We start from the raw sequence: 220,843 nt of genomic DNA on the forward strand, positions 1-220,843 counted from the left end.
CAGCAGGGAGCTTTTCGGTGCAGCGTGGCAGATGAACCCAACAGGGTCAATGGCACACCACCAGATGGCATGTGGAAGAGCCACTCAAATGGCCAATGGACGGCATCTCCTGGCAAGCAAGTCAGTTGTCACTTCGGGGCGACTTCCATACCCGTCAGGTCTGTGGCACTTTTGTGCACCACTTGGCATCAGGTCTGGAGGTCCAGAGAGACAACACGATGGGTGCACGACATTGATTGTTTAACCTTACTGTGCAAGGCATTTCATTAGGAGAGGAGAATACCGTAAGTCTGGTGCACTCTGGTGCAGGCCTTGCGGCCCATCTGCGTTTCTGCGCATCCTAACGAAGCAGTCATCATCGCTAGCGATGGACAGCCAACGACGAGGTTCAGGTGATTTGATTTTGATGTTGATAATATGTGACTTGGTGGAGGTATGCACCAAGTATCGACCAAATACCCTTCTAGTATTCAGCATAACTTAATGTCATATCAATAAAGTACATAGTTTTACAAACCAGTTATCTCATCTCATTATCTCTAGCCGCTTTATCCTGTTCTACAGGGTCGCAGGCAAGCTGGAGCCTATCCCAGCTGACTACGGGCAAAAGGCGGGGTACACCCTGGACAAGTCATCACAGGGCCAACACATAGACACAGCCATTCACACCTACAGTCAATTTAGAATCACCAGTTAACCTAACCTGCATGTCTTTGGACTGTGGGGGAAACCAGAGCACCCGGAGGAAACCCACGCAGACACGGGGAGAACATGCAAACCCCGCACAGAAAGGCCCTCACCAGCCGCGGGGCTCGAACCCGGACCCTCTTGCTGTAAGGTAACAGCGCTAACCACTACACCACCGTGCCACCTGCACCAAAGATCATCATCATCAATAATAATCATCAATAATAATAATAATAAGTGTTGCCAGCTAAAACAAACCTTGCCCAGTTGCACTTATGATGAATATGAAGGAAGATCACACACACACACAAAAAAAGATTTTGACCTTTTTGGTGACCTTGACTGTGATTTGACCTTGTGTGTGAATATACTTGACCAATAAACATGGTTCTGATTCTGATTCTCATTCGCACACCGTACTACTCTCAGCCAATCAGAACACACCGTAGTACTCTCAGCCAATCAGAACACACCGTACTACTCTCAGCCAATCAGAACACATCTGAAAGAATAAGAATGAAGATATCGCGAAAAAACGATTTAGACCTTTTTGGTGCCCTTGACCAGATGACCCTCAAAATGTTGGCGGTTCTAATTGAGACCAATACCCATCTATCCTGAAAGTTTCATGAAGACTGGTCCAGCCGGTTCATCCGTAATATCATTAACAAAAAAACAAAGAAACCCCACCGAAAACAATATTTCGCCCCCTGGTGGACTCCGTCCCGGGCGAGGTAATCATCATCATCATCATCGTCGTCAATCATTATCACTGATAACAACAGTAATAATCATCATCATCAATCATCAATAATAATAATCATCATCAATCGTCATCAATAATCATCATCATCATCATCATCATCATCAATAATCAATCATCATCATTAATAATAATAAGAAGAATCATCATCAATCATCTCATCTCATTATCTCTAGCCGCTTTATCCTGTTCTAATAATAAGAATCATCATCGTCATCATCAATAATAATAATAATAATAAGAATCATCATCATTATCAATCATCATGAATAATAATAATAATAATAATAATAATAATAAATCATCATCATCAATAATAATAACAATAATAATAATCATCATCATCAACCATCAAGCATCATCAATAATAATAATAATAATAATAATAATAATATCATCATCATCGATAATAATCATCAATCATGATCAATAATCATCATCATCATCAATCATCAATAATAATAATCATCATCATTAATTATTATTAATAATATTATTATTAATATTATTGTTGATGATGATTATTACTACTACTGATGATGATTATCAATAATAATAATAATCAATCATCATCATCAGTAATAATAATCATCAATAATAATCATCATCATCAACCATCAAGCATCATCAATAATAATAATATCATCATCGATAATAATCATCAATCATGATCAATAATCGTCATCATCATCAATAATAATCATCATCAGTAGTAATAATAATCATCATTAATTATTATTATTATTATTATTATTATTATTGATGATTGATGATGATGATGATGATTATTATTACTACTACTGATGATGATTATCAATAATAATAATAATAATCAATCATCATCAATAATAATAATAATAATAATAATAATAATAATAATAATAATAATAATATCATCATCGATAATAATCATCAATCATGATCAATAATCGTCATTATCATCAGTAGTAATAATAATCATCATTAATTATTATTATTATTATTATTATTATTATTATTATTAATATTATTATTGATGATGATTATTACTACTACTGATGATGATGATGATGATGATGATCAATAATAATAATAATAATAATAATAATAATAATAATAATAATCCATCCTGATGATGTAGTTCTTCACTCTTGCTTGTGTCTGAGCTCTCAGTCTCCTCCAGAAGCAGCAGTTCGCCTTCCGTTAACTTGGTGTCGCAGTGGTTCAGAGCGCGCGCGCCCCGGTCCCGGTGTCCCGCTCAGCAGTTCCTCAGAAGGGCGGCGCTCTTCTCCCGAGCAGCAGTTAAAGAGCGCGCGCCCGACCCGAGCGGCCCGAGCGCAATGACTCGCGCGCCTTCTTCACGCCACGGGAGCTTAACGGGACCGCGGCCGATGCGAGGAGCACGTTAACGCTTGAAGAGCGCTCGTGGGTATTGCGCGCACGCGTCTATCGTGTGTGTGTGTGTGTGTGTGCGCGCGCGCAGCATTGGGCCGGTGGGCAGCACGCGGACACCATGGCCGCCGGGCGCAGCTCGGTGAGCGGGATCATGCAGCAGCAGCAGCAGCCCGAGGCGCCGAGCTCCAGTGACTCCCCGCCGCCGCACGGCTCCGAGGACGAGGAGCAGCACAGCGGAGCGGCGGCGCCCCACGACCCCGAGTGGACCGAGGAGAGGTTCCGGGTCGACCGCAAGAAGCTCGAGCTCATGCTCTTAGGTAAAAGTTCTGCTCATGACCTGAATAATAAAAGAAGAAGAAGAAGAGAAAAAAAAACAGTCTGCTGCTGTGGATGCCTTGGTTACTAACTGCATGCTTCCACACTGAGTAGTTTGCCAGATGTTCGAGCCTTAAACTAAATACAGAAGTAAGGCCACGTCCATACTGCAGCACGACATGGAAAAAACTCTCATAAACAGTACTTTTTCTAGGTATAAACAGCATTATTGTGCCATTCAGGGCGCTATGACGCACTGTTCGGGTTGAGAATAACACAATGAGGTTTCTATACTGCTTTTAAAACACTGTCTCTCCCTCCATTCCTCCACACTCAGTCCTGTTTATTACCACTGATCATTTTAAAGAAGAGTGGTTTGATTGTGGAGTTCTCACTTATGCTTCATTTCCCATCACCTTTATCTGCCTCCTAAGGCCCAAGCTGTTTTTTTTACATGCATTTTTTTATTTCTTTTTGCTATTTGGGCTTATTAGAACCTGATTAGAATAAAAACTAAGCATCATCTTTTGATAAGATGTACTTTTAGAGAAAAAGTATGTCCACATATGTGGATTCTTGTTCCGAATTTCCATAAAGTGCTGTCCACGCATGTGACCGCTAAGCCCTAGGAGGTTAAACAAGCTTATAGGTTTCTTATTCGTGCATGGCACGGCAAGAAGGTTCTGGGTTCGAGCCCAGTGGCCTACGGGGGCCTTTCTGCATGAAGTTTGCATGTTCTCTCTCCCCGTGTCTGCGTGGGTTTCCTCCGGGTAGGTGCTCTGGTTTCCCTCACAGTTCAAAGACATGCAGTTAGGTTAACCGACTGCTCTAAGTTGTCCGTAGGTGTGTGTGGTTGTTTCCCAAGCCCAGAAATGGGAGGGTTGCGGCAAGAAGGGCATCTGGTGTAAAACTATGCTCCAATTAATATGACACGTCGATCAATAGGGTCTACATGGACCCTGACCTGGCAACAGGGCTGGATAGGGGAGAAGATGATAACGATAGGGTTCTTATTCAACACTAATGTCATCTCTGGATGGTTTTTCCTAACCGCATGTTTGTTGGTTTGTTTGTTTGTTGATTTTCACATCAACTTTACAACTTAGAAAAAAAGGCATTCACGTTTGTTTTATTCTACCTTTATTTTTTATCCAGGAGTACTGAAAACATTTCCATTGATGTCCTTTTCCCCACTTTTGTTTACACTAAAGGATTTATTTTCCACACAGAAGCCACATAGGCGATTATGTAATATATTGTTTGTTAATAACAACATTATTTCTTACTCTAGTAATGAAATCTGCTGCATAGAATTCATTAAAAGCGTCATTGCTTTGATGTGAGCATCCTGACCATGACTCAGTCACTCAGTATTCGAGGTAGCGGCAATATTTCTGTTCATGTTGCATTCATTTGTATCTTTAACTAGATAACATTAATATTAACATTAAAGCTTCAGTGTGTGTGTGTGTTTTTTTTTTTTTAAATTCATTGCAATCATGGCCTTTGTGGTGTAATTACGAAACCATATTTTTATCCATATTGCGCAGACCTTGCCAATAGGAGTCAGTGTTGAAATGCACAGTCCACGAGACAATCACAAATGCTTTTATGAGTTGTTTTGCTGCTTTATTTTCTCACGAAATGCTTTGTTTTGATTCATCGTTTGGATAAGGTCATCAGATTTGCTGATGATGCTGCACTTTATCGATAAACGCTTGTCACTGGGGTAGCAGAGACTCCCTTAAAGGTAAACTAAATTTCACGGACCTCAGTATAGATGTTTCATTTGTACAATAATGTTTTTGGGTTTTTTTTTTCTAGATATCAGATTCATAAGGCTTTCTCTTCCTGAACTTTCCACTGACTAACACATTAGGTCCAAGTGGCTTGTGATTTGTAACTTAAAAAAAAAATCAGGACCCCATGACTGTGCTTCACAGACCCCACTGTTGATATGTACGTCTTTTATATTTATACCTTTAATTCAAGGACCTAGAGAATATAGTGTACCTCCTTTAAACTCTCACTCACTGTTGTACATGTTAGGGTACTGTGACAATGTAATAGTGTTGGCAATGCGTCTAGGTACAGTCCTGGGTATGACTTTAAACTGCAACTGGTGGGGTGAGTCTCAGGTCCAGGAGGACTTGAGTATTGGGGAAAGTGGTGTTACCATTGCCCTTAATCACCATTGCTCTCAGGTCTGCTTGGACCTGAAGTGGTAGCACCTGCCTGGGTTCCAGCTATGGGTTAAATCGTACATCACCAATAAGGTGCTGGCAGCAGGGCGCTTTTTGGTGCAGTGTGGCAGATGAACCCAACAGGGTCAATACCACACCACCAGATGGCATGCAGAAGAGCCACTCAAATGGCCAATGGACGGCATCCCTTGGCAAGTCAGTTGTCACTGCGGGGCAACTTCCATACCCGTCAGGTCTGTGGCACTTTCGTGCACCACTTGGCATCAGGTCTGGAGGTCCAGAGAGACAACACGATGGGGGGCACGACATTGTTTGTCTTACCTTATTGTGCAAGGTGCTTCGTTAGGAGATGAGAATAGTATGGGAGAGCTCACGAGGCCAGATGTTCCGTGGCGGCTCGGCCGGGCCATTCTCTGTTGCTCTGGTGCAGGCTTCGTAGAGCAACGTGCTGTACAACATACCCAGAGCAGCCCAGAGAGCAGTTTAGGGTTAGGTGCCTTGCACAATGGCACTTCAGCCGTTCCTGCTGGTCTAGGGAATCAAACCAGCAATCTTTAGGTCCAAAAGCTGCTTTTCTAACCATTAAGCCATGCCCTCCCTCAACCAGTGCAGACCTTTGAACCTTTTTAACACAGGAGAAAGTTGCTATGACTCCTCATGCAAACGTATACCAAAAAAAAACAAAAACAGTTGTAAATGAACTGGTTTGACTGACAGTTTTTTCCATTCCGCAGTGATATTTGAAAGGACCATATTAAAAATGTACTGCTCCCTTGCCCAAGGGCCCAACAGTGATTCTTTAGCAGTCCTAGAATGCCTTCTAGTCACGAGAAAAGTCATCGGTGAGGTAATCATCCGAACACAAACTATGACCAAACCATGGCACTATAACACCCCTACTGTTCATCTGTAATTCACATTGCATACAAATTTCCTTTTAATATGGACCACAGAGGCTTCATCATTACCATACAAGAGAAACTAAGCGTAATGTTTTTTCTGTACTGCTTGTTGCTGGAATGGCATTTGAAAGCAGCTGGAAGAGAGAAGTCTGAGCGAATAACAAGCTCATCGTGCCAAAGTAAATGTACGTAACTAACTTATGGCTGTATGATTAGATCGATTTATTGTCCGACATAAACCGGAAATTCAGATCACAATTGCTCACCAGCAGCTTTGATCCAACAGCTGGCACAGCTAAGATTCACAGAGTGATAGATCTGTTGACCAATCCGTCAAAGGTGTATGAAAATAAAGCCCGATGAGGGACTTCTTCATAATGTTTAAGCCTTGCCTCAAAGTGTCAAGCACACAGGCATCATGCAGCATGTCCTATCACTACTCTGATGTTTTTGCACTCATTTCTTTGTTTGGCTTCTGTGTATTCGAGTAGATGTATGCGTGTGAAAGAGAAATTTTCCATTCTCGGGCTTTAAAAGAATTTTTCCCGGCTGCTTCATGTTGCCGCAGCACTCACTCATCAGCTTAATAGCACTGCACAGCGTTTATTTCTTCAAGCGTTTCAGTGCAAAAGTGTAAGCAGGAACAGGTGCCAACACCATCTAGACCTTCCGAGCCGATTGATCAATATTCAAGGCTCTCTCTTGTGTCGAGCTCTATTATACAGCTCGGACAGTGACGTTAATTATTTGGCTTTAAAATGGGTTTGTTTGAATTGGCACTCATGACCAGTGTAGCATTGCGTAGGCTTTGGCGTGCAGTGTCACGGCAGAATGGCACATGCAGCGTTTCTACACTTAAATTTAATTCAGCTAATTTTTTTTTTTTTTGTCTGCTTCCATTAAACAGTTCAGTCCTGAGTCATTTGGAACATGTAAATTTGGAACATGTAAATTTGTATTCATCATCTGGGCCCGGAGATGAAACGACACCATCAAGACATGAGAAAGAAAGCATATCTGTCTGTTTCCTGTCAAAGTGTAAGGCTCAGGATGTGCAAATTCTTTAAGTCAGAGCCTTAGGATGTATGGTAGTGAACTTCTCACGGAAATATTGAGGAGTCAGTTACTGATGGGTTTTACATGGTGAAAGGCAGGCACTCGTTACATTCACTGGATTTCATGAGCATAATATGCATTGGTGTAAAATACTGTATGTACATTTAAAAAAAAAACATTGAGTTTTATTCTATCCACATGCACCGGATATGAGCAATCGTGCGCTCTGATTGGCTACTCTATTACTAGAATATCAGCTCATATACCGTGAGTAGAGAAAAACAAAATGGCAGAGCGTGTTGCTGAACCAACCGAGGATGAAATAAAAACTTTACTTGAAAATTAAACCCCCAAAAATGATATAAAAAGCAACAGAATATGGAATAAAAGTACAACCCCGATTCCCAAAAAGTTGGGACAAAGTACAAATTGTAAATAAAAACGGAATGCAATGATGTGGAAGTTTCAAAATTCCATATTTTATTCAGAATAGAACATAGATGACATATCAAATGTTTAAACTGAGAAAATGTATCATTTAAAGAGAAAAATTAGGTGATTTTAAACTTCATGACAACAACACATCTCAAAAAAGTTGGGACAAGGCCATGTTTACCACTGTGAGACATCCCCTTTTCTCTTTACAACAGTCTGTAAACGTCTGGGGACTGAGGAGACAAGTTGCTCAAGTTTAGGGATAGGAATGTTAACCCATTCTTGTCTAATGTAGGATTCTAGTTGCTCAACTGTCTTAGGTCTTTTTTGTCGTATCTTCCACTTTATGATGCGCCAAATGTTTTCTATGGGTGAAAGATCTGGACTGCAGGCTGGCCAGTTCAGTACCTGGACCCTTCTTCTATGCAGCCATGATGCTGTAATTGATGCAGTATGTGGTTTGGCATTGTCATGTTGGAAAATGCAAGGTCTTCCCTGAAAGAGACGTCGTCTGGATGGGAGCATATGTTGCTCTAGAACCTGGATATACCTTTCAGCATTGATGGTGTCTTTCCAGATGTGTAAGCTGCCCATGCCACACGCACTAATGCAACCCCATACCATCAGAGATGCAGGCTTCTGAACTGAGCGCTGATAACAACTTGGGTCGTCCTTCTCCTCTTTAGTCCGAATGACACGGCGTCCCTGATTTCCATAAAGAACTTCAAATTTTGATTCGTCTGACCACAGAACAGTTTTCCACTTTGCCACAGTCCATTTTAAATGAGCCTTGGCCCAGAGAAGACGTCTGCGCTTCTGGATCATGTTTAGATACGGCTTCTTCTTTGAACTATAGAGTTTTAGCTGGCAACGGCGGATGGCACGGTGAATTGTGTTCACAGATAATGTTCTCTGGAAATATTCCTGAGCCCATTTTGTGATTTCCAATACAGAAGCATGCCTGTATGTGATGCAGTGCCGTCTAAGGGCCCGAAGATCACGGGCACCCGGTATGGTTTTCCAGCCTTGACCCTTACGCACAGACAGTCTTCCAGATTCTCTGAATCTTTTGATGATATTATGCACTGTAGATGATGATATGTTCAAACTCTTTGCAATTTTACACTGTCGAACTCCTTTCTGATATTGCTCCACTATTTGTCGGTGCAGAATTAGGGGGATTGGTGATCCTCTTCCCGTCTTTACTTCTGAGAGCTGCTGCCACTCCAAGGTGCTCTTTTCATACCCAGTCATGTTAATGAATTATTGCCAATTGACCTAATGAGTTGCAATTTGGTCCTCCAGCTGTTCCTTTTTTGTACCTTTAACTTTTCCAGCCTCTTATTGCCCCTGTCCCAACTTTTTTGAGATGTGTTGCTGTCATGAAATTTCAAATGAGCCAATATTTGGCATGAAATTTCAAAATGTCTCACTTTCGACATTTGATATGTTGTCTACGTTCTATTGTGAATACAATATCAGTTTTTGAGATTTGCAAATTATTGCATTCCGTTTTTATTTACAATTTGTACTTTGTCCCAACTTTTTTGGAATCGGGGTTGTATTTGATGGTAAGACTGTATTTTTTAAATTTTTTCAAGAATTAATATTCTAGCATTTTCACAAATTGCTTACTTCCATTTCGCCGGTTTGTTTACATTCTAAGTGGAAATGATTTTGTCGGACTTTTTGTATAAAGATTTTGTTTATTGAATTTGCAAAAAAAAAAAAAAGAAATGCTCTGTTTCTCAAAATCCAGTGAATGTGGATATAATAATAATAATAATAATAATAATAATCCTCGGTGCTATGTGCCTCGTCGGCTATCAGCTCATGTCCGACTCAATTTTGTGAAATAACTGTTAAGTAGCACAGAAAGCAGACAACAGTCTTAGAACATGAACATGTCCAGGAAACTCTCCCACACATTCACTCTGTGTGTGTGTGTGTGTGTGTGTGTGTGTGTGTGTGTGTGTGTGTGTGTGTAATGCAGCTTCTAGGGCAGGATTTGACACACAGACATACACACTTATTCTAGCCCACTAAGTGATAGTCCTGTGGAAATGCAAGATAAAAATGGCAAGAAGCATGCTTCTATAAACAGACCCAGTTTGTTCTGGCTAAATTACACACTTTCGAAAGCTTATAACATAACTGTTTAGAGATTATACGTACATACCATACTATATACAGCCTCTAAATATACAGTATCTTCCATTATCTGTTTTTCCAGTCATACAACCTCGAAAGCACATCAGCAAATGTGAGATCTTCTGCAAGTTTGAAAGAGATCATCTTAAATGTTCAAGACAGTGTTAGTGTTAGTGCTTTTCCACTCTCGGTGCCTAACCTCAAATTGTTCTGGGCTTTTGTGCTGCGAAAGAACAAGTTCTCTGTCAATTAAATCACTTCTCTTCGAACACCAGAAACCTGCTGGTCTGGAACCAAGGAACCAGTTATCAGAGACTGGAGACGAGGGTCATTTTGTTGCCATGACAACAGCTCAAGGAGGTCATGTTGTTTGCAAAAACACAATGAAAAGGAATTAAAAATGTCTAAATTTTTATAATGTTTTGAAGGAAATGTGCTAAACCCCTAAAAAAAACGACATAGACGGATTGTGGAAGAGACAAATACTTCACTGGCAGCGAACTGTAGAGCAGGCTTTGAGAATAAATTAAAACAGCCAAAAGGCAAATTTAATTATTTTTTCTTTTTTTATTGGCATTTATTTGTAGATTTGCTGTGGTCGTTCTACAATGTCTGCTCGGACCACTACTCAAGCATGAACAATCACGCTGTTCTGTAGAGATGCTGTGATGGCGTGCCAGAGACTATATGTCATAGTTTAAAAAAAAATCATCTCTCTCTCACAGCTGCAGTTATGCCTTACACCATCTGTGCTAGTGTGATGCTTTGCTTTTCAGTGTTTCGCCACTTTATTACATTCCTGAAATGCTGAGCACATAACTGTATATAGGGCATCTTTTCTGTTTTCCTGTCCGACCAGGTGAATGCAGTTTCTAATTTTTGTCAGTATAATGCACGATAACTCAGAGATCGTTATGGCTAGTCAGTGAGGTAAAAAAAAAAAGGTTGCAGATTGTGAGAGCATCTATGGATGGTTCAGAGATTTCATTCAGGGGAAAAAAATTTAAAGTCATTAAAAAATTATTAGTGGTGTCCAAACGTATACAGTATGTTCACAGGATATGAGTCGTTTTTAAAGAAATCGAGAAAGACCCAAAGCCTGGTTTGTTTCAGTCTGACGTTCTTTCAATTCTAACGTTTTGTGACAGCATCTCTGGGCTGTGTGCTAATTTGTTCGTGCTAGTAGTGAATGAAAGCTAGTAAGCTACCTGTCAACAGTATACAAAGTGTTATGCAAAGCTATATCAGTGCACTGAGGTTTGAGATGGATTTCCAGTAGAGTTGGTGCTGTGGTTTCTTGAATTTTTGAAGCTCTATTTTAGCTGTCTGCACAAGTCTGTACTGATTCTGTCAGACGTAAAACCATGACAGGCCACAAGAAGCTACCCAAAGTCTGTCCAAAGTCTATTTTTGGTGGCTAGTCGATGCTATGCTAGCGTTGTTCCAACGTCTGTTAGCTGAATCAGAACTCATCCTGATATCTTCTCCCAAGAATTAACACTGTTGTCCATGCTAGTATTTTGGTCGAGGTAGAATTTAGTGAGTAATGTACCAAATACAGTACCTTCATTATTACACTGGCTAACTATTTAGTGCAGCAATTATTTATTAGTGACCAAGATTACATTACAGACATTTAGCAGAAGCTAGATCTATAGAGCGATATACAACAAACCCAGAGCAGCCTGTAGAGCAGTTGGGAGTTAGGTGCTTTGCTCAAGAGCACTTCAGCCATTCCTGCTGGTCCAGGGACTTGAACCAGCAACCTTTTGGTACCAAAGCTGCTTTTCTAACCATTAAGCCATGGCTTCCCCTATGATTAGGTCAGGTACCTGAGATCTAACCTGCTATGTTGAACAAGCGTAACGTTGGCACAACACTGGAGCTTTATTGCTTCTAAAGTGCACTAAATAAGAATTTGTTGCTACGACAGTGATAAATGTTCTGTGGAAAAACAGCTGGACTGGACTTGGCAAATGCTGAGACATGTATAGGACTTGACATGTTCAGTCAAAGTTTCCTGTTTTTTCAGGAAATGACTTTATTTTACTTATTTTAATAATGACTGCCTTATTTTGCCAAAGTAAGTCTTTAGGATGTTTTTAATTCATTGAAATAATTTGGTGTAAGTAATTAATTCCCCAAATCACAGGCAGTAGTTTTTATTTATGGAAAAGTGAAGAATAAGAAGAAATTTGCTTGTGGAGGAAATATACTGTAGCTAACGTTTGTGTGTGTGTGTGTGTGTGTGTGTGTGTTTGAAAGAGTTCATCTTTGTTGTGCTAGATGAAAGTATAAAAGCAGCGAGTGAGTGCTGGCTGGAATGCACTTCAGCCTGGTTGTCCTCTGGGCTGTAGCCTAGGGAAACACTTCTCCATGCTTTTTTAGAGGTTAAACATGGCATTCTCCCCAAGAACTACCTCCACAGCCAACCGTTGCTATCCAGAGCCTCCATTCATAACCAATAAAGCCTTTTCTTGACTTGTCATTTTGGTCAAATAAATTAATCCTGCTGGAAAAACAAAACAAAACAAAAAACCTGACAATGTTAATTGTCACATCATAAACCTAATACTTTACTTCTGTCGGGTCAATAAATGCTGCAAATGGCTTGAATCGGCATGCTGGGACCGTGCTTGAAGCTCCAGCTTGGGCTGTTCTGGTCAGAAGGACCCTGGAGGAGCAGTGGGTGGACGGTTCCCAGTGTTCACGACGCATAATTCAATGCAGCTGTTGGAGAGACTCTGGTTTAAAAAAAAAAAGCTCTGGCTCAGACCAGAGACTTTGTTATGACAAGGAAAGAAATGGTCCTGTTACTCCAGGGCCAGCTCGACTGCTTAAAGACAAAAACAAAATGGTTGTTGTTCACCATCAGAACTGCAACAGCGTTCTGTCTTGGAGGTGATGGAATGGGTGCACCCTGGTACTGTTTCCCAATAGCTATTCTTAATGACGTCTCCATGCAGTTTTCCGATGACCCGCATAACTTATTTGCAACATGATGTTAAAACCATCCATACGCTTGTCTGCAGATGATAAATGTGTCTGTAATTTTTTTTTTAGCCAAAAAGAAAGCTAATGATTTTTTTTTTATTGTTGTCGCTGTAATATTTTGTCATTTGATAATGCCTTTATTAGCTTAGCTTGACCCATTCTATAAAGCATCACTAAATGGGGCTAGTTATTTCAGTGCGTGAGATCATGTTTGATTTATTTCCTGAATAGTTCCTGTTTTTATTCTACACACTTACTGAAAATCTATTTGAGGTGTCTGCACATGTCCACATCCCATGCTGATTGCATGAGAAGCAGCAAATCATTTGTGTTTCTTAATGAGAATAACCTTAACTTGAAAACCTCCCATGGACATAACATACTCCCATTGTATGAGGCCAAGGAACGCAGCTGCTGATAACGATTTCCCAATAAACCACTGCATCCAACTTTCATAGATGGTTTAGACATCACTGGCTCATAACTCCGCATCCACAGATAATCAGGAGTCGAGCACGCATTTTTACAAACTGACTCATGTGTTAAATGAAGCCTTCGACTGGCCAGACATACACCATGCTTCCTTTTTAATATAGTTTTCGGGTTAGTTCAACAGTCAATTTTGTTTTTGTAAGTATATGAGAAAGGAGAGTGTTCTGCATGGACACTCTGAGAACCAACGTTTAATCAGTTAATAATACACCAACTCGCGTACATCCTTTGCTTATGTATAAGGAAAAGCAGAAATCCATCTCAAACTGGTATTCACTAATTCTCCTCTGTTACAGAGCGTCAGAAGGATTGAACGCATAATTATGATAAAACTTAATTGTATATTTTACTCATTTGGGCTCAGGAATCCATTTTGTGGATGTATATTTGTAGACTTTAGAAGTACTGGCCCCTATTATGAAAATTAATGGCATCCAATGAGTGATATTTAACACTTAAACATACAATGTTATCTTTTTTTTTTTAAACCCCAAAACATTGATACTGATGGGTGAATACATAATGTAATTCAGTGGCGAACCGTTACTATTAGAGCTAGGACTTCAGCTCAGCCAAAACTAAGGCTACATCCACACGACAACGGCAACGAGATTTTTTTTTTTTAGCGGGTAAAAAAAATATCGCGTCCACATGGGCAACGGATCAGTAAAATATCAGGTACATATGGCAACGCAACGCTTGCTGAAAACGATGCAATACACATGCCACACCTCTACGTGCGCTGTAAGACGGTCCCATCGGAGACACCAGAACAATAGAAGAAGTAGGACGCATGCGCATAAACCCCTTCTTCTACCCGGTGTGAAGCACTCACAGGAACAAACACACAACAACAAGAAGAAGACGGCTGCGACTACGCGAGGAAATCGTGCCTTCTGTGTGTGCAAATTAGTTTTATTAGTGTGCATAGTTTTATATAACTTAATTTTCTTATTGTGTGTGAACATTTTGAAAAGCATTTTTATATAATTTATATAACTTTTTATATTGTGTGTGAACATTTTGAAAAGCAGTCTTATCCTATAAAAAAAAAGAAATTCAAGAAATGGTTCAGTTACTTGTTTATTTAAAAGAAAAGCTGTATACAAAAGTGAATGCAATGCAGTGGTTCATACAAAACAGTCTGTTGAAGGGTCTTCTGACCCTTTTCCCCTTTGCCTCCATTATAGTCAGGTAACTGTTGCTTTGTGTGGAAGGCTGTACTTTCTGTTCATCAAAGCAGGTGTAAATTGTCTGCCTGGCAGGTCAGTCAGGTTAATGTGTAAACAATTTCAAAAGATTCTTATCCAGTAATAAAGATTCTTATCCATTGTTGCTGTTGTTGTTACGAATGATGCGCGCGAGAGTGCTGCTTGTTCTAGTCATGTGGTTGTGATGTCATCGTAAACAAATCCGTTCTACTCATCCAGACGACTTCGCAATGGCGCCGTTGCCAGATTTTTCCACTCTGGAACCCGTTCTCAAAAAATATCGTTTTGGGGCACCCAAAACGCCGGTGCCATGTGGACGCCAGGCCGAAACGATAAAAAATTTTATCAGATTCACCTGAATCCGTTGCCGTGTGGACAGGGCCTAAGCCAGACACACCAAAAATGGCCCTTTTCCACTACCCTTTTTCAGCTCACTTCAGCTCACTTCAGCCCGACACGGCTCGCGTTTCGACTACCTCAGAGCAGCACGACTTAGCTCGCTTCAGCCCTGCTTAGCACCCAAAACTCGCACGGTTTTGGAGTGGGGCTGAAGCGAGCCAAACCGAGCCGAGTGGGGCTAGGGGCGTGAGGAGACACTCCCCTGTGCACTGATTGGTGAGGAGGAGTGTCCTTACATGCCCACACACGCCCCGCGAGCATGCTGGGATCTGTAAACCCGGAAGAAGAAGAATTACGAATTACGAGAATTTCTGAAGCCTTATGCGCCTCGCCTCATCTATACGCTCTTGCCAGTATCTGTTGGCGTTGTCGGTGACAACAAGCCACAGCACCAAGACCAGCAACACTAACGACTCCATGTCCTCCATGTTTATTGTTTACTATCCGGGTCGTGAGACTACCGCTTAAAAGGTCACTGATGTCACTGTTTGCACCGCCTAACGACATCACGTGACGTCCACCCACTTTCGCTAACTCCACCCAATGTGTCCACCCACTTCCAGCCAGCACGGTTCAGCGCGGTTGTAGTCGAAATGCAACTCCAACAGCCCCACTCAGCTCGACTCAGCCCAACTCAGCACGGCATGGCTCAGCCCAACTCAGCCGCGTTGGTAGTGGAAAAGCGGTAAGAGTAACAGGGCAAAGGATTAGCAAGGGATTAGCAGCAGGGTGCCAGGTAGCTCCATTGTGTGTCGTCGTTGATGTTGATTTTAAAAGAAACTAAGTAAATTACACAGGGAAATTTATACTTAAGTCTGAGTGAAATATACTTTGGCGAGTGTGTGTAACCAACTATAACCAGTCAGTTACTCTAATAATAATTAAAAGTCCCTGTGTGGCTAATAGATGATGCAGAGGAGGTGAAGAGTTAATCTGTCAGCATTTATTCTGGAAAACTATGAATGACAGGGCTATGAACACACGGAGACAGGGGGAAGCAATTCTCACATCCCTCTTTCCAGACATCCCAAGAACGATATAAAAACAACAAAAAAACCTATTTACATACTGTAGGCTACATACTGTTCAGTAGGCTGGCTACATTACACTTTGTGAGATAAAACAGACTATACTAGTTGTGCACTTACTATTGATCGTATAGTGTAGTTTACATTGTACAATAAATTAAATAAACCATACAGTAATGAGTAAAATATTTGACAGATCTTAAGAGTTTTCTTAACATAGTCAAGCAAACATACCTGGAAAACAATGAAAGACAGGGTTATCAACACATGAAGACAGGGGAAAGAATTCTGGTATCCATACACATAATACACCAGTTAGCACCCAGCCAAATGGCTACTCAGATAAACACTCGACTTTTCACACTGAATTTTAAGATGCTAATTTACATATTTGATCCAATACAAATGGCGCATGTGTGTCAAAATATTCTTGCATCAAAAAACAAGCAGGAAAGCTTGGGAAAAATAAAAAAATATATATATACTGTATTAATGAATATTTTCCATGTAGGATTCACAAAGCAAGCTTACCCCTTTCCAGACATCCCAAGCATGGTAATGTCCACAGCTGTGTTACACTAATTAACGCCCCATCATAAACAATAGTGGAACCATTAACGAAACCCAACAAATGAACATATTTTACAATAGAGGGATTTAGGGAAGTTCACAAAAAAACCCCCAAAACTTTATCCATCCATCCATTCATTATCTGTAGCCGCTTATCCTGTATAGTGTTGCAGGCAAGCTGGAACCTATTCCAGCTGACTATGGGTGAGAGGCAGGGCACACCCTGGACAAGTCACCAGTTTATCGTAGGGCTATCCAAAACTTTATTCATATGAAATTATGATAATGCTACATGTGCGTGGAAGAAAAGTCTGGAGACAGAAGTCTTAGGTGGGGTTTACATTAGACCGTATCAGCGGATCATCAGATTAAGGTTTTTAAAACGATTAGCGTGCACACAGCAACGCCAATACACGATTCGCGTGCACACAGCAACACCAATACACGGATACGCTCGGCTCCGCAGGCATCCTGCGCTCCAAATCACTCCGCCCTGAACAGTGAGTGCCCTCTGGAGGGTGCGCACTCCGGCCCTGCGCAACTCACAGAGCGCGCGAGTGAAGTGCACAAGCAGTGATTCGGGACTGAGCCGCTGTGTGTGTGATCCCAGCGCATATCACTTACCACTTGCAAGTGGAAGGATGGCAAGCCTAAAGACAATCATAACTACACAGTGGGCAGTATTTGCATCAGTATTTGCAGTATTTTCATACTTTTATACTCTAATGAAAGGTGATACAAGGCAGAAGTCCGCGCCGTTTTTCAGCAGTCGCGTCACATGACCAACGCCAGCGAATCAGGAAGGTGGATGTCACAGTGACGTTGTCCAATGACGACGCCAGCTAGAGCTCAGCACAGCGTATCCGCGTATTCTCAATGTTTACACAGCACCGGACCAGACACGATCTAGATTGAATACGTGGACCCTGGCGGATTCCCGTTTCCCAGCGTTTCTAAGCGTTTTAATGTAAACGGACAGTGCATCCACGAAGAAAACGAGACAGATACGGTCTAATGTAAACTTGGCCTTAGTTTCTTGGTCGTTAGCCTGTTCAAGTTCAAAGTGTTTATTGTCATATGCACGGTAAGGACATGTCCACTTGCACAATGAAATTCTTAGTTTGCTGTCCACCATGAATGCCAATTACAAATAAATAAATAGGCGGAAGAAGTAATACAAAGTAAAGGCAATATAGTGCAAAAATAAAAGCAAAGAAAAGCAAAAGCAACAAAAACACCCAGTATAGTACAAAATAAAGGTACTTTATGATGCTAAAGGTGCTACTTGCTCTTGATAGCACTGGTTTGACTGCTAGCGTTGGCCTTTTAGGAGGTCTAGGATGATAAATTTTTGGTCCTTCCTACTATAAATCAAAATTTGATTGGTTAATTCATCTGTTACTTCCAACATAAACATACACTACCATGGCCTTCTGTCCCGGCAATGAAATCCTAATCAATGAGTGAGCAGCTCTTAACTCTTCTCAGCCTAGAGACAACAAACAAAAAAATCACATTGGATAACTCGATTTTACTGTTTTCAGGACAGTGACCCTTTCATTTCAGAAACAAATTTGATAGAAAATGAGCCCAAATTAGAATTAGAAGAGAATAATTAAATGAAATTATGAAAGCAATTAAAGAATGAAAGAAATTAAATAAAGGTAGCACAGTGGTGTAGTGGTTAGCACTGTCGCCTCACAGCAAGAAGGTCCGGGTTCGAGCCCCGTGGCCGGCGAGGGCCTTTCTGTGTGGAGTTTGCATGTTCTCCCTGTGTCTGTGTGGGTTTCCTCTGGGTGCTCCGGTTTCCCCCACAGTCCAAAGACATGCAGGTTAGGCTAACTGGTGGCTCCAAATTGACCGTAGGTGTGAATTGATGTTTGTGTCTATGTGTCAGCACTGCGATGATCTGGCAACTTGTCCAAGTGTACCCTGCCCCTCGCCCATAGTCAGCTGGGATAGGCACCAGCTTGCCTGCAACCCTGCACAGGATAAGCGGTTATGGATAGTGGATGGATGGAAGAAATTAAATAGAACATTTGAAATGCTGATATGTTTGGGCCTCCTCTGAAGGCCTAGAAGGTCGTGATGGTTCCCCTCTGATGTAATTCCTGAAGCTCTTCTTGTAACGTCGAACACTGTTGGAGATACTTGTGGAGAATTCTGGACCAGTCCTTTTAATCTCCTTTATACTTTTAAGTTTGTGCATGTGGACTTCCCTCTTCAATTCAGACATCAGGCTTTTCTGCCTAGGATGGATATAGATTTGTGGTCATTGTCTTCCTGAAAGCTCTATGGCCATCTATGACCAATTCTTCAACTCTTGGCAGAGGTAACCAGGTTGTGGGCTAAAATATCCTAGTGTTTAACAGAATTCATGCTGTCATCAATCTTCACCAGAACATCGAAACCACTAGGCAATAAACTCCAAGGCATCAATGAACTACTACCATATTTCACACTGGGTTTGGGAGATTTTCCTTCTACTCAGTACACTTTTTGCCAAACAGGTGTATGGGGCCAAGACGTTTTTACAGTCTCATCTGACCACAACTTGTAATTTCAATGGTATTTCCCATGGCACTTGGTGACTTTCAGGTGATCCGTTTTTGGGTTTCTCTCAGAAAAAAGCTTCTTTTGTTCTTTAGTTTTGGATAGGGATGTATTTATATGGATACTGCAGCAATCACTCTACAGACTCTTACTTTGTACATTGTTTGTGATGATTAGCCTCAATTGGTCTTGACAGTGAGCAAGTCAGATGCATTTGTTTTTCATAATGAAACAATACTTATTGTTCTGCATTGTAACTCTGACTAAGCCGATACAACTAATATATTTAGCTGTTGCACTTCAACTAGTGCGCTTTTCATGGCCACTATGTAAACCAAGGAAACATCCATCCATTATCTGCAACCGCTTGTCCTGTGCAGGGTCGTGGGCAAGCTGGAGCCTATCCCAGCTGACTATGGGCGAGAGGCGGGGTACACCCTGGACAAATCACCAGACCATCGCAGGGCTGACACATCGAGACAAACAACCGTTCACACTCACGGTCAATTTAAAGCCACCAATCAGCCTAACCTGCATGTCTTTGGACTGTGGGGGAAACCGGAGTACCCTGAGGAAACCCACGCAGACACAGGGAGAACATGCAAACTTCACACAGAAAAGCCCCCGTTAGCCACAGGGCTCGAATCCAGAACCTTCTTGCTGTGAGGTGACAGTGCTAACCACTACACCACCGTGCTGCCACCGAGGAAACAAATGGAACTGAATGAAAATGTTTTGCCACATCCTTGATTGATTAATACTAAGTTAGTTAATTAGGTGTCAGTATCAGTATGAGTATCAATGAGTACTAAAAGAAATACTCATACTCAGTCTGAAAAAATGGTATTTTGAAGTACAGTAGACCCCCGCCTATTCGCGGTCCAGTATTCGCGAATTCACATATTCGCGGGATTTTATATAGAACATATCTCCTATACATTCGCAGAAATCTCAGCGATTCACGGTCATTTGTGGCGAACATATCGAATGTTTACGCACTGCGAACGTTTATGCACTGCTACATTCTCGGAGCCGAATTCTCGCTCGCTATTGGCTGAAGTTTGAATGGCGGGCTGCTGCTCATTGGCTGATATGAATGAGCGCATTGTACAGTACAGTCTCGCGGTTCCTGTAGTTCAGACTTGTTCACGTGTTGTGCGTTCTTGGTATTTTTTACGCCCTACAATGGCTCCTAAACGTTCTGCATCTTCTAAGGCTCCTGCCAAGGAACCTAAGCGCCAGAAGAAGGTAATGACACTGCAGGAGAAGGTAGGACTTCTCGATACGGCATCAACGAGAGTACCGTGCGCTACATAAAGAGCAGTTTTATGGGGGGGGGGGTTACAAGTATTTGCGATTTTGGCTTATTCGCGGCCATGTTCGGTCCCTAACCCCCGCGAATACTGAGGGCTTACTGTAATTTGGAATTTTGGTCTAGTTATGAGCAAATTTTCAGCTGCTCCAGACTTTTGAATATTTTATATTGCTCCTGATTGTGCTTATCAATATGTTTGGCTATTTATGTATTGTTACAACATATCCATCCATGTGACTCAAGTCAAAGCCCTTCCTGTGCCAGGACCTGGTCTTCCCAGGCAGTCTCCCATCCAAGTACCAACCAGGCCCTTAAAGTGCACTGGGCGGCGCTGATCTGTTTCTTTAGCCTTTGGCCTCTTGCCTATTACATAGCTGGTACTGTATTACAGTGGGGTGCTAGTCCTCTGGTAACCATGACGGTTTGACTCCCTACTCACAGCTGTATTGCGGCTTGTCTCGCCAGATGCATTTTTATGATAGCATGATCCAACCGCGAGTAGAACTCATGCTCTCCCAGTCGAGAGGTGGACATGCTAACTACTAGGCCAAGGATGTTCAAAGTGTCCAAACTCCGGATACCTTGAAATTTTTGGAATGAATAGTTTGTCCAATTGATGGAGTGGAACGTTTAAATCATTGTATGCAATATTTGCTTTGCGCAGTTGTTTTTACCCATTCTCTTGAACTTGTCTGGGGTTAGCTATATACTTGCATGGACATTCATTTGACCATTTTTGTGTAACATGACATATCATGGAACTCTGATCCCATTTGCTGTCCTCAAGAATGTTGTTTAAGGATGCTGTTAATCAGTGACGTATTTAACCAGGTCCATTTGACCATGCATCCGTAAGTGTACATTATACATTCTTTTCTTGATGTTAGTTATGCAGCTGATGACATAGTGACCTAAAGTTTATATGGTCAACAAGCCAAGTTTGGAGAAAATCATCAGTGAACCACATCAAACACTACACATTCTTGATTTGTTTAGTTATTTCCAGGGCAACAGCTGATAATCATTTCCCCAGACGGCCGATTGCACAATCGTGGGAGATATTAGCAAGGTGGAACATCACTATCACAAATGTGTGGCCCATTCAGATGCACTGCTTTGATGGCAATGACGAAATTACTTGATATATACAAGTATTACACTGGTTTAGTGAATTAGAATCTGGTTACGTACAGCCACTGTTGGTTTTGACTGTAGTACAGAGCTTGATGTGGCTTGAAATCATTTCATGCAAATCTAATCCTGGCAGTTATTTTACAGCTTTCTGCTGCTAAGAGTTAGTTGAATCAATAGATGAAAGAGGTGACAATGGTCTTCTGGGTTTATGCATCATATATATATATACACATACACACACACACACAGAAAGGAAAGCAAAGATACATTGAGGGACCAATTTTGATTCAGGAAACCATTTCACACACCATGTTGGATAATGATGATTCATAGACTTGCTCCATTTCAGGGCATGTTTTTTTTTTTTTAAATTCACTGCAAAAATGTGATGATTGGCTTAAAAAGTCTTGACATTTGCCTGCCAATCTGATCATTCAGTAGATTTATCACAGCGTTCTGCGAGTTCTCAGCTGGAACTGGAATACTCATCTATGTCAAGCCTCATTGCTTTACCTTTCTAAGTCCTGTGCTTAACTCTCTATGAACTTCAGAGGGTTTTGTGGGTTTGGCTTCTGTATACAGAAGCTGGCTCAAAATAAGAACAGAGAAGAAGAGTAATTATTCAAGCAGAGTGATGACTTACTTGGCATTTGATGAGTTGTTTTTGCCTTAGTGTTTTGAGGTTATAATTATGTAATAAGTACATATGTGTCAATAAACGGTAATTACACTATTTTGCTCCAGAGCGAAAAGAGCATGAGATTAACAAATGGATTGTGCTAGTGACAGCAGTGTTAGTCATTGTATCAATAGGCGTTTTTGGACCGGAGGAACTTTTTCATAGTTCTTAGAACTGTTGGAGGAAGTTCCCCCTTATTCTTTGTCTGCACTGCAGGAACCAAGAATGATTATAGATCTTAGAATGCTATTTTGAGGGACTATTTTAGCTCTTACTTCAGGGTAAGTCCTCTCCCAGCACAAGAGGAACCATGAGTGACATAAGTACAGGGCAGTTGATCCAGACATAAGTGTACATTGATTGGTCGATCACGAGCCAATGCAGCACCAGCAACCACCATTTTAAAGCATCTGTATAAAACGTTGGCCTAACGTTAACATTAGAAAATGGGGGTGGGGGGGCAGAAAAGTGAACAGTGAAATCCATGCTTTATTAAGCGTATATGCAATGGAGGAAATGTAGCATTTTTGTTGTCTCATCTCATCTCATTATCTCTAGCCGCTTTATCCTGTTCTACAGGGTCGCAGGCAAGCTGGAGCCTATCCCAGCTGACTACGGGCGAAAGGCGGGGTACACCCTGGACAAGTCGCCAGGTCATCACAGGGCCGACACATAGACACAGACAACCATTCACACTTACGGTCAATTTAGAGTCACCGGTTAACCTAACCTGCATGTCTTTGGGAGAAACCGGAGCAAACCCACGGGGAGAACATGCAAACTCCACACAGAAAGGCCCTCGCCGGCCACAGGGCTCAAACCCGGACCTTCTTGCTGAGAGGCGACAGCGCTAACCACTACACCACCGTGCCGCCCCCATTTTATTTATATATATACATATATATATATATATCGTACATGAGCTGATAGCCGAAGCCATGTACGACGAGATTGAGTAGAATAATTGTTTTATTCTATCCACATTCACTGGATTTTGAGAAACAGAGCACTTTTATTTTTTGCAAATTCGATTAATAAAAACTTTATACAAAACATCCGACAAAATCATTTCCGCTTAGAATGTAAACAAACCGGCAAAATGACAGTAGCAAATTGTGAAAAATGTGATAATAATAATTCTTGAAAATTAAAAAAAGATACATTCTTACCATCAAATATTTTTATTCCATATTTTGTTGCTGTTTTAAATTATTTTTTGGGGGTTCCCTCTTCTTTAGGGTTTTTTGGCAGTTGGCAAAGCAACTTAAAGGTGCATTACCGTCACCGACTGGGATGGAGTGTAGAACAGGAGATATTGGGGGGGGGACTATATATTCTTTTAGCTATTTCTGTTTCTTTTCAATACATGTCAGCAATTTTTTGGAGTTTTGTTTTTGAGTAGAGTTTTTATTTCATCCTTGGTTGGTTGAGCAACACACTCCACCATTTTGTTTTTTCTCTACTTATGGTATATGAGCTGATAGCCTTGGAGTAGAGTAGCCAATCAGAGTGCATGATTGCTCATATCCAGTGAATGTGGAGATGTGTGTGTGTGTGTGTGTGTGTGTGTGTGTGTGTGTGTGTGTGTGTGTGTGTGTGTATGTATACACAATGAGAGAGGACATTACACAGTGGCGCAAAGATATGAAGTTTATCTTCGAGTGGTGAATATACTTCACGAGTGAGTGAAATATTTTTCAACACAAGAAGATAAACTTCATATCTTTGTGCCACTGTGTAATGTTCTTCATATTATATGGCCACATCCACAAAAAAAAGCAAGTTAAAAGAATTTTAATTTTGAACCGGTTCACCATTTTGACAGCACACATGAAGTCAACGGGAAAGCACTGGGAGTGACGTCATCGGAGTGAAATATCGGAATTATTATACAGTGGTGCTTGAAAGTTTGTGAACCCTTTAGAATTTTCTATATTTCTACATAAATATGACCTAAAACATCATCAGATTTTCACACAAGTCCTAAAAGTAGATAAAGAGAACCCAGTTAAACAAATGAGACAAAAATATTGTACTTGGTCATTTATTTATTGAGGAAAATGATCCAATATTACATATCTGTGAGTGGCAAAAGTATGTGAACCTTTGCTTTCAGTATCTGGTGTGACCTGCCCCCCTTGTGCAGCAATAACTGCAACTAAATGTTTCTGGTAACCGTTGATCAGTCCTGCACACCAGCTTGGAGGAATTTTAGCCCATTCCTCCGTACAGCGCAGCTTCAACTCTGGGATGTTGGTGGGTTTCCTCACATGAACTGCTCATTTTGATTGGCTTAAGGTCAGGACTTTGAATTGGCCATTCCAAAACATTAACTTTATTCTTCTTTAACCATTCTTTGGTAGAATGACTTGTGTGCTTAGGGCCATTGTCTTGCTGCATGACTCACCTTCTCTTGAGATTCAGTTCATGGACAGATGTCCTGACATTTTCCTTTAGAATTCGCTGGTATAATTCAGAATTCATTGTTCCATCAATGATGGCAAGCCGTCCTGGCCCAGATGCAGCAAAACAGGCCCAAACCATAATACTACCACCACCATGTTTCACAGATGGGATAAGGTTCTTATGCTGGAATGCAGTGTTTTCCCTTCTCTAAACATAACGCTTCTCATTTAAACCAAAAAGTTCTATTTTGGTCTCATCCGTCCACAACACATTTGTCCAATAGCCTTCTGGCTTGTCCACGTGATCTTTAGCAAACTGCAAACAAGCAGCAATGTTCTTTTTGGAGAGCAGTGGCTTTCTCCTTGCAACCCTGCCATGCACACCATTGTTGTTCAGTGTTCTCCTGATGGTGGACTCATGAACATTAACATTAGCCAATGTGAGAGAGGCCTTCAGTTGCTTAGAAGTTACCCTGGGGTCCTTTGTGACCTCGCTGACTATTACACGCCTTGCTCTTGGGGTGATCTTTGTTGGTCAACCACTCCTGGGGAGGGTAACAATGGTCTTGAATTTCCTCCATTTGTACACAATCTGTCTGACTGTGGATTGGTGGAGTCCAAACTCTTTAGAGATGGTTTTGTAACCTTTTCCAGCCTGATGAGCATCAACAACACTTTCTCTGAGCTCCTCAGAAATCTCCTTTGTTCGTGCCATGATACACTTCCACAAATGTGTTGTGAAGATCAGACTTTGATAGATCCCTGTTCTTTAAATAAAACAGGGTGCCTACTCACACCTGATTTCAATCAATGGGATGACAAACACCTGACTCTAATTTCACCTTCAAATTAACACCAGAGGTGGAAAGTAACGAATTACATTACTCGCGTTACTGTACTTGAGTAGCTTTTTTGTGTACTTATACTTTTTCAAGTAATTTTTAAAGAGTTTACTTTTACTTAAGTATGTTTTCTCGCTAGCTGTGTTGGGTGTGTTGTTAACCCGTGTGGATTTAAGTGAAATACTTGAGAAGTTCTGTGGTCAAGACAACGTTTTAAGGTAAGGACGTTTGATTATTAATGTTTGCCCGCCGTGGCTTGTTGTTAACGAAAGGCCCACATGATTTTGCCTTATGCAGCTACTGCTAGCGTCATGCTTTGAACTAGGTTAAGCTCATTTGCGCTAAAGGATGGGTTTATTGAAGGACTTTGATGTAGCTAGTTTCTTTTTAAAAAATCGTATGCTCAAAACAGTATGCCCGTGTTCATCATGTTTAACTTTTTTCTTGATGGAGTGCGTGAAATATTGTTGAGTGGTATTTCGATGCAGTCATGTCAAAAAGGCAGTTGAATGCACGGTCTTATTCAAGGAGAAGGAAGACTTGCATGATGCTTGAACATAGATCGGTAAAATAGACCCTAGTAGGACTTGGTTTCGTGTATTTCGGTCTGTAGAGTTATGAGTTTGGCCGCTGTCCATGGTGTTTACGTTTCATGTGGCCGCCGAGCCAAGTACCTTCATCATCATCATCATGTTCCCCTGTCAAAAGTTAAACTCTCTAGGGGTGCTTCTCCTGTAGCAATTGCAGCAGTTGCTCAAAGTTTGATTTGTCCATCATCATACGTCTTATCTGTTGGGTGTCTATGCCCAGCAGATTTTCCCATTTCGTCCATTTGTAACCATTTTTGTCAAACAGGAGCTGCTTTTGCACTTGGTTATTGCCCATCTGGCAAACGTGAGCAATATATTTTAGTTGTTGTACGTAGCAGGATAGTTTTATATCCTGGGTTCCTGTCAGTTTCCGGAGGTCAGCATTGGACATCTTGTAGCTCCAGTCTATATCTTCATTTGTAGTGTTCTTTTGGTCAGGGGCATTCTTTCGTTTATATCCACCTTTAATCATTTTCCCTAGGAAGCCGTGCCACACTACCTCAATTTTGTGAATTTCACTGGATGATAGTTGCCATGCCTGTGTGCTGTACAGGAGGCGAGATCGAACGCATGCCACTAGGAACTTTATACGGGTTTTTAGTAGTATTCAGTGGTCAGTTAGAACGTGTTTCAGTTCATTCCATTTCATGAATGCAGCACTTATCCTAGCATGCAGAAAGTGTGAGGATTCATCACAGTTGCTGACATTATAACCAAGATATTTAAAGGTGCAGACGTTTTTAATATTAGTGCCGCCAAGGGAAATGATACTTGGTTTACATTTGATATCCTCATTGACTTTAAAAGCCATTGTTTCTGTTTTGACATATGATATTTGTAAACCAAAGCGGGTGTAGGTCTTATCATACAACTGAAGAATATTCTGAAGCTCCTCGATGGATCCAGTGAGTATGGCCTGATCATCTGCGTATAGAATCTCTGTTATGCAACCCTCTCCTGATGCTCGTGCTTTTGTACGCATTTCTCTTGTGGATACCTCATTTGGAATGCAATATCTGAACTTGAAACCTGTATCTGGGTACAGTTTTGATATCTCATGCTGTGCAATCCTGACAACAAAGTCCATATAGATATTAAAAACTGTTTTCTTGCCGCCGAGCTATTTTTATGTATTTTATTTTTTAAAAGGACTTGTCTGTAGGTGTGTGTGTTTTATGTTTACAACACATAGGTCTACATTAGCGCACGTGCGCTTGTGTGGTTATCTCTGGCCATGCCCCTGCGTGAAAGTTACGCAGTATCACTGTCCTGTCCGTGGTAATAATCAGAACCGGCTCTGTAATGATAATGCGCGCGTTCTTCTCTCACTCTGTGGTCGGATGTGTTGAGTGATGTGAGCGTGGGCCTTGCACAGCTACACAGCAAAATCCCCAGTGTTGAATTAACACCCAGAGAGTTTATATAGGTCCAACTGGACACAAATTAACTCTGAAAGTGTTAATTCAACACTGAGGAATTTGCTGTGTACACTGAGCCAAACGTAACCTATCGTAGGCTTCTAGGCTAATTACGCGCTTACACTGTAAATGCTTGACACGTATTGCAAATAAAATAAGAGTGTTTTCCTGGCCAACGGTAAGGGTAGGGTTGACAGGTAGCCTATGAGGGGCCTAGCCCCTGGGCCACAGGTGTTGATAAAGCGCCCCTGCAGACATGGAGGAGACCGAGGAATCTGTGGTGGACGACCCTGCAGAAAACGCAATTTCTTCCAGTAATGAAGTGCACCCCTGGCCCTACATACGTGATCACTTCAGCTTCGTAGAGAAAAGGGGTGACAGTTTCATTATGCAATGCAGATTATGTGTGCCCAAGAAGACAACCATTGCGGCATACAAAAATTCGACGTCTAATCTGCGCAAGCATGTTGAGGTAAGTATTGTCATTGGCATCATAATCACGGGCGCAGATAGAGGGTGGGACGGGTGGGATTCACCCAGATTTAAATTCACCTCGTTCGGTCCCCCCCGCTTATAGGGAGGAAAAAACGTCTATGCTGTCTTTCTTTGCATAAGGCAAACCTCACGGAAAAATCAAAAGACTAATTATCATTCGGTTTATTGAGGTGCACAGCAGTGTATACATAGTTGCAACAACTCACATAAAACAAAACAAAGACTGATATTCGGTTGGTTGAGCTGCACAGACTGCACAGGTTGCGAGCTCGAGCTTGCTTGCTATGGTTACCCACAACAAGTTTGACAGGCATATTGGGGTTGGTTTGCTGGCAGCTTTGTCCCCCCCAGTTTTTTGTCCCCCCCAGTTCAAAAAACGTATCTGCGCCCCTGATCATAATGTTTCCTTTCCATAGTAAAACCGACAATAGGCTGGTTATATTCCAAAAATAGTGGATGGCATTGCTAATGTTGAAGTAGCAACCTGTTGGTACTGTAACATAACGGTAACTAGTCTGTTATTCGGTTGGCTAATCATGCAAGCAAGTTAGCTCGCCAACCTGACGTGATCAGTCCTCCTACCATTCTACATCCAACAGGCCAGAAAGGAATACTAAGCAAAACAAATAATGTTTGAATTGAATTGTTCAATAACACACAGTGCACACAGGCAAGCTACGAGACTTCGGTGCAACATTTCACTTTCATATTTCGTGTACAATGCTTTGTGTGTGGTCAGGGCGATGTAAACGACATGACTGTGTGTATTGACCTTTTTTGTTTGTCTCAGTTTTAATGCAGCATTATCCTAAGCATTCAATTTGATACACTTCCTTTAAATAAAACATCTGGGTTGAGATGTACATATATCCTTGTTTCCTCTTCTTTTTCATTTTTGCACAACACAATGGAGGCAGAAAACACCCATTGTTAAAAGTAACGTTTTACTTTTACTCAAAGTACATTTTAAATGATCTACTTTTTACTTTTACTTGAGTATATTTTTTGTCTGGTAACTTTACTTGTACTTAAGTAAAATTTCATCAGAGTAACAGTACTTGTACTTGAGTATAATATTTTAGTACTCTTTCCACCTCTGATTAACACACATACTTTTGCCACTCACAGACATGTAATATTGGATCATTTTCCTCAATAAATAAATGACCAAGTATATTTTTGTCTCATTTGTTTAACTGGGTTCTCTTTATCTACTTTTAGGACTTGTGTGAAAATCTGATGATGTTTTTGGTCATATTTATGCAGAAATATAGAAAATTGAAAGGGTTCACAAACTTTTTCAAGCGGAATAAAAACATGTATTCTATTCTCTTCTAGTAGGTTAATTGATAGCATGCAATATTGTTATTATATCGCTTATCCTCTATGTATTACGCCACTGTACCCAATGGAGAATGAGCTTGCAATATTGTTACAATATTGCATGTTGTCAAGACAACACAACGTCACACGTCGGAGACATAAAATTTCTGCGCTAGCGAGCGACAGTGACAATTCGTAAACAAGCATGGCCGCCAGGTTTGCTTCGTTAAAAACGGAAGATTTTAAGAGAATTTTGGCTGCCAGGTCTCTCCGTTGTGTGTAACTGTCAATGTTGATTTTAAAAGTAACTAAGTAAATTACATAGGGAAAATAATAATAATAATCAGCTTGACTGTGCTAGCGTTGGCCTTTGGTAACACTACACCGGCTGGAAGGTAACTGGACTGCCGCACTAACAGCACCGAGTCGCAGGTAAGCTAGCGTTGGCCTTCGCTAATGCTACTGCTACGCCGGCTGGAAGGTACCTGGACTGCCGTGCTAACAGCACCGAGTCACGGGTCAGCTAGCGTTGGCCTTTGAGAATGCTTATATGAAGAGAGTGTGTGCGTATAATAATAGTAATAATAATGATAATAATATTATTATTATTATTATTGGCTGGCTTTTTTTGTGGTCTATCAGATATATTCCCTTCAGCTAGCATGATATTGAACTTGTCTTCGACTCATTCAATATCATGCTAGCTGAATGGACTATATCTGATTTCGTATTAAAAATGCAAGTTTTTCAATATTAGAAGAAAAACTTCATATCTTCAAACCAATGTGTGAGTTTCTTTTTATTATTGAGACACATTCACAAACAAAACGTACGCAAATGTATCAAACCAATTCATCAATTTCCACGTAAGTGGGGATATTGAAAAATATGTTACTCACTGTCCCTGATGTAGTTTGTATGAAAAAGAATAGTGGCGTATTTCCCAGTAAAACACTCATCTAATATATATAAATGTCTAATATATACTTCCTGCTAACATCACCAGCTTACATCACTTCAGCGTTCTGACTGGTGGTATGAATGCAAACAGAAAAAAGCCCTTGAAGGTACGTAGTTCTTGGGGGAACTCCCCAGTGAGTAGTTCCTCTCAATAAGTCCCTCGAATTGTTTGGTCTGAAAGCACCTAATTTATAGATTAGATTAGATAAAACTTTATTGATCCCTTTGGGCGGGTTCCCTCAGGGAAATTATAGTGGTGAAGGAGGAGCTCAGTTTTTGGACAAAACCCCTTGTTTTCTGGGAATGTGACCAAAAGAATACAGTTGTAAGTACAGGCTGCTGAAACGAGGTTCCTCTGCACGGCTGCTGAGTATACTCCCCCTTCATGTGGTTAGGAGCTCAACAATCTGTGAGAGCATCATAGTAGAACCACTGCTCCACATGAGGTAGTTTGGGAACCTTAAAGATGGAGTCTGGTTGGCTTCTGCTAGAGCTATAGACACATCCCACTGGATGGAGACCCTGAGGTAGACCCAGTACCCGCTGGAAAGATTTATATCTCACAGTTAGCTTGGGAACATCTGGAGATTGCCCAGGAAAATCTAGAACCTGTGGCTGAGGACAGAGGAGTTGGGGATGGCATGCTCAGCTTGTTGCTACTGAAGGCTACCAGGAAACGTGTTAAATGAATGAATGTTTCAGAGTGTAAGATACAAAAATTCTATCTGCTTTTAGGGGTAAAGGTCACTTTATTGCATAAGATGCTTAATCGGCTTCACAGAATGTTTGTGCAGGTTTTAAGTTGGCACTTCATGCCCCAGTGCTGGTTCACAGAACTGGTTAAGATTTCAGAACCAACCTGTATATCCACTGGTGTAAAAGCCACATTCTTACATAATTAGATACAGACACTTGCTAATGAATGTCATAAATATACAAATAATCATTGAGTATTTGTTTTTAGAAATTGTACTTCTGACTGTGAGAAAATATTTGGCCCACCAAATTTGAAAAGCATTTATACACATTATAAAAATTTTCTTGGCAGTGTCTTTGATTTTCAAGACCATAGTAAGATCAGCTCTGCTTTCTGGTTTCGAGACAGTGGCACTGACAAAAAGACAGGAGGCTGAACTGGAGGTAGCAGAGATGATGTTGAGATTTTCATTGGGAGTGACAAAGTTGGACAGGATTAGAAATGAGAATATTAGAGGGGCAGGACATGCAGGACGGCTTGGAGACAAAGTGAGAGAGGCGAGATTGAGATGGTTTGGATGCGTACAGAGGAGAGATCCAGGGTAGATTGGGAAAAGAATGCTGGAGATGGAGTTGCCAGGTAGAAGGAAAAGAGGAAGACCAAAGATGAGATTTATGGATGTGATGTGGTGAAGGAGGACATGAGGACGGTTGGTGCTGCAGCAAAATATACGGAGGACAGGAAGAGATGGAGGGACATTATCCACTGTGGTGACCCCTAACGGGAACAGCCGAAAGAAAAAGAAGATAGATTTTCTTAGCATTGGCAGTGCAGCTCCCATTACGTTTGTTGTAACTGCAATAAAATGATTATTTCTTCCACAGATCCATTGGTACAATATAAAATGAAATGTAAACAATATCCAAAACTTTCCTTTTCATATGATTTTGCTGCCCGAGAACTGGGTGGAAATACTCACATAGTTCAAGATTCAGCTTACTGGTGAAAAAGGGATGTAAGTCACCCTTGTTGGTAATGTTCTGTTGAATTTCTGGCCTGTTTATTAAGTGTTACTGTAATTCATTGCTCTATTTCCTAAGATGAAGCCTTTGCTACAGTTATGAGAGATACATACAGTAAGTAAATTGCTGTAAGAGCTGGTGGTACATATGGGAAAAGCAGCGTTCCCCTGGGTTCTGAAAAATATTCTCCATTTTTTTCCCTTGAAAAACCAAGTCAACGAAGTTTTCTTCACTTTTTCTTATTTTTCTTCACTTAGTCTGTATTTTTTCTTAGTTACTGACATATCAAAGTGGACTTAATACAGGTTAACCCTCTGGGATCTGAGGATATTTTCTGGCACTCTAATGATTTTGGCATGCTCTGATTTTGTTGTCAATTTCAACAGATCTAAGTAGTATTTTCAAAGTCATATGACTTTTTTTTTGTATTCAGCACAAGTTCAGCTACAATAATATCCATGTAGTATGTACGGTATGTCATGATCGTACTTAAAAAAAATAACAGATAAATGAAGATATTGTAAAAAGCAGTTTTAGAACTGTGTTGGAATATGTGAAAAAACATGACCTTACCCATTGTGACAAACCGTTTTGGTCACTTGAGGTGATTCTGTTCAGTCTTTGGAATGTATCAAGCACAAAAACTTAAATCTGCTCCATTGATTTGGACAATTAACTGGCCATCAAAAAATGTATGTCCTATTGTTTTGGGATAAAGGGTTGGCAGTGGGAGGGGTGTTCAATGAGAAGAGTAAAAAATTTCATTCCATTCAATGAGAAGAGTGAAAACCCCTCCCACTGCCAACTCTTAATCCCATCAGGTCAAGTGATCAGAACGGTTCGTCACAATGGGTAAGGTCATATTTTTTTCACAAGTTCCAACACCGTTCTAAAACTGCTTTTTACAACAGCTTCATTTATCTGGTATTTGACTTTATTTTGGTATTTGACTCTATTCAGTGTGTCTTGAAATTAACTCTTGTACTGTTTTACTCACTCCAGAGCCACAGCCACCTCTGCTCTCTGTTATGCAATTACTCTGTAGTTTTGCTTCCACACCAACTCCAAATTTTATTCTCTAAACTCAAAATAGAGCAAAATTAACATTTTTTGAGGAAAATACTTTTAACACTGGAAAAACTGCTGTCATTTTTCCTGTGTATGCACTACAGCTCATGCATATCAACCGATATGCTCATAAGGAATAGAACAAATATTTACACTTACTCGAGTTGATTTTGGGCTGGATCGAGTCGAAGCTAAAAAAAAAAAAAAAACACCGCTCATCATCAGTGTTGCAGTTCTCAAGATTGAACTGAATCGCTGTCCTGAATCATGAATTGAATCGCTTTCCTGAAATTGAATCGCTGTCCTGAATCATCCGAAGCACATAAAATCCGCATGCCATCTCGCAACAAGTTTTACCTCCAAATAGCCTAAACTATGGCTGACAGATTTTATCCTGTTTTACGGTGGGCGTTCCCACCACGAAAGAGAAACCAATCGAAACCAAAAGAGTGAAAGTGATTATTATGCCGATACCATGTGAATAGTTTTTTTATGAATGTGTAAGTGCGTGCTCAGTGCTCCGACTCCAGTGTGACTGAGTAAGGTGACAAGTTGTGTGTTTCGTCTAACTTAGGTAATTTAAAAACTATAATATTATTTGGCAGTGGGCACATAGAAACGTGTAAAGTATAAAGTGTCTGTTTATCATGCTTGTATTATAAAAACTCGCAAAGATATTTATCTGAGTACATGACCTAGTCATTCTGAACCTGTCGAGCTTTGCCGGCGAAGCTCTCGACCCCAGAGGGTTTATACCAACCAAACTGGCACAATTCAACTATTTGTACAGATACAGCTCAGCCTCTCCATTCCATATAAAATTTGGGCTTCACTCCAGCCTTGAATAAGAGAGATTTGGTTTTGGGCACCCTGTGCACCATCAAGCTAAAATAAACCTCTTTAGTTTGAGCTTACTGAAGGTTATTTTAGCAGGGAATTATTCAAGAGATATTAAGACTCCCTTTAGCCTTTACTTCAACACACAATTTGATTAACAATTGAACAGACTCAAGAAGAGTCTTGGACCAACCAACAGTGAAGGAGTCCGAATTTCCCGTCGATTCACAAACCAAACACAGAATAACAGCGCGTTTTACATCATACGTTCATCACAGGAACTCAGCATGCCATGCCTCCCATAGCATAGCTCCCTCCAGTCGCTTGCCAGCTGACAGCACTTTCACTTTGGCTTTTTTTTATCGACCCCTGTATTACTGATGTGCTCGGGGATGGTCAGGGCTCTGAGTGTGCCTCCCCCCGTGGCTGTTTCAGCCCTTAAATCATCGTCAGTGCTTGAAGAAGCCTGCCCCAAAAAACTTTGTCAGCTTAGACTGCACCATTGTTTGGTTCACGCAGAGATAATTACACCACCACACCAGGCCGATTAAGACGCACTGCGATTGGTCACAAGTTCAGTGCTCATTTGGTCATTATGTGTAGTCAATTTTTATTGGTCACAAGCATGCGCTCATAGTTTACACTCTGGCTTCCCGCCGTCTCTTCACTGCGGTTGGATTTTGGCAAACGGAGGGATTTGTGCAGGGATTTCTAGAAAAAAATGATGTGATAATGTGAAAGATGACAAATACATTTGTCACTGTGACGACTGCTAGTAATTTTCTCTTTGTCACTGATGGATTATGTTTATCAATGGCGAGTGTGATGAGTGCCAGCGGGAACCATGGAAAAGCATGACACTGCCTATTGTTAAAGGGACTATATAAATAAAAAATCAGTAATTTTGATAATACAGAAATGCTAACATGTTTCACATGGGTGACAAATTAAAAGATAAACAGTATGAAGTGTGTTAGTAAAGCGCTGGGCCACTAGAACAGCTTCAGTGCATCTTGGAACATCTTCTGCAAGTTTCTGGAAATATACCAAAGGAATGAACCACCACCTGCCAAAAGATATACCCTCAGGTGGCATTTTGATGATGGTGGTGGAGAGCGTTGTCTAACGCATTGGTCCATAATCCCCAATAGATGCTCAATAGGTTTGAAGTCTGATGACTATGAAGGACAAAGCATATGATTTTACATACAGTATTTGCATCCTCATTAAACTATTCAGTGGCACGGTGGTGTAGTGGTTAGCGCTGTCGCCTCACAGCAAGAAGGTCCGGGTTCGAGCCCCGTGGCCGGCGAGGGCCTTTCTGTGTGGAGTTTGCATGTTCTCCCCGTGTCTGCGTGGGTTTCCTCCGGGTGCTCCGGTTTCCCCCACAGTCCAAAGACATGCAGGTTAGGTTAACTGGTGACTCTAAATTGACCGTAGGTGTGAATGTGAGTGTGAATGGTTGTCTGTGTCTATGTGTCAGCCCTGTGATGACCTGGCGACTTGTCCAGGGTGTACCCCGCCTTTCGCCCGTAGTCAGCTGGGATAGGCTCCAGCTTGCCTGTGACCCTGTAGAACAGGATAAAGCGGCTAGAGATAATGAGATGAGATGAGATTAAACTATTCAGTAAACCATCATACCCTATGGATTGGAACATTACCATCTTAGAAGAAACCACTTCCATGGTTCCTACCTGCATAAAGGTGATCAGTCATCAGAACTTTGTATTGATTATAGTATAGTGACACTTCATTCTAAGGGTTCTCCAACTGTAAACCATACCAGGAAAATAATGATTCCTGTATTCTTGGGTTTCACGTGACGTCACATCCACCTCATTGGTTATTCAAAACTTTAGCTGGTGGTCTACCAAAGCTCAGTTGACAAAGCGTTTGTACGAAGAAGGTGCATTGCTCTCATGAAAAACGCCTTATGCTTGCGCTGTTTTAGGTTATTTGAATCGATCAAACGTGAAACTGATAAAAGTTTCTTCAGGGTTCCTTGTGAACTAATAAAAAAGGGTGAACGAACACAGGATTTCACAAAAAGACGTCGAGAAAGGTGGCTTTTGAACCTCTCACTAAAATCGAAGGGAGTCGAGTCGAAGCATGCTCGAGTTTGCAGTGATCACTCGGTGAAAGGTTTGTATATTCCTCTCAGCTATGTCGTTTGTGGTTTCTAAGTACTTTTCTCGCTATGTGTCGTTATTTTACGTTCCTTTTTTTTAGGCATCACGAAGCGCTTAAGTCCCCAGCTGTTTCTTTGTTTACTCCTCACTCGATGGCCGCCATATTGAAAACAACGCGTGTCTCGCTTTCTTTAACAGGGTGTCCTAGCGGTCTTTTCAACGACGACGACATAGACTGGGCTTCGACACTGAAATTAGGTCATGATAAAGTCAGACAGCAATCAGAGGAAGATAAAGAGTGCGAAGTAAGAGCAAAATCTTTGTTTTATAAAATCTATGTTTTCAAAAAAACATACTTAGACGGGCAAAAACAATACAGGATTCATTCAGCAGCGACTTGATAGCGAGGTCCTTTACCCAGCCACATGCGAAAAAAGTCGTAAGCCTCCATACTCTTCCACGCTTTCATGTGTTTTGCGGTGTAGGAGGACGTCTGCAACACCAGATAGTTCGAGATGTCCGGGAACTCGACTGAAGGGTAGTTTTCGAGATCGTATGACAAATCCTTCTTTCCCAGACTGTAGGGGTCGATTCCATTGCACATAGCAATCTTCTGAATATATTTAAAGCGAGCAATGGCTTCTAGATTACAAGCATACTCACTCTGATAAGTTATCGCTAGTTGTTTGCACTACGGCAGCCATTTTGGTTTGCTTGACCACCAGCTGTTTTACCGGAAGTGAAAATGCTAAGAAAAATCTATGTGACTAAAACCCAAGAATATATAACAGCCAGTGGGTTTTCTTTTAATTCATCAGCCGTATGGATATACAGCAGTACTGGCTAGAGGCCAAAGAAACCACACCTTATAGTCTGGAAAATATGATATATAGATGTGTGGACTTGATATTTTCATATAGGGACATTCATGTTATTACAGTTTTTACAAGCCAGTAACGCTGAAAATAGAAATACACGTGTTTTTTTTTTTTTAGAGAGATAATATTTATATTCCAAGTCTCTTTCTGAGTTAATAGTTCAAACGTGCTCATTTATCATTAGGCCTTATTGACTATATAATATCTGAAACAGCCAGTACACAGTTGTTGAAGATTTAAGTTTCTATTCTCTTAGACTCTTTCAATGTGGATTTGTTTTGTGCTCTTGCCTTTTATTAAATCATGAATAACCCAATACCATATCAGAACCTGATTAGCTTGGTGATTCATATGGTGCTGTGCGAGTTTGTGCAGTTTGTAGTGAATGTGCTTCTGAAACATCCCTGTAATTCCAAGGATATAAATACGCGCTGAGGAGCTGTCTGGCTTGGATGGGCTTGTGGGAACAGGATTTTGCCGATGTCACCAAATGAACTGTAGGTCATGCCGGTTTATCAATTTCCTTTAGTGATTCACGGTCTTGAGTTTCCAACCTGGATCATTATCACCTTTAATCAAGCTCAGACATGTATTATTTGTCATGTGGTATGCTGTAAGAGGATCCAAGTTGGCTTTCAATGTTCTGAATCGGATATGTTGATTAGTAGCCTTGCACTGCCAATAAGCCAATTTTGGCTTGTACCAATTCAAGCTACATGTACATGTTGAATGGATTATTTTTTAAAGCACATTCACTGTAGGTTAACCGTTTAGTGTTTGGAGGTGTTTATGTACAGTATGTTTCTACAAATACTGATATTTTGGATGGTTGATGGTTGATTTCCATGCCTGTGGAGAAGAACATGGAATTTCGTCAATATAAAACTGTCTGGATTTACTCATGTGCACCAAACACAACTCCGATATGAGCCTTGACCTAACGCAAACCCACACATTTCCCACAAAGACATCTTGCTGCCAATGAACAGGAAATTAGCCCGTGCATGCTACCTGCCTGAATGCCAATGACAGTGAATTTTCCACTGCTGGAAATCCATGTGGTAAAATGTGTTAAGATTACCTGCTGATTTTTGCTCATACACATCCATAAGTGAAGCCTGATGTTTTGTTCTTTCTAAAATGTCCCTTTATTCTCCACAGCTGCCGCTGAGGGGAGGCTGAATGGAGGCGAGGATTTCTTTCAGAAGGTAAGGGAAACCGCATTGCTTTGGCAGGCCCATGTCGGGGTATAAAATAGGTCAAAATCACACTGGCTATACAGTTATGTGAAAAGCAAATGACATATGGACATGCTTAATGATGCTTATGCTTACGAATGCTGCAGGATAGTCAAATTTCTTTGATTGCCTGAAATGCCACAGATTGGTGCTGTACTGCTGATTTAATGACCTTTATATACCCTGTCCAGTTGGTGAACGGTAACTCAACCATTTTTGTTGAGGTGGACTTGAATCCTTTTGTTGCCAGAGCCAAGACAAGCACATTTGACCGGTGTCGATGCCTTTATAAGGGAAATGGTTGCAGGGTTTTAAGCAGAATACTAGCAGGACCAGGGAGGATAAACAAAGAAAGGTGAATGTGTGTGACAGGCCAGATGGCCCAGGGGTGGGAAATGCAAGCCAAGACCTGAATGAGACCACGGCAGGTGGCCCACTCCTGTAGAAGCCCTGGCTGCTTTACAGGCAGAATGGAGTAACGCCTTTAAAATAAATACACTCTCTAACTTGCCGTAGGTCTGACTCGCTGAAGAATCCCACTCTCACTGAAAGCTAAAAGGTTTGTATAAACCTGAAAGGTGTGGGAAAATAAACCCACGAGGCTGAGGGAGCCTTTTCGAGAGGATAGTGTGTTGTGGCCTGGAACTCAAACTGCTTCAGATAGTAGCATCCAGAGCTTCAGGAATGCCAGTGCTGGCTTTTCAAATAACCAGTTACCAAGATGTCAGCCAAACTGGAAGTAAAAGATTTGACGGAATGAAAGGAGCTGTGTTTCAGAAATGACAGATCGGTACTGGGCCCCTACAAAAGATGCTTTTAAAAATATTGAATAGATTTGGGCTAGGGCGGCACGGTGGTGTAGTGGTTAGCGCTGTCGTCTCACAGCAAGAAGGTCCGGGTTTGAGCCCCGTGGCCGATGAGAGCCTTTCTGTGTGGAGTTTGCATGTTCTCCCCGTGCCCGCATGGGTTTCCTCCGGGTGCTCTGGTTTTCCCCACAGTCCAAAGACATGCAGGTTAGGTTAACTGGTGACTCTAAATTGACCGTGAGTGTGAATGGTTGTCTGTGTCTGTGTGTCAGCTCTGTGAACCTGGCGACTTGTCCAGGGTGTACCCCGCCTTTCGCCCGTAGTCAGCTGGGATAGGCTCCAGCTTGCCTGCGACCCTGTAGAACAGGATAAAGCGGCTAGAGATAATGAGATGAGATTTGGGCTACATTAAAGACAGTAATACTTTTGTAACACGTTGCATGCTAGAATTCTTCCGCAACAGTAATGGTATAATTTCCAGAGTAAGATTTTCAACCGTATTCATTGATGAACCATTTCAAGAAATGCACATCTTTAAAATACTACAGTATTTAAAAAAAAACAACCCTGATATAAATGGCTGTTAGATATATACATTATTTAAAAACATACCCAGATTATTTAGATGTTTTTCATGTATTTAAAATTGAATGTGAATTTTCTAAGTACAACAATCAGTGGAATGGAAATGTAGTGAAATTGGGATGAGTGGATTAAACTTCATGCCTGAAAAATGTGTTTATAAACAAATTTCTTTTTAAAAAGCATTGTTAAAATTTAATGCTGACCAAAATGGTAGAAATCTAGCAATACTTTTGACTTGTAGAGGAAAAAAAAATCTATTTTCGGACTGTTGCATGATTGCAACTGATTTCGGAGCTAAAATCTTCAATTTAAAAAAAAAGTTAAAAAAAAAGAGGAAGAGAATGAAACAAAAATATATGTAAGGCGCCACAATTAGAGTCCGCCACAATTTCTTTTTAAATTCAATTTTGCATTTTGTCATGAAAATTTGTAAAAGAAATACCAGAGACGTATTGCACTGAGAATGACACACAATCAGGGTGATAATTTTTGTTAAATTGCAGTAATAATATCAAAATGGTTTGGATTTTCTGAAAACTAGCCTTAAATTGACTGCCAATTATGGCCCTTTTCCACTACCCTTTTTCAGCTCACTTCAGCTCACTTCAGCCCGACACGGCTCGCGTTTCGACTACCTCAGAGCAGCACGACTCAGCTCGCTTCAGCCCTACTCAGCACCCAAAACTTGCACGGTTTTGGAGTGGGGCTGAAGCGAGCCAAACCGAGCTGAGTGGGGCTAGGGGCGTGAGCAGACACTCCCCTGTGCACTGATTGGTGAGGAGGAGTGTCCTCACATGCCCACACATGCCCCGCGAGCACACTGGGATCTGTAAACACCGTAAACCCGGAAGAAGAATAATTACGAATTACGAGAATTTCTGAAGCCTTATGCGCCTCGCCTCATCTATACGCTCTTGCCAGTATCTGTCAGCGTTGTCGGTGACAACAAGCCACAGCACCAAGACCAGCAACACTAACGACTCCATGTCCTCCATGTTTATTGTTTACTATCCGGGTCGTGAGACTACCGCTTAAAGGGTCACTGATGTCACTGTTTGCGCCGCCTAACGACATCACGTGACGTCCACCCACTTTCGCTAACTCCACCCAATGTGTCCACCCACTTCCAACCAGCACGGTTCAGCTGTAGTCAAAATGCAACTCCAACAGCCCCACTCAGCTCGACTCAGCCCAACTCAGCACCGCACGGCTCAGCCCAACTCAGCTGCGTTGGTAGTGGAAAAGCGGCATAAGTGTATTCCTGAAAGGGTTGTCCAGGATGGACTGCTTTTTACCGCATTTTGCAAGGGTTGAAATTCCACCTTTTACCCACGCATAGCGTAACAATCTCCAACTTGATATTAAATCGCACTCAAAGGAATCTCTCAAAATCCAGGAATTTATCTCCTCATTTCAAAATCCTGCCATCTATTTTTCAATTCACACCTTGCTAGGTGAACCATTCCCGCTGTGATTGGCGTTCGTTCCATCTGAGCAATCTGCCAATCACAGGTCTGCTCCTTTTGGAGAACGATACAGGACTCGGAGATGTTTTCAGTCACAACAGTGAGTTCCTGTCTATCACAGTCTCAGCTTTGGGGTTGAGCACAATAGTAGGATTCAGTCTCCATGGATGTTTACACTCACCCTGAGAGCTGAGATCAGCTCTCCAACAGAGACTAAACCTCAAGAACCCTGACCATTCTTTCTCCAACACTAAGATTCTTCTTTACTATGTGAGGATTTTCAGTGACGTGAAGGCAGTTGGCACTAGCAGACTACTGCAAAGTGATGGATGGTTTTATGAGCTTTTATTATGGCTGAGGTGCCCTTGAACAAGGTACTGAACCCCTGACTGCTCCCCGGGCGCTCTGGGCTGCCCACTGCTCTGGGTGTGTGTGCGTGTGTTCACTGCTTCAGATGGGTTAAATGCAGAGGATGAATTTCACTGTGCTTGAAGTGTGCATGTGACGAATAAAGGTTTTCTTCTTTTCCCCTGGAGCCCACTAGGACAAAGGTAGACGATAGTGTTAGGAGAATTAAAGATGATTGAGCTTCAAGCGGATCTCCTGTCAGGATTTGCGAGTGTTTGCTTAAGCGTTAGTTCAGCTATTTCATCTTATATTTAATGCATTTATCAAAATTAAGATAACATCTTCTTCTCCCCCGCCCCCCCCCCAACCAAATTAATGGTAATGATTATCATACCTGTTTCTAAAAGTGATTTCTTGAGTACTCGACATTCCACAGCCAATTGCAGCAAAACGTTTTCACCAGCACAACAAGCTTTTATGGAATCGGACCATCACAAGTTTTCAAAGTGAGTTACCTTCTCTCCTTGCGCCCTGTCCAGGACTGAGACTTAAACCAGACGTTCAAGATCTCACATCCAGATAATCTTATCAAAGGGACTTTCAGTACATCTGCACTTCCTGCCAAGAAACCAATACACTTTTCTGATTCTCACTATTGCCTGGTTCAATCCTTCTTTATCCCAAGACAGGACGAACTTGTGTGGCAGCAGCAGTGCTTCAGCATTCCTCTTCTCCTTAGTCCTTCCAAAACCCACAATTGTTTATCAAGTGAAGACGGATTGTAAACAGAAAATTATTTGTAGTGGGACTAGTTGAGGAGCTGGTGGTAACAAGAAGCAGGTGTGTGAGTACTGGGACATAACAGATCGATTTGCACATTTCTTTGGACTGGATGTGAACGCATGTCCGTAAACATTGCAGTACATGCGAACCACCAGTTAACATGAGTTCTCAATCAGCTGTGGATGGTAACGTGAACCTGACAGAAAGCCTCAGTGCAATGCTTAGATGTTCTGCCTCAGAGTAGACTGTGGTTAGTAAATGTTAAATTTCATTCTGATTGCTACTTTCTATTACAATAACAACCAGCTGTGCACTTAAATGCTGAAATTGTAGAAATAATAGAATATAGTGCCTTGCATCCACGGTGGTGTAGTGGTTAGCGCTGTCGCCTCACAGCAAGAAGGTCCGGGTTCGAGCCCCGTGGCCGGCGAGGGCCTTTCTGTGCGGAGTTTGCATGTTCTCCCCGTGTCCGCGTGGGTTTCCTCCGGGTGCTCCGGTTTCCCCCACAGTCCAAAGACATGCAGGTTAGGTTAACTGGTGACTCTAAATTGAGCGTAGGTGTGAATGTGAGTGTGAATGGTTGTCTGTGTCTATGTGTCAGCCCTGTGATGACCTGGCGACTTGTCCAGGGTGTACCCCGCCTTTCGCCCGTAGTCAGCTGGGATAGGCTCCAGCTTGCCTGCGACCCTGTTGAACAGGATAAAGCGGCTAGAGATAATGAGATGAGATGAGATGAGGTGAGTGCCTTGCATCACTAATGACACCCTTGAACTTTTCCACATTTTGTCGTGTTACAACCTGGAATTCAAATGAACTTAAACAAAAATATATATATATACAATATTCGAAGGTGGAGAAATGAGCAGTTTAATTCAATAAAAATGCAGGAATGTGGTTTTGATACTTGGTAGAGCTACCTTTGCCTACTATTACAGCTGCAAATCTTCTGGAAAATACTGGTATATTGTTATTTATTCTATCCACATTCACTGAATATGAGCAATCGCACGCTCTGATTGGCTACTCTACTACTAAGCTATCAGCTTATATACTGTGAATAGAGAAAAAAAATGGCGGAGCGTGTTACTGAACCAACCGAGGACGAAATAAAAACTCTACCCGAAAACACCCCCCGAAAAAAAAATACAAAAAAAAAGCAACAAAATATGGAATAAAAGTATTTGATGGTAAGAAAATTTTTTGTTCTTGTTTTTCAAGAATTATTATTTTTGCATTTTTCACAAATTGCTGCTGTTATTTCGCCGGTTTATTTACATTCTAAGCGGAAATGATTTTGTTGGACGTTTTGTACAAAGTTTTTGTTTATCGAATTTACTAAAAATAAAAATAAAAATGCTCTATTTCTTAAAATCCAGTGACTGTAGCTTGAATAAAAGAGCTATTTCACTCAATTTCGTCGTATATGGCTTATAGCCAACGAGGTGCTACTGTAGCCGACGAGGTGCTACATGTAGCACCTCGTCGGCTATAGTAGCACCTCATCGGCTATAAGCCATATACGACGAGATTGAGTGGAATAACTCTTAAATATTCTTCTTGGCAAAATTGCTTAAGAAGTGTCAGATTGGATGGAGACCATTGCTGAACAGGAATTTTTATGTCTAGCTATAGATTGACAAAGGAACACCTGCAGATTCTTGATTTTCAGCCACTCCCCAGTAACTTTGGCAGTATGCTTAGAAGTCCTGTTGGACCCTAATCTCAAGTCTCTTGCAGACTGGAACCGATTTTATTCTAGGATTGCCCTGGATGTGGTTCCATCCATCTTGCCTTCAGCCTTGACTAGTTTCCCAGTCCCTGCTAATGAAAAGCATTCCAACAACATGATGCTAACACTACCATGCTTCACTGTGGGAATGGCGTTCTCAGGGTGATAAGCAGTGTTGGGTTTACCCCAAACGTAGCACTTTGGGCCCAAGCCAAAATATTCGATTTTGATCATGCTGGACTCAAGTTTGGACCTTTTTCCAGATGTTTTCTGAGTCTCCAAATGTTTTTTTTTTTTCAGTAATGGCTTTCTTCTCATCACTCTTTCACAAAGCCGAGCCTTGTGGAGTGTCAAGGCTACGGTTATCCTACCGCATGTACAGCATCTCACCGACTAGCTGTGAATCTCTCCAGCTCAGTCAGAGTTTCACTTGGCCTCTTGGTTGTTTCTCTACTGGCCTCCTGACTGACCTTTTGGTGGATGGCTTCCTTTGAGCAGAGTCATGGTTGTGCCATATTCTTTCCATTTTACATAATGGATTTCTTAGTGTTCCGCTGCATTTTTAAAGCATGTTCAAAATGTATTTTAATAAACATATTATAATTGACAGCTCTGAAAGCCGAATGTTGGCGTTTCAGTTTCTCGTGGAGAAAAAGAATCCTTACTTCCTGTTTCAGTTCAAATAAACACTCTCCTCCTGTTAGCACAAAGGCTGACATTGTACTATGTTTCTGTTATTAATTTTACTGTTTCATTTTTATCCGGCCTTGAAATGGATATGAAATCCTAAGAATTCATAGCCCCATCTAGATTAATTCCTGATGGAAACCTGTATTGATTTATCATATTTTCTTACCATGGTACCTTGTCTGAGAATCTGTGGAGTCTTTTATAATTTTGGTTCAGTTAGTCCAGGGTTTTTCGTTTTTTTGTTTGCTTGTTCCCCCCCCCCCCCCCCAGTGGTCCCAGCTTTGACATAGAATGCAACTAAATGAACATCCATAAAATGTAATATCAGGCAGTGTCAAATTTGACTTAGCCTGAGTGCCAAATTGAGTGAGGTGGTGAATAAGTAGATGATCCACGCTGTACTACAAAACGGGTGTGCATGGAAACAGTGATCTGGTGACTGGGACCATCCCATCACACACTCTTCCACTCACTGGACTGAGTACACAGGCTGTGAGGTAAGTTCCTCAATGACGGTTGAGACTCCCGGCTCTCGGCATGCGCTCAGAGCTCATGCCAATTAAAAGACACACTTCTCCCTGGGACAGAGATACTATGGAAACAGTGGTCGTGCTGGCCTGTGATGTGGGCCAGGCCGCTCCCCACGCCTACGAACAGATGACTCCTCATGGCCTTGCTCACTGTCTGTCTGCCTTCTTTCCGCTGAGCTCTGTGATGAAGTGTTCTGCTTGGCCTGGATTTGTTTTTTGCCTTTTTTTTTTTCCTGACGCATGCTTATCCTGAAACAACGGAGGAACATTTTTTTTTCCTTCTTCTTCTTTCTTCCCCAAGCTTTAGATCAGGGTGTACGGTATGTGTCTAACTGGATGTGTGTGGTCGGAATATTATTTATAAGCCCATGCAAACTTTGCTTGCGTGAAGCTTGTTTTTTTTTTTTTTCCCTCTGCTTGGCCAAATGATCTGTGATGCCCTAATCGTATGCTTCATCACTCACAGTTGTGCTCTCATATAAACAATACCAGTGTGAAATATGAAAGTCACGTTCGGGGTTAACGACTGTGTTTTAATCTGAAAGCAGTGTCATGTCAGCTTCTTTTAACAGAGGAAATACAGAGTGGGCTGTAGGTTAACTCCTTTACGACTGAAACGCCAACCCCCTCAGTCGAAAGCAACGTGAATGAAAGAAAGCCAGTACATGAGGCTAAAAATAGGAAGGAATGTGCTGCTAAATCATGAGGATCTTGAGATTAGAGGCTTTTTGGCTTTGTAGCGTTGTTCCTATAGGACCTCTTAAAGGAATGGAGACGCAGCCAATGATGAAGCAATGATCAGGTCACCGTGTACGCTACCATCTGTATGGAATAAGGGATTTTTCCATATTAGGAAGGCTGTATTGGATCACAAGAAGCCTGATTTATTTACATATATCGAATAATGTATTTCTTATGCCGTTTTTCCACTACAAACGCGGCTGAGTTGGGCTGAGCCGTGCCGTGCTGAGTCGAGCTGAATGGGGCTGTTGAAGTTGCATTTCGACTACAACCGCGCTGAACCGTGCTGGCTGGAAGTGGGTGGACACATTGGGTGGAGTTAGCGAAAGTGGGTGGACGTCACGTGATGTCGTTAGGCGGCGCAAACAGTGACATCAGTGATCTTTTAAGCGGTAGTCTCATGACCCGGATAGTAAACAATAAACATGGAGGACATGGAGTCGTTAGTGTTGCTGGTCTTGGTGCTGTGGCTTGTTGTCACCGACAACGCCAACAGATACTGGCAAGAGCATATAGATGAGGCGAGGCGCATAAGGCTTCAGAAATTCTCGTAATTCGTAATTCTTCTTCTTCCGGGTTTACAGATCCCAGCGTGCTCGCGGGGCGTGTGTGGGTGTGTGAGGACACTCCTCCTCACCAATCAGTGCACAGGGGAGTGTCTCTTCACGCCCCTCGCCTCACTCGGCTCGGTTTGGCTCGCTTCAGCCCCACTCCAAAACCGTGCGAGTTTTGGGTGCTAAGCAGGGCTGAAGCGACCTGAGTCGTGCTGCTCTGAGAACCGCGAGCCGTGTCGGGCTGAAGTGAGCTGAAGTGAGCTGAAAAAGGGTAGTGGAAAAGGGCCATTAGCCATATGAGTCATGAACACCGAGTAGTATGGTTTTGTAGTTATGATTACTCAGACTGAAAGTGACAAACCTGTTTCAAAAATAAAAGAGGTCCTTATCTCAATGTGAATCATTCATCTTCAAAATGTCAAAGAAACCTTCTAGCACATGGGGAAAACATGAGAAACGTCACACAGACGAGGATCAAACCAGGCTGTGAGGCAAGAAACCTCTGCTTCGACACGGTTCTGCCTGAGATGAATCATCATCCTGTTATCATCATGTTAAAGGTTTATCTAAAAAGCTCCAAGGTTTTGGAACAGATCAGCTCAGAAGAGCCCCTAAACTGTAATTCAGATGATTGAACCAGAAGTGTAAGAGAAGTTCAGGTTTCAGGCATGTGTTTTCATATTCTCGTTAAGAAGAGGCATCAAATGTGTTGTCATGCATACAGTATGTTCCCTCCTGATTACACTGACATTTATGGAGTCTTCTGAGATGTATTTTCTTGCGCCTAAGGAATTCTCTTCTATTCCATGTACTCACCAGCCACTTTATTAGGAACACCCACCTGCTGTTTGATGCAGCTCTCTCTAATCAGCCGATCCCTTGACAGCAGCACAGTGCATTAAAATCATGCAGATACAAATCAAGCGCTTCAGTTAGTGCTCACTTTTTCAAACATCAGAATGTGAACAACTGTGATCTCAAAGTGTGACTTTCACTGTGGCGTGGGTGTTGGTTTGAGCCAGCTGGGCTGGTTTGCGTATTTCAGAAACTGCTGATCTCCTGGGGTTTTCGCACACAGCAGCCTCTAGAGTTTACACAGAATGGTGCGAGAAACAAAAAACATTGAGTGACAGTTCTGTGGGTGGAAACATGTTGTTGATAAAAGAGGTCAGAGGAAAATGACCAGATTGGTTCGAGCTAGCCTGGGAAATCCCATGCTGCTTTGCATAATCGTTCCGATCTGAAAAGACAGCATGGAAACTATGGTCTAAAGGCTCGCCTGAGTTAGGGAGCCAATCAGAGAGTGGGGAGGGGTGGAAAGACGGTGACGCGTACTACTCGACAAACGGAAGCTTGTAGTTTATTTGGGACTGTTTACGGATCACGTTTAACATGGCGGCGAGCGATACGAACCAAACTTTCGATCAAGCTTTAGACACTGTTCTGAATAGTTTAGAGCGAAAGTTTGTTTTAAAAAAAGAACAGCGTTTGGCGTTACAGTCTTTCTTCGCCTCTTCGTCTTCTTCGTCGCTCTAACTACGTCACCGGGTACAACTGCCATGATTGGCCATGGGCTACGTATACGTCAAATGATAGACATTCGCAACGTCCAATAAACGGCCGTTGACAATCGTAAACCACACCTCCCCTACGAGAAATTCAATAGGCGGATTCCAGACCGTGGGTTTCCTCCGGGTGCTCCGGTTTCCCCCACAGTCCAAAGACATGCAGGTTAGGTTAACTGGTGACTCTAAATTGACCGTAGGTGTGAATGTGAGTGTGAATGGTTGTCTGTGTCTATGTGTCAGCCCTGTGATGACCTGGCGACTTGTCCAGGGTGTACCCCGCCTTTCGCCCATAGTCAGCTGGGATAGGCTCCAGCTTGCCTGCGACCCTGTAGAAGGATAAAGCGGCTAGAGATAATGAGATGAGATGAGATTCCAGACCATATTTCACTTGTGATATGGTCTGGTGTTAACCAGACTAGGTTCGAGCTGCTGCCAGGAAGGATATAGCAACGCTTTACAACCGTGATGAGCAGAAAAGCATCTCAGCATGCAACAGCAGAAGACCGCTCCATTGGTATCCACTCCTGCCAGCCAAGAACAGGAATCTTAGAATCAAGAACAAGTTCCTATTAAAGTGGCCAGCGAGTGTATTTTAGAAGGCCTTCAGGACCTCCATGTTTTTTGTTTTTTTTTCTAGCTTAACCAACACATCATCATTTGGGATACATGAACATTGTGCATTTGTGAAACTTGTCTTTGAGCTCCTGCACCCTGTGTACTTTGAATCTGATGAAAATATTAAGTGTTAACCCACCCAAAAGGCTCAGCTGAATCAATAGACAGGAACAATTTTTTTCTTTTTTTTGGGGGTGGACATGTTTCATAACAACAGCCAAGAGCTGTTTATGTGAATTAAGCTCCTGACCGAGTCTGGTTCTGGAACCAAGGGTGGCGCAGGAACAGCTGCTGTCAGTGGGACTACGGCAGGAAGCAGGTGCCAGAGCAGAGCTAGCATGGCAGTCTGTTCTCACACTTAGCTCAGCTGGAGCATTAAATATTACAATGTGGGAGATTTTATAGCTCCTTCCAAAATCTGATCATCACAGTGAGCTGAGGTTCATATGTAGCTGTGGCTGTAGATGTGTCTGTATCTGATTCTTGGTTAGCTTAGAAGCATTGAGTGGAGTGTTTTGTTTGTTTGTTTGTTTTTTTTTAAATCATATTCCTTGCCGGGCGGCACGGTGGTGTAGTGGTTAGCGCTGTCGCCTCACAGCAAGACGGTCCGGGTTCGAGCCCCGTGGCCGGCGAGGGCCTTTCTGTGCGGAGTTTGCATGTTCTCCCCGTGTCCGCGTGGGTTTCCTCCGGGTGCTCCGGTTTCCCCCACAGTCCAAAGACATGCAGGTTAGGTTAACTGGTGACTCTAAATTGACCGTAGGTGTGAATGTGAGTGTGAATGGTTGTCTGTGTCTATGTGTCAGCCCTGTGATGACCTGGCGACTTGTCCAGGGTGTACCCCGCCTTTCGCCCGTAGTCAGCTGAGATAGGCTCCAGCTTGCCTGCGACCCTGTAGAACAGGATAAAGCGGCTAGAGATAATGAGATGAGATGAGATGGCCCATTCTATAATTGCGGGTGCATTTCAAGTGTTGACTCTGTTAGTCATCGTCGTCAACTCTGTTCTTGTTAAACTGGGCAATCCATTAACCAAAGTCGGTGATAACGGAGTTGAGATTCCCCACCATTTTGTGTCTTAACTCCTACATGCTAACCTCAAACTAGCTACCACATGGCATGTATAAAAACAGAATTTTATGGATTTTAATCAAATGACTGTTTGTTTAAAAAAAAAAACAGGGAGAGATTCACTCCAATATCACAATAACAGATTTGACGACTCACTAATCTACTGTTGGTGTATCCTCAACATTTTGTTCAAATTAATGAGAGAAGAAACATCACATAACACTACCTTTCTGAAGTTTCCCAACACAGGAAGTGACATCTCTCGGTGGAGGTGTCACGCGCATTATTAAAAGTCTTTGTGGATTCTAGGCGGTTTTATAACAGAGTTGACAAGAACCTTGGGACAGATATATATATATATATATATTTTTTTTTTATAACTGAAATTTCACATAATACAGAAAATAGACTTTCTATGCAGTTGATTTTCATCTCATCTCATTATCTCTAGCCGCTTTATCCTGTTCTACAGGGTCGCAGGCAAGCTGGAGCCTATCCCAGCTGACTACGGGCGAAAGGCGGGGTACACCCTGGACAAGTCGCCAGGTCATCACAGGGCTGACACATAGACACAGACAACCATTCACACTCACATTCACACCTACGGTCAATTTAGAGTCACCAGTTAACCTAACCTGCATGTCTTTGGACTGTGGGGGAAACCGGAGCACCCGGAGGAAACCCACGCGGACACGGAGAGAACATGCAAACTCCGCACAGAAAGGCCCTCGCCGGCCACGGGGCTCGAACCCGGACCTTCTTGCTGTGAGGCGACAGCGCTAACCACTACACCACCGTGCCGCCACAGTTGATTTTATAACAGTTAATAGAATGAGCTGAATCACTTCATGTTTATTCAAGTTGAACGTATGAATGAAGACAGCCAATAGTGTGTGTGTGTGTGGGGGGGGAGTCATTTAGTTAACGTTTTATGGATAAATTGGGTCTAAAATGTACATCAAGCATTGCTGTTGGTGAAAGTTTGCAAATTATGACATTATCGTTCAAAACTGATTCAATAAAGATTTCTTTTGTGGTTTATCTCAGAGATGCAAAATGTACCCCGAATTCTAGAATGACCCATATACATTATAACTGTGTACAATTTGACTGTCAGTTTATAACATGCAAACTTAGAGATTAGATGATTTTTTTTTCCTGCTGCCATGTATTGCAGCTAGGCAAATTTGTTAAAATCATAAAATACACAATAACAGTATGTTATGTGGTGTAACGTTGTAAAACACTGTGGCCGCATTAGCCCTGCATAGCGTGTGTGTGGTCTGATTGAAAGTGCCGCTCACATGGGCATGGCGCTGCCAAAATCAGCAGTGACATCAGACTGGAACGGCGTTCACAATAGAGTTTGATACTGAGCCAGAGTCATCTGTTAAAATTTGCCACCGAGGCAGTACTGGCCTTTACACTCTTAATTGCTAATGAAGGATAAAAGATGTGCAGAAGCATGACTCCAATCTATCACCCAAACGTGACGTCTTCAGACAGCGATTACGTCTTGGGCTCAGAAACCTGAGGTTTTGTGGCTCATAGTGAAAACATTACAAGAGGAAAATAAGAGTGCTGTTATGTTATGTAAAAATCACCTCTTTCACTGCTCGGGTCATGTACTCCAATCTGGAAGTTGGCCTGTTCTGTTGATTGTGCAAATGTCTGGATGTTAATAGAGCACACGTACGTCGCTTTTATTGAGGATGTGAGTGAACATGCAAGTCAGCTAGGAGGACATAAACCCCACCGCTTCTCTGACTTTCCTCTTCTGATTGCTGTGGGTGACTTTCTACTCCATTTGTAATGCTGAAAAAATTCAGAGGTATTTTTTTTTCTTTTCTCCCACCCTCTAATAAATCCCTAGTTTCCAGAAAGGAACTGAGCAGTTTGGCTTTTTTTACTGTAAATGTTTCAGCTCGGATTGTTTTAATTGGAGGACGCTTCCCTCTTTCAGCTGGACATGTGTTATTGGGTGATGTCGAGCCACAGCACTGCAGGCCTGGCAGCTTTCAGCCGCACAGTGGCGTGACAAAGAGAGTGATGTTTTTTTTTTCTTTGACTTTTTCAAAAACCGCTAGAACGAGCACTAGGCACATGTGTAAAATGCCCCAAGAATTTATTAACATGTCATCTGTTTAAATGATGATCTACCTCTGTTAGGAATGAAAAAATTAAGTTTGTCGAGGGGAAAAAAACAACAGGCACTATGCAAGATGTTTGTTTCAATAATTTTGATGGAGATTGCTTCAAATATTTCTTGCCCTTTGGAAAAATGTCCAGTCCATTTAGATGTAATGACTACCTGTGTGAATCAGAGATGCCAGTGGAATGCAGGTTTCCTTTTTCTCAGCTCGTGATGGGAAAATGGTGGCTCGCTATTAATCACCTCTGAAGTGGCCGTACTCTTGACTTTTTAATTCAAGTCAAGTGGTTGGAATGCGAAGCCATATGCCAAGCAGAACATGCGTCTTTCACGCTTGCCAGTATGAGCAGATGAAAAGGGCAAGCCATTGGTGCAGCAGGACAGACTTTTAAAACTGAGCTCCATTTTAATAATGCCCAACATATTCCAAGCACTTTTCATTACATTAATGGCATTTAGCAGATGCTCTTACCGAGAGCTACAAACAACAAACCCAGAGCAGCCTGGAGAGCAGTTGGGGGTTAGGTGCCTTGCTCAAAGGCACTTCAGCCATTCCTGCTGGTCCAGGGAATCAAACCGGCACCCTTTTGGTCCCAAAGCTGCTTCTCTAACCATTAGGCCAAATAAAAAAAATAATGTGTTTCCGGTAACCCAACCGATCGAGAATTTCCGCGTCGAAATTGCCGACCGTAAAGTTTTTATTACAAATTTCCCTCGATATTTTAGTGTAAGCGGCGTTAGTTTGTCATAATTTTTTGTTTCAACTAGTGCTGTCAAGTGATTAAAATATTTAATCGCGATTAATGTCGCGACTGTCATAGTTAACTCACGATTAATCGCAATTTAATCGCACATTTTTGTCACATGAAAAACCATTGTAATTCTCTTATCAGCATAAAAAAGTGAATGGGCTTGCTCACCGTTCGAACTACGGGGGTACACGGGGGATCCGAGATCCCCTGAAACAGACACGAGATCCCTTGAAAACATGATTTGGGAAATGTTGGGGGGTCTCTAAAATATTGGCAAAATGATGTTTATTGACATAGCAATCGTGTGTAACGGGAAGCATTTGCATATCCGAAGTGAGCACGCGATGGAGATCCGCGCTCTGAGACAAGCGCAAGCACCCCCCCCAAGGGAAAAAAAAGGGACCTCCCGAAAATATCGGCATAGTTCGAACACTGGTTGTACCAATGTTTTTTTTTTTTTTTATTATTGCAGAGCATAACACGTCTTGTCACAGCCACTGCAAAGTGGGGCTGGAGCCGCCGATGGGAAAACGATCGGAGCACCGTGGCTCTTCGGGGGAGGGCAGAGGACTCTGGCTGTGCGGGGCGTGGCATCATGTCACAGAGCGTTAATCTCGCGATAAAAAAATCATCGCCGTTAAAATTGAGTCAAGTTAACGCGTTAATAACGCGACATTTTTGACAGCACTAGTTTCAACGCATTCAAGTTGTGAAAGAAACGATAAAAAGTAAAATGTTTCGCCACTTCTATCAGCCCTCATACTGAAGGAGGAAGGGAAAACTGAGCCGAGCCGCCATTTTGAATCCTCATTCAAGGCTGTAATGCAAATTGCTTCCTTTTCAGTATACAAGTGCACTTCCATGGCAGGGAAAAACACTACATTTTGCCACCTATGTAGTCCCCTATTTATACAAATAGGAGTCATTCAGGATTCAGCCATGTTTTTGCTCGGTGTTTTTGCTCGACCCAAGTTCTACAGTAGGCTTGGCTAGGCCGTCTGCTTTTAATGGAAGTAGCCTAGCCTAGGACGTTATTTTCACGTTATTTCTTGATAAGGTGTTTTCACGTTATTACATGAAAATATCATGAAATATCGCTTCCGTAGATCATAACTCAAACTCTCGCGATATTTTTTTTTATTCGTTTAAAGATTTAAAACACTTATTTTATTATGATGTGTGGTATAAAGGATTCTGTGCCAAAATACTATTTTGTAAGATGTTTACTTGTGTTAATTTTTTCGAACAAAGTAAAAAAAAAAATTAAGAAAAAAAAAAACTTTCCTACCTACCGACCTTATTTTAGTATTTCATGTTACCGGAAACACACTATTTTTTTTGGCCTTAGGCCATGGCTTCCCCCATGATTAGGTCAGGTACCTGAGATCTAACCTGCTATGTTGAACAAGCGTAACGTTGGCACAACACTGGAGCTTTATTGCTTCTAAAGTGCACTAAATAAGAATTTGTGGCAACAACAGTGATTAATGTTCTGTGGAAAAACAGCTGGACTGAATTTGCCAAATGCTGAGACATGTATAGTACTTGACATGTTCAGTCAGTGTTTCCTGTTGGACTTTCAATACACACTCCATGCCCAGGCATGAAGGCATGTGAGTCCAGCTGGTTCATTCGAAACCAAATTCTGATTTAAAAGATGTTTGTACTTTGCAGGCATTTTATGTACTGCGCTAGAAATGACAGGCATGATTCCATGTTGTGTTTTCATTTCATTTCACATTCAAACTTATGACCATATTATGTATGACAGTTCTTTAATGTGCAATCAAGGGATGCATTTTTGTTTTAGATGTTGTTTAAACACCATTTTGTGGGTTAACAGTATAAAAATGCCCTCAAATAGTTTTTATGCAAAGATTCTTTAACTAGCAATGCTGTAAGTGCTGTGTGTGTGTGTGTACTGATGGATTGTAATATCTGTGGCTTCTATTCGTACAGGTCATGGAAGAGACCAATACTCAGATTGCATGGCCTTCAAAGTTGAAAATAGGTGCCAAGTCAAAGAAGGGTAAGACTCTGTCTGTATTTTCTGTGATAGTTCATACATGCACACGTACAATCTGAATATCACTACGATTGAAAAATCTATAAAATGTGCTGCTTTCTGTCACTGTAGTTAAGGGAAGATTGCTAGTTATGTGTGTGGCACCCTGGGGAAACTTTCACATGATTAACTTTTTTCGACATTTTATACAATGCTGTGTGTGTGGTGGGTTTGTTTACACTACCGTTCAAAAGTTTGGGGTCACTTTGAAATGTCCTTATTTTTGAAAGAAAAGCACTGTTCTTTTCAATGAAGATCACTTTAAACTAATCAGAAATGCACTCTATACATTGCTAATGTGGTAAATGACTATTCTAGCTGCAAATGTCTGGTTTTTGGTGCAATATCTCCATAGGTGTATAGAGGCCCATTTCCAGCAACTCTCACTCCAGTGTTCTAATGGTACAATGTGTTTGCTCATTGCCTCAGAAGGCTAATGGATGATTAGAAAACCCTTGTACAATCATGTTAGCACAGCTGAAAACAGTTGAGCTCTTTAGAGAAGCTATAAAACTGACCTTCCTTTGAGCAGATTGAGTTTCTGGAGCATCACATTTGTGGGGTCGATTAAATGCTCAAAATGGCCAGAAAAATGTCTTGACTATATTTTCTATTCATTTTACAACTTATGGTGGGAAATAAAAGTGTGACTTTTCATGGAAAACACAAAATTGTCTGGGTGACCCCAAACTTTTGAACGGTAGTGTGTATATATATATATATATATATATATATATATATATATATATATATATATATAATCAGTTATTCCACGAAATCGAGTCGTACATGAGCTGATAGCCGACGAGGTGTGTAGCACCGAGTTGGCTATAAGCCATGTACGACTCGATTTTGTGGAATAACTGTTTTATTCTATCCACATTCACTGCCCTGGCGAAAAAAAATAAAGTACTTTATTGCATTTAAAGTATATTCATATTTTCAATAGTATATTGAAAATGTACTTACACAAATTGTACTTTTTGTAAATCATCATGCTTTCACGCTAACACTTTTAACACACTTTAAAATAATTATACTATATTACACTTTATAGAAATATATTATACTAAAATATACTTTAAGTGAAAGTTATGTGTAATTTCTAAAGTGTACTAATTTTTAAGGTACTTATAATGCAAAGTACTAATTAAGCATATATTAGTACATATAAAGTCATATACTTAAAGTATACAAAATATACTTTAAGTTGTTCCACTTTAGCACATAAAAGTACACGAAATACACTTCAAGTTGCACTTTTCTACAATTTAATTACAATTAAAATATATGTAGTACAAAATTAGTTGTTCCAAAATAGCATGCGTCAAGTTAACTAATCATAAACACACTTGAAGTATATTGATGATTAGTGTGGCTTCAAGTACACAAAAGTATGCTAAATTTTAGTACACTTAGCACATTTATTTTTCACCAGGGTGGATTTTGAGAAACAGCATTTTTATTTTTATTTTTTGCAAATTCGATAAACAAAAACTTTATACAAAATGTCCGACAAAATCATTTCCACTTAGAACGTAAACAAACCGGCGAAATGACAGGAGCAATTTGTGAAAAATGCGATAATAATAATTATTGAAAAATTAAAAAAAAGATACGTTCTTACCATCAAATACTTTTATTCCATATTTTTTTTTTCGGGGTTTTGTTTTCGAGTAGAGTTTTTATTTCGTCCTCGGTTGGTTCAGTAACACGCTCTGCCATTTTGTTTTTCTCTACTCATGGAATTTGAGCTGATAGCTTAGTAGTAGAGTAGCCAATCAGAGGGTGCGATTGCTCATATCCAGTGGATAGATGGATAGAATTGAATGAAAAAAAAAAAATATATATATATATATATATATATATATATATATATATATATATATATATATATATATTCATTCATTCCTGAACTTCCTTTTTGTATGTAACTTTACTCAACCAGAAGTTCAGAAAATTGCATTTAAATACTCAATTCTGACCACGACACATGTCAAATTACAGGACCGGTCAAAAGTCTATACACCCCTACTCATTTATAGGTTTTTCTGCATTGTGACTATTTTCTACATTGTAGAACAATACTGAAGACATCAAAACTATGAAATAACATCTGGAACATATATGGAATTATGTGGTAAACAAAAAAGTGTTAAACCCCCCCAATGTTTAATATTTTAGATTGTTCAAAGTAGCCAGCATTTACCTTGATGACGCTTTGTACACTATTGGCATTATCTTAACCAGCTTCATGAGGTAGTCACCTGGAATGCTTTTCAATTAACTGGTGTGCCTCGTCAAAAGTTAATTAGTTGATCAGTTTCTTACTTTCTTAATGCGTTTGAGATCAAACACTAAACAGTAAATAAAAAAATACAGTAAATAGCCCTGTTCCACAACTGTAGTGATCCATATTATGTCAAGAACCGATTAACTAAGTAAAGAGAAATGACATCCATTATTACTTTAAGACATGAAGTGACTTTTAATTAATAAAAATAAATAAAATCAGTAAATTAGAAGGTGTGTGCAAAATTGTTGACTGGTACTTTATGTTATAGGCAGAAAAACCCTGATTTTTTTTTTTTTTTTCCTGTCAGAAGTCAGTCACCGTGATGGACGGGTTTCCCAGACTGTCACGCATTTAGTAATAGTTTCACAATTCAAATGAAAACACTATAAATGCAAGTGTACACACAGACGCGCACGCATACACACATACACACACTCCAGGCCAGCTGAAGTTCCTTACTTCCAGCCAAAGTCGAACAAATTCCACTTAAGAACATTTCATCTTATCAGAGTATTACATGGGGGAAAAATGTCTTTAGTAAATAGCACCAGCATCATCTTGGCACCTTACTGCTCAGTAATGCTTTGCATGTTATCTCAGTTTTGGCTGTCTTTATACTGAAAATCTTTTGCAAAAGCTATCATGAAGGAGGAAGATCTTGCAAATACATTCCACACCACTATTAGCTTAATGAGATTTACAGTAGACCATAATGGGGAAAAAACGAGAATTTAAATTTTTTTTTTTTGCTCCAGTTTATCCAGTTTGCCATTAAATATGCAACCGTCTCAATTTTGCATATCCTTAGCTGAAGATTTACTGGATATTATTTCCGAAAATTATATTACTGTGTGCAGTTTCTTGTCGGCAAGCTTCCAACATGTAGCAATTGATGACCTGCTAGCAAAGATTTTCCAAAAACAGGAAAAAAGATATTAGTTTTCGAAAATCTGACCCAAGTTTACACACACATTCTGCAGGCAGGAGGTCATGGCTGGGTCAGAGGCCATTCAAATTCCACAGCGCGTTCTCGTGTTGGCCTCCAGCCCTGGGCATTGGCTGCTCTGATGAACAAACCTTACATAATCTTTTGCCGTTATCTGGTGACTGAATGTGGCAAGCATCCCAGCTAATTAAGGATGGAAAACATGTGCAGAGCCTCAGACATGTGGTCTGAACCAGGCGCTGCGTCGCACTCCCCTGTCCCCTGGGGGATCCGCTATGTTGCAAGAGCTTCACTGCGAGCCTGTGTGCAGCTTCACATCACCAAACTTCCAACATACTGTCTCCGGAACAAAACACTCTTCTGGCTTTGACGGCGTGTTTACCCTTGGTGTTTGTGAGATGTGACGACAGCCGTTGGAATAGTCACAAGGCACGTTTTCAAAATATCACCGTGCTTTTCTTAACACATGCACTATTAATTTTTTATATATTTATATTCAAATAGTCAACATCTACCGTTTGAACAAAAAAAGGTAGCTTTCTTTAGTATCATAGTGTCCGTGCTCTGTCGATATTTTATATGTATTTATTTGTCAGATGCTTTATCCAAAAGGGCTTACCAAGTGAGTCAGAACACAATTAAGGCAGTTAGTTGAGAGGATTATGGTTAAGATCCTTGCCTAAGGGCCCGACAGTGGCTACTTCAAACATTATTCACTAAATCTGAGTATTCTCCAGTGAGCACTTCAAGGCTCAGGCTCATCATTGTCATTACTCATTTCAAGCAGATGTTTCTCAGCTTGATGTTTCAAAGTCTCCACAGCCTCACGTTCAGCTAGAACCATGACTTTTACTTTGTCTTTATTATATGACTAATCCGATCAGCCAAAAAGCAATCGGATCACATATGATCATCTGTCCAATCACTCGAAAGGCAAAAACAAGGACAATCTTCTGCCTGAAATATTTGCATATCAGTTCCAGTGGAGCTGCTGCCAGCTGCACACTTATGCGTCTCAGGAGGATGCATTCCATTCCACACACTCCGAGGTGATGCTGGGTAACTCTGGAACCACTCGTCTGTTTAACTCATTTGACACTGTAAAGCTCCAGCTGATTCTCAACAGACCTTATTGTGTAGCAGCTGTAGAAAAAATAAAACTTTTTCAGCAGAGATTTCTCACCACATGCTAAACCGTGATATGCTTCTCTACTCATTTATACTATTCTAATGCTCTGTCTGGTTTCGTACTCGCCACAGTAGCCAACAAAGGAAATGTCCACCCTGAAACACACTAAATATGTTTATAATATACTTTACAATGGCATTACCACCGCGAGTTGGCCTAGTGGTTAGCATGTCCGCCTCTTGATGAGGAGTTCTACTTGCGGTTGGGTCATACCAAAGACCATCATAAAAATGGTACCTACTACCGTCTGGCAAGACATGCTGCAATACAGTTGTGGGTGGGGAAGTCAAAATCTCATGGTTAACAGAGAACTAGCCCCCCACTGTAAGCCTAGCTGTATAGGCAAGAGGCCAAGGGCTATCGAAATGGACATCGGCACCGCACCCATACGCCTCAAAGAGCTGGTTGGTACTGGGACAGAAGACTGCCTGGGAAGACCGGATTCTGGTGTGAGAGGGATTTTGACTTTACAGTGGCATTCATGAGAAGAGAAAATGTAAATGATAGTGTCTTGCAAAAGTATTCATCCCCCTTGGTGTTTGTCCTGTTTTGTCGTATTACAAGCTGGAATTAAAATGGATTTTTGGAAGGTTAGCACCATTTGATTTACGCAACATGCAAAGGTGCAAACTGTTTTTTATTGTGACACAAACAAAAATTAAGATGAAAAAACAGAAATTTGGAGTGTGCATTGGTTTTCACCCCCTTTCATATAAAACTTCTAAATAAGAGCTGGTCCAACCAATTAACTTCATAAGTCACATAATTAATTGATTAAGATCCACCTGTATGCAATCAAAGTGTCACATGATCTGTCATATGATATCTGTATAACTCAACCTGTTCTGGAAAGACCCTGACTCTGCAACATTACTAAGCAAGCAACATGAAAACCAAGGAGCCTCCAAACAGGTCAGAGGCAAAGTTGTGGAGAAGTATAGATCAGGGTTGGGTTATAAAAAATATCCCAAACTTTGAATATCTCACGGAGCACCATTAAATCCATTATAGCAAAATGGAAAGAATATGGCACCATTACAAACCTGACAAGAGAAGGCCGCCCACCAAAACTCACAGACCGGGCAAGGAGGGCATTAATCAGAGATGCAATGAAGACACCAAAGAGAACACTGAAGGAGCTGCAAAGATCCACAGTGGAGATGGGAGTATCTGTCCATAGGACCACTTTAAGCCATACATTCCACAGAGTGGGGCTTTATGAAAGAGTGTCCAGAAAAAAGTCATGGCTTAGGAAAACATGTTTGGAGTTTGCCCAACAGCATGTGGCAGACTCCCCAAACACATGGAAGAAGATTCTCTGGTCAAATGAGACCAAAATTGATCTTTTTGGCCATCAAGGGAAATGCCATGTGTGGCGCAAAACCATCACCCTGAGGACACCATTCCTACAGTGAAGCATGGTGGTGGCAGCATCATGCTGTGGGGAAGTTCTTCATCTGCAGGGACAGGAAAGCTGGTCAGAACTGAAGGAAAGATGGATGGCACTAAATGCAGGGCAGTTCTGGAGGAAAACCTGTTTGAGTCGGCCAGAGGTTTGAGACTGGGACGAAGGTTCACATTCCAGCAGGACAATGACCCTAAGCATACTGTTAAAGCTACACTGGAGTGGTTTAATGGGAAACATTTAAATGTCTTGGAATGGCCTAGTCAAAGCCCAAACCTCAATCCAATTGAGAATCTGTGGCGTAACTTGAAGATTGCTGTACACCAACGCAAGCCATCTAACTTGAAGGAGTTGGAGCAGTTTTGCCTTGAGGAATGGGCAAAAATCCCAGTGGCTAGATGTGCTAAGCTAATAGAGACATATCCCAAGAGACTTGCAGCTGTAATTGCAGCAAAAGGCGACTCTACAAAGTATTGATTTTGTCAGGGGGAATACCTATGCACACTCCAGATTTCTGTTTTTTCATTTGAATTATTGTTTGTGTCATAATAAACAACCATTTTCACCTTTAAAGTGGTAGGCATATTGTGTAAATCAAATGGTGCTAATCCTCCAAACATCCATTTTAATTCCAGCTTGTAATGCGACAAAACAGGGCAAACACCAAGAGGGATGTATACTTTTGCAAGATACTGTAAATAATATAATCATTGCATGCCTGCTATTCTAGAAAGTCTACAGTGAGAATTCACCAGTTGAGCCCTATCCTTCATGTGCAACTACATGATAAAACAGTGTGATGTATGCACCCGCCACCATGTTAGATGGTATACAATTCCAGAATGCTGTCTCATGCAAACAATAACTGTGATGTATCTCCAACTTTCTCGAAATATTATGAGTCTCTGGAGTCCTCTGCCAAGTCAAGATTTAGGGAAAAAGTTGAAATCTGTGGCTTTGACCCATATATTTTAAAGCCGTCTGATTTTACAGAGGATTTAGCCTCATTATCACTGATGGAGTACCCTGATATTGTGAACTATCTCGTTCTACGCACAAAAAAAGTGCAGAAGTAAAATGAAGTTATTGGGTTACTGGAACAGCATCGCTAATATCTCACCTGGCAAAGTTGACCCACATTGTTGTCTTTGTGTATCCAAACTCGCTAAGGTTTGTGCTGCTTCTAATCTGACTTTCTTGGCAGATCTTTCATTTATCCTGTTGCTTCCTGATGCTGCGAGATGAGTTTTCGTCTTGATCTTATCGTTTCCTAATTTGAGTGTTGGTGCCCAATCTAGATTTGTTTTATCACCTAGGTTTGCTGGTGCTCCTGCAAGGTGAGAGTCAAAGTGTTTGCGCTAAAGCTCAAAAGTTCAATTTAATCATCAGAAAACATCTTTAATTAGCAATGAACTCTTACCAGATATAAAGTTGTCACCACACATGTGGATGTGGGTGTAGTTAACTTTTTCCTCAGTTAAGTCCTTACAATGTCTATTTTTGTACCATATCACACACCGCTGTCTGGACAGCTCTTCATCTGTTTTGTTTCCGTTTTTAATTATTTTGGGAATTCTGAAAAACCGTTTCTCTTTGTCACGAATAGCATTATTACCGCAATTATATCCTGCACACAAAGTCGGCATTGTCTTTCTTCAAAGGCAATAAAATCAAAAGAAAATCACAAAGTGTTGCAGCAACTCACATGTGAAACACTGATTCTTGGTTGTGGTTATCATCCAACATGGCGGACTTCCAGTTTGGGAAATGAGTGTAATGTCACACGTACACGAAGAATTCTGATCGGGGCCTGACTCAGGTGTTGTTTCTTTAAAGTGCTTAAAATCTGATCAGAACCTGGGATCATTCACAGCCCAACCCACAAAATCCAATGTGATAATAGAAGGTACAACAGATGGTCCATCACTCCATGTGAAAGAACCAGCTGATTTACTCACTGATAGGCAGTTATCACTCTGGACAGATTGTAGGGACACAGCCACTGTTGTATTTGCAAGGCATTGCTTTATCACTCTAAGAAAGTCCGGAATGTTTTTCACTGAATAGATTTGGAAGATTTTGAATAAATGTTCATAAACTTCTAAAATTATGTTAGAACTTCAAACATAAATTGAGGTTATAGATTCACACTCCAGGTTGGTGATGTCAAAATTTCCTGAATGTTGCCCCAACTTGTTAGCACTGGCATTAAAATTCCAGGAAATGTACTAAAATTTGGATGGCATCCAGAGATATACAGTGTCTTGCAAAAGTATGCATCCCCCTTGGTATTTGTCCTGTTTTGTCATATTACAAGCTGGAATTAAAATGGATGTTTGGAGGGTGAACACCATTTGATTTGCACAACATGCCTACCACTTTAAAGGTACAAATTGATGTTTTATTGTGATGCAAACAATAATTAAGATGGAAAAAAAACAGAAATCTGGACTGTACATAGGTATTCACCCCCCTCCCCAAAGTCAATACTTTGTAGAGCCAGCTTTTGCTGCAATTAGAGCTGCAAGTCTCTTGCAAGCCACTGGGATTTTTGCCCATTCCTCAAGGCAAAACTGCTCCAACTCCTTCAAGTTAGATGGCTTGCGTTGGTGTACAGCAATCTTCAAGTTACGCCACAGATTCTCAATTGGATTGAGGTTTGGGCTTTGACTAGGCCATTCCAAGACATTTAAATGTTTCCCTTTAAAGCACTCCAGTGTAGATTTAGCAGTCTGTTTAGGGTCATTGTCCTGCTGGAATGTGAACCTATGTCCCAGTCTCAAACCTCTGGCTAACTCAAACAGGTTTTCCTCCAGAATTGCCCTGTATTTAGTGCCATCCATCTTTCCTTCAGTCCTGACCAGCTTTCCTGTCCCTGCAGATGAAAAATATCCCCACAGCATGATGCTGCCACCACCATGCTTCACTGTAGGGATGGTGTTCTCAGGGTGATGGTTTTGCGCCACATATGGCGTTTCCCCCGATGGCCAAAAAGATCAATTTTGGTCTCATTTGACCAGAGAATCTCCTTCCATGTGTTTGGGAAGTCTACCACATGCTGTTGGGCAAACTCCAAATGTGTTTTCCTAAGCAATTACTTTTTTCTGGCCACTCTTCCATAAAACCCCACTCTGGAGTGTACAGCTTAAAGTGGTCCTATGGACATATACTCCCATCTCCGTTGTGGATCTTTGCAGCTCTTGTAGTTTTATCTTTGGTGTCTTTGTTGCATCTCTGATTAATGCCCTCCTTGCCTGGTCTGTGAGTTTTGGTGGGCGGCCTTCTCTTGTCAGGTTTGTAGTGGTGTCATATTCTTTCCATTTTGCTATAATGGATTTGATGGTGCTTCCTGGGATATTCAAAGTTTGGGATATTTTTTTATAACCCAACTCTGATCTATACTTCTCCACAACTTTGTTTCTGACCTGTTTGGAGGCTCCTTGGTTTTCATGTTGCTTGCTTAGTAGTGTTGCAGAGTCAGGGTCCTTCCAGAACAGGTTGATTTATACAGACATCATGTGACACTTTGATTGCATACAGGTGGATATTGATCAACTAATTATGTGACTTATGAAGTGAATTGGTTGGACCAGCTCTTATTTAGGGGTTTCATACGAAAGGTGGGTGAATACTTATACTCACTCCAGATTTCTGTTTTTTCATCTTAATTATTGTTCATGTCACAACAAAACAACAATTTGCACCTTTAAAGTGGTAGGCATGTTGTGTAAATCAAATGGTGCTAACCCTCCAAAAATCCATTTTAATTCCAGCTTGTAATGTGACAAAACAGGACAAACACCAAGGGGGATGAATGAATACTTTTGCCAGACAAAGTATTTCAGTACTCTTAATAGCATCAAATACACAAATGAGATATAAGAGCAAGAGCTTCTTTTCCACAGTCATATGAGCACAGAAATAGTGGAAACAAATAATGCTGGAACAAGATGCATTTGCATCGGGTTATATCAAAGATTTGGTTCAGCAACTTTGCAGTGTACAAGAAGGCATGCATGGTGGTATTAGTACAAAAGCTAAAGCTTTGGAAACTGATCTGTTTGAGCAGAGTATCCAGATGAAGTAGGACTAAAGGATTAAAGAGCTGCTGCATTGCTGTTTTTAGGTCGAGATGATTTCCTACTGGCACTCCTATGACCGGGTAGTCATACGACATTGTGGGTAATGTTAACTAAACTGCAAATGCAGAAGAAATAAGTTTATTACAAAATAAATCCTGGACACACAATTCAAGATCACATGTTGAGTATAAAAACCAGTATGCAAGTCAGGGTGGATTTTTCATTTAATACAATGACGCTGCGTCAACTTTGGAACATTCCAGGCCCTTGCCACAAACCTCAGCAATTGTGATGATGAAACTTCATCTGTTTCAATTCCCACTTATTTACTTTCCTGCCTGTTTTTTCTTCCCTTTATCTTTCAGCATTACAATGTGTAATAAATGTAATCTGTGTATTTTATTACTTAATCTTGTGTATCTTGTATCTTGGTCCAGGATGTCCTCTGGTTTATAGACCTGAAATATGCACATAGACCCACATTTTTCCATCACGTCTAATAAGCCTAGTGGACAATGTAAAAGAAAATGAATGAATACACAAGACTACATTTAATAATTGAATACTTCACTTATTACACAACGACCTGATGTCCTACATATAACTGAGTTAGAATTAATTAATTCAAAAATATTAACACAAATCCTGTGTCATACACGTTTTTATCCCCTGCTGGCCGAAAGGCCCGAAGGGGGATTATGGCGTGGTGATTTCCATATGTCCGTCCCGGGAAGAGTGCTCACCTTCTGAAATCAACTCCTCTCACCATTTTTGGAGCAATTTCACGAAACTTGGCAGGATTCTTTGTTATATGTTGGTAATACGCATATTGTAATTTTGTTAAATCGGGCCACATTTTACCAGAGTTACAGCCCTTGATGAACAAAATTATACTTTGACAATTTCATGAGAGTGTGTTTTTCCTTCTGACATCAACTCCTCTCACAATTTTTGGACGAATTTCTTGAAGCTTGGCTAAAAGCCTTGTTATACGACGGTAATACGCATACTGTGATTTAATTTCGTTTGTGAAAATTTTACCAGAGTTTTGACCCTTGATTAAATAACTTGTACTTTGAGAATTTCATGAGGGTGTACGTTCTTCTGAAATCAACTCCTCTCACAATTTTTGGAGGAATTTCACCAAACTTGACAGGATTCTTTGTTATGTGTCTGTAATACGCGTATTGCAATTTCGTTCAGTTCAGTCGCATTTTACCAGAGTTATGGCATAGTTGCCAGCGGGGGATATTGTGCTCTCAGAGCACTCTTGTCTTTGGACACGGCAGTAAAATGTAGATGAAGACACGGCACAAGATGAGGCAGTGTCGGAAATGAACATGAGGAGTGAGGTGAAGTGCGAATTCACTCTGGATTGGACACCACTCCATTCCAGGGATAGATATACACATCATGTAGGCTAGCAACTTCAGGTTGCCAGATTGGATACCCTGTTAACTAGGGCTGTAACGATATGCGTATCGAAATCGAAATCACGATACGCAGAGCCACGATCCGTATCGCGATACAAGAAGGCAGAATCGCGGTACACCCTTTCAAACTTCTCCTCAGCCCAAAAACAGAGGCGCTTCCAAACTTCAATTTATGAAAACTTTACTTTTTATTTAAATTACATTTTAAACTTACTTAAATTACTTTTATTTTTTAATATTTATTAGTAAGTCGTTTTTTCGCCGACCTGCGACAATCTTCTGTGAGTCACGCAACGTCCACACTCGCCACTGGCAGAGCATTCATTTCTTTTAAGCGGTCGCCATTCTGGTTGCGACGCGGGGAGCGAATCTGTAAACAAGCAGCTCATTGGCTGGCTAGGTGTGCCACAAGCCAATCACAATCACTTGACCGGAAAGGCATGCAGTGTTGCCAGATTGGGCGGGTTTAGGTGCTTTTTGGCTGGTTTTGAACATATTTTGGGGTGGAAAACGTTAGCAATATCTGGCAACACTGAAGGCATGTCTGCTTGGGCGGAAGCCTTCTGCGGCAGTTACATTTTGACACGCGAGCAATGTTTCACCATAAAAATTCCGTAATTTCCATCTGTTTTCCGCGATCACAGAAAATCATTGGCCCTATGAGAGTGAGACAGTGAGAGAGCCACCCCCCCAAAAAAAAAATCTTAACGGATTTACACGATTTGGAAAAATGACTTTTTCAGAACCGAAAAAAACAGAGCTTCCGGCTCAACAGTATTATTTTGAGAAATAAAACAATCTTTGGATATACATTTGTTCATTTTTGCATACATATTACTCATTCTCTGCAGTGGTCTGAATTATTTGTTATTAAATAGTTAATGTAAGTAAGTAAATGTTAATAAGTCAAATTTACTACTTTAAAAAAACATTTTTAAAAAAATCGTGGGCGTATCGAATCGTGGGTCAAAAATCGCAATACAAATCGAATCGTGAGTTGGGTGTATCGTTACAGCCCTACTGTTAACAGTTCATATCACACTTTAAAACATGTTACGTTACAGTCGTTTATCAGACGCTCTTATCCAGAACAAAGTACAACATACCCAGAGCAGCTTGGAGAGCAGGTAGGAGTTAGATGCCTTGCTCAAGGGCACTTCAGCCATTCCTGCTGGTCCAGGGAATCAAACCAGTGACCTTTTAGTCCCAAAGCTGCTTCTCTAACCATTTAGGCCATGGCTTTCCCCCGTCAACCCCCCCCCCCCCCCAAAAAAAACACCCCGAACAATGCTTTTTTTTTTTGGCTCAGGTTAATCAAAAACAACCCCATTACAGAGACTTCTGTCAAATCTGAAAATGTTTCTCGCATAACAAATTAGAAATTAAAATTATTTGTAGGGTGCTGTATTCTGTTACACTGCTGTGTGTTAATCTAAAATGACAAAAAGCTCGAGTTTTTGTTATTTAGAACTGAATAATGTTGGTGAATTTCCAGTTTAGTTTGAATTTGTGCTCCTCTTGGTGTCAAAGCATAATTTATTATCACAGTTTAAAATTACTATTCGATTTGAACACTGTTGGCCAGTGTTTATTTACTCCTCTCACTTTCTGAGGTCAAAGTGCTTTTCATATTATTATCATCATTATCATCATTATTATTATTACTCTGGCTCACGGAAGGAACAGTAAGCAAGTTAAAATCCTAGTTTCCCATTAAAATGGGAAACACTCCAGACCTTTGTTTGCTGTAATTTTGAAGGACATGACAGAAGGATTGGACTTCTGGCCAAGCCCCAGATGCAAAGCCTAACACTGCTGAAGATGCATGTTTATGCTTTGTATTCACACTCACCGGCCACTTTATTATGAACACCCACCCACCTGCTGTTTGATGCAGTTATCTAATGAGCCGATCCCTTGACGGCAGCGCAAAGCATAAAATCATGCAGATACAAATCAAGAGCTTCAGTTAATGTTCACTTCAAACATCAGGATGGAAGAAATTGTGATCCCAAAATGTGACTTTCACTGTGGCGTGGGTGTTGGTTTGAGCCAGATGGACTGGTTTGAGTATTTCAGAAACTGCTGATCTCCTGGGGTTTTCGCACACAAACAACAGTTTCTAGAGTTTACACAGAATGGTGCAAAAAACAACAAAAAAAAATTGAGCGAGTGATAGTTCTGTGGGTGGAAACAAATGCCTTGTTGATAAGCGAGGGCAGAGGAAAATGGACAGATTGGTTCGAGCTGCCAGGAAGGATATAATAACTCATATAATCACTCTTTACAACTGTGGTGAGCAGAAAAGCATCTCAGCATGTAACAGCAGAAGACCATTCCATTGGTTTCCACTCCTGCAGCCAAGAACAGGAATCGTAGAATCGAGAACAAGTTCCTATTAAAGTGGCCGGTGAGTGTAGATGTACATTCGGAATAAAGCCTGCGTAATATACCTTGATTATCGGTATCGTCAGTAATATCTTGCAAGAAAGCAATAAGAGCGTATAATACAAATATAATAGTAACACCATTGTAACACAGGGCATAATCCTGCTGCTTTTGTCTTTTAACATGAGAATGAATGAGGTTTGTTCAAAACATAATTCAAATTTGTAACTATGGAGCACAAGGTGATTTTAGATTCTGACATAATTCCTCGATCTTTGAATTATACTCTCATCTGACATCAAGAAAAGCTGAAAAGCCTCCAGTGCATGGGAAGTATTACAAAACTCTGTTATCAGAGAATGGAATTGAATCTATCCAGAATTTCATTATGTTGACTGCACTTTGGACCAAGCCTCCACTCACTCATGAATCCTGAATGGAAAGCTGATTTTTACAAAATATCTCTCTCTCTCTCTCTCTCGTGCTCGCTCTCTGTCTCTCTATCCTCTTGTCTCGCACTGGCCAATCCAGTCTGAATCCCCTGATAAATCAGTGCTTGCTTGTATGGAGTGATTTATGAGGGGAGCAGAACAGGTTTTAATGCAGGGGTGCAGCAGCTGGAAAAACAAATCCGAAGCGTACCATTTCTACAGCTCCCCTCACTTGGCCCACATGGCATGTCCGCCGAATGTGTCGCTATTTCCATGGCAAATTGTGCTAGGCTGCTGGAGCTCTGTGATCTGGTATGCCACTGACTAGATAGTTCTGTTAGCCCCGGGGGAATTTAAGGTCTGTTGCCTTTAATGAAGACCTTTTGGTCTTTTTGTCAGCAGATTTTTTTCAACAGCGATCACCTCGCTTTTTCTTAAACCAGGTCAAATAAATTGCTCGCTCTGAAGACATGGTACTAAAGGGCACACAATGAAGCTTTGCTCTGACACCAGATGGGGAAGACACTGGAATTTATGGTTGGTATAAAGGAGCTGTTCTTGGTCTTGGTCTTTTAAACCCGGTTCTCATTACAGGACACGAATACGCAGTTCCAGGCAGCATCATTCAAATTCAATGGCTAATCATGACATTATTGATTTGGATTGTTCTAAAGTGCAGAGGTGCCAACATCTACCATTTAGCTGTAATTTATTTTTCTTCCCTTGCTTCTATGTTATGGGAAACTCCTGTAAAGTACAACTTTCTGCCTTTTTTTTTAGCTAAAATATAATAATAATAGGCAGCATGGTGGTGTAGTGGTTAGCGCTGTCGCCTCACAGCAAGAAGGTCCGGGTTCGAGCCCCGTGGCCGGCGAGGGCCTTTCTGTGTGGAGTTTGCATGTTCTCCCCGTGTCTGCGTGGGTTTCCTCCGGGTGCTCCGGTTTCCCCCACAGTCCAAAGACATGCAGGTTAGGTTAACTGGTGACTCTAAATTGACCGTAGGTGTGAATGTGAGTGTGAATGGTTGTCTGTGTCTATGTGTCAGCCCTGTGATGACCTGGTGACTTGTCCAGGGTGTACCCCGCCTTTCGCCCGTAGTCAGCTGGGATAGGCTCCAGCTTGCCTGCGACCCTGTAGAACAGGATAAAGCAGCTACAGATAATGAGATGAGATAATAATAATAATAATAATAATAATAATAATAATAATTTCAATTTATGTACCGCCTTTCTGACACCCAACGTTGCTTTACAATTAGAGGGGGAAAAAAAGTCCACCAAAAGAGGGTCAAGATGTAATTCCAGTGGCGTAGCTGCCCACAGTTGCACCAAAAGGCGCACGAAGATATGTCCCACACTGCCTGCACAGTTGCTGTGATGCCATCAGGCAACATCGCCTGGAACACCGCACCAAGCACAGAAGCACCGCCGCACATAGCACTAAACAACCCTGATGTTAAAAACAGCAACGTACTCACTGCAGTCCATCGCGAGGAGTACAGGCATCACCCACAGCGGACAAAGGCCCAAAGGGAACTGACGCCCAAAACTGGGTCTGGAGCTACGTCTCAACAGACGGAAGAAACATCCAAACCAAGAACAAACATCAAACCATACAATCACAAAAAGAAAAACAAATGGGGGAAAAAAAAATGAAAAACTCCAGTGAGAAGCGGCAGCCAAAATGCACACAGCATACTCTCAACCGGAAACGGAAAGTGATAAAATGTGAATAAAACTAAACAAATTCAAGGGGAATGGGTGCAGGAAGTGAAAGATGCCCATTTCTGCATGCTAATGGTTCCTTTGGCTTTACACTGACTCTACAGTGTCTTGCAAAAGTATTCATCCCCTTGGTGTTTGTCCTGTTTTATCGCATTACAAGATGGAATTAAAATGGATTTTTTGGGGGGTTAGCTCCATTTAATTAACACAACATGCCTACAACTTTAAAGGTGCAAATTGTTGTTTTAATGTGACACAAACAATAATTAAGAAGAAAAAACAGAAATCTGGAGTGTGCATAGGTATTCGCCCCCTTTCGTATGAAACCCCTAAATAAGAGCTGGTCCAACCAATTCACTTCATAAGTCACATAATTAGTTGATTAAGATCCACCTGTGTGCAATCAAAGTGTCACATGACCTGTCACATGATGTCTGGATAAATCAACCTGTTCTGTTAGAACCCTGACTCTGCAACACTACTAAACAAGCAACATGAAAACCAAGGAGCCTCCAAACAGGTCAGAGACAAAGTTGTGGAGAAGTATAGGTCAGGGTTGGGTTATAAAAAATATTCCAAACTTTGAATATCTCACGGAGCACCATTAAATCCGTTATCACAACATGGAAAGAATATGGCACCACTACAAATCTGACAAGAGAAGGCCGCCCACCAAAACTCACAGACTGAGCAAGGAGGGCATTAATCAGAGATGTAATAAATACACCAAAGAGAGAACACTGAAGGAGCTGCAGAGATCCACAGTGGAGATGGGAGTATCTGTCCATAGGACCACTTTAAGCCGTACATTTCACAGAGCGGGGCTTTATGGAAGAGTGGCTAGAAAAAGCCATTGCTTAAAGAAAAAACATAATAAAAATATGTTTGGAGTTTGCCCAACAGCATGTGGCAAACTCCCCAAACACATGGAAGAAGATTCTCTGGTCAGATGAGACTAAATTTGAACTTTTTGGCTATCATGCGAAATGCCATGTTTGGCACAAACCCAACACCCTGAGAACACAATTCCTACAGTGAAGCATGGTGGTGGCAGCATCGTGCTGTGGGGATATTTTTCATCTGCAGGGACAAAAAAGCTGGTCAGGACTGAAGGAAAGATGGATGGCACTAAATACAGGGCAATTCTGGAGGCTGTTTGAGTTAGCCAGAGGTTTGAGACTGGGATGAAGGTTCACATTCCAGCAGGACAATGACCCTAAACATACTGCTAAAGCTACACTGGAGTGGTTTAAAGGGAAACATTTAAATGTCTTGGAATGGCCTAATCAAAGCCCAGACCTCAATCCAATTGAGAATCTGTGGCATAACTTGAAGATTGCCGTACACCAACGCAACCCATCTAACTTGAAGGAGTTGGAGCAGTTTTGCCTTGAGGAATGGGCAAAAATCCCAGTGGCTAGATGTGCTAAGCTAATAGAGACATACCCCAAGAGACTTGCAGCTCTAATTGCAGCAAAATGTGGCTCTACAAAGTATTGACTTTGGGGAGGGGGGTGAATACCTATGCACACTCCAGATTTCTGTTTTTTCATTTTAATTATTGTTTGTGTCACAATAAAAAAAAATTGCACCTTTAAAGTGGTAGGCATGTTGTGTAAATCAAATGGTGCTAACCCCCCAAAAATCCATTTTAATTCCATCTTGTAATGTGATAAAACAGGACAAATACCAAGGGGGATGAATACTTTTGCAAGACACTGTATATCTAGGTGAACTTTTTTTTTCTTCTTTTCTTTTTTTATTTCACATCACATCACATTATCTCTAGCCGCTTTATCCTTCTACAGGGTCGCAGGCAAGCTGGAGCCTATCCCAGCTGACTACGGGCGAAAGGCGGGGTACACCCTGGACAAGTCGCCAGGTCATCACAGGGCTGACACATAGACACAGACAACCACTCACACTCACATTCACACCTACGGTCAATTTAGAGTCACCAGTTAACCTAACCTGCATGTCTTTGGACTGTGGGGGAAACCGGAGCACCCGGAGGAAACCCACGCGGACACGGGGAGAACATGCAAACTCCACACAGAAAGGCCCTCGCCGGCCCCGGGGCTCGAACCCAGGACCTTCTTGCTGTGAGGCGACAGCGCTAACCACTACACCACCGTGCCGCCCTCTTTTTTTATTTAGCACAATTTAAAATACACATGAAACAAAAATAAAGATAAAAGTAAGCAAATATAGTGCAGGAAGAGGCAGAAAGCCCAACAGGCTTATTTGAAGCCTCCACCTATTACAAAATCTCATAACATTTAAAAAAAATTACTTTAATATGTTAAAAATAATAACAATAATCTTAATAGTCATAACAAACCATTAGTCACAAAAATAATCACAAAAAAGAACATGCATGTCTATACATACCTACATAAACAAGATATAAAAAAAATCAAATTACAAAACAGGGCGGCACGGTGGTGTAGTGGTTAGCGCTGTCGCCTCACAGCAAGAAGGTCTGGGTTCGAGCCCCGGGGCCGGCGAGTTTGCATGTTCTCCCCGTGTCTGCGTGGGTTTCCTCCGGGTGCTCCGGTTTCCCCCACAGTCCAAAGACATGCAGGTTAGGTTAACTGGCGACTCTAAATTGACCGTAGGTGTGAATGTGAGTGTGAATGGTTGTCTGTGTCTATGTGTCAGCCCTGTGATGACCTGGCGACTTGTCCAGGGTGTACCCCGCCTTTCGCCCGTAGTCAGCTGGGATAGGCTCCAGCTTGCCTGCGACCCTGTAGAAGGATAAAGCGGCTACAGATAATGAGATGAGAGATGAGATTACAAAACAGCAATTAAATGATATTTTAAACATCTCTTGAAACCTTTTAGAGGGACAGTTTTTTGCCAAATGGCAAATGCTATTCCATAACTTGACACCCCTAAATCTTATAGAAAATTGTCCTTTGCTGTTTAGAAATTTAGGAGGAGAGGATGAAGCTCTGTACACTGCCAAGTTAAATAAGAATGAACCTGTGAATTAACTTCAAAATGGCTCTTAAACTGTTCAGGAACATTCCCTTTGCTCGAATGAATCTCATAAATAAAAACACATTTGGAAAATATTTGGAAAATATCAACATCATAAATCATAAGGGGGCAGCATGGTAGTGTAGTGGTTAGCACTGTTGCCTCACAGCAAGAAGGTTCTGGGTTCAAGCCCAGTGGCTGATGAGGGCCTTTCTGTGTGGAGTTTGCATGTTCTCCCCGTGTCTGCATGGGTTTCCTCCGGGTGCTCTGGTTTCCCCCACAATCGAAAGGCATGCAGGTTAGGCTCATTGGTGGCTCTAAATTGACCGTAGGTGTGAATGAAGTGTGAATGGTTGTCTGTGTCTATGTGTCAGCCCTGTGATGACCTGGCGACTTGTCCAGGGTGTACCCCGCCTTTCGCCCGTAGTCAGCTGGGATAGGATCCAGCTTGCCTGCAACCCTGTAAAACAGGATAAGCGGCTACAGGTGATGGATGGATGGATGGATGGATGGATAAACCATAAGGGGGCGGCACGGTGGTGTAGTGGTTAGCACTGTCACTTCACAGAAAGAAGGTCCTGGGTTCAAGCCCAGCAGCCAACTGGTGCCTTTCTGTGTGGAGTTTGCATGCTCTCCCTGTATCTGTGTGGGTTTCCTCTGGGTGCTCCGGTGACATGCAGGTTAGGCTAATTGATAGCTCTAACTTAACCGTAGGTGTGAATGAAGTGTGAATGGTTGTCTGTCTCTATGTGTCAGCCCTGTGATGATCTGGTGACTTGTCCAGGGTGTACCCCGCCTTTCGCCCGTAGTCAGCTGGGATAGGCTCCAGCTTGCCTGCGACCCTGTAGAACAGGATAAAGCGGCTACAGATAATGGATGGATAGATAAATCGTAAGAACCTGCAGTTTTTAAATAAGGGATTAGATGCAACATGTGATTCTGATCGGGTTGTGATTCTAGCAAAACATTTCTGGAATACCAGAATTTTGTGAAGGGTAGTAGGAAAAGTACTTGCCCAAACTATATTACAATAAGAAAGGTGAGGATAGGTGAAACTGTCGTAAAGAGTAAGGAGACAGTTTATAGAAACAAGATGACTGACCCTCCCTATTATACCAGTTGATTTATTCACTTTTTGACGAACCCAGTCTGTGTGTTCTCTCAAATTCAAACTTTCATGAACAATGAATCCCAAGAATCTTGTAGATGACGCTTGAGACATCTCAGTTGACTCAGTTATGATTTTAGATAAATCTTTGGGATACATCTTTTTACCACTGAAAATGATAAAATTAGATTTTTTTAATATTCAAAGATAATTTGTTTAACTTACACCATGTAGCATAGGCAGTTAGGCCAACATTAGCTTCTTTTATCAAAGAGATGAAATTTGAATGAGACCAATATTTAGGGTTGTATCATCTGCAAACATAATTGGAGAAAGAGCATTTGAAACATTTAACAAATCATTAATATAGATAAGAAATGATAATGGTCCAAGAACGGATCCCTGTGGAACGCCACAGCGTAGTCTGGCTTTGTTTGAATCACAGGCCTTGACACAAACAAACTGTCTTCTATCAGAAATATAATTACTTAACCATTTGTATGTAAGATCATGAAAGTCATATTTATACAAATTTCCCCAACAAAATAGAATAACTTTGACCTGTGAATTCATGGGTTTCTTCTTAACCAATAGAAAACACAAAGACAGGACTATGGGCGACTTCTTTGTTTTTTTTTTTTTAAAAAGGAGTATTTTATTATTAAGAGTGGTCACACATTGCTATTTTCTTACTTGGAGGACATCTTGAGAAAATCTAGCTGTTCCATCCACCAACATGCGTGAAGCCTCCCCCCCGGTATGTCTTTTAGGATGTTCTTGTTAGCAATGTTGGCACCTCAAAAAGCGAACATTATGAGCGACAAATACAACCCCGATTCCAAAAAAGTTGGGACAAAGTACAAATTGTAAATAAAAACCAAATGCAATAATTTACAAATCTCAAAAACTGATATTGTATTCACAATAGAACATAGACAACATATCAAATGTTGAAAGTGAGACATTTTGAAATTTCATGCCAAATATTGGCTCATTTGAAATTTCATGATAGCAACACATCTCAAAAAAGTTGGGACAGGGGCAATAAGAGGCTGGAAAAGTTAAAGGTACAAAAAAGGAACAGCTGGAGGACCAAATTGCAACTCATTAGGTCAATTGGCAATAGGTCATTAAAATGACTGGGTATAAAAAGAGCATCTTGGAGTGGCAGCGGCTCTCAGAAGTAAAGATGGGAAGAGGATCACCAATCCCCCTAATTCTGCACCGACAAATAGTGGAGCAATATCAGAAAGGAGTTCGACAGTGTAAAATTGCAAAGAGTTTGAACATATCATCATCTACAGTGCATAATATCATCAAAAGATTCTGAGAATCTGGAAGAATCTCTGTGCGTAAGGGTCACGGCCGGAAAACCATACTGGGTGCCCGTGATCTTCGGGCCCTTAGACGGCACTGCATCACATACAGGCATGCTTCTGTATTGGAAATCACAAAATGGGCTCAGGAATATTTCCAGAGAACATTATCTGTGAACACAATTCACTGTGCCATCCGCCGTTGCCAGCTAAAACTCTATAGTTCAAAGAAGAAGCCGTATCTAAACATGATCCAGAAGCGCAGACGTCTTCTCTGGGCCAAGGCTCATTTAAAATGGACTGTGGCAAAGTGGAAAACTGTTCTGTGGTTAGACGAATCAAAATTTGAAGTTCTTTATGGAAATCAGGGATGCCGTGTCATTCGAACTAAAGAGGAGAAGGACGACCCGAGTTGTTATCAGCGCTCAGTTCAGAAGCCTGCATCTCTGATGGTATGGGGCTGCATTAGTGCGTGTGGCATGGGCAGCTTACACATCTGGAAAGACACCATCAATGCTGAAAGGTATATCCAGGTTCTAGAGCAACATATGCTCCCATCCAGACGACGTCTCTTTCAGGGAAGACCTTGCATTTTCCAACATGACAATGCCAAACCATATACTGCATCAATTACAGCATCATGGCTGCGTAGAAGAAGGGTCCGGGTACTGAACTGGCCAGCCTGCAGTCCAGATCTTTCACCCATAGAAAACATTTGGCGCATCATAAAACGGAAGATACGACAAAAAAGACCTAAGACAGTTGAGCAACTAGAATCCTACATTAGACAAGAATGGGTTAACATTCCTATCCCTAAACTTGAGCAACTTGTCTCCTCAGTCCCCAGACGTTTACAGACTGTTGTAAAGAGAAAAGGGGATGTCTCACAGTGGGAAACATGGCCTTGTCCCAACTTTTTTGAGATGTTTTGTTGTCATGAAATTTAAAATCATCTAATTTTTCTCTTTAAATGATACATTTTCTCAGTTTAAACATTTGATATGCCATCTATGTTCTATTCTGAATAAAATATGGAATTTTGAAACTTCCACATCATTGCATTCCGTTTTTATTTGCAATTTGTACTTTGTCCCAACTTTTTTGGAATCGGGGTTGTAGTTTTCCCCAGTAATGTAGTGGAGTGCATTGGTGGTGAACTGCCCAGCTCAGTGCTTGAGTGTTTACTGAAGGACTTGGTGGCCAGGGTTAAAAGCCAGAAATCACACAAGTACGGAGCATTTACAACTGAAATAAACACAGAGTCTTGCAGGAGGCCCACCAGAAATGTCACTCGTCTCCCTTGAGGCCTTTCAGAAATATTTCCTTGGTTGCGTCTCAGATGTAGAAGTGATTGAGTTTTACTCCAAAACAGAACGAATCTGAAACCTTTTTGTCTCTGTGTCTTAATAACAATGCAGCAATGCAAAGTACTACGTCTGGGGGGGGAACAGCTTCCTGCCTTTTGGCAGAGCGCGGCCACTGTGTCAGACAGATGATACAGCAAAGATGGAGCCATTTGGTGTAGATATAATCATTACCATCCTTAATAAAGAAGTATGTTTGTAATTTCACTACTCTCTGGTGGAGGAAAAATATGTCTGAGATTTTGTGAATTTTGCCAGCGTGCGTGAGTGTATTTTGTTTTCATGAAGCTCAGGAACATCTGTACGGTCAAACGCAGTGCACAAAAGTCACATGGTTTAGTTTGTTGTTCAAGGTGCTGGTTCCAAACTTGCCTGCTCGGGATGAATGCAATACATCAAGATTCTAAAATACTCGAACAGAAAGGGATCTTTATTTTTCCAAAGCCAATACTGTAGCTTATTCATTCTTCCACACATCCATAACAACAATCGCTTAATATTTCACAATGCTGCATTCCAAACATCAGTGCTCAGTGTTAACTGCTGCAGTGTTATTTCCTATGGAACTCGCTTGTCTATGTGTGTGCATACTTTTTTTTTTCATAGCAATGCGAGCTGTGGCACTATGAGAATTAGCTGCATGACATAATCCACCATGGAGGTCACTCCAAACAACTGAGAGTCTGATTAACACACACCCCATTTAGCACACAGCGCCACCTAGAGAGTAACTAAGAGGCCTAGTACTGGTTTCCATGGCAGAACATAATTTCTGTCGTAGCTTAGTTTGAACGTCAGTGTAACATAGTTTCAAAATAACCTTAAGTTATGACTTGCTGTAAACAAAACTGTTCAGCAATTCTGTTCAAAGTGGACAATGCTGCCAAGAATAGAGTACACGGATAAATCATTTTTAGTGGAGAATTTCTTCATGTCAATAGTTACCTCCGCCAACTGTGTTGGATGAGGTTGTTTTTCGCCTTATTTGTTTGACTGTTCCCAGTGTAAATCAAAAAGTAGTGAACGGATTTTGATTAAATTTGGAGGAAAGGTGGGCTATGAGCCAAGGAAGAATTCATTCATTCATTCATTATCTCTAGCCGCTTTATCCTTCTACAGGGTCGCAGGCAAGCTGGAGCCTATCCCAGCTGACTACGGGCGAAAGGCGGGGTACACCCTGGACAAGTCGCCAGGTCATCACAGGGCTGACACATAGACACAGACAACCATTCACACTCACATTCACACCTACGGTCAATTTAGAGTCACCAGTTAACCTAACCTGCATGTCTTTGGACTGTGGGGGAAACCGGAGCACCCGGAGGAAACCCACGCGGACACGGGGAGAACATACAAACTCCACACAGAAAGGCCCTCGCCAGCCCCGGGGCTCGAACCCAGGACCTTCTTGCTGTGAGGCGACAGCGCTAACCACTACACCACCGTGCCGCCCCAAGGAAGAATTGATTTAGATTTTGCTGTAAATTCGGATATATATGTGGATCCAGGATTTTTTTGTTTTTGTTTTGCCTTTTATCAACGTAACTCAAAAAGCAGTAAACAGAATTGGATGAAATTTGGTGTATTATACTAGGTTCAAGGGGTGGTAGTGGTTAGCATGGTCGCCTCCCAGCAAGAAGGTTCTGGGTTTGAACCCAGTGGCTGACTGGGGCCTTTCTGTGTGGAGTTTGCACGTTCTCCCAGTTTCTGTGTGGGTTTCCCCCAAAGACATGCAGGTTAGGCGAATTGGTGGCTTTAAATTGACTGGGAGTGTGAATGGTTGTTTGTCTCTATGTGTCAGCCCTACAGTGACCTGGTGACTTGTCCAAGGTGTACCCTGCCTCTTGCCCATAGTCAGCTGGGATAGGCTCCAGCTTGGTCATGACCTTGTACAGGATAAGTGGCTACAGATAATGGATGGATAGATATTAATAGCTTTATTGTGGATGTAATACACATGTTTATACCAGATCGTGGTTCTGACTGGCTGGTGATGGTATAATACAGTGCCAGTCAAAAGTTTAGACACTGGATTAGACATACAAGGCTCACCCATGTTTTTTTTATTAAAAGGTGAAGAACTATCAGCATGCCATTTTTGCAAGATATTGTTGACAGTCAAGCATATTTTACTCTACTTCCCTGGTCTAAACACCACACGAGAACTTTTTTACTCACAAAATATCTTGGATGATGTTTTTAAGAAGGTGCCTCCATCCAAAGTATTAGACTTTCTGTCATGTGTTTTTAAAGCAGCTCATTTAGTTATTTAATCCTTTGTTTTATTTTTGTAACACTTCCTGATGTGGGTGGAGCACAGAAGCACGGCAGGTAAGAGTTGATGTTTTACACAAATACTTTTATTCTGGCTTTTCAGCTTTCTTTCTTTCATCCATCCATCACTCACTCACACATGCATTGTGGTTGGAGAGAGAGCTCCCTTTCTCTGCTCTCTCTCTCCTTTTATGCTCCATCCCTGTAACACAAACAAACACACACACACACACACACACACACACACACACACACACACACACACACACACACACACACACATTAATTGACAGCAGGTGGAATGACTTAGCCACTTACCTTCCGGAGTGGTCCAAGATGTTATCTTTTTTACCTCCGGCCCCAGCTCCGCCTTCTCTGGAACTACCAACACCACGGGGACCCCCTCATTCCAACGTTTTAAAAGGTTGAGGTGGTAGATTTGCAGTGCCCCGCCCCTATCCGTTTGCTTCACCTCATAGTCAACATCCCCGACTCGCCGTGTGACCTCAAAGGGCCCTTACCACTTGGCGACTAATTTAGAACCCGACGTGGGCAATAATACGAGCACTTTGTCTCCCGGCATAAACTCTCTAAGGTGCGTGCCCCTGTCATACAGCCGGCTTTGATGTTCTTGTGCCTGCCGCAAATTCTCCTGGGTTAGGTGCGTGAGGGTGTGGAGTTTTGCGCACAGGTCAAGAACATACTGGATTTCATTTTTACTCAGTGAAGGTCCCTCCTCCCAATTTTCTCGTAGCACGTCCAGAATGCCACGCGGCTTACACCCATATAATAATTCGAAGGGAGAAATCCCCGTGGAGGCTTGCGGGACCTCTTGTACTGCGAACAACAGGGGCTCGAGCCACTTATCCCAATTATGTGCATCTTCACTTACGAATTTACGGATTATGTTTTTGAGTGTCTGGTTAAATTGCTCTACTAAGCCATCCGTTTGTGGGACACTGGTGCAGATAGACTTAGTCCCCAGTAACCCATACAGCTTGCCCAGTGTGCGTGACATAAACGAAGTGCCTTGGTCTGTCAGGATTTCTTTTGGAATCCCGACCCGGGAGATAAAGTGGAAGAGCACTTTCGCAATACTGCATGCTGAGATATTGCGGAGAGGCACTGCTTCCGGATATCGCGTTGCAATGGCCCGACGAGATCCAACCCAATTCGCTCAAACGGGGTCTTGATTAGAGGAAGAGGGCACAAAGGCGCTTTTGGAGTGGCCACGGACATCCCCGCAAATCCCTGGCCAATAGAACCGGGCCATTATTCGGGCTAGTGTTTTATCTTGCCCCAAGTGTCCAGCCATGGGATTAAAGTGAGCCGCATGGAACACGAGTTCCCTACGGCTCTTTGGGATTAACAACTGGGTTATGTGTTCCTTGGTTTGAGTGTCCTGTGTCACTCGGTACAATCTATCTTTAATAAAGGCAAAATAGGGGAAGGTCGGTGCTGCGCTTGGCTGAAGAGTTTGACCATCGATTACTCTCACTTGGTCAAACGCATGCCGCAGAGTCTTGTCTCGTGACTGCTCTAACGGGAAATCCCCAAGGGAATCCCTGAGAGAGGGAGGAGGAGTGGGCTGCTCCTCACTCTGATGTGGTGTTGACTTAGACGGCTCTGCGACAGCTTCTCCAGTCAACGCCACACCGGGATCTTCCCGTGACCTACTAGTGCAGGACCCACTGTGTGTTAAATATTCCATTAGGTTTTTAAATCCCGGCCAATCAGTACCCAAAAATCAATGAGTGGGTGAGACGGGGACTAACCGCCAGCTTTATTCTATGCATTTGGCCCCGGAATAGAATTTGGACAGACACTAGAGGGTAATGGTGAACATCCCCATGCACACACGCAACACTTTCACCGCTTGTGCTCCCCCCAATGCCTCACCTTGCACCAGGTGTTGGTGAATTGAGGTCTGATTACAACCGGAATCCACCAAAGCGTGATATGTAGCCCCTTGAATACTCACCGGTATGCGATACGTTCCGGCCCGATCGGGGGCGGTTTCTGGCGCGTCGGGGATCCGGATTACAGCACTGACCTCCCTTGCAGAGCTTTGACCTTGGAGATGCTCCGATTACCCACCACGCCAGCACACCGGCCCAGGCTTTCCCTCTGCACTGGTGTTATGGGTGTCACTCACCTGAGGGGGAGACAACACAGACACAGGAGAGGGAGAGGGGAGGACACCACGGGTGTGACAGGCCGGCTGGGGAGGAGCCAGCCGCCGTCTCCGTGGCAGGGGAACGGGGTGGGGAGGGGGATGAGGGACAGGGGGAGAAAAGAGAGAAGAGAAGCGAGGGGAGACGCCTCATCTGCCTGCCATCGGAGCCGCCTCCAGATGGTTCTCCGCCAGCTCCATGGTTCGCTCCAGCGACACCGCGTGATGACACTGGACCCATTCCGCCGTTCCTTCTGGAAGTTGAAAGACAAACTGCTCCAGTGCCACCAGATCGATGATCTCATTGGCGTCGCGATTTTCCGCCCTCAGCCACCACCGGCAGGCATCCCGGAGTTGCTGGCCGCATGCAAACGGCCGGCCGACCTCCTCCAATGCCAGCATCCGGAAGCGCTGGCGATGTCGCTCTGGGGAGCATCCGAGCCGCTGCAGGATGGCTTTCTTTAGGTCCGCGTAGACCAGCCCACTGTCAGCAGGGAGCTGCTGTGCTGCGAGCTGTGCCTCGCCAGTCAGGAGTGGGAGAAGGTGCGCTGCACGCTGCTCCAGCGGCCACCCCCACGCCTCGGCTGCTTGCTCGAAAAGAGCGAGGAACGCTTCTGGATCGTTCTGTGGTCCCATCTTCGTGAGGGTGGCAGCAGCGGTGGTCGACGGCGCTGCTGACGCGAGTAGGTGCCAGAACGCCTGGCGATCTTCCTGCTGGGCCAACATCAAGGCTTCGAAGCGTTGCTCCTGCTCCTTTCGGAGGGTGATCAGCGCTTGATGCTGGTTCTGCTGGGCGGTAGCGAGGGCAAGGATGAGCTCTTCGAGTGGCGGGGACTCCATGGGGTGGTTCTCTTCTGGGCTCCCGGGTTTCGGCACCACTGTAACACTTCCTGATGTGGGTGGAGCACAGAAGCACGGCAGGCGAGAGTTGATGTTTTACACAAATACTTTATTCTGGCTTTTCAGCTTTCTTTCTTTCATCCATCCATCCATCACTCACTCACTCACTCACTCACACATGCATTGTGGTTGGGGAGAGAGCGCCCTTTCTCTGCTCTCTCCTTTTATGTTCCATCCCTTTAACACACACACACACACACACACACACACACACACACACACACACACACACATTAATTGACAGCAGGTGGAATGACTTAGCCACTTACCTTCCCCGACCCCGTCCTCCATTCACAGACTGCTGTTTGGCCACGCCCCCACTGCCACAATTTTTTAAGATATTTTATGTAATTTTATTTGTTTTAATTATTAAGTTACAAAGTAGTTGTAATATCTGTTAAAAATGTTTCTGCCATGATATAGCCTCAGGTACTGCTATGGCATTTTAAAAAAAATCACTCACTCACCCAAAAGTTTGGACACCTTCTAATGCAACGTTTTTTTCTTTATTTTTATTAATTAAAAGACACTTCATGTCTTAAAGTAATAATGGATGTTGCTTCTCTTTACTTAGTTGAGCGGTTTTTGACATAATTAAGCCATGCGCCTTGTTGTCTATCAGCTCATTTATGACTCTTTCATGGAATAACTGTTGTATTCTATCCACAGTCACTGGATTTTGAGAAACTGAGTATTTTTACTTTTAGTTTTTGCAAATTCAATAAATAAAAACTTATATACAAAATGTCCGACCAAATCATTTCCACTTAGAATGTAAACAAACTGGTGAAATGACAGGCACAATTTGTGAAAAATGCGATAATAATAATTCTATAAAAAATAAAAAAGATACGTTCTTACCATCAAATACTTTTATTCCATATTTTGTCTCTTTTTTTTGTATTTTTGGGGGTTTTGTTTACAAGGAGAGCTTTTATTTCATCCTCGGTTGGTTCAGCAACACACTCCACTATTTTGTTTTTATCTACTCACGATATGTGAGCTGATATCCTAGTAGTAGAGTAGCCAATCAGAGCGCGCGATTGCTCATATCCAGTGAATGTGGAGAGAATAATATGGATTACTACAGTTGTGGAATAGGGCTGCTTACTGCATTTTTATTATTTACTATTTACTGTTTGATCTCAAATGCAATAAGAAGGCAAGAAATTGCACTAATTAACTTTTGATGAGGCACGCCTGTTAAGTGAAAAGCATTCCAGGTGACTACGTCATGAAGCTGTGCAAAGCGTCATGAAGAAACTAAAATATGAAACATATTTTGTTTCTTAACACTTATTTTGTTTACCACATAATTCCATACATGTTCCATGTGTTATTTTGTAGTTTTGATGTATTTAGTATCGTTCTACAATGTAGAAAATAGTCAAAATACAGAAAACCCTATGAATGAGTAGGGATACACAAACTTTTGACTTCTGACTGGTACTGTAAATGACTCTTCACGACAAAATTTTGATCTATGATCACTAGTTAGGATGTTAACTAGCTATCTAAAGTGTCGATGGTGCAACTAAAGTTCTACACCGAGCTAGTTCTAAACTAATTACTATTAACGTATGGTTTAGGATCGACTTTACACCCTGACATATGCTCGAATTTTAGTTTATTTCAGTTCAGTCGGCGCAACTGGCTCCTATTCTGCTATGCAGTAGCCGGACTGCTATCTATTAGATTCTCCTCTAATCTGTGTTAAGCAATCATGCTGTATGACTGACTTCATGTCAGAGATATGTCAGTCTGTCATTTTGTCCTCCTCTCACATTCCAAGAATGCACCTGAAATTAGCTCAAAGTAAACATTCAGTGGATTTTATTTGGACAGATGTGCCTCGCTCCATCATTATCACTTATCAAAACCAGCTGTGCATGGACGAGCAGTGAGGTAGGGAGGTGGACGAATAATGTATTTTGGAGGTGCATTAGCAGCTCCAGATGTGCCTATTTTTAAAGCTGCTAGTGAAGTGACACAGCTGGGAGTGTGTAAGGGCATCTTCCCACCTGAGATGCACTGCTGTGTTCAATAAAATCCAGTGCATTCCTTCCTCAAATCCACTTCTGTGTACCGGTATGTTGATATCAAGTTCAGTGGCATGGATTGTGAATGATTCTGAATGGCTTTTACAGTGTTATATGGAATTTGTCCAGAATGAAGGCAGTTGTGTTTAGTGCACACAGCACTTCATATTGCCAAAGGTTTGTTGAAATAACGATTTGAACACTTGAGGCCATTGATGGAAAAACGAACCTCTCGGATAATGAACTTTTGAAAGATGGCTAACTTTGATGGCTTTCATGTGTGGACCCGAGCTGCTCACATCTTGTGCTTTTTTTACAACAGGATTCCGTTCAAGTGCAGTGTGGCTCTTGAGGTTTCAGTGGACCTCAGAAGAAAAGTTGGTGAAGGTCACCAGAAGGTGGTGTAAAAGCATTTGTAAACTAGAAGGGCACTCGGTAGAGTGGGTGCCTCCATCAAGCCACATTTTTATCCCCTGCCACGAAGTGCACAGGGGGATATAGGAATGGTGTTCGTCCGTCCGTCCAACCTTCCATTCGTCCATCCGTTTCAATGTGTGCTCATATTACTATTCATGATCTAAGTTGAGTTCGAAAATATTTTAATTATTTTCAGAGTTATGGCCCTTGATTTATCTTATTGCACTTTGTACAAGTGGACTCAATCTAAACAAGTTTTCTCAGAAACGACATAAGCTACATCAGTGAAACTTTGCGTGCTCATACTACTGGTCATGGTTTAAGTTGAATTCGAAAATCTCATCTCATCTCATCTCATTATCTCTAGCCGCTTTATCCTTCTACAGGGTCGCAGGCAAGCTGGAGCCTATCCCAGCTGACTATGGGCGAAAGGCGGGGTACACCCTGGACAAGTTGCCAGGTCATCACAGGGCTGACACATAGACACAGACAACCATTCACACTCACATTCACACCTACGGTCAATTTAGAGTCACCAGTTAACCTAACCTGCATGTCTTTGGACTGTGGGGGAAACCGGAGCACCCGGAGGAAACCCACGCGGACACGGGGAGAACATGCAAACTCCACACAGAAAGGCCCTCGCCGGCCCCGGGGCTCGAACCCAGGACCTTCTTGCTGTGAGGCGACAGCGCTAACCACTACACCACCGTGCCGCCCAAATTCGAAAATCATTTAAGAGAAATTATTTTCAGAGTTATGGTCCTTGATTTTCATTATTGAACTTTGTACAAGTGGACTCAGTCTAGAAAAGTTTTCTCAGAAACTACATAAGCTACATCAGTGAAACTTTGCATGCTCATACTAGTGAAAAAAGCTGGGTAGCGTTTTATGAAGGTGTCCTAGCACTTGCGACATCATAAGTCAATATTAAAGCAATGGGCTTATCAAGGCGTAAGTGTTCAGAGGTCTTCATAAAATGCTCATGGCAGGGGATAGTGATGACCATGTCTTCTTGTAGGATTTGCAACAAAGTCTAAGCAATTGTTCCTTGGACCATGGCTGACCTTTCCTTCAGATTTCATCAAAATCTGTTTACTACTTTTTGAGTTATATTGGGAACAGACAAACAAACAAACAGAGGTGAAAACAGAACCTCCTCCAACAAAGCCTGGAGAAGCAAACATCTGACTTCTATGAGTTCACTTTCAGGAGCATAGAATCAAGTGAGTGACAATGAACCCTTGTCTCAAGACAATCAGTGATGAATTGATTTGTTAGATTCTTTAATAAACACTCACCGGCCACTTTAATAGGAACTTGTTGTTGATTCCAAGATTCCTGTTCTTGGCTGCAGGAGTGGAACCCAATGTGGTCTTCTGCTGTTGCATGCTGAGATGCTTTTCTGCTCACCACGGTTGTAAAGAGTTGCTATGAGTTACTACTACAGATAGGTCCTGGCAGCTCGAACCAATCAGGTCATTTTCCTCTGACCTCTCTTATCAACAAGAGATTTGTTTCCACCCACAGAACTGTCGCTCACTCAATGTTTTTTTTTTTTCTTCTCCGCACCATTCTGTGTAAACTCTAGAGACTGTTGTGTGTGAAAACCCCAGGAAGATCAGCAGTTTCTGAAAAACTCAAACCAGTTCATCTGGCTCAAACCAACACCCATGCCACAGTGAAAGTCATCCTTTGAGATCACAATTTTCCCCATTCTGATGTTTGAAGTGAGCATTAACTGAAGCTCTTGATTTGTTTCTGCATGATTTGATGCATTGTGCTGCTGACAAGGGATCGGCTCATTAGACAACTGCATAAAACAGCAGGTGGGTGGGTGTAAATACAAAATGCAGCATTTCAGTTAGCTAATATTGCAGTGCAACATTACTAACATTTATCAGACAATCTCTAATGGCATGAAAATATTATTGATGTAAAGTGATTCCATCAAACAAATCAGACACCCAGACTGAAACAGTTGGGTGCTAAATTTATTTTGCATGAATGTTTCCACAAGGAGAATGGCGTCGACTCCAAAGCTTTGCAGTTGACTCTTCGTTTTCAATGCTTGGAATCAGGAAATTGACTCTTTTTGTAACCGACTCCCAGCAACTTCAATGTGAACCAAAAGCAGCATGTATTAAAAACATATTCGATACATGAATAAAATTAAACATGACCATGTCACTATAACGATGTGACACACAGTGGTCAATATATACGTATAATGCTGAAGGTTCTAGAGGTCACATACGATCTTAAAAATAGTTAGGCATTACCAATAACATACTATAAAGTGAATGAGTGCAAAGATTTAAAATATATTTAACAGTTATTCCACGAAATCGCGTCAGACATGAACTGATAGCCGATGAGGCATGTAGCACCGAGTTGGCTATAAGCCATGTACGATGAATTTTTTGAAAGTTCGATGAATTAAAAACGTTATACAAAACATCTGACAATCATTTCCACTTCGAATGTAAACAAACCGGCGAAATGACAGTAGCAATTTGTGAACAATGCAATAATAATAATTATTAATAATAATTGTTGGGAAAAAAAGATATCTTCTTGCCATCAAATACTTGGGACTTGCTTTTTTGTATTTTTGGGGGTTTTATTTTCAAGTACAGTTTTTATTTCATCCTCGGTTGGTTCAGCAAAACACTCTGCCATTTTGTTTTTCTCTACTCATGGTGTATGAGCTGATATCCTAGTAGTAGAGTAGCCAGAGTGCGCAACTGCTCATATCCAGTGAATGTGGATAGAATCATACCTTCCATTATGTGTAACCGCTTATCCTGTGCAGGTTCGTGGGCAAGCTGGAGCCTATCCCAGCTGACTATGGGCGAGAGGCGGGGTACACCCTGGAGAAGTCACCAGATCATTGCAGGGCTGACACATAGAGACAAACAACCATTCGCACTCACATTCACACCTACGGTCAATCTAGAGCCACCAATTAGCCTGACCTGCATGTCTTTGGACTGTGGGGGAAACCGGAGCACCCAGAGGAAACCCACACAGACAGGGGGAGAACATGCAAACTCCACACAGAAAGGCCTCCGTCAGCCACTGGACTTGAACCTAGAACCTTCTTGCTGTGAGGCGACAGTGCTAACCACTACACCACCGTGATGGCAGAATAATATCTGTTTATCCTGATATATGTAGATTGAAACAGCGGCTAAGGGAAAGAGGAGCTTATGTAGCTTTAGAGCATTCTGGGAGAAAAAAATGTTTCCTAACCTCATGGATTTAGCGCACTTAAGTTCATCGGGTTTTCTCTGTATTCTGTACACTCTTAGAAAAGAGGTCAAGAATCCTTAAATGTTCTTCAGTCCTCTGAGGGAAATCTAAATGGTTATGTTTCCTTATCACGAAGGAGAACCATTTTATCCAGAGACAGTTCAGAAATTTAAGGACTATCCAAAGAACCCCTGAAAGTGTGTCAGTCATTTTTATTCTCATGGCGTTGATGCCAGCAAAAATGCTTTGGGCATTTTTACACGTCAGTGTGTAATAATGCTAGCTCACACACATTTGGAGAACTGGGTTATGGATGTTGTCAGAACCTTAAGCTTGGCTGTTGCTCATTTCAGCTGTGGGCAGTTTAAGTGCTAGCTTCTCTTCAGGGTAACTTTAATGGCTGGTTCTCTGTTAAAAATATCAAAATATGCAGAAAATGTGTTGGGGTTGTTTGGCAGAGCCTTCCACTGATTTGACATGTAGGTTTTTGCTTTAGAGTCTGTTAGGAATTCTATTGTTTGCCACATTTTCAACCCATTTTTTTGAAAGAAATGTGTTTATTGGTTTTGAGTGTGGCACAGAGGTGTGGTAGGTAGTGTTCCTACCTCACAGTTACAGGATTCAATCCAAAACTTGGTCCATGTAGAGTTTTGTATGTTCTCCCTGTGTCTCCATGGGGCTTGTCTGGGTTCTCTGGTTTCCTCCTACCTCTCAAAAACATGCAGTTTGGTGGTTTGGCAATTCTAAATTGCCCCAGTGATACCCCTTTTCCACCAACAGGGAACGGGTTCCGTTTTGCACCAAATTTTGAACCATTCAGAGCATTTGGACCAAAAATAATTTGGTTCAGAACCTGCAAAGTTGGGTCCCAACTGGAACCAAAATAGAACTGTTTTTTCCAACATGAACGACGATATCCGTGAGTGTGTCATTAGTTTGGAGAGGAACCAGAGCACAGCAATGGAAAATGCAATGGAAAAGGATACAGCTTGAGGAAAAAATGTACCAAAAACAAGTATCTGCAGTAACAGCACAAAAGCTTGCAGGTAATCAATCCATCATCTTGCTACTACTGTTTACTCCCGTTATGCATCGTGCAACATCCTCCATTCATGATGCATGCTTGATTACAATGGTTCCAGTTCAAACTGGTGAAAACATGTTCACTAGCTGGCACCAAGGTTCAAAGAATCCTGAACAGAACTGGTTTAAGAACCTGTTCCCCGTTGGTTGAAAATGGGTATCTACGGTGCTCGGCGTAAATGAGTACACCCCCTTTGAAAAGTAACATTTTAAACAATATCTCAATGAACACAAACAATTTCCAAAATGTTGACAAGACAAAGTTTAATATAACACCTGTTTAACTTATAACGTAAAAGTAAGGTTAATAATATAACTTAGATTACACATTTTTTTCAGTTTTACTCAAATTAGGGTGGTGCAAAAATGAGTACACCCCACAACAAAAACTACTACATCTAGTACTTTGTATGGCCGCCATGATTTTTAATGACAGCACCAAGTCTTCTAGGCATGGAATGAACAAGTTGGCGACATTTTGCAACATCAATCTTTTTCCATTCTTCAACAATGACCTCTTTTAGTGACTGGATGCTGGATGGAGAGCGATGCTCAACTTGTCTCTTCAGAATTCCCCATAGGTGTTTGATTGGGTTCAGATCAGGAGACATACTTGGCCACTGAATCACTTTCACCCTGTTCTTCTTCAGAAATCCAACAGTGGCCTTAGATGTGTGTTTAGTCATGTTGGAAAAGCGCACGACGACCAAGGGCACGGAGTGATGGTAGCATCTTCTCTTTCGGTATAGAGCGATACATCTGTGAATTCACGATGCCATCAATGAAATGCAGCTCCCCGACACCAGCAGCACTCATGCAGCCCCACATAAGGACACTGCCACCACCATGTTTCACTGTAGGCACCATGCATTTTTCTTTGTATTCCTCACCTTTGCGATGCCACACAGTTTTGAAGCCATCAGTTCAAAAACATTTATCTTGGTCTCATCACTCCAGAGTATAGAGTCCCAGTAGTCTTCATCTTTGTCAGCATGGGCCCTGGCAAACTCTAGGCGGGCTTTTTTGTGCCTGGGCTTTAGGAGAGGCTTCTTTCATGGACGGCATCCATGCATGCCATTCCTCTGTAGTGTACGCCGTATTGTGTCACGGGAAATAGTCACCCCAGTTTGGCTTTCTACTTCTTTAGATAACTGCAGTGAACTCGCATGCCGATTTTCTTCAACCCTTCTCATCAGAAGACGCTCCTGTCGAGGCGTTAACTTCCGTGGACGACCTGGACGTCTCTGTGAGATGGTTGCAGTTCCATCTTTCTTAAATTTTTGTACCACTTTTGCTACAGTATTCTGACTGATAAGTAAAGCTTTGCTGATCTTCTTGTAGCCTTCATCTTTGTGGTGGAAATAAATTACCGTATTTTTCGGACTATAAGTCGCACTTTTTTTCATGGTTCGGCTGGCAATGCGACTTATACTCCGGTGCGACGTATATATGTTGTTGTTTTGTTTTTTTCACCGCGGAATAACTGGAGCTGATGCTGAGTCTGACGACAGCCACGCAGAAGAAGAGGAAACGGCGCTTCATCTGCCGCTGGAGGCAGAGTTGTTCAGAAGCGACACCGAGGATGAGGAATTCAATGGATTTGCTGATTTGGAGTGAAATCATCAGCTTGATAAACTTGATTGACCTGTGTTTTATTATTAATGATAGGCCTATAGTTATTTAAATAAGTTATGTAGTGATTTTAGGCAGTGCTTAATTTGTGAAGTGGGAGGTCCCAGAACGCAGGAGGTGGGTGGGTCCGGCGACTCAAAAAAAAAAAAGGCGGGGGATGGTTTACTATAACTTTACGCACATGCGCTTATTGTGTGTGTAAAATAATAATAATAATAATAATAATATCAGACATTATGATCTTAGAAAACGCTTTAGTGACAAACAGTTACAGACAGTAATATGTCGTGATATTATATTATAAAATATTAATTTTTATTAGTCTATATATTAAATTATATATTACATTTATCTTCTAAAATAACAGACTGTACTCATCACAACCGGTTTATTTCACCATTGGAGATCAGATCACACAAGACATGAGTTAAATGACTCATTTTAAGGATTTAAGTAGGGGATTTAAAAGCGGTTGTTGTTGTTTTTTTCACTAGACGGTTGTTTTTACTACCGTACCTGTCTTTGGAGATGATATACCTATAGCCTACTTGACCTCTGATTTGATGAAATAAAATTCGACAAAAATGAAGAATGACACTCCTCGATGATGACTACAGCTTTAATAACACAGATGAAAGAGCCATGGGGCGATAATAAGCCCTACCGGTAAAAATATTCTAAAAGCAAACTGATTAATGCATCAGTAATAGGCTACTAATATTAGTTATAATAATAATATAGGCTATTAGTAATAACGATAGTGATAGTATTAAAGATAGTAGTAGATATTTAAAATAATCAGACTAGGCTACTTACAGGGCAAAGGGCGCGTTATCACTGCTCAGCTGTTCATTTATTAAATAAACAATGCAGTCGCGCAGTAACCGCGCGCCGCTTATCAGATACAATCACAGATTCTATGGATAGAATAACCCTTCAAAAAAGTGCGACTTATAGTCCGGTGCGACGTATATATGTTTTTTTCGTCTTCATAATGCATTTTTTGGCTGATGCGACTTAAACTCCGGAGCGACGTATAGTCCGGAAAATACGGTATTTTCTTTGGGGAATTCTGAAGAGACAAGTTGAGCATCACTCTCCACCCAACATCCAGTCACTAAAATAGGTCATTGTTGAAGAATGGAAAAAGATTGATGTCGCAAAATGTCGCCATCTTGTTCATTCCATGCCTAGAAGACTTGGCGCTGTCATTAAAAATCATGGCGGCCATACAAAGTACTAGATGTAGTAGTTTTTGTTGTGGGGTGTACTCATTTTTGCACCAACCTAATTTGAGTAAAACTGAAAACATGTGTAATCTAAGTTTATATTATTAACCTTACTTTCACGTCATAAGTTAAACAGATGTTATATTAAACTTTGTCTTTTCAACATTTTGGAAATTGTTTGCGTTCATTGAGATATTGTTTAAAATGTTACTTTTCAAACGGGGTGTACTCATTTACGCCGAGCACTGTATGTATGAATGTGTGTGCGCAAGGTGCCACATAATTGACTGTCTCATTCAGGGTATATCAATGGCTTGCTATCAGTGTTCCTGGGATTTAAAAAAAAAAGGTTACTGAAAATGAGTGAGATGCCCAGAGATAGACTGGTGTCTCATACAGAGTGTATTTCTCAGATGTTTGCAAGACTAGAGATGGTGTAGCTTTACATGTGACCTAGCCTAGCTTTGTTTTTAGTATGCACCAAATGCTGAATAGTTTTGTCTTGTAAATTTGACTGTTTTCAGTCCAGATATATGTGTGATGGTTTGTGCAGTGTTCCCCCCAAAATGGGTTATATTACTGTACAACTTTGAGCGGGTGGGTGGAGCACAGAAGTACGGCAGGCCAGAGCTGAGTTTCCCAAAACTCTTTATTTTTACACTTTTCAGTGCTATCACAATCTCCCAGCCACACAGACACGCACATCAGTCGTCTGGTTGTCTGCTCTCTCCCTCCTTATATAGGGTGCGGTCACTGGGGAAGACACACAAACACAGGTTAACTGACATCAGGTGCAGTGATTCTGCCACTTACCTTCCCTGACTCCGCCCTCCGGTCACAGACCGCCGCTTGACCACGCCCCCGCTGCCACAATTACATTATAGGTATTTAACAGACACTCTTATCCAGAGCGATGTACAACAAACCCAGAGCAGCCTGAGGAGTAGTTGGAGGTTAGGTGCCTTGCTCAAGGGCACTTCAGCCATTTCTGCTGGTCCAGGGAATCAAACCAGCAACCTTTTGGTCCTCAAGCTGCTTCTCTAACCATTCGGCTATGGCTTCCCCATGGCCTAAGCTTAATAATATATCCAAATGTCTCCTTCTAATATCAGTCAAAAGTAATGTACACAAAAGGCAAGATTTAGTCCCTCCTTTGCTGTTAGAATAGCTGCCACTCTTCTGGAAAGACTTCCATTCAGCCACAAAAGCATTGGATGAGGTCAGATGAGGAGACCCGAGGTTCAGTTGCTGTTCCAGTGCATCCCAAAGGTGTTCAGTGGGGTTGAGGTCCAGGCTCTGTGCAGGCCACTCGAGTTCTTCTACTCCGACCTTACCAAAACATGTCTTCATGGACCGCATTTTCTGCACAGTAGCATTGTCATGCTGGAACAGGTTTCACGGCTCTTCGTTCCATGAAGGGAAATTGTAATATTACAGCATACATTGACATTGTATACGATCATGCTTCCAACTTTCTGGCAAAAGTTTGGGGAAGAACCACATATGAGTGTGAAGGTCAGGTCCAACCTTTGGCCATATAGTGCATGACTGGATTTTTCCATCACAACCAGTGCAAACTACACTAAAAACAAAACAAACAAGTGTTGCCAGGCAAAACAAACCTCTCCCAGTAGCACTTATGATGAATATGAAGGAAGTTATCATGAAAAAAATAGGTACCCTATGGGTACATGTGGCTCCTGCTTATAAATAAAATAGTTTTCTGATCCCATGTCCATACAGTAAATATAGTGTATATATTTACTGTATGAGCTAGTAGCCACAAAAATGAAGCATAATCCAAAAATGAACAATTTAAAAATCACAGAAGTAAAATATACCAAGTGTCTGTACTTTATATTATTCTACTCTTACCAATTACAGTTTTCAAAACTGAAACCTCAGAACTGAGGCTGACATACACACGCTGTCACCATGACCCAAACTCTTATTTCCTGGAAATGGCCTGGCGCTAGAGCTCAGTGGAATGCACTTTCCCTCTGTAATAAACATAAACATGTCTGAAAGCAATTTTGAACAGTGAACCGAATTGTATATGCTCACCAGCCATTTTAATCGGAACACATGTAGGTGCATGTGCAGTGCGCGATTGTTACACTCTTACATTCTTACAGCATGATGACATAGTGGCGAGCGCCTCTACGGTATATGAGGCAGTAGCCACTACAAAAACAATTTTGTCCTTTTTGGTGACCTTGACTGGATGACCCACAAAATGTTGGAGGTTCTATTTGAGACCAATGCCAATCTATCCTGAAAGTTTCATGAAGATCGGTCCAGCTGTTTTCCCGTAATACCGTTAACAAAAAAAACAAAGAAACCTGACTGAAAACAATATCTCGCCCCCTGGTGGACTCCGTCCCGGGCGAGGTAGGTAAAGAGATGTTCAGTTAGTTCAAGTTCATTAACGTCTAGCTAGATTTTCCAGTGCAGAAAAAGTGAATAATTTGACAAACTCCTTCATTTCAGAAATGAATACAGACACCAAAACCTTGTCTTAAAAGTGAAGAATGATTTAGGGAGTGTAAAAATGCAACACTGGCTCAGGGTTAGATCACTGTGGGACCAATGAATTTCAAGCTCTGTAGCAGAATTCAGGCAATTCGTCTGTGACCTCAGACTCCAAATAGATTGGGTCATGCAACATGACACTGATCCAAAATACAGAAATAAATCAGCAAGAGAACAATATATATTTTTTTAAAGAATGGCTGAGTTAGTGTCCTGATTTGTAATCCCAGTGAAATGGTGTGAACACTGGTGTGATCCAAAACAGGCCTAATAGAGTGGACAAAAACGTTTTAACCAGAGGAATGGAAAAAAAAAACATCTACTAAACACATTCCAACTGATCAGCAGCTACTGAAAGCATGTGGTTGATGTTAGTGTCAATAAAGTCGCTCCCCATATGTTTATGTTTATTTATTACATACTTTTCACGGTAGTTTCATGAATATTTGGGCTTGTAAAAAATGTTGAGTATGTAGTTGTTAAGTAAAACTGCCTTTATTTATTGTTTGTAATTATTGGATGACATTTGCGCAACAAATGCAGAAATCCTCCCAAACGTCGCACATCTGGATGAACAGTGATATGACTCTTGAGCCGGTTGGTGCATGAGGAAGTGGATCGCCTGGCTGGTGCCTGGGGATACTATCTAGGCAAGCTTTGTTTTTGTAATTGTGCAAAAAACACCAGCCACTTTCCAGTCCTCTATTATACTCAATTCAAGATCATGCCAGTCAAGGACAGAGCACTGCGAAGAATTATGGCTAAAAACGTAAAGTGAGAGATCTTTCATTCATGTAATCCTACTACTTACACCACCGGGAATTAGCCCCCAATATGAAACTGGTCATTTAATACCCCGTTTTTTAAAAACTTTTTCTCCCAAGTTCCTCCTGCACCACAGCGCAAACAGAGAAACCTCTAGTGAGCACTTGAGTTCGACCACAGAAAAAGGGTGCATTACATGCAGTTAAACCAAGGTCAGCAGTGGCTAACTAATAGCCTGTCATTTGACCAATGCACGACAAGCAGCCGGAGCCGCATTCAAGCAAGCTCCCTTCTCAGGGTCCACCTAATCGCAGCAAACTGTTGTTCCGCAGGATTTTGTGGTGGAGGAATCCGCCTCTGTGTCGCACAGCAATTCAGCATGGGTTTTTTTTCCTCATTGCCTTTGGCACTGGAAGCCATCATTATGAAATGAATGTTTAAATTCAGTGGCCGCAGTATGCACGATGGAGGTCATTTTAGCATAAAATGATGCCTTGCATTTATTCTCATCGCTTAATTTTAATTTGGTGGTTGCCATTGTGACTTTAGAAATACTTGTGTTTTCAAAGTACAAGAAAACATCTGCTGATAGATCATCTCGGAATGAGATGCTCCACTGACAGACCACACAGCGTGCGAGAGCTTTTGTGCACTTTTCTGGCCACAGGCTATGGGGGGGACCAAACTTTTGATTACCATATCATAAGAGGCTTCTTGGAGCAAGGTATACAGTACCAGTCAAAAGTTTGTACACCCGTACTCCTTCATATGTTTTTCTGTATTTTGAATATTTTTTACATTGTAGAACAATACTGAAGACATCAAAACTACGAAATAACACATGGAACATATATTAATTTAGATTCTTCAAAGTATCCAGCGTTTACCTTGATGATGCTTTACACACTATTGGCATTATCTTAACCAGCTTCATGAGGTAGTCATCTGGAATGCTTTTCAGTTAACAAGTGTGCCTCGTCAAAAGTTAATTACTGGACGAGTTTCTTGCCTTCTTAATGAGTTTGAGATCAAACAGTAAACAGTCAATAATAAACATACAGTAAATAGCCCTATTTCACAACTGTAGTAATCCAGATTGTCAAGAACTGAACAACTAAGTAAAGAGAAACGACATCCATCATTACTTTAAGACATGAGTCTTTTAAAAAATAAAATTAGAAGATAATTTTTTTTTAATTAGAAGTTTTTTTTTAAAAGATATTAAAGTTTCGTTTGAAGCAATTAATGATGAGTAAATGATATAATTTTGCGTGTTTGCTCACAGGGTAGTGGAAAAATTTCAGCATGTCATTCAAATTCCAACTTTCTGTGAAAGAAGGCAGTTCTTGGTTTTGTTTATTGACAAAAGTACCAGATTAATACTAAAGATCAGTCTTAGGCTACATCCACACGACAGCAGCAACGAGATTTTTTTTTTTAAATATCGCGTCCACATGGGCAACGGATCAGTAAAATTTCAGATCCATATGGCAATGCAACGCTTGCTGAAAACGATGCAATACACATGCCACACCACTACGTGCGCTGTAAGACGGTCCCATCGGAGACACCAGAACAATAGAAGTAGATACATGCGCATAAACCCCTTCTTCTGTAGCATTAGCCATGTAAAGTTTTGATTATTAATCAGTAGCGTAAAACAAAAGATGCGGAAAGAGGAATGAATGGGGGTAGATGGAAGCTGGTACGCCAGCATTCTGATATCCTCCAGAATTCTTTAATGGTCCGGAATAAATTGAATGCTACACGTTGATGGATTACTTTGTTCTTCTACGCCCTTTTTGAGGAATGTATTGTCGGACTTAAACCAACATCTGAAGAGGTGAGATTGCTCCTTTTTTTTTCCTATGTTTGCTGGCGGGATTGTTTTTGTTTTTGGAAAGCGCACGGGCAGTGCGCGGTTTGGTACTGCTTCCGCAGTGTTTGGACAAAAGACTCTGCCCTAAGGGCTATTCTCTCTCACTCTCTCTCTCTCTCTCTCTCTCTCTCTCTCTCTCACACACTTTGCATCATTACACAATAAATATTCACAGTGAAAATATTTTGTAAGCGCGTTTCATGAACCAAGTTATAGGATTTGTTGACAACTCGCATCGAGTTCGTTACACTTCTACCCGGCGTGAAGCACTGACAGTCATGTGGTTGTGACGTCATCGTAAACAAATCCGTTCTACTCATCCAGACGACTTCGCAACGGCGCCTTTGCCAGATTTTTCCACTCTGGGACCCGTTCTCAAAAGATTTCGTTTTGGGGCACCCAAAACACCGGTGCCGTGTGGATGCCAGGCCGAAACGATAAACAATTTTATCAGATTCACCTGAATCCGTTGCCGTGTGGACAGGGCCTTAGATCTAGTGAAAGCTAAGCCTGATTTGTGAGACTAACTGATTTAAAAAACAACAACAACAAAAACATCCAAGCACTGATGAATGGTTCGCAAGACCAGCTTCAGAACACATCCAAAAAGTTTTATACTCTACATTTAAGTGCAAATGTGAAAAGTTTATATAATGAATGAGTAATGGAAACTTTGCAAACACAATGAGATTCTGTTTTGCGTCAGGGGAAAAGAACGACTAGTAGTAACGACACAAATAAAAGCCTGGCTTTAGCTAAAAGTGCAGCACAACATTGTCCATATACAGTAACCTGATGGACGAAAAGCAGGATCACAGAAGGATGCAGTTATTGTGCATTCTTCATGTTATTAAATAACTACATGCAAAACAAAGTGACCGAAGACCAGTGGGAGGAAGTTACCTTACAGTGTTGTCACCTGTTCACCCTCTGCTTTGCAGATCCACATATCAAAGTAAGTGGGAAAAGGGACGATGTGAAAGAAGCGAAGGAGAAGATCATGTCTGTCCTCGATACCAAGGTGAGCTACATAACTCGGGCTGTGTGAGTAAGTTTTAATTGTACTTAAGTTTTATGGCTTTCCAAGTAAATCGTAATTGAAAGTTATATTGTTTGGCATACCAGCATAATAGTAGATACTTTTTTTTTTAACTTAATTTTTTTTATTTATGGAACAATTTTGCTCATATGGATCAATTAAAGTATCCACTTAATCAGGATTAAGGAGTCGTAATTTGATATTTGAAGATAAAATGTAAACCATTTGAAAAACTAAAGTCTTCTGACATTTTACTGATTTGAAATGATAAAGTGCAATAAAATTATTGGTGGAAATGTTATACAGTTGTGGTCAGAAGTTGACATGCAGTGACATGAATATCATCTTGGATATGAATGTCATGACAATATTTGGGCTTTCAGTAATTTCTTTGAACTTTTCTTTTTCTGTGGCAGAATAATTGTACAGCATACATCTTTAAGAAAAAAAATACTAGAATTTGGTGCACAAGTTTTAATTTTCTTTGGGTTTTCTGAAATCAACAGAGGGTCAAAATTATACATACAGCACACCTAATATTTGGGTAAAATGTCTCTTCACAAGATTTACCTTGACCAAACATTTTTGTTTACCATGAACAAGCTTCTGGCAGAATTCTGGTTGGATATTTCACAACTCTTCATGGTAGAATTGGTAGAGTGCAATTAAATTTTTTTTTTTCTTGGCATGGACTCGACTTATAAGCACGGTCCATATATTTTCAATAGGGTTGAAGTCAGGGCTTGTTTTAAGCTTAATGTTAGTCTGCTTTATCCTCCACAACCAGCTCTGATACGTGTTTGGGTTCATTGTCCTGTTGTAACTCCCAAGTCGTGTTCAAGTTTCTGATGGTTTATGCTGAATAATTCTGAGGTAGTCCTCCTTCTTCATTATTCCATCCACTTTGTGCAATGACCCAGTTCCACTGGCAGCAAAACAGCCTCAGAGCATGATGATCCTACCACCACCACCAGCTGGTACAGTGTTCCTCTGTACATGGTGGTCATTGTGGCCAAACAACTCAATCTTTGTCTCATCTGACCATACAGCTTTCCTCCAGAAGGCTTTTTTTCTTTGTTAATGTGGTCAGCTTCAAACTTTAGTTAAGCTTCAAGGTTTCAATTTTGGAGCAGGGGGTTATTTCTTAGATAGCAGCCTCTTAGTCCATGGTGATCTGAACTGTAGACAGTGATCCATCAGCTTCCAGTTCATGGCAGGGCTGTGCCATGGTGGTTCCCAGGTTGTTCCTGACCATCCAAACCAACTTCCTTTCAGCTGAGGGTGACAGTTTGGGTTTTCTTGAAGCAAAGTGGCTTGGCAAAGTGACTACACCTCAAAATAACGTGTATACAATTGTTTGAACTGATCTTGGAATTTGCAGTTGTTTAGAAATGGCTCCAAGAGACATTCCGGAGTTGTGTATATCTGCGATCCTCTTTCTCAGATCTGCACTGAGCTCCTTGGACTTTCCCATTTTACTGTGTGTTGGTCAATCCAATGAGTGCTGTAAACAAACCCTTTTTATGAAGGCACAGAGAAGCTACCAGCTGTAGTCAGTCATGATCACTAACAGGAAGTTAAGAGACCTTGACCTTGGCAAGATAAGAGACATTTTGGAAGTTTCAGCACCTCTGAATTAATAATCTAAGTGAGCATATGTAAATTTTTGACCCTGTGTTGATTTCAGAAAACCCAAAGAAAATTAAAACTTGTGCACCAAATTCTAGTGTTTTTTTTAATTAAAGATGTATGCTGTACAATCATTCTGCTACAGAAAAAGAACAGTTTAAAGAAATTACTGAAAGCCCAAATATTGCCATGACATTCATATCCAAGATGACATTCATGTCTCTGTATGTAAACTTCTGACCACAACGGTATTTAATCATGATTTTTAATATGAAGCAAAATAACTGATTTTTATCTTAGTTATTTTTGCAATGACTGACCTACCATATTATTCATTCATTCCTTTTATTTTTCCATCATCAGTGTATGATTCTGATATTACAGCATGCCATTTTTAAATAATTAAACATTTTACTTATGCATTGTCCATAATGTATATGATACATCATGGCATCAATGAATCACAGTTAGCTATCCATCCATCCATCCATCCATCCATCCATCCATCCATCCATCCATCCATTATCTGTAGCTGCTTATCCTGTTCTACAGGGTTGCAGGCAAGCTGGAGCCTATCCCAGCTGACTATGGGTGAGAGGTAGGGTACACCCTGGACAAGTCGCCAGGTCATCGCAGGGCCACAGTTAGCTATTACAGATTAAAGTAACCGCCTTTTTAAAAATGTATTTATTTATTTATATCTATCTATCTATCTATCTATCTATCTATCTATCTATCTATCTATCTATCTATCTATCTATCTATCTATCTATCTATCTATTTATTGCTGTGTTTCTAAAAACATAATCAGTTCATGTCAATAGAACACGTGGTACTCAGTGTATGACTTACAGTGCATTGCATTTAGTACATACACTCTATATGTATCGACATGTGCTATATTGCCTAATAAATTACTCAGTTCATTTTTTTTTCCAAGTAATATTTGATAGTAAATGACTTAAAAACAAATCTCAAAGCTTTGCAAGAGACACTTATCTGGCTGCAAGCTTCAGAATCTTGAGCCTAATCGGCTCTGAATTTCCATGTACACACACTTCTGTTTTTAAACGTTATTCGATATTAAATCAAGTCAAGTTTATTTGTATAGCGCTTTTAACAATGAACATTGTCTCAAAGCAGCTTTACAGAATTTGAACAACTTAAAATATGAGCGAATTGTATCCCTAATCTATCCCCAATGAGCACGCCTGTGGCGACGGTGGCAAGGAAAAACTCCCTCAGACGACACGAGGAAGAAACCTCGAGAGGAACCAGACTCAAAAGGGAACCCATCCCCATCCAGGCAACAAACAAACAAACAACATGACTATAACATTAACAGTCCTAACATAAAGTCAACTTCGTTGATGCTATAAACCCCCCACCGACAGAAACCCGAGCGCAAAACCGTTCACGACAACCATAGTCCCAGAGTCAGTAAGTCAACTGCAGTCCTAAAGTCAGCAAGTCAACTGCAGTCCTCAGCCACAAAAGCACCACTGCAAGAGTCCAGAGCGTCCTCCAGGCGCGACCCCCAACTGTCCACATGAGGCCGCCCTCCACAGGAGCGATGCGATGAGACTCCAACCAGACACAGGGCACCAGGATGGATCAGGCAGGTCCGAGGAGCAGAAGAGGCCAGCATCTCGATCCCAGGACTGACATGTAACTCAGAGGGACAGATTTGGGGGGGAGAAAACACAGGTTGTTAGGTATGCCCAATGTCACCTGAATAAGTAGGAACAGTATACATATTGCACTGAGTACAAGCAGGGACTCCGGCAACTAACTATGACAGCATAACTAAAAGGGCAGAGCCAGAAGGTAACACAGGCATGAGGGAGCCCCGGGACATAAAGCAGCCAGCCACTACACCATCAACAAACTCGAGTGAGCAAGCGAGTGGGGACTGACAGCATCCATACATCCCAGTTTACCAAAACACTATGTCTGAGGACCCTCCAGATCTACACCTTTACCTCATAAACACCATTAACAAAAGGCTTGACTAAATAGATATGTTTTCAGCCAAGACTTAAACACTGAGACTGTGTCCGATTCCCGAACACGACTTGGAAGGCTGTTCCATAACTGTGGGGCTTTAATGACCCACATTTAAATGACCAAGAACATTTTCATAACATCTCATTATCTCTAGCCGCTTTGTCTTGTTCTACGGGGTTGTAGGCAAGCTGGAGCCTATCCCAGCTGACTACGGGCGAAAGGCAGGGTACACCCTGGACAAGTCGCCAGGTCATCACAGGGCTGACACATAGACACAGACAACCATTCACACTCACATTCACACCTACGGTCAATTTAGAGTCACCAGTTAACCTAACCTGCATGTCTTTGGACTGTGGGGGAAACCGGAGCACCCGGAGGAAACCCACGCGGACACGGGGAGAACATGCAAACTCCGCACAGAAAGGCCCTCGCCGGCCACGGGGCTCGAACCCAGACCTTCTTACTGTGAGGCGACAGCGCTAACCACTACACCACCATGCCGCCCCTACCAAGAACATTTTGCAATAAATATTTGGAGAAGCAGGAAGAGCTTTCTGTGCAGCTCTGAATGACCTATCCAGTCACATGACCCTAACCCAGTCAAGCTGCTTTTGGAGGAGTCAGTCCAAAAAGTTCAAGCAAAGTGTCCAGTCACCTTCAAAGAGCAAATATATACAGTATAATAAATAAAAGAAACATTATTAGTCTTTGGTAAGTTGTTGCAAATCAATAAGAAACCGCTAATTTATTAAAGATGCAATAAGCAGGAATGGAGAAAGGTGTTTCATTTCACATGTGCTGACATCACAGACAAAGATTGTCTTTTAACAGTGTGTACTGATTAAAAAATATATATACCACAGCAGCACTGATTTGAATATTTATGTTGTAACTTTAGTAATGGGATTATACTGATGAGCTCGTTTGAATATGTTACCGTCACCATAACAGCTCATTCACAGGGACTGGTAAGGCAGGCATTCCACATAATCTAAGACTAATAATAAAAGGACAAAAAATGTATTGTTACGTATACTAGAAGGGCACACAATAGAGTTCATACCTCCACCAAGCCACATATCATCAACATCAAAATCAAATCACTTGAACCTCGGATAATACTAAAGCTGTCCACCAAATTTCATCCAAATCCGTTCACTACTTTTTGAGTTACGTTGGGAACAGACAAAAAAAAAAATCCTGGATCCACATACATATCCAGATGTGCATTAAAATCAATTGTTCCTTGGCCCATGGCTCACCTGTCCTCCAAATTTCATCAAAATCCATTCACTACTTTTTGAGTTACATTGGGAACAGACAAAAAAAAAATCCTGGATCCACATACATATCCAGATGTGCATTAAAATCAATTGTTCCTTGGCCCATGGCTCACCTGTCCTTCAAATTTCATCAAAATCTGTTCACTACTTTTTGAGTTATGTTGGGAAGAGACAAACGGGGGGGTGAAAACATGACCTCCTCCAATAACGTTGGTGGAGGTAATAACACTGAAAATGTACAGTATAATCATTGAAGTTTGGAAGGTCGGGTGTAATCATTGGCTCGGAAACTTTTATTGAATAATTAAATGAAAGTTCTGGAAGGGCAGCATGGTGGTATAGTGGTTAGCGCTGTCGCCTCACAGCAAAAAGGTTGTGGGTTCAAGCCCAGATGGGGACCTTTCTGTGGAGTTTGCATGTCATTCCTCTGGGTGCTCTGGTTTCCCCCAATGACATGCAGGTTAGGCTAATTGGTGGCTCTAAATTGACCGTAGGTGTGAATGGTTGTTTGTCTCTATGTGTCAGCCCTGTGATGATCTGGTGACTTGTCCAGGGTGTACCCCGCCTCTCGCCTATAGTCAGCTGGGATAGGCTCCAATTTGCCTGTGACCTTGCACAAGATACGTGGTTATGGATGGAAGTTCTGGGATTTTTTTTAACCTGGGCTCTGTTTTCCCATCTCTTTGGATCCAAATATTTACTACTAGAGACAAAAATGACCAAAATTGGTCCAGTATTGATTGAGAACACAAATGGCAACCGCAAAACAGCTATATGATGTAATCCTACTGTACAAAACATCCACATCAAAGTAAACTGCTTGTTTTCACTACTGACGAACTCACAATGTTATTTTAGTGTTTGACAACATGGAAAGAATCCCTATCACTAGTCATACACATACATGTTACACACACTGTGTGTATTATCTCAATATTAGATTTTATCATAATAATCTGATGTCCAGTTGTAGATTAGAAACATGTCCTCTACACTGCAGAAACTTTAACACATGGGCTGTGACTTTGTTGTTCCAAGACCCCTGCTGGTCTACACATAGTTCAGAGGTCTCTCTTAGCCAATGACCCTGCACTCAGTCACGCTCAGATTCCACTGGCCAACGGAACGGAGACAGACGTCATTCATTGGTTAGATAATAACTCGCAGAGGGAGGCTTGAGCTCCTCTGTGATGAGAGCATCTGCAGAGCATTCCATCGCTACAGGAGGGCAACCTTTGTGCTGAGGAAGAGCAGGAGAGCTAAACTGTGTTGTATCATGTTATATCTATGCCCCCTCTCTTATGTATTGATTACAGTCTAGGAACAGCTTTCAGGTGCTACAATTTGGACTATATAGCCTTCTTATCTGACTGGCATCTAACCAAATCTTCAGGGGAAAAAAAATGCCCAACCAAACACCTCATGGATAACAATTACATTCTGTATTAGATGTAACAATGGCAGCTGGTTACACAAGTCATCAGTCTCCGAAAACACTCATTTGTCTTTATTTGTCCTAAATAATAACAAAAAAATAGTTGTCCCATGCCAGAGCTTAGAAAAATTCCAATCGAAAGACAGGAATAAAACCAGACTAGCAACACAATTTTGCCTGGATCATGTAGTATAGTACAATATATCTAAATAACTACACTAGTGCAGCTACACTAATGTGGATTATTTTGAACTTTTGTGGAGCCAAATGCAACAGCACCACCAGTGGTTGTAAGAAAAATACACAAAATGATATTACATTACTTTACAGATATTTAGTAGATCAGTGTTTCTCAACCACTAGGCCGTGGCCCAAAAGTGGGCCGCGAAGCGCTGTCTAGTGGGCCATGAATTTTTTCCCAAGTTTGCCGCCAAATACTAAATAGTTCAGGATGTCGTAATGTCCCAAATCTGGTAGCTGGTTTGCCGAACACTTTTCAAGTGGAATAAATACATTTGTGGGTAAATTTAAGAACAAGGCTTTATTTTTGTCATATTCCTCCTCTGCATTTAACACACACATATGCACACATACACAGATACACAGAGAGAAAGAGAGAGAGAGAGAGAGAGAGAGAGAGAGAGTGCGCGCATGCACACGCACGCGCACACACACACACACACACACACGCAGAGCACATGCGCAGAATAAATAAATATGTTTGTGGGTAAATTATATGGATCTGTGATGCCTGCTGGAGGAGAAGAGCAGGGAGGATTGAGAATCAAGCGGCTGTGGTTTATTTACACCCGATACTGAAACTTGTAGCATCCTAGCAACCATTTCAAAGACGTGGACAAAAAGCCCAGAAATTCCTCCTTATTTGGGCAAAAACGATATAGGATTTATCTTGTAGTGTCCTCATCCACAGATCTTTAACCCAGCCACATATAAAAAGTTGTACTCCTCCATGCTCTTCAAGGTTTTCATCTGTGGTGTCCGTGTAGAACGATGTCGGCAGCACCAGGTAGTTTGAGATGTCGGGGAACTCAACAGATGGATCATTTTCCAACTCATAATGAATAAATGAATGACTTTATTTAAGCACGATAAGTTGATCAGGAGAGCTGGTGGGGTCGTGCATGTACAGATACAAATAATTACAAATACAAAAGACCAAAAATATACACAATCTTAAAAAAAAAATTTAAATCTTTAAATCCCTTTGCCCTGCATGCAAGGTTTGACTTCTGGTACAGCCATACAGTTTTAAATACAATGCCTACATTTAGAAAAAAAAAAGTTTTTATTGCATTTATTTAATTCCTGGGCTCTCATCTGTAACAGGGAGTGATGTTGCATTCCATTAATACACTTTAGTTTCAAATAGAATAGATGAGCCAAAATAATTGGGGATCTTTTTTAATGGGCCTTGACTCGTTACAAGTATGAATAGGTGAGCCTTAAAGCAGAAAAGGTTGAGAACCCCTGTAGTAGATGCTCTAGAGTGACGTACAACAAACACACACACATACCCAGAGCCTGGGGAGCGGTTGGGGGTTGGGCAATTCCATGTAAATGTCAACCTCACCATGCAAAAATAAAGCAACATGTAATACATCAAAACCACTCCCAGAGATATCACCTAGGCCTGTATTTTACAGATGTGAACAAGCTGAACCAATTTGTAACCAACCTAATATGTCACTGTCAGTCTTTCTTTCTTATAATGTAAAACCCAAGCTAAAATCAACTTTGATCATGTACAATTCTATATTATTGCCACAAGCCACAGAAATGTATGCTAAAATCCACAAAACAGCAAAACAATAGCCATCCTAAATATTATTTAAGAACTTTGATAGTTTTAGCTGATATTTAGAGAGTTTTTCAAAGGGTTATGGTGGTTAAATTGCTGATTTTCTAAACATATGCCATGTCTATTTCAGACGCATCACATCCATAACGGAATTTCGTCACATCCATAACGCTGACTTTTCCTTCCGAAACTCTGCATGAAATACAAAATATTTTAAACAAAGATTTTTTAATATTCACCTTGGACCCCTCTATCAAATGGATATCTCCATTTCGACATTAGGTTTACGATTTCACAGAGTTTGATAAAAATGTACAGTCACCCAAGAAAAGTGATACTTTTTCTGTCACATCCATAACGCATCTTTTATTGGCATTTTCTGGCATGCCCTAGATGTACTATGGGAATTGTTCTTGTTCTATCACTTCTCCAGTATGGTACAGCCTTAAAATATGCAACACCTGTTTAAATACTGGGAGACAATAAAACATGCACTGGGTCATTTGTTGCCATTTTGAGTTCAAGTGTCACGTCAATAACGCTGGAATTGCTCGGTTAGGTGCCTTGCTCAAGGGTACTTCAGCCATGGATTTTTCTGCCAATCCTGGGAATTAAACCAGCAACCCTTTGGGCCCAAGGATGCTTCTGTAACCTTTAAAGGAACAGTCCACCGTACTTCCATAATGAAATATGCTCTTATCTGAATTGAGACGAGCTGCTCCGTACCTCTCCGAGCTTTGCGCGACCTCCCAGTCAGTCAGACGCGCTGTCACTCATGTTAGCAATGTAGCTAGGCTCAGTATGGCCAATGGTATTTTTTGGGGCTGTAGTTAGATGCGACCAAACTCTTCCGCGTTTTTCCTGTTTACATAGGTTTATATGACCAGTGACATGAAACAAGTTCAGTTACACAAATTGAAACGTAGCGATTTTCTATGCTATGGAAAGTCCGCACTATAATGACAGGCATACTAACACCTTCTGCGCGCTTCGACAGCGCATTGATACGGAGCTCAGATATCAATGCGCTGCCGAAGCGCGCAGAAGGTGTTAGTACGCCTGTCATTATAGTGCGGACTTTCCATAGCATAGAAAATCGCTACGTTTCAATTTGTGTAACTGAACTTGTTTCATGTCACTGGTCATATAAACCTATGTAAACAGGAAAAACGCGGAAGAGTTTGGTCGCATCTAACTACAGCCCCAAAAAATACCATTGGCCATACTGGGCCTAACTACATTGCTAACAGGAGTGACAGTGCGTCTGACTGCGTCTGACTGACTGGGAGGTCGCGCAAAGCTTGGAGAGGTACAGAGCAGCTCGTCTCAATTCAGATAAGAGCATATTTCATTATGGAAGTACGGTGGACTGTTCCTTTAAGCCATGGCTACCCTCAGTATGAAGAAGTGAGGCTGGGGCTGATTTCTTTCTAGCTCAGACTGTAGATTCATGCAACCTATCAGTGACCATTCTGGCAGGTGATTCCACAGAGGGAGACACAAACCTGAATCATCTGTAACACATTATCAGCAGTCATATGAAATCCAGTCGCAGGTTTTATGACCATGAACAAGGCCGATTATTTACTCAATCGGCCATTTTTTTTCCCCAAAAATGCCTTTGAAAGAGAAATTAAAATTATATTATCTAAGCACAGATTGTGCTAATGAAAGTACAAATTACACAAAAGGACAGATGACAGACTGTAGGTTTAGTGGGGTTTGTTTGTACAAAAGGGTTACGACCTTTCTGTTTGGCATGTTTGGAATTCGGTGAAGATATGTTATGAATCCAGCTGGGCAATGAAATTGCAAATGTCTACAAGTCTAAGGCCCTGTCCACACGGCAACGGATTCAGGTGAATCCGATAAAATTTTTTATCATTTCGGCCTGGCGTCCACACGGCACCGGCGTTTTGGGTGCCCCAAAACGATATTTTTTGAGAACGGTTTCCAGAGTGGAAAAATCTGGCAGCGGCGCCGTTGCGAAGTCATCTGGATGAGTAGAACGGATTTGTTTACGATGACGTCACAACCACAGGACTAGAACAAGCAGCACTCACTCATTCACGCCAGGTAGAAGAAGGGGTTTATGCGCATGCGTCCTACTTCTTCTATTGTTCTGGTGTCTCCGATGGGACCGTCTTACAGCGCACGTAGAGGTGTGGCATGTGTATTGCATCGTTTTCAGCAAGCGTTGCGTTACCATATGTACCTGATATTTTACTGATCTGTTGCCCATGTGGACGCAATATTTTTTTTACCTGCTAAAAAAAAATATCTCGTTGCCGTGTGGATGTAGCCTAAGTATTTGTAATAGTTTCTTCTTCCCATGGCCAGCAAGGGCATCACTGATGACATTTTAACACTCCGTCATTGGTGTGTCTAGGGCATTTAAACTTGGCAGAGCCCATCCCTCTCCAAGCTTGATCAATGGACAATTTAGAGCCATCAATTAGCCTAACCTGCACGTCTTTGGACTGTGGGGGAAACCGGAGTACCCGGAGGAAACCCACACAGACACAGGGAGAACATGCAAACTCCACACAGAAAGGTCTCCCTCAGCCACTGGGCTTGAACCCAGAGCCTTCTTGTTGTGAGGCAACAGTGCTAACCACTACACCACCGTGCCACCTGTGTAATAGTTTCCCCAACATAATTCTTATTATTACATCACTGAAACCTTACGATGGTGCTTTGGTTAGGACTGTTGCCTCACAAATTTTATGTACAACTGGGGCTTTCTGAATGGAGTTTGCATGTTCTCCGTGTGTCTGTGAGGGTTTCCTCTGGGTGCCCCAAAAACATGCGGATTAGGTCAACTACTCTAAATTGCCTATGAGTGTGAATAGTTGTTCGTCTCTGTGTTAGCCCTGTAATAGATAAGCGACCTGTCCAGGGTGTACCCCACCTCTTGCCTGAACTCCACTGCTATTAAAGGACATGGGACATGGATTTTTTTCTGGGTATAATTATGTGTAAAGGACATAAGAAATGCCATCTAAATCACTGCAGGGCGTCAAAAATGTGAAAATCATCACATTATTCAACTTTTTTATACATCAGCGTAAAATAATGATTCGTTAATTAGCTAAGCGGTCACGTGACCCATGACGTCACAAAAACTTTTCAAGGAGCCAGCGCTTGGGAATCTAATGTAAACAGGTTACCGAAATGGACACCATCGACAGTGACATTCCCGATGTTTCACAGAGATGTGAAGTTAGACCCTATCAATTCGAACCGATAGCTGGAAATTCACATGAACATGGATCTTGTCTTTACTCTGACGGGTCAGATGATTCTGAGAGTGAGAGTTCATTCAATCCCCATGAAACTGAAAGCGGTCGGCTCGATAACACTTCCTGGTAAGTTAAAAACAATTCTGCTCAAAGGCTAATGATCTGTTGAAAGAAGTATTATTTTTGTATCATACATTGAAAGTTTATCATAGATCTAGCTAAAGTCCATTGCAAGCTAGTTTTTTTTTTTTTGCTGATATTTTTCGAGATTGACTGAGATACAATGCTTCCAGAGTCCGAGATGAAAACATTCAAAATGGCGAAACAAGTCAGAATTATGATAATCAATAATTGATACACCCAAAATTATAATACTAATCCTTACCGCATGAGGCCCATGGTAAAACCACACTTCCAGGAGGGGCTGCCGTCTGCCTCCCAAGCCGGCCGAGAGCGCTCCTCGTCGGGCACGGCCAGGCGGGCGAATGCCCTGGTCCGTCCGCCCTGTCTAAAAAATAATGGTACAACTCCGAGTGAAGGTATCAATGCACTGTCGAAGCGCGCAGAAGGTGTTAGTATGCCTGTCATTATAGTGCGGACTTTCCATAGCATAGAAAATCGCCACGTTTCAATTTGTGTAACTGAACTTTGTTTCATGTCACTGGTCATATAAACCTATGTAAACAGGAAAAACGTGGAAGAGTTTGGTCGCATCTAACTACAGCCCCAAAAAATACCATTGGCCATACTGAGCCTAGCTACATTGCTAACAGGAGTAACAGCGCGTCTGACTAACTGGGAGGTCGCAATACACGATGATGTTCAATGTACGTTAAACACTCTAAAAACGAAACAATTTTCTTGTCATCCAAGACACAAAAACTATTTTGTCGCATTCGTCATCATCACGATTCACACTTCATATTCATCTACCCGCTTGTGCTGTGCCCGAAAGTTTTTGTGACGTATGATCACCTGACAGCGGCTCTTCCGGTTGTAAAATATGCATATCGGAGCTCGAGCAGAAATGCCATATAATCATCACGAATATAACGATTTTGCTGAATTTAATAGATAATTTTGTATTTGTTGATGCAATTATTTCATATTTTTAATGGAAAGAAACTGATATAGCATGCATTTATGTTTCATGTCCCATGTCCTTTAACTCCAGCTTCTCTTGTGACCCTGATGGATGAGCAGCATAGATAATGGATGGATGAAAACTTCTGATTTCCTCAGCTTTAAAAGTTTCTTTGTTGAACTATTGATTATACATTATATTTTAGGCATCATTACATTACATTAATGGCATTTAACAAACACTCTTACCCAGAGCGACGTACAACCTACCCAGAGCAGCCTGGGGTTAGGTGCCTTGCTCAAGGGCACTTCAGCCATTCCTGCTGGTGCAGGGACTCAAACCAGCAACCTTTTGGTCCCAAAACTGCTTTGCTAACCATTAGGCCATGACTTCCCCCATCACTAGTCTTTATACGGTACACTACATTTTCAGAAGGGAGTATGACTCCTAAGAATCAATAATCCTTGCCAAAAAAAAAAAACCTGTAATGCTTCAACAGAGCAAATCAGCATATTCAGAGTAAAGACGTTTGTTAATTTCCAAGGAAAGCATAGCTTCTTACTGAAGTAGAAATGCTACACTACTGAATCCTTGGTTCCTAATGCTAATCTGAGAGTTGTCTGAAGTAATACATTTATAGCACTTGAAATAAAGATATTTTTAAACCTATACTGCAGAATGTCAGGTGTTTCCTAAAACATTTGTTTAATTGATTTGGACCAGACCAGAACAGAAAAGGCAAGCCTGAAACATAATGGGAAACTATGACTCACTGCTGGAGCTCATAGATCTACATATATCAGGACTCTGCTGACAGATTTGGTGCTGCTTTTAGTCATCAGGGCTTTCATAACATTTGCTTTAGCGAACGTATGGTCCGTGCTGTAGCAATGCAATGATGACGCATTTATTTGCTTATTGATGCAGAGCAATCGTGTGACTCTGAAAATGGATGTTTCACACACTGAGCACTCACACGTCATTGGCAAAGGAGGCAACAACATCAAGAAGGTGATGGAGGATACAGGCTGCCACATCCATTTCCCTGACTCCAACCGCAACAACCAGGCAGAGAAGAGCAACCAGGTCAGAGCTTCTCCCACTCGTAGAGAAACACATGCACATATTTTCACTACCTTAAAATGATAAGATTATTTCTGTGTTTGAAACATGTGAGATGTATGAAACATATTTCTCTGTTAGTATTAGAAACATATGAGACGTCTAACACCAATGCATTTATTGATGCTTTTTAAGCATTTTTTGTACTTAGGTTATTTTCCACTAAATACTGTCTATAACATTCACTCAGACAGATTTATAACTTTTAAGATGTATGTCATGTCAGTACCAGTTACATCAGTTGTATCCTCACAAAATGGCCACCTTGGACTCGATTTCCTAGCAGCCATCACTGTTTCCTCCTTATTTCTATAATAGATGACTTGCAACCATGTGATCAAAACGTGCTACGTCATGAGCTTCCGCCATGATGGTGGATATACAAAGCAACAAGGACGGCAGCCGCTGAAGGCGCGTCTGTAAATGATTCTGAATTTTCTCAGTATTACCACAATTTGAATGGTCGAGTGAAGATTCGATACAAAGAGAAGATAGATACCGTAAAATACCAAATAATAGCCGAGTTCCAATTAACCGCCGAGTTCCCTTTAACGGTCGGGTGTACGCGTGTGTTGTGACAAATAAAGGCCGGTTCCGAATACTCGCCGGGGTCTAAAAAATTAAAAAAAAAAAGCGTCCGAACGTTCTATCTAGAATCTTGAGGCCCAGCACTTTTCTGGTTTTCTGGTGTTTAAACGATTTTGCATTGCATAGTTTTCTACCGAAACAATATGAATGAATGAATGAATGAATGAATGAATGAATGAAATTATTTCTATAATACTGTTTACAACATTTTGTTACGTGATAATAAACATGCCATTTCAATGTTATAATCTTGGTCTACCGTAATATTTCTTGAGGAATGCAACTCCGTAACTTTTGACAGATGTCTTAGCCACCCCTTTGGGTATACCCAACGAAAGCCAGCGTGTGTGGTGACATTGAGGACTGCGGGTTTCCAAGGTTGGACTGCTGCTTCTGTTAAACGACCTAAATTGCCGAATGCATGCGTCAAAGCACACACTGAGTTTTATTAAAGACCTTATACCATTTCACTTGCCCTTACCCATTCGGATCTGGAAGACGCTTTACAAAAAAGGTGAGAGCGTTCTAACATGCATTTCAGTCTGCTCGCGGCCAATCTAATCCAAGGGGCCTTTTCAACAAGTAATCTGTCGTGCAAGTTGGGCAGAAGCACGCGTCAGGCAGGCAACTTGTAGGCCTACAAGTCAGTAACCTATTCAACTAACTTTCATCCGAACTTTAAGTTTTCTACGGGGTCGAGCCACCGTACCAACTCACTCGGGGAACAGGCTCATATCGGCCAAATAGGGAGACGTCTTGGAGAGAAACGTGATGCAAGATGACAGTATGTAGCCACTGCAGGTCACTTATTTTTCAGCATAAGAAAAAACCCTTTGGTTTGACACTTCGCACCCTAATTATGTTGCTTCAACGTCGCGCCCTCCATGCAATTTCAGATTGACAGACATCGTGAAGCGCAAAGGGTGGAGGCTGCATGGGTGAGGGTGATAGCAAGTGACCATAACTTTGCAGAGTAATTAAATCACAGTGCTGCGCACAGACAATGGTGTGGTTTCTTGATTATTTTGTAAAGCATGCGCTTAACTAGTCATTAACAGGAAAAGGTGTGTGATTTATCCTTTATCCACCCCGACTGTGCCATGCGAAGATGCATTCTGCGTCTTCAAAATTCCCCGAAGTCGGCACCGTGCTATCTGTAATCTAACTCTAAACAAACTGTAAGTTATACTGGTTAAAAGTAGGCCTATCTGAGAATGATTTTTTCCCCGTTTTGAGGTAGATTTTGGGGAAGGTGTTTGTGAAGAAGGAATTAATCGCCTGTTCCAAATAGCCGCCTAGTCTCTAATACGCGCCGGGTCTCTTACGTGATTGAGACAAATAATCGCCCGGGCTATTATTTGGTATTTTACAGTATGTGTGGTTTTGACCCATATTATTTAAAAAGTCAGTCTTTTCTGAAGATAAAACGCTTCTACCGACTATTGAGTACCCAGATATTGTGTTCTATCTGGTTCGGCTGCCGAAGAATCGAGTCCGACCTTGGACGAAGCATAGCCCATGTTCTGAGCGGGTGCCCAGTCTGGATTGTTTCTATCGTATAATTTTGCCGGCGCTCCTAGAAGTGAAATGGTAATACACGTGTTAAAATTATAACAGCAACCGAGTGAACCACAACAAGAGAACACTCATTTTATAGCAAAATTCGAGCAACACGAAATAAAATTCTACCACAATATTATCAAGAAAGCTTTTGAATCTCACCTGAGATAAAATGATCACTGCAAACACGAGCTGTTTTGGTTTTAGCCTCTGTTAGATCAGCCCTGCCGATTTGTTCAGCTGTGCTCGTCTCCTCTCCGTACTAAGCCTCAGAATTTCCTCGCCCTCTTTCCGAATCACGGGCGGAATTCTAAAAAATCGGAACGTGCCACGGTCACAAGTATCGTTGTGACCACAACCATATACAGCACAAAGATATGGCATAGCTAAAAAGAACGCTTAAAGCAGTGGAAAAACAAAGAGAATTGCGTAAGCGTGATTATGTTTTGTATGGAATGTCTCTTGACCCCACATTTGGATATCCGCCAACATGGCCAACATGCGGGTTTCTATTTTGCTTTGACGTCACTTGCAAGTCAAGGATACATGCCTGTTTGCAGTTTCACCTTGATCTCATCTCATCTCATTATCTCTAGCCGCTTTATCCTGCTCTACAGGGTCGCAGGCAAGCTGGAGCCTATCCCAGCTGACTACGGGCGAAAGGCGGGGTACACCCTGGACAAGTCGCCAGGTCATCACAGGGCTGACACATAGACACAGACAACCATTCACACTCACATTCACACCTACGGTCAATTTAGAGTCACCAGTTAGCCTAACCTGCATGTCTTTGGACTGTGGGGGAAACCGGAGCACCCGGAGGAAACCCACACGGACACGGGGAGAACATGCAAACTCCGCACAGAAAGGCCCTCGCCGGCCACGGGGCTCGAACCTGGACCTTCTTGCTGTGAGGCGACAGCGCTAACCACTACACCACCGTGCCGTAGTTTCACCCTGATTAGCTTTGCTATTTAAGTTATAATATTTCTGCATCTCATTGCTAAGTCTCTGGTACATGTATCCTGCTTAATTCTATGGTCATGTTTGGGGCTTTTGTGGGCGACCTGTAGCAGGAATTTTATCAGCTAGATCTAGGAAATCGTATTACTGTCTTTGTCCTCAAGTGGCAAAGAAGTAAATTGGAAGTAAATGTGAACATCTGCTTGGTTCATAGTTTGGCCCAGAGCAGTGCTATTCAATTAGTGGCCCTTGAGTAAAGTTTTACTGGCCCTTTGATGGATTATTACCAGATGATTAAATGAAATTAAAAACATATTTTGTATTTTACACAACCAGATACAATCATTCATTTTCAGTAAGAGGTGGGCAGATAAAGTGGTGTGAGGTGGAGCAGGAGGCAGTGTGGCAAGCAAAACACTTTTTGATCGGATTTGACCAACATTTCCCACTTTGCAAGCAAAAAATGTTGACAGAAAATTAGCATAGACAGTCTTTCTCCAATGATAATAAAATGGGTTCGAAAATATTATTGGCTGAGTCATATTGAAGCCTGTATTAATGCTTTTGAAGCAGTAAAATGGCTACACGTAAATCATTGTTCTGCCTTAATCTTTGTCCATTATGTTACTTAGCAACCAAATCATACTTGTAACAGACTTTTCTTGTGTAGAATGAATATTATTAATAATAAATGTAATTACTTATTGAACACTGGTTCAATAACCACTTCGCTTCTGCCCAAGAATGGCCTTATCCATGATAAAATCAAAGTAACACTTGCCCTCTTTTAACTTATTGCTTTCTTAAATCACCATCGATGATATAACAACGAACAATTTATAAGCCTTCAGCGGCATTGTTAAATTAAAAACAAAATCATGTTTGTCATTTGGGTAAAAATAATGCAGGTTTTTTTTTTATAAAGATTTGGTCTAATATGTAACCATAGAAATAATATGTAATGCCATTTGCTGCTATTTAAATATGCTTTATGTGACTGGCCGTTGATCCAGCTGTATGTTGTATGGTTGGTTTCATGACTCTTTGCATTTACAAAGATCTGCCAAGAAGGGCACTTGCAGAGTGCATACCTCTGCCAAGCCACACATTAGAATATCCAGATGTTTACTCATTTGAAAAATTGATATAATAATAATTTCAATTTATATAGTGCTTTTATCACACCCAAGGTCACTTTACAATTAGAGAAGAAAAAAAGAGGGTCAGGATGTAAGTGGTGTAGCTACCCATAGTCCCACCAAAAGGCGCATGAAGGTATGTCCCACACCGCCTATACAGCTGCCACAATGCCACCAGGCTACATCGCTCAGAACACCACGCCATGGATCCACAAAGCGAGCACAGAAGCACCGCCACACAGAGTGCTGGACAACCCTGATGTTAAAAAGAGCACCGAGCTCACTGCAGTCCATAGCGAGGACCACAGGTATCACCCATGGCAGATCAAGGCCTGAAGGAAACCGACGCCCAAAACTGGGTCCGGAGCTACACCACAACCGGCAGTCAAAACACCCAAACAAAGAACATTCAAACAAAGAACAAACATCAAATCATACAATCACAAAAAAGAAAAACAAAGGGAGGAAAAAAAGAAAAGTAAAAAGCTCCAGTGAGAAGTGGCAGCTAAAATATGCACAGCATGCTCTCAACTGGAAACAGAAATGGAAAAGGAAATAGAAAGATTCAAAATCTAGACCCTGAGCCGAATCAACATCAAAATCAAATCACTTGAACCAAGCTGAAAACCAAATTTCATCAAATTCCGTTCACTACTTTTTGAGTTATGTTGGGAACAGACAAAAAAAAAATCCTGGATCCACATGCATCTTCGGATTTGCATCAAAATCTAATAATTTGTTCCTTGGCCCATGGCTCACTTTTCCTCCAAATTTCATCAAAATCTGTTCACTACTTTTTGAGTTACGTTGGAAACAGACAAGCAAACAAACAAACAGACGAAAACATAACTGTAATTAAAATAGTCCTGCTGGAAAAAAAACACTACATGGAGGTACAGTAGTTAGCACTGTCTCTTCACAGCAAGAAGGTTGTGGGTTTGAGCCTACTAGTTGACTGGGAACCTCAATGGATAAGCAGTATACAGTCGTGGCAAAAAGTTTTGAGACTGACACAAATTTTGTTTTTCACAAAGTCTGCTGCATCAGTGTTTTTAGATCTTTTTGTCAGATGTTTCTATGGTATACTGAAGTGTAATTATAAGCATTTCATAAGTTTCAAAGGCTTTTATTGGCAAATACATCAAGTTTATGCAAAGAGTTAATATTTACAGTGTTGACCCTTCTTTTGCAAGACTCCTGCAATTCGCCCTGGCATGCTGGATATCAGCTTCTGGGCCAAATCCTGACTGATGGCAACCCATTCTTGCATAATCAGTGCTTGGAGTTTATCACAATTCTTGGGTTTTAGTTTGTCCACCTGCCTTTTGAGGATTGACCACAGGTTCTCGATAGTATTACGATCTGGGGAGTTTCCTGGCCATGGACCCAAAATTTCAATGTTTTTTTCCCTGAGCCACTTAGTTATCACTTTTGCCTTGTGACATGGTGCGCACGGACTTCAAGGAGAGAGGTTCAATTGCTGTGAAGAAGGCTTCAGGGTGCCCAAGAATAGCCCAGCAAGTGCCAGGACTGTCTCCTAAAGAGGATTCAGCTATGGGATCGGGTCACCACCAATGCAGAGCTTGCTTAGGAATGGCAGCAGATAAGCGTGAGTGCATCTGCACGCACAGTGAGTCGAAGACTTTTGGAAGATGGTCTGGTGTCAAGAAGGGCAGCAAAGAAGCTACTTCTCTCCAAGAAAAACATCAAAGACAGACTGACATTCTGCAGGAAGTACAGGGATTGGACTGCAGAGGACTGGAGTAAAGTTATTTTCTCTGATGAAACTCCCTTCAGACTCTTTGGGACATCTGGAAAAATGATTGTCCAGAGAAGAAAAGGTGAGCACTACCATGAGTCCTGTGTCATACCAACAGTAAAGCATCCTGAGACTATTCATGTGTGAGGTTGCTTCTCATCCAAGGGAGTGGGCTCACTCACAATTTTGCCTAAGAACACTGCCATGAATAAAGAATGGTATCAAAACATCCTCCAAGAGCAACTTCTCCCAACGATTCAGGAGCAATTTGGTGATGAACAATGCTTTTTCCAGCATGATGAAGCGCCATGTCACAAGGCAAAAGTGATAACTCAGTGGCTCAGGGAAACAAAACATTGAAATTTTGGGTCCATGGCCAGGAAACTCCCCAGATCTTAATCCCATCGAGAACCTGTGGTCAATCCTCAAAAAGCAAGTGGACAAACAAAAACCCAACAATTGTGATAAACTCCAAGCACTGATTATGCAAGAATGGGTTGCCATCAGTCAGGATTTGGCCCAGAAGCTGATATCTAGCATGCCAGGGCGAATTGCAGGAGTCTTGCAAAAGAAGGGTCAACACTGTAAATATTAACTCTTTGCATAAACTTGATGTATTTGTCAATAAAAGCCTTTGAAACTTATGAAATGCTTATAATTGTACTTCAGTATACCATAGAAACATTGACAAAAAGATCTAAAAACACTGAAGCAGCAAACTTTGTGAAAACCAAAATTTGTCAGTCTCAAAACTTTTGGCCACGACTCTAGATAATGGATGGATGGATGGATGGATGGATGGATGGATGGATGGATGGATGGATGGATGGATGGATGGAAAAGACAAATTATACATTTTTAGCTTCTTGATCAAATATCTTTGGCTTATCATCTGGTATTGTTTTTGTAACCTTCCTCCCCACTCAGGAACCTATAACCCTTGAATAGCCCTACATTAGAGCTCCATTAATCGGACTTAAGATAAGTTTCCAGCTCAGTCCAAGTTGGGATGTAGCAGAACATTTGGTAATTATGTTTTGCCATGTCCTCAGTGGGAAGCCATGATTGCGCAACAGGTAGCTTCACCAAATCTCAACTCTAAGGTCCTCTAGTCTATTGGGTGATTGTATCCATAGAATTTTGAATGAATGTGTCATGTAACTAACAGCCAGCAAGTGTGCGATAAAGAAGTGTGTTGGCCCCCTCACACTACTGATTACGCCTGCAGAAAGATCCAGGCTCTTGGTCGAGTACCAACGATAACAATTGATGGCTAGGCTCTTGTTTATGTACTTTTGAAAGATGCAGTATTTCATTATGACAACACATGTTTCATTTTAAAGGAGACTGAAGGAATGTTAGACATCCCGAGCCATTTCTCCAATTTCGTAAAAAGTCTGATGCTCTTTATTATTTGTCCTTAGTTACACCCATCTCAGTTTATTGGGTAATCGGTTTATATGGTTGACTCAGAGCTGATGGTCAAAATGATCAAACATCCCATTACATTTGTTAAGGGACTTAACAGACACTCACATGCACTGAGGACGTGTATGATTACGTGAATTTTCTGTCTCCATCTCTGTAGGTGTCTATTGCAGGCCAGCCAGGAGGAGTGGAGGCAGCTCGGGCAAGAATCAGGGTAAGTAAAAACACCGGACAGTGGCTCGTGAATACTTTTATAGCTGCTTTTTATGAGCTGTGCATGAGAACACATGGTTACTTAACACTTCGGGACTGGTGTCCAACATACATGCTGTCCTGGTCAGTAGATGAATGTTTGTGAGTGGAGGTCATGGGTTGTTGAGGTGGATGGTGTTGACATGTATAATGTTTTTAACAGCTAAAATAAGGTTTTCACCTGCATTCCTCTGTGAATAAAGGAAAAGCCTTTGTATGAAAGCTTGAAGTGCTGCCCCCTGCTGGTCTTGTGTTTACAAGACAAATAGGTGCCTTTAGTCTAGTAGTTTCTAGTCCTTGTCCTGGAGTAACCTTGTTCTGTACAGTTTAATGTTTTCCCAGTCCTAGCATACTCATGATCTACTCAAAGAAGTGGCTGTTACTTACCTGATTAGTTGGATCAGACGTTGTAGAACAGAAAAAAAAAACCCAGAATATGCAGTGCATGAGAACTCTGTAACCAGTTTTGAGAAGGTTACTATGGGATTTAAGTAGAAATTGATTTTTTTTTTTTTTTGGTGGATTTAAGTAAAATATGGTGAAAACAGAGCATGAGATTGGACGCCCTGGATTTTTAATTTTTTTTAATCTCTGATGTGAAACACATGGCAGTGACCCAGAGCTGTTTTGTTTTGTTTTTTTCTTTAACTGTAAGCTGCTGGCATTATGGGCCAATTAGCTGAGTGTTTTTGCTGCTATGGTTTGATTCAGTGGCACCCGGGCCCTTTCCTCAGGTTACAAGCCTCAGTAGGTTCTTCCTAACAATTTTTTTTTTCTTAAAGAACAAGCACGAGCAAGACCATATCTTGGGATTTAGTTCCGAAACTGAGCCCCAATTAATTGTAGGTTTTTACACCAGAAATCATAGCAAAGATTTTACCATTTATAAAGCAATTTGTAAGAAATGAGCACCTCGACAGGAAGTCCAAGTGTGGGTTTTGAGTCATAAAGTATAAGCAAAGTGATGTGGGTGAAACATAAACTTGGGAATGAAAGACCAACAAGCCGCTAGTGCTCTCTCTCTCTCTCTTTTTCTCTCTTGCTTGCTCGCTCGCTCTCACTCTTCCTCTCTCGTGCTCCATCTTTCTCGCGTGACTTATGCTGCTGGAAATTCCACTCCTGACCACTCCAATCATCTCCACTTTTCCTTTTTCCTCTCGGTCTTTGAAGGAGTGCCTGCCTTAGTTTTTCTCATTTGTCTTGACAGCTAGTGGACAGCATGAAGAAAGATGGAGTGCATTTGACCGACCCGCTTAAGTAGAAGACTGAAATTTGAAGTTTTCCTTTCTCTTTTTTCCTGCCAGCCTGAGACCAGAGTTCTGCAGGCTGATATTAATATTCATAAACGTTCAGGAAGGCACGGTCACTATCATGAGAAGCATTTTCCTCTTGCTGTCATTGTCTTTCTAGGTATTATCAGTAAGATTGACCAGAAACCATTCGACTTCCTGTCTTTCAGAGATTAAAACTGTTGTTTGAATGCTTCAGTGAGATTAGCCGATTTAAAAATTAGCCTTGCATTCCTCTTGGAGCAGAGTTCATTCTTTTTATAATGAGCCAGAATGATTTTATAAAGGCTCTTTTTGCAAATATGCAAAAAACCAAACGCATTACAGTTAGCGATTCTCCATTTAAAAACGATCCTTTGGGAGTAAAATTCAAATATGATGGTTTGATGAACAAAATCAGAACCTGGGTATTGGTTTTAAGCCCCATGAGAATGAGAAAATTGTTAGCTTACATGCACCCTAGGAATGTTCAAGCATAAGCACTTTGTCCTTGACTGCTGCTGATGTTTCTGGATGCCTTTACATTTCAGAGGAAGTTCCTTCCTTTACCACATCTGAAGGGGTTCACAAGGCCTTTCATTTTGGCCCCTGGTACAGTATGTGAGTGCACGCGCAGGCCCTGTCGCATATGGGACTAATCAAGGGTGCGTTTGCTCTAACTGGTCGCTCTTGTTTACCATTTCATCTTTCTAGGGCACATGAAGGATCAAAATCATAGATGATGGTAATATGGAGCAAAGCTTTTGCTCATGATTATTTAATTTTTTTTGTGCTATAACTTTTTTTTCTCTGGAGTCCTTTGTAACATGCATCTTATGACCGCAGGAATTTAGCAAAGAACTTTAATTCGCCTGTGCATTTAAAAAAAACCTTGATATGGCCACAGGCCAAACACAGCGGTTTTGGGTGTGGATTTGGCCAAGGTCACACATCCCCAATGATGGCGCCAAACTCTTGGTTCCCGTTTAGACTGATCAGCAGGTATCAGATATCCCAGATAAAAGATTTCAGTGAAGCCATATCTTTTTTTTTCTTTTCTTTTTTTTCAGGAGCTGCTGCCTCTGGTGTTAATGTTCGAGCTGCCCGTCATAGTACAGCTGAACCCTGACCCCAGCTCTCCAGCCATCCAGCACATCTCTCAGACATACAACATCTCTGTGGCCTTCAAGCAGCGTTCGAGGCTCTACGGTGCTACTGGGGTTGTGAGAGGCTCCCAGAACAACATTGCAGCTGTGAAAGTATACACAATCTGCAGCCACCTGATTATTTCTTTCTATGTTGTCTGGTATTAAAGTAAATTTCAGATGCATTAAGAGGAAAAGCTAAAAGTCCAGATTCTACACACTTATTTTGAAGCTTATATCACTGAGGCTGCTATTTTACATTGCATTACAGGCGTTTAGCAGACGCTCTTATCCAGAGTACAGGGACGTGATTTTTCCGCGAATTCGCGGAATTCCGCTTTTTTCACCTCAAAATTTGAAAAAAAAAAATTTTTCCGATTTTTCGCTCAAAAATCCGTATTCATATCCTATTCGTTCCGACTTTCAGTATTTCCGTCATTGAGATGAAACGAGGTACGTGATTGGCCCATCGCTCTGTAACAACCAATGAACGCGCTTGTTAGATAGCTGTACGTAAGCTCGCTTCAAACAAAGAGTTGAAAGATGGCAGCCTCCGTGATCGAGCGTAAAGAGGTTGCTACAGATGTTGGACATAAGACTGTGAGACATTTGTTCAGCGATTTCGTTCTTTGGGGAGAGGGCAGAGGTCTCTGGCTGTCAAGTTTGGGGATGCTAGGACCTCCCCTGCCTGAGCTACGAGCGTGCAAAGTCGGGCTGGAGCCCGGGATAGAAACGAAACCTAAGCGGAGCGCCGCGGCTCGCCTCGGGGCGAATTACGTCCCGAGGCGCGGGGCTAGCGCGCCCTGCCCGTGCTGGTTCTTTGGGGGGGGGGGGGTGTGAGTGAGAGAGAGAGAGAGAGTGTGTGAGTGTGTGTGTGTGTGTGTGAGTAAGAGTGTGTGTGTGAGTGAGAGAGAGTGTGTGTGTGTGAGTGAGAGTGTGTGTGTGTGTGTGAGAGTGTGTGTCAGAGTTGCATGTTGACCATTAAATTGGCTTGAATTTGTTAATCATGACAAGTTTTTTCTTGTGTGTTTGCTTGCCATTTTAGTACAATTTTTAAGTCAGAAACCCCCAGAACCCAGGAGCTTCGCCCCCCTTGTCCCCCCACCAGGGCGCTGCCCTGGACCAGCTGGGGGCCTGTGGCCCCCAGACCCCCGGCTAAAATTTTTAGATAATTTCACCAGCCCCAAATCACATCCCTGAGAGTGGCATACAACATACCCAGAGCAGCCTGGAGAGCAGTTAGGGGTTGGGTACATTACTCAAGGGCACTTTAGCCATTCTTGCTAGTCCAGGGAATTGAACCAGCAACCTTTTGGTCCTAAAGCTGCGTCTCTAATCATTAGGCCATGGCTTCATGTTTTAAACATGCAGGTGAATGTGGCCACACTCTGTGTGCTTTGTGATGAGAAGTTCCACAGTCTAGTATTGGGCTTTGAGCCTGATCTATTACTCATGATCTTCCCATCACTACCAAGTGGCCTGCTGGGGCCAGACTTGGAGAAAAGAGGCTCCCCAGAAGGCCACTTGCAATGTGTGGTATGCGCTGAGAGCCGGGGTGGTAATACCCAAGCCAAAACCAAGTGCCTCTACAGGCAGTAAATGGGAGCCAAAGGGGCCACAAAATAAAAAAACAAAACATGTTCTTTTCTTCAACAACTGACCAAAAAAAAAAAAGATCATTCCAGAAGGCCAGACGTGCATCTCATATTATTACAAGAGATTCAGAGAATTTTATATTGGTGCAGGTTGAATTCTCGAACTGGAAGATGTGGATTCATTTTCTATAACAGCATGGCTCTGACGATAATTCTTGCTGTACCATAAACCACAATTATATATTAATGTGCTCATTTTAATACGTTAATGTTATTAGAATATTGTTACCAGTGTTGTAGTCGAGTCGCTAAACCTCGAGTCCGAGCCCAGTCTCGAGTCCCCAGGGTTCAAGTCCGAGTCAAGTCCAAGTAATTAAAGAAAGCTTTGAGTCAAGTCCACTACTGATCCGAGTTGAGTCCGAGAACAAGACTCCAACTGCATCATTTGACGGTGGCTGTTGCTGCCTTTATGTGAAACCGTTTACGGTGTGCGCATGAGAGTCCGCTTGGCGCACGTGCTGTCCGGAGCGTGCCCGAGAGTCTATCTGATGCACGCACCAAAGCGCACAGGTGTGACACTCTTGCACGAAACTCATACAAAAAGTAATGTAGATATAAATATCTTCTGCCAAATTAGTATGGCATGGTACAAAAAAGTAAAGAAAATTCCAAGTCCTCATCTCCAATTTACGAGTCTGAATGCGGTTAATGTACGAGTCCAAGTCTGAGTCATCAGTGCTCAAGTCCAAGTCGAGTCAAGAGTCCTTAAAATTAGGGCACAAGTCGGACTCGAGTCCAAGTCCTGGACTCAAGTACTACAAACCTGATTGTTGCTATAGTAACGGCTCATATACAGGAACTTCCAGAGGAGAACCATCAGAACCTTCTAGGCCTTCAGAGGAGGCCCAAACATATCGGCATTTCAAATGTTATATATATTTTTTTCATTCATTAATTGCTTTCATTTTTTCATAATTTCATTATAATTATTTTAATTTGGCCTCATTTTCTCTCAAATTTGCTTCAGAAATGAAAGGGTTACTGTCCTGAAAACATTAAAATCAAGTTATGCAATGAGAATTTTTTGTTTGTTGTCTCTCAGCTGAGAAGAGTTTAGAGCTGCTCACTCATTGGTTAGGACTTCATTGCTGGGACAGAAGGCCATGGTAGTGTATGTTTATGTAGGAAGTGACAGATGAATTAACCAATCAGATTTTGATTTATAGTGGGGGGGGGGACCAAAAATTTATCGCCCTAGACCTACTCGAAGGCCAACGCAAGCTTAACCACGAATCAGCACCGTCAGGACAGCAGTGAAGTCACCTTCCACCCGGTGTAGCGTTCATCAGTAGTGTTAGCGAATGCTAATAAAGCAGTCAAGCCAGTGCTATTGAGAGCAAGTAGCACAGGCTAACGACTGAGAAACTAAGATTTCTGTCTCCAGACTCTTCTTCCATGCTGCACGCTCGCTACAGTATTTTTCTCTCAGACTTAAGTATTCATTTCCCTCTGTAATTTAGTTAGTTACTTTTAAAATCAACATCAACAGCTACACACAACAGAGCGACCTGGCAGCCTGCCACTAATCCCTTACAAAATCCTTTGCCCTGTTGCTTTTTTGGTGTCTGGCTAAGTTTAGGCTGAGCTCAAGTCCCAGCTCTAATGGTAACAGTTCACCACTGGGAACTTGTATGATTGACACTCCACATAATCTAAGCCTAATAATAAATCGACAATTTCTTGTAATGTGTGATCATTGATATGATGAAGTTTCTTCATGGTTCATGAAAGGCACTTTGTAACAGTCAGTATGTTTTGCACCACAGAGGAGTTTTCAGTACAGAGAAGTATATGCTTTCCGGTTTCTCAGTAACTGCACTTTTTTATTATGGATTTTAACAGAGAGGAAAAAGAAAGGCTGGTGAGAGAAAGTGACTCTTTATAGCTTCTGTAAAGTAAATGTTAACAGGAACAAACTTCTTTCGTGGACGCTGCATAACATTAAATGTAACCATAAATGGTCAAAAAGCGCAATGAGTAAGTTGATTAATAAATTAAAAATTGTAATCTTTGGTAAACCGATGAAGTAAAATCAGAATCACACTCCAAGCCATGCTGTTATAATTGGAAAATAATCCATGTTGGTGTTGTACTGGTTGTATTACATCACTCGTGCCTTTTTTTCATTCAAGACAGTTTAAGATGTACTGTAAACCAAAAGAGATGCTGTTTAGTTGCTTCTGATAGGTCTGATGAAAGCCACTGGAGGATCTGAGTGATCATTTCAAATCATGTTTTTTTTTTTTGTGGTTGTGCTGCAGAGAGGCACGGCCATGTTATTGGAGCACTTAGCTGGGAGCCTGGCAAGCGCCATTACCGTGAGCACACAGCTAGACATTGCGCCCCAGCACCACCTTGCCATGATGGGCCGCAACGGCAGCAACATCAAGCACATCATGCAGAGAACTGGCGCTCAAGTGCACTTCCCTGATCCAAACTGTCCGCAAAAAAAATCGACCGTCTATATCCAGGGTACCATCGACTCTGTCTGCCTGGCACGCCAGTACCTCATGGTAAAACAATCTTTTGTTCTTATTTTGTTCCGTTCTCTCTTGACCTGCTGACTCGTTTCCTATTTATGTCTTTCTGTTCTTTTTCTGTCTTTGTTTTTCTTCTCTTTTTCTGTTTGTGTGTGTGTCTAAATTCCTGCATTCCTCCCTCAAGGCAAAATAGAAAACAGTGACTTTAGCTGTCACTTGCTGTTGTGGACTTCTTCAGATTTCTGGGCCCTCGGGCCGGCTCGGTGAGATATACTGTCGAAGAAGAAGAAGACGAGTCATTACAGAGTGGTCAGTGAGAATGAGAGTAGGAATGGCAGCACACAAAGCAAAAGAAAAGAAATGGCGTAAACATAGGATCCTCGTTCAGGAACACACACGTAGAGAAATGTTCCCTGTGTGCTATGTGGGAAAACAGTTATTACAGCACTAGAGATGCTTCATCTCTTTTAACTATGCGGGTCTTTATACAAAACACCCTGACTTATGTTATCGGCTATTATTTGAGCTGATCACATAATTAATCATTAGATTCCACAATCTAGATTTATGTGCAGTTAGTAAACCAGATGTTTGTTTTCATTTGTTTTATCAGTATATTCTATGTGTTGTACCATCATACAGTATGTGTGCATTGTTACATTTCTAGCTGGGTTTCCATTGCAATTTTGCGCAAAATAGAAGCGATAGTTTAAAATTTTTGACAAAACACAATTGAGAATGGTCTGAGTTTCCACTGAGTGATGTTACGCAATTAAAGCTGGATTTCTCCTCTCGCGATAGATCTTACAGAGTGCTCTTTTTTCAGAAAAGTAGCGTTTCCATTTGCTCTTCATGTCATGTCATGTGACTTAAATGCGAAACATTTTTCCATTTCAATTTTGTGAAGTATTGCTTTCTCAAATCATCTGCAGAACCATTTCAGGCAAGCATAAAAACTTTTTAGCAGTATTTGAATTTTTTTTTTTTGAAATTCACGTTAGTCATTTTTTTAGTTAGCAATTTCTCGTCTCGTCTCGTCTTCTTCCGCTTATCCGGGGCTGGGTCACGGAGGCAGCAGTCTGAGCATGGAAGCCCAAACTTCCCTTTCCCCAAACACCTCGGGCAGCTCCTCGGGAAGAACACTGAGGCATTCCCAGGCCAGTTCAGTTGCAATTTCAAATTGCAAATTGAGAAACATGGCAACTGTTATATTCATATTATAAAAGTTTTAAAGTCGTGGCTCAGGTGGCTAAGGTACCATAAATCTGGGGCCCCGGGTTCGATTCCGACCCGAGGTCATTTCCCGATTCCTCCCTGTCTCTACACTGTCCTATCCAATAAAGGTGAAAAAAAAAAAGCCCCAAAAAAAGTTTTAAAAGTTTGCCAGAAGATAATCGTTAATCAGTTGTGTGATGATTAGTCATCAGACACAATTTCAATCCAATTCCATTTTGCAACCCTGATTCCAAAAAAAGTTGGGATGCTGTGTAAAACAAATAAAAACACAATTTAATTATTTGCAAATCCTTTTTGACCTATTTTCAATTGAATGCAATATAAAGACAAGATATTTAATGTTCAAACTGATAAACATTATAGTTTAAGTTGGGACAGGGAAAACAAAAGGCTAGGAAACTTGTGGAATGCTCAAAAAACACCTATTTGGAACCTTCTACAGGTAAACAGGTTAATTGTTAACAGGTCAAAGGGACATCAGTGAAAAGCTCAGTTGTTCACAAGCAAAGATGGGGCAAGGTTCAACACTTTGTGAAAATTTCATGGACAAATAATCCAACAGTTTAAGAACAACTTTTCTCTACATATGATTGCAAGGAATTTAGAGATTTCACCATCAACACTGCAAAAAATTGAAAACTTAATTTGAGAAGAAAATTCCTTACTACTAGTGAAATTATCTTGCTGCATGGACAGATAATTTTACTTGACAAGACATCTTGGAATACATTGGTTACAACCTAGAATTAGTTTTAATAACCTCAGAGTTGGTGTCTTGTATTCTAATAGGAAATGCTAGATCATTTCAACTACAGTATATTCAAGATATTCTAACTTGTTAAGATATCATTTTTGCGGTGTAGAAGAATACAAGATGCCAACTCTGAGGTTATTAAAACTAATTCTAGGTTGTAACCAACTTATTCCAAGATATCTTGTCAAGTAAAATTATCTGTCCATGCAGCAAGATAATTTTATTAGTATTAAGGAATTTTCTCCTCAAATTCAGTTTTCAGTTTTTTTTGCAGTGCGCAATCCATAATATCATCAAAAGATTCAGAGAATCCAGAGAAATCTCTGCATGTAAAGGGCAAGACAAAAAAACAACATTGAACGCTCATGACCTTTGATCCCTCAGGCTGCACTGCATTAAAAACTGACATGCTTGTATAAAGCACATTACTACATTGGCTTGGGAACACTTCAGAAAACTGTTGTTGGTAAACGCAGCTTGTCCCTGTCAACAACATCCAGAAATGCTGCTGACTTCTTTGGGCCTGAGCTCATCTGAGATGGACTGATGCAAAGTGATAGTGTGCTGTGGTCGGACAAGCCCACACTTCAAATTGTTTTTGGAAATGGACATTGTGTCCTCCAGCCTAAAGAGGAAAAGGACCACCCATATTGTTACCAGTGCAAAGTTCAAAAGCCAGCATCTGGAATGGTATGGGGATGTGTTAATCCCCATGGCATGGGTAACTTGCACATCTTTGAAGTCACCATTAATACTTTAAAGGTACATACAGGTTTTGGAGCAACATATACTGCTATCCGGACGTCTTTTTCAGGAATGTCCCTGCTTATTCCAGCAAGACAGTGTCAAGCCACATTCTGCACATCTTACAACAACATGGCTTCATAGTAAAAGAGTGCAGGTGCTAAACTGGCCTGCCTGCAGTTCAGACCCGTCTCCCTTTGGAAAACTGTGGTACATTATGAAGTGCAAAATATGACAACGGAGACCCCGGACTGTTGAGCAGCTGAAGTCATATAATCAAGCAAGAATGTGAAAGAATTTCACTTTCAAGATCTCAACAATTAATGTCCTCAGTTCCTAAATGCTTACTGAGTGTTATTAAAAGAAAAGGTAATGTAACACCGTGGTAAACATGCCCCTGTCCCAATTTTTGGAATGTGTTGTAGGCATGAAATTCAGAAGGAGTGTATATTTACAAAAAGAATAAAGTTTACATTAAATATCTTGTCTTTGTATTGTATTCAATTGAATATAGGTCAAAAAGTATTTGCAAATAATTGCATTCTGTTTTTATTTGCAGTTTACACAGTGTCCTGACTTGTTTGCTGTTGCGGTTATGTTAACAAAGCAGCTTTGTAGAGTTCGATACCTAGTGAATAAGCCAGAGATGACAATGGCAACATACAGAAACCTTGAGAGGAACCACACCCAAAAGGGAACCCATCCTCTTCAGGGTGACACCAGATAGTATGATTATAAATCATTACAGTATACAGTTGGAGAAGAGTCAAGTCCAACAGCACTAAGGGTGTTGATATTCATTATGAGCATCAGTTTTTTTTTTCTTAAGTTCTTAAGTACAAGTTTACAGTATTGAGGCGAGTTTATCCACCAAAGCAAGGCCCAAATTTGGGCATCAAAATCATTAACATAGCCACATGGGACCATCAACAGCAGCAGAAGACAGTTGTATGTCCATACATACAAGATCAACCACATCCTGAAATAATTTCAGTGTTACATCTCTGTTTTGATCTTTTGAAGGTGTGTTGAGTGAATAAACACAAGAAGCTGAAGGTTCTAGAGTATTCTCAATGGTTCCAAAGCGCCTGCTGGGTTTGTTGAGTTGATGTGCAAAGTTTCCTTAATACTGTACCTGCTGATGTTGTTCTTTTCAACATGAGAACGAGAGGGTGGATCACAGTACAGTAACTGTAGCTTTGCTACTTTAGGATGTGAGCCAAGTAGTTCTTAAGGCACTTAAAGTTCCAGTGATTTAAAACTGTGTTGAAAGTTGCTTTCCATTATTCCATTTTCACTGTGTGTGTGTGTGTGTGTGTGTGTGTGTGTGTGTGTGTTACATCTTGGTGACTACAAAATGTTCAGACAAGGATAGAAATATCTGACAGTTCTGATGTAGTGGAGACATTTGGCTGGTTCCTTCCAAGAAAATGGCTTTTTTTTTTTTGCTAAATAAAACCTTAAAGCTTGACAGCCTTTTGATTTCATAAAATCGTTGAAATTTAGTTCCCTCTGAAATTTGGTCATTGTGATAGATGTTTATTTCTGTAATATCTCACAAAATATCAGGCCATTCTGTGGCTGGGAAGTTATTTAATTTGAGGGGATTCCTGAGCAAATAATGTGCATGAAATCGCTCACTTTGCGCAGTCAAGCAGACAGAGGAAGTCCGTGTACGCATGCACAGGTTTACCTTCTTCTTCTTTTGGGTTTTACGGCAGCTGGCATCCACAGTGTTGCATTACTGCCATCTACAGATTTACCTTGACCGTGCACTGACAGTTACATCATTCTGTCGCTAAACGAACAGCTGATCACACCGAGGTGCTCGCTGACCACCGATATTTATTAGTTTGGTCCTGCGTTTCCTTTCCTTCGCAAAATAACGTCTTTTCTTCTCGCTTTCCGTTATTGTAGTCGGTCTTCCACGTTTCATTCGCACACGCGTCCTCCCACAATGCCTTGCATGAATGAGGAAAGCCCACCACGTGATGCATGACATAGTATGTTGAATTGGATCATGGTGAAGCAGGAAAAAATAGCGGAGAATTTTAGGCCACATGACCCTAAATTCATTAATTGTCCTATTTTAAAAAATGAATAAAATTGGAAGTCTGTGATTCGAATTCAGTAGCTTTTGGTCCACTAAAGAAAAATAATTGGGTGTTAGGGAGAATTCTTTTTATGGCCTAAACTTGAAAAATCTGAAAGGCAGTCTAGCTTTAAGATAGAAGTTTATGATTACTTAACAATTTGCGTTAGATTTAGGTGTTGCTGTAGCATTAATTAGCAACATTAATAATAATGTCTATTGAAGGTCCTCACAAGAATGGGAAGACAAACGTGTGTGTGTGTCTGTGTGTGTGTGTGTGTGTGTGTGGACATGGGTATGACACAGGGCTGCCTGCCACTGGTCCTGATGTTTGATATCAAAGAGGATGTTGCAGTAGATCCACAGTGTGTCACCTCTCTCATGGAACAGCTGGATGTGTTCATCAGTGTCAAACCCAAACCCAAACAGCCAAGCAAGGTAACCACACACACACACACACACACACTCACACTATCAAGGTTGTGAAAAGCTATAACTCATAATTATAAACCTGTAAAGGAGCCTGAAGGTCTGATCTCATCTCAGGCTGCAGTCAGACTAGTGGATCAGTGCACTGAATGGCAAGCACATGTCGAAGAAGTGTGTGGTTTTTACTTGGGAATCTGGGAACTGGAAAGCTTTTTCAGCATTCATTTTCATATCCTCGCTCACGGTCAGACGGTGAAACAGGATCTCGTGTTTTTCCCCAAACGGCTCGGTTCTAAATCAGCAGACTGTGCAAATCGCCGTTTCAGCGTATAAATCTGCCTTCCTCCAAATGATATGCTGATTGGCCTGTTTGTTATTCCATTCCTTGAAGGGTCCTCTACTTTAAAAGCAGTATTTTTGAAAAATGCTAGGATGGGCAACAAGTTCATCCTGCACACAGTGTACCATTTGTTCATGATGATGATCAAGCACACTCATGTAAGCGAGCCTCCACTTCTTCTATAATCATCTTCATATATTTGATTAGCTAGAAGGACACAAGGTTGTTTTTTTTCTTTCATTACAGTTTTTAACATTATCTTGTCATTTTACAAAACCAATACCAAGTGTATTGCCACTAAAATACAAAAAGAAAAAAAAAAGTCATTAAAGTTGCCCAAGATGGCTGCTCCTGTAACATTAGTGTTCAGCTATTTTGTTTACAGATTACAGAAAGTCATACTGTGTCCTAAATCACATCTGTAAGTCTAAATGATATTACTAATGACTTGCATGTGGTTTGAGGAATACACTATGTCTAATTCTAGTCGAATTCTCCATCATTTTCCAAGCAATGACCCAAAACGACACTGATTTCATTGCCATTAATAACATTAATAACATTATATAACTACAGAATGCCTCTTTATTTAACTTTTTCATGTCAGATGAAATAAACAGTCCAGCTGTTCTGTGTGCTCTGTTCTTTATCATTTGCCAGCTGCAAATGAATTTGATGGATTTCATGATTAAACTCCAACACGGAAAAATACAGAGCTGTGAAAAGTTTTTAAACAAAATAAGAATGGATTTTAGGATGTCAGTGACCCCATATTTGCTTATTTAATCATTTGTCTGTAGTCAGTGATAGTGAAGAGTGTGGAGAGGAACGCTCTGAACATGTACGAAGCCCGGCGCTATCTGCTGGGCCTGGACAGCAGTGGAGTGTGTGTGTCCATCTCCACCTCCTCCAGCAGTAGCAGCAGCAGCAGCAGCCCTCCGTCTGCCCTCACCCCGACTCTCAGCTGCCCTGTGGGCATCGACATCCTCACCTCTGCCGGCTTGGGTCTCACCAGCCTGGGTAAGAGAGATCCTTACGGAGTAGACTATAATATGGTAATTTACTAATTAATTAAATAAACAGTAGCAGACTTTTTTTTTTTTATTTGATTGAAAATGTTGATGAATCGTCAGAGTAAATTGTTCCTGATATGTTTGATTAGTAGTTCATTGTGAATAGTGGTCTTTTGGGCCTCATTTATCAATCGTGTAATAAAGCGGTGCATAAATATTTATGTAGGCAAGCTAAAAACTGCTTCCAGATGCACAAAAGTTTTGCTAACACTGATTTTCTTTGTACTCGTACACGTGTGTTGATAAATGACAGTCACTTGTAAAATACAAACTGCATTCACGGCACAGCAGATTTACATTTAGTATCGGCCACAAAACTCCATAAAAGGGAAAGCTAACAACTATAAATGACAAAATGATGACTAAACATTGAAAGACCATCCTAAGCGCAGTGTGTGATACATCTTTCACTCAAGGAGCTCATCCATTGCAGCATATCAGCGACCGTAGACTTACTCTTCCTCCTTTCTTAGGATGGTATTTCTTTTGTCCTAATTAGCTAGCTGTATTTGATTTAATGTAATTTTCATAAACCGAGGAAGTCTTGTAGGATACAAACAATTTGCTGAGCGAAGTGGATTTTCATGAAGACCATGAATTTCTTGTGTAAATGCTCCTGCTAAAGATTTAAGGTTTTTTTTTTTTTGGTAACTCCTGTGTAAAGCATCCTTGGGTTTGTGAAAGGTGCTATATAACTTGAACATAAGCCACACCAATTTAATTAGTTGGTTCTCTGATTTTTTCAGGAAAAATATGAAGCGAGCGCGCGAAATAAAAATAAAATTAAAAAAATTCTCTGATGGTAAAATTAGCGGTGGAAATAGAGGGCTTTCATAATAGAGAAACAAAACAAAGACAATGCATTATTGTTACATATTTCATATGGCTCTTTTAATAGCTTGTCTTATTTCCACCCATATGCATTAAGGGCTAGCTCTGGCTGCACGTCTTTTATCAGGCAAACCAGTAAACAGATAGGCTAAATAAACGATTGAATTACAGTCAATTGAACATCTACAATGCACAGAAAAAAAAGATTTGACCAGGAGTAGGCTACTTCTGATGGCTAAATACTTCGAATGATTTTTTGTTTGCCCCTCACATCAATCAATGAAATATATAAATCAAACCCACCTCCACAGAGTCGTTGTCCAAGTTGGCACATCGCAGGGTAACAAGCTCACGGCATCTTGAGTACAACTGTGCAAAGTTTTTTGAATTTCGACACACCTGTCAAAGAGTTTACGCTTCTGTTCGCCGAATATCCTAACAATCACAAACACAGGCTTTGCAGGATTCCCCTCCACAGGCATGTTTCTTCCACAAGTCTTTATCTAAAGTGAAAGGGGCGATTTGATTGGTTTTCGACGTCACGTGACCTCAACCTGCAGTCGATTTTGATTTTTTTTTTTCATTTTGCATTTTCTTCACGTGGCGATTCCGAGAACCAACTAATCGAATTGGTGTGGCCTTAATAATAATAATAATAATAATAATATTATTATCTCATCTCATTATCTCTAGCCGCTTTATCCTTCTACAGGGTCGCAGGCAAGCTGGAGCCTATCCCAGCTGACTACGGGTGAAAGGCAGGGTACACCCTGGACAAGTCGCCAGGTCATCACAGGGCTGACACATAGACACAGACAACCATTCACACTCACATTCACACCTACGGTCAATTTAGAGTCGCCAGTTAACCTAACCTGCATGTCTTTGGACTGTGGGGGAAACCGGAGCACCCGGAGGAAACCCACGCGGACACGGGGAGAACATGCAAACTCCACACAGAAAGGCCCTCGCCGGCCCCGGGGCTCGAACCCAGGACCTTCTTGCTGTGAGGCGACAGCGCTAACCACTACACCACCGTGCCGCCTAATAATATTATTATTATTATTATTTACAAATAAATAAATCATAAGTCTTTTTTGGCTCATGGTTCTCATTTCCACCTATATTTCAGGTCTGCTTGGTCCTGCAGCTGCTTCTCTAAGTGCTCCGTCTACCCCCAACTCTCTCCTTAATGCCCTTAACAGCTCCATCAGTCCATTGCATGTCCCCTCGTCTGGAACACCCAGTCCTACACTTTGGTCCAACTCACTGGCCAGTCCGACCAGCACACCAGGTGTGAGAAAAATACACACATGCATGTATACACACTATTTTTACCAACTAATTTGCTTCGTAGTGAACTTAGAAGTTTGGACTATACATCAAGTGCAGCGTTTCTATTTTAATTTGGCCACAAAGTACCGTTTTTTAAACACACACAAAAAAACACCCAAATTTGCATGTCGAACAGAATTGATGCATCATAGCGACATTAGCGAAACTAGGCAGCTACCAGCTTAGTGTTACCAGCTAAGTGGTTAGCTTAGATGATGTTACCTCCAGCAATAGTCGAAAAAGCTAAGTTCACAAACAAACTTCTACAGTGTCCTTGGTGTTTGTCCTGTTTTGTTGCATTACAAGCTGGAATTAAAATGGATGTTTGGGGGGTTAGCACCATTTGATTTACACAGCATGCCTACAACTATAAAGATGCAAATTGTTTTTTAATTATTGTGACACAAACAATAATGATGAAAAAAAAAACAGAAATCTGGAGTGTGCGTAGGCATTCATCCCCCCAAAGTCAATACTTTTGTAGCATCACCTTTTGCTACAATTAGAGCTGCAAGTCTCTTGGGGTATGTCTCTATTAGCTTAGCGCATCTAGCCACTGGGATTTTTGCCCATTCCTCAAGGCAAAACTGCTCCAACTCCTTCAAGTTAGATGGGTTGCATTGGTGTGCAGCAATCTTCAAGTTATGCCACAGATTCTCAATTGGATTGAGGTCTGGGCTTTGACTAGGCCATTCCAAGACATTTAAATGTTTCCCTTTAAACCACTCCAGTGTAGCTTTAGCAGTGTGTTTAGGGTCATTGTCCTGCTGGAACGTGAACCTTCATCCCAGTCTCAAACCTCTGGCTGACTCAAAAAGGTTTTCCTCCAGAATTGCCCTGTATTTAGTGCCATCCATCTTTCCTTCAGTCCTGTCCAGCTTTCCTGTCCCTGCAGAAGAAAAAAATCCCCACAGCATGATGCTGCCACCACCATGCTTCACTGTAGGAATGGTGTTCTCAGGGTGTTGGGTTTACGCCGCGCATGGCGTTTCCCATGATGGCCAAAAAGATGAATTTTAGTTTCATTTAACCAGAGAATCTTCTTCCATGTGTTTCGGGAGTCTGCCACATGCTGTTGGGCAAACTCCAAATGTGTTTTCTTAAACAATGGCTTTTTTCTGGCTACTCTTCCATAAAGCCCCACTCTGTGGAGTGTACGGCTTAAAGTGGACAGATGCTCCCATCTCCGCTGTGGATCTTTGCAGCTCCTTCAGTGTTCTCTTTGGTGTCTTTGTTGCATCTCTGATTAATGCCCTCCTTGCCTGGTCTCGGAGTTTTGGTGGGCGGCCTTCTCTTGTCAGGTTTGTAGCTGTGCCAGATTCTTTCCATTTTGCTATAATGGATTTAATGGTGCTCCCTGGGATATTCAAAGTTCGGGATATGTTTTTATAACCCAAGCCTGATCTATACTTCTCCACAACTTTGTCTCTGACCTGTTTGGAGGCTCCTTGGTTTTCATGTTGCTTGTTTAGTAGTGTTGCAGAGTCAGGGTCCTTCCAGAACAGGTTGATTTATACAGACATCATGTGACAGATCATGTGACACTTTGATTGCACACAGGTGGATCTTAATCAACTAATTATGTGACTTATGAAGTGAATTGGTTGGACCAGCTCTTATTTAGCGGTCTCATATGAAAGGGGGTGAATACCTATGCACACTCCAGATTTCTGTTTATTCATCTTAATTATTGTTTGTGTCACAATAAAACAACAATTTGCACCTTTAAAGTGGTAGGCATGTTGTGTAAATCAAATGGTGCTAACCCTCCAGAAATCCATTTTAATTCCAGCTTGTAATGCGACAAAACAGGACAAACACCAAGGGGGATGAATACTTTTGCAAGACACTGTGCATAATAGATCATGTAGCTCAAACCACACATTAGCAAGTTACTTCACATTAGACTATTATTTTATGTAAGCCACTAGCCAAAGTCACTAGGAAGCTAGCTAACATTAAGTTAACTGTTATAGTTTAGAAACTGTAGGCAAGGTGGACAGCAGGACCAGGTAGCATTAGGCTGTTATTTTATTTAATTAGTCAGGTGGGAAGTAACAATGGCCAAATTGGGTGCAAATACGTAAGTGTGCCTTTCTATGTGCAAATACCGTGAGTTGGCCTAGGGGTTAGTGTGTCCGACTCTCGACCAAGAGCTTGTGAGTTCTACTTGTGGTTAGGTCATACCAAAGACCATCGTAAAAATGGTATCTACTGCCATCTGGAGAGGCATGTGGTAATACATATGTGGGTAACGAGTCAAACTCTTGCAGTTACCAGAGGACCCCTCTGTAACCTTAGCTATGTAATAGGTGAGAGGTAGCCTGGCAAGCCAGACTAAATGTGAATATTTAGTCTGGCCTCGGTCCGTAGACATTTCCGACAGGTGGGGGAGGAACAACCCGCTGTCTTTCAAACTGTCTCTGTGCGTATAGGCCAACGCTCTGACCAATCAGCGCAACAGTGACTGTGACGTAGTCAGAGCGACAGAAAGCAGTGGGGGAGACCTTGAAATAAATAATTTTTCAAAATGCGTATTAATTAATAAACAGGTTCTAGATATTAAGAAGTTTGGAGATAATGACCACAAGTTTGGAGTCTGTACCACATACACATTTTTTTTCAAGTGTTTTTCAAAGGTTTGTTTAAACTGTTTTTGAGAGTTTTTATTTTTATTTAGTGGTGTTTGGTGAAATAATTTCCCTTAAATTTAAAATAACGGGAAAATAAAAAACAATCAAAAAGTAATGTTTCAAAGCTGTTTATTAATTCCTCGTACTGCACAAACTAGCCCCATCCTTTTGGCTACGAGCGGAGCCAGCTGGTAGATCAGACTTTTGCCATAGACGGTCGGCAAAACAGCGAAAACGTCCTTCTTGAAAAGGAATGAGCGGAGAGCCTCTTCCTGCTCATGTTTCAACGAAAACTCCAAGTCTAATTCTTCTAAAACTGATTCCAAAGCGGAGTCAAACGCGCGCTGTTCACTAGCCGTAGCCATCTTTCCTGTTGCGCTTTCTCCAGCATCGCGCAGCTTTGTCGTCACTCCTGCAAAAGCCCGCCGAAAGAATCCAAACAAAGACCTTGCGTTGTGATTGGCGGGCACGATTTGATGCCTGGGGTGTTTTTGTTTATATGGTGCGAGGCTAGACCCACTCGCTAGGCAAAAATATTTTTGGCCGCTAGGCGGGTGGGTCTAGTTTACTAGGCTAGGTGAGAGGCTGAGGGCTATAGAAATGGAGATTGGCACCACCCAATGTGCCTTCAAGGCCTGGTTAGTACTAGGATAGGAGACTGCCTGGAAAGATCAGGTCCTGGCATGGGAGAGACTTTGACTTTGTCTCTTCTATGTGCAGATAGCCCACGTTTTAGCTCTGTGCTTATTCAAATGCATGTATTGACAGTATAAAAATGCTATAGTATTTTATGGAATACCTTGACAAGAAATAAAATGTGCATGATTTACCATGAAGCTAAATGTGCTCAATCAATCATGACATGTTTAGTGTCTAACATTGTTTGGCACTGGAGCTACGAGGCGAATGTAGCGAAGTCATGGACGTCGAATTCACCCCAAAATTTGTGAATACATACACACAGATTGAATTTTTGTCTTATAGGACACAATATATGGGGAAAGCCATCTTGGACAACTGGACGCCTTTGTTTTCCTTTTTACTTGCTGCTGATTGGTATTATCTGCGTCCACAGGCTCAACCCCCCAAAAAAGTTTGAAGCTGGAAATGTACTGGAATTCTGAAATTTGTATGGATAATAATGTAATAGTTTATTTTCCTTTTTTATTTATTTTTTTTTTTAAATCTGGTCTCGTTCTGTTATTTTAAGCAAACTGTTCAGTATTTATGCAGACAATTTTAGGGGAGAATTTAGGTTTCCATTCAAACATTTTGCAGCTTTAAACTAATTTTAAACTAATTCCCCCCCCCCCCAAAAAAAAAGTCTACAAAAGAAAATGGGGAAGTTATGTTTTATTTATGTGGTCATGTGATAATCCTAAAGATAACTGTTGACGGAATGAAGAGCACAAAAACAGTAGCATAGTTATGGGTGGTTTGCAGAGGTGAGGACTTGAGACTTGGGGACTTGGACTCGAGTCGACTCGAGTCACTGTTTTCATGACTTGTGACTTGACTTGACAAAACATGAAAATACTTGAGACTTGACTCGGACTTGGAAGTTTAAGACTCGGGACTTGACTTGACTTGACACACGATGACTTGAGTGACTTGAGTGTTATTTCCATCGTGTTTTTATTGTGAAAATAAAATGTAATATGCACATACTTCAGTAATTTTGATTGCACTGCCGTTGCGTTGTCACCGCCCTGTCCATCAGGCACGCTCTCTGCGTGGGCTATATACTGGCACGCCCCATGCCACGATGTGTTCACAGATTTCACATCATATCATCATGTCAGCCATCCCAAGAGTAATCACTTTCAGCTTCAAGGGCTACTGCCTAGAAGGTAAACGACGAATGGCACAGTGCAAGATTTGCAACGTGACGATTTCTGACAGCCAGACCACGACCTCCAATTCCGTCCGGCATTTGAAGATCCATTCTGCCCAGTAAGTTTATTAATGTGTTGTTATTTGGTGATAGCAGCTAAACTCCTCGTTAGCCAATGTTAGCCACGAGAGTCAGCGGTAGGAGGATTTTAGCCGTTGCAGATGTAGCTAGGGATTCAGTTTATTATTGTGAAATTCTTATGTGAATGCTGGTAAGCAATGTAGTTACGTCAAGTTTAATGATATTGTATATCAGTAGTAGTAAGTTGATTGTGTACTTTGCAGTCGTGATGCTGAATAACATAAGCAGCTTCCTATCCTGTTGTTCTGTTTCAGGGTTAAGCTAATGGTCAGCTTGTGAACATGTACACGGTCATGAGCAGTACAAATTCGTGTAAGTGTGTTCGTGTACATTAGCCAGACTGTCCATAGGGCATAAAGGCAGGGGAGTTTATCATAGCCGTTTGAAATAGCAGTGCAGCAACCTGCACATTTTTTTCGTCACACTACCCGGTCAAAAAAGAAAAGAAAACTCTGTCCCACTGCCTATCATGCACTATTGAAAAAAGCGCCACGATTTGGATTCACCGGCATGCCACTCGCTGTTTGAATGCAGGCTAGCAGCAATACTAAACTCTGCAAAATAGGCTGACTGTGTGCGGGAGTCTCGGTTCCCGCTGTAACACAGTGTTACGAAAATAAATTGTGCAGTCATCCAAACCATGGATTTACATTTAGTATATCAGGCTACCAGGCCGCCAAAACAATGGTTTGAATGACTACAATTTAGAGAGCACAACTCTGTAACTGAACAGGTGCATTGGATATTTCCCAGTGAGGTCATTTAAAAAGTCTCTGGGTAATTGTTCAAGGAAAGATGAATCCCGTGCACTGTCCTTTCCGTATTGTTCCCGAAACGTTGCACTTGTGGTAAGGAGGACAGTGCGTTAGCCACGACCGAAACGTTGTGAGCAAAGTTCCTGTGGAAAGGAATGCGCGGGATGCATATTTCATTTAACATTTATTTTCGTAACAATCTATTATAGCGGGAACCAAGACTCCCACGCCAAAGTCGTTCTATATGTCCCCGCTCCGCACAGGCTGAGGCAGCCTCGGAGAGCAAGAGAGTGCTTTTGCACACACCTCTGTAGCTTGTCATATGGGGTAAGATGATGTCACTTTTGCACGGGCGAACAGGTCTTCTTTTTGAGACCTAAATTATGTCTGACACATTTCTCTATCCTTTGGGGGTTTTTTTTACTGGCGCAAACATACATCGAAGTCACTTCAGGTTTCTCCACGTGTATCTTATTAATAATAATCATCTCATCTGACGTGATTAGAGATTGGAGGAGCTCATGCCCCTGTTAACCCAAGGTGTCGTCCTACCCTCTTTTAACTACGCACATAACAGAATGCCAATTCTCTGTTTATTTTTCTTGTTGGCTGATGGCAATGTGAGAAACTTAGTTGGCTTTCAATCTTGCAATCAATTTTGCCATCAATAAATAACTTTGTGACATTATTACTGTTTTGTTTTATTCCATGATGTATTTTACAGAACATGAGTATTTAAAATGCAAATATTTAACAGGCTGGGCACATGTGCCAGGGATGTTTACTGACATTTACTTATGTATTGCCTTTTCAATGTATTAAATTCATATTCTGCTGCTAAAATTACGCCAATACGCCTAAGGTGACTTGACTTGGACTTGACTTGACTTATTATAGGACTTGACTTGACTTGACTTGACATAGCCTGTGACTTGACTTGACTTGACTTGCCCAAGACAAAAAAGACTTGGGACTTACTTGGGACTTGAAGGTTAAGACTTGAGACTTACTTGAGACTTGCACATGTGTGACTTGGTCCCATCTCTGGGTTTTGACGTTTGATTCATTCCTTCCTTCATCTTCAGTAATCATGGTTACATTTGATGCTGTTTTCTTTCATTAAATAGTTTTAATTTGGTTTCTTCATCTGTCCAAACATTGAACGAGTGTCCCCTACTCAACCATTTGTTCAGAAAAACTTATTTCCATCACTCTTTTTTGCATCACGTATTTATCAGTAAGCTCCAGTTTCCACTTCAGCTATCCATCCATCTATCCATTATCTGTAGCTGCTTATCCTGTCCTACAGGGTCGCAGGCAAGCTGGAGCCTATCCCAGCTGCCTATGGGCAAGAGGCAGGGTACACCCTGGACAAGTCGCCAGGTCATTGCAGGGCTGACACAGAGACAAACAACCATTCACACTCACATTCACACCTACGGTCAATTTAGAGCCACCAATTAACCTAACCTGCATGCCTTTGGACTGTGGGGGAAACCGGAGCACCCGGAGGAAACCCACGCGGACAGCATGCAAACTCCACACAGAAAGGCCCTTGCCGGCTGCTGGGCTCAAACCCAGGACCTTCTTGCTGTGAGGTGACAGTGCTAACCACTACACCACCATGCCGCTCCACTTCAACTAATGTTCTGTTATGTATTTAGGCATTTTTGCAAATATATTTCACCATTTGTTTCTAAATTCAGGGTGTGTTTTACATTTTTGAAATGCATAGAAAAGCTTGGTGTAAAATGTCATATAGACTCCTTGTTCAATACCTTAGCTTTGTAACTCAAGTGTAAACTCTGACTACATTTGTGGTAAGCATTTTCTACAGTAGGGGCGGCACGGTGGTGTAGTGGTTAGCGCTGTCGCCTCACAGCAAGAAGGTCCGGGTTCGAGCCCCGTGGCCGGCGAGGGCCTTTCTGTGCAGAGTTTGCATGTTCTCCCCGTGTCTGCGTGGGTTTCCTCCGGGTGCTCCGGTTTCCCCCACAGTCCAAAGACATGCAGGTTAGGTTAACTGGTGACTCTAAATTGATCATAGGTGTGAATGTGAGTGTGAATGGTTGTCTGTGTCTATGTGTCAGCCCTGTGATGACCTGGCGACTTGTCCAGGGTGTACCCCGCCTTTCGCCCGTAGTCAGCTGGGATAGGCTCCAGCTTGCCTGCGACCCTGTAGAACAGGATAAAGCGGCTAGAGATAATGAGATGAATGATGATTTTCTACAGTAAGTGTGTCAACTATTATTCTTTTTATTTTGTAAAGTATAATAAATACACAGTATGACCAAAAGTTTGTGCATGCCTGATCTTCACACCCATATGTGGGTTTTTCCCAAACTGTTGCCACAAAGTTGGAAGCACACAATTTTATATAGGATATCTTTGTATGCTGTAGCTTTATAATTTCCCATTATTGGAACTAAGAGGCCCAAACCTGTTCCAGCATGACAATGCCCCTGTTCACAAAGCAAAGAACTGAAGTGTCCTGCATAGAGCCTTGACCTCAACCCCTCTGAACACCTTTGGGATCAACTCTGACTGAACCTCAGGCCCAACATCGGTGCCTGATCTCACTAATGCTGTTGTGGCTGAATGAGTACAAATCCCCACAGCATTCCCAGAATATGTTCAAAAGACACGTGTGTGATAGTGAGATGTCTACAAACTTTTGACCATATAGCGCTTATACTCTATTTTTGTACCAAAACCTCCAGCTTTTTCATCACCCCTGATGATCCATCCAGCCACTCAAGCCACATTGACCAACATCCTGCTCCAGACTTACACACAGAATACACCGTCTCCTCCACCCGGCCTTGCTCCAATAGATCCACAGGTCAATGGAGTCACAGACTGCAGCAAGGCCGTGTCCTCCCTCAATGGCAAGGTGACCAAGCTTCAAATATTTCATGATACCAGTTAGGCTAGAAAAGATGAATAAGGGAAAATATCCTGTGGAAGAGGCGTACACTCTGAAATGAATCTGTGTCTGTTTTGTGCTGTAGCACTCCAGCTCTATGTACAGCAGAATGTCCACTTCCTCACTGGCTGAAAAAGTTCTGAATGCGGCACACGGGGATCCTGTCCAGGACGCCGGCACACACTGTCCATCTGAACCACTGTCCACCAAGTCCAGTCAGGATCAAGGTACGCCCACCCTGGAGTAAATATGCTGTTGTACAAATGTGAACAAATTCAGCGTATTTGCATGATTATTGCTCCAGTCTTTCATACATTTGATCTGGTTTTAGTTCATGTTGTTAAGGTTCAGTAAGCAAAGTTTATTTAGCACTTAGTACAGTTGTCTTTATGTATTTGTAGGAATGGTAGCATAGACCTGCTAGTATATCTAAACTGTAAGTTTATATTTGTATTATGTTTGATTTTTTTTTTTTAAATAAGGGAACATGAACACTTTGTGTAATAGAACCTCTATATAGAAATTGTTGCTCCTGATGTTGTAAGTGCTAGCTGTGAAGTAGTTAGTTTTTTCCTGCTAATGTTCCCACTCCTGTTATTTAGGGATAAATGTGGTGAATTATTTTATTTTACCCTACTCCTCTGACCTTCTTCAAATTGAAATTGAAATTGTATTATATTGACTTTGGTCAGTTTATTTATGTATTAATGCACGTTTGGTTCCAAATGGTTAAGCCATGCTTTCCTGAATGCCAAGCATTTCCGTATTCCTGCATTGTAACCATTAAGATGTGTTTGAGTTGGCTGAACTTCCAAAAACCAGGATAAGGGTATGGCTTTTGTCCTTCACTCAGACTAGGAGTCAATTAAACTCGAGTTTCCTGCCTCTGGTGAGCAGTGGAGCTGTAATGAGGGCGGTAGACTCCAGATTCCTTTATGCCAAGAGTAGTCATGCTATACAATTGTTAACCAAATATGTCTGTCATTTCGCTTAGAAGTGTGTGTGTGTGTTCAGGACCTGATACTTTCGTGGAGGTGGGTATGCCACGGAGCCCTTCACACTCGGGCAACAGCAGTGAACTAAAGCAGATGCTGGCCTCCTGTAAAACAGCCTCAGGCAAGAGGCAGGCTGTGGAATTGCTTCAAGGCACAAAGAACTCTCATTTACAGTATGTTCTCACATCTACACACACACACACACACACACACACACACAGTCACAACTGCTACAAACACACAGCATATACAGCACTGCCAACAAATGCATAACACATTCTAACCACTAGATTATGATGTGTATTTTTACGAATGCTACGGTGTAGAAAACCACAGACAGATAGGTATAGAGTAGCAGCTTAGCAGAGCAATCCTGATCCCACATTTTTCATTGTTTCTACTGTCATATGAGCATGTATATACAGTACGTACAGTGCCCTCCATGAGTATTGCCCTCCCCTTGTAAAGATTAGTAAAAAAGGGCTAGAAAATAATCCACCATTTGGTGAAGTTGCTTCATCTTCTGCTGAAAAAATGAGAAAAATCCAACCTTTAATTGAAATATGTTTATTCAGAGAAAAACAAATCTCTGATCAAGAAATAATTATTTTCAACAAAAACACATGTGCCACTATTATTAGCACCCCTGGAAATTATAGAGAACACAATGTAACTGAAGTATGTTTCCTATTTAAATTGTACAACCCCAATTCCAAAAAAATTGGGACACTGTGTAAAACATAAATAAAAACAGAATGTGATTATTTGCAAATCATGGAAACCCTATATTTCATTGAAAATAGTACAAAGACAACATATCAAATGCTGAAACTGAGAAATGTTATTGTTTTTTGGAAAAAATAAATGAGTTGAGTTGAGTTGGCGCATGTGCATTCTGTGCTATGCACTTCCTGGTTTCTGAGTTGTTTGCAACGAGTCTTTTTTCCGCAAGTGTTGGTGTTAAATCACTAATCTTTTTCTTTTTTTCTACAAATAATTTTCCAGTATCCTCTTCATTTTTTTATTGTACTTTTCGCTTTCCTTTTTGTACTTTCCACTTTCGCTGCGTAAAGACCACAAGCGGAGGCCATCCACATCGGATCTGCTTTAATATCAACAGATCTTCGATTAAGGTACATGAATCTTCTCATCATGGCACACCTTCAGCTTGTTCAGTGTACTGAGTGCAGGATGTTTAGTCATTCTTCCTCCATCGCTAGTGACAGCTTTATTTGTGAAAAGTGCAGATTAGTTAGCTCTCTGATGGAGAAGATTGCAGTTTTAGAAGCGCGTATCCAGGCTTTAGAGAAGGCCAGTGAGAATGAGAACAGTGTAGTTTCTGTAGGGGAAAGTCTGGATGCCCTAGGTGGAGTTAGTAATCCCCCAACTCCGGCATTAGAGCCCTCACAGCGGGGCGAATGGGTAACGACTCGGCGGCATAAGCATAGAGCCAAAGCTACCGCTGAGGCTCGCCCACGGGAGCACCATTCCTCTCTGCTTCATGTGTCAAACAGGTTTGCTCTCCTTAGTGATGCACCCACTGAAAAATCTGAAGAGCTCTGGTTATAGGGGACTCTATCATACGGCACGTGAAATTAGCTCAGCCTTTAGGGGCACCAGCAGCTTTAGTCAGGTGTATTCCGGGAGCCAGGGCACCAGACATAGCAAGTAATCTTAGGCCAAAAAAAAAAGTGTGTGTTTCCGGTTACGTAGATTTCAAAACTAGGGTCGATAGGCAGGCTTTTTTTTTTTTTTAATTTTTTTTTTCAAGATGGCTGCCATAACCTATATTTAGACAGGAATAATTTCACAAAATATAATGAATTTCTTTGCAGGTCACCTGAGTTACCACCTTTTGATGAATCTGATGCAGCATGAGACACCTTTTAACATGAATTTTTCTGTAAATATAACAGCTCAATACACCATGAGAGAGAGAGAGCAGCCCCGCCCCTCTCTGCTCCCTGAGTGGAGCTCGTCGCCTTGGTAATGGTGCAGGGAAAAGACACAATATAACAAGCAAAGAGCGCTTTTTCTCAGAGTTCCCTCTCCTCGAACAACGCTGATTTACACGGAAACGAAAGGAGCTATTCACAAAATTCTTTCACATTGAGTGCTACAAGGCTCCCATGAACACATAAATGTAATTTTTTTTGTCCCTAGTGTAAAAAATGTGGACACTAGAGCGAGTTAAAAACAAGTGACTTTTCTGATTTTGCAGTAAAAGCGCTGCCACGTTTATAATGTGAGTCTATGGGAGAGCGCGGCTGTCCTCTCCTTACTTTCAGGCTTCTCATTCAAAAACTGTAAATCCTATCGCTCAGGGAGACACTTGTCTTGATTCACACAATGTGTGACTACAACCTTTGAGAAAGTTGTGTGTGTAGAGTGAAAATTGTGGCTGAGAAAACAGTTTAAATGAGAAAGTTAGAGCTTTTTTTTTTTCAAGCTGCCTACACTCTAAACTCTTGAGCTCCACTGGTGTGTAACGCCATAGACACCCATTATAAAGCCTGAATTTCTCCAGATGTGCTCATGGTGTTTGATCTGTGACTGATCAAAAAGTATAGAACCGAGCAAAAAAGTTGAATGCCAGATCCACACAGGAGAATTTTGTCTCCGTTTTAAAGTTTGAATCATGTCTCTAGGTGAAAGACAAAATAAGCGTTATCTCTGCTTCTGTTCCCTCCGACGGCCCCGACACACTACTGCCTCCGCCGAGTGCGCGCGCACACACCGCATGTCGGGGCTGCGGATGAGTTACTCTCCCCTGATCAACGAAGTCTGCGGGGAATTTGTGGTTATTATCGGTACAAACAGCGTGAATCACAACTTAAATGAGTGCGGTTCAGTTTGACATTATTGTCAGTCCGTTAGATAAACATTTAATTTTATTAAAATCGAAAATTAATATTTAGAGCCTGTGGGCTACAAAAATAAGTCATTAAAGTAGCCGGCTGGACTTAATTGTGTAGTCGGCTGTATGGCCGGCAGCCGGCGCTTGTGGAAAGCCCTGATTTTCCCAGTGAGTGACAAAAACTTCCAGTTCACGCGGTTGGGTTATATGTAAAAGTCGCGACTGGGAAAAAAACGAAAAAAAAGTTTAGGGTCAGGCGGTACGGATTAGGGTCGGTCGGGTAACCGGAAACACACACACTTTTTTTTTTGGCCTTAGGGCCCTAGGCAAGCAAGGGTTCTCAAAGATAGTTATCCATGCAGGAGCTAATGATATACGCCTTCGTCAGTCTGAGGTTATTATGAGTACTTTGTAGAGGTGTTTAAATTAGCGAAGGCGATGTCCGATGCTGTAGTATGCTCTAGCCCCATCCCAATGTGGCGTGGCGATGTAGCTTACAGCAGGTTATGGTCACTAAAATGCTGGTTGTCCAGATGGTGCTCTGAAAACAGTGTGGGCTTTATAGATAATTGGGCTAATTTTGAGGGCACTGCTGGCCTGTTAGGGCGGGACGGTATCCATCCCACTCGGGAAGGTGCTGCTCTCATTTCTTGCAGCATAGGTCATAGTCTCAGAACAGGTCTAGTTAATTTCTGACAATCCAGAGCCAAGGCCAGGGAGCAGATGAACAGGCTAAACCGACTGCCTGCTAGCTGCACAGAGTAGTCACTCAGGGTCCACTACATTGAGACTGTGTCTGTTCCCCAAGCTAAACAAAAAAGTAGAAATACTCAGAGAGTTTGTTCCAGTAACCTAATCAATATAAAATTAGATCATACTAACTGTACAGCTGCTGCCAGCACCTTTGATCTAAAGGTGGGGCTATTAAATATTAGATCTCTTACATCTAAAGCACTAATGGTTAATGAACTTATTATTGATCAGGAGTTTAATGTACTTTGTTTAACTGAAACATGGATTAAGCCAAATGAATATATAGCATTAAATGAAGCTAGTCCTCCTGGATACAGTTATATACACCAGCCTCGTCAAACTGGCAGAGGAGGAGGCATCGCGGTTATTTATAATGATTATCTAGATGTAACACAAAAACCTGGTTATAAATTTAATACATTTGAAGTTCTTCATACTAATATAATGTATGTAGCTTCGAAAAATAAGTCTACCCAGTTAATTCTGTTACTTATTATTTACAGGCCCCCGGGGCCATATTCTGAGTTTATTTCTGAATTTGCAGATTTTATCTCAGACCTGGTTATTTCCTTAGACAAAGCTTTAGTTGTTGGAGATTTTAATATTCACTTCAATAACCCAGAAGACCCTTTGAAAACAGCATTTGTGTCCATTTTAGATTCATTAGGGGTTAATCAGAATATCATAGGACTGACCCATAATGGTGGTCACACCCTCGATCGAATACTAACATTCGGGTTAAATGTAGAAAATATAGTCACACTTCCACAGTCTGAAGTTATCTCAGATCATTATCTCATCTCATTCAAAATATGTCTGAGTAATAATATATGCACCTCACCACGCTACTGTATTAAACGTAAATTCACGTCAGCTACTGCACAGAGCTTTATAAATGATCTCCTAGAGTTATCAACTTTGATTGGGCCACTTTCAGCCCCTGCAGAACTTGATCAGGCAACTGAATGCTTAGAGTCAACATTCTGCTATACTTTAGATAATGTAGCTCCTCTTAAAAGGAAAATGATCAGAGAGGAAAAAAAATAGCACCCTGGTATAGTGATGACACTCGCACTTTAAAACAGACCACTCAAAAATTGGAACGTAAATGGCGTCAAACAAAATTGGTAGCGTTCAAATTAGCGTGGAAGGAGAGCTTCCTGAAGTATAGAAAAGCTCTTAATGCTGCTAGATCAACATATCTCTCCTCCCTAATAGAAGATAACAAAAATAATCCTAGATTCCTATTTAATACTGTAGCAAAATTAACCAGGAATAAGTCCACTATATACACATGCACACCTGCAGTATGTAGTAGCAATGACTTCATGAATTTTTGTAATGACAAAATTGAAAATGCCAGACAAAAAATTCAAACTACTAATTTAAGGTCAGACAATGTAAGTGACCCTGTAGTTAACAATATAGCTGTATCAGATCAGCAATTAGAATGTTTTACTCCCCTTAGAGAAATTGAATTACTTTCACTAATCTCCACATCAAAAGCCTCAACTTGTGTACTAGATCCCTTACCTACACGTCTATTCAAACAGATAATACCTGAAGTAATTGAACCACTTCTAAAAATAATAAATTATTCTCTTAGGATCGGCTATGTACCCAAATCCTTTAAACTAGCAGTTATCAAACCCCTGATTAAAAAAACCTGACGTTGATCCCTGTCAGCTGTCCAATTATCGGCCAATATCAAACCTCCCCTTTATCTCCAAGATCCTTGAAAAAGCTGTGGCACAGCAGTTATGCTCATATTTACATAGGAATAACATCCATGAAATGTATCAGTCAGGATTTAGACCTCATCATAGCACAGAGACAGCACTGGTTAAAGTAGTAAACGACCTACTGTTGGCGTCTGATCAGGTTTGTGTCTCGCTACTTGTGTTGCTTGACCTTAGTGCAGCATTTAATACCATTGATCATTCCACTCTTCTGGATAGACTAGAAAATGTTGTGGCCCTCTCAGGTCTTATTTAACTGATTGCTATCAGTATGTTGATGTAAATGGTGATTTTTCTAGACATACTGAGGTGAAGTTTGGTGTTCCACAAGGTTCTGTCTTGGGTCCACTGCTTTTTTCTTTATATATGTTACCTCTGGGTGATATTATTCGTAAACATTGTATTAGTTTCCACTGTTATGGTGATGACACACAGTTGTATGTTTCTGCAAAACCTGATGAGAGACACCAGCTTAATAGAATTGAGGAATGTGTAAAGGACATTAGACACTGGATGCTTATTAACTTCCTTCTGCTTAACTCTGACAAGACTGAAGTACTTGTATTAGGACCACATGCAGCTAGAAGTAAGTTTTCTGATTACACAGTAACTCTGGATGGCCTTTCTGTTTCTTCGCGTGCAGCAGTAAAAGACCTCGGGGTGATTATTAACCCCAGTCTTTCATTCGAAACTCACATTGATAACATTACCCAGATAGCTTTCTTTCATCTCAGAAATATTGCTAAGATAAGAAATTTAATGTCACTACACGACGCAGAAAAACTAGTTCATGCTTTCGTTACCTCCAGGTTGGATTATTATAATGCCTTACTGTCTGGATGTTCCAATAAGTGCATAAACAAGCTCCAGTTAGTTCAAAATGCAGCAGCAAGAGTCCTTACTAGAACTAGAAAATATGACCACATCACCCCTGTTTTATCCACACTGCATTGGCTCCCAATCAAATTTTGTCTCATATCATCTCATTATCTCTAGCCGCTTTATCCTGTTCTACAGGGTCACAGGCAAGCTGGAGCCTATCCCAGCTGACTACGGGCAAAAGGCGGGGTACACCCTGGACAAGTCGCCAGGTCATCACAGGGCTGACACATAGACACAGACAGCCATTCACACTCACATTCACACCTACGGTCAATTTAGAGTCGCCAGTTAACCTAACCTGCATGTCTTTGGACTGTGGGGGAAACCGGAGCACCCGGAGGAAACCCACACGGACACGGGGAGAACATGCAAACTCCATACAGAAAGGCCCTCGCCGGCCACGGGGCTCAAACCCAGACCTTCTTGCTGTGAGGTGACAACGCTAACCACTACACCACCATGCCGCCCCATCAAATTTTGTATTGATTATAAAATACTACCATTGACCTTTAAAGCACTGAATGGTCTCGCACCACAGTACCTGAGCGAACTTCTGGTCCTTTATGACCCGCCACGCCTACTTAGATCAAAAGGTGCAGGCTATCTGCTGGTACCTTGTATAGTGAAGGCTATATCAGGGGGCAGAGCCTTTTCTTACAAAGCCCCACAGTTATAGAACAGCCTTCCAAGTAGTGTTCAGGAATCAGACACAGTCTCAGTGTTTAAGTCTAGGCTGAAAACATATCTGTTTAGTCAAGCCTTTTGTTAATGGTGTTTATGAGGTAAAGGTGTAGATCTGGAGGGTCCTTATACAGAGTGTTTTGGTAAACTGGGATGTATGGATGCTATCGGCCCCACTTGCTTGCTCACTCGAGTTTGTTGATGGTGTAGTAGCTGGCTGCTTTATGTCCCGGGGCTCCCTCATGCCTGTGTTACCTTCTAGCTCTGCCCTTTTAGTTATGCTGTCATAGTTAGTTTTGCCGGACTCCCTGCTTGTACTCAGTGCAATGATATGTATACTGTTCCTACTTATTCAGGTGACATTAGGTGTACCTAACACCCTGTGTTTTCTTCCCCCCCCCCAAAAAAAAAAAACCTCTGTTCCTCTGAGTTACATGTCAGTCCTGAGATCGAGATGCTGACCTCTTCTGCTCCTCAGACCTGCCTGATCCATCCTGATGTCCTATGTCTGGTTAAAGTCTCATGACATTGTTCCTGTGGAGGACGGCCCCATATGGGCAGTTGAAAGCCACACTTGGAAGATGCTCTGGACTCTTAGGCCGAATCCCATTTCACCCCTTGGACCAACCCCTTAGCCCTTCCCCTCCATTTTGCGCGTTCACGTGAAGGGGTAGGGGTATCCCAATCCCAGTTAACGCGGAGGGGTAGGGGAAGGCGTAGGGCTTCTGTACCCCTCCAAACGGAGATTTTCCTGGAGCAGACTCCGAACGAAGGGGTTTGAATGATTTCCCACAATGCCATGCGGATTTCAGCGAGATTTCATGCGGATTTCAGAAAGATGGCGGTTCCCGCGGCGAAAGATTGTCATAAATGTATTTTCTCCATTATTTACGTGTTTTAAGTTGTTATCCAGAGGAAACACGCCGCTTGATTCGCTTTCGAGCTGAGAATGAGCAGCGATTTCTGAAATCCAAGCTGCTGCTAAAAAGCTTTGGGAGTGAGTATTGTTTTCGGTTGCTTTACTGCGTACGTTTTGTTCTGTTATTCTCGCTTTTATTGTTTACATGAGTGTTCTGACACCTCATTCTGTCGGATGTGGTGCACGAAGCGCCAAAGATATCCCATTCAGTGGTGTTAGTTAACAAATCACACCCTGCCAGCAGAGATTTCTGCCTCTGGCTCTGACTGTAGCGGCTGGTCGCAGCCAATGACGCGTCGCGTTTTGCTAACGTAAACGCTGACGGAGGTACGCGATGACGTATGCGATCGTTGAAGGGCTATCCCAATACGTAAGGGTTGAATTTCAAGCCCTATCCCTTGTAGCTCAGTTTCAAGGGGAAGGGCCAAGGGGAAGGCGGAGGGGTAGGGGTAGAAATTAGAATTGGGATTGGGCCTTACAGTAATGCTTTTATGGCTGAGGACTACAGTTGACTTGCTAACTTTAGGACTGCAGTTGTCATGAACAGTTTTGCACTCAAGTTTCCATCAATGAAGAGTTATAACATCAACGAAACTGACTTCATGTTAAAACTGTTAATGTTAGTCATGTTGTCAGTTATCACCCAAATGAGGATGGGTTCCCTTTTGAGTCTGGTTCCTCTCAAGGTTTCTTCCTCATGTCGTCTGAGGGAGTTTTTCCTTGCCACCGTCGCCACAGGCTTGCTCATTGGGGATAGATTAAGGATAAAATTAGCTCATGCCTAAGTCATTCAAATTCTGTAAAGCTGCTTTGGGACAATGTCTACTGTTAAAAGTGCTATACAAACAAACTTTTATATATATATATGCGCATACTCATTTTGAATTTGCAATATGGTTCAGAAAAGTTGGGACGGGGCAACAAAAGACTGAAAAAGTTGTGTAATGCTAAAAAACTAATTACGTTAATTGGCAACAGGTCAATCACATGATTGGCTATAAAAAGAGCATCCCGTAGAGGCGGACTCTCTCAGAAGTAAAGATGGGGAGGGGTTCACCGCTCTGTGAAAGACTACGTGGGCAAACAGTGCAACAATTTTTAAGAATAACGTTCTTTGATATAAAATTGCAAAGAATTTGGGGATCACATCATCTGTGGTACATAATATTAAAAGCAAGATGCAAGAGACAAGGCTGAAAACTGACATTGGATGCCTGTGACCTTCAGGCCCTCAAGTGACACTGCATTAAAAGCAGACGCATGTGGAAAGTCACTGTATGGGCTCAGGAACACTTCAGAAAACCATCATCTGTCAAAACAGTTCATTACCACATCCACAAATGCAAATTAAAAGCAGATATAAACAATATCCAGAAATGCTGCCACCTTCTCTAGGCCTGAGCTCTTTTATGATGGACTGAGACAAAGTGGAAAATTGTCCTGGGGTCTGACAAATCAAAAGTAGGAATTATTTTAGAAATCATGGACACCATGTCCTCCAAGCTAAAGAGGAGAGGGACTGTCCAGCTTGGTATTCGTGCACAGTTCAAAAGCCAGCATCTGTGATGGTATGAGGGTGCATTCGTGCACATGACATGGGTGGCTTGTATATCTGGGAAGGCATCATTAATGCTGAATGATATATGCACGTTTCAGAACAATATGCTGCAATCCAGACACAGTCTTTTTCAGGGAAGGCCTTCCTTCTTTCAGCAAGACAATGCCAAACCGCTTTCTGCCCATATTAAAACTACATGGCTCTGTTGTAAAAGAGTCCAGGTGCTAAACTGGCCTGCCTGCAGTCCAGACCTGTCTCCCATTTAAAACATTTGGTGCATTATGAAGCACAAAATACAACAAAGGAGACCCTGAATTGTTGAGCAACTGAAATTGTGTATCAGGCAAGACTGGGACAACATTTCTCTTTCAAAACTATAGCAATTGGTCGCCTCAGTTCCCAAACATTTACAGAGTGTTGTTAAAAGTAGAGGTAATGCAACACAGTGACATTCCCCATCCCAACTTTTCTGAAACATGTTGCTGACATCAAATTCAAAATGAGCATATATTTTTCAAAAAACAGTTTCAACATTTGATATGTTGTCTTTGTACTATTTTCAGTGAAATATAGGGTTTCCATGATTTGCAAATAATCATCTCATCTCATTATCTCTAGCCACTTTATCCTGTTCTACAGGGTCGCAGGCAAGCTGGAGCCTATCCCAACTGACTATGGGCGAAAGGCAGGGTACACCCTGGACAAGTCACCAGGTCATCACAGGGCTGACACATAGACACAGACAACCATTCACACTCACGGTCAATTTAGAGTCACCAGTTAACCTAACCTGCATGTCTTTGGACTGTGGGGGAAACCAGAGCACCTGGAGGAAACCCATATGGACAACATGCAAACTCCACGCAGAAAGGCCCTCGCCAGCCAGGGGGCTTGAACCCGGACCTTCTTGCTGTGAGGCGACAGCGCTAACCACTACACCACCATGCCGCCCTGCAAATTATCACATTATTATTATTATTATTATATTTACAGTTTACACAGCGTCCCAACTTTTTTGGAATTGGGGGTGTACATTTTTTAGTTGAATGGAGTGTGTAGGAACTTTCAAGCTGTAATCCATGACTTCCTGATTCACTGGGGAACAAATATGAGGTGACACAGAGGCCAAATTCTCTTACTCATCCATCAACACGCGAAAGAAAAAAGAACACACAAACCAAATGAGGAAGAAGTGTGTTGGCCTTCATAAGTCAGGGAATGGTTATAAAAAAAAACCAGCTACTTGCCTGAAAATGTCAATTTCTACTGGAAATGGATCTTTTTGGCAATAAACACTTGCAGTGGGTTTGGTATAAAAAGAAGGATGGCTATAATGAAAAGGACCCGATCCCAGCTGTAAAATATGGTGGAGGTTCTGTGATGTTTTGGGGCTGTTTTTCCTTCAAAGGCCCTGGAAACCTTGTTAGGGTGCATGGTATCATGGACGATATGAAATACCAGGACATTTTAAATCAACATCTGGCTGCTTCTGGCAGGAAACTAAAACTGGGTCATCATTGGATCTTCTAGAAGGACAATGATCCGAAACATGTGTCCAAATCAACACTAAAATGGTTCACTGAGCACAGAATCAAGCTTCTGCCCTGGCCATCTCAGTCCCCTGACCTGAACCCCAGTGAAACCCTGTGGGCTGAGCTGAAGAGGAGGGAGCACAAGAGAGGGCCGAGGACTCTGGATGATCTGGAGAGATTGTATAAAGAGGAATGGTTTCAGATGCCCTGCTCTCTAGATCACTAGTCACTAGAATGTCATTCATGAGTCACAGAAGAGTATGACGTGTTTTCACTTCTTACAACGCACTCAAAATTATCTGTTTTTACTGAATGCCTTGGCACACTTTGATTTATTTGGACCACTGTTTCTTATTTATTACCAGTGAAAGAAAATTAATTTGTGAATTTGAGCAGGGTTTCTCATCAATGCACCAACCCTTCTTACTTTCACAGGTACCTGATAGGAAACGTACACACGTTGTCAGTCAGGATGTGTATAATTAAGGATTTGGATTGTTACCAAACAAAAATAAATAAAAAATACTGTACCACAGTGTTTGTGTCCCAGCAGGTCGTCTTCTAGTGCTCAAGAGAGTTTTAAAGGTCAGCAGCTGACATCAAACAACTTACTTAAGGAGGAAAATAAATTGCTATGAAACATATACCTCCTGTAAGAGAGGTAGAGAAGAATTGCATTGTATCATGTGAATAGTCTCCAGTGACGATGTGCTTCTGAAGATGATGCTATTATTTTGAAAGCATGTATACTCAAGACTAAAATCACTAATTATAGTGGAATCTATTTTTCTGTTGTAAATTATTTCTCTCTAATTCCATTTACTTTTTTTTTTATCTCTGCCTCTCCAGTTCAGACTGCTTGCTTTCTGACTCAGACTCCAGTGCATCTGAGAGTCCCGTGGCAGATAAACGGGCTCCAGGCAGCGAGAGAGCAGCTGAACGAGCCGCCCAGCAGAACTCAGAGCGCATCCGTCTCCCGCCGCAGTCCTCTTTCTCCAACATGCAGGTACTCCAGCATGTGCTTTTTCATGTCCTCTATCTTCCATTACAGTGTCTTGCAAAAGTATTCATCCCCCTTGGTGTTTGTCCTGTTTTGTTGCATTACAAGCTGGAATTAAAATGGATGTTTGGGGGGTTAGCACCATTTGATTTACACAACATGCCTACCACTTTAAAGGCACAAATTGTGTTTTGTTTTTTATTTTGTGACACAGACAATAATTAAGATGGGGGAAAAAACAGAAATCTGGAGTGTGCACAGGTATTCAACCCCCCAAAGTCAATACTTTGTAGAGCCACCTTTTGCTGCAATTACAGCTGCAAGTCTCTTGGGGTATGTCTCTATTAGCTTAGCACATCTAGCCACTGGGATTTTTGCCCATTTCTCAAGGCAAAATTGCTCCAACTCCTTCAAGTTAGATGGGTTGCATTGGTGTACAGCAATCTTCAGGTTATGCCACAGATTCTCAATTGGATTGAGGTTTGGGCTTTGACTAGGCCATTCCAAGACATTTAAATGTTTCCTTGAAACCACTCCAGTGTAGCTTCAGCAGTCTGTTTAGGGTCATTGTCCTGCTGGAACGTGAACCTTTGTCCCAGTCTCAAACCTCTGGCTGACTCAAACAGGTTTTCCTTCAGAATTGCCCTGTATTTAGTGCCATCCATCTTTCCTTCAGTCCTGACCAGCTTTCCTGTCCCTGCAGATGAAAAATATCCCCACAGCATGATGCTGCCATCACCATGCTTCACTGTAGGAATGGTGTTCTCAGGGTGTTGGGTTTGCGCCACACATGTCATTTCCCATAATGGCCAAAAAGACCAGTTTTAGTTTCATTTAACCAGAGAATCTTCTTCCATGTGTTTGGGGAATCTGCCACATGCTGTTGGGCAAACTCCAAACGTGTTTTCTTAAGTAATGGCTTTTTTTTTGGCCACTCTTCCATAAAGCCCCGCTCTGTGGAGTGTACAGCTTAAAATGGTCTTATGGACAGATACTCCCATCTCCACTGTGGATCTTTGCAGCTCCTTCAGTGTTCTCTTTGGTGTCCTTTATTGCATCTCTGATTAATGCCCTCCTTGCCTGGTCTGTGAGTTTTGGTGGGCGGTCTTCTGTTGTCACATTTGCAGTGGTGCCATATTCTTTCCATTCTTCTATAATGGATTTAATGGTGCTCCTTGGGATATTCAAAGTTTGGTATATGTTTTTATAACCCAACCCTGATCTATACTTCTCCACAACTTTGTCTCTGACCTGTTTGGAGGCTCCTTGGTTCTCATGTTGCTTGCTTAGTAGTGTTGCAGAGTCAGGGTTCGAACAGAACAGGTTGATTTGTACAGACATCATGTGACACTGACTGCACACAGGTGGATCTTAATCAATTAATTATGTGACTTATGAAGTGAATTGGTTGGACCAGCTCTTATTTAGGGGTTTCATACGAAAGGGGGTGAATACCTATGCACACTCCAGATTTCTGTTTTTTCATCTTAATCATTGTTTGTGTCACAACAAAACAACAATTTGCACCTTTAAAGTGGTAGGCATGTTGTGTAAATCAAATGGTGCTAACCCTCCAAAAATCCATTTTAATTCCAGCTTGTAATGCGACAAAACAGGACAAAAGCCAAGGGGGATGAATGAATACTTTTGCAAGACAATGTATTGCAGTACTCAGACAAGTTTGATTGATTGATTGATTGATTGATTGATTGATTCCGAACAGTAAAGAAGATATAAAAACAAACAAAAAAAAACAAAAAATAAAAATAAAAAATGCAATCATCAAAACATCGTCATAAACAGAATAGTGTAGCCACAAGGCAATAACATAATAATGTTCGGAAAGGATTAGGAAGAAGTAAATAACTTATCAAATCCTAACCCTCTATACCACCGTTAATCAAACGTCACTTTCCATCATAATAAACTATATATACAAAAGAAAGCAAAATCAACAAAAAAAAAAACAACAACATACCAACATGGTATAATGTCGCCCAAATCAAATCGTATATATACAAATACTTATGCTATGCATATATACACACATACAATACATATATACAGTACATACATATACACATACCTATAACTATACACATCCATACGTACACAGACACCCATATCATAATTATGCATATTATGCTTATATATTATATACAATTATGCATTATTTATATATATATATATATATATATATATATATATATATATATATATATATATATACACACACACACACACACACACACACACACACAACCCCGATTCCAAAAAAGTTGGGACAGAGTACAAATTGTAAATAAAAATGGAATGCAATGATGTGGAAGTTTCAAAATTCCATATTTTATTCAGAATAGAACACAGATGACATATCAAATGTTTAAACTGAGAAAATGTATCATTTAAAGAGAAAAATTAGGTGGTTTTAAATTTCATGACAACAACACATCTCAAAAAAGTTGGGACAAGGCCATGTTTACCACTGTGAGACATCCCCTTTTCTCTTTACAACAGTCTGTAAACGTCTGGGGACTGAGGAGACAAATTGCTCAAGTTTAGGGATAGGAATGTTAACCCATTCTTGTCTAATGTAGGATTCTAGTTGCTCAACTGTCTTAGGTCTTTTTTGTCGTATCTTCCGTTTTATGATGCGCCAAATGTTTTCTATGGGTGAAAGATCTGGACTGCAGGCTGGCCAGTTCAGTACCCGGACCCTTCTTCTACGCAGCCATGATGCTGTAATTGATGCAGTACGTGGTTTGGCATTGTCATGTTGGAAAATGTAAGGTCTTCCCTGAAAGAGACGTCGTCTGGATGGGAGCATATGTTGCTCTAGAACCTGGATATACCTTTCAGCATTGATGGTGTCTTTCCAGATGTGTAAGCTGCCCATGCCACACGCACTAATGCAACCCCATACCATCAGAGATGCAGGCTTCTGAACTGAGCGCTGATAACAACTTGGGTCGTCCTTCTCCTCTTTAGTCCAAATGACACGGCGTCCCTGATTTCCATAAAGAACTTTACATTTTGATTTGTCTGACCACAGAACAGTTTTCCACTTTGCCACAGTCCATTTTAAATGAGCCTTGGCCCAGAGAAGACGTCTGCGCTTCTGGATCATGTTTAGATACGGCTTCTTCTTTGAACTATAGAGTTTTAGCTGGCAACGGCGGATGGCACGGTGAATTGTGTTCACAGATAATGTTCTCTGGAAATATTCCTGAGCCTATTTTGTGATTTCCAATACAGAAGCATGCCTGTATGTGATGCAGTGCCATCTAAGGGCCCGAAGATCACGGGCACCTAGTATGGTTTTCCGGCCTTGACCCTTACGCACAGAGATTCTTCCAGATTCTCTGAATCTTTTGATGATATTGTGCACTGTAGATGATGATGATATGTTCAAACTCTTTGCAATTTTACACTGTCTAACTCCTTTCTGATATTGCTCCACTATTTGTTGGTGCAGAATTAGGGGGATTGGTGATCCTCTTCCCATTTTACTTCTGAGAGCCGCTGCCACTCCAAGATGCTCTTTTTATACCCAGTCATGTTAATGACCTATTGCCAATTGACCTAATGAGTTGCAATTTGGTCCTCCAGCTGTTCCTTTTTTGTACCTTTAACTTTTCCAGCCTCTTATTGCGCCTGTCCCAACTTTTTTGAGATGTGTTGCTGTCATGAAATTTCAAATGAGCCAATATTTGGCATGAAATTTCAAAATGTCTCACTTTTGACATTTAATATGTTGTCTATGTTCTATTGTGAATACAATATCAGTTTTTGAGATTTGTAAATTATTGCATTCCGTTTTTATTTACAATTTGTACTTTGTCCCAACTTTTTTGGAATCAGGGTTGTGTATATATATATATATACATACACACAAATACTCACTTTTTATATAATATATCCGTATGTACCCATACCCACATATATACACTTATATTATCAATAGAATGTTATTGTAATTCCTCCTCCCTATACCTCATAAAGATCTGTTCCTTATACCTTTCTTTGAACTGGTTTATAGTTGTACATTTCATGAGCTTCACATTCAAACTGTTCCATACCTTTACTCCACAAATAGAGATACTGAACATTTTTAACGTTGTCCTAGCACTGCGAATTTTAAATTTCAATTTCCCCCTAAAATTATAGCCCCCCTCTCTATCTGAGAACATTATTTGGATATTCCTTGGTACTTTATAATTCCTTACTTTGTACATTACTAAGGCAGTTTTATATTCTATAATATCCCTGAATTTTAAACATTTTGAATTTAAGAAGATTGATTTAGTATGATCTCAGTAACCAGCACTATGAATTATTCTTATAGCTCTTTTTTGAAGTACAGTGGGGCAAAAAAGTATTTAGTCAGCCACCAATTGTGCAAGTTCTCCCACTTAAAAAGATGAGAGAGGCCTGTAATTTTCATCATAGGTATACCTCAACTATGAGAGACAGAATGGGGGGAAAGAATCCAGGAAATCACATTGTAGGATTTTTAATTAATTAATTGGTAAATTCCTCGGTAAAATAAGTATTTGGTCACCTACAAACAAGCAAGATTTCTGGCTCTCACAGACCTGTAACAACTTCTTTAAGAGGCTCCTCTGTCCTCCACTCGTTACCTGTATTAATGGCACCTGTTTGAACTCGTTATCAGTATAAAAGACACCTGTCCACAACCTCAAACAGTCACACTCCAAACTCCACTATGGCCAAGACCAAAGAGCTGTCAAAGGACACCAGAAACAAAATTGTAGACCTGCACCAGGCTGGGAAGACTGAATCTGCAATAGGTAAGCAGCTTGGTGTGAAGAAATCAACTGTGGGAGCAATTATTAGAAAATGGAAGACATACAAGACCACTGGTAATCTCCCTCGATCTGGGGCTCCATGCAAGATCTCACCCCATGGGGTCAAAATGATCATGAATGACCTGCAGAGAGCTGGGACCAAAGTAACAAAGGCTACCATCAGTAACACACTACGCCGCCAGGGACTCAAATCCTGCAGTGCCAGACGTGTCCCCCTGCTTAAGCCAGTACATGTCCAGGCCCGTCTGAAGTTTGCTAGAGAGCATTTGGATGATCCAGAAGAGGATTGGGAGAATGTCATATGGTCAAATGAAACCAAAATAGAACTTTTTGGTAAAAACTCAACTTGTCGTGTTTGGAGGAGAAAGAATGCTGAGTTGCATCCAAAGAACACCATACCTACTGTGAAGCATGGGGGTGGAAACATCATGCTTTGGGGCTGTTTTTCTGCAAAGGGACCAGGACGACTGATCCGTGTAAAGGAAAGAATGAATGGGGCCATGTATCGTGAGATTTTGAGTGAAAACCTCCTTCCATCAGCAAGAGCATTGAACATGAAACGTGGCTGGGTCTTTCAGCATGACAATGATCCCAAACACACCGCCCGGGCAACGAAGGAGTGGCTTCGTAAGAAGCATTTCAAGGTCCTGGAGTGGCCTAGCCAGTATCCAGATCTCAACCCCATAGAAAATCTTTGGAGGGAGTTGAAAGTCCGTGTTGCCCAGCAACAGCCCCAAAACATCACTGCTCTAGAGGAGATCCGCATGGAGGAATGGGCCAAAATACCAGCAACAGTGTGTGAAAACCTTGTGAAGACTTACAGAAAACGTTTGACCTCTGTCATTGCCAACAAAGGGTATATAACAAAGTATTGAGATGAACTTTTGTTATTGACCAAATATTTATTTTCCACCATAATTTGCAAATAAATTCTTTAAAAATCAGACAGACAATGTGATTTTCTGGATTTTTTTTTTCTCATTTTGTCTCTCATAGTTGAAGTGTACCTATGATGAAAATTACAGGCCTCTCTCATCTTTTTAAGTGGTAGAACTTGCACAATTGGTGACTGACTAAATACTTTTTTGCCCCACTGTATAGTTATTGCATGAAGTGAACATTTATACGTATTTCCCCACACCACTGAGCAGTACTTTTAAGTACGGTAAAACCAGGGAACAGTAAAAAATATGGAGTTAGTAGCATCAAATACACAAATGAGATATAAGAGCAAGAGCTTCTTTTCCACAGTCATATTAGCACAAAAATAGTGGAAACAACTAATGCTGGACTCAAAGTTCCAGAATACAATCCTGGAACAAGATGCATTTGCATCGAGTTATGGCAAAGATTTGGCTCAGCTACTTCGCAATGTACAAGAAGGCATGCACGGTGGTATTAGTACGAAAGCTGAAGCTTTGGAAACTGATCTGTTTGAGCAGAGTATCCAGATGAAGTAGGACTAAAGGATTAAAGTGCTGCTGCATTGCTGTTTTTAGGTCGAGATGATACGAAAGGGGGTGAATACCTGTGCACACTCCAGATTTCTTTTTTTTTATCTTAATTATTTTTTGTGTCACAATAAAAAAACCCAAACAAACAATTTGCACCTTTTAAAATACTAGGCATGTTGTGTAAATCAAGTGGTGCTAAACCTCCAAAAATCCATTTTAATTCCATCTTGTAAGGCGACAAAACAGGACAAACACCAAGGGGGGTGAATACTTTTGCAAGACACTGTACCAGAGCTACAGTGACTACAACATGAGTCGCAGTGTTCAGGAAATATGTTCCACATCTGCGTCAAAAAGTGAAATCTTTTTCAGTGAGCCGTGCTGCATAGGTTTGAATGGAGCTGAGTTTTCTTCAAGCAGTACTGATGGTTGTTGAGATGCTGTATTTTTGTTCCCAGTGTTTCACATGCTCAAGGTCAACTCACGCTTTGCGTTTTCAGTTTTACTGGAACCAGTATAAAGTAAACAAAAAGTCTGTTCATTAGTTTATAGCAAATACTTGTGAACAGAATGAAGCAGTGCTTATTTTGTGCTTTTGCTTCTCTATAAAGCAAGATGACAAGTGATAGATAGGACAACCATCTTCTTCGCCACAAAGCCTAAACACTCTCTGATTATCTCTTTCTCTCCAGGCCTTTGATTATGAGCAGAAGAAGTTGCTGGCAACCAAAGGTATGTGGTAGACAAACTTAATCTCTGCTGAAGTATTTGCTTATAATTTTCTTTTTTCCTGTTCATCCCCAATTTCCCGTATCTGTTTTCCTCCCACTGTCCAAAGCCATGCCAGGCATTAGATTGGTGATTGTAAATTTCCTCTAGGTGTGAATGAGTGTATGAATGAGTGTGTTCATGGTGCCCTGTAATGGACTGGCATACAGTTCAGGGTGATAGGCTCCAGAGCCAGCACAACCCTGATTAGGATAAATCAGTTACTAAATAAAGATGAAGGGATGAATTAATGTTCATCTGAAAAATAACAAAATGAGGCAGCCTGATACGTTTAATCCACCGTGCCAGTAGAATAGAACGGCTGATTTTCCAAGGGCAGAAGATCTGGCACGGTTCAGCATGTCATTACAGCCTTGGTTCATTTTACAATAAACATTCTGCAATGCTGTTACAATAAATAAGATCCTAATAAGCCCTTTCTCTGTTCCATGTGCTGGTTGTGCATTACATCAATGCCAAATAATAAACTGTTATTATGAATAGAGTGAATACAACATTGCCACTGCTTAGTCAACGTTCTTGTTTTGATTGTTTGATTTATTTAGGACGCATCTATAAAAGTAGCATGTACGTTCTAAAGTCTGGTAAGGAATTGACTACTACCCATAATGCTTTGTGCCTTGGGGGTAACCAAAATATAAACAAACTAAAACAACATGGCGCCACATACTAACCGTAATCATTCGAATTTAAATCTCCCTAAAACCTTCAAAGAAGTGTCAAAACTAACTAAACCAAAGCTTAAAGAAATCTGCAAAGCCTTTTCTGTGGACTTCGAGAAATCAGTCGGTCAAAGAGTGCTTGTAAATATTGTACAGAACGCTTTAAACATTTCTACTTTGGGTGACAGTGAGTCAGCAGCCTTCTTCGTCTATCAACACGGGTGTTCCAACAATTACTGACCTACAGAAGATTGGCAGAAGAGCTTCGAAAGATCTACACTGATCATAGGGTCATTCCATGCCAAATCAACAAGAGGTTATGCTCGACCATCTCAGATTTCAATGAAATTTGGAGGGCTCAGAGATACTATTAAAAGAACTTAATCCCCAAAACTTGAGCTTCCTATCACCAATAGTTTCAGAGATACAGGATTTAAATTTTTTGGTTTTTTGCTCAAAACATACATATTTCAAAGTGCAATATAATATTTATTATGCAAAATAGAAACCTAAAATTTTGTACAGAGAGACTCAATGTCTTGTACTACAAGCTTCAACTTAGAATTTCAATGGTCATTGTATATTAGATGGTGATTTTAACAAGGAAATTAAAAAGACAAATTTGCATTTTTTGCATTTTTAACTCATTCTGGAAGCTTGCCTGTGGCAGTAATGCTTAAACTAAGAATGTTATTCAAATCTACACAGAAATATCTACCAATTTCAGTTTTACCAAGTCTCCACTATTCCTAGTTTGTCTGTAATAGGGTTTTGAAATTCGCCCATTTCTAAAACATGCCATTTTCAGTAGCAAGAAATCCAATGTGGGATAGCAGTTAGGAACTTGTAAATTTTTTTCAGTAATCCCCAAGACCCATATTTTATATTTCCAAATTTTTGTTCTGTCTCTCAAGTATTTTTAAACTACAGGGGTTTAAAAAATCCATTTTCACCAAATTCGAATTTTTGATATATTTTCATATAACTGATATTTGAGGATTAATAAATGCTTCAATAAGGCTCAAGTAGGTTAGGAGACATGTTTCTTCCTCAATTTTAAATAAAATTTCAATTAATGCTCAGTATTAATTATTTGTAAATTGATTTTAATCTAAGACTGTGTAACATTAGCAATCAATGACCAGCTATTGTGTACCAGTCAACAGCCAGCCTTATCAATATCAACACAGCACAATAGGTGACCTTTGATACCAGAACAGGTGGCTCATATCTTATAGTTTTAGAGTCTGTAAACTGCATACTTGTTCAGATAACATTATATTGCTTGGATTATATTAAATACATTGTAATACAGAGCACTGAGAAAATTTACCAATGTTATTAACTGAATGTGTTTCTTTGCAAGGATTGGATATTTTGAATAGTTGACTAGGGAATTTAATTGTAGTTGCTTTCAATTTGAGATCAGTATAAATGAGTTTGTTCTTAGACATCTAGAAATGGCTGAACTTCCTCCCTGTTCTATAGGAATTGGACTAAAGAAAGATTCTGACTGCCATAAACTAACATACAACAGAAATTGTAAGTTAAGTGATTTATATGAAAAATGACTGACTTCTTTAGTTTTTATATATATATTTACTGAAAAATGTGAAATGTTCATATATTATTTAGCTTATTTCAAAATGATAATATTTTTTAAAACCATATTTCTGTGACATGAACACAAGTAAAATGTTTCCTTATCTATACAAATCATTTAGTTGTATTTATCAGTCCTTAATCATCAATAAAATGGAAATAATATAAAAAATTCGAATTTGGAAAAAATGGATTTTTTAAACACCTGTAGCTCAGAAATACTTGAGAGACACAGAACAAAAACTTGGAAATATAAAATATGGGTCTAGGAGATTACTGAAAAAAATTTACAAGTTCCTAACTGCTATCCCACATTGGAATCCATGCTACTGAAAATGGCATGTTTTAGAAATCGGCGAATTTCAAAACCCTATTACAGACAAACTAGGAATAGTGGAGACTTGGTAAAACTGAAATTGGTAGATATTTCTGTGTAGATTTGAATAACATTCTTAGTTTAAGCATTACTGCCACAGGCAAGCTTCCAGAATGAATTAAAAATGCAAAAAATGCAAATTTGTCTTTTTAATTTCCTTATTAAAATCACCATCTAATATACAATGACTATTGAAATTCTAAGTTGAAGCTTGTAGTACAAGACATTGAGTCTCTCTGTGCAAAATTTTAGGTTTATATCTTGCATAATAAAGATTATATTACACTTTGAAATATGTATGTTTTGAGCAAAATGCAAAAAAATAGAAAAATTCAAATGCCTGTATCTCTGAAACCGTTGGAGATAGGAAGCTCAAATTTTGGGGATTAAGTTCTTTTAATAGTATCTCTGAGCCCTCCAAATTTCATTGAAATCTGAGATGGTCGAGCATAAATTTGTCAGATATTTGTTGATTTGGCATGGAAGAATAGAAGAATCCACAATGAAATTGTTTTTGCGGGGTGCTGGTTACGATGAGAAAGCCATAAGAAAATACAAAACGCTTCGTGCATGGGAACACAAGCAAGGAATTCACTCAGTCAAGTAAGGACTGTAAACACAACAGAATAGTCAAATTTATTTTTTAAGTTTAAGTTGATTTTGATTTCCTTCACTCTGATTTTCCTCGAGCTCATACGCTACCAGATTACGACAGTCTTTGGCCTGTTAGAGGAAGCTGTTAGGACTGCAGGGTCAAATAATCCATTCGATCTACCTACATAAACACTAAAAGGTGAAGGACATGTAAGCTTACTTACACTGCATTGTTTGCGCTTTGTTTTGGGAGTTGATCCTTCAATAAAGTTGACCTTTTCAGTTCTTTGACTTGTCCTTGTTTTTTGGTTTTCGTACTTTTTATGACTAAACACAAAGACAGAGGGGTTGTAGGGCTTGGTGACTTGGGTCATCAGACTTTACTCCACCACTGAAGTGTGTAGAACACAGTCGCGTGTTGTCTGTCGGTGTAAAATTTTGGCGGCGAATTCTGCCTCACCACACTTTTCGACGCTTAGCTTCTTTAGGTATTCTATAAAACTTTAAATCAGGAAAAGTCGTTTTTCCCCATGTGAATTTGAAGAAATGGCTGAGGTTATCTGACTTAGTAAACAAATGAAGTGCCTGGTTACCCTCCAAGGTGCAAAGCATTATGGGTGATGTGAAAGTAGAGAATTCACAGAATGGTCTGTGGTTGGTGCATTTTCAGCCATGCTGAAGAAGCCAGTAGTTACAGAGGTGCGAACGCCAACAAACACATGGAGCGGCCTGGGTTTCTCCAAGTCCATGCCTGCGGAAACCATTAAGGAGCTGCGCAGAGCCAACCATGTGTCCTACAAGCCTACCATGTCCACTACCTATGAGGTGAGAACAGACACTGTGTCTTCCATTGTGTGGTGTTTTGGGAATGGGTTCACATGTCTAGATTTCAGCCTGTTGGTGAAATGCAAACTTGCTGAGTTCAGGTCAGTTTCCATTAATCAGGAGTCACTCTCGTAGATTTCTATGCCTCAGCACACTTTACCTAGTGCATGAATGGCATTGACAGTAGTTGATGTGCTGAAGAAAGCACTGAGAATATTTGAGAACCTGTTTCATAGTGTTGATTGGTCAGTGATGAGGAACTGCAGAGTGAGTGTATCAGTTCCTGATATGGGACGGTTTGTTCAGAGTTGAAACTTGAGACTGGAATTTCGAGTCAAGGCAAATCTCTCGGATGTTCTCGGATCATTTTTACAAGTTCAGTGGGTTAGGGAAGCTTGAGGCTACAGTGGACGTCAGTGATGGAGCTGTGTGTCATGACAGGGATCTCCACTATCGCTGTCACGCTCCAACAGCAGAGAAGGAGTGGGAAGTGGCAGCGACTCGGACAACTGGAGGGAGAGGAACGGGAGCGGGCTCCCGTCACACAGCGATTTCCCAACACCTATCAGCCCCAAGAGGAAGCAGAACAAGTCAGGTAAGCTGGTCAGAAAAGCAGTAGAGATTAAATAATGCTCAAAGATCTGCAGTCCTCCTTCATGGCTGCTGATGTACCTGGACATTAAAGACCACAAGACCACATTTTTGTGCTTTTTGCGCAAAATTGCTATTTAGCTAACAAAAACTTTTTAAGCTAGTCGCTTTAAGAATATCCTCAGGAATTAGACATATTAGCATGTTTGAATAGAGCGGTCCTGTTCCTTTCTCTCATTTACAGTGGAACACTATTTGAGCAGCAGTAACTACATGGACTGCATCTCCTCAGTGACCGGGAGTAACGGCTGTAACCTCAGCACCTCTCTGAAAGGCTCCGACCTGCCAGAGCTCTTCAGCAAGCTGGGCCTCGGGAAATACACTGATGTCTTCCAGCAACAGGAGGTACTACAGCCAAAACATTTCTAGGAAGTTCTCACTACTATTGAATAGAGGTTTAAAATATTATCCTTCACCATAGAAGAAAGATGTCAGGCTTAAAAAAAACCAACTGGTCCATGTTGTATTCCAGTTCGGCTATTGGAGTCATGTCATCAGATTTCTGAATGCTTCCATGGAGCAACTGTGTTACTGATTAGAATCTACCAAAAACTTGGACTCATTTGAGATGCTGAATTATAAAACCTCCAACCTAACAGAATGAGAATCCAAACCATGAGTTCTGCATTAGACCATTCAAGATGTGTCAGGTCCTACAGGGTCAGTAGCTGCCATTTTGTCTCACAGATTGACCTGCAGACGTTTCTCACTCTGACCGATCAGGACCTGAAGGAGCTGGGCATCACGACGTTTGGAGCACGTCGGAAAATGCTGCTGGCCATCTCAGGTACATCATTTCTCCTAATAATAGAACCTCATAGTAGGCGTATCAGACGCTCGCTGGCCGTGCTGTGAAAATTGTGCATGCAGACACTTATCTAAGTTTTCAAATCTGTCATTGCTTAACTCTTGAATATTTTCTATCATGAATACTATCATTGAAAAGCTTATAATTTCTGCTTTCCAAAGAAATTCATCTCGTTAAGGTCTGTTCAGTGCTTTGGGAGTAACGGCAGGTTGAATTTGGTACAACAGAGTTCACTCTCTGCTCGCAAGACATCGGGAAACTGCCGGTGCTTTTTGAGTCACGGGAAAGCGGTCAGGCTGTTTCTCTTCTGATCGGTTTCCAACTGGATTACTTGTGAATATCAATCAGATAACTTTTATAGGGATGTTCTCTCACTCTCACTGTTTCTGATGAAGTATTCAGCAAAATTTTCCATCAGCTAGTTTTGATGTTATGATTCACGGAAGACTTTGAAGTGAGTTTTCATAGCTTTACCGACTTATTTTTTCAAATCAAACTGATTCATGTAAATATATAACTATTTTAGAATATAACGGTAGTTGTTTTGCTGAAAAATAGTGAGATCTTAGTGGTCGGAATGAGATTTAAAAAAAACGGAAGTCAGAAACACGAGTGTCAATTTCAATTCAATTCAATGGAATTGTTGATTGGATGTGGCTCACACAGTTTTTTCGAGGTTTGCCTTGAAAGCTGTGAAGATAATCATTTTTATTTTTTTCGCGGTCCGGTTTCCATCAAATCCTGCACTCTGATTGGCTGGCGAGTGGGTCCGTATCCTATGATACGGACCCCAGTTATGGACCTCTGACGACTCGCTTGTTCACAATAACAAACATAGTAGCATTTTTTTGTCAACATTTATATATTTTTTATAAGATTTATTTATAAGATTATCAAAAATCTTATAAATATTTTTGCCAGCATTTCTCAGGAGAATAACATTAATTTTACAGTATGGATAGCGATAACGACGGTGTTCACAGCGAAAGCGAGTTTTACTACCCTGAGGAAGAAGAAATAAAAGAAAACATTTCAGGAGAAAGCTAAAACCTGTAACTAATTGCTAACACCGAGCAAAAACATGGCTGAATCCTGAATGACTCAATTTTGTATAAATTGGGGACTACGTAGGCGGCAAAATGTAGTTTTTTTTTCCTGCCATGGAAGTGCACTTGTATACCGAGGAGGAAGCCATTTGCATTACAGCCGTGAATGAGGATTCAAAATGGCGGCTCGGCTTTCCCTTTCGGGCGCTCTCGTTTTCTGTTAGAATTTGGTAAAGAAAAAAATAAATATATTATTTACCGGGCGGCACGGTGGTGTAGTGGTTAGCGCTGTCGCCTCACAGCAAGAAGGTCCTGGGTTCGAGCCCCGGGGCCGGCGAGGGCCTTTCTGTGTGGAGTTTGCATGTTCTCCCCGTGTCCGCGTGGGTTTCCTCCGGGTGCTCCGGTTTCCCCCACAGTCCAAAGACATGCAGGTTAGGTTAACTGGTGACTCTAAATTGACCGTAGGTGTGAATGTGAGTGTGAATGGTTGTCTGTGTCTATGTGTCAGCCCTGTGATGACCTGGCGACTTGTCCAGGGTGTACCCCGCCTTTCGCCCGTAGTCAGCTGGGATAGGCTCCAGCTTGCCTGCGACCCTGTAGAAGGATAAAGCGGCTAAAGATAATGAGATGAGATGAGATATTATTTACCAGCTTAAGGTCGATCCGTATGGTGAAATACCGTGACCTCGGCCTTGAATACTAACCTCGGCCCAGAGGGCCTCGCTCAGTACTTTCAAGACCTCGGTCACGGTATTTCACCATATGGACCTCCCAGCTGGTAAATAACATACATTATATATATATATATATAAACTTTAATATTACAAACACTAGTAGGCCCTACTTTTGAGAAATGCAAAGGCCTACAGAGCACAAAGAGGGTATTAGAAATAATCTTTTATTACTTTTTTATTGAGTTTACTGATTTAATGGTTTTGCTTAATTAGCATAATTAATAATAATTAAGTAATAATTTTCAGAATTTGTTTTTACTATTTTTTCAAACCTTGTATTCATCTATGTTCCTGCCCATTTCCATGTAAATATCTTGAAAAATAGAAAAGTTATGAAGAAAAAAACATTTGATCTCATTGGTTAATGAGGCCCATTTTGGACCATGTGATCCTCATAGAGAATGTTACGGCAGTTTTCTAAAAATTAAGGCTTTTTTTCAATCTTTGATTTGTAATATCTCAAAAACGGATAAACATTTTAATTCTGTGAAAAGTATGTTGTTCTGCATTCAATTCTGAATTCAATGAGAGCAGTTTCAAGCAATTTGGATTGAATTTGAATTTTCACCTGATATACCTGATAAGTGTGGATGAATAAATGCATGGATGGAGCCACATCTACTATTGCACATGATTGTCTCTCTATCAGACCAGAATGTGACTCATTTGAGTTTGTTCCCATGTTTTACAGCCTTTGATTTCAATCTAATTACTGCATTGCGTATCCATATTGAACATAGTTGCAGCAAAAGCAATCTTAATCAAATAACAATAACGGCTTTCTACAATTTTACACCGTTTCCTTTGATGCTAATGCCGCCCCCCCAAAAAAAGGGATTAAAACACAGAGTCTAGGTCTGATGCTGGCTCAATGGCCCCCTGTTTCATTGTTAATACTTGTTATATATGGACAATGCTGACATGCTTGTGAATTCCACAGCTTGGAGGTACAGAGAGGACAAGGCCAATTTGTGCGGAGGACAGGAAATGCCTGTGGGCCAGTGTTTATTTCTCTTGCTGAGGTCTTGAGCCAGTCAAAAATGTAGCATAGTCTGGGTTGATGAAATCTTGTGCTGAGAGAAGAGCATCCTCCCTGACTTTGTGTCTTCTCTAGGGGGAAAGGAAAAAAAAAAAAAACACATTCCATGGATCTGTCGAGCATGTGTGTCTGTCAGTGTTCTCGAAAGATCAACGGTGCTTGCTGTTTTAGATGGTGAGAGATAGAAAACTTTATTGATCCCTGACGGAAATTGTTTTGTCACATGACATTTTTGTCACACGACCAAATACAGTACTACCAAGACACACTAATCTGTAAGTGTGAAATGGGCGATGCACAGTGTTGTATGGAAAATGTATTTATTTATTGTCTCTTCCAGTGTTAACATGGACATATCCATATGTTACGAACACTTCTGGTGTCTTTTTTTTACAGATCTGAACAAGAACCGAAGGAAACTCTTTGAGCCGCCAAACATCCGGTCCTCGTTCCTGGAGGGGGGCGCCAGTGGGCGTCTGCCACGCCAGTACCACGCTGACATTGCCAGTGTGAGTGGGCGCTGGTGATCCCTGGTCCATCCGCCCTTGTGTTACTGATGCACAGACAGCTTTAACTGCACAAAGCCATTCCTGATGCCTTAATAAACAATATTGGACCAAACCCTGGGAATCAGTGCCAAAAGAAAAACCCTACAAAGAATGTCTTTGGAAAGGAGGTTGAGTTTGGAGGACTCGTGTAAATGTTGATTATTATGTACAATATGGTACTCTATGCAGTATGGTACTCACGTGGAAATGAAGGGAATGCTGAAGGATTCATAAAGCTCCTGCACTGTTGTATATGGAGCTAACTGTGTACTTGGTTCATTTTTCTTTTTTTATTTATATCCTCGTGTTAGACTCGTGTCATACTAATTCTTTGCACTTTAAGAGTACTAAATACTTTGCCTGTGGGCCGATTCCTCTCTAATCTGCCCTACAAGATGTGCAAGGAGCGTTTATAGCACTTACAAGGTTTCGATTAAAGTCCTTTTTTTCAGCGTTTTAATCACGATGCATTGGAACTCCAGTTGTTTACTCAGCAGTTTCTATCATATTAGATATAGTTTAAAGAGACGTTGTAGGCCTTTTCACTTAGCTGACACAAGGACAAATACCTTGACTGCAGTCTCTCTGATCATCATCAGCAAACCACAGGTCAGAGGTGTGGATCAGGACTAGGATTGCGACAAAAAAAAAAAAAAACTTGGACGTTTATACTTTGTAAGCGTCCGTTTAAGATTTTACTACATACAAAAATGTAGCTGTACCACAGAATTGTCTTATTTTGAAGGGGATTTTAGTTCACTGTAATCATTATGATGTCATGTTCAAGCAAGGGCGACACGGTGGTGTAGTGGTTAGCGCTGTCGCCTCACAGCAAGAAGGTCCGGGTTCGGGCCCTGTAGCCAGCGAGGGCCTTTCTGTGCGGAGTTTGCATGTTCTCCCCGTGTCCGCGTGGGTTTCCTCCGGGTGCTCCGGTTTCCCCCACAGTCCAAAGACATGCAGGTTAGGTTAACTGGTGGCTCTAAATTGACCGTAGGTGTGAATGTGAGTGTGAATGGTTGTCTGTGTCTATGTCAGCCCTGTGATGACCTGGCGACTTGTCCAGGGTGTACCCCACCTTTCGCCCGTAGTCAGCTGGGATAGGCTCCAGCTTGCCTGCGACCCTGTAGAACAGGATAAAGCGGCTAGAGATAATGAGATATGTTCAAGCAAGAGTAATGCATTTCACATGAATTTAGCAACCATGCAAAAAAGTTATTCACACTATTTGGTGTAGAGTGGAAAAAAAGACAGGTGTATTGGCTTACGTTACTTATTTATTTCCATTTTGGAAAATGTAACCAACTAAGTTCATGTGAAAATCTTGCTGATGGATATAAACGGAAATAACAGTAGGGAGCTGGTGGGTTGGTCAGATTTGGGCAGCAGTGCCAACATCTGTGGTTTAGCCATAGCGTTTGTGACTTAACACCTTTTATCGCTGTGGCAATACAGAAGTTGTCTGAAAATGGCGCGTTTGTACTTTTTTCAGAAAACAAAACCCAGCAGTCAGACCAAACATGAATACAAGTCTTCCAGAGGAAACATGAATTCACTGAAGGGGAAAGGACGCAGGACATGAATTTGCTCTTTGTAGTGATTACTTTTCATTTGATGCTGACTTTATCTAGGGTGAACTTTGACCTGTGAATTTACAAGTCTAGGATTTGTCAGCCAATAGCCTCTTTGTGGTAGCATTGATTTTTTTTTTTTAAATAAAAAATGGAAGTGCTGCTTATTATTAAGTATCAGTCACACCAGGCTTTTTTCTCATCATTCTTGTTTCTTGGCGCACATTTGAAAGAAACTAGCCGACTCGTCCACTAACGTACTCTATGCTTTATGTGGTAATTTTTTTTTCCTCTCTATCTAAGCTTTTCTTGTTTGCAAAGTTGCCACTTCTACTTCCCTCACACACCTCTATCAAAGGCTGAAACACAGTCTCACACACTCAGTGTGAATATTTGATCCTATCCTGAGCATTACGAATGCAACACTTAGTTTGCAAGGTCCAGCTGTTTTTAACTACCTCTTCGTCTGCCTTTCACCACTTTCTTTACATTACATTACACAATTTTAAAAATAGGACATTTCTAGAGTTCAGTTGTGTGTTTTTATCAGATCACTGCAGGTTCATTATGTGACATTGCAGAAATAAGATGACAAGTTTCATAGACTCGTCAGTGAACACGCATGTAAAGCTGTGAATGTTGCCAGTCGTTTTCTCAAGGTCGAATCCATCAAGTGCCTTTTCGAAGCTTTTCGAAAACATTTGCAGTATTTCATCACGGTACAGCGTTTTGACACGGATGTAGCTAAACCACTCATGGAATAATCTCGCAGAGCATTGCTTAATCTTTACATGTATAGTATTATTATATTTACATGTAATTGTTCCATATGTTGTGTATGACCTTCCATGTGATTTTAGAGGTACTGTTGAAATACATATTGTGCATATTGCAGTCTTATAGTCTTTTATACTTTTGCCTACTAGTTTGTCGTGGTCATTTCCAGACAGCAGCGGATAATCAGTTAGCAGTTGGGTATGTAGTGTTTGACTTAGGTTTTATACCAAATATGGTATGTACAAGTGGAAGAAAAAACTTCCTGTCAGTATTAACTGCAAAATCAAATCAACTGACTATGCAAAGAAATCGCTTTGCCATATAATGTACGTTTTTTTCTACTTAAATCAAGTTCACAGGCTGCCTGATTTCAGTATTTTGCTGCCTTTATGTACCTGATTAGTGCTTTTATATGCATCAAATGCTATTTTTTTTATTTGTGATTTGCAAGTGACCAAACTGTAATTGATTTTGTAGGTTTGTTTTTCTTTCACTCTCTAACGAGGAGAAAATAAGGGAACAGAAAAATTGTCTTAATATTTTTGACATGGCCTTGTGACCAGGGTCAGCACTTTTTTTTTTTTTTTTTTGAGGCTCTTGAGTCACAACCAAATGAACAAATGCTCCGAGATATCCTGTACGCCACTGTACATGATTAACGGCATTGGAGCATTCGTATTGCTGATAAGGGAATAAACAAAAGCACTAATCTGTATTGCTCTGCCAAATGTTTTATAATCCCTGTCGTACATATCTAGTAGTTGGATACGATTTAGTTGGCCAGTGCCTTGCAAATAAATGACGTTTGGAATCTGTGAGTTTGACACAGAAAATACTCCTTGGTACTGTTCTGATATGATATAAAGTTGTATTAATGCCATGAACATGTGGTATGATTGAATGTTCTTTACATGTTGGAGGCCTTGTTACAAAAGAATAAAATGTATGCAAATCTTTCAGACGTTGCATTTCTCATTCTCTTTGAAATGGTTTTTCTGGCAAACTGAGCCAAGATTTACTCGAGTCCTAATTCCTGGTAGTTCCGTTTAATAACAATCTTTTTAAAATACAATGAAGAAAAGTGCAATTTGCCAGATCCTCAGTGATCCATGTCTCTGGAATCCTCCAGTGAACCCGTCCACCCCTAGTATGGCTGTTCGCCAGCTCCACTTCATCCATCCTGTTGCTGTTGATGGGCACATGGAAACAGTGACACATGCCATTCTGCTCACCAAAGACCTAACCTTGTGTTTTAATGAGCTGTGAATGCGACCACACCCATGCTGACTCATTATAATGACACAAATCTACCCATGACCTCAGCTGCATACACATTCCTCTAGATGGACCTCATGAGAGCTACTATTCTTTTCTATATCCCTGTCTGTCCAATCTATTCACCAAAGCTCAAAAATAATTACAGGGAACTCTATGGATAGTATTGAGGAAAGGTAAATCAAAATATTTAATCTGAAAATAACTCCTCTAGTTTATCATCTTGTACTGTAAATTCAGACTCCCATGCCAAAATCGTTCCAAAATAAGAATGGGTAACTCGCGGCCTGCGGTGGAGGCATCAAAAAAAAAATTTTTTTAAAGACTTGTTTTATTTTCCTCTGGTGAGGTTTTGTCTTTGCTCTTTTAAATCCATCCACATTGTTTGGATCATGGACACATGAACGACAAGACAAGACAGATGCACTGAATTCTCTGTACCACATTAGAAACCATCTAGAATGAATTCAACGGATGCAACAAATGGGAAACCAACCACCAGTACCAATTGGGAAGTATTTTTTTAATGAAGCGTGTACAGAAAATGACAAAAAAACACTATTTTTCTTCCTTCCATTTTGAAAGATCTGTTGTTTCCTTCCAGATCTGTTTCACATTAAGGTATTAAAGTTACCAAAGGATTTCTAAATATCTCTCCAGTATGCACTCTCAACCACATGCTGTTTTTCATTGCAGAAACAGAGTGAGAATGATCTTTGCTCTAGGAAACACTTCATCCATCTTCAAGTATCCAATCACACAGGGCTTGTTTGAGCTAAACTGAAGACCTTGTGGTGTTGATGGGTCAATCGTGTGGAATTGGATAAAATTAGACTGGACAGAACTGAAAGACTGGATGTCAGAGTCTTTCTGCAGGTTGTCTGCTTCTCTTTATATGCCTGGCTTCAATAACATTTTGCTGACGAGCACACCGTCTTGTGATTAGTCAGTAAGCTCTTCAGCATTCATGGCTAGAGAAAGACAGTTCTTTTTCCTCCTTTTCATTTTCGACCTGGCTATGTTGTAGCTGTTCTTAGGTCTACATGAGACAAAAGCAAAAAAAAAAGTCTTAAATCAATTATATGGCTGTAAATTTGCAACAAAAACAATCCATTATGATAAGATGATTCCATGTGAAGATGAATTTTTCCTGACACCTGAAAACAGTAACATTTGAGCCTCACTGTTTTATTTCGTTTTCACTAGAGGGCGATAAAAGCGTAAATGTGTGCTATTGTGCCCAATTTCCCATTTTTACTGTGTTTAAATTATTCATCTGTACAATTTATTAATAGAACAGGCTCCTTCATAGTACAGAAATTACTGTGTGTGGGTGTGTACTGTTTCATTATTGATTATCTTCCCAAGAGTTCTTTCACAATACTGACCTTGAAAAGCTTCTCATTGACGTTGGTGAACTCAGTTTAAAATAGTATCACTTAAAGCAAAAATCCACACTGAACAACATGCATATTAGTCTTTAGAATTAACAAACAACCCCAATTCCATAAATTTGGGATGCTGTGTAAAAACATATATTAAAAAAAAGAATATTGCAATGTGCAAATCATGGAAACTCTATATTTAATTGAAAATAGTACAAAGGCAACATATCAAATGTTGAAACTGAGAAGTTTTATTGTTTTTTAAAAAATATATGTACATTTTGAATTTGATGTCAGCAACACATTTAAAAAAAAAAGTTGGGACAGGGGCATGTTTACCACTGTGTTGCATCACCTCTACTTTTAACAACACTCTGTAAACGTAGTTTACTGTAGTTTTGAAAGAGAAATGTTATACTATTCTTGCCTGATATTCAATTTCAGTTGCTCAACAGTTCGGGGTCTCCTTTGTCATATTTCGCACATCATAATGCACCAAATGCTTTAAATGGGAGATGTGTCTGGACTGCAGGCAGGCCAGTTTAGCGCCTGGACTCTTACTACAGAGCCATTCAGTTTTAATATGTGCAGAAAGTGGTTTGACGATTTTTATTTATTTATTTTTTTGAAAAATCTATGCTCTTTTTACATTTCATGTCAGCAACACATTTCAGAAACGTTGGGACAGGGGCAACAACAGACTGAAAGTTGTGTAATGCTAAAAAAACAAACAAAAAAAACTACTCAGTAGGTTAATTGGCAACAGGTCAGTAACATGATTGGGCATAAAAAAGAGCATCCCAGAGAGGCGGAGTCTCTCAGAAGTAAAGATGGGGAGAGGTTCACCACTTGGTGAAAGACTGCATGGGTAAACAGTGCAACAATTTAAGAATAACGTTCCTCAATGTAAAATTGCAAAGAATTTGGGGATCAACTCATCTATGGTACATAATATCATTAAAAGCTTCAGAGAATCTGGAGAAATCTCTGTATGCAAGAGACAAGGCTGAAAACTGACATTGGATGCCTGTGATCTTCAGGCCCTCAGGCGACACTGCATTAAAAGCAGACACATATCTGTAGTGGAAGTCACTGTATGGGCTCAGGAACACTTCAGAAAATCAGCCTCTGTGAAAACAGTTCATTACTGCATCCACAAATGCAAGTTAAAATCAGATATAAACAATATCCAGAAACATTGCCACCTTCTCTGGGCCCGAGCTCTTTTATGATGCACTGAGGTAAAGTGGAAAATTGTCCCGAGGTCTGACGAATCAAAAGTAGAAATTCTTTTAGAAATCATGGACACCACGTCCTCCAGGCTGAAGAAGAGAGGGACCTTCCAGCTTGTCATCAGTGCACAGTTCAAAAGCCAGCATCTGTGGTGGTATGAGGGTGCGTTAGTGCAGGGGTTCTCAACCTTTTCTATTTTAAGGCCTACCTATTCATACTTGTAACGAGTCAGGGCTCATTAAAAAAAGTTCCCCAATTATTTTGGTTCATCTATTCTATTAGAATCTAATAATCAATTGTAAAGTGTATTAATGGGATGCCACATCACTCCCTGTTACAGATGGGGGCCCAGAAATTAAATAAATGCAATAAAAACAAACTGTTTTTAATTGTAGCTATTGTATTTAAAATTGTATGGATGTGTCAGAAGCCAACATAAAACCATGCATGCAGGGCATTCTCAGTCAAAAGGGATTAATGATCCAACAGTGGAGTCTGGGTGATGAACACAAGAACTTATTACCATGTTTGTGTACAGCAAACAAACAAGTTAGTAAAACCAAGAAGTACACTCAAAAGAAGTGGATATAGAAAGCACTCAATGGGATTAGATCCTTATACACTAACAAAGAAGAATTTTTCCTATGAGTTGGAAAATTATCCATCCATTGAGTTCCCCGACATCTAAAACGACCTGATGCTGCCAACATCAATCTACATGGACAAACAGATGAAAACCTGGAAGAGCATGGAGGAGAACAACTTTTTATATGTGGCTGGATTAAAGATCTGGGGATCAGGACACTACAAGATAAATCTTATATCGTTTATACCCAGGTAAGGAGGAATTTCTGGGCTTTTTGTCTACCGTACGTCTTTGTGATGGTTGCTAGGATGCTACAAGTTTTGGTATCGGGTATAAACAAACCACAGCCGCTTGATTCTCAATCCTCCCTGCTCTTCTCTTCCAGCAGGCATCACAGATCCATATAATTTGCCAACAAACATTTATTTATTCTGCCTGCTGCACTCTCTGCGTGTGTGTGAGCGCGTGCGCATGCACCTGCAGGTTAATTGCAGAGGAATGTGACAAAAATAAAGGCTTGTTGTTCTTAATTTACCCACAAATGTATTTATTCCACTTGAAGTGTTTGGCAAACCAGCAACCAGATTTGGGATACTACAACATCCTGAACTATTTTGTATTTAGCGTCAAATTTGAAAAAAAATTGTAGCCCACTAGATGGCGCTTTGCGACTCACTAATGGCCTGTGGCCCAGTGTTTGGGAAACACTGCATTAGTGCACATGGCATGGGTACCTCGTACATCTAGGAAGGCATCATTAATGCTGAATGATATATACACATTTCAGAGCAATATACTGCCATCCAGACAAAATCTTTTTCAGGGAAGGCCTTCCTTCTTTCAGCAAGACAATGCCAAACTACTTTCTGCACATATTAAAACTAAATGGCTCTGTAGTAAAAGAGTCCAGGTGCTAAACAGGCCTGCCTGCAGTCCAGACGTGTCTCCCATTTAAAACATTTGGTGCATTATGAAGTGCAATATATGACAAAGGAGGCTGAGAACTGTTGAGTAACTGAAACTGTATATCAGGCAAGGATAGGACAACATTTCTCTTTCAAAACTACAGCAATTGGTCTCCTCAGTTCCCAAACGTTTACAGTGTGTTGTTAAAAGTAGAGGTGATGCAACACAGTGGAAAACATGCCCCTGTCCCAACTTGTTGGAATGTGTTGCTGACATCAAATTCAAAATGAGCATATATTTTTCAAAAACAGTAAAATTTCTCAGTTTCAACATTCAATATGTTGTCTTTGTTCTATTATCAATGAAATATAGGGTTTCATGATTTGCAAATCATCATATTCTTTTTTTTTTTTTAATTTACATTTTACACAGTCTCCCAAATTTATGGAATTGGGGTTGTATGATCTTTAGGAACATCCAAGATTCTAAACTATTAGTTTTAGTCAGTACGAGAGCAATGCAGCAGCACTTTAGTGTCTCTAGCTCTCTCTCACATCCTTATCTAAACACACTGCATGAACAGATCAGGTTCCAAAGAGTCAACATTCATGATAATACCTCCACCATTGTCATCACTCTTGTCATCTCATAGATCGCTAACAAGCCAAGTCAAGTGTCTGATATAAACGTGTTGTATAGCTGTATTGCATTCTGGAAGTTTGAGGCATTCTAGCATTTGTTGTCTCAACTGTTTATGTTGTATTTCTCATTAAGAGGCCATCGAATGTCACTGGAAAATGAAGAGTCAGAAAAGAAGCTCTTGATTGTATTATATGAGATCATATAATTTTTTTTCTCCTATTAAACACCATGGGCGGCACGGTGGTGTAGTGGTTAGCACTGTCGCCTCACAGCAAGAAGGTCCGGGTTCGAGCCCCATGGCCGGCGAGGGCCTTTCTGTGTGGAGTTTGCATGTTCTCCCTGTGTCCGCGTGGGTTTCCTCCGGGTGCTCCGGTTTCCCCCACAGTCCAAAGACATGCAGGTTAGGTTGACTGGTGACTCTAAATTGACCGTAGGTGTGAATGTGAGTGTGAATGGTTGTCTGTGTCTATGTGTCAGCCCTGTGATGACCTGGCGACTTGTCCAGGGTGTACCCCGCCTTTCGTCCGTAGTCAGCTGGGATAGGCTCCAGCTTGCCTGCGACCCTGTAGAACAGGATAAAGCGGCTAGAGATAATGAGATGAGATGAGACCTCCACCATTGTCATCACTCTTGTCATCTCATAGATCACTAACAAGCCAAGTCAAGTGTCTGACATAAACGTGTCGTATAGCTGTATTGCATTCTGGAAGTTTGAGGCATTCTAGCATTTGTTGTCTCAACTGTTTATGTTGTATTTCTCATTAAGAGGCCATCGAATGTCACTGGAAAATGAAGAGTCAGAAAAGAAGCTCTTGATTGTATTATATGAGATCATATAATTTTTTTTCTCCTATTAAACACCATGGGCGGCACGGTGGTGTAGTGGTTAGCGCTGTCGCCTCACAGCAAGAAGGTCCGGGTTCGAGCCCCGTGGCCGGCGAGGGCCTTTCTGTGTGGAGTTTGCATGTTCTCCCTGTGTCCGCGTGGGTTTCCTCCGGGTGCTCCGGTTTCCCCCACAGTCCAAAGACATGCAGGTTAGGTTAACTGGTGACTCTAAATTGACCGTAGGTGTGAGTGTGAATGGTTGTCTGTGTCTATGTGTCAGCCCTGTGATGACCTGGCGACTTGTCCAGGGTGTACCCCGCCTTTCGCCCGTAGTCAGCTGGGATAGGCTCTAGCTTGCCTGCGACCCTGTAGAACAGGATAAAGTGGCTAGAGATAATGAGATGAGATTAAACACCATCGAAACTGCCCACACAATGTCATCATGTGATGTCAGAATAACCAAAATGCATCAACCAACAAGTATATCACAAGTATTGCAAATTGTGACAGTTCGTGTAGGTGGGTGGAGCACAGAAGGATGGCAGGCCAGAACTGAGTTCACAAAAACTCTTTTATTTAGCTTTTCAGCTTATATTTCACTCTCACACCACTCAGACACACGCGCACACATCAGTCGTCTGGTCCTCTGCTCTCGCTCTCTCTCCTTAAATAGGGTGCGGTCACTAGGGAAGACACACAAACACATTAATTAACGTCAGGTGCAGTGATTCTGCCACTTACCTTCCCTGACTCCGCCCTCCGGTCACAGACCAATGCTTGACCACGCCCCCGCTGCCACATACCCCCACCGCCCAACTCAGGCCAGGCGGCCGTCCGGCCTGCAGCCGACTCCCCCCCCCCCTTGACGGGAGAGGAAGTCCGCCACGACCATCTGCGCCCCCGGCCTGTGGATCACCTTGAAGTTAAAGGGTTGGAGTGCCAGATACCAACGGGTGATCCGCGCGTTGGCATCCTTCATGCGGTGGAGCCACTGGAGGGGCACGTGGTCCGAACAGAGGGTGAAAGGGCGTCCCAACAGGTAGTAACGGAGGGCGAGGACCGCCCACTCGATCACTAGGCACTCTTTCTCAATGGTGCTGTAGCGTCCCTTGCGCACTGACAGCTTCCGACTGATATACAGCACTGGGCGATCCTCCCCCTCCACCTCCTGGGACAAAACAGCCCCCAGCCCTCTGTCTGATGCATCCATCTGTAACATAAAGGGGAGAGAAAAGTCAGGGGAGTGTAAAAGTGGCCCCCCACACAGTGCAGCCTTTACCTCAGAAAAAGCCTGCTGGCATTGCTCCGTCCACTGGACCGGATCTGGTGCCCCTTTTTTAGTCAGATCAGTCAGCGGGCTGGTGACGTCCGAATAATTAGGTATAAACCTACGATAATAGCCAGCCAGCCCCAGGAACTGTCTCACCCCCTTTTTGGTCTTGGGCCTCGGGCAGGCCGCAATTGCTGCTGTCTTGTTAATTTGGGGACGCACCTGCCTGTTGCCCAAGTGGAAGCCCAGATACCGTACTTCCACCCGCCCAATCGCACACTTCTTCGGGTTGGCTGTGAGCCCCGCTCGCCTCAGCGACCTAAGGACGGCCCTCAGATGTTCGAGGTGCCTCGGCCAGTCATTACTATAGATAATAATGTCGTCGAGGTAGCCGCATAGGTGGCGTGGGGGCGGAGAACCCTATCCATCAGCCGCTGAAACATTGCAGGCACCCCAAACAGCCCAAAAGGAAGTGTGACAAATTGGTGTAAGCAGAACGGTGTGGAAAAGGCCATTTTTTCTCGGGATAATGGAGTCAAGGGGATCTGCCAATAACCCTTTGTTAAATCCAGCGTCGAGTAAAAACGAGCCGTGCCTAGCTGATCGAGCAACTCATCAATACGAGGCATTGGGTACACGTCGAATTTAGACACTGCGTTGACATTTCTATAGTCTACACAGAACCGGACCGACCCATCGGCCTTGGGTACTGTGGCAGTTCGTATGGGTGGGTGGAGCACAGAGGACGGCAGGACAGAGATCAGGGTTTGGAATAGGGCTTTTATTGCCACACTTTTCAGTGAACAATATTTGTCTCAAACAGATAGACACACACACACACGACAGGCGTCTTGTTCGGGGATGAGCTCCTCTGCTCTCGCTCTCCCTCCTTAAGTAGGGCGCGGTCACTGGGAAGACACCCAAACACAGGTTAATTGCTCTCAGGTGTAGTGATTCTGCCACTTATCTTCCCTGACTCCGCCCTCCTGTCACAGACCGGCGCTTGACCACGCCCACGCTGCCACATACCCCCACCGCCCGACTCAGGCCGGGCAGCTGTCCGGCCTGCAGCCGACTCCCCCCCCCCTTGACGGGAGAGGAAGTCCGCCACAACCATCTGCGCCCCCGGCCTGTGGACCACCTTGAAATTAAAGGGTTGGAGTGCCAGATACCAACGGGTGATCCACGTGTTGGCATCTTTCATGCGGTGGAGCCACTGGAGGGGTGCGTGGTCCGAACAGAGGTTGAAAGGGCACCCCAGCAGGTAGTAACGGAGGGCGAGGACCGCCCACTTGATCACCAGACACTCCTTTTCAATGGTGCTGTAGCGCCCCTCACGCACTGACAGCTTCCTACTGATGTAGAGGACGGGGCGGTCCTCCCCCTCCATCTCCTGGGACAAAACTGCCCCCAGCCCTCTGTCCGACGCATCGGTCTGCAACACAAAGGGGAGAGAAAAGTCAGGGGAGTGTAAAAGTGGCCCCCACACAGTGCAGCCTTTACCTCTGAAAAAGCCCGCTGGCATTGCTCCGTTCACTGGACCGGATCTGGGCCCCCCTTTTTAGTGAGATCAGTCAGTGGCCTGGTGATGTCCGAATAATTAGGTATAAACCTACGGTAATAGCCAGCCAGCCCCAGGAACTGTCTCACCCCCTTTTTGGTCTTAGGCCTCGGGCAGGCTGCAATCGCTGCCGTCTTATTAATTTGGGGACGCACCTGCCCGTTGCCCAAGTGGAAGCCCAGATACCGTACTTCCACCCGCCCAATCGCACACTTCTTTGGGTTGGCTGTGAGCCCCGCTTGCCTCAGCGACCTAAGGACGGCCCACAGATGTTCAAGGTGCCTCGGCCAGTCATTACTATAGATGATTATATCATCTAGATACGCGGCCGCATAAGTGGCGTGGGGGCGGAGTACTCTATCCATCAGCCGCTGAAACATCGCGGGTGCCCCAAACAGCCCAAACGGAAGTGTGATGAATTGGTGTAAACCAAACGGTGTGGAAAAAGCCGTTTTTTCTCGGGATAGTGGAGTCAAGGGGATCTGCCAATATCCCTTCGTCAAATCCAGTGTCGAATAAAAGCGAGCCGTGCCGAGTTGATCGAGCAACTCATCAATACGAGGCATTGGGTACCACGTTGACTTTTCTATAGTCTACACAGAACCGGACCGACCCGTCGGCCTTGGGTACCAAGACCACCGGGCTGCTCCAGTCACTGTGGGACTCCTCGACGATGCCCATTTCGAGCATGGTCTCAAGTTCTTCCCGAACCACCTTTTTTTTGTGTTCGGGTAGGCTGTAAGGGCGGCTACGCAATACCACCCCTGGGGGCGTCTCTATGTGGTGCTCTATGAGGTTCGTGCGACCGGGCAGGGGCGAGAACACATCCAAAAACTCGGTCTGCAACTGGGCAACCTCCGTGAGTTGGGTCGGGGAGAGGTGGTCTCCACAGGGGACCGGAGAGGTACGGGATGCCAATGCCCCTTTTTGAACCTCCGGCCCCAGCTCCGCCTTCTCCGGAACCACCGACACCAACGCCACATGGACCTCCTCATTCCAGAGTTTCAGCAGATTGAGGTGGTAAATCTGTAGCGCCCCACCCCTGTCCGTTCGCCTCACCTCATAGTCGACGTCCCCGACTCGCCGTGTGACCTCAAAGGGTCCTTGCCACTTGGCGATCAATTTGGAGCTCGAAGTGGGCAACAGTACGAGTACTTTATCTCCCTGTGTGAACTCCCTAAGGTGCGTACCCTTGTTGTACAGGCGGGCTTGCCGTTCCTGGGCCTGCCGCAAATTCTCCTGGGTTAGGTGGGTGAGCGTGTGGAGTTTTGCGCGCAGGTCCATAACGTATTGAATTTCGTTCTTGCTTTGTGAAGGTCCCTCCTCCCAATTTTCCCGCAGTACGTCTAGGATGCCGCACGGCTTACCCCCATATAATAATTCGAATGGGGAGAACCCCGTGGAGGCCTGGGGAACCTCTTGCACTGAGAACAACAAGGGCTTGAGCCACTTATCCCAATTACGCGCGTCCTCACTTACGAATTTTTTAATGATATTTTTGATGGTGCAGTTGAACCGTTCTACTAAACCGTCCGTTTGTGGGTGATACACGCTGGTGCTGATCGGCTTAATCCCCAATAACCCATACAGTTCGCGCAGTGTTCGTGACATAAACGTAGTGCCTTGATCAGTCAGAATCTCTTTCGGGATTCCAACTCGGGAGATGACGCGGAAGAGCGCCTCCGCAATACTGCGTGCTGAGATATTGCGCAGAGGCACTGCTTCTGGGTATCGCGTTGCATAATCCACCAGAACTAATATAAAGTGGTACCCCCGTGCTGACCGATCTAATGGCCCAACAAGATCCATCCCAATTCTCTCAAACGAGGTCTCAATCAATGGAAGAGGGCGCAAAGGCGCTTTTGGAATGGCCGCTGGATTCACTAACTGGCATTCGCGGCATGCCGTACACCACCTACGAACATCGCCGCGAATCCCCGGCCAATAGAATCGGGCCATTATTCGGGCTAGTGTTTTATCCTGCCCTAAGTGTCCAGCCATGGGATTAAAGTGAGCCGCCTGGAATACCAATTCCCGGCGGCTCTTCAGAATCAAAAGCTGCATGACTCGCTCTTTAGTTTGAGTGTCCTGCGTCACTCGGTATAACCTATCCTTCATAATTGCGAAGTAGGGAAAGGACGGGGTGGCATTCAGCTGGAGCGTTTGACCATCGATTACTCTCACTTACTCAAACGCATGTCGCAGAGTCTCATCTCGCGATTGTTCTAATGGGAAATCCGTGAGGGATTCCCCAATAGAGAGAGGAGGAGCCGGCGGCTCCTCACTCTGACGCAGAGATGACGTAAACGGCTCTGTATCAGCTGCTCCCGCCAAAGCGACACCGGGACCTCCCCCTGTCAAATGGCAGGACCCACTCTTTACTAGGCGTGTCATTAAACCCCCAAATCCCGGCCAATCAGTCCCCAAAATTAAAGAGTGGGTAAGGCGAGGACTAACCGCCGCCTTCACTATAAATTTTTCCCCTCTGAAAAAAATGTGGACCGACACCAAAGTGTAGCTGTGAACATCCCCGTGCACACACAACACCTTCACCCCCTGTGCTCCCCCCAGTGCCTCGTTTTGCACCAGGCTTTGGTGAATTGAGGTCTGGTTACAACCAGAATCCACCAACACCTGATATGTATCCCCTTGGATACTCACCAGTATGCGATACGCTCCGGCCCGATCGAGGGCGGCCTCTGGCGCGTTGGGGATCCGTACCACCGTGCCCACTTCCATCACTGTGCACTGCTGTTGAAGGTGGCCCGGCTCCCCGCAGCGGCAGCAAACCGGCCCGGGCTTTCCCTCTGCACCGGTGATCTGGGGCTCACTCACCTGAGGTGGGGGAGACACAGACACAGAAGGGAGAAACGGGAGGGCAACGTGGGTGCGGCAGGCCAGCTGGGGTGGTGCCGGCCCCCGCCTCCGCAGTGGGGGAATGGGGCGAGGACGGGACACAGGAGGAGGGGGAGAGAGAGAGAGAGAGAAGAGGAGAGAAGAGAAGATGCCATCTGCTGTTCTGCCACCGGGACAGCTGCCAAATGGTCCTCTGCCAGCTCCACTGCCTGATCCAGTGACGCCGGGCGGTGGCACTGGACCCACTCCGCGGTTCCTGCTGGCAAGCGAGCGACGAATTGTTCCAGCACCACCTGGTCGATGATTTCCTCGGTGTCACAGTTGTCGGCCCTCAACCACCGCCAGCAGGCGTCCCGGAGCTGCTGGCCAAACGCGAATGGCCGGCCGACTTCCTCCAAGCGCAAAGCGCGGAAGCGCTGGCGCTGTTGCTCTGGCATGCGCCCCACGCGCTGGAGGACGGCCCAGCAGAGGTCCGCGTAGGCCAGCCGGCAGTCAGCGGGGAGCTGTAGCGCGGCCAGCTGTGCCTCTCCCGTTAGCAGGGGGAGGAGACGCGCCGCGCGCTGCTCCATCGGCCACCCCGAGGCTTCGGCGACTTGCTCGAAGAGCGTGATGAATGCCTCGGGGTCATCCTGCGGGCCCATCTTGGTGACGGTGAGGGGAGACAGGCCCATGGTAGGAGCGCTGGTGGACCCCGCTGACGTGAGGAGGTGCTGGAACACCTCTCGATCTTCTTGCTGGGCCAGCACCAGGGCCTTGAAGCGTCGCTCTTGCTCCTTCCAGAGGGTGATGAGCGCCTGGTGCTGGCTTTGCTTGGCCGTGGCGAGGGCGTGGACCAGATCAGCGAACGGGGAGGACTCCATGGGGCTGCTCGGCTGGTGCTCCACTTTCCCGGGTTTCAGCACCACTGTGGCAGTTCGTATGGGTGGGTGGAGCACAGAGGACAGCAGGACAGAGATCAGGGTTTGGAATAGGGCTTTTATTGCCACACTTTTCAGTGAACAATATTTGTCTCAAACAGATAGACAGACACACACGACAGGCGTCTTGTTCGGGGATGAGCTCCTCTGCTCTCGCTCTCCCTCCTTAAGTAGGGTGCGGTCACTGGGAAGACACCCAAACACAGGTTAATTGCTCTCAGGTGTAGTGATTCTGCCACTTACCTTCCCTGACTCCGCCCTCCTGTCACAGACCGGCGCTTGACCACGCCCACGCTGCCACAGGTACCAAGACGACCGGGCTGCTCCAGTCACTGTGGGACTCCTCAACGATGCCCATTTCGAGCATGGCCTCGAGTTCTTCCTGAACCACTTTTTTCTTGTGCTTGGGTAACCTGTAAGGGCAGCTACGCACTACCACCCCCGGGGGCATCTCAATGTGGTGCTCTATGAGGTTGGTGCTGCCGGGCAGGGGCGAGAACACGTCCGAAAACTCGGTCTGCAACTGGGCAACCTCTGCGAGTTGGGTCGGGGAGAGGTGGTCTCCACAGGGGACCGGAGAGGTACGTGATGCCAATGTTCCTTTTGAACCTCTGGCCCCAGCTCCGCCTTCTCCGGAACGACCGACACCAACGCCATGGGGACCTCCTCATTCCAGAGTTTGAGTAGGTTGAGGTGGTAAATCTGTAGTGCCCCACCCCTATCCGTTCGCCTCACCTCATAGTCAACGTCCCCGACTCGCCATGTGACCTCAAAGGGTCGTTGCCACTTGGCGACCAATTTGGAGCTCGATGTGGGCAACAGTACGAGTACTTTATCTCCCGGTGCGAACTCCCTAAGGCGCGTACCCTTGTCGTACAGGCGGGTTTGTCGTTCTTGGGCCTGCCGCAAATTCTCCTGAGTTAGGTGCGTGAGTGTGTGGAGTTTTGCGCGCAGGTCAATAATGTATTGGATTTCATTTTTACTTGGTGAAGGTCTCTCCTCCCAATTTTCCCGCAGCACATCTAGAATGCTGCGCGGCTTATGCCCATATAACAACTCAAACGGGGAGAACCCCGTGGAGGCTTGGGGGACCTCTCGCACTGCAAATAGCAAGGGTTCGAGCCATTTATCCCAATTACGTGCGTCCTCACGAATTTTTTAATTATATTCTTGGGGGTGCGATTGAACAGTTCAACTAAACCATCCGTTTGTGGGTGATAAATGCTGGTGCGGATCGGCTTAATACCCAACAACCCATACAGTTCGTTCAGTGTATGTGACATAAACGAGGTGCCTTGATCAGTCAGAATCTCTTTGGGGATTCCAACTCGGGAGATAATGCGGAAGAGTGCCTCCGCAATACTGCGTGCTGAGATATTGCGAAGAGGCATTGCTTCCGGGTATCGCGTTGCATAGTCCACCAGAACTAATATAAAGTGGTACCCTCGTGCTGACCAATCTAACCTGTCTGACGAGATCCATCCCAATTCTTTCGAACGGGGTCTCGATTAATGGTAGAGGGCGCAAAGGCGCTTTTGGAATGGCTGCTGGATTTACTAACTGGCATTCGCGGCACACCGTACACCACCTACGGACATCGCCACGAATCCCTGGCCAATAGAATCGGGCCATTATTCGGGCTAGTGTTTTATCCTGCCCTAAGTGTCCAGCCATGGGATTAAAGTGAGCTGCCTGGAATACCAATTCCCGGCGGCTCTTCGGAATCAAAAGCTGCATGACTCGCTCTTTAGTCTGAGTGTCCTGCGTCACTCGGTATAATCTATCCTTCATAATCGCGAAGTAGGGGAAGGACGGGGTGGCGTTTAGCTGGAGCGTTTGACCATCGATTACTCTCACTTGGTCAAACGCATGCCACAGAGTCTCGTCTCGCGACTGCTCTAACGGGAAATCCACGAGGGATTCCCCAATGGAGAGAGGAGGAGCCTGCTGCTCCTCACTCTGATGCGGAGCTGACGTAGACCGCTCTGTGACAGCTGCTCCCGCCAACGCGACACTGGGACCTCCCCCTGCTAAACTATGGCAGGACCCACTCTTCACTAAGTGTGTCATTAAATCCTGAAATCCCAGCCAATCAGTCCCAAAAATTATCGAGTGGGTAAGGCGAGGATTAACCGCCACCTTCACTATAAATTTTTCCCCTCGAAAAAGAATGTGGACCGACACTAGAGGGTAGTTGTGAACATCCCCGTGCACACACAACACCTTCACCAATTGTGCTCCCCCCAGTGCCTCGTCTTGCACCAGGCTTTGGTGGATTGAGGTCTGATTACAACCAGACTCCACCAATGCCTGATATGTATCCCCTTGGATACTCACCGGTATGTGATACGCTCCGGCCCAATCGAGGGTGGCTCCTGGTGCGTCGGGGATCCGAACCACCGCGCCCACCTCCATTACCGAGCACTGCTGTTGGAGGTGGCCCGGCTCCCCGCAGCGCCAGCAAACCAGCCCGGGCTTCCTCTCTGCACTAGTGCTCAGGGGCTCACTCACCTGAGGGGAGGGAGAGACAGACACAGAAGGGAGAAACGGGAGGGCACCGCGGGTGCAGCAGGCCGGCTGGGGTGGCGCCGGGCCCCGCCTCCGCGGTGGGGGAATGGGGCGAGGAGGAGACACAGGAGGAGGGGGAGAGAGAGAGAGGAGAGAAGAGGATGTCTGCTGTCCTGCCGTCGGGACAGCCGCCAAATGGTCCTCCGCCAGCTCGATTGCCTGATCCAGCGACGCCAGGCGGTGGCACTGGACCCACTCTGTGGTTCCTGCTGGTAAACGTGCGATGAACTGCTCCAGCGCCACCTGGTCAATGAGTCCCTCGGCGTCGCGGTTGTCGGGCCTCAACCACTGCCAGCAGGCGTCCCAGAGTTGCTGGCCAAACGCAAATGGCCGGCTGACTTCCTCCAAGCGCAAAGCGCGGAAGCGCTGACATTGTTGCTCGGGGGTGCGCCCCACCCTCTGTAGGACGGCCCAGCGAAGGTCTGCGTAGGCCAGCCGGCGGTCGGTGGGGAGCTGTAGCGCGGCCAGCTGCGCCTCTCCCATTAGCAGGGGTAGGAGGCACGCCGCGCGCTGTTCCACTGGCCACCCCGAGGTCTCGGCTACCTGCTCAAAGAGCGTGAGGAAGGCCTTGGGGTCATCCTGCGGGTCCATCTTCATGAGGGTGAGGGGGGATGGGCCCGCACCGGTGGAGTTGGTGGACCCCGCCGATGCGAGGAGGTGCAGGAACGCCTGACGATCTTCCTGTTGCGCCAGCACCAGGGCCTCGAACCATTATTCTTGCTCCTTTTGGAGGGCGAGCAGCACCTGGTGCTGGCTCTGTTGGGCTGTGGTGAGGGCGTGGATCAGGTCTGCGAAGGGGGAGGACTCCATGGGGCTGTTCTCTTCTGTGCTCATGCCCGGGTTTCAGCACCACTGTGACAGTTCATGTAGGTGGGTGGAGCACAGAAGGACGGCAGGCCAGAACTGAGTTCACAAAAACTCTTTTATTTAGCTTTTCAGCTTATATTTCACTCTCACACCACTCAGACACACGCACACACATCAGTCATCTGGTTGGGGAGAGAGCTTCCTCTGCTCTCGCTCTCTCTCCTTAAATAGGGAGCGGTCACTAGGGAAGACACACAAACACATTAACGTCAGGTGCAGTGATTCTGCCACTTACCTTCCCTGACTCCGCCCTCCGGTCACAGACCGATGCTTGACCACGCCCCCGCTGCCACACAAATATTTCAATATAAGCATATTATCTTTTGCTTATATTGGGGGGGAAGCCATTGCCTAATGGTTAGAGAAGCAGCTTTAGGACCAAAAGGTTGCTGGTTTGATTCCCTGGACGAGCAGAAATGGCTGAAGTGCCCTTGAGCAAAGCAGCTATCCTCCAACTCTCTGGGTATGTTGCTCTGGATAAGAGCATCTGATAAATGCCATTATTGTAATGTAATGTTTCAGGGTGGAATTTTCTTTCAAATATCTAAACAATCAAGTCTCTTATTTTTTTTTATCTGGTGCACTTCAGTACATATCTTTTTTGCCTAGGCAAAGGTTAAATCTCTAACGGCATTTTTCCTAAATTTATTTAGACTAAAAATAAACAGCAGGGACTGTGGATAAATCAGGAGTGCTGTTATAGCAAAGATGCACGTGGATTATACTGAATGCAGTCCCAAGCAGCTTCATTAGGGACAAGTCATGCATCAGCATGAACTGTCTTCACAGCAAAATCCCCCCCGAGTTCAATTAACACCTACAGTGTTGAATTAACTCTTCGTGCTGTGTGCTACTGAATATGGCCAAGTAATACTATAGCATTCAAAAGTCTGGTTAGACCTAGAAGTGGAAAAGGAGAACATCTCATTTAAAGATTCTAGACTGTGGCACAGGAGCATTGCAGACATTTTGACAGTGGGTATCTGATTACAATCAAACTGATTAGGCTTATGTCCATTTTGCTACAACTTGATCACAGGATGAGGAAATAGCTAGCACGGTTTTATGAAGATTGTCCATTTCTATTGGTGTGTGTTAGTTATTTCAGAAGAACATGATGCTTGTAAGGAGGTAGCTTAGGCAAGATTAAAATAAATACAAAATATGTCTACATTGTTTTGGCAAAATATGTTTTTTTAAGTAGAGATTCTCTACCCCCCGGGCGGCACGGTGGTGTAGTGGTTAGCGCTGTCGCCTCACAGCAAGAAGGTCCTGGGTTCAAGCCCCGGGGCCGGCGAGGGCCTTTCTGTGTGGAGTTTGCATGTTCTCCCCATGTCCACGTGGGTTTCCTCCGGGTGCTCCGGTTTCCCCCACAGTCCAAAGACATGCAGGTTAGGTTAACTGGTGACTCTAAATTGACCGTAGGTGTGAATGTGAGTGTGAATGGTTGTCTGTGTCTATGTGTCAGCCCTGTGATGACCTGGCGACTTGTCCAGGGTGTACCCCGCCTTTCGCCCGTAGTCAGCTGGGATAGGCTCCAGCTTGCCTGCGACCCTGTAGAAGGATAAAGCGGCTAGAGATAATGAGATGAGATGAGATTCTCTACCCCCTAGCCCCACCCCTGAAAATTCATCCAACAGGTTTTCCCAAAGCACCATGCAAACACTATTATTACCTCCAGCAACTTTATTTGTTCCCAACATGACTCAAAGTAGTGAATGGATTTTGATGAAATTTTGAGGAAAGGTGGGCCATGGGCCAAGGAACAATTGATTCGATTTTGATGCAAATCCAAATTGTCAGAGTGCAGGCACTTATGGATGCAGATGCAGGGGAGACTGGGTGAGTCGCAAACTGCAAAAAGAGCCAAATTGGGAAACTAGAGTTGTAGTCAGGGACGGGCGTAGGTCAGTCGATCGGCGAACAGGACAACATAGGAGAGACAGGACGAGATCGAAACTAAATGTAAACAAGGATCTTAACATGAAGTCAGAACGGATTGGTAAAGTCAGGTACAGGGACACAAACAATACTTTGCAACGTCTGAGAGTGAGAGCTAAGCTTATATAGGGAAGGAGATTGCGGGAGAATTGGAGACAGGTGATGCAGTTAGAATTCCAGTGACAAGGTGTGCTGTGGCTCTTGGGAAGTGTAGTCCAGAGTGGCCATGTTCAGAGGCTGCTCCGAGCTCTGGCTTTCAGTGTCGTTACTGACACTGATATGTATGTGGATCCAGGATTTTTTTTTTTGTTGTTGTTGTCTTTTTCCAGTGTAACTCAAAAAGTAGTGTACAGCTTTAGTATTATCCTAGCTTCAAATGATTTGATTTTCATGTAGATAATACATGGCTTGGTGAAGGTATGCACTCTACCGTGTGCCCTTTCATTATTATTGGGTTCAGAGCCAAAAGTATGCCATGATACAACACCCCTGGAGCAGAAAGGGTTAAAGGCCTTTCTCAAGGGCCCAACACTGGCAGCTTGGTGGTGCTAGAGCTTGAACCCTCCACCTTCTGATTAGTAACCCAGAGCCATAACCTTTGGGCCACCACTGCCCATGAGCCACTGGTAAGTGCTTTGAATGAGACCTTAACTCTCATTTCTTTATCTCTACTGTGAGAATGTGTTCTGAATTCTCAATCACTGATAATTCACAGATGTACTGATCTTCACAAGTAATTAATGAAGCTGGAAGGTAGATGTTAATCAAAGCCTGTCTTGTCACTTTTAGAATTTTCTACTCAGGAATTGATTAGCTAAATTATGGAGTTATAACTGCAAAATGCTTATTTATCTCTATCACTTCACACACCTGTTTGCACATCCTGCACCATTTAACATAAAGAGAATAGATTAGCTATGATCTTACATCTAAGATAGCATAAAAATTGCACTTGCATAAAATATTCCAATTCTTATTCATTATTAAGTGGATAAGATGACACTTTATTCATCCCAAGGGAAAATTGGCGTTAACTTCACTTGGATACTAGAGATTTAAAGTGAAGAACTTTTAATGAAATCATAAAAGACACTGATGTTTTGTAGAAGTATGTATCTGGTGTCACCCAGAAGAGATTGGGTTTTTCCTCATGTCGTCTCAGGGACGTTGTTTTTGTTGTTCTTGCTACTCTCGCCTCAAGCTAGCTTATAAAGGATCTACATCTAAATTAATATCCAGATTTCTGTAAAGCTGCTTTGTTCCAAAGGCCATAAAAGCAAATGTAAAATGTAAATGTGACAATGCCTACTGTAAAAAGCACCGTATAAATAAAATGGAACCGAATCCAATCTTATCCTACATTAGTGTAAGAGAGTGTTCGTTATGATCAGAGTGCAATCAGGGATGCCTCCAGGTCTAGCTATAACAGCATCACTAAAAAGGAGAGCCATAAGGTAACGCAGGCATGAGGTCACTCTGGGATATCAGTATCATGTCGCTCTGTCAATAAACCTGAATGCCTGACAAATAGGTTTTTAACCTACACTGACCTTGTCTCAGTTACACATCACAGACCACTATGAACATTTCATCATTTGTTAACTACATTACCTTCATAGAGTCTCAAGTACAACTCTTACAATTTGGGCACCACATTTGACTTGGCTGATTAACTTGACATTAACTGGAAAAGGTGTGTCAATCTGAATTTTCCCATAAGCACTTTTCGAGGATCTTAATTAAGCTGGGTATTTAGGAGCACATAATATGCTGCATTGCAGAATATGGAGTCAAAACAGCACTACAGGAAGCGCAGACTGTGCGAAATAGCTCTGTCATGATTACATAAGCAGCTCAGAACCTCCTGAGGCTGGTCAATACATCAGACGAGACTATAATGTTTCAGATGCTTCATAGTGTAGGAGGCTAAAATTAAGCAGTGCAACCTGTTTGATTTTTGCACAGCTAGTGCCGTTATTTTGAAAGGAGTCTACATGCCTGTCCATCATCTCTATGAACTTTTTAAAATTTAGATTTATAATGCTATCACTGGGCGGCACAGTGGTGTAGTGGTTAACACTGTCGCCTCACAGGAAGAAGGTCCGGGTTCGAGCCCCGTGGCCGGTGAGGGCCTTTCTGTGTGGAGTTTGCATGTTGTCCGCGTGGGTTTCCTCCGGGTGCTCCGGTTTCCCCCACAGTCCAAAGACATGCAGGTTAGGTTAACTGGTGACTCTAAATTGACCGTAGGTGTGAATGTGAGTGTGAATGGTTGTCTGTGTCTATGTGTCAGCCCTGCGATGATCTGGCGGCTTGTCCAGGGTGTACCCTGCCTTTCGCCTGTAGTCAGCTGGGATAGGCTCCAGCTTGCCTGCGACCCTGTAGAAGGATAAAGCGGCTAGAGATAATGAGATGAGATGAGATTACCGTTGATTGTTTTCCCTCTCCCTCGTTTCAGCCCAGCCAATCCATGAACCTCATGCTTGATTGGATGCTGCATAAAAGTCACACAACAGGAACAACCAAGGGACTCTGTACAGGGAGCACTGGAATCCTAAGCATTCTGGTAGCAGTGGAGCGGTAATTTTTTTTTTTTCTCGTCGTCTGCTTGGGTTTGCCTCTTGTTCTTGCTGTTTTGGTTTTGCCATGTCTCCTGGCTATGGGTCCTTTTTCACTCGGGGAATTATTCCACCAGATACGTGGATTTCTGTGCTTCCTTGCCTTATTTTAAGGCTTCCTGATCTCCGGAGGTGATCTGTGTATGTATGTGGAATGTCTAGTTGGCCTACCAGAGCAATTATTTAGTGCAGTGCGAGTAGGCATTAAGATTGACATTCCTTCCCTGTGTGGATATGTGTTTTGTTGTTTTAAATTGGTGGTTTGGTTTATGTATTTATAGGCTAGTGGAGTGCCCACTGCCTTTTGTTGTGAACTTGAACCTCTATTTTACCTTTGAATGTAAATAAGTGTTCAACTTTATTCCATTTTTGAGTGTTTCTTACCCGGCCACAAGCTTAAACGGACTTAGTGTGCCTGTAATTTTAGTAGTTTACATTGCCCCTTCAGGGTTGGCGTAGTCGGTTACCTGTTATCCATTCTTCCTGTTTCAACTTGAAGGGGCCTACAATACTACTTGAATATACAGTAATTAAAGTCAAATAAAGCTCATGGATCACAACATAGTAAATAAAAATTGTAAAGTGGTAGCATGTTTATTTTAGGCCTGTGTAAAGCCTTAAGTATTTTTATAAAGCAATGCTGAACAACTGAATGCTTTTGTCAAATTAATTTGTTGCATTACTGTCTTTACAAGAAATAATGAAGAGGCCGCACTTATTATGAACTATTATTCCTAATTCGCAACGAACAGCAAAATCATTCAGCAAAGTGTCTATTACCTTTTATATTTCTATTTTCACTGACATGACTTTCCTAATGAAGTAAACTTGTGCTAGGTATAAATTACTGCTTCATAGCAGTGTTTCAAATACAACTGACAAATGTGCTTCTGAAATAATTGGGTTTGTGCTGGAATAACATTTCGTATGTTATATGAAGTGGAAAAGATGACCGGTAGAAGGTACTATGTAGAACATGTCTCAAAAGATCACAAATGTGCTATTGATGAAAGAAATGTAAGATAAGGATTAATAGTTACAGGTACAAGAGTGGGGAATAGTCTAGCGTGAATGATAACTGAGGCCTTCTCACATACAGGATGTCACCTAGTGTTGTAGTCCAGTCTTGAATCCCCAGTGTTCAAGTCTGAGTCAAGTCCAAGTCATTAAAAAAATTGAGTTGAGTCCAAGTCAAGTCCACTATTGATCCAAGTCCAACACTCCAACTGCACAATTTGATGGTGGCTGTTTTAGCGCCATTAACATTAGCTCGTTCCTGAACATACCGTATGAACAGGTGAATGTGCATTCTCTTTATCAGGGAGTGCAAAGTATTGTCAGAGATGGTTAGGAGATGGATGTACACTAACATTCAAAAGTTTGGGGTCACTTTGAAATGTCCTTTTTGAAAGAAAAGCACTGTTCTTTTCAATGGTCACTTTAAACTAATCAGAAATACTCTATACATTGCTAATGTGGTAAATGACTATTCTAGCTGCAAATGTCTGGTTTTTGGTGCAATATCTCCATAGGTGTATAGAGGCCCATTTCCAGCAGCTATCACTCCAGTGTTCTAATGGTACAATGTGTTTGCTCATTGCCTCAGAAGGCTAATGGATGATTAGAAAACCCTTGTACAATCATGTTAGCACAGCTGAAAACAGTTGAGCTCTTTAGAGAAGCTATAAAACTGACCTTCCTTTGAGCAGATTGAGTTTCTGGAGCATCACATTTGTGGGGTCGATTAAATGCTCAAAATGGCCAGAAAAATGTCTTGACTACTTTCTATTCATTTTACAACTTATGGTGAGAAGTGTGACTTTCCATGGAAAACACAATTGTCTGGGTAACCCCAAACTTTTGAACGGTAGTGTAAGTACAGAAGGTGTATTTATTAATACAAGTGAAGACAGTAAACAATCCAGAACGGCAGGCAAAATCGTAAAACGGTGAAACAGGCAATAGGTCGAGCGAGGCACAAACAGGCTATCAAAGACAAGAAACAGGAAATCAGGAAACCAAACAAGGAAATAAGGCTCCATAATCTCAGCAATGCAACTCAATATTTCAAAGTGTTTTCAGTTTTTATATAGGTGTGCTGATCATACCTGTCAACTTTGAGGTTTGGAAAAAAAGGGATATTTCCCAGATTTTTAACTCAAAATAAGGGAAAATTTTGGAAAGTCATACCCTTCACCAAAAGTGGGTGTGTAGTTGAAGGGGGGGGGGGCAATTTTCTATCTAGTATTTGTGATTTTCCTGTACTCTGGTGCATGTTGGTGATAGCAAGACCCAAACTCAATATGCTTATGGTTTAGAGTGCATTTGTGAATAAACTATACATTTTTATTTGCTTTCAGTGGTACCAGTTATTTCCCAAATTAAGGGCTAAAATACGTATCTTATGTTAAAATAAGGTCATTATATAACCAGTCAATAAATTCAATTACATTGCAATTTATGGTTTTACCATAGTCATGGCCTCAGAACACTAGATAGAGTAATATAAGATATTAAACCAAGAGTGATTTAAAATGGGTAAGTTTCAGATAGAAAATAAGACAATGAGTGGATAAAACAGTTAATACACCAATTAGTTTACACTAGGCTATTTATGAGGTCTAAAGGCCAATTTATGCTGACAACCCAGTCCTCGCAGATAGCGTCGCAGACACTGTCTGCATCACCGCCCCCCCGCTTCGCAGACGCTCTGCGTGCACCTCCCAAAAATTGTGACCACCGCAGAAGCCTCGCAGACAAGAGGGCTCTGATTGGTCCACTCTACATTCTCTGTACACGCACTTCCGCTTCCCTACTTTCCCGGTTTGGTTTGTTTTCACGACCGGCATTTTTAAAAACACGAGCGAAGATGGAGCAGCACGAAGAGTGGTTGATTGAGGAAGTACGTACATCTATACGACTCCAGTTCTAGTCATTATAAAAAAAAAAAGTTCTAGTTATTATAAGTAACCGGAGGATAAACACTCCACTAACCACACCCGCCAACTACTCCTAGTGACGTTGTGCCGGTGAATAACATCGCGCACGCCTATTGAGGTATTTCACCTGACGTCACAGGGTCACGTGACGCCCCGGTGTCCACCATTTTGGACGGCAAGCTAGCTAATGTCAACAACAGTAGCTAGTATGTTACTGTAGCAATATTTACATTCAGTCATTTGGATGACTGTTAAAACCTTTCAGTCTCAAGTTTTTCCTTTACTGTATTTACTAGTTTACTGAGCGAGCGCGCGATGGCTCCCGGCTCGGCCGCCGAGTGCGCTAGCTCAGTAAACTAGTAAATCCAGTAAAGGAAAAACTTGAGACTGAAAGGTTTTAACAGTCATCCAAATGACTGAACGTAAATATTGCTACAGTAACATACTAGCTACGATGTTGTTGACATTAGCTAGTGCTAACAGCTAGTTGCTAATACACTGCTACAACTACACCGCCCTAATAATACAGTTCTTGGTCATTGCCTGGTAACAGCAAATTTATAACGGGCCATGTCTCAACAGACTAAGAAGTTATTTCAATGCCATTTAATAACGTTTTGTTTATCCTGAGGACCGAAAGTAAATGAAAATGTGAACAAACCTTAGCTGTAATCAGATGGCGACCACCGGCTCCAGGGACGACCCGCTGATGTAGGCATGTTACCCAGCCTGACACAAAATATTTGTAGGCATCCAAACTCGTATACGCTTTCAGATCAATACCTGTGTATGGCGATGGGTTTTTAACGACATAGGTATACAGATCATGTGGGCCGAAGTCAGGTAAAGACGAGGGCTTCGTGTACTTCCGTACGTCAGTGAACAATCCTGGTGGAAGCAGGTAAACGTCGTTCTCTAACCTGCTAACCTCAATTTTTGCAAATACCTCTCCCTCTGCTCGCTCTGTAAATGCCCTACGTCGCTGGATAGTGAAGGTGTTTTCTGCATCTCGCTCCTTTTTCTTTTGTTTTTCGTTTGTTGCCGTCCTCGCATTCAAACTGATTCGAGCCGTGCCGTCCAAAATGGCAGCATCACATGACTTGGTCACGTGAGTGAAATACCTCAATACACGTCTATACTCCCCGCTCAACGATAAATTACAACTGTCTGCGAAAAGCTATCTGCGAAAGCCTTGTTGCAAGAGCATACAGAGGCCTTTAGCCAGGACATACTTAATGTAAACATGTGTAGCTTACCTTTGATTATTTGGGAGGCTTTCGTTTTCCCCATGGAAAATTTCTTTGCGATGGAAGAGTCTGGGAACATTCCAGCCACGCACTTGTTGAAATCATCAAAGAAAGAGAGGCTAATGTTTTTCTTAGCTATTAGCATCGCCATCTTCACCTCAGACCTAATCAGTGTTGCCAGATACTGCTGACGTTTTCCAGCCCAAATTATGTTCAAAACCCGCCAAAATGCACTTGAAACCACCCAACTTGGGCGGGAAACCTCCCAATCTGGTAACACTGGACCTAATCACTTGCTCAGCCTCGCCTCCAGACGGAGTTCTGTAATTACTGATGCCTGAGAGGGCGGGGACGTGAATTCATGGCCCGACTTCCTGCTGTAAACTCCTGTCAGAGGCGCGTCATGAATTCTGGACCCACCGACTTTTTTATATTGTGAAAATACGGGACTTTTATATAATGTCAAAATACGGGATATTTTCGGGAAAATAAAAAAACGGGAAGACAGCGGGAAATAAGTCAAAATAAGGGATTTCCCGGGAAAAACGGGAGGGTTGACAGGTATGGTGCTGATTGCACCTTAATCTTATGCAGGTGCGAGTTGTTTATGGTGCATGCACGAAAATCCGCTTGTCATGCCCGAGAGTCTATCTGATGCACGCGCCAAGTGTGACACTCTTGCATGAAATTAGTACAAAATTTATGTAGATATAAATACAGTGGTGCTTAAAAGTTTGTGAATCCTTTATAATTTTCTATATTTCTGCATAAATATGACCTAAAACATCAGATTTTCACACAAGTCCTAAAAGTAGATAAAGAGAACCCAGTTAAACAAATGAGACAAATATTATACTTGGTCATTTATTTATTGAGGAAAATGATCCAATATTACATATCTGTGAGTAGCAAAAGTATGTGAACCTTTGCTTTCAGTATCTTGTGTGACCCCCTTGTGCAGCAATAACTGCAACTAAACGTTTGCAGTAACTGTTGATCAGTCCTGCACACCGGCTTGGAGGAATTTTAGCCCATTCCTCCATACAGAACAGCTTCAACTCTGGGATGTTGGTGGGTTTCCTCACATGAACTGCTCGCTTCAGGTCCTTCCACAACATTTCGATTGGATTAAGGTCAGGACTTTGACTTGGCCATTCCAAAACGTTAACTTTATTCTTCTTTAACCATTTTTTGGTAGAACGACTTATGTGCTGGTGGTGTAGTGGTTAGCGCTGTCATCTCCTAGCAAGACGGTCTGGGTTCGAGCCCTGTAGCCGGCGAGGGCCTTTCTGTGTGGAGTTTGCATGTTGTCCGTGCGGGTTTCCTCCAGGTGCTCCGGTTTCCCCCAAAGACATGCAAGTTAAGTTAACTGGTGACTCTAAATTGAGTGTGAATGGTTGTCTGTGTCAGCCCTGTGATGACCTGGCGACTTGTCCAGGGTGTACCCTGCCTTTTGCCCGTAGTCAGCTGGGATAGGCTCCAGCTTGCCTGCGACCCTGTAGAACAGGATAAACGGCTACAGATGATATGAGAACTTGTGTGCTTAGGGTCGTTGTCTTGCTGCATGACCCACCTTTTCTTGAGATTCAGTTCATGGACAGATGTCCTGACATTTTCCTTTAGAATTTGCTGGTATAATTCAGAATTCATTGTTCCATCAATGATGGCAAGCTGTCCTGGCCCAGATGCAGCAAAACAGGCCCAAACCATGATACTACCACCACCATGTTTCACAGATGGAATAAGATTCTTATGCTGGAATGCAGTATTTTCCTTTCTCCAAACATAACGCTTCTCATTTAAACCAAAAGGTTCTATTTTGGTCTCATCCATCCACAAAACATTTTTCCAATAGCCTTCTGGCTTGTCCATGTGATCTTTAGCAAACTGCAGACGAGCAGCAATGTTCTTTTTGGAGAGCAGTGGCTTTCTCCTTGCAACCCTACCATGCACACCATTGTTGTTCAGTGTTCTTCTGATGGTGGACTCATGAACATTAACATTAGCCAATGTGAGAGAGGCCTTCAGTTGCTTAGAAGTTACCCTGGGGTCCTTTGTGACCTCACCGACTATTACACGCCTTGCTCTTGGAGTGATCTTTGTTGGTCAACCACTCCTGGGGAGGGTAACAATGGTCTTGAATTTCCTCCATTTGTACACAATCTGTCTGACTGTGGATTGGTGGAGTCCAAACTCTTTAGAGATGGTTTTTGTAACCTTTTCCAGCCTGATGAGCATCAACAACGCTTTTTCTGAGGTCCTCAGAAATCTCCTTTGTTTGTACCATGATACACTTCCACAAACATGTGTTGTGAAGATCAGACTTTGATAGACCCCTGTTCTTTAAATAAAACAGGGTGCCCACTGACACCTGATTGTCATCCCATTGATTGAAAACACCTGACTCTAATTTCACCTTCAAATTAACTGCTAATCTAGAGGTTCACATACTTTTGCCACTCACAGATATGTAATATCGGATCATTTTCCTCAATAAATAAATGACCAAGTATAATATTTTTGTCTCATTTGTTTAACTGGGTTCTCTTTATCTATTTTTAGGACTTGTGTGAAAATCTGATGTTTTAGGTCATATTCATGCAGAAATATAGAAAATTCTAAAGGGTTCACAAACTTTCAAGCACCACTGTATCTTTTGCCAAATTATGGCATGTTACAAAAAATCAAGAAAAAAAAAATCAGAGTCCTCATCTCCAATTTACAAGTCCGACTGCAGTTAATGCATTAGTCCAAGTCATCAGTGCTCAAGTCCAAGTCGAGTCATGAGTCCTTAAAATTAGGGTACAAGTCGGACTCAAGTACTACAAGCCTGATGTAACCTAATGAACTTTGACACAAGCTTTACATAAATCCTCCTCGATTACTACATAAGTATTTCTGTAATACTTATATTGCATTTTATATAGCTATTATATTGCAGCACTGTTGAATTCTTAAAACTGATTGGTCAGAAGGTGTTGATGAATTTTCTATAGCAGCAGCTGTGACAGTTTTGATTGCAAAGTGTTTTAGGTTTATAGTCAAGTGTTCAATCTAACATGTTACAATTGCCAGTAACAGCAAATTCAGTGGCTTGTGTAGTGAACATATGAAATAATTTAAGACTAATAATAAACTAATAATTTTAAAAATGTTTGGCTGGGAGCCAAAGGAGCAAAATTGGCCATACTCTCAAGTCTTTCTCTTCTGTCAGCCACAGAGCCTGACCGGTGCATGCATATTGGTGAATTCATGTATGCTAAAGCGGGCATAGTGGGCGGCATGGTGGTGCAGTGGTTAGTACTGCAACTTCATAGCGAGAAGGTTCCAGGTTTGAACTTCATGATTGATTAGGGGCCTTTCTGTATGGAGTTTGCATGTTCTCCCCGTGTCTGTGTGGGTTTCCCTCACCATCCAAAGACATGCAGTTAGGTTAACTGGCTACTCTAAATTGCCCATGTGTGTGAATGGTTGGGTGGGAAGAGCTCTATGTTCTTGACGTTCACCCTGGTTAGCTCTCTTGAGCTAGCTAACAAATCTGCAGTAAACAGTCAACTATGGCTGACATATGAGAAGGAGACAACAGATAGTGCTTTCCTCTGAATGTGTTAAGCTGCCCTGTTATGCAGCATGAGCAGCAGTTCAAAAAAGTTGGCTCAGAGGAGGCACAATTGAACCCTTAAAATAAGTGGATTAAAAATGTGCTGTTTTGTTAAGAAAGACAAATGTCTCATCAATTATATGGTGAACCTTTCTCTTAGAAGTTTATTTAACATTTAAGGAAGGAGTCTTTAGTGTCAGTACTTGGTAACAGTCAGAGATTAATCTGCTCCTTTATGCTTTCTGCCATGGGAGATTATTCAGGTCAGAGATTTTGATTTCTTGTTTCTTGCTAACATGAAAAGCCGGGCTTTTTTTTTTTTGTCTTATTTGAGAGAGAAAGGAAAAAAGAAACAGTCCTTCCCAGATCAGCCTAACTGTTATAATATGGTGATACCGGGAGCTACCTTGTTGCTAGTATGTCTACAATGTTAAATGTAACTATAAATGATAAAGTATGCCTTGTATGGAATGAAAAAAAAATAGTGCGGTATAAGGGGACGACACAGTGGTGTAGTGGTTTGCACTGTCGCCTCACAGCAAGAAGGTCCTGGGTTCGAGCCCAGTGGCTGACAGGGGCCTTTCTGTGTGGAGTTTGCATGTTCTCCCCATGTCTGTGTGGGTTTCCTCCGGGTGCTCCGGTTTCCCCCAAAGACATGCAGGTTAGGCTAATTGGTGGCTCTAAATTGACTGTAGGTGTGAGTGTGAATTGTTTTGTCTCTGTGTCAGCCCTGCGACAACCTGGTGACTTGTCCAGGGTCTCACTCATAGTCAGCTGGAATAGGCTCCAGCTTGCCAGCAAACTTGCACAGGATAAGCGGTTACGGATAATGGATGGATGGATAACATGGTATAAGAGGAATAAAACACTTCAGGATGTGCTGGTTTATGAAACAATCATGCTGGGACACACCTCACCACCTTGTCATTGATTATTTTCCTATTACAGCGTACCCCATCAGGTTTGATTCCTTCCTGTGTTAACAGGAAGTAAAACTGGTTTAAACAGGAAGTCAAGCATTCAAAATGCTTGCAGTTGTGTTAAAAGGATCATACATGAACAACTGTAGCATAAATCCCAAAACAGAACTAACCAATCCAATACCCATCACTTAGACATAACACAATGATGACATCACAATAGAACAACGCTAACTCAGTGCATCACTGAAGACCCAGTGTGCGGATAAATGATAATTTGCAGTAACCGTTAACCCTGTAGCAACAATACAGCAACAATGCTGTTTGTGTTTACTCAATTTAACTGAGAAGAATCATTAGTCTATTAGAATCCTGTCCATAATGCTGCAGAAAAATGCTTAATAATGGTATTTTTGTGTCCTGCATAGCCACAGACATGATATCCGTGATACTAAATCATGATGTGCACATGTGCCTATTTGCTGGGGGGAGAAGCTGAAGCGCAACAGCCTGCAGCAGCAGATTAACATTTAAACCCCTGCTTCATAATCGCCTGCCTTCACCATTGTGTACATATGTCCACGTTTCTGGATATACTTCAATTTTTAATTTTTTTTTTTATTTTTGGAAACTCCATGAATAGCTTTTGGGAATGAATGCATTACTGTATCAGTGTCTGCTGTGAAGCCATTTTTCAGTCCACCACTCTCTAATGGACCAAATAAAACAAATGGGAGAATATTAGGCCTGTAATATAATCACTGAGGTTCAGTGAAGGATTTGAATGGAAAAAAGGAAAGGGGGGGAGAGAGGGAAAGAGAGAGAGAGAGAGAGAGAGAGAGAGAGAAGATGGGGGTTGGTAGAGTTGAACGACCCTACTCTGGGAGCATTCTATGCTCCAGGCATTAATCTACAGACTGGATTACTGCTGCTTCTGTCTAACCCCCCCCCCCCCCCCCCCCCCCCCCACACACACACACACACACACTTCCCCCTGCGACCACTGCACCAAGCTCTGCACACAAGTGTAAGACCACCACTGAAGATCTTCTTGCATGTCTGACTTGATTTATGTCAGAGTGCCTAATTACATGTGACTAGTCACCTCAGGAACAAAGCAGCACTCTCTCAGCTGGATTGTTTAACCACAGGAATGCCGGATTGAAGGCTCCATAGGAAACATTTAAAAATTAAACAGCCTTGAAACCTCAGGCAAAAATTCTCATCGCCACCAGATACTCAAAGTTGGGCTTGCTAAAGGGATGTGGTTATTTGTACTAGTAAAGGAACTGAATACTGTGCTAACTATATGCTATAAAGTTGATAGACTTTGTCAAGCGTTCACAAAAAGGCACAGAATAAACTTAAAATTCAGCTCAGGCAGCAGAAATTCATCGACCCTACCAAAGTCCAAAGTCAAGGCTGTATATTTTAAATAGTCACCTGGCTTTAGAAATGAAAACACTGCCAAGACGCTCACTGGGAGAATAGCTGAGCATAATGTGTATTAATAGGAATCGCCCTCACAAAACTCGACGATACAAAAAGATTTATGATCTTTTTCTTGGATGTGTTGTCCAAGGAAATCATGTGCTAAAGGGCAAATGGTGTTCAATAGATATTTTTATGCATGGTTTCAGCCATTAAATTAGCAGAGCTTAAGTAAAGGTAAGTAGTGTTTTCATTCCAAGACTAACTTATTGTTGGATGTTTCATGAAGAGTCGAGTATAAGGAAGCATTTAATTCACATCCATTACCTCTGTTTGGACAGCTTTAAGAAAGCGTAATGTAGGCAAAATGCACAATACTATTGCCTTGCTTTCTTGTCATGATCATAATAAATGTGGAGCAAAGTATGATATGACCTGCAAAGATTTGCTATCTTGACCCAAACTTGGGGATACAGCCTAGAATCTGAATGAATACAATGGATGGAAAATTCCAATATTTAACCTCAGGAAATATTTTATTCAGTATTCAGGTTTAAAATGGTTTTAAGGTCTTTTGTCAACCGCAGGATAGAAATGACCTACTGTACAACAGACTTCCAGCCAGAATTCCAAATTTATATAGAAACTCTAATGTACAGTACATCTGGTGCATTACAGGTTAATTTTAATTGATAATGATGATGATGTTCGTCCTTCGGCGCCGAAGATGACCATGACTTCCATTTTTGGACCGTTGAATGGGATCCCCACCAGCTATACTGTGCTGGCCAGGGTGAGGTGAAGTAGGCTATGTTTGAGGCACCTTTTCTAGCCCTTTCCTCCATGGAGGTGAGCAGAGCAAATCCTAAACAGGGCTGCTCAGACACCCAGGGGGCCGCCAAATTCCGTTGCTGCTTCATTCCAGCAGAGAGAGACCCTGTGCCCTGGGCCGCCATTGATAATAAATCATTGCTTAAACGATAAACTTATCAGGATTCACTTTTCAGCTCCACACTCAATTGAATATGATGAGCGGTGCTCTTTGTTGGTTGTTTATGGCCACCATTTTTACAATGACACATAAACACATCTCTGTATAGGTTATGGGCTTTGACTATCTAAAGCAACTACATTGTTCCAGAGGACTTCCAAACAGAACAGTCTGGAGAATATAGCTGGAGAAAAACACTTTGCAGGACAACCAACCACTCACTTGGAGCTACAGGTGTGATAGCACAGTTGGACCCTAAATCAATGTCAAAGCTTCAAAATCCAGTCAAATGGGATCTTACCCATAGTGCCAAATGAACTGAATGTCTGAAGGAATCATCTGGTTCCACCAGTTCGGTGTTGTACTTTCTTGTAACTCCAACAAATTTGAGCATTCAACCTTCACTGACACAGTCGAATCAAATAGACATACACTCACTGGCCACCTTATTAGGAACACCCATCCACCTGCAGTTTTATGCAGTTATCTAATCACCCGATCCCTTGACAGCAGCACAATGAATAAAATAATGCAGATAGAAATCAAGAGCTTCAGATAATGTTCACTTCAAACATCAGAATGGGAAAAACTGTGATCTCAGAGTGTGACTTTCACTGTGGCATGGGTGTTGGTTTGAGCCAGATGGACTGGTTTGAGTTTTTCAGAAGCTGCTGATCTCCTGGGGTTTTCACACACAACAGTCTCTAGAGTTTACATAGAATGGTGCGAAAAACAAAAAAAAACCATTGATTGAGTGACAGTTGTTTGGGTAGAAATGCCTTGTTCATAAGAGAGGTCAGAGGAAAATGGCCAGATTGGTTCGAGCTGCCAGGAAGGATATAGCAACTCTTTACAACCACAGTGAGCAGAAAAATATCTCAGCATGCAACAGCAGAACACCACATTGGGTTGCACTCCTGCCAGCCAGAAACAGGAATCTTCGAATCAAGAACAAGTTCCTATTAAAGTGGCTGGTAGATTATCTTCATAAGAAAGCATTTATAAAGATAAGCTTAAAGTATATGCAATGTCTTGTATGTTCTGCATCAGAATCCAAGATCCAGAATCTATTCCTGGAACACTGGGCATAGTCCTGGATGGAGATGTTAGTCTATCACACCATACCATCCACACGCGTTCACAGACTCCATCACTCCTAAAGACAATTCAGAGTAGCCAGTGTACCTACTGGCATGTTTTAGGAAACCTAGAAGAAAACCCTTCAAGTTAACAGTATTATGTAGATCAATAAAAGCAACCCAGTCTCATAGAAAAAAAAAATTGCATTGTACGCACCTTCTATACATTGAATCACAATGTTGTGGAACAAGCAAACATTGCATCACAACATATCAATCATTCAATAGCTCTTGAATGCTCCATATGTCACTTCCTGCAACCATGTACTTCATCTAAACTAACCTCCACCACAACATTCTTTGAATAACATCAATATGTAATAAATAGTTTGACCTCTTTTTAAACACATTGATTGCTTCCCACTTCATGCTTCATGCTTTTCACAACATCTACTTAGACTTACTGGGCTCATAAAACTTCTCCTCGTCTCTGTAAATACAATCAGGCTTGCAAGGCACATGGTAAAGCTGGAATTTTCAAAATGAAGAAAGTCTGTAAGCTACATTACTATTGTCAGTAACAGCGTTGAAAGCACAAGCTCGAAACAGCCTTCAAACATGGCCACCATGAACTACAACTCCCAAGAACCACAGCACCCTTGGTTTCAAGCTTATTAAATGCACCTGTCTCTCATTATCGTCATTTTCAACAACCCTATATAAACACGACTCTTACTCTCACTCACTGTGAAGTATCAATCAGTGTTTCCTTCCTGTCATTACCAAGCCGCTTACTTTCTGCTTGCCTTCTAGTATTCGACCTTTGTTTATGTTTACCTCGACCATGTCTCTTAGTCTCGTCTACGTTAGCCAATTGACCGAACTCCATAAGTGTCTGCACCCTGACAGGATACTTCACCGTCAAATGGATGCAGCAGAGGAGGCGAAGCAGACTGCCCTTAATGCTCAAGTGTGCCTGTTAGGAGAACACCAGCAGATGCTCAGTGACCTCAACACCAAGATGGCACAGCTCACTGCTGTGATGTCGCAGACACTCCTAACACACCCCGAAGCCTCCATAAGCTCCACAAAGCTCCTCCCGTTACCTGAGAAATACGCTGGCGATGCTGCCAGCTATAAGGGATTTCTTCTCCAATGCTCCCTTTATTTCTCATCCCTCACCAGCATTTCCAATGATCAAAAGATTGAAAAGTTTCTCACGCTGCTGACTGGTAAGGCTCTTCAGTGGGCAAGCACTGTCTGCAAGTGCAGCGGTGAGCACACTATGTCTTATGATCATTTCCTGGAATTATTTAAGTAAGTCTTCGATCATGAACCTAAGGGCATCAAAGACGGAAAGAGTCTGTTGACCATTAAGCAGGGAAATAGAAGAGTTGCCGAATATGCTCTGGACTTTCGAACCCTAGCTGCCAGCAGTGGCTAGAATGAGCCGGCTTTAAAGGCTGCTTTTTGCCAAGGTCTATGTCCAGAAGTGTTGAGTGAGTTGGCATGTTGAGATGAACACTTAACTCTAGACTCTCTCATTGATCTAGCTATCCAATTGAATCATCTAATCAGCAGTAGACCAGCTTTACAAAATGCTGCCACACTGTCTTCAGCCACTAATGCACCCACATCCATGGAAGTATCTCAGGCACATCTGAAACATTCAGAGAGAGAGAGAGAAGAAAACACAAGGGTTTGTTTCTACTGCAGTGATCCTAACCATCTTATTTCTAAATGCCCTGTTTGTCTGCCTTGCTTCAATTCTACACGTCCTGCTGAAGCATTGACCAGCCTGTTGAGTCCCCTGTTACCTCACGAAACTCAATCTTTTAAAATACCAGTTATATTGAAGCTGTCAGCATTGACACATGTGCTCTCTGCGTTTATTGACTCAGGGGCAGAGGGGAATTTCATCAACATCTCAATCATCCAGAAATTCAACCTGTCCATGAACACCTTGCAGAGATCACTCAGCCTCAAGAACATTGATGTCCCATAGGGGCAGTTTGTCCCCATAGGGGACAAACTTGTCACCATTCGCACTACTCTTCAAATTCAAGTAGGAGCTCTTCACTCAGAGCTTCTTTCACTGTATGTCACACCGACGGCACACCATGACATCATCTTAGGCTATCCCTGGCTTCAATTACATGATCCACTGGTATCCTGGCAGCATAAAGACATTCTTCAATGGTCATCAACCTGTTTTCAAAAATGTCTCCTTCGTCCCCAACTAACCCTCTCGTCTACGTCAGTGAAGAGTCCACAGCCCGACTCACTCAACAATGTTCCTGAATGCTATATGAACCTAAAGGAAGTATTCAGCAAGGGTAAGGCATGTGGCCTACCTCCTCACTGCCCATATGACTGTGCAACTGATCTCCTCCCAGATACCACTCCTCCACGCAACCGTATTCATCCACTTTCCCAGACTGAGCAAGCAGCCATGGAAGAATATGTACAGGAAGCCTTGAACCAGGGGTACAGTCAACCTTCCCCCTCACCTGCATCTGCTGGCTTCTTCTTTGTGGAGAAGAAGGGAGGAGGTCTTCGTCCGTGCATCGATTATAGTGGTCTCAACCAAATCACAGTGAAATACTCCTACCCTCTTCCACTTGTAAACTTTGGCCCTTGAGCAACTACGTTCTGCTAGAACCTCTCCAAACTGGACTTACGTAGTGCATATAACCTGATCAGAATCAGAGAGGGGGACACATGGAAGATGGCCTTCAGTACCACTGCTGGCCATTTTGAATACCAGGTAATACCTTATGGCCTTTCTTCGGCACCAAGTGTATTTCAGTGCCTGATTAACGATGTTCTCAGAGACATGTTGGGGAAGTACATCATTGCTTACATTGACGACATTTTAATTTACTCCCCTGATGATGAAAGCCATCAAAAACACGTCCAATCTGTACTCTCTCACCTCCTCAAAAATCACCTGTATGTAAAAGCCGAGAAGTGTGAATTTCATGTACACCAGATCTCATTTCTGGAATACATTATCAGCATTGAGGGAGTCAGCATGGACAAATCTAAAGTCTCGGCCATCATGTCTTGGCCTGCTCCCGCTTCGGTTAAGGAACTACAGCATTTTCTGGGCTTCACCAATTTTTACCAGTGCTTCATTAGGGGCTTTAGCACCATCGCTGCACCTGTGACCTCTCTCTTAAAGAATGGGCCTCAACACCTCCAGTGGAATCCAGTAGTCAAGGAGGCCTTCAGAAAATTCAAGGTCGCTTTCACCACAGCTCCTATACTTCAACATCCTGACTCCACTAAACCTTTTGTAGCAGAAGTAGACACATCAGAGATTGGAGTAGGGGGAGTGTGCTGTCAATGATTCAGGGAGAAGCCCAAACTGCACCCAGTGGCTTTCTTCTCTAAAAAGCTCACACCCACAGAGAGGAACTATGACATCAGCAATTGAGAACTACTAGCCATTAAGTTAGCCCTCGAAGAATGGAGACATTGGCTGGAGGGAGCAAGAAAGCAAAACGCCTCAACCTACATCACCAGATGGGCTCTGTTTTTTACTCGTTTTAAATTAATGATATCATCCAGGCACTAAGAACACCAAGGCTGATACACTTTCCAGAATCCACAGCCCCTCACCACACAACTCTGAACCACACCCCGTTCTATCACCTAAGTGTTTTGTTCAGGCCATTACCTGGGACTTAGATGAAGAAATCAAAAGACCTCAACTGCAGACACCTCCAGAGAATTCCCCCCCCCCCCGTACATCCTGCACAACCTCCGAGGCAGACTCATCACTTGGACTCATGCATCCCCCACCACAGACCATCCCAGTAGCCAGCGTACACACCAGCTACTTAGGAATAAACATTGATGGGAGGATATGGTGACTGAAATCAACCACTTTGTCTCCTCATGCTCAGAGTGTGCACAAGCCAAGGTACCATGAACCCCACCCACTGGAAGATTATGCCCCCTACCTGTACCTCTAAGACCCTGGTCACACGTGGCTGTCAACTTCATCATTGATCTTCCAGCTTCCCAAGGCAACACAGTTATCATGGTCATCAACAGGTTTTCCAAGGCTCTCAGACTCATCTCATTATCTGGTCTACTCATGGCATTCCAAACTGCCGAACTTATCTTCCGCCACATTTTTAGACATTTTGGCATTCCAGAGGACATTGTCAGAGACCGGGGCCCCCAGTTCATCTCCAGACTCCGGTCATGCTTCATGGAAAGATTGGGAATTTCAGTAAGTCTTACCTCCGGCTACCACCTGCAGTCCAACGGCCAAGTCAAATGGGCCAACCAGGAAATAGGGTGCTTCCTGCAAATCTTCTGCATGCAGAACCAGGGAGATTGAGCACAATTCCTTCCATGGGCTGAGTATGCACAGAGCTCACTCAAACACTCTGCCACTCAACTAATGCCATTCTAGTCCATACTTGGCTACCAACACCCCCCCGTTCCCATGGGATGATGCACCCATTCAGGTACAAGCAGTCAACACCTAGTTCAAGTGGAGCCAACAGGTATAGGAGGAGGTACACCAGAGAATAGAAACAGTCAATGCTAAATACAAACAATACACTGATAAACACAGGAGCAAGAACCTGGAATACGCTCCAAGAGATCGGGTATGGGTCTCCACAAGGGATCTGAAAGAACCCAACAAATGTAAGAAGCTACAGGCTTGCTATATTGGTCTGTACAAGGTTCTTTGTCGCATCAATGAAGTCTTGTATAAACTAGAGCTCCCACCTCACAGCTGAGTTGAACCCACTTTTCACGTCTCCTGTTTGAAACCAGCAATCCAAGGCCAACTATCAGTTAACACTCCTACCCAGGAGCCCCCCCCCAAACTCTGAGGGGGAACCCATCTACCAGGTAAACATGATCCTGAACTCCCAACACAGACAAAGACAACTAGAGTATCTGGTAGACTGGGAGGGCTACGGACCTGAGGAGCAAAGTTGGGTAGGTGCAAGGGACATCCTGGACCCTCTCCTGATACAGGAATTTCATAGCCAACACCCCAGCAAACCAGCACCAAGATAGAGATGACATCCAAGGAAGAATGTTGCTCCTAGAAGGAGCTCCTCGGGGGGTTCTGTCAATAACAGCACTGAGAACACAAGCTCGAAACAGCCTTCAAACATGGCCACCACAAACTACAACTCCCAAGAACCACAGTGCCCTCTGTCTCCAGCTTATTAAATGCACCTGTCTCTCATTATTGTCATTTTCAACAACCCTATATAAACACCACTCTCTCTCACTGCGAAGTATCGTTCAGTGTTTCCTTCCTGTCGTTACCAATCCGTTTACTTTCTGCCTGCCTTCTAGTATTCGACCTTTGTTTATGTTTACCTTGACCATGTTTCTTAGTCTTGTCTATGTTATCCAGTTTGCCAATCGACCAGCCTCCACCCATTTCTTTGACTATGCTTCTTGTCTGCTGTTTGGGCTCTGTCTACAGTTTGCTTCTCCCGCTCTCCCCTGTGCCTGCATCTAAGTGCCTGCACCCTGACAACCATGTACTGCATTATCAGCCTGATTGCATTTGCAAAGAAGAGAAGTTGTTTCATAAGAAGTTTCAAGGAGAAGTTTCAATATTTATTACATATCAATCTTATTTAAATAAAATAGTGGTCCAGGATAGCTTGGTTAAAAAAATATGTTGGGGCAGAATGTCTTATACAGAGCATTCAAATGAAAGTCTGATACGTTGCGATGCAAATTATGTGCAGGTGGTGTGGACTTATTTTCATGTGCCTTTTGGTGGGACTGTGGTAGCTACACCATTAGAATTACATCCTGACCCTTTTTTGGCTGTCTTTTTTTCCCCCTAATTGTAAAGCAACCTTGGGTGTAAGAAAGGTGCTATATAAATTGAACTTTATTATTATTATTAGGGCCCGAGCACCATTCGGTGCGAAGACCCTATTGTTTTCGAAGGATTATTATTATTATTATTATTATTATTATTATTATTATTATGCCGTGTTTGGCCTTATTTGAGGCATTTCCCATGCACGAAAACTCATGAAATTTGATATACACATCAGTCATTGTCCTCGCTACTCAGCCACAGACTTTTGGCCCCAGGCATGGCCCAGGGACTTCATAGCAGCCCTTTTTCCATTTCCCATTGAAATGAATGGGTAGAACTTTGGAATGATGATGTCATAAGGCCATTTGGAGTGAAATTACACATGGTCATTTTTAACGTACTCCTCCTAGACGGTTCATCAAATTCATGTCAAACTTGGCAAACATGATGCCAAGATATTGCTGAAGTTGAATTGCTAAGGGATTTTTGATATGTTGTAATATATTGAAATAATATAACATATAATATGCCAAGATATTGCTGAATGTTGAACTTGATATCTTGTAATATGATTGATTCTGATGCATTGGTTCGTTTGCATGTGTGAACGAGGACCACACGCAGTCTGTATGCTACAATGTAACAATTTTACTGCCTGGTGCGGACCAAATAATCGAACACACACACACACACACACACACACACACACACACACACACACAATAATAATGACCTTCTATCATTGTGCATTTTGTTGCAGACAAAATGCACAATGATTGATATATTGTAATATGTTGAAATATTATAACATATAATATGCCAAGATATTACTGAATGTTGAATTTGATATCTGTAGGATATTGCTGAATGTTGAACTCGATATCTTGTAATATGACTCTGATTCTGATACTCTTTAGCCATTATGGGCCTGTCTGATGAACATTTGATGAATATATGACATGTGACTGTTTTGTTGGGTGGCGGGATGTCCTGGGTTGCGGAACTACATGTGCGATGGCCCATCAAGGCTGCTAGTGGCTTTAATTATTATTATTAATATTATTATTATTATTATTGAAGATGCAGCAGATAAGCTGCATGAGAGCCTTTTTTTTTAATGAGTCTGGGTTGTTACGTTGAATGAGTATGTAAAAATTCTCAGTGCAGTCTTGAATGCATGATAACGCATTTGTAAGCACATTTCCCATGCAATTTGATTTTGGTTATTCAGGATAATCCTAGTAAGATTTCTGAACAAAATCCTCAATTCTTTCTGTTAAATCCAGCTCAGTGTAACACAAAGTCCCAGTTTCTTATTTAGCCATACATCTTAAAACACGGCAGCACGGTGGTGTAGTGGTTAGTGCTGTCGCCTCACAGCAAGAAGGTCCGGGTTCGAGCCCCGTGGCTGGCGAGGGCCTTTCTGTGCGGAGTTTGCATGTTCTCCCCGTGTCCACGTGGGTTTCCTCCGGGTGCTCCGGTTTCCCCCACAGTCCAAAGACATGCAGGTTAGGTTAACTGGTGACTCTAAATTGACCGTAGGTGTGAATGTGAGTGTTTGTCTGTGTCTATGTGTCAGCCCTGTGATGACCTGGCAACTTGTCCAGGGTGTACCCCGCCTTTCGCCCATAGTCAGCTGGGATAGGCTCCAGCTTGCCTGCGACCCTGTAGACGGATAAAGCGGCTAGAGATAATGAGATGAGATGAGATCTTAAAACACATTATTTAGGTAGTACGATGAAACTACAATGATAGGCAATTTGTGTGCAACAATGAGCAATGTACAGCTGGACATATCAAGTCAATGTTTATTTAAAACTATATTAAGCATTATTTTAATCATTTGTAGATATAGCTGTTGGCAGACTTGTAGCAAGGTGTTTAGTTACAGCAATGCATAGATCAGCGGATGTACTGGAGTGAGGAGCCCTCAAGTGTCTTGCCTGAAACAGAGACGTATTGTTCAACACATGATTTGTACTATGCCACTATTTATAACAGTGAAACTCATTCAATTACTCACTCAATTCAATTGTTGCACTGGTGTTAGTGCTGAAACTCATGCTAGAGGCAGATGGCCAGTAATCTTGTTACATAAGATGTCAATGTAATTCACTTCTCATTCACAACTAATCTCGCCACCATGTTTGACCATCCAGAAGCAGAACAAACACTTCTCACAATATTTTACAGTGTATATTTAAATCAAAGATTTATTGGCGTAATTAATAAAAGGCCAAAGTGATTTATTCCTGCCTTGTGCTCAGTATTCCTGGGATAGTCTCCTTGCCAGGATAAAATGGCAATTAACAACAAATCAAATAATTAACTAAGGCTGTTTTGACAGATAAGATCTGTGGTCTGTGGTTCAGCAGGGAAAGTGGAGCTGATGTTACAAGGTCATATTGCATTTTGGGGCAGCACTGCTGCAATACAGCATTTTATTATATTATCGTATTACTTGCTTTGCATTGACCAACACAGAGACTGAGAGAGAGGGAGATTCATCCACCCGTCCATCCGTTATCTATGCCACTTATCCATTGAGGGTCGCAGTGGTAGCTGGAGCCAATCCCAGCTGACTTCTGGCTGGATGGATGGATGGATGGATGGATGGATATCCATCCACCACAAACAAGCATGGGTTTCCTCCAGGAGCTCCAGTTTCCTCCCACAGTCCAAAAACATGCAGATTAGGTCAACTGGCTCTTCTAAATTGTCCATAATTGTGAACGGGAATGTGAATGGGTGTTCATCTCTGTGTTAGCCCTGCAATAGACTGCTGACATGTCCAGGGTGTACCCTGCCTCACCCAAAGTCAGCTGGGATTGGCCCCAGCTTCCTTTGTGATCCTGATGGATAAATGTTATCGATAATGGAAGGATGGATGGGAGAAGATTTTAGTAACATGTTTATTGTGCATAATCACAAATAATAATGTCAATATTAGTTATTTTTACATCAGAAATCTCCAGTTATGCACTAATACAAGTATTTATGAATAAAGATTAAGACATAGTGAAGAAACCTTTTCTAATTTGAGTTTTGATAGATAGATAGATAGATAGATAGATAGATAGATAGATAGATAGATAGATAGATAGATAGATAGATAGATAGATAGAATGTACAATATATAATGATGTGCAATCTGTGTTTTAGCTTTCAAAAACATTTTAGATTTCCAAACATTAGTTTTCCAGCACAAAATTGTTAGAGAAAATTGTTTGTATGTCAGTAAAGTAAACTTGATCATCACAAACTCTCCTCCTCAGCGAACATTGCTGCAGTGACCTGGATGTGTAGAGTTCTCGTGTACAACATCCAAAGGATCTGCCCTTTTCTTACCACCTACTCTACTCAGCTCCTGTTCCAAGTGCTGATCCTCTCCCACTTGGACTACTACAACTTTCTCCTTGCTGACCTTCCAGCTTCTGCCATCAGACACCTGCAGCTCATCCAGAATGCTGCAGCTCACCTGATCTACAACCTCCCTCATTCTTCCCATGTCACCCTTCTGCTTGCCAACCTGCACTGGCTACCTATCACAGCTTGCATCAAATTTAAGACATTGGTGCTAGCTTGCCAGGCTCTCAAGGGGTTAGGGCCAGCTTACCTCCAGAGTCTGATCTGCTTCTACATGCCAGCCAGATCCCTACACTCCTTTACTACTGGTCGCCTGGCCCCTCCTCCTCCTCTCTGCTCCTGCCCAGCCTGCTCAAGACTGCTGTCTGTCCTGGTTCCCTGTTGGTGGAATGACTTTCCCATTGAGGTCAGAACTGCTGACTCCCTGACCACCTTCAAGCTCAGACTGAAGACTTGGCTCTTCAGGCTGCACATCTCCCCTGCTTCCCTGCCCACTGAGTAACTGTGTTGCGGTCTAGACCAACCCAGGCTGTGTATGGTCTAACCTAGGGTTAGCCGTTTTGAGATTCCTATTTAGTTATACTTTGTATGGTTGGTTTGTTTTCTTGGCTGTTTGAATACCTAACTTTTGTACTCATTGTACGTCACTCTGGATAACAGCATCTGCTAAATGCCATGTAATGTAAAGAAAGCAGCATATTATGTAAGAGGCCATTACAAGCAAAAAAACATCATGAAGGCTGCTGGGTTTTGCTACAAATATAAAAAGCAAGTGCGACAGTCGAAGTCTCCAAAAGAACTGTGGCCGGTTCTGTGGGTCTTAGCTCATTTCCTTATAAAACTCAACACATTGTACCTGAGACTACTAGTTTTGTAAAGCAAATAATAATTTGACACTATTTTCAGAAGGTTAATAAATCCGTTTACCTCGCGCTAATCTCACACTGGGCCTTCAAATATTTATGGGCTTGGGACCAGCACTAAGTATGCGCTGTCTTGTACAAATCTAGTGGCTGGGTATTTTACCTAATCTGCATTTCTTTGAACTGTGGGGGAAACCAGAACACCCGGAGGAAACCCATACAGACATGGGGAGAACATGCAAACTCTACATAGAAAGAACCCTGTCAGCCATGAAGTTTGAACCCAGAACCTTCTTGCTGCAAGGCAACAGTGCTATCATGCTGCCAAATGAATTATTGACTTTCTTTCATATATTACTGTTTACTGCTCTTTATTGAAAATTTTTAAGTAGAAAATGTTAATTTAATTACTTTTATTATTCTTTTGGCTTGTGCTGAAGATTTTTGCAGTGTGTGTGTGTGTGTGTGTGTGTACAGTACCTTGAAAAAGTATTCATACCCCTTGAACTTTTTCACATTTTTCCACCTTACAACCACGAACTTAAAAGTTTTTTATTGAGATTTTATGTGATAGACCAACACAGAGTAGCACATAATTATGAAGTGAAACGAAAATGATAAATGGTCTTCAAAATTTTAAACAAATAAAAATCTGAAAAATGTGATGTGCATTAGTATTCAGCCCCCCTGCATCAATACTTTGTAGAGCCACCTTTTGCTGCAATTACAGCTGCAAGTCTTTTGTGGTATGTCTCTACCAGCTTTGCACATCTAGACACTGAAATTTTTGCCCATTCTTCTTTGCAAAATAGCTCAAGCTCAGCCAGATTGGATGGAGAGCGTCTGTGAACAGCAATTTTCAAGTCTTGCCACAGATGCTCAATGGGATTTAGGTCTGGACTTTGACTGGGCCATTCTAACACATGAATATTCTTTGATCTAAACCATTCCATTGTAGCTCTGGCTGTATGTTTAGGGTCATTGTCTTGCTGGAAGGTGAATCTCCTTCCCAGTCTCAAGTCTTTTGCAGCCTCCAACAGGTTTTCTTCCAGGATTGCCCTGTATTTAGCTCCATCCATCTTCCCATCAACTCTGACCAGCTTCCCTGTCCCTGCTGAAGAAAAGCATCCCGATAGCATGATGCTGCCACCACCATGTTTCACAGTGGGTATGGTGTGTGCAGGGTGATGAGCAGTGTTAGTTTTCCGCCACACATAGCGCTTTGCATTTAGGCCAAAAAGTTCAACTTTGGTCTCATCTGACCAAAGCACCTTCTTCCACATGTTTGCTGTGTCCCCTACATGGCTTCTGGCAAACTGCAAATGGGACTTATGCCTGTCTTTCAACAATGGCTTTCTTCTTGCCACTCTTCCAAAAAGGCCAGATTTGTGGAGTGTACGACTTATAGTTGTCCTGTGCACAGATTCTCCCACCTGAGCTGTGGCTTTCTGCAGCTCCTCCAGAGTGATCATGGGCCTCTTGGCTGCTTCTCTGACCAGTGCTCTCCTTGCTCGCTCTGTCAGTTTAGGTGGACGGCCATGTCTTGGTAGGTTTGCAGTTGTGCTATACTTTTTCCATTTTTGAATGATGGATTGAACAGTGCTTCTTGAGATGTTCAGAGCTTGGGATATTTTTTTATAACCTAACCCTGCTTTAAACTTCTCCAGAACTTTATCCCTGACCTGTCTGGTGAGTTCTTTGGTCTTCATGATGCTGTTTGTTCTTCAGTGTTCTCTAACAAACCACTGAGGCCTTCACAGAACAAGTGTATTTATGCTGAGAGTAAATTACACACAGTAGGACTCTATTAACTAATTAGATGACTTCTGAAGGCAATTGATTGCACTGGATTGTATTTAGAGGTATCAGAGTACAGGGGGCTGAATACTAATGCACACCACATTTTTCAGATTTTTATTTGTTTAAAATTTTGAAGACCATTTATCATTTTCATTTCACTTTACAATTATGTGCTACTCTGTGTTGGTCTATCACACACATAAAATCTCAATAAAAAACTTTTAAGTTAGTGGTTGTAAGGTGGAAAAATGTGAAAAAGTTCAAGGGGTATAAATACTTTTTCAAGGCACTGTAAAACAACCCTGCACAGGATAAGCGGCTATATATATATATATATATATATATCCCTATCCATTATCTGTAGCCGCTTATCCTGTGCAGGGTTGTGGACAAGCTGGAGCCTATCCCAGCTGACTATGGGCAAGAGGCAGGGTACACCCTGGACAAGTCGCCAGGTCATTGCAGGGCTGACACAGAGACAAACAACCATTCACACTCACATTCACACCTACGGTCAATTTAGAGCCACCAATTAACCTAACCTGCATGTCTTTGGACTGTGGGGAAAACCGGAGCACCTGGAGGAAACCCACATTGGAAGACATGGGGAGAACATGCAAACTCCACACAGAAAGGCCTT

The 220,843-nt window shown here is 42.0% G+C and overlaps 1 protein-coding gene across 1 annotated transcript; it reads left to right on the forward strand.

The window, feature by feature from the left end:
• Positions 1-2,696: 2,696 nt before the first annotated feature.
• On the forward strand, positions 2,697-175,638 carry bicc1b (BicC family RNA binding protein 1b). The gene is made up of 21 exons (XM_060939572.1): positions 2,697-3,141; positions 38,088-38,134; positions 54,510-54,579; positions 98,399-98,478; positions 111,926-112,084; positions 119,718-119,771; positions 122,148-122,336; positions 126,139-126,390; positions 131,490-131,621; positions 132,753-132,972; positions 134,989-135,150; positions 143,272-143,444; positions 143,563-143,704; positions 144,492-144,645; positions 156,243-156,399; positions 163,369-163,408; positions 167,370-167,524; positions 167,966-168,119; positions 168,360-168,520; positions 168,863-168,962; positions 172,199-175,638. The coding sequence occupies exons 1-21, from the start codon at positions 2,943-2,945 to the stop codon at positions 172,327-172,329; spliced, it is 2,931 nt and encodes a 976-aa protein (XP_060795555.1). The 5' UTR covers positions 2,697-2,942; the 3' UTR covers positions 172,330-175,638.
• Positions 175,639-220,843: the final 45,205 nt, after the last annotated feature.

The sequence above is a fragment of the Neoarius graeffei genome, chromosome 14 (genome assembly GCF_027579695.1).
Source record: "Neoarius graeffei isolate fNeoGra1 chromosome 14, fNeoGra1.pri, whole genome shotgun sequence".
Classification (NCBI taxonomy): Eukaryota; Metazoa; Chordata; class Actinopteri; order Siluriformes; family Ariidae; genus Neoarius; species Neoarius graeffei.

Coding starts and splice junctions, on each gene's coding strand:
- bicc1b (XM_060939572.1), top strand. CDS start 2,943: ATGGCCGCCGGGCGCAGCTCGGTGAGCGGGATCATGCAGCAGCAGCAG. Junction 112,085..119,717: donor AGGCAGAGAAGAGCAACCAG/GTCAGAGCTTCT, acceptor CCATCTCTGTAG/GTGTCTATTGCAGGCCAGCC. Junction 122,337..126,138: donor ACAACATTGCAGCTGTGAAA/GTATACACAATC, acceptor GTTGTGCTGCAG/AGAGGCACGGCCATGTTATT.